At 46.2% G+C, this 288,358-nt stretch overlaps 1 protein-coding gene across 1 annotated transcript; it reads left to right on the forward strand.

Annotated features, from left to right (window-relative positions):
- Nucleotides 1-193,851: 193,851 nt before the first annotated feature.
- LOC109786624 (protein argonaute 16-like) lies at nucleotides 193,852-203,899 on the forward strand. The gene is given in 24 exon segments (XM_040389897.3): nucleotides 193,852-193,975; nucleotides 196,954-197,131; nucleotides 197,231-197,433; nucleotides 198,093-198,311; nucleotides 198,390-198,526; nucleotides 198,610-198,707; nucleotides 198,847-198,944; nucleotides 199,362-199,518; nucleotides 199,626-199,742; nucleotides 199,816-199,923; nucleotides 200,005-200,067; nucleotides 200,151-200,264; nucleotides 200,370-200,535; nucleotides 200,608-200,723; nucleotides 200,839-200,976; nucleotides 201,257-201,387; nucleotides 201,509-201,574; nucleotides 202,432-202,495; nucleotides 202,574-202,685; nucleotides 202,790-202,863; nucleotides 203,098-203,192; nucleotides 203,297-203,328; nucleotides 203,427-203,539; nucleotides 203,541-203,899. Coding segments are annotated over 23 exon segments (2,697 nt in total). The 5' UTR covers nucleotides 193,852-193,975; nucleotides 196,954-196,963; the 3' UTR covers nucleotides 203,649-203,899.
- Nucleotides 203,900-288,358: the final 84,459 nt, after the last annotated feature.

The following is a 288,358-nucleotide window of genomic DNA, read 5'->3' on the forward strand; positions in this document are numbered from 1 at the left end:
GTGTTTGAAGGCCGCTAGGGCTTCCGCGTCCGGATAGTCGACGATTTGGTTCTTTTTAACTAAGAATCTAGTCCAGAGCTTCCTGCCTGACTCTCCGGGCTGCTGGACAATGTGACTTAAGTCATTGGCATCCGGTGGCCGAACATATGTTCCTTGGAAGTTGTCGCGGAAGGCGTCTTCCAAGTCTTCCCAGCTGCCAATAGAGTTTTCCGGCAGACTGTTTAACCAGTACCGAGCTGGTCCTTTGAGTTTTAGTGGTAGGTATTTGATGGCATGAAGGTCATCTCCGCGGGCCATGTGGATATGGAGGAGGAAGTCTTCGATCCATACCGCGGGATCCGTTGTTCCGTCGTATGATTCGATATTCATGGGCTTAAACCCGTCTGGGAATTCATGCTCCATTACTTCGTCTGTGAAGCAAAGAGGGTGTGCGGCACCTCTATATTGGGCCACACTGCGATGTACCTCCGATGGAGTCCGTTTGCGGTTTTCGGCCCGGGCGTGGCTAGATTTGTCACGTCTGAATAGGTAGCCGTCGTCGCGTGTCGAGGCACGTCCTCGCGATCCGTAGATCGATCTTGTATGTCCTGCTCTGCTGTCCAGGTCCTGCCGAAGGTCGTATGTATAACCCCGAGCTGTTTCATTCCTGCCTTTACAGCGAGGTGGGCGGTCTGGTGTTCGGCTTGAGTTGCCGCTTTATCCTGACCGCGAGGCGGTCGGTCGGCCGCTTGCACGATGATGGTACGGGCTCCAGCGCCACGTCATCGAACTGAGGTAGCAATTTGCGCTTCGGGTAATTTTTGGCTGGGCCACTAAGGCCGTATTCCTCGATGGCCAGGACTTCGGCACATCTATCATTGAGCAGATCTTGGTCAGCTTGAAGCTGCAGCTGCTTATTTTTCAGGCTCCTTGCAGTGGCTATTAGCCGGCGTTTAAAGCGCTCCTACTCGAGAGGTTCCTCAGGCACGATGAAATCCTCGTTGCTGAGGCTCTCCTCTTCCTCGGAGAGCAGAAGATAATTACTGTCCTCCAAGTCTTCGTGTATGGCCTGTTCATCAGGGATAATGTGCCCGTCTTCCTATTCATCCTATTCAGAGATTGCCCCAACAGGGTATTTATTGTCTTCGGCATCGTCCGGAGTATTGTTTTCTCCGGTGCCGGTGTTGTTGTCTTTTGCACGACGTGACTTAGAGCGGCGCCGCTGACGCCAGCATCTGGGTTGTGTCTCAGGAGGTTTGTCCTCAACTGGATCCTCTTTGTCATTGTTGTTAGTTTATTTAGGTGTATCCACCATGTATACGTCATAGGAAGAAGTGGTCGTCCATCATCCAATAAACAGCGGGTTTTGGCCCTGCTCCTCATCGGCATCGTCGTCCATACCATCGATGTCTTCGGAGCCATAATCAAGCATGTAGGTTAAGTCCTCGACAGTGGCTATGTAGTGGGTGGCGGGTGGGAAACGAAATTCCCCGTCATCAGCCCCCAGTTCAAACCGGACATACTTCGGCTGTGAGTCTCCCGCCATGGACAATTTTTTAATGAGTTTAGCACATCGCCAAAACGCGAGTGTCAGAAGACGTTTGCGGCGCCGAATTCGAAGATCGATAACTGATCAAGCTCGGCGTCCGCGGACGCGCATGGTTCGGAGCTTATAACCGGAGACGAGTCCGGAGTTCCGGTGACACAGATATCACATGAGGTTAAGTCTGTGTGCGGCTCCAACGCCGCGGAATCCGCGGCCTTCGTGGTGGGGTTGAGCTTCCCGTCCTCGGATGGCGCAATCTGCCCCGGATCTAGGGCCAGAGTAGTTACAGGTGCAATTTCCTGAGTATGGACCGGTGACAGATTTAGGTCATGTTCACCGTAGGGACAGGGAGTGGCTGCCATGGTCTCAAAGCCGTCGAAGATCAAGTCTCCACGGATGTCCGTGACGTAGTTCAAGCTCCCAAATCTGACCTGACAGCCAGGGGCGTATCTATCAATCTGCTCCAGATGGCCAAGCGAGTTGGCCCGCAGTGCGAAGCCGCCGAACACGAAGATATGTCCGGGTAGGAAGGTTTCCCCTTGGACAGCATCGTGGCTAACGATTGAAGGAGCCATCAAACCTTTTGAGGACGGCACAGTGGAACTCTCAATGAAAGCACCAATGTCGGTGTCAAAACCGGCAGATATCGGGTAGGGGGTCCCGAACTGTGCGTCTAGGGTCGATGGTAACAGGAGACGGGGGACACAATGTTTACCCAGGTTCGGGCCCTCTCTATGGAGGTAATACCCTACTTCCTGCTTGATTGATCTTGATGAATATGAGTATTACAAGAGTTGATCTACCACGAGATCGTAGTGGCTAAACCCTAGAAGTCTAGCCTGTATGACTATCATTATGAGTATATCTATCCGGACTAAGCCCTCCGGTTTATATAGACACCGGGGGGGACTAGGGTTACACAAAGTCGGTTACAGAGAAAGGAATCTTCATATTTGGTCGCCAAGCTTGCTTTCCACGCCAAGGAGAGTCCTATCTGGACACGGGAGAGAGTCTTTAGTCTCGTATCTTCACAGCCCATTAGTCCGACCCATGTATAACAGGTCGGACGCCCGAGGACCCCTTAGTCCAGGACTCCCTCAACGGGGACGGAGGGCTTTGTCAACTTAGTCAATATGAACGATTCTAGCTCCAGTGACCGTACGATATCCATCCAACGGCCGTAGTGCTTCTTCAACCTCTGGTCTTCTTGCTCCAGCCGCCCAAAGCAGCGCCGGTCGTGCCGCATGCTCCTGCCTCCCGTGGCGGGCTGTGCTGCCGCGGAGGCCTCACCGCCCCTACTATTCCCACCGTTGGCCAGGCCATCCCTCCACTCACCCACACCCCCTGTTATTCTATGGCGACGACAGCCTAACACCGAAGCCGAACCAGTGAACCCTCGTACTCCTCTCCGCGTGGGCATCCACTATCGCGTCTTCCCCGGCTCCGCGTCATCCCCTTCCTAGGCCTCGCCGTCATCCACCACCTTGGTGTTCTCGGCGCGGCGTGGTCAATGTGGTCAAGGAACGACTTCCATCGGAAGAGTACTGTCCGTGGAGAGTGATACGTCTCCAACGTATCTATCATTTTTGATTGTTCCATGCTATATTATATTCTATTTTGGATGTTTAATGGGATTTATTATACACTTTTATATTATTTTGGGACTAACCTATTAACCGGAGGCCCAGCCCAGAAGTGCTGTTTTTTGGATGTTTTTAGTTGACATTGTATTTGTGGCAAAGCCACCATTCATAATTCTTTCATACATGTCGCTCTGGATTCATTGCATATTCCGGTACACCGCCGGAGGCATCCACATAGAGTCATATTTTGTTCTAAGTATTGAGTTGTAATTCATGAGTTGTAAGTAAATAAAAGTGTGATGATCATCATTATTAGAGCATTGTCCCAAGTGAGGAAAGGATGATGGAGACTATGATTCCCCCACAAGTCGGGATGAGACTCCGGACTAAATAAAAAAAGAGGCCATTAAAAAAAAGAGAAAAGGCCCAAATAAAAAAAATGAGAGAAAAAGAGAGAAGGGACAATGTTACTATCCTTTTACCACACTGGTGCTTCAAAGTACCACCGTGATCTTCATGATAGAGAGTCTCTCATTTTGTCACTTTCATATACTAGTGGGAAATTTCATTATAGAACTTGGCTTGTATATTCCAATGATGGGCTTCCTCAAATGCCCGAGGTGTTCGTGAGCAAGCAAGTTGGATGCACACCCACTTAGTTTCTTTTGTTTGAGCTTTCATACACTTATAGCTCTAAGTGCATCCGTTGCATGGCAATCCCTACTCCTTGCATTGACATCAATTGATGGGCATCTCCATAGCCCGTTGATTAGTCTTGTTGATGTGAGACTTTCTCCTTTTTTGTCTTCCCACATAACCCCTATCATTATACCTTATTCCACCATAGTGCTATATCCATGGCTTGCGCTCATGTATTGCGTAAGAGTTGAAAAGGCTGAAGCGCGTTAAAAAGTATGAACCAATTGCTTGGCTAAAACCAGGGTTGTACATGATATGAATATTTTGTGTGGGGAAGATGGAGCATAGCCAGACTATATGATTTTGTAGGGATAACTTGCTTTGGCTATGTAATTTTGATAAGACATAATTGCTTGGTTAGCATGCTTGAAGTATTACTGTTTTTATGTCAACATTAAACTTTTATCTTGAATCATATCAAATCTGAACATTCGTGCCACAATAAGAAAAATTACATTGAAATTATGCTAAGTAGCATTCCACATCAAAAATTCTGTTTTTATCATTTATCTACTCGAGGACGAGCAGGAATTAAGCTTGGAGATGCTTGATACGTCTCCAACGTATCTATAACTTTTGATTGCTCCATGCTATATTGTATTCTGTTTTGGATGTTTAATGGGCTTTATTATACACTTTTATATTATTTTGGGACTAACCTATTAACCGGAGGCCCAGCCTAGAATTGCTGTTTTTTTGCCTATTTCAGAGTTTCGCGGAAAAAGAATATAAAACGGAGTCCAAACGGACTGAAACCTTCAGGAATGTGATTTTTGGAACAAACGTGATCCAGAGGACTTGGACTCTACGTCAAGAAAGCAATCAGGAGGGCACGAGGTAGGGGGCGCGCCTACCCCCCTGGGCGTGCCCTCCACACTCGTGTGGCCCACATTGCTCCACCGACGTACTTCTTCCTCCTATATATACCTATGTACCCCCAAACTACCAGACACGGAGCCAAAAACCTAATTCCACCACTGTAACCTTCTGTACCCGAGAGATTCCATCTTGGGGCCTTTTCCGGAGCTCCGTCGGAGGGGGCTTTGATCATGGAGGGCTTCTACATCAACACCATAGCCTCTCCGATGATGTGTGAGTAGTTTACCTCAGACCTTCGGGTCCATAGTTATTAGCTAGATGGCTTCCTCTCTCTCTTTGGATCTCAATACAAAGTTCTCCAAGATTCTCGTGGAGATCTATTCGATGTAATCTTCTTTTGCGGTGTGTTTGTTGAGATCGATGAATTGTGGGTTTATGATCAAGTTTATCTATGAACAATATTTGAATCTTCTCTGAATTCTTTTATGTATGATTGGTTATCTTTGCAAGTCTCTTCGAATTATCAGTTTGGTTTGGCCTACTAGATTGATCTTTCTTGCAATGGGGGAAGTGCTTAGCTTTGGGTTCAATCTTGCGGTGTCCTTTCCCAGTGACAGCAGGGGCAGCAAGGCATGTATTGTATTGTTGCCATCAAGGATAACAAGATGGGGTTTATATCATATTGAATGAGTTTATCCCTCTACATCATGTCATCTTACTTAAAGTGTTACTCTGTTCTTTTGAACTTAATACTCTAGATGCATGCTGGATAGCGGTCGATGTGTGGAGTAATAGTAGTAGATGCAGGCAGGAGTCGGTCTACTTGTCGCGGACGTGATGCCTATATACATGATCATACCTAGATATTCTCATAACTATGCTCAATTCTGTCAATTGCTCAATAGTAATTTGTTCACCCACCATAATACTTATGCTCTCGAGAGAAGCCACTAGTGAAACCTATGGCCCCCGGGTCTATTTTCCATCATATTAATCTTCCAACACTTAGCTATTTTACTACCTTTTATTTTACTTTGCATCTCTATTATAAAAATACCAAAAATAGTATCTTATCATATCTATCAGATCTCACTTTCATAAGTGACCGTGAAGGGATTGACAACCCTTTATTGCGTTGGTTGCGAGGATCTTATTTGTTTGTGTAGGTGCGAGGGACTCGTGCGTGGCCTCCTACTCGATTGATACCTTGGTTCTCAAAAACTGAGGGAAATACTTACACTGCTTTACTGCATCACCCTTTCCTCTTCAAGGGAAAACCAACGCAGTGCTCAAGAGGTAGCAGATAGGCTGATAGCTGGGTCCACGGCCGCAGCAAGGAAGTGCCGCCTTATTATGCAGAAAATAATGATTCCTCCACCTGACAGCAGGGACCCACCGGACGGGCCACCGTATTTTATGAAAAAAACGTTTCCCCCTGACTGCTGGGACCCACCAGCTACATCTTCGCACGCAAGGAAGTGCGTCCATATTACGAGCAAAAAAATGATTCGCCCCCTGACTGCTGGGACCCACCAGCTACATCTTCGCACGCAAGGAAGTGCCTGACACTCGGGACCCACCTGGTCGAAGCGTACGTAGTGTTGTCATTCTGGTCGCGAACGTGTACGTACATACGGTCGGTCTGTTTGCAGGCTGCAGCGATGAACCGTGGCCATGTAAGGAAGGGCACGTGTCGTAGTAGAGGCGCGCACGTAGCATGTACACGTACGTACAACGGCGAGGGTGCAAAAAAGTAAATACGGCCACGAACGTACATACGGGCGGGGTCTCGAATGCCTACTCGCGCATACGTACGGCCAGGTCTCGTGTACATGGCTGGGTCGGAACGGAGAAACTGTGTCATCGTCGTGTTCATGGGGAGGCAACGGAATACGTCGTGTTCATCGGGAGGCAACGGAACGCGTGCTGTTCATCGGCAGCCAACCGGCTTGGACGAAACAGCCGATGGAAACGAGGCATGGCGTACCGCAGAACAGAGGAAACAGCCTTGTGTTCGACCGGCCACGGTCGAAACGGGATCATGTTCATCGGGAGGGGTCTGGCATACCACAAAACGGAGGAAACGGACTTCTCTTGGACCTCCTATGGTCGAAATGGGGTCCTGTTGATCGGGAGGGGTGTGGCGTACCGCAAAACGGAGGAAACGGACTTGTGTTGGAGCGCTACAGTTGAAACGGGGGTCTTGTTCATCGGGAGGGGTGTGGCATACCGCAAAACGGGACTCCACGGGATACTGTTCATCTCCACCGTCGACCTCCTCCAGCCTCCACGGGCTACTGTTCATCCACCGTCGACCTCCTCCAGCCTCCACCTGCGACTATTCATCCACGGGCTCCTATTCATCCAGGCTCCACTGCGCGCTCCTCCACCGGCTACTGTTCAACCAGCCCTCTCCACGGGGTCCTGTTCAACCACCCCTCCGCGGGCTACTGTTCAACCAGCCCTCCACGGGGTCATCCTATTCATCCAGCCCTCCGCGGGGTCCTGTTCATCCATCCCCAACCGGCTCGATCGATCGGGGTACTGTTCATCCAGAGGCAACAGCCTCTACTACCACGTGGTCTTGTTCATCCACCCCCCAACGGGAACTGTTCTTCCAACCCCCCCCCCCCCCCCCAACAACGCTCACTGTTCATCCAGAGGCATCACGTTTGATCGGCTTTAGTTAGCAGCAGTAGCGAAGGAATCACTCGGGTTCAGTTAACAGCAAGGGATCGATCGCTCGGGTTCAGTAACGTAGCTAGTGCAATCACTCGGGTTCAGTCAGAGCCTAATGCCTCGCTCGGGTTCAGCTAGAGCGCAACGCCTCGCACACATGCGCGTACGTGTACGAGAGAAACGCGCATCGCTCGGCCCCGACCACCCACTGTAACCGGGAACTCCCCGATATTTTCCTCGCCCTTGCTTCTACCATGGTTTTTTCCGTCATGCACGGCCCAAAGAATGTCATGCAGCTGCGTCTCCGGCCCGCCCAGGATGAAAAGCCCATTTTCTGTCATGATTTTTTGACATAGAAGTAGGAGCCCACCACATCTATGATGATACCGGGTTTTGTCACAATTATCGTCATAGAAGTGTCATAAGCATGACAGGAAAAAATTTGTTCGGCCCAAAATGTCACGGATGTGTCTTTTTTTGTAGTGCTTGTTGGTGTAGGCATCCCGGGAACGGTTTTTCTGTGATGAGCTACTTTCCATTTCGAGAGAAGGTACAATTACCTCATCAAGTTCTACTTTCCTCCCACCCACTTCTTTCGAGAGAAACTCCTTCTCTAGAAAGGATCCATTCTTAGCAACAAAGATCTTGCCTTTGAATCTGTGATAGAAGGTGTACCCAACAGTTTCTTTTGGGTATCCTATGAAGAAGCACTTCTCCAATCTGGGTTCGAGCTTATCACACTGAAGCTTTTTCACGTAAGCATCGCAACCCCAAACTTTAAGAAACGACAACTTAGGTTTCTTGCCAAACCGTAGTTCATACGGTGTCATCTCAACAGATTTAGATGGTGCCCTATTTAACATGAATGCAGCTGTCTCTAAAGCATAACCCCAAAACGATAGTGGTAAATCAGTAAGAGACATCATAGATCGCACCATATCTAATAAAAGTACGGTTACGACGTTCGGACACACCATTACGCTGTGGTGTTCCAGGTGGCGTGAGTTGATAAACTATTCCACATTGTTTCAAATGAAGACCAAATTCATAACTCAAATATTCCTCCACAATTAGATCGTAGAAACTTTATTTACTTGTTACGATGATTTTCTACTTCACTCTGGAATTCTTTGAACTTTTCAAATGTTTCAGACTTATGTTTCATCAAGTAGATATACCCATATCTGCTCAAATCATCTGTGAAGGTCAGAAAATAATGGTACCCGCCGCGAGCCTCAACACTCATCGGACCGCATACATCAGTATGTATTATTTCCAACAAGTCAGTTTCTCACTCCATTGATCCTGAGAACGGAGTCTTAGTCATCTTGCCCATGAGGCATGGTTCGCAAGCATCAAGTGATTCCAAAATCCCATCTGCATGGAGTTTCTTCATGCGCTTTACACCAATATGATCTAAATGGCAGTGCCACAAGTATGTTGCACTCTCATTATCAATTTTGCATCTTTTGGCATCAATATTATGAATATGTGTATCACCATGATCGAGATTCAATAAACCGTTTATATTGAGTGTATGACCATAGAAGGTTTTATTCATGTAAACAGAACAACAATTATTCTTTGACTTAAATGAATAACTATATTGTAATAAACATGATCCAATCATATTCATGCTCAACGCAAACACCAAATAACATTTATTTTAGGTTCAACGCTAATCCCGAAGGTAAAGGGAGTGTGCGATGGTGATCTTATCAACCTTGGAATCACTTCCAACACACATCATCACCTTGCCCTTAACTAGTCTCTGTTTATTTTGCAACTCATGTTTCGAGTTACTACTCTTAGCAACTGAACTAGTATCAAATACCGAGGGGTTGCTATAAACACTAGTAAAGTACTCATCAATAACATGTATATCAAATATACCTTTGTTCACTTTGCCATCCGTCTTATCCGCCAAGTATCTAGGGCAGTTCCACTTCCAGTGACCATTTCCTTTGCAGTAGAAGCACTCAGTTTCAGGCTTGGGTCTAGCTTTGGGTTTCTTCATGGGAGTGGCAACTTTCTTGCCATTCTTTTTGAAGTTTCCCTTTCTTTCCCTTGCCTTTTTTCTTGAAACTAGTGGTCTTGTTAACCATCAACACTTGATGCTATTTCTTGATTTCTACCTTCGCTGATTTCAGCATCGCGAAGAGCTTGGGAATCGATTTCGAAATCCCTTGCATATTATAGTTCATCACGAAGTTCTAGTAACTTGGTGATAGTGACTAGAGAACTCTGTCAATCACTATCTTATCTGGAAGATTAATTCCCACTTGATTTAAGCGATTGTAGTACCCAGACATTCTGAGCACATGCTCACTAGCTGAGCTATTCTCCTCCATCTTGTAGGCAAAATACTTGTCAGAGGTCTCATACCTCATAACACAGGCATGAGTCTGAAACATTATTTTAAGCTTCTTGGAACATCTCATATGCTCCATGGCGTTCAAAACATTTTTGAAGTCCTGGTTCTAAGACGTAAATCATGGTGCACTAAACTATCAAGTAGTCATCATACCGAGCTTGCATAATGTTCATAACATCTGCATCTGCTCCTGCAACAGGTTCGCCACCTAGTGGTGCATGAATGACATAATTCTTCTGTGCAGCAAGGAGGATAATCCTCAGATCATGGACCAAGTCCGCATCATTGCTACTATCATCTTTCAATTTATTTTTCTCTAGGAACATATCAAAAATAAACGGGGAGCTACATCGTGAGCTATTGATCTACAACATAATTTGCAAACACTATCAACACTAATTTCATGATAAATTAAAGTTAAATTAATCATATTACTTAAGAACTCTCACTTAGATAGACATCCCTCTAGTCATCTAAATGATCACGTGATCCATATCAACTAAACCATGTCCGACCATCGTGTGAGATGGAGTAGTTTTCAATAGTGAACATCTCTATGTTGATCATATCTACTATATGATTCACGTTCGACCTTTCGGTCTCCAGTGTTCCGAGGCCATGTCTGTACATGCTAGGCTCGTCAAGTTTAACCCGATTATTCCGCATGTGCAAAACTGTCTTGCACCCGTTGTATGTGAACGTAGAGCTTATCACACCCGATCATCACGTGGTGTCTCGACACGATGAATTGTAGCAACGGTGCATACTCAGGCAGAACACTTATACCTTGAAATTTAGTGAGGGATCATCTTATAATGTTACCGCCGCACTAAGCAAAATAAGATGCATAAAAGATAAACATCACATGCAATCAAAATATGTGACATGATATGGCCATCATCATCTTGTGCCTTTGATCTCCATCTCTAAAGCACCGGCATGATCTCCATCATCACCGGCTTGACACCTTGATCTCCATCGTAGCACCGTTGTCGTCTCGCCAAGTATTGCTTCTACGACTATCGCTATCGCTTAGTGATAAAGTAAAGCAATTACATGGCGATTGCATTTCATACAATAAAGTGACAACCATAAGGCTCCTGCCAGTTGCTGATAACTTTTACAAAACATGATCATCTCATACAAAAATTTATATCTCATCACGTCTTGACCATATCACATCACAACATGCCCTGCAAAAACAAGTTAGACGTCCTCTATTTTGTTGTTCCAAGTTTTACGTGGCTGCTACAGGCTTCTAGCAAGAACCGTTCTTACCTATGCATCAAAACCACAATGATTTTTCGTCAAGTGTGATGCTTTGACCTTCAACAAGGACCTGCCGTAGTCAAACTCAATTCAACTAAAGTTGGAGAAACAGACACCCGCCAGCCACCTATCTGTGAAGCACGTCGGTAGAACCAGCCTCATGAACGCGGTCATGTAATGTCGGTCCGGGCTGCTTCATCAAACAATACCGCCAAATCAAAGTAAGACGTTGGTGGTAAGCAGTATGACTATTATCGCCCACAACTCATTGTGTTCTACTCGTGCATATCATCTACGCATAGACCTAGCTCGGATGCCACTGTTGGGGAACGTAGTAATTCAAAAAAAATCCTACGATCACGCAAGATCTATCTAGGAGAAGCATAGCAACGAGCGGGGAGAGTGTGTCCACGTACCCTCGTAGACCGAAAGCGGAAGCGTTAGGTTAACACGGTTAATGTAGTCAAACGTCTTCACGATCCAACCGATCCAAGTACCGAACGTACAGCACCTCCGTGTTCAGCACACGTTCAGCACGATGACGTCGCTCAAGCTCTTAATCCAGTAGAGGGTCGAGGGAGAGTTCCGTCGACGGCGTGGTGATGGTGTTGGTGATGTGATCCGCGCAGGGCTTCGCCTAAGCACTATGATGCTATGACTGGAGGAGTAAACTGTGGAGGGGGCACCGCACATGGCTAAGAGAATATCTGATGTGCCTTTGGGGTGCCCCCTGCCCCTTATATAAAGGAGGGGAGGAGGAGGCGGCCGGCCTAGAGGGGGCGCGTTAAGGGGGGAGTCCTACTAGGACCCCTAGTCCTAGTAGGATTCGTCGCCCCTTCTTTTCCTTCTCTTGGAGGTGGAAAGGGGGAAGGAGAGGGAGTAGGAGAAGGAAAGGGGGTGGCGCCCACTTCCCTAAAACAATTCGGCCTCCTCCCTTGTGGGGGGCGCACCAGCCCCTTGTGGGCTGGTTAGCCTCCCTCATATGGCCCATATGGCCCATATCTTCCACCGGGGGGTTCCGGTAACCCCTTCGGTACTCCGGTATGTACCTGATATACTCCGGAACCCTTCCAGTGTCCGAATAATACCTTCCAATATATCAATCTTTATCTCTCGACCATTTTGAGACTCCTCGTCATGTCCGTGGTCTCATTCGGGACTCCGAAAAAACTTCGGTCACCAAAACACATAACTCATAATACAAATCGTCATCGAATGTTAAGCGTGCGGACCATACGGGTTCGAGAACTATGTAGACATGACCGAGACATCTCCGGTCAATAACCAATAGCGGAACTTGGATGCTCATATTGGTTCCTACATATTCTACGAAGATCTTTATCGGTCGAACCATTATGAAAACATACGTTATTCCCTTTGTCATCGGTATGTTACTTGGCCGAGATTCGATCGTCGGTATCTTCATACCTAGTTCAATCTCGTTACCGGCAAGTCTCTTTACTCGTTCCGTAATGCATCATCCCGTAACTAACTCATTAGTTACATTGCTTGCAAGGCTTATTATGATGTGCATTACCGAGAGGGCCCAGAGATACCTCTCCGATGCTTGGAGTGACAAATCCTAATCTCGATCTATGCCAACACAACAAATACCTTCGGAGATACCTATAGAGCATCTTTATAATCACCCAGTTATGTTGTGACGTTTGATAGCACACAAGGTATTTCTCCGGTATCTGGGAGTTGCATAATCTCATAGTCAAAGGAATATGTATAAGTCATGAAGAAAGCAATAGCAATAAAACTTAACGATCATTATGCTAAGCTAACGGATGGGTCTTGTCCGTCACATCATTCTCCTAATGATGTGATCCCATTCATCAAATGACAACACATGTCTATGGTTAGGAAACTTAACCATCTTTGATTAACGAGCTAGTCTAGTAGAGGCTTACAAGGGACACTGTGTTTTGTCTATGTATCCACAATTGTATCAAGTTTTCGGTTTATAAAATTCTAGCATGAATAATAAACATTTATCATGATATAAGGAAATATAAAATAGCAACTTTATTATTGCCTCTAGGTCACATTTCCTTCATAACGCATAGTGATAAAGTAAAACAATTACATGGCGTTTGCATTTCATACAATAAAGCGACAACCATAAGGCTCCTACCAGTTGCCGATAACTTTTACAAAACATGATCATCTCATACAATAACTTATATCGCATCATGTCTTGACCATATCACATGACAACATGCCCTGCAAAAAATAGTTAACGTCCTCTAGTATGTTGTTGCAAGTTTTACGTGGCTGCTACGGGCTTCTAGTAAGAACCGTTCTTACCTATGCATCAAAACCACAATAGTGATTTGTGAAGTTTGCTATTTTAACCTTCAACAAGGACCGGCCGCAGTCAAATTCCATTCAACTAAAGTTGGAGAAACAGACACCCGCCGGCCACCTTTATGCAAAACTAGTTGCATGTCTGTCGGTGGAACCGGTCTCATGAACGTGGATGTAAGGTTGGTCTGGGCCGCTTCATCCAACTAGCCGAATCAAAATAAGAAATTGGTGGTAAGCAGTATGACGATCACCACCCACAACTCTTTGTGTTCTACTCGTGCATATCATCTACGCATAGACCTGGCTCGGATGCCACTGTTGGGGAACGTAGCATGCAATTTCAAAAAAAAATCCTACGCTCACGCAAGATCTATCTAGGAGATGCATAGCAACGGGAGGGGGAGAGTGTGTCCACGTACCCTCGTAGACCGAAAGCGGAAGTGTTTGACAATGCGGTTGATGTAGTCGAACTTCTTCTCGATCCGACCGATCAAGCACCGAACGTACGACACCTCCGAGTTCTGCACATGTTCAGCTCGATGACATCCCTCGAACACTTGATCCAGGAAAGTGCCGAGGGAGAGTTCTGTCAGCACGACGGCGTGGTGACGGTGATGGTGAAGTGATCCATGCAGGGCTTCGCCTAAGCACTACGTGAATATGATCGGAGGCGTAAACTTTGGAGGGGGTGCCGCACACGGCTAACAACGTTTGTTGTGTGTTCTAGCAGTGCCCCCTTCATATATATAGGTTGGAGGGGAGGAGAGGCAGCCAAGGGGGCGCCCCAAGTAGGAGGAATCCTACTTGGGCACCTCCCAATTCGACCTCCCCCCTTTCCTATTCCTATTCGGAGTAGGAAGGGAAGAGGGGGAAGGGGGAATCCTATTCCCTTTTCCCTTTCCTCCTTCCCCTTTCCTTCTCCAATTTGGCCAGCCCATATGGGGGGGGGGCGCACCAGCCCCTTTGTGGCTGGTGTGTTTCCCCTCTTGGCTCATAAGGCCCATATAGTTTGTCGGGGGTAGCCCGGATACCCTTCCGGTGACCCGATACGTACCCGGTAACCCCAGAAACCTTCTGGTGCCTTAATACTATCGTCCTATATATAAATCTTTACCTCTGGACCATTTTGAGACTCCTCATCATGTCCGTGATCTCATCCAGGACTCCGAACAATATTCGGTCACCAAATCACATAACTCAAATAATATAAATCGTCATCAAACGTTAAGCGTGCGGACCCTACGGGTTCGAGAACTATGTAGACATGTCCGAGACACCTCTCCGGTCAATAACCAATAGCGGAACCTGGATGCTCATATTGGTCCCACATATTCTACGAAGATCTTTATCGGTCGAACTGTTATGACAACATACGTTATTCCCTTTGTCATCGGCATGTTACTTGGCCGAGATTCGATCGTCGGTATTTGAGAAATCACATAACTTGGTGTTCTCTTGAGTCATGATGACTACACAACAAGATTGCACTCAAAAACAGATCCGGCAAGAAAATGGCGAATGGAAAAAGGAGAGGCAAATAAAACGGCAATTTTTTGTGAAGTGGGGGAGAGGAAAACGAGAGGCAAATGGCAAATAATGTAAATTGCAAGGAGATGAGATTTGTGATTAGGAACCTGATATATGTTGAAGATCCTCCCTATCAACGGCGCCAGAAATTCCTTTTGATGTCGCTTGAAGCTACGTTGGTATTTCCCCAAAGAGGAAGGGGTGATGCAGCACAGCGGCGGTAGGTATTTCCCTCACATATGAAACCAAGGTTATCAAACCAGTAGGAGAACCAAGCAACACAATGTAAACAGCCCCTGCACACAGATAACAAATCCTCGCAACCTGACGTGTTAAAGGGGTTGTCAATCCCTTCCAGGGTACGGCGCCTCAAGATAGGCAAACGAGCGTGAGATAAATTGTAGTAGATTGATAGATCGAACGTCAAATAAAATAAATATAAATAAAATGCAACAAGGTATTTTTGTATTTTTGGCTTAATAGATCTAAAAATAAATGCAAAGGAAAAGTAGATCGCAAAGACAAATATATGAAAAAGAAGACCCGGGGGCCGTAGGTTTCACTAGTGGCTTCTCTCGAGAAAAATAGCAAATGGTGGGTAAACAAATTACTGTTGGGAAATTGATAGAACTTTGAATAATCATGACGATATCCAGGCAATGATCATTATATAGGCATCACGTCCAAGATTAGTAGACCGACTCCTGCCTGCATCTACTACTATTACTCCACACATCTACCGCTATCCAGCATGCATCTAGTGTATTATGTTCATGGAGAAACGGAGTAATGCAATAAGAACGATGACATGATGTAGACAAGATCTATCTATATAGAGATAGACCCCATCGTTTTATCCTTAGTAGCAATGATACATACGTGTCGGTTCCCCTTCTGTCACTGGGATCAAGCACCGTAAGATTGAACCCACTACAAAGCACCTCTTCCCATTGCAAGATAAATAGATCAAGTTGGCCAAACAAAACCCAAATATCGGAGAAGAAATATGAGGCTATAAGCAATCATGCATATAAGAGATCAAGGAAACTCAAATAACTTTCATGGATATAAAAAGATATAACTGACCATAAACTCAAAGTTCATCAGATCCCAACAAACACACCGCAAAAGAGTTACATCATATGGATCTCCAAGAGACCATTGTATTGAGAATTCGGCGAGAGAGAGAAAGCCATCTAGCTACTAACTACGGACCCGAAGGTCTACAAAGAACTACTCACGCATCATCGGAGAGGCACCAATGGAGGTGGTGAACCCCATCCGAGATGGTGTCTAGATTGGATCTGGTGGTTCTGGACTCTGCGGTGGCTGGATGAATATTTCATCGACTCCCCTAGGGTTTTGGGAATATTTGTGTATTTATAGAGCAAAGAGGCGGTCCGGGGGGCACCCGAGGTGGGCAACCCACCAGGGCGCGCCTGGGCCTCCTAGCGCACCCTGGTGGGTTGTGCCCTCCTCGGGACACCCTCCAGGTGCAGCTAGGGCCCATTACGTTCCTTCTGGTCCAAAAAAATCTGCGTAAAGTTTTGTTGCATTTGGGCTCCGTCTGATATTGATTTCTTGTGATGTAAAAAATATTCAGAAAACAGCAACTGGCACTTGGCACTATGTCAATAGGTTAGTACCAAAAATGATATAAAATGACTATAAAATGATTATAAAACATCCAAGATTGATAATATAACAGCATGGAACAATCAAAAATTATAGATACGTTGGAGATGTATCAGGGTGCCCCCCGGAGACCCCTCCGGCACGTCGCTTTCTGCCGCCACCGCCCGGCTTTTCAACTCCCTCCCTAGAGGTCGAGTCTGACCAGGCCCCCGGGTCCCTGTCTCCCTCCTATGAGGTTGAGCCGGTGGGTACCCTGCCCGCCACTCCGGCTGGCGCCGCCACCCGGCGACGGGCTCGACGTCCTCCTCGTCCGTCGCCCCCTCGGCCGCCGGCTCAGCTGGCGCTGCTGCGGCCGCATCCCCCGCCGTCGCCGCCCCCGTCGTCGCCATGGGTACCCCCACCAGCGCCGCGGCCCCCGCCGCCACCGTCGGCCTTGCTGCCCTGCCTCTTGGCGTGACTACCCGTGCCTGAGCAGGAGTGCTTCGGCCGAGCACACGCTACTACTCCCATGAGTATGTGTGCGCCGCCTCAACGTCGATGCCATCACCCATCCCCATCTCTGCTCGCGCTGCCCTTTGGGATACCCATTGGCTAGCTGCGATGCAGGAGGAGTTCCATGCCCTACAGCGCAACCGCACATGGCATCTTGTCCCGCGACCCCCTCGTGCCAACATCATCACTGGCAAGTGGGTGTTTCACCACAGGACTCGCCTGAACGGTTCTCTCAAGCGCTACAAGGCTCGGTGGGTGGTTTGTGGTTTTCGGCAGCGCGCGGGCGTGGACTTCACCAACACCTTCGCCCCGGTTGTTAAACTGGGCACGATTCGCGTCGTGCTCCAGCTGGCGGTCTCGCACGCCTGGCCGGTGCACCAGTTGGATGTCTTCAACACCTTCTTGCACGACCATCTTGCCGAGCAGGTGTTTTGCGAGCAGCCCACTAGCTTCGTCGACGCCGAGCACCCCGACTTCGTGTGCTTGCTCTCCCGTTCTTTTTACGGGTTGAAGCAGGCGCCTCGGGCTTGGTACCAGTGTATCGCAGCCTTCCTGCACTCTCTGGGATTTTGGTCCACTTGCACCGATGCTTGACTCTTCATGTATCATCAGGGAGCTGACACAGCATATCTGCTGCTCTACATCGACGACATCATCCTCACGACGTCCGCCCCCGATCTCCTTCAGCGGCTGACTGCTCGTCTTCGTGATGAGTTCGCCCTCAAGGACTTGGGGCCTCTGCACTAATTCCTCGGCATTGAGGTGGTCCGACGGACAGACGGCTTCTTTCTACATTAGCAGAAGTACGCCCACGAGCTCCTGGAGCATGCCGGTATGCTTAACTGCAAGCCGGCGCCCACCCCCATCGACATGAAGGCGAAGGTCTCTGCTCTGGAGGGATCTCTCACGTCTGATGCAACGTTCTATCGCTCCATCGTTGGTGCTTTACAGTACCTGACGCTGACTCGACCCGACCTGCAGTACGCTGTCTAGCAGGTGTGCCTCCACATGCACACTCCGCGTGACTCTCACTGGACCTTGGTGAAGCATATTCTCTGTTATATATGCGGCACAATATCTTTGGGACTCACCCTAACGGCCTCTGCCTCCACCGACCTCGTGGCCTACTCGAATGCCGACTGGGCTGGCTACCCCGACACTCGACGCTCCACGTCAGGCTATCGCTTCTACCTTGGGCCCTCGTTGATTTCTTGGTCATCGAAGCGGCAGCCCACGGTCTCCCGCTCCCACTACAAAAAAAAGACACATCTGTGACATTTTGGGGTGAATGAATTTTATTTCTGTCATGCTTATGACACTTCTATGCCGATAATTGTGACAAAACCCGGTATCATCATAGATTTGGTGGGCTCCTACTTCTATGACAAAAATCATGACAGAAAATGGGCTTTTCGTCCTGGGCGGGCCGGAGATGCAGCTGCATGACATTCTTTAGGCCGCCCATGACGGAAAAAACCGTGGTAGAAGCGAGGGCGAGGAAAATATCGGCGAGTTCTCGGTTATAGTGGGTGGTCGGGGGCCGAGCGATGCATGTTTCTCTCATGCACGTACGCGTGTGGGTGCGAGGTGTTGGGCTCTAACTGAACCCGAGCGAGGCGTTTGCCTATTGAACCCGAGCGATTGCACTGCAGACTACGCGCTATTGAACCCGAGCGATCGATCGATCTGACGGTTAACTGAACCCGATCGAGCGATTCCTTTGCTACTGCTGCTAACTGAAGCTGATCGAACCTGCTGCCTCTTGATGAATAGTGAGCGTTGTTGGGGGGTTGGATGAACAGTTCCCGGTGGGGGGTTGGATGAACAGGACCCCGTGGTGTTGACGTTGGATGAACAGGACCCCGACCGATCGAGCCGGTTGGGGGTGGATGAACAGGACCCCGTGGAGGGCTGGTTGAACTGTAGCCGGTGGAGGGCTGGCTGAACAGTAGCCCGTGGAGGGGTGGTTGAACAGGACCACCGTGGAGAGGGCTGGTTGAACAGTAGCTGGTGGAGGAGCGGTGGAGGCTGGATGAACAGGAGCCCGTGCACGAACAGTTGCAGGTGGAGGCTGGAGGAGGTCGACGGTGGATGAATAGTAGCCCATGGAGGCTGGAGGATTTCGATGGTGGAGATGAATAGTAGCCCGTGGAGTCCCGTTTTGCGGTATGCCACACCCCTCCCGATGAACAAGACCCCCGTTTCGACCTTAGCGCTCCAACACAAGTCCGTTTCCTCCGTTTTGCGGTACGCCACACCCCTCCCGATCAATAGGACCCTGTTTCGACCGTAGGAGGTCCAAGAGAAGTCCGTTTCCTCCGTTTAGCGGTACGCCACAACCCTCCCAATCAACAGGACCCCGTTTCGACCGTAGGAGGTCCAAGAGGAGTTTGTTTCCTCCGTTTTGTGGTACGCCGCACCCCTCCCGGTGAACAGGACCCCGTTTCGACCGTAGGCGGTTGAACACAAGGCCATTTCCTCCATTCTGCGGTACGCCAGGACTCGTTCGATCGGTTGTTCCATCCAAGCCGATTGGCTCTTGATGAACACGACGCATTTCGTTTCGACCCAGCCGGTTGGCTGCTGATGAACAGGACGTCGTCGTTGCCTCTCCATGTACACGAGCCCTAGCCGTACGTATGCGCGAGTAGGCGTCGAGACCCCGCCCGTATGTACGTACGTGGCCGTATTTTTTGGCATCTAGTTGTACGTACATGTACACGGTTTTGACTGGGCTGCCTGAACTGCTACCGCTCCTTACTCGGCCACGGTTCATCGTGGCAGACAGACTGATCGACCGGTATGTACACAGACAACGCTACGTACACTTCAACCGGGTGGGTCCCAGCTGTCTGGGAGGATAAGGACACACTTCCTTGCATGCGAAGATATAGCTGGTGGGTCCCAGCTGTCAGGGGGAAGAATCATTTTTTGCCCGTAATAAGGACGCACCTCCTTGCATGCGAAGATGTTGCTGGTCGGTCCCAGCTGTCAGGGGGAGAAAACATTATTTTTAGTGTAAAAAGGATGCAGTTGCATGCATGCGTCCATGGGCATGATGCGTCCCCACTATCAGCCTCTCCACGTACAGTCATCTTCCGATGACTCTCGTTTGTTGACCATGTTGACCACACCCTACACCAAGCCGGTGGACGACGGCGAGGCCCCAGACTGGAACGCCCCGAAGATGGGGAAGACGCGGTAGTGGAGTCGCAGACGGAGAGGAGTCGGAAAGTTGACTGCACTCGGCAGAGAATAACATGAGGTGCGGAGGAGTGGAGGGATGGCCTGGCCGTCGACGGGGTAGCATTTCGCTGCGAGGCGCAAAACAGCGCCGCTGGACGCCGGAGGCTGGAGCAGGCGGTCCCTGCAGCGCTGGGGGAAGAAGACGAGAGATTGAAGAAGAATGTCGGCCGTTGGATGTAAATCCAACGCCTTGCTTAGGCTTCGACCGTTGTATTTTTATTTTTTGCGAAAGTGCTTAGGCTTCGACCTAGTGGCCCACATGTTAGCTAGTCCATTTGGTGGGTTGGGTGAAACAATGATGTAGCATCTATGCAGCTCGTTTATATATTATGTTAGAATTTAAAGCCCATTCGCATTTTTCTTGAAATCCGCGGACTTGCTGGGCTGGGTGAAAATATCATGTTGGGATGGACGGAGAAATGTTATAAAAACATAAACACATGATTGCACATCTATTATTGCATTGATCAGTAAAATCTTTGCAAGCTTATGTACGCAATCACTAGGAGTTAACTTGCCAAGTTATATATAAACAATTATTAGTATTATTTTGTAAGAACTTTCGATTTACGAAATAAAATATCATTTTAATTTGATGAGTTAATAGGATGTGGGGTATTTTTTTAGGCTAGCCGTGGGACAGTTGAGTTGGTTCTAGGGAAAAGTACTGGGAGAAAACTCAGTTTACAGCGAAAAACAAAGTGGGAGAAAATTCAGATATAGGATTAATGAAAACGAAAAATAAAGGAAGTGGGAAGGTCTATAAAATGGTTGGGCAAACGACAGGTTTAACGGAACCTTATGTTGTTTCTATTATATATATATATATATGTAATAAAATAAGACATAAATATATATATATATATATACTATTATAGAAGGGAAAACATAGGTTCGGTTTTGCATTCTTATAGAAAAATAGAACTGAGATGTCCGTCGTCTTGAAAAAACAAACATAACCTGGGCTGCTGATGTTATAGACAAGCTAGGCTGGGAGGCCCAGAAGCTGCTTGATACCTGCTGGATCCAAAAAAAGTTGAAACATGTCGTGGGCTGCCCATGTTAAACAACAAAACCTAGGCCATGGACCTAGTGGGCCCGGGACTGTCAGCCTCTCGACGAACAGTTGTCTCCCGATTCCTCTTGTTTTGCTGACCATGTTGGGAACGACAGACGGCGGCGCCGCGGCGAGAGCACCAAGGCGGAGGACGACGTCGAGACCTCGGACCGAACGGACCGGAGCGGGGGAAGACACAGGCGGAGGGGAGTACGAGGGTTGACTTGTTTGGGTGCAGGGTGGGCCGGTGGAGCTGCCGCCACCGGACAATGTGTGGGAATAGAGGGATGGCCTAGCCAACGCCATAGGCTATGATGTCCAGCCGCTATATAGGAAGAGGATGAAAGATTGAACAAAATAAAGAAATACAAATGTATAGGTGGTTGGTCCCATATGTCTGTGTACGAGACCTGCTGGGTCCACCTGAGAAGGGGAATTTGTTGGGGGGAAGGAGATTCAGAGCACGGCAGCCGAGTGAACTAGTTACATACATAAGCAAATAGCCACTAAAAAAAGGAAACAGGTTAATGGGTTCTTAGAAGAAATATTTTAGACAAAATAGATAATTACTACACATAGGCTAATGCATGAAACACTCAGATGATAAAGGTGCTTAAACAGATAAAGTTCAACATCTAGACCTTCCTGGCACGTTTGATCATGACGTTGCGGCTGTCTATGTACTCGTCGGTTACGGGAAGCAGACACGCCCTCATGTCCAAGATCCACCTGTACATGTCGTAGCATGCGTATGCGTCCTTGGCCGCATAGGTTATGTAGGCTAGATTCAGAGGTACCTCCCATGTGTTCAGGTCCTTGGTATCGTTGTCTTCTTTCATGTTGGCATATCAGGAGTCGATGATGGTCTCGGCGAGGTCAACCATGGAGTCCTTCTCCTGCCCATTGCCGATGATCTTGTATTGCTTCTAGATGTCGACAAGCTTGTTGCACCAGATGGCCGAATTGTCGCATTCTTCCTTCTCTCCACCGTAGCAAAGGTGCAGTCGGCGCTGCCGATGAAACGAGCGAATGCTCCAGAACCTCTGATGGCCCTACAACAGTGGTAGACGAGAACCTCGTCCCGCACGCATAGCTGGGCGATGGCGATCCGCTGGTCCCTATCAGGAGACGAATGGATGGGCACAAGGTCCAGTCCTGCGACCTTGTGCTTTCTCATCCTGTAGGTACTGCTTGAACTCGGCGAGGTAGAGCTTCACCGAGTCTGGATCATTGCTGTACATCACATTCAACTTGGTGCAGCCATGGGACTGAACGGCAAACTCAAAGGTGAATTCCTTGCTGAAGTCCATATCCAGCAGGCTGACCCCTCGGATCGCCATTGGAGTCTCTTCAAGTGAACGAGTGGGTAGGCGGCGGCAGCAGTTCGTTTTTCAGCTCTTGGGGAACTGGATTCAACAGTAAACTGGATGGGTATAGGCGACAACAGTTACTACCCCTCCCTCGCCCACTGCACGCCCGGCAGAACATGCACCCTCGGCGCATTCAAACGCCTCCATTAAGAAACCTATTCCGGCCACACGTCGGTTCATGAGCGGGTCTGTATTGGTACTGTAATAACAAGTGTTAGTGGTCACTTTACTTAAATTTAATTAGCTTTAATAGAAATTTATTCTTAAAACAAGCAATGCATTGGCTCGTTCTATCAGTGCCACAGGATCAACATGCACAACAATTAGAATTATTATTCTCAGGACACACACGATCAGCACATTTGTCGCACTTTCACATAGATAATACTACCAAGTTTGAACTGTTTGTTATGGTTGTTGTCCTCTGCATCATCAAGCCGTGTTTCCCAGCTTGCAAGATTCAGAACCAACAAATAAGATTCAAATATTAAGTACAACAAAGATGCCTACACATCTCATTGATTCCCAGCTTGCAAGATTCAGAACCAACAAATAAGATTCAAATAATAAGTACAACAAAGATGCCTACACATCTCATCGATGATTCAATTCATGCCACTTTTTATGCAGTTCACCTGAAATGAAGCAAAGATTGCATCATTCAGCTAGCAAGAAGTACTTGCTCTCGTGAGCTGGCAGGTTCTTCTTTAGTAGTTGCACAAAAATTGAGCAACATTAAGGTTGGTTGTCCTGCTCATGTAAGGTGCAACTATAATTTGCTTATCATTTTGTGCAGTTCCACTAAAATAAAGTGCCATTGTGGTGACAGTGACGACTCATCTTGCAAAGGCTAATAAAATGTTGCACGAGATTACCAGCAGAATTTGACGGAGATTTTGGAAACTCCAATCACCATTTTGTGCAGTTCCACCAAAATTGAGAGATGTTGCCCACGTGACATTTTAGTTGAACTGCACAAGACACTCATTAAAAAAAAGTGTTTTGTGCAGTTCACCAAAAGGTCACAATAGCAACAAGGTGAAATGGATATCCCTATCTGCACAAAAGGATAGAAAGTAAACAGTTGTTGGTCAATAAGAAGATACGAAACATACACGAAATGAAAAGAAGCATCTTAATTATGTTCATGGCAATCGCGCAAGGACAGTAGAAAATTTTAAAACGTCAGCAATGCTTCATGTTACCGGAAGCATTACGATCAACAATGACATTCGTCAAATATGGGATTACTTTAATGGTGGCATTGTTTGTTTACCAGATACAGTAAATCAATAACAGCTAAAGAGTTGGTTTAAGGGCATGGGACCGTGGGGACACCAGGACACTCAGTAGCGTAAAGAAGCAACTTACTTATCATACCGGGGAAAACAACAGGAGTACCATTTGTAACACAGTTTAATTGCATCATATCACTGGAGGCATTAGATTAACAATAACACTGGTTAGACATGTCCTTAAGGTAACAGTGTGGTCGCTCCATTTTACATGCGCCCTTACATTAACAACATCAAAAAGTTGGTATAAGGACATGCGACAGTGGATGCATCAGCACAATGTACCTACAAGGAGGCATAAAATGGTGATGCCGAGTTTGTTCATGCTATGTGAGGGCAGCAAATCTAATCCTGGAGACATTTTACTATGTGAGGGCAGCAAATCTAATCCTGGAGACCTTTTACTATGTCAGGGTAGCAAATCTAGTCCTGGACATACTCTGTTGACTTGTCCACCAGCCGCCACTTTCTATCCTCTTTTCAACCAATAATAGATATGTTCCTTATCCAGTTTGTACTACGTTTTCCCATTATTTCCCTTTTCAACCAAGAGACCGGTTGGGTATCCGGTCTCTACTACTTTCCCCCTGTTATTTCCTCTTTGAATCAAGTCGTAGATTCATGCTATGACTTTCCCCCTTTCTTCGTTGTTTGAACCAAGTCCTAGATTCGAATGCATGAAGTAGCTTTACCTCTAATAATACTAAAAATTTAGGTGGCTTTGGAAGAGCTGATAGAAGTAGAAAAAGATGCACATGCAGACACGTGGGGAGCTGGGGTAGTAGAGCAAGGCCGCTTTCGAAGAACTTATACTTGAGGGTCGTCGGGATGTCGGCGGCGGCAGATCAGATTTGCGCATGCCGGCGCTGTGTCGGGGAGAACGGCACGGCAGTGGATCGGGCCCCACCTGCAGCTGTGGGTTTCCTCCCTCACCGGCGATGACTGCGTGAACGATGCACCTAGTCCTCTACACACACCGGCCGAAGGAATCCGGATGGATCTGTGAGCAGCGGTGAGCAGAGAGAAAATGTCGCTACCGCTGTCTTCTTTAGATCTAGAGAGGATGAGAGAATGAAGAGAGCAACCCTAGTAAAGCAAGCGCTCAGGCCCTTGCCTACATATATAGTGGAGTGATTATCTTTTTCTCTCCACAACAAGCGTTTCAATTCGTGTACGTGGCATTAAAGAAAAGAAACTCTCTATTTAACGTGACTAACTGTACGACTCCTACTTACTAGTAGTAGTATTGTTCACTTCTGCTCCCCGGCCCTCCATTCATTGAACAACCCCACGGGTGAATAAACATAAAGTACTAGTATTTATATAGAACGAACAAGCTCGAACTATTTTCGCGTAGTTAAAAGTTGAGGGCGGGGCTTTTCCTGGGCAGTACGCACGTCAGTTTTCACGTAGGCGGTTTGACAGAGAGGTGAGGAGGGTGAGGGAGTAACGGATTCAACTTACTTACTGCTGGAAAGGTCGGGTTCTGTGATTTGACGGCGCATTACTGCTGGAAAGACTTGTGATATGACTACTCACTATAGTCATGAATTACTGGCGCTACGACCGGGGTGATGCCCCCCTTCCGTTCCCCACTCTAATCTGGTGCATGACACGTCGACCCGGATGCCCACATGTCGGCGAAGGAGCAAAGAATCATGCGGTATATATAGTTTATATAGTAGTACTACTACTCACGTCAGAGGAGTGCGAACCACGGCAGCCCAGTGAACCAGCAGTGCGAACCACGGCAGCCCAGTGAACCAGCAATAGAAAACAATGTGGTGATATGGCCATAAAAAACAATGTGCTACGGTCCAGACTGTAGCATGCACAGTACTACTCCTCTTTGTTTGGATCCCTGAGTTAGAGCTAGTTTGGGTTGAAATAGCCTCAAAGTATCCAAACGGGAGGGGTTGGTTTGAGCTAGTTTGCTCTAACCCAGCTAAAAAACTAGCCCGGTGGAGAGGCTCTAATTGGGTTAGTTCTCCTCGGGCCCACTAAAAGAGAACTAAAAAAATCTCCCCTACCCGCACCAGATCGCTCCCTTCGACCCCACCCCTCACGACTCCTCTCTGTTCCCCATCGTGCCGCTCGCCCTCTCCCTCCTCCGGCCGCCCTCTCCCTCCAGCCTACGCCGCCCTCCTCCGGCCGCCCTCTCCCTCTGGCCACCGAAGCTCGCCCCGCTCCCCCTTCACTGGTCATTTTTCTCCCTCTGTCGTGCGCGGCGGTGGCGCATCTACCAGGGAGGTCACGAGAGGGGTGAGTTTGTTCGTTCCTTCTGTGTCTCACAGCCATATCATTGATCTTGCTCGCTCTAGCGCTAATTCTGATCTTGAAAAGTAGATCCTGATTAAACTTGGTATAGATTTGTGGTGCACGCATGGAATTGTTTGATGCTGCTTGAGGAGGTAATAAATCTTTCTCGAGGCCCAAAGATTCAGTTCACCTTTCTAGGTATTTTAGTTTCAGGCTTGCATTTTCTAGAGGCCCAAAGATTCAGTTCACCTTTCTAGGTATTTCAGTTTCAGGCTTGTATTATTTCTAGAGGCCCAAAGATTCGGTTCGTAGTCGTCGGCAAGCGGCCCTGCTACCCATACCAGTCTTGACCTCAACTCACAAGCGCCAGCGTCGGAGGGGTTCTCGGGGCTTGGGCTCTACAGAGCCTTCCTCCAGAGCGACAATGACGAGCTCCTCCCTGGAAGCGTGAGGGGCTCCGGGCTCCCTCCCTATCGTGAGTGACTTCCGTGATGAGTTAGCTCATGCTTTGTTTCATGGAGTGTAATTTTTTTTGTGAAGCTTGATTGACGGCTTGTATGTTTAAGTGGGATATCTCATTTGTATGGACAAATTTTTTTATCATGTTTTGCATGCTTGATTTGTAAAGATGGTTCATTTATGTCAATTGTGAGCGGGAGGAGGCCACACAAGAGCCGGCCACACCAAATCCGGGAGGAAATAGGGTCCAAAATAGTCAAATGATTGAGAAAGAGCATCTATTGTCAATCTAAACTTGCCATCCAAACACCTCTTTGGTTAGAGTTAGTTCAGGGTTAGAATCTAACTCTAACCTCTAACTGAACTAACCCTCTAGCTTGGAGGAGACCTCTAACATATTTTTTGATATCGGCTTCCGCTTGAGGACAAGCGAGGTCTAAGCTTGGGGGAGTTGATACGTCCATTTTGCATGCTTTTATATCGATATTTATTGCATTATGGGCTACTACTTCACATTATTTCACAATACTTATGCCTTTTCTCTCTTATTTTACAAGGTTTACATGAAGAGGGAGAATGCCGGCAGCTGGAATTCTGGGCTGGAAAAGGAGCTAATATTAGAGACCTATTCTGCACAACTCCAAAAGTCCTGAAACTCCACGAAAGTCAGTTTTGGAATATATTAAAAATATTGGGCGAAGAAAGCACCAGAGGGGGCCACCCACTGTCCACGAGGGTGGAGGGCACGCCCTACCCCCTAGGCGCGCCCCTGCCTCGTGGGCCACCTGGAAGCCCCCCGATGCCCATCTTCTGGTATAAGGTGTCTTTTGCCCTGGAAAAAATCAGAAGAAAACTTTCGGGACGAAGTGCCGCCGTCTCGAGGCGGAACCTTGGTGGAATCAATCTATGGCTCTGGCGGAGCTGTTCTGCTGGGGAAAGATCCCTCCGGGAGGGAGAAATCGTCACCATCGTCATCACCATAGATCCTCTCATCGGGAGGGGGTCAATCTCCATCAACATGTTCACCAGCACCATCTCCTCTCAAACCCTAGTTCATCTCTTTTATCCGATCTTTGTCTCAAAACCTCAGATTGGTACCTATGGGTTGCTAGTAGTGTTGATTACTCCTTGTAGTTGATGCTAGTTGGTTTATTCGGTGGAAGATCATATGTTCAGATCCTTTATGATTTGTGAGTAGTTACGTTTGTTCCTGAGGACATGGGAGAAGTCTTGTTATAAGTAGTCATGTGAATTTGGTATTCGTTTGATATTTTGATGAGATGTATGTTGTCTTTCCTCTAGTGGTGTTATGTGAACGTCGACTACATGACACTTCACCATTATTTGGGTCTAGGGGAAGGCATTGGGAAGTAATAAGTAGATGATTGGTTGCTAGAGTGACAGAAGCTTAAACCCTAGTTTATGCATTGCTTCGAAAGGGCCTGATTTGGATCCACATGTTTCAAGCTATGGTTAGGTTTACCTTAATTCTTCTTTCATAGTTGCGGATGCTTGCGAGAGGGGTTAATCATAAGTGGGATGCTTGTCCAAGGAAGGGCAGTACCCAAGCACCGGTCCACCCACATATCAAATTATCAAAGTAACGAACATGAATCATATGAGCATGATGAAAACTAGCTTGACGATAATTCCCATGTGTCCTCGGGAGCGCTTTCCTTTATATAAGAGTTTGTCCAGGCTTGTCCTTTGCTACAAAAAGGATTGGGAAACCTTGCTGCACCTTGTTTACTTTTGTTACTTGTTACCCGTTACGAATTACCTTATCATAAAACTATCTGTTACCGATAGTTTCAGTGATTGCAGAGAATACCTTACTGAAAACTGCTTGTCATTTCCTTCTGCTCCTCGTTGGGTTCGACACTCTTACTTATCGAAAGGACTATGATATATCCCCTATACTTGTGGGTCATCAAGACTCTTTTCTGGCGCCGTTGCCGGGAGTGAAGCGCCTTTGGTAGGTGGAATTTGGTAAGGAAAAATTTATATAGTGTGCTGAAATTTACTGTCACTTGTTACTATGGAAAATAATCCTTTGAGGGGCTTGTTCGGGGTATCTTCACCCCGACCAGTAGAGCAAAGAGTTGCTCCTCAACCTACTGAACCTACTGAAAATGTTTACTTTGAAATTCCTTTGGGTATGATAGAGAAACTGCTAGCTAATCCTTTTACAGGAGATGGAACATTACATCCTGATATGCACCTAATCTATGTGGATGAAGTTTCTGGATTATTTAAGCTTGCAGGTATGCTCAAGGATGTTATCAAGAAGAAGGTCTTCCCTTTATCTTTCAAGGGAAAGGCATTGACATGGTTTAGGCTATGTGATGATATTGGATCAAGGTACTACAACTGATTGAAATTGGAATTTCATCATAAGTTTTATCCTATGCATCTGGTTCATCGTGATCATAATTATATATATAATTTTTGGCCTCGCGAAGGAGAAACTATCGCTCAATCTTGGGGGAGGCTTAATTCAATGTTATATTCAAGCCCCAATCATGAGATCTCAAGAGAAATTATTATTCAAAATTTTTATGCTCGGCTTTCTCTCAATAATCGCTCCATGCTCGATAATTCTTGTACTGGTTCTTTTATGATGAAGACTATTGAATTCAGATGGGATTTATTGGAAAGAATTAAATGCAACTCTGAAGATTGGGAACTCGACGAATGTAAGGAGTCGGGTATAACACCTAAGTTTGATTGTGTTAAATCTTTGATGGATACCGAAGTTTTTCGTGAATTTAGCACTAAATATGGACTTGATTCTGAGATAGTAGCTTCTTTCTGTGAATCATTTGCTACTCATGTTGATCTCCCTATGGAGAAGTGGTTTAAATATCATCCTCCCATTGAAGTAAAAGTAGTTGAACCTATTAAAGTTGAAGAAAAGACTATCACTTATAATGTTGATCCTATTGTTCCTACCACTTGTATTAAGAAACCACCTTTCCTTGTTAGAATAAAGGATCATGCTAAAGCTTCAACTGTGGTTTGTAAGAGTAATGCTAGAACACCTACACCCCCTGAGCAAATTAAAGTTGAACCTAGTATTGCTATGGTTAAGGATCTCTTGGTTGATAATATTGATGGGCATGTTATTTATTTCTGTAATGAAGCTGCTAGAATTGCTAGACCCGATACTAAGGGTAAACATAGACCTGTTGTTGGCATGCCTGTTGTTTCTGTTAAAATAGGAGATCATTGTTATCATGGCTTATGTGATATGGGTGCTAGTGCGAGTGCAATACCTCATTCCTTATACAAAGAAATTATGCATGATATTGCACCTGCTGAGATAGAAGATATTGATGTTACAATTAAGCTTGCCAATAGAGACACTATTTCACCAGTTGGGATTGTTAGATATGTTGAAGTCTTGTGTGGGAAAGTTAAATATCCTACTGATTTTCTTGTTCTTGGTTCCCCACAAGATGACTTTTATCCCATTATATTTGGTAGACCCTTCTTGAATACTGTTAATGCTAGGATAGATTGCGAAAAGGATATTGTTACTGTTGGTTTAGGGGATATGTCTGATGATTTTAATTTTGCTAAATTTCGTAGACAACCCCATGATAAAGAATTGCCTAGTAAAGATGAAATTATTGGTCTTGCTTCTATTGTCGTGCCTCCTTATGACCCTTTAGAACAATATTTGCTAGACCATGAAAATGATATGTTTATGAATGAAAGAAGGGAAATAGATGAAGTATTCTTTAAACAGGGACCTATTCTGAAACACAACTTGCCTGTTGAAATTCTAGGGGATCCTCCTCCACCCAAGGGTGATCCTGTGTTTGAGCTTAAACCATTACCTGATACTCTTAAATATGCTTATCTTGATGAAAAGAAGATATATCCTGTTATTATTAGTGCTAACCTTTCAGAACAGGAAGAAGAGAAATTATTGAAAACTCTGAAGAAGCACTGTGCTGCTATTGGATATACTCTTGATGATCTTAAGGGCATTAGTCCCACTCTATGCCAGCACAAAATAAAATTGGAGAAAGACGCTAAACCGGTTGTTGATCACCAACAACGGTTAAATCCTAAGATGAAAGAAGTGGTAAGAAATGAAATACTAAAACTTCTAGAGGCAGGTATAATTTATCATGTTGCTGATAGTCAGTGGGTAAGTCCTGTCCATTGTCCCTAAGAAGGGAGGTATTACTGTCGTTCCTAATGATAAAGATGAATTGATCCCACAAAGAATTGCTACAGGTTATAGAATGGTAATTGATTTCCGCAAATTAAATAAAGCTACTAGAAAATATCATTACCCTTTACCTTTTATTGATCAAATGCTAGAAAGATTATCCAAAACATACACATTATTGCTTCCTAGATGGTTATTCTAGTTTCTCTCAAATACCTGTGTCAAAAGAGGATTAGGATAAGACCACTTTTACTTGACCGTTCGGTACCTTTGCTTATAGACATATGCCTTTTGGTTTATGTAATGCACCTGCTACCTTTCAAAGATGTATGACTGCTATATTCTCTGACTTTTGTGAAAATATTGTTGAGGTTTTCATGGATGATTTCTTCATGTATGGAACTTCTTTTGATGATTGCTTAAGCAACCTTGATCGAGTCTTGCAGAGATGTGAAGAAAATAATCTTGTCTTGAATTGGGAGAAGTGCCACTTTATGGTTAATGAAGGTATTGTCTTGGGGCATAAAATTTCTGAAAGAGGTATTGAAGTTGATAAAGCCAAAGTTGATGCTATTGAAAAGATGTCGTGTCCTAAGGACATCAAAGGTATAAGAAGTTTCCTTGGTCATGCCGGTTTTTATAGGAGGTTCATTAAATACTTCTCTAAAATTTCTAGGCCTCTGACTAATCTCTTACAAAAAGATGTTCCTTTTGTCTTTGATGATGATTGTGTAGAAGCATTTGAAATACTTGAGAAAGCCTTGATTTCTGCACCTATTGTTCAGCCACCTGATTGGAATTTACCCTTTGATATTATGTGTGATGCTAGTGATTATGCTGTAGGTGCTGTTCTAGGACAAAGAGTTGATAAGAAATTAAATGGTATCCAATATGCTAGTAAAACTCTAGATAGTGCCCAGAGAAATTATGCTACTACTGAAAAAGAATTTTTAGCCGTTGTATTCGCTTGTGATAAGTTCAGACCTTATATTGTTGATTCTAAAGTAACTGTTCACACTGATCATGCTGCTATTAAAAATCTTATGGAAAAGAAAGATGCTAAACCTAGACTTATTAGATGGGTTATCTTGCTACAAGAATTTGATTTGCATATTATTGATAGAAAGGGAGCTGAGAACCCCGTTGCAGACAACTTGTCTAGGTTAGAGAATGTTCTTGATGACCCACTACCTATCGATGATAGCTTTCCTGATGAACAATTAGCTGTCATAAATGCTTCTCGTACTACTCCATGGTATGCTAATTATGCTAATTACATTGTTGCTAAATTTATACCACCTAGTTTCACATACCAGGAAAAGAAAAAGTTTTTATATGATTTAAGACATTACTTCTGGGATGACCCACACCTTTATAAAGACAGAGTAGATGGTTTTATTAGACATTGTGTACCTGAGCATGAATAGGAACAGATCCTACGCAAGTGTCACTCCGAGGCTTATGGAGGACACCACGCTGGAGATAGAACTGCACATAAGGTATTGCAATCCGGTTTTTATTGGCCTACTCTCTTCAAAGATGCCCGTAAGTTTGTCTTGTCTTGTGATGAATGTCAGAGAATTGGTAATATTAGTAGACGTCAAGAAATGCCTATGAACTATTCACTTGTTATTGAACCATTTGATGTTTGTGGCTTTGATTATATGGGACCTTTTCCTTCCTCTAATGGGTATACACATATTTTAGTTGCTGTTGATTACGTTACAAAGTGGGTAGAAGCTATTCCAACTAGTAGTGCTGATCATAACACTTCTATTAAGATGCTTAAAGAAGTTATTTTTCTGAGTTTTGGAGTCCCTAGATACTTAATGACTGATGGTGGTTCACATTTTATTCATGGTGCTTTTCGTAAAATGCTTGCTAAGTATGATGTTAATCATAGAATTGCATCTCCATACCACCCACGGTCTAGTGGTCAAGTAGAACTGAGTAATAGAGAAATTAAATTAATTTTGCAAAAGACTGTTAATAGATCTAGAAAGAATTGGTCCAAGAAACTTGATGATGCATTATGGACCTATAGAACTGCATATAAAAATCCTATGGGTATGTCTCCGTATAAAATGGTTTATGGAAAAGCATGTCACTTACCTCTCGAACTAGAACATCAGGCATATTGGGCCATTAAAGAGCTCAATTATGATTTCAAACTTGCAGGTGAGAAGAGACTATTTGACATTAGCTCACTTGATGAGTGGAGAACCCAAGCCTATGAGAATGCCAAACTGTTTAAAGAAAAAGTTAAACATGGCATGACAAAAGGATACAAAAGCGTGAGTTTAATGTAGGTGATTATGTTTTGTTATACAACTCTCGTTTAACATTTTTTGCAGAAAAACTTCTCTCTAAATGGGAAGGTCCTTACGTTATCGAGGAAGTCTATCGTTCTGGTGCCATAAAAATCAACAACTTCGAAGGCACAAATCCAAAGGTAGTGAACGGTCAAAGAATCAAACATTATATCTCAGGTAATCCCATAAATGTTGAAACTAATGTTATTGACACCGTAACCCCGGAGGAGTACATAAGGGACACTTTCCAGAACGTTTCAGACCCCAAAAAGGAGTAGGTATGTGGTACGGTAAGTAAACCGACTCCAAAACAGTTATAATAGCAATTTTTCTCCATTTTGGAATATTTAAGAAAATAGGAAAACAATAAGTAGTCCGAGAAGGACACGAGGCATCCACGAGGGTGGAGGGCGCGCCCTACCCCCCTGGGCGCACCCCTGCCTCGTGGACACCCCGTGTGCCCTTTGGACTCCTTTTTCTTGCACGATACTTCTTTTGGTCGGTAAAAATTCATTATATAATCTCCCGAAGGTTTTGACCACCGTACCATGCAAATATCCTCTATGTTTGTTCTGAGTTGTTTCTATAGCAGATTTAGAGCAAGATGTCATCTCAAGGCTCCGACGGAGAAAGCTATGTTTCACATCTCAGTGCTGACCCAAAGACCTATGGGGACCTATCTCCTTGTGGTCGAACTACGGATGATGAGGAGGATCCTCATTTGATGAGGATCGATGATTCAAGCTCAGAGGAGGAAGGAGAACTGAGTATCGGGTATGGGCACTCCCGTTGGCTTCCGCCAAGCTTGGGGGAGGTGCCCCGGTATCGTATCACCATCACACTTCTATCTTTACCATTTTTCTTAGTTTGGTCCTTTTTGTTATATCTTGATCTAGTAGAATAAAGTTTAGTATGATCTAGCTTTGAGTTTTTGTGTTGATCCTTATCTATGTAATCGAGTCCGTGAGCTATATATAATAAAGATTAGTTTTGAGTCGAGGGCTTGGTTATCTTGCTATGATCTTGAGGGAAAAAAAGAAAAAAAGAAAGAATAAAAAGAAATAAAAAATCATATTGATCTTATGGAGAGTAATGACTTCACATATAAAGAGTATGATGAATAGAAGTTGTTGAGAGTTGACAAACATAGTTTTGGTCATCTTTGCAATTAATAGGAAGTAATAGAGAAAGAGAGGTTTTCACATATAAATATAGTATCTTGGACATCTTTTATGATTGTGAGCACTCATTAAAATATGACATGCTAAAAAGTTGATGTTGGACAAGGAAGACAACATAATGTGTTATGTTTTCTTATATCCAAAATAAATTATATTATCATGGATCATCCAACATGTTGAGCCTGTCTTTCCCCCTCATGCTAGCCAAATTCTTTGCACCAAGTAGAGATACTACTTGTGCTTCCAAGTATCCTTAAACCCAGTTTTGCCATGAGAGTCCACCATATCTACCTATGGATTGAGTAAGATCCTTCAAGTAAGTTGTCATTGTTGCAGGCAATAAAAATTGCTCTCTAAATATGTATGATCTATTAGTGTGGAGAAAATAAGCTTTATACGAGCTTGTGATATGGAAGAAATAAAAGTGACGGACTGCATAATAAAGGTCCCTATCACAAGTGGCAATATAAAGTGACGTTCTTTTGCATTAAGATTTTGTGCATCCAACCATAAAAGCACAAGACAACCTCTGCTTCCCTCTACGAAGGGCCTATCTTTTATTTTTGCTTTATACCTTATACAAGAGTCATGGTGATCTTCACCTTTCCTTTTTACACTTTATCCTTTGGCAAGCGCTATGTGTTGGAAAGATCATGATATATATATCCAATTGGATGTGGGTTTTCATAAAGCATTATTGTTGACGTTACCCTTGAGGTAAAAGGTTGGGAGGCAAAACTATAAGCCCCTATCTTTCTCTGTGTCCGATTAAAACTTCATACCCATAAGTATTGCGTGAGTGTTAGCAATTGTGAAAGACTAAATGATAGTTGAGTATGTGGACTTGCTGAAAAGCTCTTATATTGACTCTTTCCGATGTTATGATAAATTGCAATTGCTTCAATGACTGAGATTATAGTTTGTTAGTTTTCAATGAAGTTTCTGATTCATACTTGACATTGTGAATAGATTGTTACTTTAGCATAAGAAATCATATGACAATATATATATGTTGCTGTTTTAAGAATGATCATGATGCCCTCATGTCCGTATTTTATTTTATCGACACCTCTATCTCTAAACATGTGGACTTATTTCTCGATATCGGATTCCTCTTGAGGACAAGCGAGGTCTAAGCTTGGGGGAGTTGATACGTCCATTTTGCATGCTTTTATATCGATATTTATTGCATTATGGGCTATTACTTCACATTATTTCACAATACTTATGCCTTTTCTCTCTTATTCTACAAGGTTTACATGAAGAGGGAGAATGCCGGCAGCTGGAATTCTGGGCTGGAAAAGGAGCTAATATTAGAGACCTATTCTGCACAACTCCAAAAGTCCTGAAACTCCACGAAAGTCAGTTTTGGAATATATTAAAAATATTGGGCGAAGAAAGCACCAGAGGGGGGCCACCCACTGTCCATGAGGGTGGAGGGCGCGCCCCTGCCTCATGGGCCACCTGGAAGCCCCCTGATGCCATCTTCTGGTATATGGTGTCTTTTGCCCTAGAAAAAATCGAAAGAAAGCTGTCGGGACGAAGCACCGCCGTCTCGAGGCGGAACCTTGGCGGAATCAATCTAGGGCTCTGGCGGAGCTGTCCTGCTGGGGAAACATCCCTTCGGGAGGGGGAAATCGTCACCATCATCATCACCATCAATCCTCTCATCGGGAGGGGGTCAATCTCCATCAACATCTTCACCAGCACCACCTCGTCTCAAACCCTAGTTCATCTCTTGTATCTGATCTTTGTCTCAAAACCTCAGATTGGTATCTGTGGGTTGCTAGTAGTGTTGATTACTCCTTGTAGTTGATGCTAGTTGGCTTATTCATTGGAAGATCATATGTTCAGATCCTTTATGCATATTAATACCCCTCTGATTATGAACATGAATATGATTTGTGAGTAGTTACGTTTGTTCTTGAGGACATGGGAGAAGTCTTGTTATAAGTAGTCATGTGAATTTGGTATTTGTTCGATATTTTGATGAGATGTATGTTGTCTTTCCTCTAGTGGTGTTATGTGAACGTCGACTACATGACACTTCACCATTATTTGGGCCTAGGGGAAAGCATTGGGAAGTAATAAGTAGATGATGGGTTGCTAGAGTGACAGAAGCTTAAACCCTAGTTTATGCGTTGCTTCCTAAGGGCCTGATTTGGATCCACATGTTTCAAGCTATGGTTAGGTTTACCTTAATTCTTCTTTCATAGTTGCGGATGCTTGCGAGAGGGGTTAATCATAAGTGAGATGCTTGTCCAAGGAAGGGCATTACCCAAGCACCGGTCCACCCATATATCAAATTATCAAAGTAACGAACGCGAATCATATGAGCATGATGAAAACTAGCTTGACGATAATTCCCATGTGTCCTCGGGAGGGATTTCCTTTATATAACACTTTGTCCAGGCTTGTCCTTTGCTACAAAAAGGATTGGGCCACCTTGCTGCACCTTTTTTACTTTTCTTACTTGTTACCCGTTACAAATTACCTTATCATAAAACTATCTGTTACCGATAATTTCAGTGCTTGCAGAGAATACCTTACTGAAAACTGTTTGTCATTTCCTTCTGCTCCTCGTTGGTTTCAACACTCTTACTTATCGAAAGGACTACGATAGATACCCTATACTTGTGGGTCATCACTGCGGTTCGAAAAGGAGACCTAAAGTGATGACAGGTATAGGTCGCACGCACCCAACTAGTGGTACTAGACGTACGACTACTTTTTCCCTCAAAAAAAGAGGTACGAGTGCTCAGTACTCATATTCTATCAACACGAGTCCCATCTGACAACAGTTTCCGTGCTACAACTAGCTCTTCTCCCTTGTTTCTCTCTTCTAATTCTAAACTCTGCCGATGCGGGGTGGGCGGGGTGGGGATTTGCCGATGGTCGGTTTGCTCAACTGCGGCCCCACCTTATAGTGAAAACGTTACGACTGGAATAAAATGCCATATACTACTAATAAAACATTAAGGCCATGAGGCGATGCAGTGCTGGTTACAGGAGGCAAGAAGAAAGATGCATCCATCGACGACGTCCCCCTCCTAGACTCAAGGCGTCGGCCCACCGAACGGCGGCTAAGTAGCAACGGCTTTCATGGCCAGGTCGACGTGCTTCTGAACAATGGCGTCCACCTCCTAGACTAAAGATTCCAACCGTTGGAAGAAGGCCAACGTCTTTCTGCCCTCGCTGGCCTTGTAGTGGCATATGTAGACGATTTCCGCGTAGACGTGGATGTGCAGGCCGACGGTTTCTCGCATGGCGAGGCGCTGCGCGGCGAGCGCGGCCTCGAGGTGCACATTCTTCGTCGCGACCTCCGGCACCTGTAGGGCCACCAGGGCTTGAAAGAGTTCATCACCATGGAGGCCGATGAGGGTGGCAGGCAATGAGGAGCCTGGGCACGCGGGCTAGAGCAGTACCGCAAGGTCGTCTGCGCGCTTCTTGACGGCGGTGAACTTGCGGATGGAGTGGACCATCATGTCGTCCATGCGAGAGGCGAAGCCGGCATCGGCGAGGGCTACGACGCGAGCGGTCGCCAGCACCGTCTAGAAACGCTACACGGTGCGGGGCCACAGGCTGGCGTCTTGGATGATCTGGCACGGCCGACTTCCGCTTGCGTCCATCGCCTCCATAGGTGCTTGTGGCTTCTGGTCACTTGGTCTTGGATTGGAGTGAGCAGTGTTGCGCAGAGACTAGGAGTAGACGGATTGGAGTGGTGGGGCGCCTTTATATGAGAGTCCAAACTTTGTTGCATTCACATCGTGCTTGCTCTATTCTGCTTCTCCAATTAATTCCCTCTGCATGCTAATTGAGGATGCATCATTGACCGTTCAACGTCTCGGGAACCGCCACCCTCTCCCTCCTTGGCATTCAAGCCGTATCAATGTAAATGTGGGTCAAGAAGAGACTAGTTACTACATTGTGCACCGCGACCATGTGGGGGTGCGACGCGAATGGCACAGGCATGCTGTACCCACTTTCTCGTTTTGAACTCATGACTTGTAGTAATGCTCAGTTTTGAATATACTTTATAAGTTTGGTTGTCGCGCCAATATATACAGCACTCCCTCCATGTAGGTTGGGTCGCTGAGGTCAAAATTAGACACAAAACATGTTGGTGACGGACCAGTCTACCTCCGTCCTGGTTTATTGCTCCCCGTCGTAATCTGTGCCAAATTTTGACCATAAATTTGACTAACAAAAGGTTCATGCATGTCACCAAAACTATATTATTGAAAACTATGTTCAAATACAAATCAAATGATATAATTTTTGTTGACATGCACTAACATTTTGTCAGTTAAATCTTTGGTCAAAATTTAGCACAAATTACAAAAGGGACTAATAAACCAGGACCTAGGTAGTACACCAGGTCGAAGACAGTGATACTACATATAATTAACGCCAAATAAGAGCAAGGGGTCACACATGTCATTTACGACCGGAATAAAAATTCCATAAACTAATAAAACATTAAGGCCACAAGGCGATGCAGTGCTGGTTACAGGAGGCAAGAAGAAAGATGCATCCATCGACGACGTCCACCTGCTCAACTCAGGGCGCCGGCCCACGAACGGCGGCTAAGTAGCAGCGGCTTTCGTGGCCAGGTCGACGTGCTTCTGAAGAATGGTGTCCAAAGATTCCAGCCCCTGGAAGAAGGCCAACATCTTTCTGTCCTCGCTGGCCTTGTAGTGGATGTGCAGATTGATGGTTTCTTGCATGGCGAGGCGCTGCGCGGTGAGAGCGGCCTCGAGGTGCACATTTTTCGTCGCGACCTCCGACAGCTGCAGGGCTGCCAGTGCTTCAAGGAGTTCGTCACCTTGGAGGCCGATGAGGGTGGCAAGCAACGAGAAGCCTGGGTGTGCGGGCTGGAGCAATACGGCAAGGTCGTTCGTGCACTTCTTGATGGCGGTGAACCTGCGGATGGAGTCGACCATCATCTGGCACATGCGAGAGGCGAACCCGGCTTCGACAAGGGCTATGACGCCGGCGGTCGCCAGCACTGTCTCGAAACGCTGCATGGTGCGGGGCCGCAGGTCGGCGTCTTGGACGACCTGGCACAGATGACTGCTGCACGCGTTCATTGATGCCATGGGTGCTTGTGGCTTCTGGTCACTTGGTCTTGGTCTTGGATTGGAGTGGGCAGTGTTGCGCAGACACTAGGTGTAGATTGATTGGAGTTGTGGGGCGCCTTTGTATGAGAGTCCAAACTGCGTTGCATTCACATCGTGCTGGCTCCATTCTGGTTCTCCAATTACTTACTCCTACCTCTGCATGCTAATTGAGTGCAGAGGCATCAGTGACCGTTCAACGTTTCAGGAACCGCTAACCTGTGCATCGTTGGCATTCAACCCGTATCAACGTATACGTGTGTCAAAAAGAGACTAGTCAGTAGTAGTATACTCAATATTGTGCACCGCGATCAAGGCAGAGAGGAAAACGAGAGAACTACGTATTTATTGATGGTATAGATTCACTCATTTTGCTCCATATGTACTCATTTAGGGTGTAGTCACTTGTTGAAATCTCTAGAAAGGCAAGTGCTCCTTTCCGGTTTACAGGTCTATACTAGCAAGTACTACAATAGTGGGCTCACATAGAAATTTTGTCTCATGCAAGAGCCTAGCTATATGCGTGCTCCAAGGCTCCGCACCACGCCCCACCCCTACACAAAGACTGCCATGCGAGCGTTCGCAACTGCCACGTTGGGGTTGCGCTAGGCTCTTCGCCTCTTTGAGAAGACGAACAATTATGTTACTACTTCTACAGTATCGAATCAACTGTTGCATGTCCGTCCAACGCATGCGGGAGGGAGAGCTTGTTGTAGTAAGCAAAAGCCTGTCCTCGTCTGTGAGCCATCGCGCGCATGGGCCAGGGAGAAGGCGTGTAGTAGTAAAATCAAGCTTTTCATCATTGTACGAGTTGACGCGACACATCATAGGACTGACCCCACATGCTTGCCTCTAAACTTGGCTAGAAGACCCGCAGTGTACAATATATTTGCTGCAACCTCTAACATTTACCCCACCACAAATTAAAATATATATACCTGTCTTGACCAGTTGAGCGTGCAAACTACAATCACCAGGATGACAGGTAGGACCAGAAGATTATTTTAATAAAAAATGCTTCGAGACGGCCTCATAGCATGAAGCCGACCCCCACGATTTTAAGCTTAGAGGCACGTTACACGCTATCCTAGACTACTCTACATATGAAACTGCCACACGAGCGTCCGGCTGCGCTTGGCTCTTCGCCTCTTCGGGAAGTCGAACAATGATGGTACTACTGCAGTGGAGTACTACAGTATGCTTCTGGCCATCTGACACCGAATGAACTGCTGCATGTCCACCGCGTGCGGGAGGGAGAGCATGTAGCAAAACCTTCTCCTAGTCCTGCGAGCCACCACGCTCATGGGCGAGGGAGGGACACAACTTCATTGACTTACTGCTCTTGCCTTTGGGTGTATGACAGGTGGGCCCAACAGGTGGCCGGCCCACCTGTCATACAGCCAAAGGCAGGTGCAATTAAGGCACCAGAGCTCAGTCCGCGAGGGAGATGGCATTGTAATCAAACTTCTCGTTGTTGTACGAGTTTACGTGACACATCAAAGCAGTGCACTCGATATATTTCAATAATTTGCGTTTACCGATGCATTAATTACAATGCATGCATGCCGTGACTTTCCTTTTGATACTTGCATGTGTTGATTTAATGCACCTTGAAGTAGTGATGTATGAATAGGTGATGGTAAAGCTTTGTAATGCCCCGGCCCTAAGGCGAGCGATGGTTGTGCACGAGGAGGGAGAGATCATGCCAACTGATAGGTGGGAACCTGACGAACGAGTTTACGCCCGAGGGTGGCCCAATCTTCACGTCGTAGGATCGAATCGGGAGGGATAACTAGCTGCCAGCAGCCGGGATAACTAGCTTTATACCTGCCAAGGTTGGATGCAACCCATACGTTGGGGATGGCTGACCGAAGCTACAAGAACTTCAACCCGCTGTCCGAACAATCGCAGAACCACAAACCGGGACTAATCCACACAAAACGGCCGGAACCGTAGAGCACGAACTAGGGGGAACCAGAGGCTCCTTCTCGCGAATCCGAATGAACTCACAAGAGCAAAGGTAGCAAGATCTCTCGGATCTCTCTAGCAGTCTTGCTGCATAAGCTTGTAGCTGAATGGTTTGACAAAAGGTTCTTCTAGAGGATGGGGGAGATGGGGTTTTATAGCAGGGACAACCCCCCTTGGCTAGGTGTGAAAATGGTTTCAAAAGTAAGCAGGTTTGCATGGCTTCCTTGGGTGAATAAGTAGTCAACTTTGGGAGCTATTGCAGAGCTCCTCGGAAATTCGCGAAGTCTTGACAGTCTGGACACCTTCCACGAGAATGACTAGTACTTTTGACTTACAACTCCAAATGATGTGAGGTTTTTTGCATTGGAAAGATAATTTGATTTAGCTTCTGTTGATGTACCCCTATGGCCCTGTCTCTCCACAATATGGGTGTGCCACCACGAAACATCAGAGGTAAAAACTGACAGCATCAGCTTCACTTGAAACTTGTTTTCTTCAAACTCATTCCTCCAGACCGGTTGCTTCAAGAGCTCATAGGTTGTTGGATTTCTTCCATGTGATACCTAAGTTCAACCAACAACAATGGAGATGAAAGCATAGTTGTGTCATCACGGTTACAAGGTAAACTTAAGTTAGCGTTCACCTGGTCACTTATTTGTTTAGCGCGACTTCTTGTGATTGAACCTATAATTGTTGGAGACTTGTCGATGGTTATGGTGTCCTCATCATCCTCCCCCTCTTGAAGAGGAGTCATCCTCGACTCTGATGGTCCAAAGTATGGAGAGATTTCGGACACGTTGAAAGTTGGACTAACACCATAATCCATGGAAGGTCAATCTTGTAGGCATTGTCATTGATCTTCGCAAGAACTTTGAATGGACCATCTCCACATGGCTGCAACTTGCATTTGCGTTGATCTGGGAAACGACCCTTCTGCATGTGTACCCACACAAGATCACCTTCTTCGAACAACACCTTCTTTCTTCCCTTGTTTGCTCGTTTTGCATATTGTTCAGTCATCTTCTCAATATTTTCCTTGGTCTTCTCATGAATTTTCTTCACGAAGTCAGCACGCTTACTTGCATCAAGATTAGTCCGCTCCTGCAATGGTAAAGGCAAAAGATCCATGGGAGCAACAGGTTGAAACCATAAACAATTTCAAAAGGACAAAATTTAGTGGTCGAATGTACCGCCCTGTTGTATGCAAACTCCACATGGGGGAGACACTTTTCCCACATCTTCAAATTTTTCTTTAGAACTGCTCTCAGCATCATGGATAGTGTACGGTTGACAACTTCAGTTTGTCCATACGTTTGTGGGTGGCATGTGGTGGAAAAGATAAGCTTTGTTCCTAGCTTTGCCCACAACGTCTTCCAAAAATAACTCAGAAACTTGGTGTCACGATATGAAACAATAGTGCGTGGTACTCCATGTAGCCGCACGACTTCCCTGAAAAACAAACCAGCAATGTGTGAAGCATCATCGCTCTTATGACATGGGATAAAATGAGCCATCTTGCTAAACCTATCAACCACCACAAAAACTGAATCACAACCCCTCTTAGTGCGTGATAATCCAAGAACAAAATCCATAGAAATATCTTCCCAAGGTGTACTAGGTATTGATAAAGGCGTATAAAGTCCATGAGGGTTTAAACGTGACTTAGCTTTGCGGCAGATCTCACAACGTAACACGTAGCGCTCAACATCATGCCTCATCCTTGGACAAAAGAAATGGTCAATGAGTACACTCTCAGTTTTCTTTGCTCCAAAATGTCCCATGAGACCACCAGCATGAGCCTCCTGCAAAAGCAACAAACGAACAGAGCAATCTGGGATGCACAATTTCTTAGCTCGAAACAAGAATCCATCATGCAAGTGAAACTTTTCCCGACCTATCCCCTCACTACACTTTGAGTGTGGTTCGGCAAAATATGGGTCATTGGCATACAATTCTTTGATGCTTTGCAGCCCAAGAATTTTAGTATCAAGTTGTGAGAGTAAAATATGGCGTCTAGACAAAGCATCGGCAACAACATTATCTTTTCCTTTCTTGTACTTGACAAATAGGGAAAAGATTCTATGAATTCACTCCATTTTGCATGTCTACGGTTCAGTTTTTGTTGACCCCTAAGGTGCTTTAAAGATTCATGGTCGGAATGTATCACAAATTCTTTAGGCCACAAATAATGTTGACATGTTTCCAAAGATCTCACAAGTGCATATAATTCTTTGTCATAAACTGAATAATTTAGAGTTGGACCACTTAGCTTATCACTAAAATATGCAATAGGCCTACCTTCTTGCATTAGTACGCCTCCAATACCCACACCACTTGCATCACATTCAATTTCAAAAGTCTTACCAAAGTTGGGCAGTGCAAGCAATGGTGTAGATGTCAATTTTTCTTTCAGCTCTTGGAAGGCCTTCTCTTGTGCATTTGCCCACTTGAAGGGAACATCTTTCTTGGTTAGCTCATTCATTGGGGCAACAATGGTGCTGAAGTCCTTCACAAACCGACGGTAGAAACCAGCAAGGCCAAGAAAGCTTCGTACTTGGCTTACATTTTGTGGAGGCATCCACTCACGGATGGCCTTGACCTTCTCCTCATCTACCTCCACACCTTGACCTGAAACAACAATGCCAAGAAACACAACTTTTTCTATGCAAAATATGCACTTCTCCTTGTTTGCATATAATTTCTCCTCTCTTAGGACAGCAAGCACACACCGAATGTGTTCAACATGTTCATCCAAAGTTTTGCTATAAATCAGGATGTCATCAAAGTAAACAACCACGAACTTGCCAATGAACATTCTAAGCACATGATTCATCAATCTCATGAAGGTACTAGGTGCATTTGTCAATCCAAATGGCATAACTAACCACTCATAGAAACCAGATTTTGTTTGAAAGCAGTTTTCCATTCATCACCCTCTCTCATTCTTATTTGGTGGTAGCGACTCCGCAAGTTAATTTTAGAAAAGATGGTGGCACCACTAAGTTCATCAAGCATATCATCAAGCCTAGGTATTGGGTGCCTATACCTCACGGTGATATTGTTAATAGGCCTACAATCACAACACATTTGGGAAGATCCATCTTTCTTTGGTACTAAAAGAACGGGTACAACACAAGGAGAGAGACTTTCCCTTACATAACCTTTGTTTAGTAGGCCTTCAACTTGTCGTTGAATCTCCTTGGTTTCCTCCGGGTTTGTGCGGTATGGTGGTCGGTTCGGCAGTGAGGCCCCTGGGACCAAATCAATTTGGTGTTCAATGCCTCTTTGTGGTGGCAGCCCTGGTGGTATCTCCTCGGGGAACACATCTTCATACCCCTGCAAAATTTCAGCAACAACACTAGGAGTGGTAGTGGATAATTCGTTAGTAGAAAGGAAGTTGTCCTTGTACAAAAGTACAAAGAACACGGAATTGGGTTCTCTCAACTCTCTCATATCCCTTTTCCTAGCCATCATAACTAATCCCTGTTTTTCCCATGTCTTGGTCAATTTAAGCTATGGGGTTTTATTTGGCTTTGGATTCTCTCGCTCACTATGTTGGTGGATGTCACTCAAGTGTTTCTCACTCACTCTCTCTTTCCTTTTCATATCATCCATCAATATTTCTTCGGGTGTCAAAGGGAGCAAAGATATGCGCTCTCCCTTGTATTGGAACGAGAGATGATTAGTACGGCCGCTGATTTGCACATCATGATCATACAACCAAGGTCTTCCCAACAGCAATTGGCATGCTTGCATTGGCACCACGTCACATTCCACTTGATCTCGGTACTTCCCAATGGAAAACTGAACGGTGACAATGTTGCTTACTCGAAGTGTACCACAATCATTGAGCTATTGCATCTTATATGGACTTGGGTGCCTTCTTTGTTTCATTCCGACCTTCTCTACCAAATCTGAACTTGCAATGTTGTTGCAACTGCCATTGTCAACAATAATTCTGCAAACCTTGTCCTTGATGGTGCCACGGGTGTGAAAAATATTATGTTACTGCCCTTTCTCTTGTCTAGCTGCATTGATACTAAGCACACGACGAGAAACAAAGCAATCTCCCATGTCGGCCAGAATATCACAACCACTCTTCTCGCCCTCTTCATCCTCATGATCATCCAATGTTGCATTGTCTTCATGCTCACTCTCAGATTCCCATTCACCTTGTTCATTCACAAAAAGAACTCTCTTGTTTCGACATTCAGAAGAAATGTGACCATGCCCTTTGCACTTCCAACACTCAATATCTCGGCTTCGAGATGATGGTACAACCGTGGGGTTAGAAGTACTTCCAGCAGCAGAAGGAGCACGCTTGTCAACATTCCTAGGAGCTGGTGATGATACCGATGAAGCCGCTGTTCGCCGGGTGGTGGTAGGGTGTGAAGTATGCTAAAACTGAGAACCACCATGAGAGGCACTTGGCTGCAACCCTTGCCATGGTGTGGTGGTGCGGTTATGAGATATCCGTCCATGACCACTCCGCTGCACCATCCTCTCCGTGCGCTTTGCTTGCTCCAAAATATCTTGTAGAGTGTTATAGGGAAACATCTCCACAAAATCAGAAATTTTCATTGTTGAGACCATGCAAAAATCTTGCCATCTTTGACTCCTCATCTTCATGAATACGAGCACGAACCAACAACAATTCCATCTCTTTATAGTACTCATCCACCATGTGCGTACCTTGGCTGAGACGCTGCAATCTGTTTCGGAGATCTGTTTGATATTGTGAAGGAACAAACCTTCGCCTCATGACTTGTTTCATCTCTTCCCAAGTGTCAATGTGATCACGGCCTAGCAGCAGCTGATTTTCTTGTAGTTGATTCCACCAAGTGAGTGCATAACCAGAAAACTCAACACAAGCAAGGTTTACTCTCTTCGGATCAGCAAGGTTATGGATACGAAAAATCTGATCACACTGCTCTTCCCAATCAAAATATGCATCGGGGTCTTCCTTTCCTGTGAACTTGGGGATGTGCAACTTGATTCTTGCTATGTCATCTCGACCATCTCGATCACGACGTTCTGCACGACGCCCATCTTCAGCAGCACGACGGTGTGGGACACCATCATAATCATAAAAATCATCTCCATGACCACGAGCAACACGCTCATGAGGGTCATAGTGGCGCCCACGAGGACCATGGCCTCGCCCTTGAAGTTGTCCTCCTCGCTGCCCTCCATGAGCAGCAGCACCACGCCCATGAGCAGCAGCCATATGTCCACCATGGCTTTTGTTATCATCCTCCAAGTCACCATCCACAGCAGCATGCACAGAATTTTCATCCCCAACTTCCTCAAGTGGGTCAATAGGGTGTTGTCGGTGTCGAACCCTATTGCCACCTACTGGAGGTCGCTCGTGAAACATCCTTCCAAGGTCTCGAACCATGTTCTGTAATTCCTGAAAATCAGCACGTGTGACCGGGGCATCTTCTTCCCCATGGTTTTCTCCATGAACAGTCGATCTAGATCCTGCCATTTTAGTAAGGCCAAAAGTGGAATAGGATAATTTTGTGGAATCACACAACCTCACCTCTTACTCACCAAAGTTCTTATGAGTTCACATCAGATTGTGCCTCTCCCGGATGTGTTAAAGCGATTGAAAGACAGGGATCAAAGAACTAGCTTCGGTTTTTGGTGGAGCTCGGTGGGGTAAACAAAAAGGGGGCTTGTGCTGAAATCAAGTTGATGCAAACCAAGAAAATATGGGGATAGATCTGCTGCACCTTTGCACCAAGATTAAAAAGACACAACACACAAGCTTCAGAAATTTTTCTGTCAAGCTGAAACTTTTGGATCTTACACAACACTTTCTTTTTCTCTCTTGACTTTTTTGCCACTCTTTTCTTTCTCTCTTTGATTTTTTTGCCACTTTTTTCTCTCTTTTTCCAAAGCACAACAACCAAATCTGAAAGCAATTACGAAGATGAACTTGGTGCAGATCTAAAAGATGAAGAACATGCAAGGTATGCAACAACAAGATCTCAGCACCAAAAAAGTCATGGATTTATTTTTGGTGGGGCTTTGGACTTCTAGGACAGAAAATATAGCATGAAAAACACTCGATCTAAAGGGATGATAGCAATATAAACTCAGATAATAGATCCTACCGTGTTAATGAATGCTCTGATGCCAGATATAGGTGGGAACCCGATGAACGAGTTCACGCCCGAGGGTGGCCCGATCTTCACGTCGTAGGATAGAATCGGGAGGGATAACTAGCTGCAAGTAGCCGGGATAACTAGCTTTATACCTGCCAAGGTTGGATGCAACCCGTACGTTGGGGATGGCTAACCGAAGCTACAAGAACTCCAACCCGCTGTCCGAACAATCGCAGAACCACAAACCGGGACTAATCCACACAAAACGGCCGGAACCGTAAAGCATGAACTGGGGGGAACCAGAGGCTCCTTCTCGTGAATCCGAATGAACTCACAAGAGCAAAGGTAGCAAGATCTCTCGGATCTCTCTAGCAGTCTTGCTGCATAAGCTTGTAGCTGAATGGTTTGACAAAAGGTTCTTCTAGAGGATGGGGGAGATGGGGTTTTATAGCAGGGACAACCCCCCTTGGCTAGGTGTGAAAATGGTTTCAAAAGTAAGCAGGTTTGCATGGCTTCCTCGGGTGAATAAGTAGTCAACTGTGGGAGTTGTTGTAGAGCTCGTCGGAAATTCGCGAAGTCTTGACAGTCTGGACACCTTCCATGAGAATGACTAGTACTTTTGACTTACAACTCCAAATGACGTAAGGTTTTTTGCATTGGAAAGATAATTTGATTTAGCTTCTATTGATGTACCCCTATGGCCCCATCTCTCCACCATATGGGTGTGCCACAATGAAACATCAGAGGTAAAAACTGATAGCATTAGCTTCACTTGAAACTTGTTTTCTTCAAACTCGTTCCTCCAGACCGGTTGCTTCAAGAGCTCATAGGTTGTTGGATTTCTTCCATGTGATACCCAAGTTCAATCAACAACAATGGAGATGAAAGCATAGTTGTGTCATCAAGGTTACAAGGTAAACTTAAGTTAGCGTTCACCTGGTCACTTATTTGTTTGGCGCGACTTCTTGTGATTGGACCTATAATTGTTGGAGACTTGTCGATGGTTATGGTGTCCTCATCACCAACGGAACAGGACCCGACGATGGAGCTCTCTATAGTCTCGATGGACCTCACCTTGCTCCACTACCCCTTATGCCTCCGCCCCTTGAAGCCTCCAGTGTATGAGGTTCGAATACACCTCATCCGTTCGGCTGATCGTGCAAGGTGCAGGTTTCTTGATTGATGTGTTGTTCGATTGATTTGTGCAGTGCAAGGGAGGGCACCTGGCCTGCGTGGACTACCGCGGCGAGTGCCCCAGGAACCAGCGGCAGTGCTAGAAGTGCGAGTGCGGCGGTGGCTTCAACGTGCGGAACACGACGGTGGACGCCGTCCTCTCCTCGATAAGGGTGGAGTGTCCGCACGAAGGTTGTGGGCTCTACGTCACTTACCACAAGCTCGCTGATCACCAGAGCGTGTGTCCGCTCGCGCCCTGCAAATGCCCCGTGCCCGTCTGCGGCTACGATGGCCCTCCGCCGGCGCTCTCCCACCACATCAGCACTGTAACGCCCCGGATTCGATGCGCCAGGTGTCTTCCAGTTATTCGCCGTAGTTGCCATGTCATTTGCTTGCGTGTTGCATTTTGCCATGTCATCATCTGCATTTCATCTGCATGTTTTTCAAAACTTGCATCCGGTCCTTTTCCCCGTTGTCCGTTTCGCGATCCGACACTCTCCCTCACGCCCGTCACCCCTCTCAGACCTTGTTTCGTGAGTGGGAGAAAAACGTTCTCGGAATGGGCCGCGTTTTGCCGAGTGGCCTTGGTATATCACCGGTAGACCGCCCGTCAAATTTCGTTCCATTTGCAGGTCGTTTGATGCCCCAACGGTTAACCGCATAGCCCGAAACCCCTCTCTCTTTGCAGCCCAGCACCCCTCCACCACAGCCCACTAACCCAGCAAAACCCCATCCATGCTCTCCGTCGTTCGATCACGATCGTGTGGGCGAAAACCGCACCCCATTTGGACTCCCTTAGCTCCCTCTACCTATAAAAATGCCCCTCCCCCTCCATTTTCGGGTCCAAACCCTAGCCCCGCTCCACTCGCACCGCCGGACATGTCCGCCCCCTCGCCGGACACGTCCGCCCCGCCGCCGCAGCCAACCCCGCGCCTCCCACCACCGAAGGCCCGCGAAGCCCGTCTGGAGCCCGCGCCGGGCCGCGCCGGGCCCAGATCCGCCCGAGCCGCCCGCAACCGCCCGTCCTCCAGCGCTCTTCGCCCCGCCGCCTGCGCCCGAGCGCTCCCGCGTCTCCCGTCGCCGCGCCGCACCGCTCGCCGGAGTTGCCTCCGCCGCCGGCGAGCACCACGTCTAGGTCATGCCGCCCCTGCCTCTCCTCCCTCCTTCCATCCCGTGCTTCTCCCTCTCCCTCATGATCTCTCTCTCTGTCCCGAGCTCTGCAGGCCGCCATGGATGGCCGCCCCGATCTACGCGCTCACGCCGCCCCAAGCCGCCCCATCGCCGGGAATGGGTTGCCCCTCGCCCGATCTACCCATTCACGGCCTCCCCGACCCTCGCCGGAGTCTCACGTCGCCCCACCATCGCCGTTGACTTCCGCCGGAGTGGTTCTGTACGAGAGAAGGAGCCAACCCCGACCTTCCAGTTTTTTTCGCGGGGTAAAATTCTGTTGTCCTAGATTTTCAGCATTCTGGTGCCCTGTTCAACATGCCATAACTCTCTGACCGTAGATCCGTTTTGCATGCATAATATATCAAAATGTTCATCATGAGATGCTCTTGATTTCATTTTATTGTGCCATGCTTGTTTGTGGCCATCTTCATGCCCTTATCATCGTTGCAAGACTGCTATATGATGTTGTTCTGCTGTAGTTTAACAGAACTTGTTCATTTGTCATTTTTGTATCTTTTTGTGTGATTTTCTTTTGAGCATGATCTACATATGTTATGAGATAAAACATGCCTTCTTTGCTGTGGTGCAATCCACTCTTCATGATATTCCATGTGTAGGTTGTTACAAGCTTGCAAAGTAGCCTCCGTGATGTTGCTGATTTCTGTGACTGTCATTTCTGCTAAATCTGTAGCTGTAGCATTGTGATGCCTTGTAAACCTGCTGTCACCATGAGTTCTATACATAATATTGAGATGTTCACTAAGGGTGTTTTCCTATACATGTTATGATGTATCCATCCATGCCCTTGGTTGCATTTATAGCCTGCTGTAGTTTGCTGTTATCATGCTCTCAAATTGCTAAATAATGTTGTTGTCAGCCTGTTAACATGAAGTTCGTTATTGCCATGTGTTTTGCTAGTGATCTATACACCATATGACTATTTTATTGCCATGATTACCTTCATAATTATGTCTTCTTACTGTTTATTGACTTCACATGCCATGAAATGCTCTGTGGTGAGTGATTCAAGCTCCCCAACATGCCTACTTATCGTTGTTTCTGCCATGAACTGTTATTTTCACTGTCTGAATATGTCATATCATTTGCCATGTTTGCATGGATGCTACCATGTTTTCTGTTGATCTTTGGAATTAGTTCAGTAAGGGAGTTTTGTTCTTTGTCTTTATTATTGGCATGCCATGCTTAAGTTTGCCATGATAGCTTGCTGTAACATTCTGTTTGATAGCTCTTAACATTGCAACCTGATGTTATTTCCGTCAAGTTCAGTAAATTCTGCTAAGTCTGTAAAACTGTTATTATTTGCAATCTTGCCATGTCCTTTTGAGCATGTTCTAGTGGTTTCTGGAGATAGCTCAGTGTTCATGTTTTGTCATGCTTTACATGTACAACATGTCCATGCCTTTTTTTATGTTGTAGTGCTGTAGCATATTTGCATGATGCTTGCAAGATGCCTAGTTGCAGTTTTGGACAGATTGTTGTTATGTCTTGTTTGGAGTGTATGTGTTACACCTTTGCTCCGTTTTGAGTGTGCTCTATATGAAACTTGCTTAGAATTGCATGTAGTTTCATCTTATCATGTTGCATCCTTATCTTGAGTGTGTTTGCTTGATGTTTGAATGCATTTTGCATCAATGCCATGTTTGACTTGTTTTGCTCATATCTTCTAGGCCGTAGCTCCGAATTAAACGAACTTTATATGTACTTGACTAGAATTTCGTGTAGATCATCTTGGTGCATATTAACTTGCTGTTTAATAACTTGAACATAAGTTTTATTCAGATCTGGACCAATTTCATAATTTGCATATGGGGATTTACCGGAATTGTTATAGGTTGTTTCCGGCCTCATTTAAACTTGCTTTCATGTGTTGCTCTTGTATGCATCATCTCTTGCCATGAGTAGCTTCATGTTGCTTTGTCATGCATCCGGTTTGGTCGTGCATCATGTCATGTTTATGTGTTGTGTGTTTACCTTGTTGTTTGCTTCTTTCCGGTAGTGCTTCTTCGCGTTAGTTCCTGTTTCGTTGCGATCGTGAGGATTCGTTCGTTTTTGTGGCTTCATCTTCTTCATGGACTCGTTCTTCTTCCTAGCGGGATTTCAGGCAAGATGACCGTCACCTTGGATCTCATTACTATCATTGCTATGCTAGTTGCTTCCTTCTATCGCTATGCTGCGCTACCTATCACTTGCTTTTCAAGCCTCCCAAATTGCCATGTCAGCCTCTAACCTTTTCACCCTTCCTAGCAAACCATTGCTTGGCTATGTTACCACTTTGCTACGCCCCTCTTATAGCGTTGCTAGTTGCAGCTGAAGTTGAAGATTGCTCCATGTTGGAACATGATGTTTTTGGGATATCACAATATCTCTTATTTAATTAATGCATCTATATACTTGCTAAAGGGTGGAAGGCTCAGCCTTATGCCTGGTGTTTTGTTCCACTCTTGCCGCCCTAGTTTCCGTCATACCGGTGTTATGTTCCTTGATTTTGCGTCCCTTACGCGGTTGGGTGATTTATGGGACCCCCTTGACAGTTCGCTTTGAATAAAACTCCTCCAGCAAGGCCCAACCTTGGTTTTACATTTGCCTCACCTAGTCTTTTTCCCTTGGGAGTCGCGCTCTCGAGGGTAATCTTTATTTTAACCCCCCCCCCCCCCCCCCCCCCGGGGCCAGTGCTTCTCTAAGTGTTGGTCCGAACCGAGCTGCCTGCGGGGCCACCTCATGGAAACTCGAGGTCTGGTTTTACTCGTAGCTAGTCTCATCCGGTGTTGCCCTGAGAACGAGATATGTGCAGCTCCTATCGGGATTGTCGTTGCATCGGGCGGCTTTGCTGGTCTTGTTTTGCCATTGTCGAAATGTCTTGTAAACCGGGATTCCGAGACTGATCGGGTCTTCCCAGGAGAAGGAATATCCTTCGGTGACCGTGAGAGGTTATAGTGGGCTAAGTTGGGACACCCCTGCAGGGTACAAACTTTCGAAAGCCGTGCCCGCGGTTATGTGGCAGATGGGAAATTGTTAATGTCCGGTTGTAGAGAACTTGACACTTGACTTAATTAAAACGCATCAACCGCGTGTGTAGCCATGATGGTCTCTTCTCGGCGGAATCCGGGAAGTGAACACGGTTTCTGGGTTATGTTTGACGTAAGTAGGAGTTCAGGATCACTTCTTGATCATTGCTAGCATCACGACCGTTCCGTTGCTCCTCTTCTCGCTCTTATTTGCGTAAGTTAGCCACCCTACTTGCTTAGTCGCTGCTGCAACCTCACCACTTTACCCCCTTCCTTACCCATTAAGCTTTGCTAGTCTTGATACCCATGGTAATGGGATTGCTGAGTCCTCGTGGCTCATAGATTACTACAACAACAGTTGCAGGTACAGGTTTTGCGATGATCATGACGCGAGAGCGATGTTATTTGTTTTGGAGTCCTGCTTCTGCTTCTTCTTCGATCAGGGGATAGGTTCCAGGTCGGCAGCCTGGGCTAGCAGGGTGGATGTCGTTCGAGCTTCTGTTTGTGTTTCATCCGTAGTCGGATGTTGATCTTTTGAATGATGTATTGATGTATTCTTTCGGCATTTGTATGCCTTGTATGTATCCCCTTCTATTATGTAATGTTGATGTAATGATATCCACCTTGCAAAAGCGTTTCAATATGCGGTTCTATCCTTGGTGGGACCTTCGAGTCTCTTTAGGATAGTATCGCATATTGGGCGTGACAAGCACCGTGCATCCCATGCCCGTGCACAGGATCTAGTACGGCAAGGTGCTCCAGCTGTAAGTGCCATTGTTGGAGCTACGGCTCTTGCTGTTCGCGGAGGAGGACGGCTGCGCGTTTTTCTTGGTCAGCGGCGTGCTCGACATCGGCGTGCCTATCGCCATGTCGGTCGTCAGCATCAGAGCGGGGGCGTCCCCACAGCCGCACTACATGGCCAAGCTGTGGGCGAACGGCCCGCCGGGGGAGCCCAAAGGCAGGACCGACGCCGTCAAGGTGGAAATGGAGGTGAAAAGTAGCAAGGATCCCGGCGATGTCGCCGTGCAGGAGCTGACCTTCTTCACAGTTCCGCTCAAGCTGCTGGCCGGGGATGGGTTGTCGAGGACGTGGTCCCTCCACATTCAGATTGACAAGCTCACCTCCTAAATGATTCTACAGTGCCTTCTATTTATCTTAGTAATATGCTAATATAGGGGTTAGCTCGGTCTACTTTAGCTTAAGAGATGGTGGGTTTTGTGTAGGAAATATGCCCTAGAGGCAATAATAAAGTTGTTATTTATGCTTCCTTATATCATGATAAATGTCTATTATTCATGCTAGAATTGTATTAACCGGAAACTTAGTACATGTGTGAATACATAGTCAAACAGAGTGTCACTAGTATGCCTCTACTTGACTAGCTCGTTAATCGAAGATGGTTAAGTTTCCTAGCCATAGACATGAGTTTTCATTTGATTAACGGGATCACATCATTAGAGAATGATGTGATTGACATGACCCATTGTTAGCTTAGCACTATGATCGTTTAGTTTGTTGCTATTGCTTTCTTCATGACTTATACATGTTCCTATGACTATGAGATTATGCAAATCCCGAATATCGGAGGAACACTTAGTGTGCTATCAAACGTCACAACGTAAATGGGTGATTATAAAGATGCTCTACAGGTGTCTCCGATGGTGTTTGTTGAGTTGGCATAGATCGAGATTAGGATTTGTCACTCCGATTGTCGGAGAGGTATCTCTGGGCCCTCTCGGTAATGCATATCACTATAAGCCTTGCAAGCAATGTGACTAATGAGTTAGTTGCGAGACGATGCATTACGGAACGAGTAAAGAGACTCGCCGGTAACGAGATTGAACTAGGTATAGTGATACCGACGATCGAATCTCGGGCAAGTAACACACCGATGACAAAGGGAACAACGTATGTTGTTATGCAGTTTGACCGATAAAGATCTTCGTAGAATATGTGGGAGCCAATATGAGAATCCAGGTTCCGCTATTGGTTATTGACCAGAGATGAGTCTCGGTCATGTCTACATAGTTCCTGAACCCGTAGGGTCCGCACGCTTAACGTTCGATGACGATCGGTATTATGAGTTTATGTGTTTTGATGTACCGAAGGTTGTTTGGAGTCCCGGATGTGATCACGGACATGATGAGGAGTCTCAAAATGGTCGAGACATAAAGAATGATATATAGGACAGTGTTATTTGGACACCAGATGAGTTCCGGGGGTCACCGGATAAATATCGGAGTGCCGGAAGGGTTATCGGAACCACCGGAGAAGTAATGGGCCTTATTGGGCCTAGGGGAGAGACAGGGGCCGCCAAGGGCTGGCTGCGCACCCCCCATGGGCCTAGTCCGAATTAGACAAGGGGGAGGGGCGGCGCCCCCTCCTTCCTTCTCCTTCCCCTCTCCTTCCTTCTTCTCCTAGTAGGACTAGGAAAGGGGGGATCCAACTCCTACTTGGAGTAGGATTGCCCCCCTTGGCCGCGCCCTATGAGGGTCGGCCGGCCTCCCCCTTGCTCCTTTACATACAGGGGCAGGGGGACACCCCATAGACACACAAGTTGATTGTTTAGCCGTGTGTCGTGCCCCCTCCACAGATTTCCACCTTGGTCATATCGTTGTAGTGCTTAGGCAAAGCCCTGCATTGGTAACTTCATCATCACCATCATCACGCCGTCGTGCTGACGAAACTCTCCCTCGGCCTTAGCTGGATCAAGAGTTCGAGGGACGTCACTGAGCTGAACGTGTGCAGATCATGGGGTGTCGTGCGTTCGGTACTTGATCGGTTGGATCGCGAAGACGTTCGACTACATCAACCGCGTTACTTAACGCTTCCGCTTTCGGCCTACGAGGGTACGTGGACACACTCTCCCGCTCGTTGCTACGCATCACATAGATAGATCTTGCATGATCGTAGGTAAATTTTTTTAAAATACTACATTCCCCAACAGTGGTATCAGAGCCAGGTCTATGCGTAGATGTTATATGCACGAGTAGAACACAAAGAGTTGTGGGTGATAATAGTCATACTGCTTACCAGCATGTCATACTTTGATTCGGCGGGATTGTTGGATGAAGCGGCCCAGACCGACATTACATGACTGCGTTCATGAGATTGGTTCTACCGCCGTGCTTCACACACAGGTGGCTAGTGGGTGTCTGTTTCTCCAACTTTAGTTGAATCGAGTGTGACTACGCTTGGTCCTTGTTGAAGGCTAAAACAGCACACTTGACGAAAAATCGTTGTGGTTTTGATGTGTAGGTAAGAACGATTCTTGCTAAGCCCGTAGCAGCCACGTAAAACTTGCAACTGACAGGAGCCTTATGGTTGTCGCTTTATTGTATGAAATGCAATCGCCATGTAATTACTTTACTTTATCACTAAGCGGTAGCGATAGTCGTAGAAGCAATAGTTGGCGAGACGACAACGAAGCTTCGATGGAGATCAAGGTGTCAAGCCGATGACGATGGTGATCATGATGGTGCTTTGGAGATGGAGATCAAAGGCACAAGATGATGATGGCCATATCATATCACTCATATTGATTGCATGTGATGTTTATCCTTTATGCATCTTATTTTGCTTAGTTCGGCGGTAGCATTATAAGATGATCTTTCACTAAATTTCAAGGTACAAGTGTTGTCCCTGAGTATGCACCATTGCTACAGTTCGTCGTGCCGAGACACCAGGTGATGATCGGGTGTGATAAGCTCTACGTTCACATACAATGGGTGCAAGCCAGTTTTGCACACGAAGAATACTCTGGTTAAACTTGACGAGCCTAGCATATGCAGATATGGCCGCGGAACACTGAGACCGAAAGGTCGAGCGTGAATCATATAGTAGATATGATCAACATAGTGATGTTCGCCATTGAAAACTACTCCATCTCACGTGATGATCGGACATGGTTTAGTTGATTTGGATCACGTGATCACTTAGATGATTAGAGGGATGTCTATCTAAGTGGGAGTTCTTAAGTAATATGATTAATTGAACTTTAATTTATCATGAACTTAGTACCTGATAGTATTTTGCATGTCTATGTTGTTATAGATCAATGGCCCGTGATACTGTTCCTTTGAATTTTAATGCGTTCCTAGAGAAAGCTAAGTTGAAAGATGATGGTAGCAACTACACGGACTGGGTCCGTAGCTTGAGGATTATCCTCATTGCTGCACAGAAAAATTACGTCCTGGAAGCACCGCTAGGTGCAAGACCCGCTGCAGGAGCAACGCCGGACGTTGTGAATGCCTGGCAAAGCAAAGCTGATGACTACTCTATAGTTCAGTGTGCCATGCTTTACGTCTTAGAACCGGGACTTCAACGACGTTTTGAACGTCATGGAGCATATGAGATGTTCCAGGAGTTGAAGTTAATATTTCAAGCAAATCCCCGGATTGAGAGATATTAAGTCTCCAATAAGTTCTACAGCTGTTAAATGGAGGAGAATAGTTCTGTCAGTGAATACTCAAAATATCTGGGTATCATAATCACTTGACTCGCGCTCGGAGTTAATCTTTGGGTTGATAGTGTCATTGACAGATTTCTTCAATCACTTCCACCAAGCTACAAAAGCTTCATGATGAACTATAATATGCAAGGGATGGATAAGACAATTCCCGAGCTCTTCGCAATGCTAAAGGCTACGGAGGTAGAAATCAAGAAGGAGCATCAAGTGTTGATGGTCAACAAGACCACCAGTTCCAAGAAGAAGGGTAGAGGGAAGAAGGGGAATTTCAAGAAGAATGGCAAGCAAGTTGCTGCTCAAGTGAAGAATCCCAAGTCTGGACCTAAGCCTGAGACTGAGTGCTTCTACTGCAAAGGGACTGGTCACTGGAAGCGGAACTGCCCCAAGTATTTGGCGGATAAGAAGGATGGAAAAGTGAACAAAGGTATATGTGATATACATGTTATTGATGTGTACCTTACTAATGCTCGTAGTAGTGCCTGGGTATTTGATACTGGTTCTGTTGCTAATATTTGCAACTCGAAACAGGGACTACGAATTAAGCGAAGATTGGCTAAGGACGAGGTGACGATGCGCGTGGGAAATGGTTCCAAAGTCGATGTGATCGTCGTTGGCACGCTACCTCTACATCTACCTTCGGGATTAGTTTTAGACCTGAATAATTGTTATTTGGTGCCAGCGTTAAGCATGAACATTATATCTGGATCTTGTTTGATGCGAGACAGTTATTCATTTAAATCTAGGAATAATGGTTGTTCTATTTGTATGAGTAATATCTTTTATGGTCATACACCCTTGAAGAGTGGTCTATTTTTGTTGAATCTCGATAGTAGTGATACACATATTCATAATACTGAAGCCAAAAGATGCAGAGTTGATAATGATAGTGCAACTTATTTGTGGCACTGCCGTTTGGGTCATATTGGTGTAAAGAGCATGAAGAAACTCCATACTGATGGACTTTTGGAATCACTTGATTATGAATCACTTGGTACTTGCGAACCATGCCTCATGGGCAAGATGACTAAAACTCCGTTCTCCGGAACAATGGAGCGAGGAATAGATTTATTGGAAATAATACATATTGATGTATGCGGTCCGATGAATATTGAGGCTCGCGGCGCGTATCGTTATTTTCTAACCTTCACAGATGATTTAAGAAGACATGGGTATATCTACTTGACGAAACATAAGTCTGAAACATTTGAAAAGTTCAAAGAATTTCAGAGAGAAGTGGAAAATCATCGTAACAAGAAAATAAAGTTTCTGCGATCTGACCGTGGAGGAGAATATTTGAGTTACGAGTTTGGTCTTCATTTGAAACAATGCGGAATAGTTTCGCAACTCATGCCACCTGGAACACCACAGCGTAATGGTGTGTCCGAACGTCGTAACCGCACTTTATTAGATATGGTGCGATCTATGATGTCTCTTACTGATTTACCGCTATCGTTTTGGGGTTATGCTTTAGACACGGCTGCATTCACGTTAAATAGGGCACCATCTAGATCCATTGAGACGACACCTTATGAATTGTGGTTTGGCAAGAAACCCAAGTTGTCGTTTCTTAAAGTTTGGGGCTGCGATGCTTATGTGAAAAAGCTTCAACCTGATAAGCTCGAACCCAACTCGGAAAAATGTGTCTTCATAGGATACCCAAAAGAGACTGTTGGGTACACCTTCTATCACAGATCCAAAGGGAAGATATTCGTTGCTAAGAATGGATCCTTTCTAGAAAGAAACCAAGTATGGACATTGGTCGAGAAGCCCGACAACAACCACAACATCATTGGTACCAAATGGGTGTTTCGCAACAAGCAAGATGAAGATGGTCAAGTCGTCCGCAACAAAGCACGCCTAGTCGCCCAAGGCTACACTCAAGTCGAAGGTATGGACTATGGTGAGACATATGCTCTCGTTGCTAGACTTGAGTCCATTCGCATCTCACTTGCTTATGCTAATCACCTTGTACCAAATGGACATTAAAAGTGCTTTTCTAAATGGTGAAATTGAGGAGGAAGTTTATGTTAAGCAACCTCCCGGCTTTGTCAATCCTAAGAAACCTAATCATGTTTACAAACTTCACAAAGCCCTTTATGGTCTTAAACAAGCCCCTAGAGCGTGGTATAAATGCTTGACCAAGTTTCTTATTGAAAAAGGCTTTGAAATTGGTAAAATTGATTCTACTTTTTTTACTAAAAGGGTTAATGGAGAACTATTTGTGTGCCAAATTTATGTTGATGATATTATATTTGGTTCGACTAACCCTCATTTTAGTGAGAAGTTTGGAAAGCTAATGTCGGAGAAGTTTGAGATGTCTATGATGAGTGAACTCAAATTCTTTCTTGGTTTGCAAATCAAGCAAACTAAGGAAGGTACCTTTTTTCTCAAACAAAGTACACCAAGGACATATTCAAGAAGTTCAATATGCAAGAATGCAAAGGTATATCTACACCCATGCCTACTAGTGGACATCTTGATTTGACCAAAGATGGTGAGCCGGTTGATCAAAAAATTTACCGCTCTATGATTGGTTCATTATTATATCTATGTGCCTCTCGTCCTGATATTATGCTAAGTGTGTGCATGTGTGCACGATATCAAGCGGCCCCTAAAGAGTGTCATCTTAAGGCTGTGAAAAGGATAGTAAGATACTTAATACACACACCAAATTTTGGCATTTGGTATCCTAAGAGGTCTTCCTTCGATCTTGTTGGTTACTCCGATTCGGACTATGCCGGAGACAAGGTTGATAGAAAGTCCACTTCGGGTACTTGTCAATTTCTTGGTAGATCTCTTGTGCCTTGGTCCTCTAAGAAACAAAACTCGGTATCCTTATCCACAGCCGAAGCGGAATACATTGTTGCTGGATCATGCTGTGCTTAATTACTTTGGATGACCCAAACTCTTAAAGATTATGGGATATATGTGAAACATGTTCCATTGCTTTGTGACAATGAAAGTGCTATTAAGATTGCTCACAATCCCGTGCAACATTCTCGAACTAAGCATATTGAAGTTCGTCATCATTTCATTCGAGATCATGTTGCCAAAGGGGACATTGATCTTAAGCATGTTCGCACCGGTAAGCAATTAGCGGATATATTTACCAAACCGCTTGATGAGAAAGTCTTTTGCCGTTTGAGAGGTGAATTGAACATCATTGATGCTTCAAACTTAGATTAGGAACTCCATTTGGATACATGCAAGGCATGAGCCTTTGACTAATCCTTGATATTTCTTTCATGATGCTATCTATATGTCTTGGATATTTTTGCACCCTTGCATGCTATCTAACCCTTGTAGGTACTTGGATGGATCTAAATCCATGAGATTGCAACTCACTCATATCTTGAGGAATTTCTACAACACCAAGTCTCTACACAATGGTGGTTGAAGACAAGGAAGCACAAAACTCCTCAAACATATCCTTTGACAAATTCTACATTAAGATTTATGATTGTCATTTTGGATACACAAGTGCTCTTCCTTGCAAAGCTAACCCATGTAGGTAGATGAACTCAAATTCCAAGTGGTGCTCCCAATTCTTGATGGGCTACATCAACCTTCGTCGGTTGAAGTCTCCATCAACGTGGATGTACGATAGCACCACCTATCGGAACCACGGATAAAAAATCTCCGTGTCTCCAAATTGCGTTTGCACACTCCAATCCCTTCTCTTTACATTCTTGCAACTTGCATGCTTTACTTTCCGCTGCTCATATACTCTTGTATGCTTGCATGCTTGCTTGATATGTATTGTGAATGTTTAAACTTGTGCTAAAACTCCACATCAACTTAAGAGAAATTAAAAACTGCAACTTTTCTTGATTAGAGTCTATTCACCCCCCCCCCCCCTCTAGACACCACTTCTCGATCCTCTCAATTGGCATCAGAGCTTTGGTCTCCATTGCCTTGGTTTAAACACCTTTGGAGGAAGATGGATATGTCTACTTTGGGGAGTCTTAGACGTAGAGTGCCTATTCTTGATGGAGAGTCCTTCCATGAGTGGAAAATGAAATGCTTGAGATTTTCAATGAATATCATTTGAACAAGTACATTACTACTCCTTGTGCACCTCATATTGATCCTTCGCATCCTACACCCGAAGAGGATCTTGACATGATTCGCAATCTTAGAACTATCAATGTTATCATTAGAGGATTGCCCAAAAATTTGATTGCTAGTTTGCCTACTCTTGATTGTGCCTATACTATATGGAGATTTCTTGAGGAACAATTTCCAAATTATTCCTTGAAAAATTTAGACGAAATCCTTCATAAGCCTATTGCCTTGAGTAAGATGAATTCTAGTGATCCTAGCTTTGGTGATTGTCTATTTGAGCTTACCAATCTCATGCGTGCCATAGGAGATGTTGGGATCATTAGCAATATCATTTTCGAAGCTATTAGAATTCATAAAGATAACCATAGAAATGATCATTTATCTAATGAATTACCCTCTCTAGGAGTTGATCAATCACAAGATGATGTTGAACATGGATACTATGATGAGGATGGTGATAGTGACTATGATCTTGATGATGCGATGAGAAACTTTGGTCTTATGGTAAATCTTCGCGGCTACATGGCCGGAGGAAAGGAATGGGTCCTCGATAGTGGATGTACTGATCATATGACCGGAGATAAAGATATGTTCCATGAGCTTGCTGAAAACGATGGTCCTCGAAAGTATGTCACCTTTGGTGATAACTCAAAGGGTAAGGTGGTTGGCCTAGGTAAGGTGGCCATCTCACATGATAGCTCCATACAAAATGTCATGCTCGTTGAATCTCTTGGGTACAATTTAGTTTCAGTATCTAGAGTTGCTGGTTTCGGTTTCAATGTCCTGTTTACTGAGGTAGATTGCCAAGTGTTTCGTAGAGACAATCGTAAAATGGTGTTTACCGGTATACGTAGGGGTGATCTTTACATTGTTGATTTCACTAAAAAGGCTCAACCTAGAACTTTCTTAATTGCTAAATCTTCTAAAGGCTGCTTGTGGCATAGAAGACTAGGTCATGTGGGTATGCGAAATCTTGATAAGCTTATTAAAGGTGATCATATCCTTGGAATAAAAGATGTCATATTTGACAAGGATAGACTTTGTAGTGCTTGTCAGGCAGGAAAACAAGTTGGAGGAAGTCATCGCACGAAGAACATCATGACCACGAGAAGACCACTCGAGCTACTTCACATGGATATCTTTGGTCCAAATGCCTACAAGAGTCTCGGTGGTAACTCATTTGGTCTAGTCATAGTTGATGATTTTTCAAGATTTATGTGGGTGTTCTTTCTTGATGACAAATCGCAGGTCCAAAAGATCTTCAAAAACTTCGCTAGGAAGGCCCAAAATCAATTTGACGTGAAGATCAAGAAGGTTCGGAGCGACAATGGAACGGAGTTCAAGAACGCAAATGTGGACACCTTTCTTGACGAAGAGGGTATTTCACATGAGTTCTCAGCTACTCACACACCTCAAAAAAATGGAGTTGTTGAGAGGAAGAACCGGACTCTTATTGAGATGGCAAGAACGATGCTTGATGAGTACAAGACTCCAAAACACTTTTGGGTGGAAGCGGTTGAGACAGCTTGTCATGCAACAAATCGCTTGTATCTTCACAAGCTACTCGGCAAGACGGCATACGAGCTCCTCACCGGTAACAAACCCCAAGTTGGATACTTTCGAGTATTCGGCTCAAAGTGCTACATTCTTGATAAGCATCGTCGTTCTAAATTTGCTCCTAAATCCCATGAAGGTTTCCTACTTGGTTATGGCTCAAACTCTCACACTTACCGTGTCTACAACAATTTCACCCGAAAGGTTGAAGAGACGGTAGATGTGAAGTTTGATGAATCTAACGGCTCGCAAGTAGAGCAATTGCCAATTGATGTAGGAGACAAAGACCCTTCGGAAGCAATCCAAGACTTGTCTATTGGAAAGATTCGTCCAACGGAGGTAAAGGAGAGTACCTCGTCCGTCCAAGTGGAAGCTTCTACCTCACGACAAGGTGAACCAAGAATCGATACGGAAGCATCCACAAGTGGGACACACCAAGACGAAGAAATTGAGGAAGTACACCAAGATGAACATCAACAACTTCCTTCTCCACCACGACAAGAGAATGACAATGCCAACTATGAAGAAGGCTAAGAAGAAGATCAAGATGAAGAGGATGTTCCACCCCGAGCCAAGCCAAAGCTTCCACGAGTTCGAGCAAGAATCGCCAAAGATCATCCCGTCGAGCAAATCTACAATGATATCCAAACCGGGAGAATCACTTGCTCTAAAACTCGTTTGGCTAACTTTTGTGAACATTACTCATTCATCTCTAGCATTGAACCTATGAAGGTTGAAGAAGCATTGGAAGATCCGGATTGGATAAATGCTATGCATGAAGAGCTACACAACTTTGAGAGAAACCAAGTATGGACATTGGTCGAGAAGCCTGACAACAACCACAACATCATTGGTACCAAATGGGTGTTTCTTAACAAGAAAGATGAAGATGGTCAAGTCGTCCGCAACAAAGCATGCCTAGTCGCCCAAGGCTACACTCAAGTCGAAGGTATGGACTATGGTGAGACATATGCTCCCGTTGCTAGACTTGAGTCCATTCGCATCTTACTTGCTTATGCTAATCACCATGATATCACCTTGTACCAAATGGACATTAAAAGTGCTTTTCTAAATGGTGAAATTGAGGAGGAAGTTTATGTTAAGCAACCTCCCGGCTTTGTCAATCCTAAGAAACCTAATCATGTTTACAAACTTCACAAAGCCCTTTATGGTCTTAAACAAGCCCCTAGAGCGTGGTATAAATGCTTGACCAAGTTTCTTATTGAAAAAGGCTTTGAAATTGGTAAAATTGATTCTACTCTTTTTACTAAAAGGGTTAATGGAGAACTATTTGTGTGCCAAATTTATGTTGATGATATTATATTTGGTTCGACTAACCCTCATTTTAGTGAGAAGTTTGGAAAGCTAATGTCGGAGAAGTTTGAGATGTCTATGATGAGTGAACTCAAATTCTTTCTTGGTTTGCAAATCAAGCAAACTAAGGAAGGTACCTTTTTTCTCAAACAAAGTACACCAAGGACATATTCAAGAAGTTCAATATGCAAGAATGCAAAGGTATGTCTACACCCATGCCTACTAGTGGACATCTTGATTTGACCAAAGATGGTGAGCCGGTTGATCAAAAAATTTACCGCTCTATGATTGGTTCATTATTATATCTATGTGCCTCTCATCCTGATATTATGCTAAGTGTGTGCATGTGTGCACGATATCAAGCAGCCCCTAAAGAGTGTCATCTTAAGGCTGTGAAAAGGATAGTAAGATACTTAATACACACACCAAATTTTGGCATTTGGTATCCTAAGAGGTCTTCTTTCGATCTTGTTGGTTACTCCGATTCGGACTATGCCGGAGACAAGGTTGATAGAAAGTCCACTTCGGGTACTTGTCAATTTCTTGGTAGATCTCTTGTGCCTTGGTCCTCCAAGAAACAAAACTCGGTATCCTTATCCACAGCCGAAGCGGAATACATTGTTGCTGGATCATGCTGTGCTTAATTACTTTGGATGACCCAAACTCTTAAAGATTATGGGATATATGTGAAACATGTTCCATTGCTTTGTGACAATGAAAGTGCTATTAAGATTGCTCACAATCCCGTGCAACATTCTCGAACTAAGCATATTGAAGTTCGTCATCATTTCATTCGAGATCATGTTGCCAAAGGGGACATTGATCTTAAGCATGTTCGCACCGGTAAGCAATTAGCGGATATATTTACCAAACCGCTTGATGAGAAAGTCTTTTGCCGTTTGAGAGGTGAATTGAACATCATTGATGCTTCAAACTTGGAGTAGGAACTCCATTTGGATACATGCAAGGCATGAGCCTTTGACTAATCCTTGATATTTCTTTCATGATGCTATCTATATGTCTTGGATATTTTTGCACCCTTGCATGCTATCTAACCCTTGTAGGTACTTGGATGGATCTAAATCCATGAGATTGCAACTCACTCATATCTTGAGCAATTTCTACAACACCAAGTCTCTACACAATGGTGGTTGAAGACAAGGAAGCACAAAACTCCTCAAACATATCCTTTGACAAATTCTACATTAAGATTTATGATTGTCATTTTGGATACACAAGTGCTCTTCCTTGCAAAGCTAACCCATGTAGGTAGATGAACTCAAATTCCAAGTGGTGCTCCCAATTCTTGATGGGCTACATCAACCTTCGTGGGTTGAAGTCTCCATCAACGTGGATGTACGATAGCACCACCTATCGGAACCACGGATAAAAAATCTCCGTGTCTCCAAATTGCGTTTGCACACTCCAATCCCTTCTCTTTACATTCTTGTAACTTGCATGCTTTACTTTCCGCTGCTCATATACTCTTGTATGCTTGCATGCTTGCTTGATATGTATTGTGAATGTTTAAACTTGTGCTAAAACTCCACATCAACTTAAGAGAAATTACAAACTGCGACATTTCTTGATTAGAGTCTATTCACCCCCCCTCTAGACACCTCTTCTCGATCCTCTCACATAGAGAATAAATGGATCTTCAAGAAGAAGACTGATGCTAACGGTAATGTTACTGTCTACAAAGCTCAACTTGTTACGAAAGGTTTTCGACAAGTTCAAGGAGTTGACTACGATGAGACCTTCTCACCCGTAGCGATGATTAAGTCCGTCTGAATCATGTTAGCAATTGCCGCATTTTATGATTATGAAATTTGGCAAATGGATGTAAAAACTGCATTCCTGAATGGATTTCTGGAAGAAGAGTTGTATATCACTGGTGCGCGTCGGTCCTAAAGAAACGGTTTTTTACACCTTTCCGCGACGGCATTTGGAACCGTCGCCAAGTGTGTGGGCGATAGGGGGGTCCTTCCCACATGACCCAGAAACCGTTGGGGATATGCCCTCCTGGCACACACGCTCGGCAAAATGAGGCCGTGTGCGACCGGCGAGCACTCAAATACAGAAATACGCATAGTAGTGCTCAAAAAAATACAATTATACAGGCAAAATCATTTCTAGTCGTAAGTACATCCCACACAGTCAGTGACCACAAAGTGTTTGCGCAAGGTGGCGTAACGCAAACAGTTTTGAAGAGAATGTCGTGTGTGATTGTTCATTGATCCAACACGGTTTATTCCTAGAAACTGTGTGCCTTGCCTTGGGTCATCGCCCACGGTGTTTTCTCATTAACCGTTAGTGTTGAGGATATAACCCTTAGAGTCACCCGCCCGGCGGGGCCGGGTTACACGTAAGGGTCATCACCTGAAGCCCAGTGCCAAGCTTGAAGACGGAGGGCCGAAGATGGGCTTAAGACCCGGAGATGGCTTAAGGCCCGTAGTTACAACCGCCATTATGGTAGAACTTGTAGTGTAAGGCAAGAATAGTTGAGAGTCCGAGCCGGACACTCTTATGAGCCGGCCGGGACTCTGAGAGTTGTTGGGCGTCAACCTCCCTATATAAAGGGATGACCCGGCAGCGGTTTAGGGGAAGAGAGATCTCGTCGAGAGCCAGGCATAGCAGTTAAGCTCCCTAGTCATCGAAACCCTAATCAATACCACCTCAATTGGACGTAGGCTTTTACCTTCACCGTAAGGGGCCGAACCAGTCTAAACCCTCGTGTTCCTTGTCCCGTTAACCCCTTCAAGCTTCCTAGCGGCGATGGCTCCACGACTAAGTCCTAGCTTGAGGACATCTGCTTCAGGGTTACCAAGTAGAGCACATCGATCGCAGGAAGAACGAGGCGGCTGATGCTTTAAGCCGGCCGGGCTCTCAGCGAAAACCGGTGCCGCCTAATATTTTCCTGGACGTCCTGCATAACCCTTCTGTTAAGTTGCCCACAGAGGAAGACTTGGCTGTCCCTGACCCGGAGGCACGACTGGTGGCGGCTCTCCGCATCATCCCGGACTGGACAGTGCCCTATCTGGCTTACATGACCCGGGGAGATTTGCCTGAGGACAAAACTCTGGCCAGACAAATAACCCGGCGGTCTAAGTCAATGGTTGTTATCAATGGTGAGTTGGATCGCCGCAGTGTTACGGGAGCGTTCCAGTGATGTATCTCCCCTGAGGAAGGTCAAGACATCTTGCGTGAGATTCATGAAGGGGATTGTGGCCATCACGCCGGCTCAAAGTCTCTTGTGGCCAAGATTTTTCGTCATGGTTTTTATTGGCTGACGGCTCATGCTGATGCGGAGGACTTGGTCAGTAAATGTGATGGTTGCCAAAGGTTCTTGCGACGGGCTCATGTGCTGGCTCAGGAGCTGAGGATGATCCCAATTACTTGGCCCTTTGCGGTCTGGGGGCTTGATATGGTTGGGCCTTTTAAAAGGTCCAAGGATAAGAAGACCCACCTCTTGGTGGCAGTTGACAAATTTACCAAGTGGGTTGAAGCGGAGCCAGTTAGCAAGTGTGACGCAGCCACGGCAGTTCAATTTATGAAAAAGGTGATATTTCGTTTTGGCTTTCCACACAGCATTATAACTGACAATGGTACCAATCTATCCAAAGGCGCCATGGAGGAGTTTTGTCAACGAGAGCATATTCGACTTGATGTTTCATCAGTGGCTCATCCTCAATCCAATGGTCAAGCTGAGAGGGCTAATCAGGAGATTCTGAAAGGCATCAAACCCCGGCTTTTGGTCCCTTTACAACGGACGCCGGGTTGTTGGGTGGAGGAGTTGCCCTCCGTGTTATGGAGCATCAACACTACTCCTAACAGGTCTACAGGTTTCACGCCTTTCTTCATGGTTTATGGAGCGGAAGCAGTCCTCCCCAGTCACATCCGTCACGACTCACCTCGAGTGGCGGCTTATGTGGAGGTGGATAATGAACAGGCGCGCCAAGATGCTCTTGACTTGTTGGACGAACAGCGTGATGTGGCAGCAACTCGCTCAGCAATTTACCAACAAGACCTGCGCCATTATCATAGTCGCCGGGTTAAATCCCGGGTCTTCCAGGAAGGCGATCTGGTGCTCCGGCTCATCCAAGATCAAACAGATGTGCACAAGCTATCCCCGCCTTGGGAAGGGCCCTTTGTGGTCAGCAAGAATTTGCACAACGGGTCATATTACCTCATTGACATTCGGGAGCACAAAGATTCACGTAAGTCGGAGGAAGAGACCCGTCGGCCGTGGAACATAGCTCAGCTTCGGCCTTACTACACTTGAGCCACCGGCTCTCATAATGTACATATTTCTATAAGCCATGTATATATTATGATAAGCAATAAAGCAGGACCTCTGTCCTTTTTTCTCCTCCAAAGGTGAACGTGTTGTTTTCGTTGCAAGATCACATGATAACTTGAAGGGGGATCCGGCTTATGATCGTATTCGGATCTAGCCATACGCAATATAGTCACTTGGGGGCTTCCTGTTCAAACATAGGTCGTATTCGAACCAAAGAGAACATAGCTGTCGATACCCATTTGATTGGCAAAGTGCCGAGCTCATTGGGGAGTTTTCTTTGATCATATCTGAATCACAGTTGAACCCCCTTTGGGAACCGACGTGGATCGTATTCGAATCAGCGTTGTTAAACAATTCTTAAAGTCATTTGGGGGCTTCCTGTTCAAACATGGGTCGTATTCAAACCAAAGAGAACATAGCTGTCGGTACCCTCTTGATTGGCATCGCCACACCCACTGGGGGCTATATGATCGCATTTGAATCCTAGCATAAACCCTTTGGGACGGGTCTCTGGTCGTATTCGAACCGGAAGCCCCTAAGTTTTTCTGATTTATAGCGAGTTCTTCTGATTCTTTCAAGTATGCACGGCGGGTCTCACTTTGCCGGTTTAACTTTGATTTACAGTACTAGTCGAACACAATCGGCGTTATTAAGACTGGTAAACCGGAATTGAGGTACCAACCTTATTATCCGGGTTATCTAAGCCGAAAGTGTGCTTGCAGGCCGGTAAGTGTGTTGTTACGGTTATATCAAGGACATAATTGAGGACCAGTCTTTTGTGATTCATATTCCGGGTTATATGCATAAGACTATGATTCTCCGTGCGGTAAACTGCCTAGAGACTTGTGATTTGTCTTTCTATGCAGGATAGTTAAAGATAACTATTTGAGCTTAAGGAACATGAATGATCATTTATGACCCGGAGGAACATAAGGAAACAACTTTCATAGAATTCAGCATTCAACACGTGCATGATGGCACGGCAAAGTTAAAGTTTTGGTCCTATTCTATTACAAGACTCATCGAGTCCAAAAGGGTGACGCATTGTTTCAAATAAACCGCCTACAGAGTTAAGACGCTTGCTGGGTTGAAGTTTCTGCCTCATCCCTCTCCGCTCCTCCGGCTGTTCCCAAGACCTGGAAAGTTGACGATTTCCAGTCAATGCCGCTCAGAGCTTCAAATTGAGCTTCCTCGTCAATTAACCCGGCCGGGTCAATTTCCGGGGCAAAGGTGTGCTTACGGGTCGGCGGGACTAAGCTGATGGCTTCGTAACGCGGAGTGGGGGTCCTCTGATTCTCGGCATCGTAACCCGGCTGGTACTTGGTCAGATCCGTGTAATTTCCAATCAGAGTAGCCACCGGGCGTACGATCTTCACGCAGGCTGCAAAGTCCTTTTGGTCGAAGGGGGTGCCGTCTTCCTTCAAGCTGGGATAGCCAAGGGCAATGTCCGCCGGGTCTAATTCTGGAAGGAACGCCTTGGCCCGGCTCAGAGCAGCTATGGCTCCGGCTCTTGCGGAGGCTCGTCGCAGCTCTTGGACGTGCTGAGGAAGAACGGCAAGCCGGCGAAGATCTTCCGCCAGGTGAGTCAGCACCTCATTGGATAGGGCCACCACGGCCAAGGCGCGCTGTGACCCGGTGTAGAGTTGCTCCACCAGGGTGTACACGGCCTTCAGCTTGGTCACCACACTTTGGTTGAGGTTGGCGCTTCTGGGACCTGTTTAACAGAGTAGGGTAAGCCGCTGGCAATGATGGATTATGAGACATAAAGATTATAAGCTGGACGAGAGCCGGTGGCATGACTTACCGAAGATCGCGGCAACCATCTAGGACACGTGGCGCTTTAAGCCGGAGAGCTTGGTGGTTTTCTCTGTCAGAGCCTTCTCCGCCTGTTCGGCCCAGCTCACCAGGGTAGCCCTCTCTTCGGCCCAAGCTTTCCGTTCAGCTTCAAAGTCCTTTTTTAGCTTCTCTTGAGCAGCAATACTGGACACAAATTTGGCGTTGGCCTTCCGAGTCTCAGTTTCTTGCATCCTCAGGCGGGTCTTTAGATCGGAGATGTCAGCCTCGAACTTCTTGCAAGCAGCCTGCATAATTTCCGGGTTATAGTATGAACAGTTACTTTGCAAATTTAAAGTCCCAAGCGTTTTCCAAGCAAAGACACTTGGCACTTGGGGGCTAATGCTTATCGAACGTTTCTATCTACAAATTACCGGTTCATGGAAGTAAGCCGGAACTTAAGTCTACAACATATTCAATCATAAGTCGTCGACTTGGGGGCTAGTATGGTAAAGATAACTATGCAGTAAGCAAGAAGAGTGGTACCTCAGACTTCTGCTGAATTTGATTCACCATGTCGATCTCTAAGTCCCGGCTCTTGTGCACCTGACTGGCATAGCCGGAGACGATCTCTCCGATGCTCAGATTGGCATAGTCGGTGAGATCCAGATTGGCCCGGCGGTGCTCTAGCAGCTCTTCTTTGGCGGAGCACTTGGCTAGTGCAGTGGGTCTCCCCGGCTCAACAAACTCCGTCCGGGTGATTACCACGTCCGGGTCATCGGCCGGGTGAGCCAGGCTGGAGGTCTCCGGGTTAGCAGAAGTTTCTGCGATTGGCTTGTCGGTTGGAGCGGCGGCTGCAGGAGCAGAGGCAACTGGCGGTTCTGGAGCTGCAGCCTCCGGTTCAGGCAAGACCGGCTCTTCGACCGACTTGTTCTTTTTGCCCTCTTGCTGAGCTTTGCCTGGGCACTGAAAGGACAAAAAGGTTAGTACAAAAGTATGAGTAAAGATAAGCACAACAAGAGATGATCATCATTACCCGGGTACGGTCTTGAAGGCCGGCAGGTTTGATTGCATCGAGTCACCAGAAGAGGGTGAGGTTTCCTGATAGTTTGAATCAGAAGAATTGAGCGGTTGACGAATAACACCCGCCAAAGGATGAAAAGGGTACAAGAGGGAGATAACCTCGGTCCGGCGTTTCCTCGACGCGTCAGGTAAACCGGAGGAGAGGTCAGCGTCCTTGTTGGTCCGGGTGTGCCGCCGGCTCTCATGAGTCTGTCGCTTCAAAAGAAATTGAGGATCTTGATAAGCTAAAGGATGTGAAAATCTTACTTTCCGGGTTACCCTTCGGACTTTCAGTCTTGGCAAGGGCTCCGAGTCGGAGGAAAGTGACATTACCTCTTCAACCACTGGGTTACTTGCTCCGGTGTCATCCTGTTGATGAACGGTATTGATAAGGTGCACAGAAATAAACAAGACATACAACAAGAGCTTACAGGTTCAGGGGTTACCTCTGACTCGGAGTTGTCTCTTAGTTGTAGCAGCTCTGAAGCAGTAGGCCTACTTCCCTTCTTGCGGGGAGCGGCTCTCTTGGCGGCTTTCTTTGCCTTCCTGGCCTTCTTGGCTGCCTCATGGTCGTATTTGACCTTCCAGAATTTGTCATCAGCCTGAAAAATACAATGACGATTTCTTAAGGTTCGGATGAAAGTTATTTACAGAAGAAAGTAAGATGTTCAGATCAGCGGCTTACCGCCGGGGCCGGGTTGGTCTTGCAGAAGGGGCTTAAGCCGGTCCTCCCGCAGTCTGCCAAGCTCTCGTTCAAGAGAGCCTTGGTCATGTCCTCAGCAACATCTTCAGGAAGATCGTTGCGGCTGTGTCTCAGGAGGTCATCTTTCCGGCCCGTGTACTCACACATTAAGCCGGGGCGGCGGCTTAAGGGGATCACCCGCCACGAGATCCAGACTCGGACCAGATCAATGCCATTAAGGCCATTTCCCAGGAGAGCCTTGATTTTGTTGATGGTGGGGATCAGAGGTTGGCGCTCCGCCTGAGTTAACTTGTCTGACAGAGGGTGAGTTGGTTCCAGACGCGAAGGGCGAAAGCCGGACAGCGGGCTCTCATCAGCCGGCGACGTGTCTTGGCAGTAGAACCACGTCTGGTTCCAGTCCTTTGGGTGGCTGGGTGGCTCGGCGTAAGGAAAAAGGCAATCTCTCCGTCACTGAATGGAGATTCCACCAAGTTCTAAGCTCGGCCCGTTGGCGCACTCGTTCTGGCGGTTCAAATAGAACAGCTCTCTAAAGAGCAGAAGGCTGGGTTCCTCTCCAAGGTAGACCTCGCAGAACACTTGGAAGTTGCATATGTTCGACACCGAATTGGGTCCTATATCTTGTGGCCGCAGGTCAAAGAAATTCAGTACATCCCTGAAGAACTTTGAGCCGGGCGGTGCAAAGCCCCGGCTCATATGATCCGCAAAAACTACCACCTCCCCGTCCCTTGGCTGTGGTCTTTCCTCTGATGGGTCGGGGGCACGGTAGGACATGACGTCCTTCTTGGGCAGGTAACCTGACTTCACGAAATCCGCTAAGGTCTCGTCGGTGACGTTGGACCTCATCCAATTGCACGTGATGGGTGCTTTGGGAGCTTTGGAAGGCATGATGAAAGTCGGAAGCCTATGATAAAAGGAAAAATGTCCGGTTTAATTATAAGCCGGAGGAAATTACGGTTCAATGTTTAAAGTGGCGGCTTATGGAGGGGCCTAATGAAATATGGCTAAACGCATCGGGTTATCTAAGCCGCTGGAGGCATTGAGAGCAATTTGATTATCTACGACCTTGTTGCAGATGAGCCGGAAAATTTTACGGTGCGTGGCTTCTTTAAGCCGGAAATGTAAACCGCCATGACTCAGCAGGTGCAAATTTTCACTAAGTGTGGTGAAAACAGGTTTCACACATCGCTGTAATTAATTTGGATCAAAATGGTCGACTGAAAAGAAAAATTTCTAGACCTAAAACAGACGCAAAAGAAGTTCTTGGGGATGAACGAGGCCTTTATGCAGTGAAAAGAGATCTGTTTGCATTTGAAATGGGTGCCAAACAGCTACCGCATTGGTTTTATGCTATCTTAAGATCAAGGCAGGGCGGCGGTGGTGAAATCTATGAAGAGTTTGTGATGAACAGCGAAGAACATCGGCGAACTCGAAAATCTTAATGCAGATCTATTTTACGAAGAGGAAGGAACTTACAGATGCAGGTGTGCTGCGAAGGTTCGCCTCAGTTCTCTGGACGGTTCAGGGTGATGGAGCGGCCAAGGTCGACGAGGACGCGGAGCTCTGTTGCGGTGGCGGCGGCGGCGGAACTCGAGCAGCACAGGAGAGCGAGAGGAATGAGACGACATAAGGGGGAGAATAGAAAGGACCCGAGCGTCGGGTTATTTATAAGGCCAGACTCATAAGTGGGCGCGAGAAACGAGGAGGTCACGGCGTGATTATCTCGCCCGAGAGGCGCCTCGATTCTCGGGATGGCAGTAAAGATAAAGATCTATTGCGGATATAGTGGAGTAAAGAATGGATTTAATGGAAGATGATGTCACGGCGGATTACCCGGGATCCAGAGGATGACGTCACGCCGGGTTATGGCCTTCACACAATTGTTAGCCGGAGATTTTCTGTCGAAAGAATTAAAGATTGACATGAGCCGGCTCAAATCAATCTGGGGCCTAATGTTGAGGATATAACCATTAGAGCACCCGCCCGGTGGGGCCGGGTTACACATAAGGGTCATCACCTGAAGCCCGGTGCCAAGCTTGAAGACGGCGGGCCGAAGATGGGCTTAAGACCCGGAGATGGCTTAAGGCCCGTAGTTACAACCGCCATTATGGTAGAACTTGTAGTGTAAGGCAAGAATAGTTGAGAGTCCGAGCCGGACACTCTTATGAGCCAGCCGGGACTCTGAGAGCTGCTGGGCATCAACCTCCCTATATAAAGGGACGACCCGACAGCGGTTTAGGGGAAGAGAGATCTCGTCGAGAGCGAGGCATAGCAGTTAAGCTCCCTGGTCATCGAAACCCTAATCAATACCACCTCAACTGGACGTAGGCTTTTACCTTCACCGTAAGGGGCCGAACCAGTCTAAACCCTCATGTTCCTTGTCCCGTTAACCTCTTCAAGCTTCCTAGCGGCGATGGCTCCACGACTAAGTCCTAGCTTGAGGACATCTGCCGTGACAATTCCACGACAGTTAGCAATAAGAAAACCCAATTAGCAAGCTAATTGGCCAATTAGCAGGCTAGTTATCCTATTATTAATAATCCATTTACTAATCTAATTGACATTCATATTAAGCACATAATATATTCCATTTCCATATTAAGGAAGCAGGATTTCATAATTGAAATACATCGGAGTACAACATGATATAGCTTCAGCACTCAGCTACCCCATTACACAACTGCACCAGCAGCAAGTTTCACATACAACATCTAGAACCTTTCAAAATTAGCATCATAGATGGTACATAGAGAGATGCATCTCATCTGGAAAACTGCTGAAGCGGAAAGCGAATATTGAGCCTTCATTCATGTTGAAGGTCTTTGCAACTTTAGGCCAGTGCATGTGGATGATTGACCGTCCATCCTTCGACCTCTTCAGGAACACTTCAATATTGAACCGTGGGTGTTATATGAAAACTTTCCTCGCCTCCTGACCATAGAAGTGGTTTGAGAGGTAATCATCAGTGAACCCTGAAAACAAGGATGTGCATAAATATCTTCTCTATATTCGAAATGAGGCAAAGGAATAAAAAAAGGCAAGGTATAATAGTTAGTACCATTTAAACCTCAGTGCTTCCCATTGTTTCCTTGCAACACATATAAGGTAGTTAGTCATCAGGTTAAGTAAGGGTTCGCATGCTATCATTAAAATATATTGATGAAAAATAAGCACATTGCATATTCATCGTATTAATTCAAGCCACATGGAAAACCCATTTATCCAAACCAAGCATGATTAAGAACTAGGAAATATAGCACTTGTATATGTTTCTCATGTATTAAGTGCAGACAAATTTGATTTATTCCTCACATGGTATACAATAAGAGAATGCAGCCACATCAATTGAACATGGCATTGCAGAATTGAACCAAGCAGTTAACTAAACACCACAACAAATGAACCAAACGTTAACTGAGCACCACATTGCACAATATAACTTACTCCTAATAGAAGATCGGACATTTAACCAAACCAAGCATGCTTAACAACTTGGAAATATAGCAATTGTATTTGTTTCTCATGTATTTTGTACAGCCAAATTCGATTTATTCCTCACATGGTATAGAATAAGAGAATGCAGCCATGGCAATTGAACATTGCATTGCATAACTGAACCAAGCAGTTAACTAAACACCACAACAAATGAACCAAACGTTAACTGAGCACCACATTGCACAATATAACATACTCCTAATAGAAGATCAGAAGTTAACCAAACCAAGAATGCTTAACAAATTGGAAATATAGCAATTGTATTTGTTTCTCATGTATTTAGTACAGCCAAATTCGATTTATTCCTCACATGGTATACAATAAGAGAATGCAGCCACATCAATTGAACATGGCATTGCAGAATTGAACCAAGCAGTTAACTAAACACCACAACAAGTGAACCAGGCCACAACAAATGAACCAAGCAGTTAACTAAACACCAATTGAACAATATAACATACTCCTAATAGAAGATCAGACAGTTAACCAAACCAAGCATGCTTAACAACTTGGAAATATTGCACCCTGAAGAATTGAACATCACATTTGCATAATTGAACCAAGCAGTTAATTGAACACCACATTGCGAGACATATAGAACGTATACACTATAGCAGAAGATTGCATGCTGAAAGTAGATAGCACAATTCACTAGAATTTGTTAAGGAAAGGTAGTAGCTAGCAAACTGAACATGGGTCCTTATGGTGAGATAATAAGACAAGCTACTCCTCATTGTCGGAGATATCGATGACGATTGGCTCCTTGGACATGGAAGAGGGCGAGGCCTCCGCATCGTGGGTGCCCTCGTTGTAGTGGTGAGTTGCCTGAGCCGCTCCGAGCACCAACCTGCTGGCTCTCGAGATGAGGTAAGCACATGCACGCTGAGTAAACACCTCGTAGTCTTCGTCGAAGGCACCGACGGTGGCCTCGAGAAAACGCCACGAACTGTCGTTTAAAGCAGCCAACCGCATCGCGACATCGGCGCGCGAGGCGTCAACGGTGCCCTCGACGGCGAGGCGCACGAATGGCAGCCATCGCGACCTCATCCGCGCGTGCGGCCGCGATTTGCTTCTCCACTGCCAAATGATCCTTGAGGTCCTGGCTATACTGCGTGCACCATGGCTTAGGCCGGCTCTTATTTGGTGCAGGGGTCGGCGATTTGGGTGGAAGGTGTCGCGCTCGCGCCGGCGGTCGGGGCATGTGGGATGTGGAAGGAGGAGGAGGATGGGGGTCGGGTGTGTATTACCTGCCTGGATAGGCGAGGCCGAGCAGCGTGAAGGAGGGTCGCCGGCAAGGAGGCGGCGGCGCTGCAAGCAAGGAGTGAAGGTTTCAACTTGGAAAGGAAGGCGGAAAGGGCAGAAATGTGGCTTTTGGTAAGGGGAAGGGGGCGGGGAGGTAGATTAGATATTTTCACGGAAGCCCAAAATTTGGAATCGCTTCAGCCAAAAAACTGGCACGCAAAGTGTCATTAGACACGGTCCCTTATTCAGACACGGTCTGAAGATATTTTGTGCTACATCTCACACGGTTGGTTATAATAAACTGTGTGGGATCTACTTGATATTTCGCCTTGATTTGACTTATATAATGGGGTCACAACGGCCATGGACGGTGTTTGAATTGCTAGACCTTTTATCTGCAGTGATCATAAAAGAATTGGAATTATTCAGTGTTCGTTTGGACATTTTTATGCATTAAGTGAGTTTTCAATGCATTTATGTGCATAATTCAAATTTGAACTACATGCACATGCTCCAGTGCATATAAATTGGTTGAAAAATCAAATCTTTGTCCTTGGGTGCATGCTTAGGTCCCATGCAAGAAATGGGAATGAATGTCAAACACCCTGCCACCGTCACTCGGCCGCAAACATTGAGATACCTGGTTTTTAAATTCTAGTAAATCCAAAACTCGTCTGAAATTCATAAAACTTGCCATGCTATCATGGAGCGGTATCAACATGGCGTGCTAAAGTTTTTGTCCCATTTGGGGCAGGTTTGGCTATATGCTTCTCACAAACCAGAGCTTCTCACAACAAGCGTGATGCTTTCGGTAGGGAACGGCCCAACTTTGGGGATGAAACGATATCCATTGCCTCTAATTGCTTTCAATTTTTTTCATGTGTCAACATAGAACAACAGGAGTGTTGTGTTATTTTTTGTGATTTTTCGGGGTTCGTTTGGACATTTTTATACATTAAGTGAGTTTTGAATGAATTTATGTGCATAATTCAAATTTGAACTACATGCACATGCTCCAATGCATATAAATTGGTTGAAAAATCAAATCTTTGTCCTTGGGTGCATGCTTAGGTCCCATGCAAGAAATGGGAATGAATGTCAAAACCCTGCCACCATCACTCGGCCGCAAACATTGAGATACCTGGTTTTTAAATTCTAGTAAATCCAAAACTCGTCTGAAATTCATGAAACTTGGCATGCTATCATGGAGCGGCATCAACATGGCGTGGTAAAGTTCTTGTCCTATTTGGGGCAGGTTTGGGTATATGCTTCTCACAAATAAGAGCTTCTCACAACAAGCATGATGGTTTCGGTAGGGAACGCCCCAACTTTGGGGACGAAACAATATCCATTGCCTCTAATTGCTTTCAAATTTTTTCTCGTGTCAACATAGGACAACATGAGTGTTGTGTTATTTTTTGTGATTTTCGGGGTTCGTTTGGACATTTTTATGCATTAAGTGAATTTTCAATGCATTTATGTGCATAATTCAAATTTGAACTACATGCACATGCTCCGGTGCATATAAATTAGTAGAAAATCAAATCTTTGTCCTTGGGTGCATGCTTAGGTCCCATGCAAGAAATGGGAATGAATGTCAAACACCCTGCCACCGTCACTCGGCCGCAAACATTGAGATACCTGGTTTTTAAATTCTAGTAAATCCAAAACTTGTCTGAAATTCATGAAACCTGGCATGCTATCATGGAGCGGCATCAACATGGTGTGGTAAAGTTTTTGTCCCATTTGGGGCAGGTTTGGGTATACGCTTCTCACAAACCAGAGCTTCTCACAACAAGCATGATGGTTTCGGTAGGGAACGCCCCAACTTTGGGGACGAAACGATATCCATTGCCTCTTATTGCTTTCAATTTTTTTCTCGTGTCAACATAGAACAACAGGAGTGTTGTGTTATTTTTGTGATTTTTCGGGGTTCATTTGGACATTTTTATGCATTAAGTGAGTTTTCAATGCATTTATGTGCATACTTCAAATTTGAACTACATGCACATGCTCCGGTGCATATAAATTAGTTGAAAATCAAATCTTTGTCCCTGGGTGCATGCTTAGGTCCCATGCAAGAAATGGGAATGAATGTCAAACACCCTGCCACCGTCACTCGGCCGCAAACATTGAGATACCTGGTTTTTAAATTCTAGTTAATCCAAAAGTCATCTGAAATTCATGAAACTTGGCATGCTATCATGGAGCGGCATCAACATGGTGTGGTAAAGTTTTTGTCCCATTTGGGGCAGGTTTGGGTATACGCTTCTCACAAACCAGAGCTTCTCACAACAAGCATGATGGTTTCGGTAGGGAACACCCCAACTTTGGGGACAAAACGATATCCATTGCCTCTTATTGCTTTAAAGTTTTTCCTCGTGTCAACAAAGAACAACAGGAGTGTTGTGTTATTTTTTGTGATTTTTCGGGGTTCATTTGGACATTTTTATGCATTAAGTGAGTTTTCAATGCATTTATGTGCATAATTCAAATTTGAACTACATGCACATACTCCGGTGCATATAAGTTGGTTGAAAAAACAAATCTTTGTCCTTGGGCGCATGCTTAGGTCCCATGCAAGAAATGGGAATGAATGTAAAGCACCCTGCCACCGTTAATCGACTGCAAACATTGAAATACCTGGTTTCTAAATTCTAGTAAATCCAAAACTTGTGTGAAATTCATGAAACTTGGTATGCTATCATGGAGTGGCATCAACATGGCGTGGTAAAGTTCTTGTCCCATTTGGGACAGGTTTGGGTATATGCTTCTCACAAACCAGAGCTTCTCACAACAAGCATGATGCTTTCGGTAGGGAACGACCCAACTTTGGGGATGAAATGATATCCATTGCCTCTAATTGCTTTCAATTTTTTTTTGATGTGTCAACATAGAACAACAGGAGTGTTGTGTTATTTTTTGTGATTTTTTGGGGTTCGTTTGGACATCTTTATGCATTAAGTGAGTTTTGAATGCATTTATGTGCATAATTCAAATTTGAACTACATGCACATGCTCAAATGCATATAAATTGGTTGAAAAATCAAATCTTTGTCCTTCGGTGCATGCTCAGGTCCCATGCGAGAAATGGGAATGAATGTCAAACACCCTGCCACCGTCACTCGGTCGCAAACATTGAGATACCTGGTTTTTAAATTCTAGTAAATCCAAAACTCGTCTGAAATTCATGAAACTTGGCATGCTATCATGGAGTGGCATCAACATGGCGTGGTAAATTCTTGTCCCATTTGGGGCAGGTTTGGGTATATGCTTCTCACGAACAAGAGCTTCTCACAACAAGCATGATTGTTTCGGTAGGGAACGCCCCAACTTTGGGGACGAAACGATATCCATTGCCTCTAATTGCTTTCATTTTTTTCTCGTGTCAACATAGAACAACAGGAGTGTTGTGTTATTTTTTGTGATTTTTCGGGGTTCGTTTGGACATTTTTATGCATTAAGTGAATTTTCAATGCATTTATGTGCATAATTCAAATTTGAACTACATGCACATGCTCCGGTGCATATAAATTAGTTGAAAATCAAATCTTTGTCCTTGGGTGCATGCTTAGGTCCCATGCAAGAAATGGGAATGAATGTCAAACACCCTGCCACCGTTACTCGGCCGCAAACATTGAGATACCTGGTTTTTCAATTCTAGTAAATCCAAAACTCGTCTGAAATTCATGAAACTTTGCATGCTACCATGGAGCGACATCAACATGGTGTGGTAAAGTTTTTGTCCCATTTGGGGCAGGTTTGGGTATACGCTTCTCACAAACCAGAGTTTCTCACAACAAGCATGATGGTTTCGGTAGGGAACGCCCCAACTTTGGGGACAAAACGATATCCATTGCCTCTTATTGCTTCCAATTTTTTTCTCGTGTCAACATAGAACAACAGGAGTGTTGTGTTATTTTTTGTGATTTTTCGAGGTTCATTTGGACATTTTTATGCATTAAGTGAGTTTTCAATGCATTTATGTGCATAATTCAAATTTGAACTACATGCACATGCCCCGATGCATATAAGTTGGTTGAAAAAACAAATCTTTGTCCTTGGGCGCATGCTTAGGTCCCATGCAAGAAATGGGAATGAATGTAAAGCACCCTGCCACCGTTAATCGGCTGCAAACATTGAGATACCTGGTTTCTAAATTCTAGTAAATCCAAAACTTTTGTGAAATTCATGAAACTTGGCATGCTATCATGGAGCGGCATCAACATGGCGTGGTAAAGTTTTTGTCCCATTTGGGACAGGTTTCGGTATATGTTTCTCACAAACCAGAGCTTCTCACAACAAGCATGATTGTTTCGGTAGGGAACGCCCCAACTTTGGGGACGAAACGATATCCATTGCCTGTAATTGCTTTCAAATTTTTTCTCGTGTCAACATAGAACTACAGGAGTGTTGTGTTATTTTTTGTGATTTTTCGGGGTTCATTTGGACATTTTTGTGCATTAAGTGAGTTTTCAATGCATTTATGTGCATAATTCAAATTTGAACTACATGGACATGCTCCGGTGCATATAAATTGGTTGAAAAATCAAATCTTTGGTCCTTGGGTGCATGCTTAGGTCCCATGCAAGAAATGGGAATGAATGTCAAGCACCGTGCCACCGTCACTCGGCCGCAAACATTGAGATACCTGGTTTTCAAATTCTAGTAAATCCAAAACTCATCTGAAATTCATGAAACTTGGCATGCTATCATGGAGCGGCATCAACATGTCGTGGTAAAGTTTTTGTCCCATTTGGGGCAGGTTTGGGTATAAGCTTCTCACAAACCAGAGCTTCTCACAACAAGCATGATGGTTTCGGTAGGGAACGCCACAACTTTGGGGTCAAAATGGTATCCATTGCCTCTTAGTGCTTTCAATTTTTTTCTCGTGTTAACATAGAACAACAAGAGTGTTGTGTTATTTTTTTGTGATTTTTCGGGGTTCATTTGGACATTTTTGTGCATTAAGTGAGTTTTCAATGCATTTATGTGCATAATTTAAATTTGAACTACATGCACATGCTCCAATGCATATAAATTGGTTGAAAAATCAAATCATTGTTCTTGGGTGCATGCTTAGGTCCCATGCAAGAAATGGGAATGAATGTCAAATACCCTGCCACTGTCACTCGGCCGCAAACATTGAGATACCTGGTTTTTAAATTCTAGTAAATCCGAAACTCGTCTGAAATTCATGAAACTTGGCATGCTATCATGGAGGGGCATCAACATGCGTTGGTAAAGTTTTTGTCCCATTTGGGGCAGGTTTGGGTATATGCTTCTCACAAACCAGAGCTTCTCACAACAAGCATGATGGTTTCAGATAGAACACCCCGTATGCAAAGTGAGAGCAGGATTTGTGCATCTCTTGAACACAAACGGTTCTTGTGGATGACCCGTGTGAATCACTAGCGGGGCGGCGCAGTACTATTTGATTTGACAGCGGGCGGCGCAGTTCTCGATACGGCTTTAATGCAGACGAGGGAGAGGGTAGCAGTTCCCGAAATGTTGGATGGCCAATGATGCATCCTCCTTCAATTAGCATCGTGTGAATGCATGAGAGAAGTAATGGGAGGACTGGGAAAAGAGGCAGCACGATGTGAATGCAACACAGTTTGCACTCATATAAAGGCGCCCCTCCATTCCAATGCATCTATCACATCGTACGCACCTAATTAAGCATTTGCCTAAGCACCTACACTAATAAGCGCAAAAGTGCCCACTCCAGACCAATGGCGGTGATGCGCGCGAGCAACCAGCGGTTTGCCAGATGGTCCACGACACCGGCCTGCGGCATGGCACCGTGGATCGTCTCCATACGGTGTTGTCGACCGGCTTGTGGATGGCCGCCGTCAAGGCCAGCTACGACTCTCAGTTGGACCAGATGATCATTCACAGCACCAACAGGTTCACCGTCGTCAAGAAGCTCGCGGACGACATCGCCGTACTCTTCCAGCCTGCACGCCCGGGCTCCTCATTGCCTGCCACCCTAATCGGCCTCCATGGTCGGAACCTCTTTGAAGCACTGGTGGCCCTGCGACTGCCTGCCGACGCCATGAAGAATGTCCACCTGGAGGTCGCGCTCGCCGTGAGGCGCCTCGCCCAGCAAGAAACCGTCGACCTACACATCCATGTGTACGAACGAATCGTGTACATAGGTATCTACAAGGCCAGTGAGGACGCTACGATGTTGGCCTTCTTCAGCCGGCTGCAAGCCTTGGATTCCTTAGTTGAGAAGCACCTTGACCTTGCCACACAATCCGCCGCTCCTTAGCCGCCGGTCGGTGGCCCGGCCGGCGCACTGAGTTGAGGAGGAGGAGGTCGTACGTTGATGGATGCATCTTTCTTCTTGCCTCCTGTAACCACCACTGCGATCGCATCATCGTGGCCTTAATTCTTAATTTGCTATTGCATTATCGTTCCAGTCAATACAGACATGTGCGATCCCTTTCCTCAATACAGACATGTCCGTTCCAGTCTTATTTTGATTGGCTTGAATGAAGGTCTATCCCACCGTTAGGCACCGCAGCGCACTGTGCCCGTCGTTAGGCGCCGCAGCGCGCTTTGCTCGCGTCCGTTGGCGCGCTCTGCTCGCGTGCGTCGGCGCGCTCGGCTTGTGGAAAGCTTTTCCTTGCGTGTTCAACTTCTATATGCATATATATATATGGTTGCTCGCCGTTGAGGCAACTGCGGAGCGCTCTGCTCGCGTCCCTCCGCGCGCGCTCTGCCAACGGTTGGGCGTGCGCACGATCACGTCGGGGGCCCCGTATGCATGCGGTTGCGCCACGTGCGTTGCCACGCGATGCAGTTACGTGCGGCACGCTGGAGTTACGCGCTGCAAATTAGAACTGCCATCAGGGCCTACCGATATTCCTGGCCATCCGGCTTCCCCTTTAATTCCTGCGGCCATTATAACCTTAGTCTCTTCAACCTTTCGATCGCGCCCCACAACACAACAAGCACACCCACGACGACACATAGAGAGGGGATGTTCGGCGGCGCTCCAATGGAGTTCGACGAGCATAGAGTGGAGACCCACGTGAGGGAGACGGATCTCTCGGTGGTGTACACCATCGACCCGGTCGTGGTGGACGACTACATCAACAGCGTTGAGCAGTTGCTTGCTGGAGACAAGTACAAGGTGGTTGGCATCGACCTCCAGTACACCGCCGGTCATCCCGGCATAGATCAGAAGGTTGCCGTCGCCCAGTTGTGTGTGCGCCATCATGTCCTCATCTACCACTACTGCATGGCCACAGAGCCTTGCGACCGTTTCAACAGGTTTGTCAACAACACTGACTACAAGTTCGCCACGGTGGATACCACCAACGATGTAAAAGCGCTCAGTGTTACGGGATTGGCCTGCAAGAACCTTGTCGAAATCCGTGACCACTACACGGTCTAGGGTAGCACGAAGAAGGACTCCCTGGTTGAACTCGTCTCGGCCATCATCGACCCCTACTACAAAAAGATGAAGCAGGACGCCCGGAGAACAAGTCCCGTATCCTGGCACGGGGCCTGGATGCGGCAACTAGATGAACCTCACCTCAGGTTTGCGACCAAGAGCGTGTACACATGCTACGAGATGCACAGGCGGATCGTTGACATGAGGAAGTGCCTCGTTACCCAAATCAACGAGCCCGGATCGAGCCACAAGCAGAGCAAGCGTCACAAGAAGTAGATGATGATCAGATGATCGTTTATGCTAGTTAATCATGCATGTAATATATAATTTACTTTATTGGTGTGTGGAAACGTCATGTGTGTAGTAGCCACCTATGTAATTATGCATGTAATAGTTTACTTTGGTGTGTGCAAATGCCATGGTTGTAGTAGCCACCTATGTAAGTGGATGTTTAATTTGGTTATGCAAGCATGTCCTTATAAGTGTGTGTGTATATATATATATATGTTGTTGTTCTGTATGCAATCCCATCGCACAACACACATGTCTTGTTAAGTTGAACCGTTTCTGTTCTCTTGTGTCAACGCAAACAGTTCGTCCGAGTGAACCGCATGCCATATATCGCACACACCTTCATCTGGCTATCCGTCTCTTTTGTGTTGCCTAATCACAAACAGTTCATCCGAGTGAACTGTATGTTGTACATCGCACACACCTTCATCTGGCTGCCCGTTTCTTTTGTTCCTCCTCATCAAAAATGGTTAATTTAACTAAACCTTATGCCCTGAATCACACACGCAACTAAAATCTGATCCGTGTTTGATGCATCCTCCATCGCAAACATTTTGCACCTTTTTTGACGGTTTTTTACACCACCGTTTGCGATAATGGCATCGCACACATTTTCGTCGAAGGGTCTCTGATCGTAGTGTCGCGTTAGCAGCATCCTGCAGTAGTGTATGATGCAACCAAAAGGTTTTATCGATCCAAAGGATGCTAACAAAGTGTGCAAGCTCCAGCGATCCATTTATGGACTAGTGCAAGCATCTCGGAGTTGGAATAAACGTTTTCATAGTGTGATCAAAGCATATGGTTTTAGACAGACTTTTGGAGAAGCCTGTATTTACAAGAAAGTGAGTGGGAGCTCTGTAGCATTTCTAATATTATATGTGGATGACATATTGTTGATTGGAAATGATATAGAATTTCTGGATAGCATAAAAGGATACTTGAACAAGAGTTTTTCAATGAAAGACCTCGGTGAAGCTCCTTATATATTGGGCATCAAGATCTATAGAGATAGATCAAGACGCTTAATTGGACTTTCACAAAGCACATACCTTGATGAAGTTTTGAAGAAGTTCAAAATGGATCAAGCAAAGAAAGGATTCTTGCCTGTGTTACAAGGTGTGAAGTTGAGTCAGACTCAATGCCCGACCACTTCAGAAGATAGAGAGAAAATGGAAGTCATTCCCTATGCTTCAGCCATAGCTTCTATCATGTATGCAATGTTGTGTACCAGACCTGATGTGTGCATTCCTATTAGTTTACCAGGGAGGTACCAAAGTAATCCAGGAGTGGATCACTGGACAGCGGTCAAGAACATCCTTAAATACCTGAAAAGGACTAAGGATATGTTTCTCGTTTATGGAGGTGACAAAGAGCTCGTCGTAAATGGTTACGTCGATGCAAGCTTTGACACTGATCCGGATGACTCTAAGTCACAAACCAGATACGTATTTATATTGAACGGTGGAGCTGTCAGTTGGTGCAGGTCTAAGCAAAGCGTCGTGGCGGGATCTACGTGTGAAGCGGAGTACATATCTGCTTCGCAAGCAGCAAATGATGGAGTCTAGATGAAGGAGTTCATATCCAATCTAGGTGCCATACCTAGTGCAACGGGTCCAATGAAAATCTTTTGTGACAATACTAGTGCAATTGCCTTGGCAAAAGAATCCAGATTTCACAAGAGAACCATGCACATCAAGAGACGCTTCAATTCCATCCGCGATCAAGGAAAGGAGGGAGACATAGAGATTCGCAAGATACATACGGATCTGAATGTTGCAGACCCGTTGACTAAGCCTCTCTCACGAGCAAAACATGATCAGCACCAAGACTCCATGGGTGTTAGAATCATTACTGTATAATCTAGATTATTGACTCTAGTGCAAGTGGGAGACTGAAGGAAATATGCCCTAGAGGCAATAAAAAGTTGTTATTTATATTTCCTTATATCATGATAAATGTTTATTATTCATGCTAGAATTGTATTAACTAGAAACTTAGTACATGTGTGAATACATAGACAAACAGAGTGTCACTAGTATGACTCTACTTGACTAGCTCGTTAATCAATGATGGTTAAGTTTCCTAGCCATAGACATGAGTTGTCATTTGATTAACGGGATCACATCATCATAGAATGATGTGATTGACATGACCCATCCGTTAGCTTAGCACTATGATCATTTAGTTTGTTGCTATTGCTTTCTTCATGACTTATACATGTTCCTATGACTATGAGATTATGCAACACCCGAATACTGGTGGAACACTTGGTGTGCTATCAAACGTCACAACGTAACTGGGTGATTATAAAGATGCTCTACAGGTGTCTCCGATGGTGTTTGTTGAGTTGGCATAGATCAAGATTAGGATTTGTCACTCCGATTGTCGGAGAGGTATCTCTAGGCCCTCTCGGTAATGCACATCACTATAAGCCTTGCAAGCAATGTAACTAATGAGTTAGTTGCGGGATGATGCATTACGGAACGAGTAAAGAGACTTGTCGGTAACGAGATTGAACTAGGTATAGTGATACCGACGATCGAATCTCGGGCAAGTTACATACCGATGACAAAGGGAACAACGTATGTTGTTATGTGGTTTGACCGATAAAGATCTTCGTAGAATATGTGGGAGCCAATATGAGCTTCCAGGTTCCGCTATTGGTTATTGACCAGAGATGAGTATCGGTCATGTCTACATAGTTCTCGAACCCATAGGGTCCGCACGCTTAACGTTCGATGATGATCGGTATTATGAGTTTATGTGTTTTGATGTATCAAAGGTTGTTCGGAGTCCTGGATGTGATCACGGACATGACGAGGAGTATCGAAATGGTCGAGACATAAAGAATGATATATTGGACGATATTATTTGGACATCGGATGTGTTCCGGGGGTCACTGGTTAAATATCGGAGTGGGGTTACTGGAACCACCGGAGAAGTAATGGGCATTATTGGGCCTAGGGAAGAGAGAGGGGGGCAGCCAAGGGCTGGCCGCGTGCCCCTCATGGGCCTAGTCCGAATTGGACTAGGGGGAGGGGCGGCGCCCCCTCCTTCCTTCTCTTTCCCCTCTCCTTCCTTCTTCTCCTAGTAGGACTAGGAAAGGGGGATCCAACTCCTACTTGGAGTAGGATTGCCCCCCTTGGGCGCGCCCTATGAGGGCCGGCCGGCCTCCCCCTTGCTCCTTTATATACGGGGGTAGGGGGCACCCGATAGACACACAAGTTGATTGTTTAGCCGTGTGCGATGCCCCCTCCACAGATTTCCACCTCGGTCATATCGTTGTAGTGCTTAGGCGAAGCCCTGGGTCGGTAACTTCATCATCACCGTCATCACGCCGTCGTGCTGCGAAACTCTCCCTCGGCCTTAGCTGGATCAAGAGTTCGAGGGACGTCACCGAGCTGAACGTGTGCAGATCGTGGAGGTGTCGTGCGTTCGGTACTTGATCGGTTGGATCGCGAAGACGTTCGACTACATCAACCGCATTACTTAACGCTTCCACTTTTGGTCTATGAGGGTACGTGGACACACTCTCCCGCTCGTTGCTATGCATCACAGAGATAGATCTTGCGTGATCGTAGGTAAATTTTTTGAAATACTACGTTCCGCAACATTTTGGTGGCGATGCAGCAATTACTTCGACGTCAGATCAGCAGTTAAAGTAATTTCCAACAGTCGAACAGATATTTTGTATCTATTGGATATAAAGATCCTTTGGGTAAGAAGTAAAACAGCTTATATGCTTGTTTGTTCAGGAAGTGTTGCATACTTGTGCGAGTTGACGCGACACATCAAAGTAGTAGTACTACTAGTAGTACTCCCTCCGATCCTAATTTCTATGTGCATAAGTCGAGCCGCAGATACCAAGCAGGGCCTGGTTGTGTCTATACTTGGACAACTCACCCGATTGCGCACCAGACAGATGAAGCTCGTGTCGTGTGCGGCCCGCACATTAACCAAAACCTCGCGCCTCCAGCTTAGCCTCCGCTTTTTAAACTTCTCAATCTCAAGGCCAAGGAGTAACAGGAAACCTATGATAGAGCCAATCGGATGGTTGAGAACACTACAATTCGTAGCTACAGATGCGTGTATGAGAGAGGACGAGTGCGTGCGTGCACCTCTTCTCTTCCTATAGAACGTACAAAACTCAGAGTACAAGTGTATGTGGGGGGCATCAACCTAGGGAGCTAGAGATGGTGCGTGCGAGAAGTCCCGAGAGATAGGTGTGAGCGTGGGAAAGAGGGAGAGAGATGATATGTGTCGATGTAATGCGTGTGAAAAAAAGACTAGTCTATAGCTCGCCACGAGGCTATTCCTGTCAAACGCCCTAATAACCGTAAGATATGTATCCGACGGTGCCAGTTATTTCACGTACATAGCAGTAGAAAAAGAAGTACCATGGCATATGCTACACCACGGCCGAGAACACGTGCCCACGTGACGCCATCTAGGAATAGTGCCGCACTTCGAAACTAGAACCGTCAATAATTTTGAGCTTGCGTCTCATCACATTCCAAATTACTACCACACTATATTTAATTGCAAACCTATTCACACCTATCACAACCTAAACGGTTTCCCACTGAGGAGCGTATTAGTACTCGGTTATAGATACTACTATGCCAAGATGACTACACATTCCTCCTCAACTCCTCATCCACAAAAACAAACAAGTCATTCAGCATCCTTCCCTTGCGTTTTCCATGGCCAGCGTGAGTTCTGGGTCGAGAGATTACCACCAGGGAGAGGCGAGCATGGAAGCGGAAGCACGAGAGATGTCCCGCCTCGCCGCGGAAGTAGCCGACATGTCCCGCCGCGCAGAAGTAGCAGCACGGAGGTCCCGCCGCGCCGCTGAAGCAGCACGGAGGTCCCGCCACGCCGTCGATGCAGCAGACTGGTCCGGCCGTGCTGCGGAAGCAGCGGAGATGTCCCGCCGCGCCGTGGCGGCCTCAGAAAATGTCTCGCGGGCACACGGCGACTCTTACAGGCGCATGCATGCGATCGTCCATAGCCGGACGGATCTGATCTTCGGCTGGGCGAGGTTGCGGGAAGACATGAAAGCCTCGTTTGAACAGGCTACCGGCGTCATCCGACAACTAAGGGAGGGCAATGAGAGGCTCCGGGCCGAGCGCGACCTGCTGAGGGCGAAGATCGTCGGAAGTGCAGGGCAGCAGGAGGAGACCAGTGCCTTGTTGAAGAGGATCGGCGTCATCGTCAAGAAACTTATGGACGAGAATGACATGCTCTGCATCGAGTGCCAAAGGCTGGTGGAGGAATCCGTGGATGCTCTCAAGCAGCGTCTTGAGGACACGACAGAGCTCATTGCCGCTCGCCGCGGAGACTAGTTCCCGCGGCCTGCAGCAACGCATCAAGAAAGTAGAGATCAGCGAGCCAGATCGTTGTCTTCCTTCTTCTTTTGCCCTTGTGTATTTCGGGCGTAGCCGCATGTGGCTTTTTTAATTATCTTCCTAATTATGTAAGACAATTATTATCCACTGTCGTCATCCTTATATATTCATCAGTCTTGCTATAAGTCGCAGAAGATGCTATATAGGTCCGTTGGATCTTACATCAAGATCCGTGCAAAATTTTCTTTTCAGGTTTTCTTTTTCTCTCTTAAATCTCAACCGAGTGAGACATAGCCACACCAATAAACAGGGGCTCGGGCGCCATTAATGGAGACCTTGGGAGAGAGTTGGGCGGCAGATGGAGGTCAAAGGGCTCTCCTCCCGATAAGCATGCGCAGGGGTCTGATCGCACGCCTCCCGTACTCAAATAGCAACCCTGCACGGCGCCTCCTACACTGGTATGCGTCGGTCCTAAACAAACGATTTTTAACCCCTTTCCGCGACGACATTCGGAACCGTCGCCAAGTGAGTGTGGGCGATAGGGGGGTCCTTCCCACACGACCCAGAAACCATTGGGGATATGCCCTCCTGGCACACACGCTCGGCAAAATGAGGTCGTGTGCGACCAGCGAGCACTCAAATAAAGAGATACGTACAGTAGTGCTCAAAAAATACAATTATACAGGCGAAATCATTTCCGGTCGTAAGTACATCCCACACAGTCAGTCACCACTAAACGTTTCCATTCGTATATACATCCCACACAGTCACTACAAGGAAAACGTTTGCGCAAGGTGGCGTAACGCAAACAGTTTTGAAGAGAATGTCGTGTGTGATTGTTCATTGATCCAACACGGTTTATTCCTAGAAACTGTGTGCGTTGCCTGAGGTCATCGCCCACGGTGGTTTCTCATTAATCGTTTCAAATAGGAAAACCCAATTAGCAAGCTAATTGGCCAATTAGCGGGCTAATTGCCCTATTATTAATAATCCATTTACTAATCTAATTGACATTCATATTAAGCACATAATATATTCCATTTCCATATTAAGGAAGCAGGATTTCATAAGTGAAATACATCGGAGTACAACATGATATAGCTTCAGCACTCAGCTACCCCATTACACAACTACACCAGCAGCAAGTTTCACATGCAACATTTAGAACCTTTCGAAATAAGCATCATAGACGGTACATAGAGAGATGCATCTCATCTAGAAAACTACTGAAGCGGAAGGCGAATATTGAGCCTTCATTCATGTTGAAGGTCTTTGCAACTTTAGGCCAGTGCCTGTGGATGATTGACCGTCCATCCTTCGACCTCTTCAGGAACACTTCAATATTGAACCGTGGGTGTTGTATGAAAACTTTCCTCGCCTCCTGACCACAGAGGTGGTTTGAGAGGTAATCATCAGTGAAGCCTGAAAACAAGGATGTGCATAAATATCTTCTCTATATTGGAAATGGGGCAAAGGAATACAAAAAGGCAAGGTATAATAGTTAGTACCATCTTGTAAACCTCAGTGCTTCCCATTGTTTCCCTGCAACACATATAAAGTAGTTAGTCATTAGGTTAAGTAAGGGTTCACATGCTATCAGTAAAATATGTTGATGATAAATAAGCACATTGCAGATTCATCAGATTAATTCAAGCCACATGGAAAACCCATTTATCCAAACCAAGCATGAATAAGAACTAGGAAATATAGCACTTGTATATGTTTCTCATGTATTAAGTGCAGCCAAATTCGATTTATTCCTCACATGGTATACAATAACAGAATGCAGCCACAGCAATTGAACATCGCATTGCAGAATTGAACCAAGCAGTTAACTAAACACCACAACAAGTGAACCAAACATTAACTGAGCACCACATTACACAATATAACATACTCCTAATAGAAGATCAGAGAGGTAACCAAACCAAGCATGCTTAACAACTTGGAAATATAGCAATTGTATTTGTTTCTCATGTATTTAGTACAGCCAAATTCGATTTATTCCTCACATGGTATATAATAAGAGAATGCAGCCACATCAATTGAACATCGCATTGCAGAATTGAACCAAGCAGTTAACTAAACACCACAACAAATGAACCAAATGTTAACTGAGCACCAAATTCACAATATAACATACTCCTAATAGAAGATCAGACAGTTAACAAAACCAAGCATGGTTAACAACTTGGAAATATAGTAATTGTATTTGTTTCTCATGTATTTAGTACAGCGAAATTCGATTTATTCCTCACATGGTATACAATAATAGAATGCAGCCACAACAATTGAACATCACATTGCAGAATTGAACCAAGCAGTTAACTAAACACCACAACAAGTGAACCAAGCCACAACAAATGAACCAAGCAGTTAACTAAACACCATTTGAACAATATAACATACTCCTAATAGAAGATCAGACAGTTAACCAAACCAAGCATGCTTAACAACTTGGAAACATTGCACCCTGAAGAATTGAACATCACATTTGCTGAATTGAACCAAGCAGTTAATTGAACACCACATTGCACGACATATAGAACATATACACTATAGCAGAAGATTGCATGGTAAAAGTAGATAGCACAATTCACTAGAATTTGTTAAGGAAAGGCAGTAGCTAGCAAACTGAACATGGGTCCTTATAGTGAGCTAATAAGACTAGCTACTCCTCATTGTCAGAGATATCGATGACGATTGGCTCCTTGCACATGGAAGAGGGTGAGGCCTCTGTTGGGGAACGTAGTAATTTCAAAATTTTCCTACGCACACACAAGATAATGGTGATACATAGCAACGAGAGGGGAGAGTGTCGTCCACGTACCCTCGTAGATCGAAAGCGGAAGCGTTAGCACAACGCGGTTGATGTAGTCGTACGTCTTCATGATCCGACCGATCCAAGTACCAAACGCACGGCACCTCCGAGTTCAGCACACGTTCAGCTCGATGACGTCCTGCGAACTCCGATCCAGCAGAGCTTCACAGGAGAGTTTCGTCAGCACGACGGTGTGGTGACGGTGATGATGATGCTACCGACGCAGGGCTTCGCCTAAGCACCGCTACGATATGACCGAGGTGGAATATGGTGGAGGGGGGCACCGCACACGGCTGGAATAGATCAACAGATCAACTTGTGTGTCTAGAGGTGCCCCCTGCCCCCTTATATAAAGGATCAGGGGGAGGAGGCCGGCGGCCAGGAGGTGGGCGCGCTAGGGAGGAGTCCTACTCCCACCGGGAGTAGGACTCCCTCTTTTCCTAGTTGGAGTAGAAGGGGGAAAGGAAGGAAAGGAGAGAGGGGGAAGGAAAGGGGGTGCCCCCCCTCCTTGTCCAATTTGGACTAGAGGGGGAGGGGCGCGCGGCCAGCCCTAGCCGCCCCTCCTCTTCTCCAGCCCTAGCCGCCCCTCCTCTTCTCCACTAAGGCCCATCTTGGCCCATTAAACTCCCCAGGGGGGTTCCGGTAACCCCCCGGTACTCCGGTATATGTCCGAAACTCCCTGAAACCATTCCGGTGTCCGAACATAGTCGTCCAATATATCGATCTTTATATCTCGACCATTTAGAGACTCCTCGTCATGTCCGTGATCATATCCGGGGCTCTGAACTACCTTCGGTACATCAAAACACAAAACTCATAATACCGATCGTCATCTAACTTTAAGCGTGCGGACCCTACGGGTTCGAGAACTATGTAGACATGACCGAGATACGTCTCCGGTCAATAACCAATAGCGGAACCTGGATGCTCATATTGGCTCCTACATATTCTATGAAGATCTTTATCGGTCAAACCACATAATATGTTGTTCCCTTTGTCATCGGTATGTTACTTGCCCGAGATTCGATCGTCGGTATCTCAATACCTAGTTCAATCTCGTTATCGGCAAGTCTCTTTACTCGTTCTGTAATACATCATCCCGCAACTAACTCATTAGTTACAATGCTTGCAAGGCTTATAGTGATGTGCATTGCCGAGTGGGCCCAGAAATACCTCTCCGACAATCGGAGTGACAAATCCTAATCTCGAAATACGCCAACCCAACAAGTACCTTTGGAGACACCTGTAGAGAACCTTTATAATCACCCAGTTACGTTGTGACGTTTGGTAGCACACAAAGTGTTCCTCCGGTAAACGGGAGTTGCATAATCTCATGGTCATACGAACATGTATAAGTCATGAAGAAAGCAATAGCAGAATACTAAACGATCAAGTGCTAAGCTAACGGAATGGGTCAAGTCAATCACATCATTCTCCTAATGATGTGATCTTGTTAATCAAATGACAACTCATGTCCATGGCTAGGAAACTTAACCATCTTCGATTAACGAGCTAGTCAAGTAAAGGCATACTAGTGACATTATGTTTGTCTATGTATTCACACATGTATCATGTTTCCAGTTAATACAATGCTAGCATGAATAATAAACATTTATCATGATATAAGGAAATAAATAATAACTTTATTATTGCCTCTAGGGCATATTTCCTTCAGCCTCCGCATCGTGGGTGCCCTCGTTGTAGTGGTGAGTTGCCTGAGCCGCTCCGGGCACCAACCTCCTAGCTCTCGAGATGAGGTAAGTACGTGCACGCTGAGAAAACACCTCGTAGTCTTCGTCGAAGGCACCGACGGTGGCCTCGAGAAAACACCACGAACTGTCGTTTAAAGCAGCCAGCCGTGTCGCGGCGTCGGCGTGCGAGGCGTCAACGGTGGCCTCGACGGCGAGGTGCTCCTCCAAGATCTGGGGGTCGACACGAATAGCAGCCATCGCGACCTCATCCACGCGTGCGGCTACGATTTGCTTCTCCGCTGCCAAATGCTCCTTGAGGTCCTGGCTATACTGCATGGACCATGGCTTAGGCCGGCGCTTACACTACAAAAAAATACACTTCTGTGATGATACGTGTTTGTCACAGTAGGTCACGTTTTCTGTCATGCATGTACATCCATGACAAATTTATGACAAAATCAAGATAGTCATACCTGTGATGTCGTAGAAGTGTTCCATGACATTACCAAAGTTATCATCATGGAAGTGTCCACTTCCATGATGACAAATCGCGCGTCAGAGAAGTGCTTTCATCAAGGGTGACCGACACGTGGCATCCACCGTAACGGAACGATGTTAAGCTATCAGGTCCGGTTTTGGATCCAATAACCCGTTAACAGCCCCGACCAATGGGGATTTTCCACGTGTAAAATCATCATTGGCTGGAGGAAACACGTGCCGGCTCACCGTTGGGACAGATGTCATCCACTCATTGGACCCAAAGCGCCTATGATACGTCGACACGTGGCACGGCCCAACAGAGGCCCATATAGGTTAAAAAGGCCGGCCCAGTCAAAGGCCCGTAGTACTTACTCAGGTACTAGTGGGCTAGCCCAATAACGACCTGCTTAATAAAGGCCCATTTACGGCCCGAAGCCAGATCTGGCCCGTTAATTATTGGCCTAATATTTGGGCCCATCTACGGCCCGAAGCCAGATCTGGCCCGTTAATTGTTTGCCAAATATTTGGGCCCCATTACAGCCCAGTGACTTTCGGCCTGTTAGAGGCCCGATGTAGACATGGGCCCATTTCAGCCCGGTGTGACTTTTGGCCTGGGAATGGACCATGCTGCCCATGGGCCATATATGGTCCGACAGGACATCGGGCCCACTAACGGCCCGTGATAAAGGTGGCAACAGTTAAGCCCAACGTGACTTTGGGCCTGTTAAAGGCCTGTCGCATAATTCGGCCCGTTGATGTATGTACTAAGCTTTCAGCCTCTTAAAGGCCCATGATATCAGTGGGCCAACTAAGGCCCGAGATATGTTTCAGCCTGGTAACTTCCCGTGATATAACTGGGCCCAAAAAGGCCCCGTCTACATTTCAGCCTGCTGAAGGCCCATCGACGACTAGTGAAAATTGAGGCCCAATATGCATTTCGGCCTACTAAAGGCCCATGGTTTCATCTGGGCCGTAACAGGCCAGTACAATATTCAGCCTGTTAATGGCCCAGCACTACCTGGGCCAAACTAAGCGCTGGGTCCACAAAAGGCCCAACTAAAATATAGGCCGGTGTAAGTTGTGGGCGTCGCGCAAACTGTGAAGGCCCCAATGATTCGGGCCCAAGAAAGATGCAGGCCGGCCCAATTGTGGCCCGCTAAACACCAGGCCCGTTAGAGGCGGATGTTTCGGCCCGGTCGACTACATCTGATTTTTTTTCAGATAGCGAATGATGGCAGTAACTAGTAAGAATTAAGAACAAACCTACTCTATACAATAAATAAATTACGGCATAGTAACTAAGAATAAACCTACCCTATACAATAAAGGATTTATGGTATATTACATCCACTGGGCATCGAAGTTCGCCACCAGTGATCATAACGCGCAACGAAGAAGCAGATTACAAAAACTGGGCACCATTGCAGCGTAACAAAATTATACTAAACCGAGACCACTTCCAAGACAGTTCAAGAAAGGTTAGCCTTGCGCGGGAACTGCTGCGCAAGCTGCTGAGCAAGGCTGTGAGACCGGCCTAGCATGTCGGTCATAGCTTCCAGGTGTAGCTGTTTAGCGATGAGGTTCTCATTGGTGTTCTCCGCAATCTTTCTTAGATATAGGACTTCAAGTCAAAGTGGAGTTGCAGAATGCCTTTCTGCTAGAACTTGGGACTGAAGAAGTTGAACTGATTCAGACAACGAATTCTGTGAGCTTGTCTGACTGCTAGTCTCGAGTAACTTGAACATTGCATCAAGACAAGACTTTGGGGTGTCGCGCTATCTTCAAGATGTTTTGCCTTCTTTGCTGCAATATATGTTGGGTTGGTCTCACAGCCTTCAGTGGACTTGTGCATGCCATCAGGCATATCACCCTGAAACAAAGCAGAGAGATGACAGGTTTTGCACGTGTATAAACAAAGATGATAACTGTGCTGTCAATTCCATCCAATTTCAAATTAGAAAATAAAGAGTAAGTTCAAAATATCAATAGCATAATTTGGCATTGTTCATAATGCGGGGAGCTTCACCACACTACTGGATTACCATGTCAACATAACAAGCATAGATGTAGGGCAAAGAAAATCATTGTATCTATTTTGGTTAATGTGCATGGCATGTTGTTCATATCATCAGCCACTTCAGTAAGATAAAACAGGAGATGACAAGGTGCAAACGTGGGCTGCTTCACCACACACTGGATTATAGATCCATAAAAAACAAGCATACATATAGGGAGTATTGAGTAATGTGCATGGTATGAATAAGGAATTTGGTTTTACAAGTAAAACTTAGAACTTACGGTTCTTGCGAACATGCATTTTGGTAGAAACAGCAGTAAATGATAGGGAGTATGAGCAAATTAAACAGCAGTTGAGGATAAAGGCTTTAGAAGGACTGACTTACATTAACAGTTAACACCGGCTTTATAATGCCCTTCTCCATGTCAAGGGAAGGATAACTCAAGAATTTCAGCACAGAATCTTCTTCATAAGCATTGCCTGTACTCTACATTTTGTAGAGAGTAATTATAGATATGATAATACTGGAAGGGATAGAGGATAATGAAGTTAAGATGCAGATTGATGCTACATAATCAACTACCAATCCCTGGAAGTACAAGCATTACAGGACAAAATGTACTGACAAGAGCAATGGGCTACACTTCTGCACTGGCATTGTCTGTGTATTCTACTTTTTGGTAAGATTAAATATAGATCTGATCTTTTTTAGTAAATGGTGGGTGAGGGAGATAAGATGCAGAATGCTACACAATGAACCAATCCCTCTTCCCATAATACAAGAGTGTTTTGAACACTGGTGTACTGTACAAAACGTTCTTATATTATGGGACGGAGGGAGTAGCTGTTAATGTAAGTACAGTGATAGACAACGTTCAGTCCTTACAAGAGGACTGCAGAGCTAAACCTCTTCAAAAGCATTGGGTTGATTCTAAATTTATGTAAGAGTCCATACGGATCTTATAATGTCCACCAAATGGACGATAACGAGGCTAACATGTGCAGTGATGCTACATAATCAAACAGCTATGAAAGTAAGTATGGTCATACAGGGCAAGAGGTACTCACAAGAGCAATGCAGTGTGCAGTATAGTTGCGAGATTTTGTGGTCCCTTGAGAATGAATGTTCTTCTACTAAAAGTTTTCGTACAAGTGAGACGTTAAGGCAAATGTAGAAATGTAGTTCAAATTGTGATGTGATATCATAGATAGTACCTTACGTTGTAGCTGAGACCAATGTGTAACAAGATTATTCCAGTCACCGTCGGATAAATGTAGCACCGGAGACTTTACAGAAATTTCGTTTAGAGGCTTGCCATCGAAGTGCGCTTGCCTCAGGTAGGAATGATACTTCATCAACGGGTGCTTGAAAAGCGCAACCAACCCTTGCTCGTCTTCACAATCCAGTTTGGTCCTCGCCTATTTAAAAGAATGAAATCTTGTGTCTTCTGTCAGCAGAAACATATGCAGCAATGACCATGAATAACATTAGTACATTACTTACGCGTAAGTTGCGGAGGAAGACTGGAAATTGTTCTGTGTCTGCGGTATAATCTTTCCATGAAGGAAAGATGCGCACAAAGTTCCTGACAACAATATAAGCTTTGTCTTCTAAACTGGGAAGAAATGGAACAGGGGTCCTATTTGCTGCAATTGGGGCTCTCTCTGGTTCGAAAAGGGATTTGGCAACTGGATTTGGTGTACTCTTTGCTGGAATGGGGGTTTTGCGTCGTAGAGCTGGTGCTATGTCAACTGGCATAATCATAATGTTTGCTGCAGTTGGGGTCTGGTGAGTTGGGGCATCAGAAATGACCAGTGTAGTAGGGCTAGAGTTTGCTAGAGTTGGGGTGTTTTGTGGGTCAGGTGATATTGCAACTACACCTAATGGGCTATTTGATTTATTAAGTGCCACTACCTTTTCCAAATACTTTGCTTGCGCTCCTCCACGATCAGCAATCGCCCTCTTCCTCTTGAACGTCTGATACACAAGAACAACATTTGAATGGATAAATATGGTATGATGACAGATGTAATATGTACTGAAAATGGATAGGCAGGGCGTATTCACATACACGATGTGTAAACTAAGCTAATGGCAGTTCAACAAAGTAGAAGCAATGGAAAGCATCAGTTGCAAGATATGTGCGACAAATATAACCTTGGAAAGTTAGATCAAGCACCTTGATGGGTTAATAAGATAGGGCATCTTCCTCCGACTCCTCCACTAGGGAGCTACATTGACTTAGGTCTCCCTCTAGCTCAGAATCACTGTTAGGATCATATTCTGAGCATGAATCTGTAGGTGGAGAGCGTTTGCATTGCATTGCATCCAGACTTGATTTCAGTCCCTTAATGCCAAGTTTGACAGCCATGGCATTGTTCTGCTTTATTCTTTTCATGCGCGCAAGCTCATAATCATTATGATGCTGTTCAGAATCTGAGATTCATGAAAACCTAAAAAGTAGTCAGATTATCTATGGAATGCATTGCGGATTCAACTCGAAGAGTGTCTCCCTATAAACCCCTGCATATGCAAAGTTCACCCCCCAGCCGTGCTGACCAGACCACACACAGAAATACAAACCCCTTATGTCTCTATAACAGGCAGACACACATTTCAAAACTGAAGTAGGAACATTAGAATCATATGAAATTCGTATGTGAACAAATAAACTAAGGAATTATGAGTGGCATAATGTTTAGCTTCAAGGGTGGAGTGTTGGTAGTGTGACACAAAGCAAGTAGGCAGATTGTATTCCATGTAAAAGATCGAAGCCTATGTAAAAGCTGGAAATGACACTTTCTTTCTATACAATGCAGTGTTCGTTGCCCACACATGATGGAAGAGATCACATAGAGAAATACTATTCACTCATGTCTATGGTTGCAGTATTTAGAAACAGGGTGGTCCACCCTAAAAGAATATTGACAACAAATATGACAAGGCAAGCATAGATGTAGTGAATCAATCATTTACTTGTGAGCTTACTAGGACAAGTATGCAGAATTGTAACTGCAGTAAGAGACCGTCCAAAATCTGAATCAAGAAGTTTGTCTAGCACTTATTGTTTGCAACTAGTCGATGTGAATAATTGGATATTATATCGAATGAGTAAGAAAGACAAGTAAAATTGTCAACAAACCTGGCTTGCAGTAGTAATCTGGGTCAATGTCACTACGACCAACAATCCAAAATGACTAGTGTCTGTTCCTAGGGCCGGAATTTTGAAAACCCTGTGAACTTTACAGGTACTAAAGATTACCGAAATACATGTAAACCATTAAGTGTAGGTAGCACTGAACACACAACAAACCCTAATGACAGTCCTGCCTAATGAGTAATGAATCAATTAGAAAATGGGTGATGAGGAGTGGCTGCTGAGTGTTGAGGACTTATCTCAGGATAAATCGGGTTGGCTTAGTGGGTGCTGCACGCCTGAGCCCTGAACGGACTGGGAAGGTAGGCACGGTGGCGCGCCCGGATAGCGGTGACGCTGTTGGGCGAGCGGCTCCTGACCTCCTGTTAGTCCGGCGTCTCCTCCTAGAGTCATGCCGTCCGGGGACGGCAAGTCGCCAGCGTGGCAGGCGGCTGGGGGCGAGTAGAGATCGGAAGCGCGCAGCAGAACAGAGGGGAATCGGGGCCTGGGACGACCCAAAATCCCAGGGTGGGCCGGCCCACCGTGGGCACCCTGTAGAGATACACACCCGAGCGGCGAACATGCATTTTCAAAACTAATTTAGGAACATTTAGCTGACCAATTAAACGAATCTGTTTTAATAATATCAGATTCGTATTTGAACAACTAAGCTTGTTTAGCTTGATGGGTCGAGCAGTGCTATCATGACACAAAGCACGTATTCTGATCGTATAGTGATCATAAAAGGGGGAACCGGAGAAATGATATTTAGCAGCCATTGTTTGCTTCGAACTAAGAACTAAATTCTAAGAGCTGAAAAGAAAGTAGAGTAACCAAGTTAAGATCTCTTTTCTGGTTGAGATCAAAAAGTTGAGGAGATATGAAGTACCACCTCTCTTGCGGCACTGTGTAGGCATCGGGGGTGCGATGGTTGTCGGTGGCGTTGAAGCAGATCTGCGATAGTAGACGGGTGCATCGGGGGATAAGTCCCGTTGCGGTGGAAGAGAAGGTCGTGTGAGCGGCCCCGGCAAAGAGGACGACGGCGCCTATGAAGCGAGAGGACATGATGCAAGGCTCTTGGTCCGTGACCGTGGATGAGAAACGTCCATCTCTAGCAGTGGACGACGCGGTCTTGGTAGGCGCTCCGGCATGGTGGAGGATGGTGGCGATGGATGTGGTGGAGGACGGCAGCGATGGATGTGGTGGAGGACGGCGGCGATGGATGGGGTGGCGGACGGAGGCTGGTGTGTGGATGGTGTTCTAGCGCGGACGGTGTATGAATGGGAAAATGGAGGGAGAGGTATGGGGAACCAGGTTTTTGGGACGCGCCAGTCTGAAATATGGGAAAGTTACGAACTTAGCCCCCGTTTAAAATTTGGACGTCTCGTCGGTTGGGGATACGACGGTAATCTCGCATCTCGCCAATATTTGCCAAGAGCGATTTTGGGCGAGGAGAGGGTGGTTGGCGCCCACGGTGTATGAACGGGGCTGACAGGTAGGGCGGTTGTGTCACGTCTGAGTGAAGTTACAAACCTGCCCCTATTGAAAATATTTGCCTACATCGATTTCGGCCGGGTCGAGTTTGTTTTGCCGCCCACCGTGTATGAATGGGGAAATGGAGGGAGAAACAAAGGTCTTTCGGACGAGCTTGAATCAAATGTGTTTTGCCGCCCATGTTTGGCGCCCATCGTGTCGGAATGGGCTCAGAGGCGGTCGTGTCACGTCTAATTGAAGTAACTATCCTACCCCTATTTAGAGCAGTGGAAATCGGGCCGATGGATTGTCCGTGTAATGGGTAGACAATAATTTCCATCTCCCAAACACTTGGCTTCGGGCAGCCGACGTGGGAGTGGATATTTTGCCGCTTCTTTCGAATTTTGGGACAATAAGCATCCACGTTTACCCTGGCAACTAAATTCGAATCCATTTTGTATTCCTATATGAATCTTTATAAATCATTCTATGTGTTTTTATATATCTTCAAAAGGACGACAAAGATGTATTCCACTGTCATATATGAATATGGTTTACAAATGCCGATACTCAAATTCAGAAGCTAGAATCCAGTTTAAGGTGAATTCGAATATTTGGAACACTTCATGTCCAACTCAAATGTCACACGCAGCATAATGTGTACTCCCATTTAGATATGTACACAAGCGATGTATCAAGATTCAAATACCGAGTCAATCAACCAAGAATGTACAGAACTAACAGACATATAAACACTTATAGAGTATATGGATCAATAATATCAACTAACATACATAAGCCAGGCCGCTGTACTTTTCTTTGCTACAACAGCATCCTTTTTTTAGCCAAGCTACTACAATATCTTGGCCCTTTCCGATGTGTGCCACTTACGGTCCATCTATACTACTATTATTGCTGAATGCACATTCAGCCCGATTGGCATATTTGTAGGTCTGGCACAGCAATCAAAATGAAATGTCTCCGAGTCTTATCAATTAATACAGACTTGTGCTCAAATAAAATTACAAACCAAAAAAAAACAATTTTTACATGATCTATAAAACAAATGGTTTGATTGATTACATGAACAAACAACACAAAGGTTATTCAACGATGGAAAGAACATTTCACCTATGATTTACCAAGTGGGAATTTAATTTCCTTATTTCCTTCAGGACCTTAACAATGTGTTCAGTCTCAGCTTGCTTCGTTTTGAAATCCACCAAATATTTAATGGTTGTCTTGAGTACTGCTACTGATTGTGCTGTTTGCTTCCTCAACATGTCAACTTCATATCTAAGTGCAGAAGCAGAATCTCTTTCTACCACTAGTTTAGCCTCTAGAGCATCAGCAGTTGGCAATTCATAATGCACGATTGAGCCGGTGGCACTGCTGTGGGATGATACAACGTCCATGGGGACCTCGCTCTTTGATCTTGGGCTAACCTGTTTTGCCATTAAAGTTCCGATTAGATTCAGAAAAGTTGAAGTTAGCAAAACATCTCAACTGGGAGTTATAACAGCAAACCTGTTAAACAAACAAGGAATTAAAGAGTTTTAATTTGATGCTGAAAAGTAGTAATTAACATCATTGTAACCCGTTGTTACAGCAGCAAAGCAGTTAAACAAACAAATAGCTATTTAAGTTCAGGCAAATAGGTAATTCTTAACAGTAAGTATCAAACACATAGATAGGCGCAGTCTATAATAGGATTAACAGGCTGTGGCATTATGTAATCAGTAGCAAACTAAATTAAGCCAAGCAACGTAATTGAACAATTTTGCAATAAGTGGCTAACTAAAATTTCGAGAAGCAGGTAACTGAACTTACGCTAGTTCTTTGTATAGGCACACTGCAACTTCCTTTTTGCTTACAAGGTTGTACGAAGGAGTCCATGGCATTCATTGCCTGGATACGCAGTCCCAATACTTCTTTCTTCCCACACTGCATTGGTAAGTCGAATGGTTAATCTAGTAAGATGGTGCGTCCTTGATATGTTATATGAGGACGTGTAGTCAGACTAGTTGTAGCCACACACATCACACTGCTTTTACTGTATATTTCATGCGATTACTTTTGGCATATCGAGATCTAAGCAATCTACAATAGGATGAAAAGACTGGCATCCTTCACGTTATTGGCGAACTCAGTTCATAGAAACAAGCAATTCAACCATTCTGTGGGTAAATCAAAAGCGCCACTGGAATATTTTTCACTACCCCTATCATACACGCAAAAAGGGGCGACGCCACCATAGGGGTTGGTATGGGCGGCCGCTTCGGGTGGCTCGAAAGTGTGCACCTAGTTTGAGTCGTCTAGGTTGGCCCAGGCTAGTTTTGTTCATCCCAATGCACGAGCAGGCAATGTAAAAAATGAAGAAAAATGTTTCAATTTGGATAGGCCAATAACATAAGTGCAAGGCAGGCCCTATAGCAGGCTCGCGGCCCAAATGAGCGCCTCCCATATCGATCGACAGCAGGAAAAATCCCAATTCATCCACTCCAACCTCCAGTCTGGTTTGCTCCTAACCTAGCCGCCGCTGGACAGACCGACACAGCACTTCCTCGCACCCTCGTTGGAGGGCGGTCACCGGGCTTCAAGCGAACGGAAGGACAAGAAGATGAAGATCCAACCCTGAGTGTAGCCTGCGTGGGAGGCAGCGGCGGCAGCCCGGGCATGGCATCGAGCTTGCGCAAACGGACAGTTGCAGCTTGCAAGAGTAGCATGCGCAATGAGCAGGTACATCACATCCCTGATTATATCTAATTCAACTCTTCAATTTCTGGCCAATAGTTAAACCTGACGGTGTTGTAAAACTGCTTGTATGTAGGGAATCTATGAGAAAATGAAACCAATTTCTACTTATTTTATAACTCCCCCAATCAATGCTGAACTGACTGAATCTGATGAATCTAATCAAGTTTCCGGTGCAAACATCCAAGCTCATGTTGTTCTTGAGCCTGAAGTGTCTAATGAACAGACTGGTAATGAAGGATTTGATGCAAACATTTTACATGCTCCTGGTGATGAACATATAGTGTCTAATGAGGCATCTAATGCAAGCATTTTGCAAGCTCCCATTGAAGGATTTAGTGTCTAATGATGATCTGCTATGTTGAGAGAGACATAGAGATTTGCAGGCATTGATGACAAGCAAATTATAGTGCATTTTCATGGCTTGAGGAAACGCCGAGGCCATCTACCAGAAAGTCCCCGTATCATGACAACGTAGCATAAATACTTTTCTAATCTGTTGTTTGAAACTATTGGCATACTTGTGCAGGATAGATATATTGATATGCAGTTTGCGCACTGGTTAGAGGTGCAATTACACTTCGATATTTTCAGCCAGAGAACGAATAATTCAAGCAGGTACAGACCATGTTTGTAGTCCTTGTACACCATGTTGCATTTTGTGTTTTTGGTGCTTGCATCATTTAGTGTTTATAATCTGAACTACTTTGGATCATTAGCTGGTTTCCAAAGTGCATGTAGCTTCACATTTCTCAAGTTACGTTGATTTCCGGAGTGCAAGTGCCTTCGTATTTTTTAAGTTAAATGTTCGCCCCTGGTAACTTGAATTCGTGGATCCGCCACTGCACACAAATCATACACGAATGCCAGTACGAATTAAATGAAATGCAGGGACTTATGCTAGCTCGTTGTACATGCTCACTGCAGCTCTGCTTGCGCTTGGGATGTTCCATGTACAAGTCCATGTTACCACTTGCTTGGATGTGCAGGCCTTGTGCTCCTTGCATCCCCCTCTGCATTTTTGACACGGCGAATGGCTGATCAAATAAGAGGAATCAACCTTGCTGTTGTACCGGAGGATAGATACTTACAAGGTTATACGGGTGTGCAGGATGTGTACCAGATCCCGTAGCACCGTCATGCTTCGCTAAAAATGGATTTGCTTGTTTCAGATGATATCTCCAGAAGAAATAAGAGTTAAAGTCAGAGTTGGATAGGCGTCTAAGCTAAGAGAGCAGTGAAAGGATATCCAAACATCATCGGAACAGTGCACAAGGGAGTGATGTGTGGATACCTAGTTCGGGCCGGCGTTTGGGCATGCTCGCCTAGCTAGAGTGTGGGTCACTTCAGAGCCGTTGAGGGTGATGCGCTGGCGTTGGCTGGCCGCGCACGGATGCAGATCTTGAGTGGCAGCGGAGCGCTACAATGCGGTGGACAAGACCGTTGGTGAAGCCCCAGCGGCCTCGGGGGGCGGAGGCACGACGATGTGCTCGGTGAAGTAGCCCCGGTGAGCTGGGAGACGGCGTCGGTGAAGCGCACTTGATGCGGTGGAAGTCGGTGTCTGTGAGGCACGTCGGTTGCGGCGGCCGACGTTGTCGGTGGACCACCCGGTGCGGTGGACGAGGGCGTAGATGAGGTAGCTCCGGTGCGGTGGTGAAGTGTGACCGTCATCTTCGTCATCGTCTTCCGGCACAGAGGTGGGGAAAGAGATGAGACGAGGGGCGATTCGAACTTTGCTTGGGTTGGCGGCGAATTAGGGATTTGAGCAATCTAGGCGCGGAAGGGGACGGTGGAGAAGGGAGATTTTGCAGGGCTGGAATTGGGGCCGCCAGATATTTCAATCCGAAACGTGGAAGCGCGAACTTATTTTGTCGTCGTCCTTTTTGGGGGGGAGGGAGGGAGGGGGTGGGTGACTGGGTGCTAAGCGTCCGTCCGACACACGCGACCACCACGACACGACCCTGGTCTGCCTGGTGCGCCTACATTTGAGAATGCAAACAAATCTTCTTTCATTTGCAAACGAATCAGTATGTATTACCATGCCCGTGTTTTCCTTGCAATAATTAGTCATTCAAAACGAGATACTATAAATTAATTAATGAGGAGTTATTTGAAAAAAAATCGAAACGGTATCCACGCTAACGTGCATTAGAGTGTGTGTCACATAATTAGTTATTTGAATTAGAGTGTGTGTCACATAGCGATCTCCAATTCTAACGTGGATTTCGCATTTCACTGTATCCACGCTACTTTTTTAATACAAATTAATATGTATATGATGAACACCATGGTAGTGAGAAAACTTTTGGATGGATTCAAACATATGACCTGCAAAATAGCACAACAAATCGAGTCAATGTCAACTTTTCGAAACCTAGTATGGCACGAATTCGAAATAATTACCCATATGCATGGTCCTCACTTCAAATCTTACAATGTACACCGAATTGAAACATCGATATTAAGTCTCATACTATCTACATTCAAATGTTGTTTTTAGCCCCCCCCCCCCCCGCACACATGCTACATACTTCTTGTATCGGTCAATCTTCCTCTCCTAACCACCTTAGGAAGCTATCGGTTTCCAACACACATCCATTCTTTTTCTCCATGTTTCGATCTCTAACTCTCTCAACTACACAACCCCCTTTTTCCACTCTGTTACGAAATGTATTTACCTCACACACCCGCCATTGCACCCCATGCCGAGCTCTCTCTCTCTCCCTCTCCCACTCACCCTCTCGCGCTAAATACATGCATTGCCTATCTAGCCCCCCAACCTCTCGTGCGCACGCATGTTGTCTATCTAGGTCACTCCCTCGAGACTGTCTAACTCTTTCTTCAGCACGGCGGGCCACACTTGCTCAATCTCGCTCTCTTTATCTGAGTCTCGTTTAACCTCGTTTTCTTTCACACACAAATGATATATCTCCTTGTTTGGGCCTCGACTGACACACTCTATACTCTCTCACGTAGATTGTCTATCTAGGTCAGTCCATCGAAGCCGCCCCCACTCTTTCGACATCATGGCGGGCCATGGTCGCTCTCTCTCTCTTTCTCTCCCCCTCTCTCTCCCTCCCTCTCTCTTTGTATGTCTCGATTGACCTCGCTCTTTCTCGGACAAAAACGATATATCACCATGTTTGATCCCAATTCGACTTATTCACATTGTATACTCTCTCCCGCACATTGTCTATCTAGGTCACTCTCTCCAACCAGTCTCACTCTTTCGATCGCACGATGACCATATGTGATCGATTGACCTTGCTTCCTCCCACGCACAAAATATATCTACATGTCTGTGACTGGATCATCTCTCAAGCTCTATCTTACAACCCTCACCCTTGCCAAAAGCTCAATTGGACAATATCTCTCCAGAGCATATATATTTCTTCAATGAATGTCGGACCACACTCACTTTGTCTCTCTATCTATATGTCTCTCGATTGACCTCGCTTTCTCACGCCGTATCTTCCACACATTGAAGCTACCTCTCCATCCATCGCAAAGCCAAAGCTATTTACATTGTGAGGGGCACTCCAACCTTGGATTAATTTGTGTAGGCATTTATTCCGGTCGGTTTAGATTATATTTTCGTAGCATTCGGCCCACAACTACTCGAAACACCGTTGCAACCCCCGCAACTCCCCTAGTTGATTTCCCTCTGGCTCGGTCATCGCTCTCTCGCACGTCCTTTCTCGCCTTCAACGTCGCACCATGGTATCATTGCAAAAAACTCTGTTGTTATCTTTAATTATTATAAATAAGCTACAAAACTACACACCGATAGTCCACTTGGAATGGAACAAATTTCGACCCACAAATTAAAGTGCTACAAACTACGCACCAAGGGGACCACATGTGATGAAACAAATTTGGACCCATATACAAATTAAAAAATAAAGGACGAGGATCGAACATGCGACCAGGTCCTTCAAGCCGCACGTCAATAGGCAACATACGTAGAACAGCAATGTTTGTTGTACCTCCCTTTGTTCACATAATGTTTTTATATCACCACATCCTATTTAATTGAGAACATGTAATATTATTTTTAGTACTATTCGCCTTCACTTACTGGTGGGATCCATGTGTGCTCTCTCTCTCCTCCCCTTCTGAGTTTAGACGCACGGGCAAACACGAAGATCTCGCGGGCGATGTTGCCGTTGACCATATCTGGACGCGTTCACAAGTTACGGCACCAGTTTCACGTGCTAGCAGCACTAGTCAGTGTGTACGTGTAATGCACGTTAATTTGGAAGTATATTAAGTGCATGCGGATATTAAGTAGGATATTATTTGCGTGTTATTATGTGATTAGCACTATTTTTGGCATGAAATTAACTGCACGCTAAACGTGTTGAGCGCTCGACATTGAAGCAGTCTAGGTCGTTGGATGACAAGAAATACATGTGGCTTGATGATGTTTTGTATTTAATTTGATACGGCTCTAGCAGAACATTCAATCGATCAAACCATAGATTTTGTTCAGTCTGACTCCGACTTTAAATTATACGACGATCGATCTAAAATAAACGGAAATGATAAACGTTTGGATTTTAAGCATGGCAATCCGAATGTTTTTCATGGCAAATTTAGATTACGCGGCGGCGGCGGGGGCGTCTAGCAGTGGGAAGCGGCTCCTCTGCCGTGCTCTGTGTGTCGTCGGGCCACTGACCGACGGCGACGGTGGCGCCTTGCGCCGTTGTTGGCGTACTCCTGGACGTTGGCCTAGCTTCAAGGAAGGCCAAAATGTTCTGGACTTCGGAGCGAGTCAACTGGCGTGAGGAGGCGACTCGCGTTGGTGCAAGGAAGCGGTCGACGGCGGCCATCCATGTCGCTGAGGGGGGCACTGGCACCCGCGCGGGGACAGGCACTGTCAATGGCGCGGCGGAGACATTCATGTGCACGGGCACCGGCACGGGCGCGCACGTCAGTGCACGCGCAGGCGCATGGGCTGGCAGGTGCACGGGCATGGGCACCGGCACGGGCGTGCGCGCCAGTGCACGCGCAGGCGCATGCGCTGGCAGGTGCACGGGCGCGTGAAAGTCTGCGGGGACCTCATGGAACCCCGTGGCATCAAGCTCGGCGACAATGTGCGGCTCCCGGCCCATCAATGCCACGGGGATGGGCGCTGGCGCAGTCGGGCGATGGGAGCCGGAACGGGAGCGGGGACAGGTGCGGCGTCTTCCGGCAAGGCCAGTTCAAGCTCGTCCCAAAGCGCCTTATGTTCTTGAGACTCCGGCTGGGTGTCTTCCTCAGGAAACTTGAAGACTAAGGGCAGACCATCGTGATGCGGCATGGCGTAGTTTAGGTTAGGCTGGTTGGAGGTAGACGACAGGAGAATCGGAGAGGAAGAGAGAAGATTGTCGCGATACCGGGTAGTGCGGGGTTGATTTTAAACTGCGGCGCCGGCGACATTAAAACTGGGAGCAGTTGGGACGAAGGTGGGCAACGGAGCCTGGTCAAAGGGCCGGCCTCCCGGCGAGCCTGCACAGCGGTCTGCTCGCACGCCTCCCTGTCAGCCGGCGCAGCGGTCTGCTCGCACGCCTCCCGTCGACTCACACACTTGCTCGGACGGCACCTGCCGATGAGAAGCGGGACTCGTGGTGGCACGTAAACGCCCACGATTTCAATAGTGAAAGCGTACGCCTTAACATGATAGGTCTTTGTTCCAAAATACCTTGGCTCTTCATTTGTTCAACTTGACATAAGCAGCTTGTCTCAAATTGAAGAAATATATACGAAGTAATATTTGTGCCATATCACGTGACCATGCTCAGTTTCAAGAATTTATGGTCACTTTGGATTTTCTGAAATTTAAGATCCAGGATTCGAAACAATATCATAACCTGCCTCATGCAATAAATTTTCAAGCCATACATCTATCCTGTTGTATTTCTTAAGAAATGATTTGGTCAAACATTTTGCTTAGTTAGACTTCAGACAAGTTATATATGCAGAGCAAAAGGATAATCCCTCCGTACCAGTGCATTGCCTTATATATTAACTCAAGTACTAGGCAGTAGGCACGAACAAACGGGCTCAATTCTGTGCTCATCCTGGTGTAGTAGTAGTAGTACTAGGCAATGCAGTTGACGGGTGACCTTGGCGAGCGGCGACCGAGGGAATTGAACCGTGCTCGGCACGGTAGGTAATGTTGTCTAGTTACTAAAGCATCCCTCTGTTGTTCATTGGTAGTCATTATGGACCGGGGACATGAGGGGAATTTCCTAGGGCTGGAATTCTGGCCGCCGGATATTTCGACTTGAAACGCGGAGGCTCGACTGGTTGGGGTTGCCTAATGTGCGTACCACGCATGCCACCAGAAGGACACGAGCCCGGTTTTTTTATTTTTTATTTTTTTAGGATCAACACGAGCCAAGGTCTGGCTGGTACGCCGTTGGGTCCTACCATTCGAGAATACGAAAGGAGAACCTTTTAAACTGCCAAACGAATCTATGTGTATTACAATGCCCGTATTTTCCTTGCAAATACTAATCTCAACGTGGTAATTGATTTATGAAGAGTTGTTGAATTAGAGTGAGTTTGTGATATAGTGATCTCAACGTGGATTTCACATTTCATGGTTCCCTGGTAAGTTTTTCAATGCAAATTCAAATTTAAAAGATGAACAATATGGAGGTGAGAAAACTTTGTATGTATCAAGCATATGACCACACACACACACACACATACACACACACACAGAGAGACGCCCACACACGAACACAACAACAATCCAATAAGTATAGTGCATCTATTTTTCCAAACCATGCATGTATGACACGAATTCAAAAATACTCCTTATGTTCCTAAATATTAGTCTTTTAGAGATTTCAACAAGCGACTACATACAGAGCAAAATGAGTGAATCTACACTCTAAAATATGTCTATATACATCCGTATGTGCCAGTCCACTTGAAATCTCTAAAAAGACTAATATTCAGGAACGAAGGGAGTAAAATGTAAGACATGCATGGTCCTCAATTCAATATTTAAAACGAACATGAAACTGAAACATGAATATTAAGTCTAGTACTACAGTACATGCAAATATTGTGTATAATTAGGCGGAGCTATGATTGTCGGGGGTCACCCCCTCGACCTTAGATAAAATTGTGAAGCTCTGTTTAGGGTTGTTTAGATTATATTTGTCCCCACCCTCCAAACCACCGATTGGTTGTGCACCCCCACCCCTCCTCCCCGGGAGAATATCATGTGCCCCCATACCTTAGATATGCCGATACGAGTTGCTTGGAGCTTGTAGATCTGAGATATAGCAGCTCACGTGATGTCTTAATATTTGTACAGGAAACCTTGATGAGTTTGAGAATTGCACACAATTTGTACAAAAACTACTCAGATGCCCTTGGATCCCATATCCGACGACCTCGAAGCTCGTATCACCGTAGCATCTAAGATGAAGGAGGACATCATATTCTCCTGTATGTAAGAATATCATATGCTACCACACCTTAGATGCTTTGGTGATACAAGCTCTTCAGAGTCGTTGGATTTGTGACCCAACACCTCCTCGGTGGTTCGAATGGTTTTTGCAGAAAAGTCCCCAAAGAGTTCGGCCACTGCTTACAAGCACAAAGACTGCTCAGATGCCATTGGATCTCAAATCAAACGACCTCGAAGCTCATCACCGTAGCATCCAAGCTGCGAGAGCACCTTATGTTTTCTCGCACGGGAGAATATGAGGTGCTCCCGCACCGTAGATTCTATGGTGATACGAGTTCACGGAGATCTAACGGCCCACAGTAGGAGGTTTGAATGTTTTTGCAATATACGGCTGAGAGAGTTTGGGAATTGTGCAGAAAGTACAAGTACTATGCATGTGCCATCTGATCACTGATCATACGACCTAGATGCTCATATCACCGTAGCGGGTAATTAAGCTACGGGGAGCACCTAATATGAGCAACGGGCAGCCGTTGGATCCAAGATGCAGCGGCACACACGAGGCCTGAATGTTTTATTTGCAAAAACACCTTTGGAGAGTTTGGAAATTGTGCATAATTACAAAGACTACTCCCAAGCCATTGGATCTCACTTCCAACGGTGTAAAAACTCATATCACCATAGCATCTAAGCTGCGGGGTGGATGTGATATTCTATGCCGCTGTCATTTTTGTTCGTAAACTTGCAAAATACGTGTAACTTGTGCCGTTACTTGTCTAACCGCGCAAAGTGTTTGTTCAAAAAAACCATCCTACACTGAAATATCGGAACAACACACGGGGGTCCCACTTGTCATTAATCAAATTTGGACCTAAAACTAACAAATCTGAGAGACGAGATTCGAACTGGCAACCTGGACTACAAAGCGTAAGTCGATAGCCTGAAACAACAATGGTTGTTGGCTTTGTCCCATAACTTGATTTTATACAGTATTACGTTGAGTAGAGTAGAGGGAGTGCCTCGTCAACACGTGCATGACCATTGACTCACTTACTGGTGGGTCCCAGGTTTGCGATCTCTCTCTTCTCTCCATCGTCTAACCTTTGCACGGGCACACACGAAGAGCGGTGCTAGCTTGCCGTGGTGTTATTACAACTAAAAAAAGCTTGGAAAATAGAAGAATCGCCTAGAACAAGAGACGTTGTGGCTGGTCGAGACGGAGCTAACCACACCTATCCTCCGTGCCATGTTAGCATGATGAAGCTGTGTGGCTAGTGGGGTGTTTTCGACCGACTGGCTGGGTCCCGAGGTCGAACCATAGGTACTAGGTCTGATACAGTAAATTTTTACACGCACATTTATCCTCCGTGCTGAGACATGGCACACCCTACTGCACGGTTTCGGGGTCCTCCCGCGTGGTGCACGCATATATTCTTCCTGACGTGGGATGCCCTACCGCGCGTTTTCGCCAAAGCAAGTAAATGAGTCGTCAAATCACGAAAGACCACTTTTCCTGTCGAGTACATTAGTGAAGCACGGTGGCTAGCTAGTTGGGCTAGTTCGACCGATTAGCTAGGCCGCCGCCACATTTGTTTTTTCACCCCTTTTTTATCTACTTGCCGGCGGGTAAATTTAAATATCCACCGCGGCGTTGCTCTGGTGTTTGAGTGCGGCAGGATTTTTAATTTTTTGATTGACGGGAGCAGGCGCGGCAGGATTTTTAATTTTTTGATTGACGGGAGCAGGCGCGGTAGCAATTAGTCACGATGACTCTGCCTGTAAAACCCACTGCTCCTTGATGTGAGAAGTCGGCGACTGGTGTTTTACCATGGTGAAAACCAAAAGATTCCCCGCTCCTCGGCTGGCTCCCTCCGCCTTCCCGTAGATTGCATTGCCTTTCAGCCATTTCGCCCCCTGCATCACCAACGTCGTGCGCCTCGAGAAGCAGAGGGACTTCGGTGGTGTTTAGGCGCCCTCTGCATGGGCATGTCCATGTCTCGGTGCAACATGACCGTTGGATCAAACTCAGACGATGCAGATCAGTCACTGTAGCACAAAGCGTGTGGGTGTGTTTGGTTGCATTCTCATCTCAATATACTCCTCTGTCTAGGTGTGTAAGTCACCTTACGAAAACCAAATAATCCCAAAACACTTAGGCACGGTACATTAACTCCCTCCCCGTTTCTTGTTTTGTGACATATCAACCAATAAGAGACGTGGGTCGTGCATGCTTTCAGTGACTTGAGACTAATAAACATGACATGCAGTGGTTAGTTCATTGCATGCAATGCTATTAATTAGCAAAAAGACATTAAGTTTTCTCGTTTTCCTCTCCGCCTTGGTCGCAGTTGTTTCCTCTTCGTGTATTTGTGTTAACCTACTAGTGTGGACTCATGCACCCTTCATGCACTCTGCCAAACACCCAAAAGTGGGTCAAGAAGGGAACTGTTGCTCCCATCCCGTGCACCCTTCATACACCCTGCCTAACACTATCCGTGCTTCATATGGTTCATGTTTCGTGGAGTACTGTAGCACCGTACTCTCCGTGCGCTGTAGACCTAGTTCTGTTAACATTGATCTCACCGTTCATTCTCGACCGGACAGGCGAGAAAGCGGTACTATGTTACTACATTACTGTTCATATAGTTGACATGCGCACAACATCATTTGCTGTCGTCATATCTTACTACACTAGCAACAAGATTATGTAGTACTGACGTATGAACCACTGCACATGCCTAGTAGTAGGAGCACTGTGTATGTTCAAGTGGCTGCCGTGTTTCGCACTCCTCCGTCGTAAGAGTGGAAATGCTTGCTGTAATCATTTTTTTCTTCAGAAAAACAGTGGACACGCTCTACCGTGCGGATCCTCCTCCAGCCATGCACTAAATTACTCACTTTCGCCGACGTGTGGGACAGCCAGCATCGGGGTCCACCAGCCATGCACTAAATTACTCCGTAGTAGAGTGACGGTAGACTACCCCGATCGAAGCGCCGCAGTAATGCCCAATGAGCCGTCAAATCACAAAACCCCCTCCTTTCCAGCAGTAAGTTGGACGGATGAAGCAACCATCATTTCACTCTTCTCTCTCAACTTCCTCTCTACCCAACCCTCGCTTCTCCCTCATCTTGTTCCTCATTTCTTCAAGAAAAACCCCGACCTGCTTCTGCCATTGTTCTTCTCTCCCAAAGAAGGAAAGGTGAGCGCATCAATGGTGTTGATTCTGGCCAAGGCCCGGTCTTGCAACCCCGAGACTGATCCTATAACTCCCTCTCTTTTCTTATTATTGGGTTTGTGATTATGGTTTCTTTTCTTTTATTTCTATTTGACAATTTCTCGATGGACGCTGGAGCACCGGCCGAAGTGATGTCTATGGCTCTGGCCAAAACCGTCGAGGCTCATGGTACGAAGAAGCGCAAGCACCCCGCCGAGACTACCGCAGACAAGCTCAAAGCCATCGCCCTGTCCAAGCCCCCCTCTCCGGCATCCCTCATTAAGCAAGTCCAGGTAATATCTCTTCTTGACGATCTTTTTCTCGATCTTGATCGTGTTTTTTCATCTAACACGCAGTACTAGTAGTAGTAGTACAACTTTCTGGGTGATCATGCATGTGATTTTTGTGTGCCAAATGACGGTTCTAAATTCCTCTTTAGACCAAAACATGCGAGAGGTTGACACTAATTTCTTATAGATTACTTTCAACTAGTCCCTCTGTCCCAAATTTCTTGTCTTAGATTTGTCTAGATACAGATGTATCTAATACTAAAATGTGACTTGATACATCCGTATCTAGACAAATCTAAGACAAGAATTTTGGGATGGAGGGAGTACTTTATGAACATCAATGCTACCTCTAAAGAGGGTATATTTGCCTCAGTAACTTGTGTTATGGATATTGCAAGTAATCCCTCTGCTCTCATGCCTTTGAAGACATGTTCTAGTGTCTTTGTTCACTCATTTCTGTGCGTATATGTAGTCATATATGGAGTATAATATCGAAAATCATCTTATATTTCTAAACGGAGGTAGTAATAAAATGTGGTTTCTGTTTGAATTAGAACCAGGTCCGCGATGGAGATGAAGTTCTCAAAGTCATGCCGTGTGAACTGGAAGACCTGAGGATGAGTTCTACTGCTAAACTATCCAGCTGTTGTGTCCTTGTCGCCACGTGTCCTGAACTAGTGTTTTCCTATAGCATTGTTGTCAGGTGTGTTCTCGAGGCTGTACTTGACCACAACAATTTCCTGGTTGTGCCTTCGATTACGAAGGGTGTGGTTCTTGTAAAGCTTCCCAACAAATCTGATGCGGCTTGTCTTCATGATCATGTTTATGAGTGGAAAGACCACTCTGTTAGGTTCTCCAAGGTTGACGAGATGGTGATGGTGCATGTAGACATCTCTCACGAAGTCCATGGCCTAGTCAGTTATGCGGGGTTCATCCCGTAGGTCGGTGGCAAGAAATAGTCTGCAGAGTTTAATTAGTGCAACTTTGCTTGTTTGTAGTAAGTACTATTGTTCATTACTTGATTTGTGTTTGTGAACCCTGTATTGTTTATTAGTACTGCCGCTTTTGGTGTGTGGTCAGTCCTGAGAACGGTCTATGTTAATGTCCGTCCACTCAATTAAGTCTGTATATTTTGAAGTATCCAGATCATCTTTTTTGTGAGGACGGTTTATCAATAATGGTTACACTCCAATATCTGTATGCATTGCAGGGTTTATCGCACCCACCAGGATTTCCAGTCCCATGGATGTTCGGTCCATACGATTTGTCACGACCTTTGGACTGTCCTACTTGTGGGAGTAGGCGGGGCCCCTGCATGCCACCCATAGTTGGACGATCAATCTTCTGTTTAGTACTTCAACATAGTGATTTCCTGGTAAGGATTCATCACATCAAGTAAATCTTATTGATTTACTGTCTAAATCTTATTGATTTAATGTCATGTTTTCTTTCTTTTCCTGCAATTTTACGATGCAGGTTTTGCCATGTGACATTCATCACAGAATAAACCGTTTGGTTTGCTGTACGATGGCTATTTTTGCAGGTTTCACTTCTTATGTCGTGTCAGTAACGAAGGCAGTGTCCATCACTTATATTACTGGAAAAAATGGATCAGTCTGTTGTCCGAGTACAAGCTGAATTCCTATGATGAACTGCAGTTTGGTTTAACAAAAACGCCACAGTTAGTCCTTCTCGCGTTTAAAAGAAATGAAGAAAAAAACTGGATCGCGGTCACGAAGCCTAGTCAAGTTAGAAAGCTGATCATAGCAGACCAGACACGATCGTCGCTGTCTCGCACATCGGTACCACCTTCAGCAACGGATCGAGCACCGGCAGTTGCTCTAGCACTGACAGCGGCAGCAGCTCAGTCTGATCCAGCTGAGGATTGGGCACCGACCGCGTCAGCGGATCAGGCTGATCTACCGGAGGATCGGGCATCGACACCAGCACCTGCTGCGGCACCGGCACCAGCTCTACAAGGAGCACCATCTCCGGCAGCAGCGGCGGCTTCGGCACGTGCACCAACACTTGCACTTGCATCTGCTCTGGCCCGAGCAGCGGCAACCGAACGAGCAGTTGCACCGGCAACAGACTGGGCTGCAGTTCGCACTTCATATACCAAAGTCCTTACAAAAACCAACATGTCCACCTTCTTGGTAAGTGTTGGTGCAGGTGATGGTGCAGCCTTGGTAACTGTTTGGATATTGGATCATTGGCCGCCCAAGTCTTTCGTTCTTTTTTCTTTCCATGTTGATTCGCATGATTCACTGTGTTGATCTAACTGTTTGGGTATGTCTTCTTGTTTGCAAACATAGAATTCCTAGAGCAACGAGGGAGTCGTTCAACAATCCGGGCGACAGCGGCCAAGTTTCTCTTACCATGCGCAGCCTTGGTGTGAATGAACCTGCTCAATATACCGTAAGTACAAAGGATGGTCGCATGATGATTGATGCTAAAGGATAGTCAATGTTCAAATCTAAATCATATCTTGTAGTAGGGGATGATCTCAAAATCGAACTTTCTCAGCAAGGAGAGCTGGTCCAAATCAACTTTGAAATTCTTCAGTAGCAGCACGCAACTGCCGAACTGATCTATCCTACGAGAGATTTTGATGTAATAATCTGGCATGGTGAACCAAGTGTCCTGTGTGTATAAGTAATACGACAATATTATTTATCACATGGTATATTGTTGATAGAATTGCAACTCCCATTGCTGGTTAGGAACTGTCGTTCGATTTCATTCCAACAGCTGCTGTGCTTTATTCAATTTTGTGTATTCGCCTTGCGACAGCATCTAAAACCAGCGCTGTACCGATCGCTTGCAATATGAAAAGCGCTGAGGTAGAACACATGGGGCCCCAAAAATGCAGGGTGGGCCTGCGGCCCAAAGTCCAGAACCGTGAGCCTGTCTGAGTATTATATTATCAGCTGAACCCCCATAATGCCCGTGCGTTGCACATAACATCAAGATGCATTTGTATGAGTATTTTATCTTGTGAGAGAAAAGGATGAACGAGGGAAGGCCTTATTTGTAAATGTGGATAGGTGTGTGGGTACCTTTTTTGCAAAATTGCCATAGTTTCCTTCCTATCCGTGAGATATAAATCCGACGGCCTATATTGCAGGATGGCAGGCACACCATCATCACCAACTCGTCTATACTGTGTTAAAAACAACTCTATTTTTTATAATTATATATGTTATATATATTCCCCTTGATTTTTCTTATGTATAAAGTTGTGATATAAAAGATTTGTATATTACTTTACAAAGGGAGTATCTCTCTGTCAAAAATATATTTTTGTGTAACTAGTTACTCTTGTCTTTCTACTTCCTTTCGCTGATATGTGGGGCATCCGGCAACGGGGTCCACGTGCCATATGCACAGATTAGAGTGCACAACTGCACGGTAGACACACCCCGGTCGTAGCGCCGCAGTAATGCCCAATGAGCCGTCAAAACACAAACCCCCCCCCCTTCCAGCTTTAGCAGTAAGCTAGACGGACGAAGCGGCAATATTTCACTGGGCCTGCATCCCCTTCTCCCTCGTCTGCTTGTTCAGAGAAAACCCCCTCTCGGTGATTGCATAGGGTTTTCTCATGGAGAACCAGGTACGAATTCTTCATCCATCCCCGATAAATCCAAGTCCCTTGGTCGCGGGTAATCCTAGGATGGCAGCCGCCGCCGTTGATGCATTTTTCTTCCTACTGAATCTAGTGTGTTTCATTTGCAATGCCCAAAGTGCGAGGACCCTATAGGTTTCTGCGCCCTCGGCGAGACGCCACACTTGTTCCTTCTCATCCTAACACAGGATTTTAAAACGCGCTCAGTATGTTCCTAGAATCCTCTTTTCTATCCGGGAGGGTGGGGTTTTTTTGAACATGTTGTCGACTAATTTGGAAATTTGGATTGCTATATTTGGATAAAAGGTACTACCGGTATGATGGTCAACACTGACGTGAAGGAGGAAGTTATTTCTAGGTTTGGATAGGGAATACATTGTGTTCTCATATTATTTTTCCTGCAGTGCATTATTTGCTCTGCCAGAACACATGTACTCAAGATGCTCGGCCTTGCCATAATTGAATACACCAGTTTAATGGTCACAGTGAAGACAAGCCATGGATATAAGTTCCGAGTTGGGTTCATGAACCAAGAAGATCGCTGCTTTTTTATGGCCGAACTTGGATAAACTTTCTCAAGTGTTACAGACTGAAAGTTGGCGCACGAATGTTGATGGAAATAGCAGAACCTGGTCTCATCTTCACTGCGATCTTCCACCCCGACGTCGTTCCAATTGTTCATCCATGTTAGTTTTGTATCTGGTTCTTGCTTGTTGCCTCGATTACTTCTTAATCCACCTATTCTGTCTAACTAATCACAATTTAACTTTAGAAGTAGCAACGAATCTCTCACGAAGATGCTACTTCTAACTAATATTTTCTTATAATTGGTGGCACGTGTAGGTTTTTTCAGAGTTAAGCAGGCTGCTCGTTTGTTATTCTGTAACAACTCGGCTGTTACTAATGGCACTGAAGTTGACTGGGATGAATCCACAAGTTCCTACACTTTATTGATCGTCTTGAGGTCCTTGTGGGGCGTTTCAATGGTGGAAGGTCACGTGGGATATGTGTGCCACTGCTGCACTCGTTGAACAGGTCCAACTGTGTCGAGAAACTTATGGTACGACCTGTTTTCTGTTATATATTTTGTTCATAAACTATTGCTTATACACAGTTTTACAGCTGTGATCTTCTTGAAACAGAAACTGGCCAGTTCTATTGTTCCTATACAGATGCCTGACAATGGTCGGGTCAGACTTGCGCTTGGTCACAACATGATGTTTATGTCGACCTACTCCATTCCCCTTGGAGGTGAAAATATACTTATTCATGGGCGGTCTCAAATAATGAAGGCCCGTCCATCTTGGAGAATAGGACAGAAGATTATGTTCCTGCTTTTCCATGGATCTAAAGCGAATATCCTGTTTATTGACCACATTGCAAGATGAAGCCGCTTTCAGAAGGTTGTGGATGCGCGGGGTGGCACCTGGGCCTTGTCCTGGGGCTTGGCGGCCTCACCCTTGGTTAACTGTAGGCAAAGTAGCACTGTTCGAGGCGTGCTTTGTATGGTTGAACCTGTATAAGTACTCATATTGCTTTCAGCTATGGTTGTTAAGTGCCCCTGCTGGTTTCAGTTAAGGTTGTTAAGTACTCCTACTGCTTTTACAGTCTGTCGTGTTTATTCAGTCATGTCTTCCTCCAGCCGCCAAAACCAAACCAGCGCCGGCGGGGCCGCCTGCTTCTGCCTCCCACGGCTGGCTGCGCCTCAGCGCACGCATCGCCGCCCCACCGTCTCCTAAATCGTTAACACCGACGTCCGAGGCCTTGTCGTCGTCCTCCGCGCGCTTTGGTGCGCTCGCCGCGGCACCGCCCTCTCGCGTTGTCAACATGGTCAACAAACAACAGGAATCGGCAGAAGTACGTGGAGAGGATGACAGTATGGGCCCACCATGTCAGCGTATGGAAAACTAAAATGCTTCCTCCTAGTGTTTTCCTGACATCTGGGACCCACGACATTGTGAGCATATATAGTCAATAGACAAGAGAACAACACAAGATCGGCTGACACCTGGGACATAGCTGCTCGAGCAGTATTTTTTTGTTATTGTTGAGACGGAGCAGGGTTTGAACTGGGCTATGGCCCGTCTAGCCCAGGCTTATATTTTATGTTCACCATGTGACCAGCCCAGCTATTTTTTCTTTGTGAAAATGAGCCCAGTTTATTTTTTCTGAAGAATACCCAATCCAGGCCTATTTATTTTTCTACGCCCTGATGGGCTGCAACTCTTTCAAGACGCCTACAAATCTTGAAAGTAATATGAAATTGGTTGTAAATATAAAAACAGATGACAAATTGGCAATTACTTTATAATTTTTGAATTTTTTCACATTTTCAGATTCCTATTTCACTGGGCATTAACCTAATTTAAATATATCTTCAAAGTACTTTAAATCTGGCTCGACATTTCGGTATTAAAAATAGTTTGGAACCCACATAAATATGCGAAATTGGCCCTGGCCAACCAAAAAACGGACTGCAATAAATTGCATAAGAAGTCGCAATGAGCTATATATAAATTATTAAAAAAAAGAGGGAATGGTCTGACTTATGGGCCTATTAAGTTGACGCGTATGCAAGATTGTTTTAGTTATTATATACGTCAACAACTGATTCTAGCACACATAACCGTTGGATGTCAATCCAATAGCTGTCGTGTTTCTTCAATCTCTGATCTTCTTGCTCCAGCTGCCAAATCCAGCGCCGGCGGGACCGCCTGCTCCCACCTCTCATGCAGGCCTCACCGCCCCCTACTACTCCCACCGCTGGCAAAGGCATCCCTCTACTCACACACACCCCCTGTTATTATGCGGCGACAGCAGCATCACACCGCAGCCGAACCAGTGAACCCTCATACTCCTCTCCGTGTGGGCATCCACTACCAAGTCTTCCCCGGCTCCGCGTCGTCCCCTTCCTAGGCCTCGCCGTCGTCCACCGCCCTGGTGCTCTCGGAGCGGCGTGGTCAACGTGGTCAAGGAACGACTTCCATCGGAAGTGTACTGTCGTGGAGAGGCTGACAGCTGGGTCCACGGCAGCCGCAAGGAAGTGCCTCCTTATTACGCGGAAAATAATTATTCCTCCACCTGCCAGCAGGGACCCACCGGACGGGCCATCGTATTTGGCGAAAAAACGTTTGCCCCATGACTGTTGGGACCCACCGAACGGGCCACCGTATTTTGCGAAAAAAACGTTCCCCCCACTGTCAGCTCGGACCCATCGGACGCACAAAAAAATGAATACTCCCCCTGCTAGCTGGGACCCAGTATAGTGGGAGGCTGACTTGTGGGCCTACTAAGTTGACGGGGACGGAGGGCTTTGTCAACTTAGTCAATATGCACGATTCTAGCTCCATTGACCGTACGATGTCCATCCAACGGCCGTAGTGCTTCTTCAACCTCTGGTCTTCTTGCTCCAGCCGCCCAAACCAGCGCCTGTCGTGCCTCGTGCTCCTACCTCCCGTGGCCGGCTGTGATGCTGCGGAGGCCTCACCGCCCCCTAGACTCCCACTGCTAGCCAGGCCATCCCTCTACTCACCTACACCCCCTGTAATTCTGCGGCGACGACAGCCTCACATCGCAGCAGAACCAGTGAACCCTCGTACTCCTCTCCGCGTGGGCATCCACTGCCGCGTTTTCCCTGGCTCCGCATCGTCCACCGCCCTGGTGCTCTTGGCGCGGCGTGGTCAACGTGGTCAAGGAACGGCTTCCATCGGATGTGGACTGTACGTGGAGAGGCTGACAGCTGGGTCCACGGCCGCAGCAAGGAAGTGCCTCCTTATTACGCACAAAATAATTATTCCTCCACCTGACAGTGGGGACCCACCGGATGGGCCACCGTATTTCGCGAAAAAAACATTTCCCCCTGACTGCTGGGACCCACCAGCTACATCTTCGCATGCAAGGAAGTGCGTCCGGGCAAAAAAAAGAAAAACAATCCGCCCCCCTGACTGCTGGGACCCACCAGCTACATCTTCACACGCAAGGAAGTGCCTGACAGTCGGGACCCACCTGGTCGAAGCGTACGTAGCGTTGTCATTCTGGTCGCGAACGTGTACGTACATACTGGTCGATGTAGAGGCACGCACATGTCGTAGTAGAGGCGCGCACATAGAATGTACACGTATGTACAGCGGCAAGTGTGCAAGAAAGAAAATACGGCCACGTACGTACATACAGGCAGGGTCTCGAACGCCTACTCACGCATACGTACGGCCAAGGCTCGTGTACATGGCTGGGTCGAAACGGAGAAACTGCGTCGTCGTCGTGTTCATGGGGAGGCAACGGAATGCGTCATGTTCATCGGGAGGCAACGGAACGTGTGGGAGCCAACCGGCTAGGACAGAACAGCCGATGGAAACGAGGCCTGGCGTACCGCAGAACGGAGGAAACGGCCTTGTGTTCGAACGGCCACGGTCGAAACGGGATCCTGTTCATTGTGAGGGGTCTGGTGTACCACAAAACGGAGGAAACGGACCTCCTATGGTCGAAACGGGGGTCCTGTTGATCGGGAGGGGTGTGGCGTCCCGCAAAACGGAGGAAACGGACTTGTGTTGGAGCGCTACGGTCGAAACGGGGTTCCTGTTCATCGGGAGGGCTGTGGCGTACCGCAAAACGGGACTCCACGGGATACTGTTCATCTCCACCGTCGACCCCCTCCAGCCTCCACGGGCTACTGTTCATCCACCGTCGACCTCCTCCAGCCTCCACCTGCGACTGTTCATCCACGGGCTCCAGTTCATCCAGCCTCCACCGCGCGCTACTCCACCGGCTACTGTTCAACCAGCCCTCTCCACGGGCTCCTGTTCAACCACCCCTCCACGGGCTACTGTTCATCCAGCCCTCCACCGTCTACTGTTCATCCTGCCCTCCAAGGGGTGGTCCTGTTCATCCTGCCCTCCACGGGGTCCTGTTCACCCAGCCCCAACCGGCTCGATCGATCGGGGTCCTGTTCATCCAGAGGCAACACCATGGGGTCCTGTTCATCCACCCCCACCGGGAACTGTTCATCAAAACCCCCCAGCAACGCTCACTGTTCATCCAGAGGCAGCATCGATCGGCTTCAGTTAGCAGCAGTAGCGAAGGAATCGCTCGATCGGGTTCAGTTAACAGCCATCGATCAATCGCTCGGGTTCAATAACGCGTAGCCTGCAGTGCAATCGCTCAGATTAAGTTAGAGCCCAATGCCTCGCTCGGGTTCAGTTAGAGCCCAACGCCTCGCACCCACGCGCGTGTGCATACGAGAGAAACGCGCATCGCTCGGCCCCGACCACCCACCGTAACCGGGAACACCCCGATATTTTCCTCACCCTCGCTTCTACCACGGTTTTTTCCGTCATGGATGGCCCAAAGAATGTCATGCAGCTACGTCTCCGGCCCGCCCAGGACGAAAAGCCCATTTTCTGTCATGATTTTTTGTCATAGAAGTAGGACCCACCACATCTATGATGATACCGGGTTTTGTCACAATTATCTTCATAGAAGTGTCATAAGTATGACAGAAAAAAAATCGTTCGGCCCAAAATGTCACAGATGTGTCTTTTTTTGTAGTGTTATTTGGTGGAGGGGTCGGTGATTCGGGTGGAAGGTGTCGCGCTTGCGCCGGCGGTTGGGTCATGTGGGATGTGGAAGGAGGAGGAGGATGGGGGTCAGGTGTGGATTACCTGCCTGGATAGGCGAGGCCGAGCAGCGTGAAGGAGGGTCGCGGGCGAGGAGGCGGCGGCACTGCAAGCAAGGAGTGAAGGCTTCAACTTGGAAAGGAAGGCGGAAAGAGGGGAAATGTGGCTTTTGGTAAGGGGGAGGGGGTGGGGAGGTAGATATTTCCGCGGAAGCCGAAAATTTGGAGTCGCTTCAGCCAAAAAACTGGCGCGCAAAGTGTCATCAGACACGGTCCCTTATTCAGACACGATCCAAAGATATTTTGTGCTGCATCTCACACGGTTTGTTATAATAAACTGTGTGGGATCTTTTGAGTATAATGTATATTAGGAAGTATAGGATAGACTAGTAAACATTCTTGCTTGCCTTGTACTCCAAGTATATCATGGACTCCTATATATATGCCCACGAGGCTCAAGCAATACATCAAACTATTCCACCAAACCTCTCTCTCCCTTCTAGCATGGTATCAGTTTCCGGGTTCTAAACCCTAGCCGCCGCCGCTTCCGCGCGCCGCCCCCGGGGCGGTCGGCCTCCATGACCGCCGCCGGGGGCCGCGCCGCCGTACCTAGGGTTCGTCCGCCGGCCGTGTTGGGCGGCTGCCCTAGAGAGTCTTTTTTCCCGATCCTTTGATCCGGGTTTTCTCTCTCTAGCCGGTCGCTTTGATCGGCGTCTACTTTTTGGTTTTCTGGTCTATGTGATCCGGTTTGCGTCACCCACCACCGTCGTCGTCCCCGTGTGCCTCTACTCCAACACCGGCGCGATCGGCCGGCTTCTTCACCGACCCGGCGGCCTCGCGCGTCGTCCGCGCATCTGCTCGTCGGTCGCCCCGAGCCGGCGGCCTCACGTGTCGTCCGCGCGTCGGCCCGCCGGTCGCCCCGACCCGGCGGCCTTGCGTCATGCGGCAACCCTTCACCGCCGCCGTTCGCGCATCAGCCCGCCCGTCGATCTATGCCGGCCGTCACGGCCCTACTCCGACCGGCACTCCTGCATCACCCCGACCCGGCGGCCTCACGCCATGCGGCGGCCAATCATAGCCGCCCTGCCGCCCGCCGCCGCCGGCTTCATCTCAGACTCCGCCGCCACCGCGCCTCCACCGAGCGGCGTCCCCGACCTCGCGCGCGATCGGATTGATCACCCGCCCGCCGCCGCGATCCGCCTCATCTACGTTGTGCGACCGACCTGGCCCGTCGGTTGCGCGCGCCTCCGCGGGCCCCGTGAAGATCATCCTGGGTACCGCGCGCCTCTCCGCCGATCGAGCATCGGGGTACCGCTGCGTCGCCCCTGTTGGAAATATGCCCTAGAGGCAATAATAAAAGGTTATTATTATATTTCTTTGTTCATGATAATAGTCTATTGTTCATGCTATAATTGTATTGTCTGAAAATCGTAATACATGTGTGAATACATAGACCACAATGTGTCCCTAGTAAGCCTCTAGTTGACTAGCTCGTTGATCAACAGATAGTCATGGTTTCCTGACTATGGACATTGGATGTCATTGATAACGGGATCACATCATTAGGAGAATGATGTGATGGACAAGACCCAATCCTAAGCATAGCATAAAAGATCGTGTAGTTTCGTTTGCTAGAGCTTTTCCAATGTCAAGTATCTTTTCCTTAGACCATGAGATCGTGCAACTCCCGGATACCGTAGGAGTGCTTTGGGTGTGCCAAACATCACAACGTAATTGGGTGACTATAAAGGTGCATTACGGGTATCTCCGAAAGTGTCTGTTGGGTTGGCACGGATCGAGACTGGGATTTGTCACTCCGTGTGACGGAGAGGTATCTCTGGGCCCACTCGGTAATGCATCATCATAATGAGCTCAATGTGACTAAGGCGTTAGTCACGGGATCATGCATTGCGGTACGAGTAAAGAGACTTGCCGGTAACGAGATTGAACAAGGTATTGGGATACTGACGATCGAATCTCGGGCAAGTAACATACCGATTGACAAAGGGAATTGCATACGGATTGATTGAATCCTCGATACCGTGGTTCATCCGATGAGATCATCGTGGAACATGTGGGAGCCAACATGGGTATCTAGATCTTGCTGTTGGTTATTGACCGGAGAGGCGTCTCGGTCATGTCTGCATGTCTCCCGAACCCGTAGGGTCTACACACTTAAGGTCCGGTGACGCTAGGGTTGTAGAGATATATGTATGCGGAAACCCGAAAGTTGTTCGGAGTCCCGGATGAGATCCCGGACGTCACGAGAGGTTCTGGAATGGTCCGGAGGTGAAGAATTATATATAGGAAGTCAAGTTTCGGCCACCGGGAAAGTTTCGGGGGTTACCGGTATTGTACCGGGACCACCGGAAGGGTCCCGGGGGTCCACCGGGTGGGGCCACCTATCCCGGAGGGCCCCGTGGGCTGAAAGTGGAAGGGAACCAGCCCTTGGTGGGCTGGGGCGCCCCCCCTTGGGCCTCCCCCCATGCGCCTAGGGTTGGGAACCCTAGGGTGGGGGAGCTTCCCCCTTGCCTTGGGGGGCAAGGCAACCCCTTCCCCCCTTGGCCGCCCCCCCCCTTGGAGATCCCATCTCCCAGGGCTGGCGCACCCCTCCAGGGGCCTATATAAAGGGGGGGAGGGAGGGCAGCAGAACACAGCCTTGGGCGCCTCCCTCCTCCCCTGCAACACCTCTCTCTCTCCCGCAGAAGCTCGGCGAAGCCCTGCCGGAGAACTGCTACATCCACCACCACGCCGTCGTGCTGTTGGATCTCCATCAACCTCTCCTCCCCCCTTGCTGGATCAAGAAGGAGGAGACGTCGCTGCACCGTATGTGTGTTGAACGCGGAGGTGCCGTACGTTCGGCACTCGGTCATCGGTGATTTGGATCACGGCGAGTACGACTCCGTCATCCACGTTCATTGGAACGCTTCCGCTCGCGATCTACAAGGGTATGTAGATGCACTCCCTTCCCCTCGTTGCTAGTATACTCCATAGATGCATCTTGGTGAGCGTAGGAAAATTTTAAATTATGCTACGATACCCAACAGTGGCATCATGAGCCAGGTCTATGCGTAGTTACTATGCACGAGTAGAACACAAAGCAGTTGTGGGCGTTGAGTTTGCCAATTCTTCTTGCCGCTACTAGTCTTTTCTTGTTTCGGCGGCATTGTAGGATGAAGCGGCCCGGACCGACCTTACACGTACTCTTACGTGAGACAGGTTCCACCAACTGACATGCACAAGTTGCATAAGGTGGCTAGCGGGTGTCTGTCTCTCCTACTTTAGTCGGAACGAATTCGATGAAAAGGGTCCTTATGAAGGGTAAATATAAATTGGCAAATCACGTTGTGGTCATACGTAGGTAAGAAACATTCTTGCTAGAAACCTACAAACCACGTAAAAACTTGCAACAACAATTAGAGGACGTCTAACTTGTTTTTGCAGCAAGTGCTACGTGATGTGATATGGCCAGAAGATGTGATGAATGATATATGTGATGTATGAGATTGATCATATTCTTGTAATAGGAATCACGACTTGCATGTCGATGATTATGACAACCGGCAGGAGCCATAGGAGTTGTCTTTATTATTTTGTATGACCTGCGTGTCATTGAATAACGCCATGTAAATTACTTTACTTTATTGCTAAACGCGTTAGCCATAGAAGTAGAAGTAATCGTTGGCGTGACGACTTCATGAAGACACAATGATGGAGATCATGATGATGGAGATCATGGTGTCATGCTGGTGACAAAGATGATCATGGTGCCCCGAAGATGGAGATCAAAGGAGCATGATGATATTGGCCATATCATGTCACTATTTGATTGCATGTAATGTTTATCATGTTTTTGCATCTTATTTTCTTAGAACGACGGTAGCAAGTAGGATGATCCCTTATAATAATTTCAAGAAAGTGTTCACCCTAACTGTGCACCGTTGCGAAGGTTCGTCGTTTCGAAGCACCACGTGATGATCGGGTGTGATAGATTCTTACGTTCGAATACAACGGGTGTTGACGAGCCTAGCATGTACAGACATGGCCTCGGAACACACGCAATACACTTAGGTTGACTTGACGAGCCTAGCATGTACAGACATGGCCTCGGAACACGGAGGACCGAAAGGTCGAGCATGAGTCGTATAGAAGATACGATCAACATGGAGATGTTCACCGATCTCGACTAGTCCGTCTCACGTGATAATCGGACACGGCCTAGTTGAACTCGGATCATGTTTCACTTAGATGACGAGAGGGATGTCTATCTGAGTGGGAGTTCATTAAATAATTTGATTAGATGAACTCAATTATCATGAACTTAGTCTAAAATCTTTACACTATGTCTTGTAGATCAAATGGCCAACGTTGTCCTCAATTTCAACGCGTTCCTAGAGAAAACCAAGCTGAAAGATGATGGCAGCAACTATACGGACTGGGTCCGGAACCTGAGGCTCATCCTCATAGTAGCCAAGAAAGATTATGTCTTAGAAGCACCGCTAGGTGATGCACCAATCCCACAGAACCAAGACGTTATGAACGCTTGGCAATCACGTGCTGATGATTACTCCCTCGTTCAGTGCGGCATGCTTTACAGCTTAGAACCGGGTCTCCAAAAGCGTTTTGAGAAACATGGAGCATATGAGATGTTCGAGGAGCTGAAACTAGTTTTCCAAGCTCATGCCCGGGTCGAGAGATATGATGTCTCCGACAAGTTCTTCAGCTGTAAAATGGAGGAGAACAGTTCTGTCAGTGAGCACATACTCAGAATGTCTGGGTTGCACAACCGCTTGTCTCAGCTGGGAGTTAATCTCCCGGATGACGCGGTCATTGACAGAATCCTCCAGTCGCTTCCACCAAGCTACAAGAGCTTTGTGATGAACTACAATATGCAGGGGATGGAAAAGACCATTCCCGAGGTATATTCAATGCTGAAATCAGCGGAAGGGGAGATCAGAAAAGAACATCAAGTGTTGATGGTGAATAAAACCACCAAGTTCAAGAAGGGCAAGGGTAAGAAGAACTTCAAGAAGGACGGCAAGGGAGTTGTCGCGCCCGGTAAGCCAGTTACTGGGAAGAAGTCGAAGAATGGACCCAAGCCCGGGACAGAGTGCTTTTATTGCAAGGGAAGTGGTCACTGGAAGCGGAACTGCCCCAAATATTTAGCGGACAAGAAGAAGGCCGGCAACACCCAAGGTATATGTGATATACAAGTAATTGATGTGTACCTTACCAGTACTCGTAGTAGCTCCTGGGTATTTGAAACCGGTGCGGTTGCTCATATTTGTAACTCAAAACAGGAACTACGAAATAAACGGAGACTGGCAAAGGACGAGGTGACGATGCGCGTCGGGAATGGTTCCAAGGTCGATGTGATTGCCGTCGGCACGCTACCTCTGCATCTACCCACGGGATTAGTTTTAAACCTCAATAATTGTTATTTAGTGCCAGCTTTGAGCATGAACATTGTATCTGGATCTCGTTTAATTCGAGATGGCTACTCATTTAAATCCGAGAATAATGGTTGTTCTATTTATTTGAGAGAGATGTTTTATGGTCATGCCCCGCTGGTCAATGGTTTATTTTTGATGAATCTCGAACGTGATGTTACACATGTTCATAGTGTGAATACCAAAAGATGTAAAGTTGATAACGATAGTCCCACATACTTGTGGCACTGCCGCCTTGGTCACATTGGTGTCAAGCGCATGAAGAAGCTCCATGCAGATGGACTTTTGGAGTCTCTTGATTACGAATCATTTGACACGTGCGAACCATGCCTCATGGGTAAGATGACCAAGACTCCGTTCTCCGGAACAATGGAGCGAGCAACCAACTTATTGGAAATCATACATACCGATGTGTGTGGTCCAATGAGTGTTGAGGCTCGCGGAGGATATCATTATGTTCTCACTCTCACTGATGATTTAAGTAGATATGGATATGTCTACCTAATGAAACACAAGTCTGAAACCTTTGAAAAGTTCAAGGAATTTCAGAGTGAAGTTGAGAATCAACGTGACAGGAGAATAAAATTCCTACGATCAGATCGTGGTGGAGAATATTTAAGTCACGAGTTTGGTGCACACTTAAGGAAATGTGGAATAGTTTCACAACTCACGCCGCCTGGAACACCTCAGAGAAATGGTGTGTCCGAACGTCGTAATCGCACTCTATTGGATATGGTGCGATCTATGATGTCTCTTACCGATTTATCGCTCTCATTTTGGGGCTATGCTTTAGAGACTGCCGCATTCACTTTAAATAGGGCTCCGTCGAAATCCGTTGAGACGACACCGTATGAATTATGGTTTGGGAAGAAACCTAAGCTGTCGTTTCTAAAAGTTTGGGGATGCGATGCTTATGTCAAGAAACTTCAACCTGAAAAGCTCGAACCCAAATCGGAAAAATGCGTCTTCATAGGATACCCTAAGGAAACTATGGGGTATACCTTCTACCTCAGATCCGAAGGCAAGATCTTCGTTGCCAAGAACGGGTCCTTTCTGGAGAAGGAGTTTCTCTCGAAAGAATTGAGTGGGAGGAAAGTGGAACTTGATGAGGTGATAGTCACCCCTTCCGAACCGGAAAGTAGCGCAGCACGGGAAAGTGTTCCTGTGGTGCCTACACCGACTATGGAGGAAGTTAATGATGATGATCATGAAGCTTCAGATCAAGTTACTGAACTTCATAGGTCCACAAGGACACGTTCCGCACCAGAGTGGTATGGCAACCCTGTCCTGGAAATCATGTTGTTAGACAACGGTGAACCTTCAAACTATGAAGAAGCGATGGCGGGCCCGGATTCCGACAAATGGCTAGAAGCCATGAAATCCGAGATAGAATCCATGTATGAAAACAAAGTATGGACTTTGACTGACTTGCCCGATGAGCGGCGAGCCATAGAAAACAAATGGATCTTTAAGAAGAAGACGGACGCCGATGGTAATGTGACCATCTACAAAGCTCGACTTGTCGCTAAGGGTTATCGACAAGTTCAAGGGGTTGACTATGATGAGACTTTCTCACCCGTAGCGAAGCTGAAGTCCGTCCGAATCATGTTAGCAATTGCCGCATACTATGATTATGAGATATGGCAGATGGACGTCAAAACGGCATTCCTTAATGGCTTCCTTAAGGAAGAGTTGTATATGATGCAGCCGGAAGGTTTTGTCGATCCTAAGAATGCTAACAAAGTGTGCAAGCTCCAGCGCTCATTCTATGGGCTGGTGCAAGCATCTCGGAGTTGGAACATTCGCTTTGATGAGATGATCAAAGCGTTTGGGTTTACACAGACTTATGGAGAAGCCTGTGTTTACAAGAAAGTGAGTGGGAGCTCTGTAGCATTTCTCATATTATATGTGGATGACATACTGCTGATGGGAAATGATATAGAATTCTTGGAAAGTATAAAGGCCTATTTGAATAAGTGTTTTTCAATGAAGGACCTTGGAGAAGCTGCTTATATATTAGGCATCAAGATCTATAGAGATAGATCAAGACGCCTCATTGGTCTTTCACAGAGTACATACCTTGACAAGATATTGAAGAAGTTCAGTATGGATCAGTCCAAGAAGGGGTTCTTGCCTGTATTGCAAGGTGTGCAATTGAGCACGGCTCAATGCCCGACCACGGCAGAAGATATAGAAGAGATGAGTGTCATCCCCTATGCCTCGGCCATAGGGTCTATTATGTATGCCATGCTGTGTACCAGACCTGATGTAAACCTTGCCGTAAGTTTGGTAGGAAGGTACCAAAGTAATCCCGGCAAGGAACACTGGACAGCGGCCAAGAATATCCTGAAGTACCTAAAGAGGACTAAGGATATGTTTCTCGTTTATGGAGGTGACGAAGAGCTCGTCGTAAAGGGTTACGTCGACGCTAGCTTCAACACAGATCTGGATGACTCGAAGTCACAGACCGGATACGTGTATATTTTGAATGGAGGAGCAGTAAGCTGGTGCAGTTGCAAGCAAAGCGTCGTGGTGGGATCTACATGTGAAGCGGAGTACATGGCAGCCTCGGAGGCAGCACAGGAAGCAGTCTGGATGAAGGAGTTCATTACCGACCTAGGGGTGATTCCCAATGCGTCGGGCCCAATGACTCTCTTCTGTGACAACACTGGAGCTATTGCCCTTGCGAAGGAGCCCAGGTTTCACAGGAAGACCAGGCATATCAAGCGTCGCTTCAACTCCATTCCTGAAAGTGTTCAAAATGGAGACATAGATATTTGTAAAGTACACACGGACCTGAATGTAGCAGATCCGTTAACTAAACCTCTCCCTAGGGAAAAACATGATCAACACCAGGACGCAATGGGTGTTCGATTCATCACAATGTAACTAGATTATTGACTCTAGTGCAAGTGGGAGACTGTTGGAAATATGCCCTAGAGGCAATAATAAAAGGTTATTATTATATTTCTTTGTTCATGATAATAGTCTATTGTTCATGCTATAATTGTATTGTCTGAAAATCGTAATACATGTGTGAATACATAGACCACAATGTGTCCCTAGTAAGCCTCTAGTTGACTAGCTCGTTGATCAACAGATAGTCATGGTTTCCTGACTATGGACATTGGATGTCATTGATAACGGGATCACATCATTAGGAGAATGATGTGATGGACAAGACCCAATCCTAAGCATAGCATAAAAGATCGTGTAGTTTCGTTTGCTAGAGCTTTTCCAATGTCAAGTATCTTTTCCTTAGACCATGAGATCATGCAACTCCCGGATACCGTAGGAGTGCTTTGGGTGTGCCAAACGTCACAACGTAACTGGGTGACTATAAAGGTGCATTACGGGTATCTCCGAAAGTGTCTGTTGGGTTGGCACGGATCGAGACTGGGATTTGTCACTCCGTGTGACGGAGAGGTATCTCTGGGCCCACTCGGTAATGCATCATCATAATGAGCTCAATGTGACTAAGGCGTTAGTCACGGGATCATGCATTGCGGTACGAGTAAAGAGACTTGCCGGTAATGAGATTGAACAAGGTATTGGGATACTGACGATCGAATCTCGGGCAAGTAACATACCGATTGACAAATGGAATTGCATACGGATTGATTGAATCCTTGACACTGTGGTTCATCCGATGAGATCATCGTGGAACATGTGGGAGCCAACATGGGTATCCAGATCCCGCTGTTGGTTATTGACCGGAGAGGCGTCTCGGTCATGTCTGCATGTCTCCCGAACCCGTAGGGTCTACACACTTAAGGTCCGGTGACGCTAGGGTTGTAGACATATATGTATGCGGGAAAGTTGTTCGGAGTCCCAGATGAGATCCCGGACGTCACGAGAGGTTCTGGAATGGTCCGGAGGTGAAGAATTATATATAGGAAGTCAAGTTTCGGCCACCGGGAAAGTTTCGGGGGTTACCGGTATTGTACCGGGACCACCGGAAGGGTCCCGGGGGTCCACCGGGTGGGGCCACCTATCCCGGAGGGCCCCGTGGGCTGAAAGTGGAAGGGAACCAGCCCTTGGTGGGCTGGGGCGCCCCCCCCTTGGGCCTCCCCCCATGCGCCTAGGGTTGGGAACCCTAGGGTGGGGGAGCTTCCCCCTTGCCTTGGGGGGCAAGGCAACCCCTTCCCCCCTTGGCCGCCCCCCCCCTTGGAGATCCCATCTCCCAGGGCTGGCGCACCCCTCCAGGGGCCTATATAAAGGGGGGAGGGAGGGCAGCAGAACACAGCCTTGGGCGCCTCCCTCCTCCCCTGCAACACCTCTCTCTCTCCCGCAGAAGCTCGGCGAAGCCCTGCCGGAAAACCGCTACATCCACCACCACGCCGTCGTGCTGTTGGATCTCCATCAACCTCTCCTCCCCCCTTGCTGGATCAAGAAGGAGGAGACGTCGCTGCACCGTACGTGTGTTGAACGCGGAGGTGCCGTACGTTCGGCACTCGGTCATCGGTGATTTGGATCACGGCGAGTACGACTCCGTCATCCACGTTCATTGGAACGCTTCCACTCGCGATCTACAAGGGTATGTAGATGCACTCCCTTCCCCTCGTTGCTAGTATACTCCATAGATGCATCTTGGTGAGCGTAGGAAAATTTTAAATTATGCTACGATACCCAACAGCCCCGTCGGGCCACAGCACCGCCGCCCCATGGTTCTCCTCGCGGCTGCATCGACTCGTGCGTCGCCGCTGCGTCGCCCCTTCGGGGCGTAGTGCCGCGATACGCGGTCCCCGCCGCCGCCCCGATGCCGTCCCCGCGGCTGCACCGACTCGCAAACCGCCGTTGCGTCGCCCCTTCGGGACGCAGCGTCGCGGCCCGCGGTCCCCGCCGCCGCCCCGAGGTCTTCCCGCCGTCGCCCCGACCCGCTTGCCGCCGCTACGTTGCCCCTTCAGGCCGTAGCACCGCAGCCCGCAGTCCACTCCGCTGTCACCGCGCGTCGACCTCCCGTGGTATGCGCCGCGCCGTCTCCCTTGTCGCGGGAACGCCACCGTCCGCGCCGGTCTTCGTGACGCTGTCAGGGTTCTTCGCCTACCTCCGTAGCCGTCGCCGCACTCCTAACCTAGCCGTCGCCGCTCTTCTTTGGCCGCCGCCACTACCTCTGTAGCCGCCGTCGCCGCCCGTCCACCCCCTTCGTCTTCGTCCAGCACCAGCTCGTCGCTAGCGTCGCCGTCATCAATCCCCCTCTCCCGCCGCCACTACCTTCGTAGCCGCCGCCCGTCCACCCCCTTCGTCTTCGTCCAAGCACCAGCCCGTCGCCAGCGTCGCCGTCATCTACCCCGACCGCTTCATCTACTCCGACAACCGCGGGCGACATTGGCCCCGCGCTGATTGGCGCCGCAACCGTCGTCGAGTCCTTCTCTGCTGGCCTCTCCGACTTCTTCGACATGGCGTACAGCTCGTGCAGGTCCCAGTCTACGCATGCCCGGCGCTGGCAACACCGTTGCGTGCCTTCGTCCATGACGTGTCCCCGGGCCTGGCAAGCCTGGTGCGGCGCTTCGTCAACTTCGTCTTCGTCCGTCTACGCATGCCCGGTGCTGGCAACACCGGCGCGTGCCTTCGTCTATGATGTGTCCCCGGGGTTGGCAACCCCGGTGTGACTCGTCGTCAACACCATTCTCCTTCCTAGCGCATCACTTCTTCGACACCACTGCGCCCATGACTAACTCGGCGCCTCCTTGCGCCCGCGGCTCCACGGCGACTCCCTCGACACCGGCTACCCCGACTCGACATCGACCATGTCGTTCTTCGCACGGCTACCTCGACCATGGCTACACCACCCTACGCTCTCGGCTACATCGACATCGGCACAAAGGGCTACCGCCTGCTTGAGCAACCTCGTCGGTTTCCACTCCAGCCACGACTCCGCGATGCATCGACTGATACGACTGTGGGGGGTGTCCGTCGGCTTGCCTTCGGATTCTTCTCCAGTCTTACCGTCTGCGTCTCTACCGTTGTGACTGCAGGGGGGTGTTGAGTATAATGTACATTAGGAAGTATAGGATAGACTAGGAAATATTCTGGCTTGCCTTGTACTCCAAGTAGATCATGGACTCCTATATATATATGCCAACGAGGCTGAAGCAATACATTAAACTATTCCACCAAACCTCTCTCTCCCTTCTAACAGGATCTACTTGATTTATTGTCTTGATTTGAATTACATAATGGGGTCACAGCGGCCATGGACGGTGTTTGAATTGCTAGACCTTTTATCTGCAGTGATCATAAAAGAATTGGAATTATTCAGGGTTCGTTTGGACATTTTTATGCATTAAGTGAGTTTTCAACGCATTTATGTGCATAATTCAAATTTGAACTACATGCACATGCTCCAGTGCATATAAATTCGTTGAAAAAACAAATCTTTGTCCTCGGGTGCATGCTTAGGTCCCATGAAATAAATGGGAATGAATTTCAAACACCATGGCACCGCTGATTGCCGACAAAACATTGAGATGCCTGCTTTTTAAATTCTAGTAAATCCAAAACTCGTCTGAAATTCATGAAACTTGCCATGCTATCATGGAGCGGCATCAACATGCCGTGGTAAATTTTTTGTCCCATTTGGGGCAGGTTTGGGTATATGCTTCTCACAAACCGGAGCTTCTCACAACAAGCATGATGGTTTTCGGTAGGGAACGAACCACCTTTGGGGACGAAACGATATCCATTGCCTCTTATTGCTTTCAATTTTTTTCTCGTGCCAACATACAACAACAGGAGTGTTGTATGAATTTTTGTGATTTTTTGGGGTTCGTTTGGACATTTTTATGCATTAACTGAGTTTTCAAATGCATTTATGTGCAGAATTCAAATTTGAACTACATGCGCATGCTCTAGTGCATACAAATTGGTTGAAAATCAAATATGTGTCCTTGGGTGCATGCTTAGGTCCCATGCAAGAAGTGGGAATGAATTTCAAACACCAGGGCACCGTTGATTGCCAGCAAAACATTGAGATGCCTGGTTTTTAAATTCTAGTAAATCCAAAACTCGTCTGAAATTCCTGAAACTTGGCATGCTATCATGGAGCGGCATCAACATGCCGTGGTAAAAATTTTGTCCCATTTGGGGCAGGTTTGGGTATATGCTTCTCACAAACCGGAGCTTCTCACAACAAGCATGATGGTTTTCGATAGGGAACGCCCCACCTTTGGGGACGAAACGATATCCATTGCCTCTTATTGCTTTCAATTTTTTTCTTGTGCCAACATAGAACAACAGGAGTGTTGTGTGAATTTTTGTGAATTTTCGGGGTTCGTTTGGACATTTTTATATATTATCTGAGTTTTCAACGCATTTCTGTGCATAATTCAAATTTGAACTACATGCGCATGCTCCAGTGCATATAAATTGGTTGAAAAATCAAATCTGTGTCCTTGGGTGCATGCTTAGGTCCCATGCAAGAAATGAGAATGAATTTCAAACACCAGGGCACCGTTGATTGCCGGCAAAACATTGAGATGCCTGGTTTTTTAATTCTAGTAAATCCAAAACTCGTTTGAAATTCATGAAACTTGGCATGCTATCATGGAGCGGCATCAACATGCCGTGGTAAAAATTTTGTCCCATTTGGGGCAGGTTTGAGTATATGCTTCTCACAAACCGGAGCTTCTCACAACAAGCATGATGGTTTTCGGTTGGGAATGCCCCACCTTTGGGGACGAAACGATATCCATTGACTCTTATTGCTTTCAAATGTTTTTCTCGTGTCAACATATAACAACAGGAGTGTTGTGTGAATTTTTGTGATTTTTCGGGGTTCGTTTGGACATTTTTATCCATTATCTGAGTTTTCAATGCATTTATGTGCATAATTCAAATTTGAACTACATGCGCATGCTCCAGCGCATATAAATTGGTTGAAAAATCAAATCTATGTCCTTGGGTGCATGCTTAGGTCCCATGCAAGAAATGGGAATGAATTTCAAACACCAGGGCACCGTTGATTGCCGGCAAAACATTGAGATGCCTGGTTTTTAAATTCTAGTAAACCCAAAACTCGTCTGAAATTCATGAAACTTGGCATGCTATCATGGAGCGGATCAACATGCCGTGGTAAAAAATTTGTCCCATTTGGGGCAGGTTTGGGTATATGCTTCTCACAAACCGGAGCTTCTCACAACAAGCATGATGGTTTTCGGTAGGGAACTCCCAACCTTTGGGGACGAAACGATATCCATTTCCTCTTATCACTTTCAAATTTTTTTCTCGTGTCAACATAGAACAACAGGAGTGTTGTGTGATTTTTTGTGATTTTTCGGAGTTTGGTTGGACATTTTTATGCATTAACGAGTTTTCAATGCATTTATGTGCATAATTCAAATTTGAACTACATGCGCATGCTCGAGTGCATATAAATTGGTTAAAAAATCAAATCTGTGTCCTGGGGTGCATGCTTAGGTCCCCATGCAACAAATGGGAATGAATTTCAAACACCAGGGCACCATTGATTGCTGGTAAAACATTGAGATACTTTCTTTTTAAATTCTAGTAAATCTAAAACTCGTCTGAAATTCATGAAACTTGGCATGCTATCATGGAAGGGCACCCGACATGCTGTGGTATTTTCCGTGTCCATTTTGAGAGAAGGCGCACTCGAATAATGACAGCCAACAAAGGCGTTTTGAAAAAAATAGCTGCCACTTTAATATCTCAAACGTTTGTATAATTCAAACCATGTGCGTTCGGTTAACCATTCACGTGACGCCACATGTCTTGGTTTTAATGGCTATAGGAGGTGCCATGTGGACAGCTGCTTGACTGAACGGGAGGCGTACAAGCTGTTCAACGCGGGATCTGTGCATCTCTTCTACGCAAATGGTTCATATTACAGTATGCAAATTAAAGCCAGACTTTGGCGCTAAGCCAAGAGACACTCGATTTGTCAAAATATGCAGCTAAAAATCAATATCACTATCTATTTTTTGCAACTAAAATTCAGTAATTAAGCATAGATTCCATTCATACTAGAGATTAATCAGTCGTTCTCACCGGGAAGCGAGACAGCCTTGGACCGCCGCCCGCCTCGCTCCCACTGGTCTATATTAATGGCGCCGCCGAGCGGCCGCACCCCCCATCCTCGCCACACACACAATTCCTCTCTCTTCGCCCGCATCCTCGACGCTGCTCTGAGTCCTCAAAGCCATCAGTGTACGAGGATGCCGCCGAAGCGCCCCATCGGAGGGAGTGGCGATGCTAGGGCTGCTGAAGCACCGGAGCACGGAGTGAATATGGAGACAGAGGTTTCCGTCCTCGCCGACGAGGTGGAGTACGAGGCTGCCAACAAGCAGAGGCGGGTCGAGAAAGAACCGCAAGAGACTCCAGCAGGCCTAGACTTCATCAACAACCTCCCCGATGATATGTTGATAGTCATCATATCCCTCCTCCCAATCCAAAATCGGGCGAGGACAGCCGCCGTTTCCCGGCGGTGGCGCACCCTATGGCTCCGCACCCCTGTCGACCTCCTCCACGCCCACAAGCTCTGCCATGGCTATCGCCAAAGCTTGGATGCGTTCTCCCAGATCCTCGGCAGTCACCATGGCCCAATCAAATGCCTTATCGCGGGCAAGTTCCGTTCCAATGGCAAGGAGCGAGCCAAGCTTGACGAGTGGTTCCGATCCCGCGCCATAGATCAGCTCGAGAAGCTAAGTTATAATGATGGGCATATGAGCTTGCTGCCAACATCCGCGCTCCGCTTCGCGCCCACGCTGCGCCTCGCCAAGTTCATGAACTGCCATCCCTCCCCCCCCCCTTAATGACGCGCCCGCTCTTTTTCTACCATGACTAAAGCACCTCGAGCTCGTCGCCGTCCGCATCCCAAAGGATGACATGGAGCGCCTGCTCCATGGCTGTACTGCACTCGAGTTCCTTCATCTTCAGGCGATGAATTGGTCGAGTACCTTGCACATCACCTCCAGGACTCTCCGCACTATTTATGTGTGTTGCTGGTGCTGCAATGAGAGATCACAAAAGGTGGACCACAATATGGTCATCCAGGACACACCTTCACTTGAGAGATTACTTGTAGTTGATCAACAAGGTCCAACAAGAATCAATGTCATTTCTGCGCCGAATTGAAAGTGGTGGGCTACTCGTCTGTCAAATACTACAACTTTCAGGTACAACAGTCGCCTTATATACCTCTCCTTCTTGATATCAACGTTATTTCTAGTTTTGAAGATGTATGTTCGTCTGTCATCCAGCGAAGCTTCACCCAGACTCTGGGTACAGTGAAGGTCTTAGCACTAGAATCTGTCGTCCCCAACCTGGACCAAGTTTTCAGTTGCCTGAGATGCTTTCCGTGCCTGAAGAAGCTGTATATCGAGGTGATGTTCCTTTCCTATTAAATGTTAACCATAAGGGAGTTCAATTTTTTGCACCTTTTCCCAAGTTTACAATGACAATGTACTACAATTTCTAAACGAATTTTGGAGGATTTTAGGACATACACCCCCACCCCATATTGGTTGCTTCATTCATATGGCTACAATCGTCCATAAGCATTTCTCCTTTGGATTCATCTATACTAGTTTTCTTAGGGAATTTTTCATCCAATCCAACCTCTTGTGAAGAAGGCTACATGTTTCTAGATTGTAATGAAATGCCCATGTTAATCATGCCAGATCGAAGATGGCACGTTGGTGCATTTTACAAATCCTGCAAACCAAATGGGCGTGTAGCAGTGTTCAAAACTGCATGTAGGCACTAACACATTCTCTTCTTTTGCAGTGCATATTAGGCCCGGTGCAAGATGTTTATAACGACAATCACATCGAATGCCTGGATCTGCATCTCTCAAATATTACTTTGAACTCCTACCGCGGGGCCCCACCGGAGATTACACTCGCCAGGTTCTTTCTTGCCAGAGCAAAGGTGCTGAAGGTACTGAGGTTGAACACGCATTTAATTAGGAAAGATAAATGGTATGATTATCAGAGCCGGCTGGTACTATGGAATGGAAGTGCCTCCAAAAATGCCAAACTTCGTATTGGAAGAGCATATGGCAAAGCAATTGGAAATCATTGTGTCAAACCCATACATGACTTGTCAGCAGCTGATCCCTTTTCAGAAATGATGCGGCTTGCAATGTTTGAATTTGGGCGTTGTAATCTTTGAATTTGAACCTTGCAATATTTATGGTATTTGTTATATTGAACCGTTTATGTTCTCTTGTCTCAACGCAAAAAGTTCATCCGGGTGAACCGCATGTCGTACATCACACACACCTTGATCTGGCTGACCGTTTCTTTTGTGTTGCCTAATCACAAACAGTTCATCCGAGTGAACTGTATGCTGTGCATCGCACACACCTTGATCAGGCTGACCATTTCTTTTGTGTTGCCTAATCACAAATAGTTCAGCCGAGTGAACCGTATGATGTACATCGCACACACCTTCATCTGGCTGCCCATTTCTTTTGTTCCCCCTCATCGAAAACAGTTAATTGAACTGAACCGTATGCCATTAATCGCACACGCAACTAAAATCTGAACCGTGTTTGATGCATCCGTCATCGCAAATGTTTTGCACCTTTTTTGACGGGTTTTTTACACCATCGTTTGCAATTATTGCATCGCACACAGTTTTGTCGAAGGGTCTCTGATCGTAGTGTCGCGTTAGCAGCATCCTGCAGTAGTGCTAGCTAATAAAAAAAAGGGACGTGTGGCGGCACGTAAATGGTAAGTAGAACGCCCACGGTTTCAATAATACTTGTGTTTCCGATAGTAACTTGACATCACTTGTTCCAAAATGACTTTGTTGATTGTTAATGTGTGCGCCTTCGCAAATCGGACAGCAAAATTACCACAGCATGTTGGTGCCATGTCATGACACCAAGCCAAGTTTCATGATTTTCATGAGTGTTTCGGATTTACATGAATTAAAAAACAAGTTTCTCAATGTTTCCGGCCGAGTCACGACGCTCAGATGTTTGAATTTCATTCCCATTTCTTGCATGGGACCTAGAAATTTACTCGGGGACACACATGTGATTTTTCAACCAACTTTGGTGCACTGGAGCATGTGCTTGTAGTTCAAATTTGAATTATGCACATTAAATGACCAGAAACTCAATTAATGTATAAAAAGTCCAAACGAACCCGGATAATTCCAAAATTTAACACGACACTCATATAGTTCTATGTTGCCTCTGTAAAGAAAATTATGGGGGCAGCGTATATCGTTTCCCACACAAAGGTGACACGTTCCCTCTCAGAACCATGAGCCTTCTTGAGAGAAGCTCCGGTTTGCAAGAAGCTTATACCAAAACTTGTTCCAATTCGGCCAATTTTTTACCTCAGCATGTTAGTACCATGCCAAGTTTCATGATTTTTAGGCGTGTTTTGGATTTACAAGCATTTTAAAACCAAGTTTCTCAATGTTCTCGTCCGAGCTATGACGCCCAGATGTTTGAATTTTATTCCCATTTCTTGCATGGGACCTAGAAATTCACCCCGAGGACACACGCATGTGATTTTTCAACCAACTTTGGTGCACTGGAACATGTGCTTGTAGTTCAAATTTGAATTATGCACATTAAATGACCACAACCTCAATTAATGTATAAAAAAAGCCAAACGAACCCGGAATAATTCCAAAATTTAACAAGACATAGATATAGTTATATGTTGCCTCTGTAAAGAAAATCAAGGGGGGCAGCGTATATCGTTTTGCACACAAAGGTGACACGTTCCCTATCAGAACCACGAGCCTTCTTGAGAGAAGCTCCGGTTTGCAAGAAGCTTATACCAAAACTTGTTCCTATTCGGCCAATTTTTTTACCACAGCATGGTAGTACCATGACATGACACCATGCCAAGTTTCATGATTTTCAGGCGTGTTTTGGATTTATGAGAATTTTAAAACCAAGTTTCTCAATGTTCTCGACCGAGCCACGATGCCCAGATGTTTGAATTTCATTCCCATTTCTTGCATGGGACCTAGAAATTCACCCGAGGACACACATGTGATTTTTCAACCAACTTTGGTACACGGGAGCATGTGCTTGTAGTTCAAATTTGAATTATGCACATTAAATGAGCAGAAACTTAATTAATGTATAAAAAGGCCAAATGAACCCGGAATAATTCCAAAATTTAATAGGGCACACATGTAGTTCTATGTTGCCTCTGTAAAGAAACTCAAGGGGGGCAGCGTATATCGTTTTGCACTCAAAGGTGACACGTTCCCTCTCAAAACCACGAGCCTTCTTGAGAGAAGCTCGGGTTTGCAACAAGCTTATACCAAAACCTGTTCCAATTCATCCTAATTTTTTACCACAACATGTTAGTGCCATGACATGACACCATGCCAAATTTCATGATTTCCAGGGGAGTTTTGGATTTACAGGAATTTTAAAACCAAGTTTCTCGATGTTCTCGGCCGAGTCACGACGCCCACATGTTTGAATTTCATTCTCATTTCTTGCATGGGACCTAGAAATTCACCCAAGGACACACATGCGATTTTTCAACCAACTTTGGTGCACCGGAGCATGTGCTTGCAGTTCAAATTTGAATTATGCACATTAAATGTCCAGAAACTCAATTAATATATAAAAAGGCCAAACGAATCCAGAATAATTCCAAAATTTAACAAGGCACTTATATAGTTCTATGTTGCCTCTGTAAAGAAAATCAGGGGGAGGCAGCGTATATCGTTTCGCACACAAAGGTGACACGTTCCCTCTCGGAACCACGAGGCTTTTTGAGAGAATCTCCGGTTTTGCAAGAAGCTTATACCAAAACTTGTCCCAATTCAGCCAAAAATTATACATATGAAAACAGGGTTTAGAGTATCCCAAACATCACGCTACCTAGACCAATGTACTCTGATTTGAATTCAACATAAAATGGATACAAATATTTGAATCGGAGATTGTATGGTACATGTAGTTCATAGTGAAATATGATTACTGCTATATGCATGTTTTTTGTTATCAAGATAATATTTAAATGATGGTATAACTTGAAAAAATCATATTCAAATAAGGAAAATTGATTCAAATTTAGTCCATATGGTAGACGGCAATATATATGTTCATAGGGTGGAGTAAAATGTTCATATATGATGGAAGATCAAAATGTAGGACTACATCTATTATGAACTGCAAGGTCACCTAACGATATATTCGAATTCAACATAACATGGATTCAAAAATTGAAATTCGAGATCCTGGCATTTGTAATCATATAAGAATGGACATGACTCTTTCTTGTGGTGGGAATTGATTTGTTTTTTGTTGTTGTTGAGGGAAGTGCGAATTGATTTGGTACTATAGAGGGTATCTTGTTCTCCCGATTTTTTTTACATTTTTCTTGTAGTTTTTTCAATGGCATTTATAGCAATATACTCCCTCTGTTCCTAAATATTTGTCTTTTTAAAGATTTCAAATAGACTACCACATAAGCATGTACATAGACATATTTTAAAATGTAGATTCACTCATTTTGCTCTGTATGTAGTCACTTGTTGAAATCTCTAGAAAGACAAATATTTAGAAACGGAGGGAGTAGTAAAAGGGGACATGACTCTCTTGTGTCTTGTATGAATTGTTTTTTTGTACACGTTAAGTTTGTTCTGCCAAACATGGAATCCGCGCCTTGTTATCCCGAAATTTTCAAGCTCGAGTATCTTTTCTCTCATCTGTTGTGAAATTCTCGCCTCTTCAACCCGCACCGTGCCTTTTCATCTCGAAATTTTGACGCGCGTGAAAACTCCATCCTCATCCAAAATCGGTTCCGCAGCCCAGACACGCGAAATCCCCCTTCTACCCCTCAGCTGGAAATGTCGGCTCAACGTCGCGTGGTCAAAACCGGTGGGGGTACGCTGGTAACTTACCCTACATTTTGGACAAGCGCGTCCCTAAGCCATGGCCCCCCTACCTTCCCCATCGTCCCCCCCATTCGTACACCGAGGCTGCCAAAACCCGCGAAACCCCACGCTCCTCCATCGGTATCCCGACCGCCGCCCAGCCGGAGACTCTTCCCCGACTACGTCGTCCACCGCAGCAGCTCGCCGTCCATCATCCACTGCACCGGATGAGGATCCGTCGTCGATCTCGTCGTCCCGCCGGATCAGCCGCCCCGTTCTCCACCTCCAAGGAGCTGCTTCGATGTTCTCCTCGTCTATTGCACCACCCCATCCCCATAGCGTCGTCTTGACCTGCCCCACCGGAACCGTAGCACCCTCACCAATTCCTCCGATGAAGCCGAGGCCTACTCGGCGCCAGCAAGGAGGTTCTGCACTCACCGCTGCATTTTATCTTTATTCGATCTCATGGGGCTGCCGGTGCTCGATACCGAGCAGCCATGGCGGGTCTCCATCGACGGCGCCATCGCCGTCCACTTCATCCATGGCGTCTCTCCCCCATGTCGTTGCTTCCTCAGCGGCGACTTCCACACCGACACTAGCTGCAGCTGCTCCGGCTCTCACTCGCGCTGCTGCTGCTTCTACTCTGGCTCTCGCTCGCGCTGCGGCTCTGTTCTTGCCATCGGTCGCGCTGCTGCACTGCTCTTGCTTTCGTTCGTGCTGCTGCTCTGCTCTGCTATTGCTGTCAGTCGCACTGCTGCTCCGCTCTTGCTCTCGTTTGTGCTGCTGCTCTGCTCTTGCTCTCGCTCGCGCTGCTGCTGCTGCACAACCTCCGACGGCTATAGGAGTTGCTGCTTTAGCACTCGCTCGCGATGCTTCTGCATGACTTGCTCTCTGCTAGTGCGTTTCCTACTCAAGCGGCTGCTGATTTAGATCACTGCTTCTCTACTACTAGTGCTCGAATGCCCTAAACATCTATTGCAATGCTCTGCTACTAGTTCAATCAGTTTCGACAGTAAAATTCAGTTTCGACTGTAAAGTTCAGTTTCTACAGTTAAGTTCAGAGTGAACAGTATTTACAGCATCTGTCGGAGCGGCCGTGGCGCGGCTGATGTGTTTTACATCTAGCACTTTTTGGTGATGTATTTTACATCATCTATTGCAGATGATATTAGAGTCCCACTTCAGATTAACATTGTATGTCTTGTCCTGCTTCAGCCTCGCCGCCGTACACCTCACCGGAGCTGCTCCAACGATGGAACCGTCCATCACAGCGGAGCAGTACCCTCGGCGCCGTTTCCAGAGGCCTCAGATCTTCTTCCCCACCTCCGGCAGTCACACCAGCATCACCATCCTCCACGTCCAACCCGATGATGTTGAGGTCGACAAGGCTATGCCAAAGAGGTTGTACACGCGTCGCATCACTTTGTTACTCTGCATTCATGTCGATCCCTCAGGGATCCTTTGCTATGGAACTTCTATGGTACTACTATTCATGCATTTGGTTAGAAGGAGTGGAGCAAAGAAAAACTGGAGGATTTTTTCCTTTGGTGTCTCTTTCGAAGAAAAAACGTAGGAATTTTAATATCCACTTGGACGTCCTTTTCAAATTAATATGCATGAAGAACATGACTAATTGCATTACTGCCATAATAAGATTCTTATTTTTTTTCATTTTCACGTGGTTTGACTTTAATTTGACCATGTTTCTCCATTTCTGTGTTCTTCCAATTCATGTGAACCAAACACCCAGGTTGACAGAAATCCTATGTTTCCAAATGCTCTATTTTGCACGTGCATTCCTATCCTATTCCTGTGTTTTTCCCGTCCCTGCGTTTATAGAATCCTCCAATTCTAAGGAGCCCTTAAAGATTTACTTCATTTTCAGATAGGCGTCAAAGAAAACTATGTGTGTTATGTCCTGCTCCTATCGTGCCGTCATCCACCCCACCTGAGGGGCACCATCGACAGAAGCGTTCACTGCAGCACTGATCCCCCCTGTAGACTTTCTTTTGCCGCCTTAGATCATCTTCCCCGTTGCCAGCAGCCACGCCAACTACATTACCATCATCGACTAAGCAGATGAACCTGAGGACTACACAGTTCCGGAAGAGAGGTCGCACTCTTTCGTGTTTGCTTACGTTATACATTGGTTATTATTATCTGCTACTTTATCGTTCAAACTTGAGTTTTAAAATGCCTGTGGGGCACATATCAAGGAAGCAACGAATAGTATTTGTCTACTATCTGGTTCATCTGGGGTCTTCTATGTGGTTCATGTTGGGTGGGCAACAAACAGTAGATGATCCATTGTCTATCTTTTTAAACTAAAGCTATAATCTACCTGCTATCATTAGTTTTGGATCTATCCACTCGTTTGCTACCATCAGTCTTGATTTCTGCATGCACCCCTTAGGCCTTACATAATCTAACTATGTTTTTTTATTATGCATGTCACTTATTGCACACAATCGTACTGAACATGTAGAGAAAAAGAGAAGACCGCTGTGTGGGAATATTATGTCATGCAGACGCCACTCCATGGTGGGCGAAGTGCCCCCCTCCCGCCATTCCAGATTGTATTCCAGAGGAAGATAACTGTTCATATGGGGATTCAGAGGGAGTCGACCACTCCTATTTACCACCTGAGGTGTTTGCTCTAACCTGGCATGTTGATGTTGGTCATATCATGCATATGGTGCCTCGCATTGCTTACATTATACATCTTGTATGTCATCAGATTAGTTTAGATTTGCTTTGTGTGAATGCCACCTGTTTGGTTTCTATATCATACTCCCACCGTTCCTAAATATTTGTCTTTTTAGAGATTTCAACAAGTGACTACATACGGAGCAAAATGAGTGAATCTACACTCTAAAATATGTCTATATACATCCCTATGTGGTAGTCCATTTGAAATATCTAAAAAGACAAATATTTAGGAACGAAGGGAGTATATGGGAATTATGCAATGCCATCTTCTTTAGCCAGGCATCATATACGTGAATCATGCAATGCCATCCTGTTTAGGCAGTCATCGTATATGTGAATTGTATCGTGCCATATTTTTTTCATAATGTATTCCATTTGTCAACAATGAAAATCTGGAGTGAAAACAAGGTCTTCTGAGCAGTCGGTGCTACCTGTCGATGCAGATTTCTTGCTGGTTACAGATAGCTCCTTAGACGAGGATTCAGAGACAGATGACCAGTCGTATCCCCCCCCCGAGGTGCATGCTCTAACTTGACAGGGTTATATTGCTCATATCATGCATATGGTGTCTTCCATTGCCATGCCATCTGCTTAGATTAGACATGCTTTTTGTGAATGCCTCTTGTTTGCTTTCTATATCAGATATGTGAATTATGCAATGCCATGTTTTCCATACAGTTACCATATATGTGAATTATCCACCGCCATGTAACCAGGCATCATATATGTGAATTATCTCATGCCATCTTTTTTTATTACGTATTCCATTTGTCGACAATCTATGTATATTGAACTACTCTTCATGTGTATCAACCATTTGAGCCGGTTATGGAAAAATCAGGAGTGAAAACAAGGTCTTCAGAGCAGGCGATGGTACCTATTGAAGCATATATCTCGATGGTTACAGGTAGCTTCTCAGAGGAGGATTCAGAGACAGATGACCAGTCCTATATCCCACCTGAGGTGTATGCTCTAAGTTGCAATGTTTATATTTCTCATATCATGCATATGGTGTCTTGCATTGCTTAGTTTAGACATCATATGCACAATATTGAATTCCATCTGCTTAGTTTAGAGATCATACATGCGAGTGCCAGCTGCTTAGTATATGAATCAATTATGTCCATTATATCATGACATCCTGTATACTTAGACAACATGTATGTGAATTATTTCATCCCAACCTATTTTAGAAAGACATCATATAGTTTTGTCATGTCATCCTGTTTAGATACTCATCATATGTTGAATTATGCCATTATATCATGTTAAGTTATCCATCATATATCTGAAAATGTGTCATGCTATCCTGTTTAGTTAGGCATCATATATGTGAAATTGTGTCATGCTGTCCTGTTTGGTTAGACAACATATATGTGAATTACCACATCTGTCTATCATACAATGTCTGTACGTTCAATTTCTTTTCTTATTTATCAGCCATTTGAATTGGAGGGGGTGATGGCAGTATCTAAGGGAGCAAAAACCCGTTCTTCACAAAAAACAGTGCTACCCGTCAATGCAGATAGAACCATGGTTGTACTGGCCCACGAACTAGCCCCACCACACATAATTGAGACTCTTCCAAATTGCACACTTACACCATTGGACACAGATCTAGCTACAGCCCATCTAACCCCAACCCCAACGGATAGTAACCCACTTCTAGTTGACAAAGCACCATGTCCACCACAGAGTACCCCCACACGAGCAGTTTGTAAAGCAACTGCAGTGCCCAAAGCACGAAGACCACCATAGCGAACCCAAACTCCACGTTTAAAGCAGAAGATCAATTGTTCTCAGGTCAGATTCCGTAGCTATGGTCCATACTCCTTTGTTGTTGCATCACTGTATTTACTCATACCAACTACCTTCGAATTTGAAGGATCCAATTGAAACTCCAATTGCGCAACATGTATGTTTTAAAACTATTTATTTAACTGAATTGTTGTTCTAACTTCTTGCTCTATGTTGATTTCAGTTTCAGTTGTATAAACAGTTATATTCTCATGTGATGCACCTTACAAGTGTTGCCAATGCTGTGTAGTTTCTCACACTTATATTATGTCTATGCTGTTGTGTCTTAAAAATATATGAGTTGAACTATGTCTCTATCTTGATTTGGCAACATAAACTAGAATGATATGGACAATACAGTGACCATAGTACATAGATATATGTTTGTTTCATGTTGTTATCCTGTCCACCTTACTACTGAACTGGTTTACCAAAATGAGTTTCGTATACTACATGCTAAACCTGTGATGTGCCTGCTTGTTTCTCTTGTAGTATGCGAACAGAATATTGGAGAAGAGCACCCCACTATGCAATGGTAGAGAAAGTAATGCAGATAAGGTTCAAGATAGTGAGATAACCCTGTTGGTCTCCAAGAAAGGTGATAAAAACAATCTTGTAGATAGTGAGAAAACCCCACAGTCCTGCGTTGATGTAGTGTTCGAGTTAGTGGCCAGTACCGCTGGCACAAGCTCTTCGAACTTGCTGCCTGAATCACTTCGGCTTCTTCAGTCTCAGCTACAAGCTGAAAGGCATCAGTCAGCTGTGTTGCGACAAGAAGCCGAAGGACTGAGGAAGTCCCTGTAGAATTCAGATGCATACTTTCTTGTGCAACAACAAGCGCTGGAGGATTTAAGCGCCAAACAAGAGAAAGTTAATAAGCTTGTAAGCATCTTGCCAGGATTATGGGTACCCAGGATATTGTTCCTTGAGCTCTTTTGAAGTGGTTTCAGTTCTGGACTTGTTTTGCTGCGGCGTTTATTTGCACTGGTCGCCAACTTTGACAACCAGTGTATGTGATATGCTGTTTTGTTCCCTATATTTGCACTGGTGGCGAACTTTGATGCCCAGTGGATGTAATATGTGTAATAGTCGTGATAGCCTAGCGTAAGTTGCTTGCTTATTTATTTCCTTGTTGTCTTGTTTATTTGTTTGCTTGTAGTCAGTGCAGTTCTTTTTCCGCAGTTTGTTAGTGGCCGCAATAACCTATTTTTAAAACTAGGCCACAATAACCATGGGCTACATATTTACTGTAGTGACCTTGGGCCTTCTACGGCCGTAGAAACAATGGGCCTTCTACGGGGAGTAGCATCAATGGGCCTTCTACGGGCCGTATGATTGATTGGCCAGACATGGGCCAATAACGGACCGCATTATCACTACAAAAAATACACTTCTGTGATGATACGTGTTTGTCACATTGGTCGCGTTTTTTGTCATGCATGTACATCCATGAAGATTTTATGACAGAATCAAGATAGTCATACCTGTGTTGTCGTAGAAGTGTTCCATGACATTACCAAAATTATCATCACGGAAGTGTCCACTTCCATGACGATAAATCGCGCGTCACAGAAGTGCTTTCGTCAAGGGTGACCGACACGTGGCATCCACCGTAACGGAACGCCGTTAAGCTATCGGGTCGGGTTTTGGATCCGATAACCCATTAACAGCCCCGACCAATGGGAAATTTCCACGTGTAAAATTCTTGTTGGCCGGACGAAACACGTGTCAGCTCGTCAGTGGGTCAGATAGGCGCCTATGATATGTTGACACGTGCCACGGCCCACCACTGGCCCATTTAGCTTACAAAGCCGGCCCGTTTGACTTGGTCAAAAGTTAACGGGCTGGCCCATGAAAAGCCTGTTAACGGTCTCTTTGCAAATAGCACATTTTACGGCCCGTTAACTCACGGCCCGTTAGGCCCTAAAGGAAATCAGCCCAACAATGTCATGTGGGCCGTCGAATATAACACCAGCCCATTTCACTTTCGGCCCATGTAAGGCCCACGACGTCTTTCGGCCCATATGAGGCCTTCATATCTTTCGGCCCTTTACAGGCCCACGGTGACTCTAGCCCATAATGAACAGTAATTTTCTTTATACCCGTTAACGGCCCGTGATTTACATGGGCTGTTTCCAGCCCATGTTAGCTTTTGGCCTATGACGGCCCATACGTTCTTGGGCTCCTTTTCGGCCCTCGATTACTTCCGGCCCGTTACTGGCCTGTTCCCCTAATGGGCCAAATTCGGCCCATGGCAAGAGTCGGCCCGTTACTGGCCTGTTCCCCTAATGGGCCAAATTCGGCCCATGGCAAGAGTCGACCCGTTACTGGCCTGTTACCCTAATGGGCCAAATTCGGCCCATGGCAAGAGTTGGCCCGTTTCTGGCCTGTTAACCCGTTGCGCCGTTTCCAGCCCGTCCTATATTCTGGCCCATTAATGACCCGTTATGCCTGTGACAGAATTAAGCCTTTGCTGTCCTACGGCCTGTTAACGGCCTGTTACCGTGCTGGGCCGATACCAATTACGCCCGATTATGGCCCATGTAGACCCATTTATCCGACGGCCCGAGGCCCCGATTACAGGCCCATTTATCAACGGCCCGTGGGAGACCCATGGATCCTACGGCCCGTATATGGCCCATGGTAGTTGCGGCCACTAGCAAACCAGCGAAAAAGAAGACTAGGAAATAAATAAGGCCGAAACTAACGCTAGGCTATTAAGGCGATTGCACAGATTACATCCACTCGGCATCAAAGATCGCCACCAGTGCAAATATAGGGAACACCCTACACTATACAAAAATGGCTTGCTATTTTCTTCAGCCGGTGGCAGCACGTTAAGAATAAATTTTGTATCTCACCAAAACAAATTACAACTATATAACAAAAGGAAGGTTGGCATAAAACTTAACAGTCTAGCAGATAAATGCACCACTAGAAGTTCAGAAGCTTAGTTCATTTGACCTGACTGTTACGTTTTCATGATGTATTGTCCGATGGAGCACCATAACCCTCGCCTTCATTTCCCCTAGGCTCCTGAACAACATAGCAAATGTCTGATAGTCTGGTTTCAAAACCATGCATATCTTGACGACATTGAGCAATGTTTCTCCTTGTTTCACAAAGGGTCTCTATTAGGGAATGGACTTGTGTCTGGAGCGCAGATACAACATTGCTTTGAGCTTGCATATCTTGATCATGAGGCAGTTTGGACGATATTGCCTTAACAACCAACCCAGTATTACGCAGGAACGTGCTTTTGGCACTATTAGTGGACAGGTACTGACCCACTGCAGCAAGAGCTGACATTGCGGTTATAGTTGCCTCGCCACCTTCAGAAGGTGGCGGTTCCACCATTTTTTTCATAGCTCGCTGAAAAGTTGAGGTTTTACATTAGTAGTACCAGAACAGAAGATATTAAGGAGGCAGCAAAACCAAACAAAATAGCTTTGGTCTATATACAGAACTCATTTTGGTGAACCCATGTAAAATATTAGTTGTATTTTATTGCAAAGTACATAATAAAACCAGGTTCCAAACATATGACCATGTACCATCGCTAATGTATTGTCTATTTCTTCACATTGTATTGAGGGCTTAGGATAAAGAGACGAAGTTTATAATACGGTAAGCATAGTATGACATCATTCATATCACAAAACAACTAAGAATAGACAAACAGGCAATTGTAACGTTGTGTGGGCAAGTCCAGCACGGAACTAGATTACGGGTCAAGATCAAAGGAACATCACTCCTCTCTTTTAAACCTTGTAAGGTGCAATCATACGCTAAGACAATTGTGTATAAAATTGAAAAGAGTAATAGACATTGGCTGCAAACCATGCAGTTCAAGGCACAAGTCAGAGTAAGTAGTAGTTAAAAGGCATGAGGATTAAGGACTTACAACAACGGCTTTGACTGGTGTAGTAATGCCCTTCTTCTTGCTGGTGTGACAGTCCTTGAAGATTTCCACAGCATTTGGTTCAGGTACTTTTTGGTCCTTGCGGGCTTTCCTCTGCATTTCGAACAAGTCAATATAGATCTGATAATATGGTACAGCGAAAAGAGTGAAACAGCAGCTAATTACAAGAGCCTCGCAGTGTGCAATATAGCTACGAGATCCTGTCGTCTGTTGGAATTTCACTTTCGTACGGTTGGCCTTGTTCTTTGAACAGTTCACCTACAAGAAGATAGATTTGTGTGGCACATGCGTAAATAGGACTTCAACATGTGATCTGATCACATATATATAATGTATCTGATACTTCGGATTAGACCAGTGTTTAACAAGGCCCCTCCAGTCTTCATCCGATATATTTTCCACTGGAGATGTTTGGGAAAGTTCACTGTTAGCCTTGCCTTCAAAGTGAGTTTTCCTCAAGTTATACCGATACTGTCGCAGAGCAGACTTGAAAACATGGGTGCAAGCTTGTCTGGTTGCATCATCTTGGCTATCTAACTTGAACCTCATCTGTTGAAAATTATGGGAGTCTCATTATCAGCAGCCTAGAAAGTATGGGACAGAGCAAGACGATATTACTAGTTTCCATACATAACCATACTTATAGATAAATGGTCGAGGAAGGTGTTGAACTGGGTTTCGTATTTGTCATTCCTGTACTGAATCCATGTTGGGAGGATACGTACATGACACCTAACGGCAACCACTGCCTCTGATACTAACTTGGCTAACTCTGTAGCATCACGTGGCCTTTTTAAACCTGCCTCAAAACGGATCTCCATTCTTCCTCCTCTAGATTTAGTTAACCTATCGAGCATTATCCCTGATGTTTGTTTCCTCTTGCGCCTAGGTGCTAGTCCAACAACGAACATAGGAAGTGTTAGTGTACATCAAACTGTGAGACTACATATAAAGAAGCATGCAACTGTAACTTGACTCCAGCAACTACCTTCTTGCTGTTGAAGCTCACAAGGTTCATCTGATATTGCCAACTCGTCTTGTGTCAAGAGTTCTTGGGAAGTAGTGTCAGGTGGCAAGGGAGCTTGGGAACGTGCTGCTAGCTCAGTTGACGCACGAGTAAGTCGTGCAGCTGGTAGTACTGTGGTAGGTATTGTAAGAACTAGGGCCGTCTCTGCTTGTTTGGTGGTAGCTATTTGTTTTTGTTTGCCTTTTTTTGTAACTCGTGTAGCATGGGATGCCGTGTTTGTAGAATTTTCCGCTGGACTTTGACCTTCTATTGCACCATCAGTACCAGCAGAATCTGCAGGATTCATCCGCTTCTCATTCCCTGTCGTTCTGTGTTTCTTCCTCTTTCTATGTGCCATGTTAAGTCAAGCCGACAAGAAAAACGAATAACAATTTAGTTCTTCAGAACAAATTAATGCGTGATGCAGACGAACTGAACTTTGATGTTAGACAACCACATGATAGGAGGATGTAATATGTATGAAAAACAGGACGGAAGAGATAACCAGAACTATGATGTGTAAACTAAGAAGAAGACATTTCACCAAATTAGAAGCAATGCAATGGAAGGTAGACACCATATGAAAGATGCTACAAATATCGCTCTGCCAAGTTAACAGTGTCTCATCATAAATGGCGTTTAAACAAATGTGAAGCAGTACAAGAAATAAATCATATGCAAGATGCAAACAACATCACACTACCATGTTAGAGGTCTCTCGTCATTAGTGCCATTGCATATTCACAGCATTGCATATTCACAGCTTATGATGTGTAAACAAAGGAGAAGGCATTTCAACAAATTAGAAGCAATGAAAGCTAGACACCATATGAAAGATGCAACGAATATCACTCTACCAAGTTAAAACTGTCTCGTCATAAGTGTCATTTCAACAAATCAGTAGTACAAGCTAGAAAAGAATGTGAGATGTAACCTATATCACACTCCGAAGTCAAACGTGTCTTATGATAAGTGATTGTTGCAGGTTACACAACAGTAGTAATTTGATGTAAGAACATGGTGTGATAGACAGATATTGTATGTTCTAGAAACAGGAACACGTGTCTTATTCAAGTATAATGTGTAAAGTAAGCAGATGGAATTCAACAAAATTAGAAGCAATACAAGCTAGACATCACACATAACATGCAACCACATATAACAGTGCCAAGTTAGAGGGAGCACCGGTGATGCTGCACTAGGGGAGACGTGCTCATCATAAACACAGCTTTGTTGAGTGTCTATGCATGTGTTGTCTTGGAAATCATCTTGGGGGTGTGGAGGAGTAGAAACTGTAGAGGCCCTCCGTTCGGAAGGAGCACCTTTATCCGCTGCCTTGCTAACTTCCTTCCGCTTTATTGATTTTGAATTGTCAAGTAAAACCGACAAGAAAAAGCAATAAAATTCTCTCTTCAGAACTCATTCATGCATGATACTGACAATCACTACTTTGATGTAAGGCAAACACATGATACCAGGATGGAATATGTATGAAAAATAGGACGGCATGGCATGTTCACAACTGTTTGTGTAAACTAAGCAGAAACCATTCCAGCAAATAAGAAGCAATGCAAGCTAGACACCACATGAAAGATGCAACCAATATGACTCTGCCAAGTTAAAAGCGTCCCATCATAAATGGAATTTCAACAAATTAGAAGCAGCGCATGCTATAAATCATATGAAAGATGCAACTAATATCGCACTGCATATACTAAAGGTGTCTCGTCATGTTGATTGATGCGGGATACAAAAAAAAGTTTTATGTAAGGACATGCTTAATAGACAGATGTACTATGTACTAAATACAGGAAGGCATGTACATTAACAGGTATAATGTATAAGCTAAGCAGACTAGCACATGCAATTTAACCAGATTGGAAGAATTACAATCTAGACACCATATGGAACATGCAACCACATATCACGCTGCCAAGTTAGAGCAAGCACCTGCGATGCTAGTGTAGGGGAAATGCTGTAATCAACTATAGAGCTATGTTCACTATCTTCATCTAGCATTTTTGTTTCTTGAGAATCATGTCGGGAGGCTGACGATGCATTCTTTAAATGAGGACTAGTCCCCTTGCCTGCTTGCCTCGTCATAAGTGATTGATGAGGGATACACAAGAACATTAGTTTGATGTAAGAACATGGTTAATACACAGATGTACTAGTATGTACCAAAAACAGAAAGGCATGTCATATTCAAAGGTATAATGTGTAAGCTAAGCAGATGCAATTTAACCAAATTGGAAGCAATACAAGCTAGACATCCGGCTGGAGTGGTGAGCATGATCATCTAGGACCTGAGAGCCTGGTGGGAGGCGGGCTGCTTCGCCACCATCGCAGCTTTTTAGTTGGCTTCCAGGTGATGCCTACCTTTGTTGGGCTTGTCACTGGCTCGGCCAGTGCCCTGACTAGCTATTTGTCTTCTGGTGCTCACGGGATGGTGGTTCATGTAAAAAAAATATCTTTCCTTATCTTACCGACTTCGGCCTTTCGAATACAAGCTAGACACCATATGGAACATGCAACCACATATGACACCGCGAAGTTAAAGCAAGCACCTGGGATGGTGGTTCATTGCGAGCAAGGTCATCAACTCCAGAGCTACGTTTACCGTCTCCATCTGCTGACACTGCACCCTTTATAGCGCTGTAACATGTCTTGCCTACCCGCATATGAAGCTGGAGCGACTTCTCTCTTTTCTTTTTGGCTTCTCTCATGGCAGCAGAGTCTGAAATACCCTTCCATAAAAACACAATAGTGAGAGTAAGGGTGAAGTGTGTGCAGAACTAGTGCACTGTAAAAGTAGCAGATAGCAGGTGGCTGAAAAATAAATGACAGGAGACATATGATAGCTCTACAACATTGCATGGAAAACAAAATTAGATTCTACTCCGTATGATTTTGTAATATATGAGCACAGGAAATGCAGGTACTCCTCCAGCACACCACCACATGTGGTCATATCTAAGATAACAGTCGACTGAAAATAAATAGGTCAGTCGATTTTTTTAATGAACCGTTCGATCTATAAGGAATGGGCAGATGGCCTTCGTCTACCTCCCGCCAGTCACTGTTGACGATCTTTCTCGAACCGCCTGCGACCACCGGCCCAGACCCCTGCCTCCGCCGCCCCGCCCTCCCATCGACCTCACACCACCGCCGTGCTTGGCAGCGCCCCCAGGCCATCCCTTTAATCCCGGCCGACCTCCAGATCGGGCGCCAGTAGCTCTAGGCCGCACACGCCCCTAAGATAAACACCAAGGCGCTGTTTCCCTGGCGTAATAGGCGTACTAGCGCCTGTTACACCAGGGAATGCTTCCGTTAATTGGGAATCAACTGGCCAGAAATTGAAATTCAGGGGGGCGACGGACCTCTAGCTAAGGTGAAATAGTATATGAGGAGAAACCTTGTGCATCGCGAGTTACTAAGAACATCTAGTATCAAGAAGAAGCGGTCAACTAGTGTCTTCTGTGGGATGAATACCGTGCAAGCAGAGACGTAAGATTTGCACGAATAAGGGAAGAGGAGTAACGTTTTCTGTTGCCGGTGTGGTCACCTCCACATGTCGCGCCGATCTTCTTTTTACCGGGGAAACCGATGTTCTGGAGGGTGCAGGCTTGGACGAACCCATGGCCAAATTGTTGACTGTGTTGCTGTGGCCGTATGTCGGCGGAGGGGAAGCAGATCCGAGGCGGCGAAGGACGGCGTAGCAGGAACAGCTCCGGTGCGGTGGAGGGTGGCGAAGTTGGAGCGGCAGCGGTGAGGCGCAGGATGGCGTGGTTGAACTGGCTCGGGTACAGACGGCTCGGCCTCGGCTTCAACTACTAGCCGTGGAGGGCGTTGCGGTTGAGGTTGCGGTGGACGACGACGTCAGGGTATCGGCTCCGGCGTGATGGAGGAGGGCGGCGGTTGATGGGTGGGATGGGGTGGCGGACGGAGGACGCCGGGGTTTCGCGGCTGGTGGAGAGGTAGTTTTGGCGCCCACAGAGTACGAATGGGGAATCGGACGGGTGGGGGGAACCATGTTTCGGTCTGGGACGTGCTTGTTTTTGGCTTTTTTTAACAGAAGATGGGACGCGCTTGTTTGAAATTTGGGGAAAGTACAAACTTTGCCCCCCTCTTAAATTTCGGACCTACAGGGGGTCTGGGGTAGGATGGTAATCCCAGGTGTCCCAAATAGTGGGCGGGAGCGATTTCGGCCGCGCGCATGTGTGCTTAGGCGGGCATTGTGTATGAATATTTTTCGGTTGCGGTTGCGTGGCGTCTAGATGAAGCTACAAACCTACCCAGGTTTAGACCTTTGGACGTCAGGCCGGTAGGTTTCACAGGTCGGATTTATTAGAAAAGTAATTTCCTTGTACTACCAAACATTGGTCTCACGCGGTTTCGGGCGAGTAGAGGCTCTTTTGGCGCTTCGTTCGAAATTTTGAAACACAAGCATTCACGTTTAGAGTACTCTTGAACTATGAGGATTGACATAAATAGACAACGTTATATTTGACCTTGTATGTTTGAAAACCTCATTAAATTATCCGCTTCTTTTTGAAATTTTGACACTTGAAAATCCTATAACTACGATTATTTTGGAATGGAGGAGCTAAATTTGAATCTATTTTGTACACGACTACATATGCTATTATGTACAAAATCAGAGCAAAGATTGGTGCCCCCATAATTTAGGTATGGTTTACAAATGCCATGATATCAAATTCAAATAATTGAATGGACTTCATGTTGAATTCGATTTTTTTAAACCACCTTAAGTTGAATTCAAATGTATGCTAGTTCATAGGTAGCTATTTATAATGTCCATTGTGTAACTTTCGTATGTATAATGTGCTTTACACACACAACATGAACTATACTCACGTTTATATTCGATTGCTAAAGCGATGCATTGTCTGGAGTTCAAAATACTAACTATGTGGATCAGTTGTGTCGAATAATAACATAGACATGCTCAAATTCGATAGAATCTAGATGTCTGATGGATCAATGACCGCTCCTTACACGAATTGCAAATATCATGATCCCATCCTAATATTTGGATACAATTTATATCTTTAATCAATGTGTAGAGCAGTCTTTTACGTGTAGTTTCACTCTCCATCGGTGGTCTCTCACACATGCTCACACACTCTCTCCCGAGGTGTCTTTCTCGCACACATGCTCTAGATATAACCCTCCCTCCCTCTCGTAACCATTTACAACTGTTTTCACTAACCTTTATCTCAAGCACTCTTCCTCTCGCAAACATACACACGCACAATCCTCATCGACCCTTTCTATATACATGGACCTGCCTACGTGTCTCATGTACGCACATTATCTTTACGCCTATCTCTCACGCATTGTCTCACACCTCTCTTCCTAATCGACGAGTATGATTCTAGCAGAGCATTCTGTAGGATGCCCCTTAAAGTTAGGTTGGATGAATAGTAATATCAGAGATAAAGGGGTTACCTTAGTCCGAGAACCTAGGGTTACAAATCCTAGCCGGCTTTGTCAGTGGACACAGAGTCCTTCACAATTCTGCTATCTTTGTCTTGTACGACTAGTCATCCATGGGTCTTCCTAAATGCGTCACGAGCCGACCAATGTGGCGCAGGACGGAACCGAACGAAGGGCCTCACTTCGACCCACCGGACCTCACGCGGTGACACACCCTCTGCCCCCCACGTCTCATTATCTTCTCACACCCACACATACCAACACAAACACCACACACACAGAAAATTTCTCCTGGTGCCTCTATTCCCCCTGCATATACACACTCAAGGCCAAGGGAATGGAATCTCTTGTCGTGACGTCATATTCGTCTCTCTCTCTCTCTCTAGACCACTCTCATTTCTCGTGTTATCTCTCCCACGCCCCCCCATCGGCCCCTCTATCCATGCCTCTCTCGAATACGTAATACACACACATACCTCTCTAGGCCCCGCCAAATGCATCAACTACACATTCACACATGTTACATCACGTACCCCATTGATCTAAAAAGCCCTCTCTTCACGTTTATTTCGCATACAACATTCCTTTTGAATAAAGTGTGGCCAAAAAATTATTTTAGAGTTTCTACATATATACAACATTACAAAGTTATATGGAGGAGTACGAACGCTAATTTGCGTTGCATGGTGCCCACAATTATATTTATTCCGCACTGTGAATTTGTATATTTTTATACTATATACAAAGTTAGTCATAATAAAGAGAAACGAAGAGCATCTCTCTCTCCATCGCATACCCCCCCTGTATGCCCCTTTCACGTATGCACACAAAACTATCTCCAGGTCCTCTAAAAGTAAGCCCCCAGAAAATTCACGCATGTTTCATCTTTCTCTCGCGATATATGCAATGACGATCATTGTATTTGAAGCGAAAGCACGATACGTACATTGGACTTCAGAATCCCCTCATTACGGTCACCATTTATGTTTAGTGGTTATTATACAGTCACGGGCTCACCGTACAACTCTGTATTTGCTCATAACATGACTAGTTGACCAGTCAAACGCTCCACGTGGCACCTCTAGTGTTGCATCACATTATCTCACTACCATCATGCCCACCTGTCGACTTGTATCTACTCTACATCTACACTCTTATAAAATACACTCTTATAAAAAAACAGAGTTGGTGATGATGGTGTGCCTGCCATCCTGCAATATAGGCCGTCCGATTTATATCTGACGGATAGGAAAGAAACTATGGCAATTTTGCAAAAAGGTACCCACACACCTCTCCACATTTGCAAATAAGGCCTTCCCTCGTTCATCCTTTTCTCTCACAAGATAAACAAGTCATACAAATGCATCTTGATGTTACGTGCAACGCATGGGCATCTTGCTAGTAAGAATGAAAACAAACGACAAAAATATATTTGGACAGTGGTTCGAAGTCATGACCGCGGGCACAACGGACAAGGTGGCCTTGTATTGGTATGCTGAGCCATCTGTTTTAACACATAGGAGCTGGTGTGGTGATTATACACACACGCACGCATGCACACGAACTGCATCCACGCAACACTCACACAAACATATGCAGCCGGGTCCACGTGGGACATCAAGCTACCGGGTCCACGTGCCATACCGGAATACAGTGCAGAGCAGCCGGGGTGAAGCACCCCAGTCATGGCGCCGGCGTAGTAATGAGCAATGAGGCATCAAATCACAAAGCTGCACCTTTCCCGCAGTTAAGTTGGAGGGACGAAGCAACCATCATTTCACTCGTTGCTGAATCCGCTTCTCCCTCATCTTCTTCAACTTAACCACGTGTTGCTTCTGCCGTTGTTCTGCCTCATGTGGGACGCGGATCGGCTTGGTAAAGCACTGACACATGGGACCACATGTTAGCAAACCGCCAGGACAACGTCCTCCGAAAATAAGAAGCCTAATCCTAGACTTACAAAGGGCTACGTAGCTGCTACGTATACTTTCCATCTAATCTATATATGCCCCCCTGATTTTCAGGTGGGGTGGGCCTAATCCTCTCCTTTAATCCAATCAAATAGTCCCACATCACATCAGTTCGTAACTTTACGTAAACCATTACGTGGATGTAGCATTGCTCAAATAAGAAACCTCCCCCACCATCCGCGCGGCAAAATCACCTCCTTTTTACTAATCTTGATTCTATAATTTTTTAGATCAATATAATTGAGATTTGTATAGATAGCACACAGGAGAAAAACCAAGTGGTATGGTTAAGGGCATCCACAATGTGTAGCCAAATGTGAAAATAGCTTTTGGCATCATGGGAACCATTGTGGACGGTGTTGCCAAAGCCAAAAAGATGGAACCGAAGCTCCCTGATTGATTGATTGAAGGAATAGAAAAATGCAACGTCTCTCCTCTTTCTCCCATGCTTGGACGCATGTAGTACAGTATAGAGCACAGAGTCTACTCCCCTGTCCCTTCTATCACAAATCACAAAGCAGTGAGGCGTCAAATCACAAAAGCACGGACGAAGCAACCATCATTTCACTCTTCGCTGACTCCGCTTCTCCATCGTCTTCTTCGAGAAACCATCTCACCGCACTAGTGCTCCTAGTAGTACTAGTAAAGGACTTCATGGATGCAAATAAGGCGGTTGTCGCAGGCGGCACTTGCGAATGACTTACCGTGGTCTCCCTCAATGGTGTTCTCCGTCGAACGCACTTCGCCAAACCGCCAAAAAAAAGATATCGTCGATGTCACCGCAATGGGGAAGGAAGTCAAATATAGTTACTACCTCCATTTTTTTTGTACACAAGGCCAGTATATCAAAATTACAATTTGCAAAGGGCCACTAACACTAATCGAGGCAAAATTGATGGGGTTAGCAACCAAGGACATTAATATCCCCTGCATGCATGCGGAAGTGAGAAGATTGGTTTGCATGGCGCTGCATTAATCAAGCGATGAGGAGTGAGATGGTTAGCTCTTTGGTCTTTGGAGAAACAAATATGCATTAATTGACACGTGAAACGGGGATTTGTATCGATTAAATCCCGCGAAGGAAAACCCCGCCTTTCTTTTTTAACACTAGTACTCCTAGTGCGTACGTACTTATCCTGTTTGGGTCTAGGCCTTGCATTGCCAAACTTCAGCACACATTTTTGCCAAGCTTGCCTAAAGTTTTCAAAATGAGAAGGAGGTACACTTGTGCACGGCTGTCGCGGTCGCACCGCACCCTCACACAGTCGCTCCTGCACGCCGTAAACCCAACCAAGGGAACGCACCCTCACTAACACGTGCTGTCGCATGTGAACAAACCAAACTCAGACATCCTATCGCTGACACATAATTTTCGTTCATAGAGTATGTTTATCCAACCGCATGTTGGGGAGTATCCGTACGGCCCGTGCGGTGGTCTGTTGGGGAAGAAGAAGAGGTGAGGAAGAAGGAAAGAAGGGTTAGGAGACGTAGGATATTCATCCAACCGCCTGAAATGGTAGACTGACCCAAGTCAGGCGACTTGCATAACAAATATATGTTTTTACACAGCAAAAGATCCATAAAAACAACAACATAAAGAAAAACTATCACTGCTCGCGGAAAGAGACGGCCTCGTCGTCTTTGGCTGCCGGCGTGAACCAGTCGTCGCTGCCGACGTGTGTCTCCGCACCGTGGTTGTCCTCAGCCTCCAGCTACTCGTTCAAGTGGAGCGTGCGGGCACTCTGCACGGACGAGAGCACAGCCCGGTTCAAGTCGAGGACGTCCGGTCCCGCCTGCAGGAGGGCCTCGATGGCAGCGGTATCCGCGCGCTCCGCGTCGAGTCGAGCCTCCTCCGCCCGATTCAAGTCCAGGACGTCCGGTTCAGCCTGCAGGAGGGCGTCGATGAGAGCGGCATCCGCGCGCTCTGCGTCGAGTCGAGCCTCTGCCGCCCGGTTCAAGTCCAGGACGTTCGGTTCTGCCTGAAGGAGGGCCTCGATGGCAGCGGCATCTGCGCACTCCGCCTCAAGTTGAGCCTCCGCCGCGCGGTTCACATCCACGACATCCGGTTTCTCCTGCAGGAGAGCCTCGATGGCAGCGGCATGCGCGCTCTCCGCGTCGAGTTGAGGCTCTGCCTCCCGGTCCTCCTTTAGTATCGCCATGTTGAACCGCTAGTCCGCCTGCACCATGGGGGACTCTGACGCCGGCACGAAGTCGACGTCCATCGTCTCATACCCATCGGGGGCCTTCTGCGCCGCGACCTCCGCCATGAACATTGGATCGGCTTCCTCCTCCTCGTAGCTTGGCTCCAGATAACTCGGGGATTGGCCCGCCGCAAAGCGAGCTTGGGAACGGAGGTCTGTGGCGCCGACCGTCGCCGCGATTTCTGCGCGGCGCTCCGCCGTCAGCATCTTGTAGTAAGTGATCTTGCGGCGCACCATGGCTTTCCGGCGAACTAGGGGACGCTTGATGCGGGCTAGGGGATCGAAAGGTGGGGGGATGGGCTGGAGATTTGGTGTGGTTTTAGGGCAGTGGCTGGTGTAGGCCGAGCAGCGAAGGTTCTGGTGTGAATAGTGGTTCCGGTGACGACCGGTCAATCGGTTTTGACTGTACATCGCTCTTGTCGCGTTCGCGTTGCAGCCCGGCACGCTGGACCCTCCACGTCACTCACCGAATGGAACGCGCTTCGTCTTGCGTTTTCGCTCGCTTGTGGGACCGCAGTTGAGAGCAAACCGACGTCCCTCCCCCTCCCCCACCCGCGTCATTTATTATACCACCACTCCCTCCATTTTATGCGGAGTAAATAAAAACAGAGGGAGTATACTACGGATGAGGATCCCCTGACGTGGCCGAACCCATTGAGTAACTGACATGCGGGGCCTAGCAAGCATGGGGTCCGCCAGTAAGTGACCGAAAGGGAGGGTAAGGCAGGGATACCTACGTCAGAGGATCCACTTCCACTATACTACTTTGACCAAATGTTAGAGTAATAATATATGACATGCAACTTACACAAACGTTAGAGTAATAATATATGACATGCAACTTACACAAAGCATACATGGTCTAATGCGTTTTTCGAGGCTAACTTTGACCAAATGTTAGAGTAATAATATATGACATGCAACTTACACAAAGCATACGGTCAAATTCGTATGTGAAAGGAGTTTCCAATGATATAATTTTCACATTATACATCTCATGTACTATTAATCTTGTCAATAGTCAAATTGGAAACCATCTCGAGTACAAATCTAGGAGTACGTACGAATCTAACAATATTGATTGGGCGTTGTTGAATGTTGATACCTTTTTGATCAAAGTAGAGATACTTTGACTACACATAAAACTTATATGTAAACTAGAAAGGATAGGGGAAGTATATTGTACGTTCAAAAACGAAACGAACATTGAATACCCTTTATATATGATTTGCGGATGCTATGATCACCGGTTCAAAATTTTGAATCCGCCTTAGGTATCACGTGCCCCCACTCGTTCCCTCTCAATTTCATCTCGGGGTCCGGAGATCTATTGAAAGAGGACTAGGGTGGGTACATGCGAATGATACTCGGCGGAATGTTCAAATGAGGCATGCGGGAGGATGGACTCGACTGGAGGGTGACATGATCGATGGAGAAGAGGGTTGGAGAGGAATGAGAAATAAGCAAACGCCACATGATTATACTTGAACGGCTCAAATAAACAATAAGTTGTCTCGCTTGGCCTACATAGTGAAAGGCCTACGCTCGAATATGGCTGGGAAAACAGGGAAACCGACATGTGGGGCACACCCGTCGGGACGACGTAGCGCAGACTAGTCCAATGGAGGAGCTGGCCCACGACCTCCTCGCCACCGACAACCGTTCATGTGGGTCGTTGGGGCCAACAACGGGGCGCAGCTCCAGCACCGCCTCTGGACACGGCGACCGCAGTGAGCGACATGCTCATATCGTCGCTAGACACGGTCGGTTTCAGTGTGCCGAGGGTGGCGTTAGTGCTGTGGCACGACCAACGGTATGTTTGGTTTGTGCCCAAGGTTGCCCCATCAAAGCATTGGGAAGCCAAAATTTTGGTTGAGGTATTGGTTGCCCATGATTTGGCCGACATTGGCAAGAAAAATGAACTAGAGTTGGCTAGAGTTCATTGGCATTCCAAAGAAATGGCAACCATCCAAACAAAGACCAATCTTTGGGTCATGACCAAAATTTTGGTTGAGGTATTGGTTGCCCATGATTTGGCGGACATTGGCAAGAAAAATGAACTAGAGTTGGCTACAGTTCATTGGCATGCCAAAAAATGGCAACCATCCAAACAAAGACCAATCTTTGGGTCATGACCAAAATTTTGGTAAGGTGCACTTTGGCCACAATCCAAACACACCCCAACACCCGGCTCGTCGAGGATGCACGGGGCGCCGCGATGCGTCCGCGGAGTGGTGTAGCACGGCCAACTGCATCCTCTGGACCTGAGACCATGCCGGGTCGTCTTGCTTTTTCAATGACATGCGGGGATCGCATGTGAGCAAAGGGCATCTCCAACATTGCCACGACCGCAGCTGACTACCCTGGCACACCAAAACCCTCGTCCCTCGCGCCGTCGCGCGGTGCGTTCCCAGCCGGCGCCAGCTGCCCGCATTCATGCCGTCCGTTCGTATGTCGTCGTTATGAGGCTCGGTGCCCGAGGAACTAACTCCGGCGACTTAATGACGCACCCGGACGCTTGGCCTCACCGGAATGCGCTACTTAAAGCGGCAATGCCCAGCTAACCTCCACACCATAGCGCATCGTCCTCCTACCTGGCACCACATCCGCCATGACCGCAAGTGCGAACGCTCTGCGGGAGAGCTTGTCTTCAGGGTGAAGCTCGAGGTCGCCGCCCTCGCTCAAGTCGCCTCTCGCGACGCAATAGCGGCGTAGCCGGACGCGGACGCGACCGCACAAGCGGTGGCCACGCTGGCGGCCGACGACGGGAGCACCGTCAGCCACGCGTCCTACTTGCCGCCGTCCAACGTCCGGCACCGCCGAGGTCGGGGACTCCTCCGAGGATGAGTAGGGCATGGGAGGCGGCAGGGCATGGTGTGCCAACTGGCCCGTCCGTATCCCGTGTTCTACTCTTCCTCGCCGGAGACCGCACTTTCACTTCACGGGTCTTGAACCCCGCCCCCGTACATAGAGATCGCAGATGGAGGACGTCGGTCGCCGCCGTAGAATAGGTTTAGGGTCGGGTTTCTTTTATTTTTCTGTCCTATAAAAGTTCGAAATGTAAGGAAAATCTGCCGTGTTTGCATTAATCTCGGCCGGTGTATATGAACTTTCACAATAATATACATATTGTAGGAGTACTAGCAAGATGCCCGTGCGTTGCACAGAAGATCAAGATCTTGTGGGAGAAAAAGATGAACGAGGGAAAGCCTTATCTGCAAATGTGGAGAGGAGTGCGGGTAAATTGTCATAGTTTCCTTCCTATCCGTTAGATATAGATCGGACGGCCTATATTGCAGGATGACAGGCACACCATCATCACCAACTCTGCTTTTTATTGAACCGAGACAAATCTAACATGCGAAGTAAAATAAACACATAGGGTCTATACATACACAAATTATCTTAGGCACTCCAATAGTACGTCCACTACACATTCACGCATTTCACATCTTTCTACATCTACGGGAACCTACGAAAGGGTTAACGTAAATTGCCTCTCTCTCTCCTCCCCTGATTTTCATGGTGGTGGGCCCCTCCCTCCCCAATCTACAATCAACACCTCACACGTTTCACATTACGTTAATTACGTAACTGGGGTTACGTCGGTGCAGCATTACTCGTCCTAAAAAACCCAACTAAGCCAACCTCCCAGCATATCGCGCGGGAAAAAACCCGGCCGCGCCGTTTTAGTCGGGATTACCGGATTACTAGTAGTAGTATCGATGGATCGCGCGAAGCAACAAATTTTTTTTGAGGGGGCGAAGCACCTAGTTTAAAAGGAAAAAAGGCGGTACACTCACAACACTCCTGTCGCGGTCGCATTGCACCCCACACACGTTCGGTCCTGCACACGGCTCACGCAAACGGAACGCACTGACACGTGGGACTGCACTTGGAGAAACCGACCATGCACCAAACTCCCCCCGCCCACCGCGCGAAAATCCTCCCCCCTCCCCCCTGTCCCCCTCCACTCCATTCGCTCCGCCAAAGCCGCCCTCCCCGCCGCGCCGACACGTCGGCGCCGCGGTTCGGCGATCCTCTCGCTCCCACAGTACACTCTCGTAGACTGCCGTCCTCTAGCTGCGCCGCCACCTCTGGCTACGTTCTTGTGGAGGCGCACGGCGGTCAGTGCCGCCACCGCTGGCGACGTTCGTGTGGAGACGCATGGCGGTCAGCTTCTCCCACGCTACTCGCATTCTAGACTGAGGCCCCATTCATGTCGGTGTAGCGCTGAATGTTAGCTGATAGACGTTGTTAATCTCACTGTTTGCCGAAGTAGTTTACTGTCAATATGCTCTGCTTAAGAAGCTTCCTTGCTCTGTTCTGCACTCAATCTGCTTAGCTGAGATGGCATGCCAAGGCCGATTAGTTGCTAAAATATCCTGCCATATATTTATTGTGACGTAGATTGCCATGGTCTAGTAGCCAATCTGTTAGGTGAAATAGCTCTACACCGTTTTATACTCGATCTTTGTTGCTGCGATGGCCTTGGATAGTTCGATGGCTGTGTGCTCGGCCTCATTGACTGCTGAAACAGCCTGCCATAATTTGGCACTCAAATCTGTTTGCTGAATTAGCTTTACATATATTTCGTTACTTAGATCTGCTCGTCCAAATATCTTGCCATAGCTTTAGACATCGACCTAGGTATTTTTTTCTGGACTTCATAAAAAAGCATATATGTTTTTCCTGTAATATCTAGTAGAAAAACTAATTTGTATGTCTAACAGATGGACAGGACTTGGATAACTTCTGCTCGAAGATTCTCCACTGCATATGTCGAGGGGGTTGGAAACTTCATGAACTTCATCAAAGCTGAGTACGGTGGTCCAAAATCAGATGTGCTCTGCCCGTGTAGCAGTTGTATGAATTCAGTTACAAGACCCCAGTCAACTGTGCAAAATCATCTACACTTGTATGGGATGTCGGTCACATGTACTAGGTGGGTTCATCATGGTGAAGCTGTGAACGTCAATGTTATTGACTACGTGGAAGCAGCAGATCACCATCTTGATCTGCCTGATGCTCAGGTGGAAGAGGAGGAGGAGGTGGTGGTGGCAGAGCCAGTGAGTTTGACCAACATTGAAACAATGCTACGAAATGCTCGTGCATTCCGTGAACTTTCACCTGCAGAAGAAAAACGGTGGGCCCGCATGTTGGAACAATGCAACGTTGCTGTCACCCGAGGAAATAAGCTGTCAGTATTCTCAGCTATGGTCACCTTTCTTCAAGTGAAGACATCTGAGCGGATGACCAACAAATCATTCGATGCGATGTTGGCTGCTTTCTGCGAATCTTTCCCAGATGCGTCTGAGCTGCCACACACCTACAGTAAAATGAAGAATTTCCTTCGTGCAGTTGGAATTGGATATGATATGATCCATGTTTGTAAGAATAATTGTGTTCTATACCGGAAGGATTATGCCAACTTAAGTGAATGCCCGAAATGCAAATCATCAAGATGGAAAGATGGCGATGCTGTGAAGAGGATTCCTCATAATGTTCTGAGACATTTTCCAATTACACCAAGATTGCAGAGGTTGTTTCATGATGCTGAAACAAGAGAGGATGTACTGTGGCCTTCTAGGAACCAGGAGTACAGATATCAGAATGTAATGAGCCATCCATCTCATGGTAGTGAGTGGAAAAGCTTCAATGACAAACACAAAGAGTTTGCTGCTGACCCGAGAAACATTAGACTTGGCTTAGCTTCAGATGGATTTAACCCATTTGGCCACCAGAGCGCCACATATAGCATGTGGCCAGTGCTTGTTATCCCTTACAACATGCCTCCAAATGTCTGCACCAAAGAATCAAACTACATGATGGCCTTGCTCATCCCAGGTCCAAAAAGTCCTGGAAAGGATTTTGATTTGTTCATGGAGCCTCTTATGGAGGAACTTCAACAGCTATGGAAGGGTGTTCTCACTCGAGACCTATATAACAGCCCACCAGCTGATTTCTTTCCGCGTGCTGTTATAATTTGGTGCATCCATGATTATCCGGCTTTGGGCACTATGTCAGGGCGAAGGACACATGGTTACAATGCATGTGCCCGCTGTGACAGGAATCCGCTGTCATACGCAATACTTAGCAAGATCTGTTACATTGGACACCGCTGTTTCCTTGCCAAGGACAAGCCGCATCCTAAAAAATATCGAAGACATGTGTTCAATGCAAAGCATGAAAACTGTGATGCACCAAAGAGGCTCACCGCCGATGAGTTGCAAGTGGAATTAGAGAAGGTTAGGCATATTACACCAGGAAACCATCCTGGTAATGGTAGCGGGAAAAGGAACCGTGGCATGGTAGAAGAGAGATTATTGTTTACCCGCAGGTCCACTTTGTGGGACTTGGAGTATTGGAAAGATTTGGATCTGCGGCATAATCTTGATGTGATGCACATCGAGAAAAACATAGCATTATCGGCACACTTCTTAATATTGAAGGCAAGATAAAAGATACCTTAAAATCTAGGATTGATTTGACACACCTGGGTATCAGAAAGGATTTGTAGGTGCAAGATGAAGGTAAACCACGGGATATGGCACCAGCTGTGTACGTCTTGGACAAGGTAAAAAGAAAAGAATTCTGCGAGGTCCTGTCATGTGTGAGATTCCCACATCGATTTGCTTCCAACCCTGAAAGGAGAGTCAGTGCAGATGGAAACAAGGTACAAGGGTTGAAAACTCATGACTGCCATGTCCTACTTCAAAGGGTTTTACCTGTTATCCTTAGAGGATTGGGCCGCCCTGACTTATACAGAGCAGTTGCAGAGTTGGGACAATTCTTCAGGGAACTCTGCAGTAGGAATATCAGGATAGATGCTTTGGAGCGTCTTAGAGACAAGATACCAACTATCCTATGCGACCTTGAGAAGATATATCATCCAACCTTCTTTGATGTGATGGTGCATTTGGCTGTTCATCTACCTGATGAGGCACTACTTAGAGGTCCAGTACAGTATGGCTGGATGTACCCTATTGAAAGGCGGCTAGGCACTTTCAAGGGCTATGTTAGGAACAGAGCTAGACCCGAGGGTTCCATTGCAGAGGCCTACATTGCTACAGAAGCGTTGACATTCTGCTCAAAATACATTGAAACAGCTGATCAGCTTAGCAAAGAGGTGGGTGAAGACAATCCCGTGCTCAATGTTTTCGATTATTCTGTTCGAGTTACAGGGAAGAGTCGACAAGAGGACAAACCTAAAGATTTGGACAAAATGGTTTGGTATGTGTTGAATAACTGTCCTGAGATACTACCTTATATCAAGTAAGTGCAGTACTACAGCTTATACATCGTAATCTACTAAACTTGCAGCACATTCTTATATATTTAGATGTTTGACGCGATCACTATGTTGTGCAGCATCTACAAAGAGGAGTTACTGCCGCAAAATCCAAGAAACATTGACAAACTGGTTATGGCAGGATTTGCGAAATGGTTCAAGAACCATGTAAGCTTTTGAAGTGCACTGTCAGTTTTTTTAATATATTGAGTACATAAGATGATCAGCTTGTCTATTTTCTAACCATAGGTTAAGAAGATGCAGGAGGATGGGCAGGCAGTTGACGATGCCCTTTACTCACTAGCAATGGGTCCTGATACTCGGGTAAGACATTATGAATCTTGCGTTGTTGGAGATGTGCGCTACAACACCCTTGCACGAGACAAAGGCAGGAAGACACAAAACAGTGCCATCACAAGCACGGATACGTATGACAAAGAGACAACTGAAATGTATGCTAACATAACAGACATTGTTCAGTTGTAGTATATCTCCAGTTTCGAGGATCATCGGTGTGTGGTTCTGTTGTGCTGTCGTTGGTATAACCTGTTGTAACGCCCCGGATCCGATGCGCCAGGTGTCTTCCAGTTATTCGCCGTCCTTGCTTTGTCAGCTGCTTGACTGTTGCATTTTGCCATGTCATCATCTGCATTTCATCTGCATGCTTTTCAAAACTTGCATCCGTTCGGGTTCCGCCGGTTCTCTCCATTGTCCGTTCGGAGTCCAGAACACTCGCACGCGCCCGCGGCACCTCCGAAATATTATTTTTATACGTGGCATAAAAAATGTTCTTAGAATGGGGTGAAAGTTGGCGTGTGGTCTTATTATAGTGTAGGTAGGCCGCCTGTCAAGTTTCTTCGCTTTCGGAGTCCGTTTGATGCCCCAACGGATAGCTATAGCGGCAGTATAGCCGGTCTATCGTCGGACGTTTCCGGTCTTCGGAAATAGTTGCCGGGCTGCACTCCCTCCCTCTCATCTCAGCCCAAGCCTATCTCTCACAGCCCACTAGCCCACCTACCTACCCCCTCCGCTCTGGACTGTCCGATCGAGATCGAACGGCTCCGAAACGGAGCTAAACCCCCTAACCCTAGCCCCCTTCCATATTTATACACCTTCCCCTGCCATTTTTGGCCTCCTCCAACCCCCCCTCGTTTTTCGCGCCTCCAGCCGCCACCTCCACAGCCAGTCGCCGCCTCCCTCCTCGGATCCGGCGCCGGCCACCTCCCTGCCGCCAAGTGGCGCGCTCCCACTGGCCAGCATCGCCCTCCCCGCCGCCCGCAGCCACTAGGGAGCTGCCACGCGTCCCCAGCGCGTCCCCCTGTGCCCCGCGTCGCCGCGGCCCGCCCGGGCCCGGGGCCGGCCCGCCAGGCCCATCGGACCCCGCGCCCCGAGCCGCCAGCGCCCCGCGCCAGGAGCGCTCGCCTCCCGCCGCTCGGGAGCTCCTCCGTCGCCGCTCGCCGGAGCCCCAGCTCCTCCCGCCTCCTCGCTTCGGCCGGCGACCCAGCGCCGCCGTCGACGACCGCGTCTGGCCAGGCAAGGCCGCGCCTCCCCCCTCCCCCTCTTGCTTCTCTCTCTCTCTCTCAGATCTCTCTCTCTCTGTAGAGCCCCGTCCCTGGACCTCTCCGACCTCCCCCGAGCTCCCTCCGACCACCACCGTCCCCGTCTCCCCCGATCTCCGGCGATCTCCCACCGGCCCGATCCAGTTCTGGACAGACTAGGTTGATTTCCCCTCCCCCTCGAATTTCTCCAAGTCTGTAAAATTTTGCAATATGTTGCCATGTTCTCTGCATCATAACTCCTTGCATACTGCTCCGATTCATGCATATAATATATCGAAATGTTCGTCATGAGATTCTCTTCATTTTGTTCCATTGTGACATGCTAGTTAGAGTTCATCTTGATGCCCTAATCATCGTTGCAAGAGTGCTATGTGCTGTTAACTGCTGTCTGTTTTCAGAACTTGGTGATTTGTCTTTTTCATTGCATTTTGTGTGTGCATCCTATGAGCATGAGCTCTACATGTGTTTTGATCTACATCATGCCATCTTTACAGAGGTCCTTGTCTTGTATTTTTGTGATCTATGTGGTGACTAGCACAAGCATGCAAAGTAGCCTCTGTAATGTTGCTGATTTCGGTGACTTAGGTCATTTCTGCCAAGTCTGAGTCTGTTATATTTTGTTGCCATGTAATCCTGCTGTCACCATGAGTTCTATGCATAATCTAGAGATGTTCACTAAGGATGTTTTGTTATACATGTTATGGTCTATCCATCCATGCCCTTGTTTGCATTTATAGCCTGCTGTATCCTGTTGTAATCTTGCTCCAAACTTGCTAAATAATGTTGCTGTCAGCCTGTTAACATGAAGTCCAGTATTGCTATGTGTTTTTCTAGTGATCCATGCACCCTATGACTATGCTATTGCCATGCTTAGCTTCATGTTTATGCCTTCTTGCTGTTGGTTGACTTCCCATGCCATGAAATGCTCTGTGGTGAGTGGTTCAAGCTCATCAACATGCCTACTAATCGTTATTTCTGCCATGCTCTGTTTTTCTTCCAAGTCTGAGGCTGTTAATAAAACTTGCTATGTTTACATGGGTGCCATCATATCTTCTGTGCCTTTTTGGCTCGTGATCAGTAAGGGATTTTTGTTCTATGCAATTAGTAGATTCATTTCATGCCTTTGCTTTCTATGATCTGTTCCTGTAGCATGTTGTTTGATAGCTCTAAACTTTGCAACCTGATGTTATTTCTGCCATGTCCAGTAATTTCTGCTAAGTCTGTGAACTGTTATTATTTGCAATTTTGCCATGTCCTTTTGAGCATGTTCTAGTGATTTATGGAGATATCTCAGTGTTCATGTTTTGTTCTGCTTTACCTGTACATCATGCCCATGCCTTTTGTTATCATGTTGGAGTGCTGTAGCATATTGTTCTGATGCTTGCTAGACGCCTAGTTGCTGTTTTGGACAGATTGTTGCTATATCTTGTTTGGAGTGTATGTGTTGCACCGTTGCTCCGTTTTGAGCATGCTCTATATGAAACTTTCTTAGAATTGCATGTAGATTCATGTTATCATGTTGCATCCATGCCTTGAGTGTGTTTGTTTGATGTTTGAATGCATTTTGCATCAATGCCATGTTTAACTTGTTTTGCTCATATCTTCTAGGCCGTAGCTCCGAATCTAATGAACTTTATATGTAACTTGACTAGAATTTCGTGTAGATCATCTTGGTGCATCTTAACTTGCTGTTTAACAACTTGAACATAAGGTTAATTCAGTTCTGGACCAATTTCGAAATTTGCATATGAGGACTTACCGGAATTGTTATATGTTGTTTCCGGCCTCTTTTAAACTTGCTTTGATGTGTTGTTCTTGTATGCATCATCTCTTGTCATGAGTAGATTCATGTAGCCTTGTCATGCATCATACTTGGTTGAGCATCATGCCTTGTTCATGTGTGGTGTGTTTACCATGTTGTGTGCTTCTTCTCGATAGTTCCCGTGTCGTTGCGATCGTGAGGATTCGTTCGTCTTCGTGGCTTCATCTTCTTCATGGACTCGTTCTTCTTCCTAGCAGGATTCCAGGAAAGATGACCGTCACCTTGGATCTCATTACTATCATTGCTATGCTAGTTGCCTCGATGCTATCGCTATGCCGCGTTACCTACCACTTGCCTATCAAGCCTCCCAAATTGTCATGAACCTCTAACCTTTGTCACCCTTCCTAGCAAACCGTTGTTTGGCTATGTTACCGCTTTTGCTCAGCCCCTCTTATAGCGTTGCTAGTTGCAGGTGAAGATGAAGATTGCTCCATGTTGGATTATGTTTATGTTGGGATATCACAATATCTCTTATTTAATTAATGCATCTATATACTTGGTAAAGGGTGGAAGGCTCGGCCTTATGCCTGGTGTTTTGTTCCACTCTTGCCGCCCTAGTTTCCGTCATACCGGTATTATGTTCCTTGATTTTTGCGTCCCTTACGCGGTTGGGTGATTTACGGGACCCCCTTGACAGTTTGCTTTGAATAAAACTCTTCCAGCAAGGCCCAACCTTGGTTTTACATTTGCCTCACCTAGCCTTTTTCCCTTGGGAGTCGCGCATCCCGAGGGTCATCTTTATTTTACCCCCCCCCCCCCCCCCCCCGGCCAGTGCTTGTCTAAGTGTTGGTCCAAACTAGAGCACCGTGCGGGACCATCCCTTGGCAACTTGGGTTACGTCGGTACCTGTACGCTTACCTCATCCGGTGTGTCCTGAGAACGAGATACGTGCGACTCCTATCGGGATTGTCGACACATCGGGCGGCTTTGCTGGTCTTGTTTTACCATTGTCGAAATGTCTTGTAACCGGGATTCCGAGACTGATCGGGTCTTCCTGGGAGAAGGAATATCCTTCGTTGACCGTGAGAGCTTATAATGGGCTAAGTTGGGACACCCCTGCAGGGTATAAACTTTCGAGAGCCGTGCCCGCGGTTATGTGGCAGATGGGAATCTGTTAATATCCGGTTGTAGAGAACTTGACACTTGACCTTAATTAAAACGCATCAACCGTGTGTGTAGCCGTGATGGTCTCTTCTCGGCGGAGTCCGGGAAGTGAACACGGTTTCTGGGTTATGTTTGACGTAAGTAGGAGTTCAGGATCACTTCTTGATCATTGCTAGTTTCACGACCGTTCCGTTGCTTCTCTTCTCGCTCTTATTTGCGTATGTTAGCCACCATACATGCTTAGTCGCTGCTGCAACCTCACCACTTTACCCCCTTTCCTTACCCATTAAGCTTTGCTAGTCTTGATACCCATGGTAATGGGATTGCTGAGTCCTCGTGGCTCACAGATTACTACAACACCAGTTGCAGGTACAGGTTTTGCGATGATCATGACGCGAGAGCGATGTTACTTGTTTTGGAGTTCTTCTTCTCCTTCTTCTTCGATCAGGGGATAGGTTCCAGGTCGGCAGCCTGGGCTAGCAGGGTGGATGTCGTTTGAGCTTCTGTTTATGTTTCATCTGTAGTCGGATGTGGATCTTATGTATTGTTGTATTCGTGCGGCATTTGTATGCCTTGTATGTATCCCGAACTATTATGTAATGTTGATGTAATGATATCCACCTTGCAAAAGTGTTTCAATATGCGGGTCTATCCTTGATGGGACCTTCGTGTTCCTCGCGGATAGGGTCGCATATTGGGCGTGACACCTGTTTTCTAGGATCGCAAAACCCAGAGCTGATGATTATTTCAAATCCATCAATGTCAAGGCGGCGTACCAGACCAACGAGCCTTTTATTTTGGCAAATCAAGCAACACAGATATTTTTCTTGGAAGACACATTTGCACGTAGCGATGACTGGAGAGTATTGCAAAGGTTTGAGCAGAGGAATTCGTTTAATGAAGTTGCACAACAATATGATGCTTACACTGCTCCTGATGTACAAGATAACACAGATGTTCCTAATATCTTTGAGAACCATCACGTCAATGATGCCGGCGAAAAGATTGCCTGTCGTGCTGTGGACATACAAGAGTTGATCAAGAAGAAGCCAACGTTCGAGGACGAAGAAGAAGATGACACCATGGGGAAGTACGATTCAGACTGATACACATGGCGAAGATGTTGACGCTGCTGCTGCGGATGATGATTACATTGCTTTTGTCGTATTTGCCTATCAGAAGACGTTTTTTTATGTACTATGTGAAATTGTGTTTGCTATGACAACTGAAACCTGATGAACATGTTGTTTAGTATTTTGCTGTGAGAACATCACTTGTTATGTATGCTGATTTGTGTTTGGTGATTGTATGACAACTAAAACATGATGACATTGTTGTTTAGTTGTACACATATTTGGCTGTGAAACTTGAATTTGATGACATAGTTTGTTGTTGGACTGCAATTTGCTCGACGTCTTCGAATGAGAACAAAGCTGACCCGACAGGGCCTCTGCTATTTATTTATTTATATGAGCAAAAGGGGATACCCCCTGATTTCCGTTAATAGAAATCATTAGATGTTCACAACACTACGCCCAGCCTGCTACACAGGTTTCATTCATTACTAGTTTCAGCAAAGTGCTCATGTCGTAGCCACTGAATACATCACGAGTGCTACATACACTGCAAATAAAGAGACAATCATCCTACAAAGCACATCGATTTTGCCCATTATCTTCACAAGCTCTTTCATCTCCTCATTACTATCAAGGCCGTTCAGCAGCTGTTGCTTGGCCATGATCAGAGAAACTGCATCTTTAACCTTCTACTCTGCATCTTCCTCTTCTGCCGTTCCTTCAGTTACTTGTCCAACACCCCAACCTGCTCGTATTGGGATTCCTCGGCTAACCAAATAATCAGCATAGTTGCATTCCCCCACATCAGCAACTTCCCAGAAATACAAATCACACAAATCTTCCCTTTTCTGCACGAATCAAATTGGAAGATCATCAACCAAACTATTAAAAAAATCAGCAACTGAAAGCAGCAGAACAACACTTAAACATATTATTACCCAATGATTCGGGCATTTGTAGAAGACTCGGCCAGGGTTGCGGATTGTGGTTGAGACACGACGGATGACTCTGTGTGATTTGCAGCTGTGGCACCACACCAACGGCAGCGGGTTGCGATGAACAATCGGCTGCCGTGCGCGTGCCGGCGGGGGTGTGATGAGACCCACAGGCGATGGTACGGGTGGCGACTTGGCGCATATCTGGTTGTTGCCTACTGAAGAGCAGGTGGACGAGCAGCCAGCGGACATGGTTGCTGCGGCCAGAGCTTCTGATGCTAGGTAGAGTAAGTAGAGAAGAGGAGAAGCGAACGTTGGATATGTCAGTTTAATTACTTGCAGAGTAGCATAGCACCATATATAGTCATAGTCTAGGTTTGGATTCGAACCAGCTACAGAAGCACGTCTTTCTTTTTTCTAAAACTAGGCAACGTCTCTTTACTGGTACACTAGCTTGTTCTGTACGCCTTCCCAAGTCTTTGATTTTCTTTCCCTTTTTTTGCGAGGAAGGAAGGAGGACAAAATTGAGAGTTCCTGGGACTCGAACCCAAGACCTCTCGGTTGAAAACCAAGGGTGCTAGTCACTTATGTGGCGAACGTTCCCTGTGAGGAGGACGGCAGACGAACGCATTTTCCTCGCAGTTTTCTTCATATATAAAAAAAGTATGCTACTTGGTGTCCGCTTAGTCAACAAACGATTGTACCAACCTTGACCGTTGAATTGACATTCAACGTCTGTCGCGTTTCTTCAGTCTCTTCTTCCTCGAGCCGCCAAAGCCAAACCAGCGCCGGCGGGACCGCCTGCTCCCGCCTCCCACGGCTGGCTGTGATCTTCCCCGGCTCCTGTTCGTTCCCGTCCGAGGCCTCACCATCGTCCTCCGCCTTGGTTCGCTCGCCGCGGCGCCGCCCTCCGGTGTTGTCAACATGGTCAACAACCGAGAGGAATAAGGAGATGACTGTACATGGTGAGGATGACAGTAGGGACCCAGCAGCGCGCGCAGTAATTTTGTTTTTTCGGGGCGGAGAAGGGTATCAACTGGGTTGTGCGGGACCCGTGGCCCGTCTAGCCCAGGCTTTTATTTCATATGTTTAGCACATGACCAGCCCAGTTTGTTTTTTTCCTTTCTGAAAATGGCTAGCCAGCTATTTTGTTTTTTGCAGAATAACCAACGTAGGCCTACTTGCTTTTCTACGCCATGCTGGGCCGGAAATCTTTCAAGACGAGGAGGGATGCATTTTGCCCAGAAAATGGGCTATAAGTAATAAGAAATGGGCTATAAGTAATAATAAATGGGATGTAAAATGAAAAAATACAGCAAACAGGCAATTAGTTCCAAAATAATGTTTTCTTTCGGATTTTGATATTTTAAATTTCATTGTTTTTGTGCAGGTAAAATTTCATTGAATTTAAATTAAGGTATATTTAGATTTAAAATTAATTTGAATCTGGCTAGAAATTTCGAGTTGTATGCTGTTTGGGACAGATTTGGAGGCTGACTTGTGGGTCTACTAGGTTGACGTGTACTTTGGCTTTGTCAACTTAGTCCACAAACAATTCTAGCAGCAGTGACCGTTGGATTTTAATCCAACAGCCGTGCTCCTTCTTCAATATCTGATCTTCTTGCTCCAGCCGCCCAAACCAGCTCCGGTGGGACTGCCTGCTCCCGCCTCCCGTGGCCGGCTGTGCTGCCGCACAGGCCGCACCGTCCCACCCTACTTCATTGCTGGCCAGGCCACTCCTCTACTCACCCACACCTCCTGTTATTTTCCAGCGATGGCAGCCGGACTAGTAAACCCTCGTACTCCCCACCGCATGGGCAACCATTGCCGAGTCTTCCCCGGCTCCGTGTCGTTCCCTTCCTAGGCCTCGCCGTCGTCCACCGCCATGGTGCTCTCGGCGCGGCCTGGTCAACGTGGTCAACGAACGACATCCATCGGCCGTGGACTGTACGTGCAAAATAATGATTCCTCCACCTGACAGCTAGGACCCACCGGAAGGGCCTCTGTATTTCGCGAAAAAACGTTCCCCCCGCTAACATGTCAGACCCACCAGCTATATCTTCGCACGCAAGGAAGTGCCTCCTTATTACGCACAAAAAAATGAATACCCCCTGCTAGCTGGGACCCACCATAGTGGGAGGATGACTTGTGGGCCAACTAAGTTGACGGGTACGGAGGGCTTTGTCAACTTAGTCAATATGAACGATTCTAGCTCCAGTGACCGTACGATGTCCATCCAACGGCCGTAGTGCTTCTTCAACCTCTGGTCTTCTTGCTCCAGCCGCCCAAAGCAGCGCCGGTCGTGCCGCATGCTCCTGCCTCCCGTGGCCGGCTGTGCTGCCGCGGAGGCCTCACTGCCCCTACTATTCCCACCGCTGGCCAGGCCCTGCGGCGACGGAAGCCTCACACCGCAGCCGAACCAGTGAACCCTCGTACTCCTCTCCGCGCGGGCTTCCACTGCCGCGTCTTCCCCAGCTCCGCGTCTTCCCCTTCCTAGGCCTCGCCGTCGTCCACCGCTGTGGTGCTCTCGGCATGGCCTGGTCAACGTGGTCAAGGAATGACTTCCATCGGACGTGGACTGTACATGGAGAGGCTGACAGCTGGGTCCACGACCGCAGCAAGGAAGTGCCTCCTTATTACGCAGAAAATAATGATTCCTCCACCTGATAGCTGGGACCCACCGGACGGGCCACTGTATTTCGCGGAAAAAACGTTTCCCCCTGACTGCTGGGACCCACCAGCTACACCTTCGCACGCAAGGAAGTGCGTCCGGGCAAAAAAATGATTCGCCCCCTGACTGCTGGGACCCACCGGCTACATCTTCGCACGCAAGGAAGTGCGTCCGGGCAAAAAAACGATTCGCCCCCCTGACTGCTGGGACCCACCAGCTACATCTTCGCAGGCAAGGAAGTGCCTGACAGTCGGGACCCACCTGGTCGAAGCGTACGTAGCGTTGTCATTCTGGTCGCGAACGTGTACGTACATACTGGTCGATGTAGAGGCGCGCACGTGTCGTAGTAGAGGCGCGCACATGTCGTAGTAGAGGCGCGCACGTAGCATGTACACGTACGTACAGCGGCCAGGGTGCAAGAAAAAAAATACGGCCACGTATGTGTACATACGGGCGGGGTCTCGAACGCCTACTCGCGCATACGTACGGCCAGGGCTCGTGTACATGGTTGGGTCGGAACGGAGAAACAGCGTCGTCGTTGTGTTCATGGGGAAGCAACGGAATGCGTCGTGTTCATGGGGAGGCAACGGAATGCGTCGTGTTCATGGGGAGGCAACGGAATGCGTCGTATTCATCGGGAGGCAACGGAACGCGTGGGAGCCAACCGGCTGGGTCGGAACGGAATGCGTGGTCGTGTTCATCGGGAGGGCTTGGACGGAACAGGCGATGGAAACGAGGCCTGGCGTACCGCAAAACGGAGGAAACGGACCTCCTACGTTCGGAACGGGGTCCTGTTGATCGGGAGGGGTGTGGCGTACCGCAAAACGGAGGAAACGGACCTCCTACGGTCGAAACGGGGGTCATGTTGATCGGGAGGGGTCTGGCGTACCGCAAAACGGAGGAAACGGACCTTCTACGGTCGAAACGGGGGTCCTGTTGATCGGGAGGGGTGTGGCGTACCGCAAAACGGACGAAACGGACCTCCTACGGTCGAAACGGGGGTCCTGTTGATCGGGAGGGGTGTGGCGTACCGCAAAACGGACGAAACGGACCTCCTACGGTCGAAACGGGGGTCCTGTTCATCGGGAGGGGTGTGGCGTACCGCAAAACGGGACTCCACGGGATACTGTTCATCTCCACCGTCGACCTCCTCCAGCCTCCACGGGCTACCGTCGACCTCCTCCAGCCTCCACGAGCTCCTGTTCATCCAGCCTCCACCGCGCGCTACTCCACCGGCTACTATTCAACCACCCCTCCACGGGCACCCCTCCACCATCTACTGTTCATCCAGCCCTCCACACCACTGGGTCCTGTTCAACCACCCCTCCACGGGCACCCCTCCACCGTCTACTGTTCATCCAGCCCTCCACACCATGGGGTCCTGTTCATCCAGAGGCAACGCCACCGCTCACTATTCATCCACCCCCACCCCGCAACGCTCACTGTTCATTCAATCGATCGGCTTCAGTTAGCAGCAGTAGCGAAGGAATTGCTCGATCGGGTTCGGTTAACAGCCATCGATCGATCGCTCGGGTTCAGTAACGCGTAGCCTGCAGTGCAATCGCTCGGGTTCAGTTAGAGCCCAACGCCTCGCTCGGGTTCAGTTAGAGCCAACGCCTCGCACACACGCGCGTACGTGTACGAGAGAAACGTGCATCGCTCGGCCCCTGACCTCCCACCGTAACCGGGAACTCCCCGAAATTTTCCTCCCCCTCGCTTCTACCACGGTTTTTTCCGTCATGGACGGCCCAAAGAATGTCATGCAGCTGCGTCTCCGGCCCGCCCAGGACGAAAAGCCCATTTTTTGTCATAATTTTTTGTCATAGAAGTAGGAGCCCACCACATCTATGATGATACCGGGTTTTGTCACAATTATCGTCATATGTATGACAGAATTTTTTTTCGTTCGGCCCAAAATGTCACGGATGTGTCTATTTTTTTGTAGTGTATGGGCCTTAAACATGCTAGAGTTGGAATCGTCCGTTCATGGGCCGACCATAACGGGTCGTCGTTAATCGGCCGTATTTGATGATGCTATGAAAACGGTCCAATGGATTAACGGGCCACAAACGGGCCGACTGTAACCACGGGCTGAATTTGGCCCACAAGCAGAAAAGGCCAGTAACAAGCCGTAAGTAACCGAATGCTGGAAATGAGCCCAAGAATAAATGGGCCCTGAGAAGGCCAAAAGATAACATGGGCTTGAAACGGCCCAATGGAATACTGGGCCGTTAATGGGTATAAAACGATATACTGTTCATTATGGGCCAGTTTCACCATGGGCCGTTAATGGGCCAAGAGTTACAAAGTGCCTCATATGGGCCGAAAGACATCATGGGCCATACACGGGCCGGAAGTTACAACGGGCTGGAATCATATTGGACGGCCCAGATGACGCTACTGGGCCTAATTCGGATAGGCCGTAACGGCCCCTGGGTTAGCGGGCTGTAAATGGGCTATGTGCGAACAGGCTGTTAACAGGCTTTCCGTGGGTCAGCCCGCTATCTTTTGACCAAGTCAAACGGGCCGACCTTTTCATAGAATGGGCCTCTTTTGGGTCGTGTCACGTGTCGACGTATCATTGGCACATTCTGTCCAATGAGTGGATGACATCTGTCCCAACGGTGAGCCGACACATGTTTCCTCCAGCCAATGATAATTTTACACGTGGAAAATCCCCATTGGTCCAGGCTGTTAACGGGTTATCGGATCCAAACCGGAACCTGATAGCTTAACGGCGATCCGTTACGGTGGATGCCACGTGTCGGTCACCCTTGACGAAAGCACTTCTATGACGCGCGATTTATCGTCATGGAAGTGGACACTTCCATGATGATAATTTTGGTAATGTCATGGAACACTTCTACGATAGCACATGTATGACTATCTTGATTCTGTCATAAAATCATCATGGATGTACATGCATGACAAAAAAACGTGACCTACTGTGAGAAACACGTATCATCACGGAAGTGTATTTTTTTGTAGTGTCCAGCGCCGAGGCAGAGTATCGTGCCGTGGCTAATGCCATGGCCGAATGCTCTTGGATACGTCAGCTGCTCCAGGAGTGCTTTGTGATGTTCACAAGCCCACTCTTGTCTACTGCGATAACGTCAGTGTGGTTTACCTCTCCGCCAACCCGGTGCACCATTGGCGTACGAAGCATATTGAGCTCGATATTCACTTCGTGCGCGAGCAAGTTGCCCTTGGCCGTGTTCGGGTTCTTCACGTGCCGACGACGCAACAGTTTGCTGATGTGATGAATAAGGGATTGACTCCTGTCTTCGAGGAGTTTCCGTCCAGTCTATGTGTCTCAAGCGACGCTTCGACTGCGGGGGGGGGGGGGTGTTGAGTATGTATTTTGTGTTGCATGTATATTGGAGTTGTGGCCCACTTCCTAGACTTGTATAGTTGAGGTAGAGGCCTTCCCTGTAATTATATATATACGTGCACCAGCACCCCATCAATACAACATCTATTGTATTGCAAACTCTCCGTCTACACCATAGAACAATTGTTCTACAGTATATTTTCCATTAATAAAACAAAAAGTACAAATTATTTACAAGCAGAATAACATCCTGCCACTAACCAATGCCAGTTTTTTCTAACATATTAAGAATTGTAACTTAAATCAGAGCGTCTATCCACTGATCAAGAACTTCGAGATTCTTTGCCTTTGTTCTGTGCCTGACTCGACGTAGATCTTGTTTGAGTTTAAACCTCCAGGTTCTACTACTTGATACTTCATTTCTAAACATGACTCCATTCCTTGCATCCGGATGCTTCAACAACCCAATATTATAATATCCATGGCCACTTCCTTGAGTAGATTCTGGTGAAGTAGCAACACTTCATCGTAAAAGGATATACCTCTCTGCTTTGCTAGGGCAATAGAAGACCAACAATGTTGTGCAAATAAACAGTCTCAGAAGAGGTGAAGAACAGACTCCTCACAGTTTTCATTGCAAAGTGCACAACTGTAAGAGAGGATGATGAAAGATTTCCTTTTAAGCAGCTCTCTTGTACCGACTCTATCATATAGAGTGAGCCAGAAGAAAATTTTGTGCCTAATTCTGCTTGAACTTTTCCATAGCCATTTGAAGATGCAATTTGAGCCAGAGTTTCCCATGATGAATTTGTAGACTTGTTTAGAGGAGAATTGTGTTTTGCTCCAGGTATAGGACCAGGAGTCTTTTTCTTCAGAAAGTGTGAGCTGAGATAAGGTTCGGCTGAGGGAGTTGAATTGGAGCTTTCTCTCCTGCTTCTGCCTTCTCTGCCCAGTCGACAATCACAGATATGACCTTCGATGTATGTAGTATGTGGCTAAGATGAAAACACACATAGTTATTTCCAAAAACTTGTATAATTAGCTAATCTTTTTGCTAAGTGAGTTGCCACAGCTGCTCAGTTACTTTGAGCGGGCATCACTTCTCAGAGTCTCGGCCGGTGTGATCTTTGCACCACCTTCACAAAAGCATCCCCAAAATAGCAAGCCCCTAGTACCTGCATGCTTCCTTCGCATGTGCCTTTGGTGAATGACATGTGGGCACAATAGGTGTCTGGCCCACATGTCAAACACACAAAGGTAGGTAACGTTATGGCACTGAAGCAGCCTCCCAGCTTGTGTGATCTCCGTGCCACTGCCACCTTGACACGCCATCCTCAAAATATCAAGCACCTCATGGCATCTTCGGAGCTGACCCAAACCATACACTGCATCAGTCCGCCGACCGAAGAGCTCACACGGATGCGAGAGCCGGACATCCAACTGTAGCCACATGCATTTCAAACCAGATATTAACTAACCGGACAAATTACATCAAACGCGAGAAAATAACACAAATCATCCGTAAATAGCATGCAAATATGTGTAGTACAACGACAATTCGAATTCAATGAGATTAACCAGTTGTTCAACAAGTTTTTTTAGGATGGATCATGTTATCTCACAAATATTGTCCCTTAAACTTCATCCAATAATGTATGTGCATGAATGGTTTGCCCTTTTCCATTTAGTACCGCGGTAGCGCGTACAGGCTACGCAACGTGGAGAGCAACAAGAAGCAAAACTTACGATCTCCATGGTTACCAGGCGCTATGCCACATTGCCTCCAGCCGATCAACCGCTCCACAAAACTTCGTGACGGAGTTCTGGATGGTGTACCATCGATACGCTAGTGACTTGATATTGCGTTCATGGATGATGTGCATGCCATAGGGCACAATGTGCTTTTGCGCATGAAACCAACCATGCATGCTCTGCCAAAAGGCCCCCCCTTTTGCTCCTGCCTACGAAATCAGCAGATACGGCCAACCACGCATCGCACAACACCTCATCCTCTTTCACCGAGTACTTCGCCATCCTTCTTACTCTAAAAAACGACTCAGGTCGTCGCCCCACATCCACACACTTTCCCCCACCTCGACACTGCATTCGATGCCCATACTTGCCGGCGTTGGTGGTCTCTTTTTGCCGTCGTTGTAGCACCTCCACGGCCACGCCACCACCTCGACTACGCCGCCGCCTGCCCGCAAGGTGTTCGACGCTTCGCCCGCAAGGTACCATGGATACCAACGTCTGTGCGACATGAAGTGGGAGGCGACGGCGATGGCGGCGTGCCCGGAGGTATTGGTTGTGAACGCGGGGGGGGGGGGGGGGGGAGACCGGGCGTTGTGCCCCGACGGACGGGCCAGGGGGAGGACAAGGCGGCCGTCGCGTGCGTCCGCGCTGACACAAACCCAACCCAAATTTTGGCCAGAAATGGGTCACAGACGATGAAAAACACGGATGGCTGTCTATTTGCGTCAGTGCGTTGGATCATAATTTTTTTGTTCGTCTTAACCCAAATGATCGCGCGCGCATTTATGCGCCGGCACGTTGAAGTTGCCCTGAGAAAAAGAATTTGTATCCGCATCAGCACGTTGAGTCGTGGTTAAACGAAAATAACCTCCTGAAGAAATGGGTCAGCGCAGTTGGCCAAGGATCCACTTCTGCTCGGTCGTGCGAGGCGTCAACAGCGCTGCCCATTTTGCCGTGCTATGGAGTGGATCCTGTTGGGAAACCGGGGCCACCGAGGGGTGGCGGCGGCCTCGTGCGTATCGCACGGGCTAGCCCCTCCCGTTTCCCCCACTTTACGTTAAGTGGGTACTTATCCCTTGACCCCTACCCCCTATATAAAGCAACGAGGAGCCATCATTGTAATCCCTGATCATTGATTAATAAAGCTGGTCTCCTCCATCTCTCTGTGTCATTTTACTTTCGCATACTTCGACTACTTCGTCTACGACGCTCGCTCTCGCTCCGCAACCTCGGACCGGACTCGCCGGCGGAGTTGCGGAACACGTTATCAGCACGCTTCGCTCCATCAACTCTCCGTCAAGCCTGCGTCAAGCCTGCATCACGCAGGCTTTCGTCGATCCCGCGGAGGTATAAGATCCGATCCCCACCTTTTGCAAAAATGGATTCCTCTCGTTACTACGATTCCGTTTTTGCGATTAGATTATTATTCGGATTTGATCTACCTATGGTGCGGCTTTTCCTCCCAAGAACCGAGCGGACGAACACGTCGCCGACCAATGTCGATGTTCTTGGACTATGAGGGACTTGTTGACTGCACTATAGGGAGTCGGTACAGATCGCGACCCAGATGGTCGCGGTACCGCCGCAAAAGCACCAGATGTGCCATGCGCCGTCGGAGTTCCGGACGAACACGACGAAGATCTGCATCCCGAGGCCGGCGTCCAGATGACGCCGTACCACGCCATCAACGGCGTCGCCTTGGCCCTGCTGGCCACGCGCCGTAGCACTCTGCCGACCGCGACCCCGCTGGTCACGCACGCCGCGCCGCGTCCTGCTGACGCCGCCGCCGCCGTTTCGGTGCCCTGCCTCTGGCCGCACCGCGCCGAGCCTCTGGCCGCGCCGCCGCCGTGGGCGCGCCGCTCCACTGGCGCGTGCCTTGGCCGCCGTCGGGTGGCACCAGGCCCCGCCGCGCGAGCTGGCCGGCCCTAGGCCGCCGCTGGCGCGTGCCTTGGCCGCCGTCGGGTGGCACCAGACCCCGCCGCGCGAGCTGGCCGGCCCTAGGCCGCCGCTGGCGCGTGCCTTGGCCGCCGTCGGGTGGCGCCAGGCCCCGCCGCGCGAGCTGGCCGGCCCCAGGCCGCCGTCAGGTGGCGCCAGCCCCCGCCACGCGAACTGGCCGGCCCCAGGGCGCCGCCGCCCCCTGGGCGCTAGGGGAAACCCTAGCGTCGCTGCGGGCAGGAGCCGAGCGCAGCGCCTGGGCCGGCCCGCTGGCTGTTGGGCCGGATGGGCCGCGGCCGTGGGATCCCTCCATAAAAAAAAAGGGGCGCCGGCTGTCGCGTAAAAAAATTGCGGTTTAGCCCCTGTAGTTTTCAGTTTTTGCGCGATTTTTATTCCTGCAGCAATATTTCGCGTAGAACCCCCTGGAACTGTCTGTTTTCGCTGAAAATGCGTATTTGGGCTTAAAAATGCCTCGGGAATTCAATTTTTGGGCTAGTTTTCACATACTAGATGCGCTTAACATGCTATCTTTTGTAACATGATATTATTGTATGATTTTACTACAGTAGATTAAATGTTTAGCACTCTTAATCATTTAGTAAGTCATATAATAGCATGTTTTAAATATTGGAACGTCATTTTATTGAATAAGTTTATCAACATCGCTTTGTGCAAAAGATTACCTGCTGTAATCTCATGATTTTTGCATAAATCGCGGATGTCCGGAATTGTCCACAAGGAGTTTCCTGAGTTGGCCCAGACAGGCCTGAACTACCTGTCATGGTCCTCGGACTGCGAGATCTTTCTCCAGGGCAAAACCCTCCTGAGGGCGATCGGTAAGGGGGCCCAGCTGGCCGTCACTGATCCCAAGTTCGAGACTGAGAATGCGCAGGCTCTGCACTTTCTCCGTCATCACCTGTCACCTACTCTGAAAGATGAGTATATGGCTGAGCGCAGTGCTTCTGGCCTTTGGACCGCTCTTAAGCAGCGGTTTGAGCGGCTGAAGTACACTATGAAGCCATGTGCAGAGGCAGAGTGGATCCGTCTGAGGTTTGCGGACTTCAAGACGGTTGGGGAGTACAATTCGGCTCTGCACCGGATTTGTACGACTCTTCAGTTGTGTGGTACTGAGATTACCGACTCCCAGAAGATTGAGAAAACCCTATCCACTTTCCACCCCGACGCGGTCCAGTCCTCACGAACTACCGCCAGGGGAACTACACGAGGTATTCAGAGTTGATTGACGTCCTCCAGGTGGCGGAGGCGCAAGACGAGGTTCTCAAAAAGAACTTTGTCGCGCAACCACTTGGGGGAGTTCTCGCCAGGAGGTGAACGCTCTCAAAGTCCGCAAGCCTCAACAGAAGAAGAGGGGCCGGAAGGGCAAGAAGAAGGGCCCTCACCCCCCCGCCCCGGCTAAGCAGAACAAGCCGGGCAAGGGAGGGCAAAGGCCTCAGGACTGCTTCCATTGTGGCTCGGTGGAGCATTTCTCCCGCCAGTGCCGCGCACCACAGGAGGTCGTTGATGCATATAAGGCTCAGAAGGCACGTGAGACGCACCTCGCCTTGGTTCAGGAGGGAGCTCCACCGGCGCCCATGGCGGCACCCGTGATGATTGCTACTCCCCCTGCTACGCCTATAGAGGCGACCCCTGTGGTGCCCATCGCGGCAGCTTTGGCGGTCTCTACCGACGCCCACGTCGCCATGGAGGTTGACCACATGGCCGCCTCGGCGGCGCCGCCACTAGACATTGATGCTGCCTCCAAGATAATTTCTGAGGAGGATCAGCTCACTAGTATGGAGATTGCGGCGGAAGTGAATGGCTTCTTCACCGAGTCCACTTAGCATACCTCTTTGGTTATCATGATTCCGTGCTTTTATACAATAAAATTGAATAAATTCGATTTGGTTGTAAGCTCTATGAGAGCACAAACTTATTCTTTACTTTGGCGATTGGATGACATTTATTCATTTATTCCATTATTTATACATGATAGCATGTTATGTTCTGAGATGTGTGCATTTATTTTTAATGTATTTTCTTCCTCATTACATTAATTAGATGTCATATTTTAGAACGCGTGTGGCGCCCGAATGGAGGAAACGTGCCTTGCCGATAGCGCCACCACTCATACCATTTTACGAGAAACTAAGTATTTTGAGTCCATTAAAAAATCTCCGGGAAGTATTATGACAATCGCCGGCTGCGGTTCTCACATAGTTGGCTCCGGACGAGCCACTATTATACTCCCCATGGGAACAACTTTGATCATTAATGATGCGTTGTTGTACCCGGAGTCGACTCGTACTCTATTGAGCTTTAGAGACATCCGTGCTAATGGTTTCCATGTTGAGACCGATGATGAAAACGACAAGGAGTGCCTACTCATCACAAAGCGGGATGCAGGTGGTAAACATGTTATCGAAAGGCTTCCTTCGTTTGACATAGGGCTATACTACACTAAGATAGTAGCACCGCCCGTGTACACTACCCTCAAGACCGTCTTTAGAAGCTCTGAACTCTTCTGCCTCTGGCACGATAGGTTAGGCCACCCCGGACTTAGGATGATGAGAAATATAATTAACAACTCGCATGGCCATAATGTTAACATGAAGAACTTCCCGAATCCTGATGATTTCGTGTGCTCCGCATGCGCTAAGGGGAAGTTAGTCATTAGGCCATCACCCCTCAAGGTGAGGGATGAAATCCCCGCGTTCTTGGAACGTATCCAAGGGGACATATGCGGTCCAATTCAGCCCCTCACGGGGCCGTTTCGGTACTTCATGGTGCTCATTGATGCTTCCTCTAAATGGTCCAATGTTTGCCTGCTGTCAACAAGGAACCATGCCTTTGCAAAATTGATCTCACAGATCATACAAATGCGGAATAATTTCCCGGATTATCGTATAAAGTCTATTCGAATGGACAACGCCGGAGAATTTACTTCAAAGGCGTTCGATGATTATTGCATGGCAATGGGAATCAAAGTTGAGCACTCGGTACCACATGTTCATACACAAAATGGACTTGCCGAGGCATTGATTAAAAGAATTAAATTCATTGCCCGACCGCTCTTCAGGGTTGTAATTTACCAACTACATGTTGGGGCCACGCGGTGTTACACGCGGCTAATCTCATCAACTTTCGACCGTCGGCCTACAACATCCACTCTCCTGTTCAACTTGCGCAAGGGTCGGCACCGAAAATTTCCCACCTTCGTAGGTTCGGTTGCCAGGTATATGTACCAATACCACCCCCTCAGCGATCGGCGATGGGCCCGTTCCGTAAGTCGGGGATATACGTTGGTTATGAGACTGTGTCCATAATCAGGTATCTGGAACCCATGACAGGAGACTGTCACACGGCTCGTTTTGCTGATTGCATTTTTGACGAGGATCTTTTCCCGACTTTAGGGGGAGAGAATCAACCCCTTGATGCTAAAAGTCGAGAAATCACATGGCAAGCCACGGGGATCCACGCTCATGACCCGCGCACTGCTGAGACTGAGAGAGAAGTCCAAAAGATAATAGATTTGCAGTCTTTAGCAAATCAACTGCCCGACCACTTTAGTGACTTAAAGACTGTGACAAAATCGCATGTGCACGCGCGCAATGCACCGGAAAGGGTTGAAATACCGAAGAAAAATGATGGTATGCCCGCTCCCGTCCAAAGGCCTAAAAGGACGAGAAATCCGGCTTCTCAAATCCCAAGTACTCGGGGACGCCCGACGAAAAAGGATAAGAGAGATTTATCACAGCCTGTCGCCAAAGTACCCCAAATTGAAACGGGGAGCCAGTCGAGACCTGGCACAAGTACGGAAAATTCAGTGCACGAAATTCCGGACTTAAACTTTCCCATAGGGGAAACACCCAGCGGAGATGTGAGCGCACACATCGGCGCGGGAAATCTAAAGGACCTTGCTCCCATAATGGGAAATTTGGTAGAGCAAGTGTTTGCGCCTGATGCGCTCCATGACGAAATGGCCATAAATTATATTTATACGGGGGAGTCCCTGAACCGAGCAACGGTGATTGTCGACATCAACTTTGCTACGAAAATTGCCTCAATCATAGATCTTGACCCTGAGCCTAACACGCTCGCTGATTGCAAGAAAAGGTCGGATTGGAAAGATTGGCAGCAGGCAATTACTGCCGAATTATTATCTCTCAACAAAAGGAAGGTGTTCGGACCAGTTTGTCGAACTCCTCCCCACATTCGCCATGTTGGCCATAGGTGGGTTTTTGTTCGAAAGAGAGATGAAAATAATAAGGTAGTACGGTACAAAGCAAGGCTCGTTGCTCAAGGGTTCACTCAACGACCAGGTGTCGATTTTGAGGAGACTTATTCCCCAGTCATGGATGGAGTTACCTTTAGATACTTGATCTCGATGGCAGTAAACATGGGCTTGAAAATGAAACTAATGGATGTTGTCACTGCTTACCTATATGGTAACTTGGATTCGAACATATACATGAAGGTTCCAGAAGGTATCCCTGTTCCGAACCATGATAGAGCAAATAGGGGTCTATACAGTGTTCAACTTCAAAAGGCACTGTACGGACTCAGACAGTCCGGTAGAATGTGGTACAATCGCTTAAGTGATTTCCTTCATGAGAAGGGCTACACGAGCAATAAAGATTGCCCATGTGTTTTTATACGGCGATCCCAAGATGGATTCTGTATAATCTCGGTGTACGTGGACGATTTAAACATAATCGGTACACCTGAGGATATTAAGGAAGCGAGTTCCTACCTGATGTCGAAATTCGAGATGAAGGATTTGGGTAAAACCAAGTTCTGTCTAGGTCTGCAACTTGAACATTCCCCTGATGGGATTCTAGTGCACCAGTCGGCCTACACCCAGAAGGTGTTGGAAAGATTTGGATTTGATAAGGCATATCCTTCTAAGACCCCGATGGTCGGAAGATCTTTACAGCCAGACAAGGACCCGTTCAGGCCAAAGGAAGAGGGGGAGGAAACTCTGGGACCAGAGGTTCCTTACCTGAGTGCAGTTGGAGCACTCATGTACCTCGCAAATTGTACACGGCCAGACATTGCTTTCGCCGTCAGTTTGCTTCCTCGGTACAGTTCTGAACCTACCAAAAGACATTGGAAAGGTGTCAAGGACGTCTTCCGTTACCTGCAAGGGACCAAAGATCTTGGTCTATTTTATAAGAGGAATCAAGACCTATCTATTATAGGCTATGCCGATGCTGGGTACCTGTCGGACCCACATGATTGCAAATCGCAGACTGGATATGTTTTCCTTTGTGGTGGAACTACGTTTTCCTGGAAATCGTCCAAGCAAACACTTGTGTCGACTTCCACGAACCACTCGGAAATCATGGCACTATTCGAAGCGTCAAAAGAGTGTGTATCGCTTCGGCGGATGATCGGCCACATTCAGCGGACATGTGGGCTGAACACCGTACAAACCCCCTACCATTATCTATGAAGATAATGCTGCTTGTGTTGCACAAGTCCAGATGGGTTATGTGAAGAGTAACCTCACAAAGCATATTAGTCCCAAGTTCTTCTATGCACATGAGCTGCAACAGTTGAACGAGGTGAGAGTTTTGCATACTAAGTCCTGTAACAATCTTGCTGATATGTTCACTAAATCATTACCGGCATCAACCTTAGAGAGGTGTGTGCGTGAAATCGGTATGATGAGACTTAGAGAGATGCAAGGTTCAGGGGGAGAAACTTCACAAACTCGTCGCTAAAATCTCAATCCTGATGATCGAGTACTCAACCTGATGGTTGAGTGGATTGTACTCTTTTTCCCTTGAGTGAGTTTTCCTGATGTTTCTCACACGAGGTTTTTGACGAGGCAATTCGTGCAATACAACAACGTATACTGTGTGCTCTTTCTCCACATTTTTTCCCACTGGGTTTTTCGGAGTTTTGAGGCATGGATATACGGATAATTACCCAAGGGGGAGTGTTGGGAAACCGGGGCCACCGAGGGGTGGCGGCGGCCTCGTGCGTATCGCACGGGCTAGCCCCTCCCGTTTCCCCCACTTTACGTTAAGTGGGTACTTATCCCTTGACCCCTACCCCCTATATAAAGCAACGAGGAGCCATCATTGTAATTCCTGATCATTGATTAATAAAGCTGGTCTCCTCCATCTCTCTGTGTCATTTTACTTTCGCATACTTCGACTACTTCGTCTACGACGCTCGCTCTCGCTCCGCAACCTCGGACCGTACTCGCCGGCGGAGTTGCGGAACAGATCCCTCGCCACCGGTCGAGCCCCACCCGCAAACTGGATCCTCTGACCGACGTCACTGGCCTGGCCCACGTGTCAGCGACCAAAGGCTTCCACCAGCAAACACGCACACGCACCATCGCGTCTCAGCGAGACACGCTTGCGCCGTGCCGCTTTTTTTCTTCTTCTTCCGAATAAACGAGCTTGGCTGGTTGCCCCGCTGTGGTTCAGCCGTTTCGCAAAAAAATAATAATATCCGGTTCACAAAACTAGCCCCCGAAAACCCGTTGAGAAAAAGAGGAAAACCCACTGTAACCAGCCGTCTATCTTCAAACCGACGGACCAGATCCGCGTGCTCACGGTGCGGAGAAGGCCCGAAGCGCAGGCCAACTTTATAGTCGGTCCCATCCCCATTTCTTCCCAAATCCCACCCCCCGCCGTCTGGCGTCCTCCGCCCCGCCTTCCTTTTTCACCTCTTCCCTTCCATCCACCTCCCAAGGGCGCGGAGGCGGAGAGGGCGGAGGCGAGAGGGTTCCGCATCTCCGGGCGAGCTCTGGAAGGTGAGTTCGTGTCTGCTCGCGCTCACATCGCTGGGTTCCGCAGCGCCTGGTTCGATCCGCCGTGGGGTTTTGAGGGTTTTTGTGGCTCGCACATGTGGGGTTTTGGGGGTGGGATTGGTTCTGTGAAATGCGAGGTGTTCTTCGATTTCGTGTTGCTCCGACTCTAGGTAGTTGGGTTCGAGATGTTTGTGCATTCGATTTCAGAGCGCGGTGCTGGTGCACGTCGCGCTCGCCCGGTTCCACGGCGCGTGTCTGGTAGGGGATTTTGGTTCTGTGCAATGCGGGCGTTTCGGGGGTTCTGGGTTGCTTTGGATTCGAGGCCGGTCGCGTCGAGAGGTTCGTGTGATCGATCTCCGGGGCCCGGTGCTAGGGCTGGTCTCGCTCCCTCCGTTCCACGGCGCGTGTTCGGTTCGATTCGGTGAGAGTTTTGGGGGATTTGGGTTCTGCCTAATGTGATTGGTCAGGGGTTAGGGGTCCCGGGTTGTTTGATTCGAGATTGCTGTGTGATATTGCAGACACTGCCCCTGATCCTAGTGATTTTTCATCTCTAGACGATTAAGACCGTCAGGCCGTCCTGTGACTTATTTAGAACCGTCCTGTTACTGCGTGCGTCCGATTGTTGGTACGGAGGTAGAGTAGAAGCATTTCTCTGCGCGGTTCTTCTCTTCGTGACCGGTTAGGTGTTTGGTTCTTATTTCGTGACCGAACTGCTTTACCCGGGAGGTTTGGGTGCAATAATCTCATGCTCTGCTGGTGCACGCGAGTTTCGATTGTTTGGGGTTTGCAACTCTGCAAAGGGCATTTGCTTTATCGTGGCATAGATCTCCGCTTCCACACTTGCTGCCTACTTCTGCATCGATAGGAACATTGGCTTGGATTGGTACTAGTTTGCTCTATGTGCGTGGTGAGGGTTTGGATTTGGCTTTGATTTCCCCCGGTCTCCTGATTCGGTGGATTTGGTTGCGCCTTTTTTTTTTGAAATAACCAAGTTGATTCAATTTCTTCCCCGTTTGTGCTTCATGATAGATTGACAGATCGTTTCTCGATGCTGTTTCTGGTCTGGATGTAGAGTTCCGATTTAGCAGGTCCACCATTTTCAGATTACAGTTATGTAGTCGCGAACAATACTGTTACAGTGCTTTTAAGATAGTATTTCGTTCACGATTTTTGTGATGCTGATGTGTTCTGGATGTACTTTTTTGGACTAGCGGACACTTTCAAATGATTGTAGTGTGTTTCTGGAACTTTCTTATACCCTGCTTCTATCCTGCATCTTCGCCACTGTTCCCAAGGTTTAAACAGCAATCTACGGAGGTGTTTTATTTGGTCTGAGTTTTGTCAAAATTGCTTTGGTTCACTGCCATTTTACTGTTGTAGGCGTTTTGCACGATCTATCTTTTCCTTTTCCTGGGTGCTCCACCATATGTCTCAGCAACTGGTCCTGAAGTGCTGATTGCTACTTGGACGGACTTGAGTTTATGTGTACATGTTGTTGTAGTTGTATTAAAAGTTCAGTTGTATTCATTCCATGTTCCTTCTGGATGCTAATACGTGGGCACAAACATACCATTCATTGTTCATTAATGGCTGACGATAGACCTAGTGACATACCAGGATTGAGTGTTACAGTGGAAGACCACTGCAAGCTATTACTAATGATAGCAGCTAGTATAGTTTTATTGGGGTCGAATGTAGTACTCCCTCCGTTCACAAATATGAGATGTTTTGTATATTTCAATATGGACTGAAATGAGTGAACAAACACACTAAAATGCGTCTATATACATCTGATTCAGAAAAAGTTAGAACATCTTATATTTGTGAACGGAGGGAGTAGATCTTAGATCTAGATGCAAGTATATTTATATATGTCGACAGAAAATATTCAAATATCTGCTCGTGTTGCTGGTTGTACAAACATTCTGAATTTCGATAGCTCACTTTTTTCCCGAGAGCACGCAGGAGCACTGCATGTTAAGGGCTAATGCTTGGTGGAGTTCTTAGACCAGTTATGATATGTTTTGTTTCAGTTTTGTTAAGCTACTTCTAGTTCTATTAATAGACAACCTCAGTGTTCTATTCATATGCTGCAGTAGTATCCCCTTTAAATTGAAAAATACCCAGAAACAAGAAGCTGCTGTGCTTGTTGCCTCTTTGTATTTGTTCTTTTAGTTTTTTATTTCCGGTACTGATTTTTTTGTTTTATGATTATTTTACTAAAATAGGTTCATACAAAAGAATAAAAGAGTAATGTAGCACTGACTTATAACTTGTGGCATTATTGATTCATAGGAGAAGTGGAGGGAAAAACATAGGAAGAAATTTTCCTTTGGTTTGACTTTCAGAGGAGAAACAAAGGAATTTTACAATCCACTCACATCTCTGTCTCGTTTTTTCATTTCTAAGCTCAAAGAACAAGGGCAAAGGCATAAGTTGCATAATAACATCCTATCTTGACTTTGCATATGTTTAACCTTGACTTGACTATGCTTTTTTAGGATTCCTGTGTCCTTTACTATTCCTGTGAGTCAAACACCCAATTCTGCAAAATTCCTGTGTTTTTACAATCTTCTGTTTGCACATGCAATCCTCCTGTTCCTGTTTTTTCCCCAGTTGGTACATTTTCAGAATCCTGTGAATCAAAGAGCCCAACATGGTTTGCTTTTATCAAGAATATAACAACATTACTATAAAATTAACCTGTGTACAGCTCTGTTCTGTCTTGTATGGAACACAATGTGTTTAAATTTCTCACATTCAATTTTAGTGTGTGCCAATTTCTCCTTGCGCTTGTCCTGATTGATGTTACCTTTTTATCACTTTATTGTCATGTTTTGATCCTACCTTTTAAATTACTCTAGATGGCCAACATTGTTTTCCCAAATTGTTTCCAAGAAAAAATTGTGTATGGTTTATGTCCCACTTCTATTCGCCTCATGTTCTTTGCATCAATTGACCTTAGAATTGACTTCATTTAGGTACCTGATTATGGCGGCTAAAACGGGTGGAGCTGTACAAGTGCATAAGAATGACACTGTTAAGCGCACAGCAATGGCACGGACTGGCTTGGGCCGTGAAGGAAAGCCCATTAGGTTGCTGTCAAACCACTTTGCTGTGAAGCTTAGTGGGATTGATGCGGTTTTCTACCAATACAGTGTAATGAACAATTCTGAATTTCTGCATTTGTTATTCTTTTCTCAAGCATTTGATAATTGTCGTTCAATGCCTGTTCTGAAATTTGTGATTATGCTGCAGGTGTCCATCAAATCTGATGACGATCAAGTGGTTGAAGGCAAGGGCATTGGCCGGAAGGTCATCGATAAAATGTTGCAAACATACAGTTCTGAGCTTGCTGGAAAGGATTTTGCATACGATGGCGAGAAATGTCTATTTACTGTTGGACCTCTTCCACAGAACAACTTCGAGTTCACTGTTATCATGGAGGAAACATCTGCAAGGTACGTATGTACCGTCGATCATAGCAAACTATGTGAGCTGATGAATTTGCCAAGTGCAAGTAGTTGGATAATGATCCATTTTTGTTCCTTTTTATGGGAAACCCATTCTTGTTCTTAGTGTCCGCACTGCCTACTTCCCTGTTCTTGCTGTCATGTTGTTCGCTTACTGGTATTTCAGTTCCAACTATCAGGATTTTTTTTTTGACATTTCTAGCCAACTGTCCTCATCCATAGTCTAGCTTTTTTATTGTGTCTGTTTTTGTACACATAAATACTCATGGTAACCAAAGTGAGGAAAACATCCTATATTTGACAGAGTTCTACTTGAAATGGTTATCCCCCATGGGATTGCTGCGTTGAATTTCTACTTGAAATGGTCAACCCCCATGGAATTGCTGCATTGAGTTTCCTATTTGAAATGGTTAACCCCCATGGGATTGCCGTGTTGAAGTTTTATTTGCTATATATCTTGGTTAAGCCACAAAGGATTGTTATGTAGCTGTTAGTTCTGTTAGTGATATTTGTTGTAGTATCATACTCATTTAAGGTCCCAAATTTTTCAACGGCAACATGGATAATATATTTTGTTAATCCTCGAGGCACTTTATAGATAAAGAAATACAAATAGGAAGCTTACCCAAACTTCATCTGTTCTTCAGGGCTGTTGGTGGGAGTCCAGGACATGAAAGCCCTGGCCCGGGTGACAAGAAACGAGTAAAGAGGTCACATCTTCCAAAGCAGTTTGTAGTGGGTATAAGTTACGCAGCAAGGATTCCCCTCAGATCAGTTGCCCTAGCGCTTCAAGGAAGTGACTCGGATCATGCCCAGGATGCTCTGAGAGTCCTTGACATTGTTTTAAGGCAACAGCAGGCTAAGCGGTATGGATGATGTAGTTTTGAACTCTGTTTACCTCTTCAGTCTCATTCTGATTGTAATTATTGTTTGTTTATATCCAGAGGTTGCCTACTTGTTAGACAATCATTTTTTAGTGATGACAGTAGAAATTTAGTTGATTTAACTGGTGGAGTCAGTGGTTGTCGTGGACTCCATTCTAGCTTCCGTACTACAATGAATGGCTTATCTTTAAACATGGGTATGTGTTCTTCGGTCGACTTGTGTATTTTGATCCACTTTGCTAATCATGAGAAACTGATGTGGCACATCTATGTTAAACAGATGTTTCGACTACTATGATTGTGACCCCTGGACCTGTTGTCAACTTCCTCCTTACAAATCAAAATGTCAGAGACGTTAGAGACATTGACTGGCCCAAGGTTCATGATATTATAGCACTGCCTGATATCCCAGCTTATATTTTTCTACTGAACATATATTTTCTTTGCTTATTTTTTTCTTCTCATGATGCATATTTCTAGAACTTGTCACAAACTTGTATCTATATATATCTTGCAGGCAAAGAGAATGTTGAAAAATCTGAGAGTTAAAGCTACACACAACAACATGGAATTTAAGATCATTGGGCTTAGTGATCAGCCTTGCTCTAGACAGACGTATGGTTCTATTCCTGCATTGCGTTATTCATTATTTTTCTCACAAATGGGTTCCCCTATTCCACATCTATCCTTATTCCATTTCTATATCTTGTTTGTCCAACCTGCCTTGACTTTCTTCCTCCAGTTATAAGAACATACTGCTGTAGGATTCACACAGTTAATTTTGTATAACTTTCAGCAGTAATATCTTTGTAAATATATAGACTGAAATCATGATATAAAAATATAGTTGTCACATCAATTGTCTGTATAATCAATAATGTATACTTTTATGACCTTTCCACATAATGCAAAAACCAATGTTTAGAGCCACTCGGAACACAAACGTTATTTTACTGGAGATATTAGTTTATTTAATAGTCACTACAATTCTACAACCTTCTTTAGTCATGTCGAAATTACATTGATCCGCAGATTTCCAATGAAAGTTCGGAGTGGAAGCAGTGAAGGTCAAACTGTTGACATTACTGTTGAGGAATATTTTAAATCCAAGCAAGTGTTTTTGGAGAAGCCTTATCTGCCATGTCTTGATGTGGGAAAGCCGAAACGCCCGAATTATCTCCCAATTGAGGTTGTAGCCTTGACTGTTTATTCACTTTACGTGTGTCTCACCAGTTTTAGTTGCTGGCTGCACACAAAGTCCAAGTTGTGATTTATGTCTTCCTTTTGATGGTGCAGCTGGGGAACATGATATCACTTCAACGTTATACGAAGGCACTGTCTTCTCAGCAAAGAACGACGTTAGTTGAAAAATCACGACAGAAACCTCAGGATCGCATGAGAGTTGTTACTGATGTGGGTTTGTTGACTTCTGTTGAGATGTTACAACTTCTAGTTTCTTCCTTAGCTACTGACATGCAATTTACAGGCAGTAAAAAGTAACAGATATGATGATGACCCAATCTTTTCTTCTTGTGGCATTAAAATTGATAGTCAACTGACGCGTGTTGAGGGTCGTGTTTTGTCTGCACCAATGGTTAGACCTAATCTATTTTACATTTTGCTCTTTTTATATACATGACTAATCTTTTCAAACTGTTCTGATATGTTATTCCAGTTGGTTGTGGGAAATAGTCAAGATTGTGTTCCATTCAAGGGCAGGTGGAATTATAATAACAAGGTTGCTACTTGGTTACATGTGACGGAGCACACCTAATAAAAGTATTTTGTACTGAACTTAAATTTCATTTATTACTATTGCAGAAACTATTTGAGCCTGTTAGGATTGAGCGTTGGGCAATTGTGAACTTCTCTGCTCGTTGTGACATGAGCCGGATCTCAAGAGAGCTGATAAACTGTGGACGAACCAAAGGCATTGTAAGTTCTTCCATGACTCCTTTATTTCGCAGTAAAGCATGACAGCATGTAGCTTGTCTTGTAATGACATCTGTTGGCATATTTTATACCTCCTGTCTTGCGTAGATCATTGAAGGCCCTTACAGCCTGGTGGATGAAGATAACCAAGCTAGGAGATGTGCTCCCATTGTAAGAGTTGAAAGGATGTTCGAAAAAGTTAAAGCAAACCTTCCTGGTCCTCCGGAATTTCTGCTATGTGTTTTACCAGAGAGGAAGAATTGTGATATTTATGGTAATATGTTAAACAATATTCTTTTGCTGTTCGTGGATCTTCATGTAACAATCTTCTTTTACTCTCTTGAAGGCCCATGGAAGAAGAAAAATCTTCATGAGATGGGTATTGTCACTCAATGCATTGTTCCTAGTGCTAAGATGAATGATCAATACTTCACCAATGTTCTTCTAAAGATCAATGCTAAGGTACATATACTTGTCTCTTTATCTGATTGTGCCTGTTAGGTTTGACCCAACTGTCTTACCTCGCTTACAATAGCTTGGTAGGATGAACTTGTAACATGTTTATTTTTGTTAATAGCTTGGTGGAATGAACTCTAAGCTGGCACTGGAGCATAGCCGTCAGATTCCAGTTATCAATAAGATACCCACAATAATTTTGGGAATGGATGTTTCACATGGTTCTCCAGGTCGATCAGATATACCATCAATTGCTGCTGTATGTCTTCTTCCCTCTCTTGCAGTACTTGCATCAAGCAAATATCTTGTGTTTCCATCCCTTTGAGTACTCCTAAAAGTAGCTGCATAGTTTAGACGGATATGTAGCACAAATAGTCTGTACAATTTATAAAAAAGGGTCTGCACCATTCAATGAACAATAGCAAAATCCATCACTTTTGAATCACTATTTTGAACATCTGATTTAGCAGTATGTATGATAAAACTTACTTTCTTGTTGTACCATTATGGTATTTTTATTTACCCTGCATATGCTACAGGTTGTTGGATCTAGATGCTGGCCACTAATATCACGGTACAGGGCATCTGTACGGACCCAGTCTCCAAAGGTTGAGATGATTGATTCTCTTTTTAAGCCACTGGATAATGGAAAGGATGATGGTATAATAAGGTACTGTAGACTTATCACCTGTTATTTCTGTTTACACCTGGCATTCTTTTAGTTATATTGTACGTACTATGTATGTTGTTCTAAGCCTGTCACATATTTTTGCTTTCACTTTGCATTCCAGGGAACTTCTACTAGACTTCTACACAACCAGTCAACAAAGAAAGCCAGAGCAGATAATCATCTTCAGGTATTTATTATTATTGGCATGACATGTTATAGATATTTTGGAAGTTGCATTCTGATAGTTATGCTGATGGCCTTATGTATGTTAAGTTTTCTCATAGAATTATTTGCTCGGATTATCAAAGCTTGATGCAGCCTTAAAAAGGAAAGACACATTTGGTAGTATTTTTTTTCTGTTTGACAAAGCGATCTCCGTCACACAAGCGTTCAGTTATCTATGCACAGAAAAAGGGACTGGAACTACTAAACCATTTTTTCTTTCTGCCTTTTATTTATTTTCTTTTATAATCAAGAATTAGGTATGGTAGTGGTAATGTGGCACCCATGAAACATATCAAAATGGCATGCACAAAATCTCATGTAGAAGTTTACAATAAATATGCTGCATTATTTATTCCATTTTTTCGTGTTAAAAAATGGATATATATTTATTTATTTATTAGTGTGTGTTCCTATATTTACGTTTTCTTTGTATTAGCACACCTATTTTCTATTATAAGTTAAAAACAACCAGTTTTTGTAGTTCATGATCGATTGTTGACTTTACTTCCACACAGGCTACATTCTAAGTAATCATCATCTTGTTTGAACTTATTTATGTAGCTTATGTAATTTTAAAAAGTCGTGATAATCCACACAAGAATTCGATATCGTGAACGAATTATTTCCCTCTACATGCAAAAGTCCAAGCTTAGCTTGCTGTTTGTATGTGGAAACAATAGCACTGTTGAATGCATTGACATCATAAATTAGAACTTTGTCTTTGTTGTATCCTGTGTTTCAGCTGCACGTTTTCTGCACTAACTAGTTACCAGTATTCTGAATTCGTCCATCATTTTCTTATGTGATCAACATATGCAGGGATGGTGTGAGTGAGTCTCAGTTTAGCCAAGTACTGAATCTCGAGGTTGATCAAATAATAAAGGTTGTCCTTGGCACTTATTTGGCTTGGGAAACTTTTTCTGGAAATGTTCATTTTTTTTACAGAATTTTAATGATGCAGGCTTACCAGAATATGGGTCAGGGGCCACCTCCAAAGATTACAGTTATTATTGCTCAAAAGAATCACCACACAAAACTGTTCCAAGCTGACGCACCAGATAATGTTCCAGCTGGTATGCAATTGTCCTATGTCAAAACATAGCGGAGCACTTCGCATCCGCACCAAAGAAAAGAGAACAATTTAAGGAACTAAATTGCATTCTGGCTTTATGAACAGGGACTGTAGTGGACAAGGGTATTGTTCATCCAAAACAGTATGATTTCTACATGTGTGCTCATGCGGGACCTATAGTAAGTCTCCCTGTTTACCAACCCAATATTTTGGAAATTGCATCATTTCAAGCAGTTTGTGATTCGACTGTTGATTGCGTAGTTATCTGTCAGGCTTTATTTGGCATCCTAAATACTGTAGAATTAGTGGCTGGTTATGCATATTACCATCAATTGCCTAATTGTGTGTCAGACTTTTCATGTGCTGTGTATATTTGGCATCCTAAATACTGTGAAATGTTTGCTCCCTCGTAGGGCACCTCAAGGCCCACCCATTATCATGTCTTGCTTGATCAGATTGGTTTCACACCAGATGAACTCCAGAGCCTAGTTCTTTCCCTTTCCTATGTGTAAGAACACGGCTATTTCCCAATCTGTCACTGTACAGTACGTGGTGGTTCTTTACTTTCTTATGTGTTTGGTGGATGATATTATTCTTGTGCTTGTTGCTCAGGTACCAGAGGAGCACCACTGCAATATCTGTGGGTATGTTGACATGTAGTAGTATATCACAATGTACTTCCTTTTGTATTTTTAAGTGTGTCATGACATTTGATCAATGCTGTGTTTTTCATATTCTCCAGTGGCACCTATCTGTTATGCCCACCTTGCAGCAGCGCAGATGAGCCAGTTCATAAAATTCGAGTTTGCTGATACTTCATCTGGGAGTGGTGTCCCTTCGTCGTCAACAGCAGCAACAGTCCCGGAACTGCCACGGCTGCATGCTGATGTGTGCAGTTCGATGTTCTTCTGTTGACGTGGGCTTTCAGTCAGATCGTTGTGCAGCAGGGGTTGACTTTTTGTGAGTGAAGAAACCTGATATTGGATAGGTGACAACAGGTTTGGCTGGGAGCAATTTTTTGGATGGTATAGTGTCCGTGGTTAGGATAGTAGTGTTCGGATAGTAGTAGCAGTTGACACTTGATCGCTAGAAGGCTTATGGATGTGAATTCCAGATTCAAACTTTGCTGCATTTGTAAGCCGTACTTTTGGCATATCCCAAACTCTTTCGGGGTTTGACTACAAGCTGCCCTTTTAATTGAGATATCTTGTTTAATCTTGCGCTGGTACTTGCCCAAAATTAAATGTTGTGATGTCTATAGATGCAATGGATATATCTAGATGTATTTTAGTTCTAGATACATCTATTTTCATCCATTTTAATGACAAGTATTTCCGGACGGAGGGAGTACCTGTCAAGAAACCTTATGCTGGACAGGTGACAGTAGGTTTGGTTCAGGACCAGTATCTAATAATTGAAAATAATTTGACAGTATGCTTTATTACCATAAAGTGTCGCATGGAATGAAAAAGAATCGTGAGTAATTTGCTAGATTCATTAGTTGAAAGTAGTTTGCAATTTAGATGATTGCTTAAAATAAGTTATATGTAAGTGGTTGCTGCGTAGGTTTTGAAGCAAGTATTTTTTGCCAACGACTTGCTTTATAAGTGCAAACAAGATGTTGTGTTCCATACAAAAACACAAAAGTAATCTATCATCAAGTTTTTTTGAACTTGTGGCACATTTTATTCAAATCAGATAATTGTTACATCACTAACAAGTTCAACTAGGATACTTTGCGGAGGATCACCCGCCCAAGAAATTACAAAATTAGAACCATAGGTACCCCTAGCAAGCTTGTATGCCACCTTATTCCCTTCCCTTGGACAGTGAGAATAATAGAATAAGGATTCAGGGTATCAACCTCCCCCTTGCATGTCTGGATAATCTCAAGACAATCAAATTCAAAGATCAAATTTGTGCATCCCCACTGGTCTGCTAGCTCCACATCATCGCCAAAGCTTCTGCAGCAACGACATCAAGCACATGCGTAAAGAGAGTTGTTGACCCAATAAGAACGTTCTCCCCAGTGGTTTCGAAGAACCGCCATTGTGGCTCTGCTTCCATCTCCCATGAAGATTTTGAGCAGGTTTAGACCATTTAACATCAGGTCGCACTCCTAGAGCCAGTATAATTGGTCGTTATCACATGTATGGCGAGTGATGTTTTGGAAGGAATGGCCACACCTTCGCCCTTCACAGCTTTCCTTCTCTGTCACCAAATGTACCAAGCTCCAATTAAGATAGACTATTGGAAGCTGAGATGTTCCAGTGTAGTTGAATTATGCTTTTGATCTCCGAGGATATTCTCAAGCACGTCACTACCAGATCGGTCCGAAACAAGGAATTGGGTGATCGTTTCCTGAAGACCCAAAGCTTTCCACACTTCTTTATCTCGGACACATGTAAACATGAGGTGTCACAAGTCTTCAACTCCCCCCTTACAAACAAGACATTGTCCAGATACCGGTATATGACAATTCACAAGGATTGACATACCCAGGTCCCGGTATCATCCTATGTAAAGCCTTCAAACCAAATATCTTTATTTTACTAGAAACTTGAAGCTTCTAGAGAATCTTCGAAAGTGGGTTAGACTTGTCCAACCTCATCTCTTTTGATTGTCGCACCAAATTGATGTTCCCACTCATTATAATACGCGAACCGGACTGAAAAGGAGTACGTCTGAGTCTTGTGCCAGGCAATGAAATCCTCAGTTAATTGTGTGCTCAAAGGGATCCTCAAAATTCTTTCAACATCAACCGAACAAAATTGTCCAGAATTAAATCTTCATCCCATCTCCCTGTCCATGGATTAATCAACTCATCAACACTATTCAGAAGGCAAAAATCCCTTTCTAGATATAACTTTCTTGGATGGACTACTCAGTGTTCAGTGATCATTCGAGATATTGATATTACTTCTCGATCCCACTCTTCAAATATGCCATCTTTTGAAAGTCTGGAGACCGACAACATACTTTGCCACATAAATGAAGATCCCTTCTTCGGTCCTGCCTTCAAGAGATTTCCATCAGGATAATATTTAGCTCTCAAAACCCTTGCACACATAGTGTCAGGATTTGATAGTCTCCAAACCTGCTTTGCGAGCATTGCAAGATTAAAATCATGTAAATTTCTAAACCCCATATCCCCATCCTTCTTGGGGATACACATCTTCCACCATGCCCATTAGTGCATCTTATTCTTCTCCTCAGTATCACCCCACCAAAAGCCTGATATAGCACAGGTGATTTCCTTAAATATTTTCTTGGGAATCTTGAACACTTACATAGCAAACACAGGTAAAGACTGAATATACCTTTAATTAGGATCTCCTTTCCCCCTAAAGATAGGATCATTTCCTTCCAAACTTGCACCCTGTTGATCACTCTTTCGACCAAATACAAGAAATTGACACTTCTATCCACACCCACCATAGCAGGAGGCCCCAAGTATTTATCAAACATTGCTTCAGTCATAAGACTAAGTTCAACATAAATGTCAGCTTTTAATTGGACATCCACACTTAGGCTGAAGTATATGCTACATGTTGCATCACTAACCAGTTGACCAGAGTTCACACTTGTCTCAATGAGGTTGCATTAATCAAATCAGCTTTCATGAGGATTAAGGAGTCGTCATCGAACAACAAGTGTGAAACTGATGATGCATTTTTGCATACCCTTACCCCCTCTATGCCACAAAACCTCCTCCGCATGAGCTAATAAACTTGATGAGCCTTCTGCGCACAACAAAAATAGATACAATGATAAAGGGTCCCCTTGGCGGAGGCCCCTAGTAGGAACAAATTATTGTCTTCTGGTCATTGTACCTGACATTATATTTAACAGAAGAAACACAAGCCATAAGAAGGTCAATGAAATCCCGAGCATCATCTTTTGTAGAAATATCCATTTCACTCTGTCATAGGCCTTATGCATATCCAATTAACTCTCATATACAAAAGCTCGGAATCTTTCAAAATAGTCCAGATATGAAGATAGGATCGAATATGACCAGTCATCTCTTGGTCAGTATGCGGTTGTAGATTGTTTTTGAGATAGCTAACAATGCTGAGCGGTGTTCTCAACTATTTATAACAGAGTTGTCGCTGATAAAAGAAAAAGAGAGGCTCCAAGATTAAGATAGGTTTGGTTTTACCCAAACTTTGCCTCATCAAAAATTTGGCTAGCTAAATGGTTAGTTGCTTGCCCATGAGATGCCTGAGATTGCCAACATTTTCCCCACAAGTCCATAGAGCGCACGTTCTGCCATCGGTCTTTTTTTCTTTTTCTTTTTAAGAACTTTTGATCTATCCATCATCTGTCATTGTAGTAAAAAACACACAAGAAGTAACAAAACTTATAGCAAGGTCCGTACACCACCTAGGACAATTATAAGAACTAGAGCGAGATGAACGCTCCTTCCTCTTTGGAGTGGGTCAAACCTTGTTATAGTAGACAGTTAGGAAGTCGGCGTGCTAAGGCCCCAAAATACTAGCGCATCAAAATAAGAACCGTCGCCAAAGTTTAGGTTGGAAGGATCCAACTTTGACATCACTTGAACGAACTGAATCCAAGCAAATCCACCAAAGACCAACACCAGACTGAATCCCACGAGATCGCACATCTTCATGATATGTCTCCGTCGTATCTATAAATTTTTATTGTTTCATGCCAATATTCTAACACTTTCATATACTTTTGGCAACATTTTATATTATTTTTGGGACTAACATATTGATCCAGTGCCCAGTGTCAGTTCCTGTTTGTTGCATGTTTTTTGTTTCGCAAAATGCCCATATCAAACGAAGTCCAAAAGGGATAAAAATTTATGTAGAATTATTTTGGAATATATGTGATTTTTGGGAATCGGAATCAACGTGAAACAATGTCCGAGGGGACCACAAGCTCAAGGGGCGCGCACCCTACCCTGGGCGCGGCCAGGAGACTTGTGGAGCCCCTCTAAGGCGGTTGGTGCCCTTTTTTCGCCGCAAGAAAGATAATATCCGGATAAAACTTGTGTTAAAATTCCAGCCCAATCGGAGTTACAGATCTCCGGGAATTTAAGAAACGGTGAAAGGCCAGAAAACAGGAACGCAGAAATAGAAGGAAATAGAGGGAGAGATCCAATCTCGGAGGGGCTCTCACCCCTCCGCATCCATGGAGACCATGGATCAGAGGGGAAACCCTCCTCCCATGTAGCTAGGGGGAGGTCAAGGAACAAGAAGAAGGATGGGGCTCTCTCCCCCTCTCTCCCGGTGGCGCTGGAACGCCGCCGGGGCCATCATCGTGACGACGATCTACACCAACAACTTCGCCACCGTCATCACCAACTCTCTCCTCCTCTATGCAGCGGTGTAATACCTCTTCTACCCGCTGTAATCTCTACTTAAACATGGTGCTCAACGCTATATATTATTATCCAATGATATGTGGTTATCCTATGATGTTTGAGTAGATCCGTTTTGTCCTATGGGTTAATTGATGATCGTGATTGGTTTGAGTTGTATGATTTATTATTGGTGTTGTCCTATGGTGTTCTTCGTGTCGCGCAAGCGTGAGGGATCCCCATTGTAGGGTGTTGCAATATGTTCATGATTCGCTTATGGTGGGTGGCGTGAGTGACATAAGCACAAACCCGAGTAAAGTGGGTTGTTGCATATGAGAGTAAAGAGGACTTGATACTTTAATGCTATTGTTGGGTTTTACCTTAATGATCTTTAGTAGTTGCGGATGCTTGCTATAGTTCCAATCATAAGTGCATATGATCCAAGTAGAGAAAGCATGTTAGCTTATGCCTCTCCCTCATATAAAATTGCAATAGTAATTACCGGTCTAGTTATTGATTGCCTAGGGACAAATAACTTTCTTGTGAGAAAAAGCTCTGTACTAAAACTAACTTAGTTGTTTCTTTATCTAAATAGCCCCTAGCTTTTACTTACGTGTTCTTTATTATCTTGCAAACCTATCCTATCAAACCTACAAAATAGTTTCATACTTGTTTTAGGTAAAGCGAACATTAAGTGCGCGTAGAGTTGTATCGGTGGTCGATAGAACTTGAAGGGAATATAAATTCTACCTTTAGCTCCTCGTTGGGTTAGACACTCTTACTTATGGAGAAAGGCTACAGTTGATCCCCTATACTTGTGGGTTATCAAGACCTTTTTCTGGCGCCGTTGCCGGGGAGCAATAGCGTGGAGTGAATATTCTCATGTGTGCTTGTTTGCTTTATCACTGAGTAGATTTTATTTTTTGTTCTAAGTTGTTCTCTATCTTTAGTTGTGGGTATGGAACATGAAATACCAAAAACATTAGGTGTACTTGCTACTGATGGAGATGGGGAACCTTCTAAAACCCTCAATGCTCGTTATGTGAAAAATATTAAACACTACTGTCGGTGTCAAAACCGGCGGATCTCGGGTAGGGGGTCCTGAACTATGCGTCTAAGGCGGATGGTAACAGGAGGCGGGGGACACAATGTTTACCCAGGTTCGGGCCCTCTCGATGGAGGTAATACCCTACTTCCTGCTTGATTGATCTTGATGATATGAGTATTACAAGAGTTGATCTACCACGAGATCGTAGAGGCTAAACCCTAGAAGCTAGCCTATGATTATGATTGTTGTTGTCCTACGGACTAAACCCTCCGGTTTATATAGACACTGGAGGGGGCTAGGGTTACACAGAGTCGGTTACAAGGGAGGAGATCTACATATCCGAATTGCCAAGCTTGCCTTCCACGCAAAGGAGAGTCCCACCCGGACACGGGACGAAGTCTTCTATCTTGTATCTTCATAGTCCAACAGTCCGGCCAAAGGATATAGTCCGGCTGTCCGAGGACCCCCTTCTCGGTAGCCCCTGAACCAGGCTTCAATGACGATGAGTCCGGCGCGCAGATTGTCTTCGGCATTGCAAGGCGGGTTCCTCCCCCGAATACTCCATAGAAGATTATGAACACAAGGATCATGTCCGGCTCTACAAAACAAATTCCACATACCACCGTAGGGAGTATAATATTTCCACGAATCTAATCTGCTGACAACTGTTCATAACGCGACGTCCTGCCGGGGTCCGGTCATTATTCGAACCGTTTCTCTCAACCGGCTACTGCACATTGCGAGGCGGTTTTCTCGGCACGTATTGTCGAAGCAGAGATCGCGTGCCCTTATCACGGGATTCTCATCAATACGGGTGTGGGTAACCCAACCGCGCCATTAATCACGGTGCTTGGGGAATAAGCGAGTTTACCAGGCAGGCGGGGAGGCACTGCTGCCTTTATAAGGGGATAAGGACTCCCTTTCGCATCCACGCTTTTGTTGGAAAGATGCCCTAGAGGCAATAATAAATGGTTATTATTATATTTCTTTGTTCATAATAATCGTCTATTGTTCATGCTATAATTGTATTGTCCGGAAATCGTAATACATGTGTGAATGCATATACCACAACGTGTCCCTAGTAAGCCTCTAGTTGACTAGCTCGTTAATCAACAGATAGTCATGGTTTCCTGACTATGGACATTGGATGTCATTGATAACGGGATCACATCATTAGGAGAATGATGTGATGGACAAGACCCAATCCTAAGCATAGCATAAAAGATCGTGTAGTTTCGTTTGCTAGAGCTTTTCCAATGTGAAGTATCTTTTCCTTAGACCATGAGATCGTGCAACTCCCGGATACCGTAGGAGTGCTTTGGGTGTGACAAACGTCACAACGTAACTGGGTGACTATAAAGGTGCACTACGGGTATCTCTGAAAGTGTCTGTTGGGTTGGCACGGATCGAGACTGGGATTTGTCACTCCGTGTGACGGAGAGGTATCTCTGGGCCCACTCGGTAATGCATCATCATAATGAGCTCAATGTGACTAAAGCGTTAGTCACGGGATCATGCATTGCGGTACGAGTAATGAGACTTGCCGGTAACGAGATTGAACAAGGTATTGGGATACCGACGATCGAATCTCGGGCAAGTAACATACCGATTAACAAAGGGAATTGTATACGGGATTGATTGAATCCTCGACATCGTGGTTCATCCGATGAGATCATCGTGGAACATGAGGGAGCCAACATGGGTATCTAGATCCCGCTGTTGGTTATTGACCGGAGAGGCGTCTCGGTCATGTCTACATGTCTCCCGAACCCGTAGGGTCTACACACTTAAGGTTCGGTGACGCTAGGGTTGTAGAGATATGTGTATGCGGAAACCCGAAAGTTGTTCGGAGTCCCGGATGAGATCCCGGACGTCACGAGAGGTTCCGGAATGGTCCGGAGGTGAAGAATTATATATAGGAAGTCAAGTTTCGGCCACCGGGAAAGTTTTGGGGGTTACCGATATTGTACCGGGACCACCGGAAGGGTCCCGGGGGTCCACCGGGTGGGGCCACCTATCCCGGAGGGCCCCGTGGGCTGAAGTGGGAAGGGAACCAGCCCCTAGTGGGCTGGGTGCCCCCCCATGGGCCTCCCCCCATGCGCCTAGGGTTGGAAACCCTAGGGTGGGGGGGCTTCCCACTTGCCTTGGGGGGTAAGGCACCCCCCTGGCCGCCGCCCCCCATCCAGATGGGATCCCTGGCCGGCGCCCCCCTCCCAGGGGGCCTATATAAAAGGGGGGAGGGAGGGCAGCAAACACACAGCCTTGGGCGCCTCCCTCCTCCCCTGCTACACCTCTCTCTCTCGTAGAAGCTCGGCGAAGCCCTGCCGAGACCCGCTACATCCACCACCACGCCGTCGTGCTGCTGGATCTCCATCAACCTCTCCTTACCCTTGCTGGATCAAGAAGGAGGAGACGTCGCTGCACCGTACGTGTGTTGAACGCGGAGGTGCCGTCCGTTCGGCACTCGGTCATCGGTGATTTGGATCACGGCGAGTACGACTCCGTCATCCACGTTCATTGGAACGCTTCCGCTCGCGATCTACAAGGGTATGTAGATGCACTCCTTTCCCCTCGTTGCTAGTATACTTCATAGATGCATCTTGGTGAGCGTAGGGAAATTTTAAAATTATGCTACGATTCCCAACAGTGGCATCATGAGCCAGGTTTATGCGTAGTTACTATGCACGAGTAGAACACAAAGCAGTTGTGGGCGTTGAGTTTGCCAATTCTTCTTGCCGCTACTAGTCTTATCTTGTTTCGGCGGCATTGTGGGATGAAGCGGCCCGGACCGACCTTACACGTACGCTTACGTGAGACAGGTTCCACCGACTGACATGCACTAGTTGCATAAGGTGGCTAGCGGGTGTCTGTCTCTCCTACTTTAGTCGGAACGGATTCGATGAAAAGGGTCCTTATGAAGGGTAAATAGAAATTGGCAAATCACGTTGTGGTCATACGTAGGTAAGAAACGTTCTTGCTAGAAACCTACAAACCACGTAAAAAAACTTGCAACAACAATTAGAGGACGTCTAACTTGTTTTTGCAGCATGTGTTATGTGATGTGATATGGCCAGAAGATGTGATGAATGATATATGTGATGTATGAGATTGATCATATTCTTGTAATAGGAATCACGACTTGCATGTCGATGAGTATGACAACCGGCAGGAGCCATATGAGTTGTCTTTATTATTTCGTATGACCCGTGTGTCATTGAATAACGTCATGTAAATTACTTTACTTTGTTGCTAAACGCGTTAGCCATAGAAGTAGAAGTAATCGTTGGCGTGACGACTTCATGAAGACACAATGATGGAGATCATGATGATGGAGATCATGGTGTCATGCCGGTGACGAAGATGATCATGGTGCCCCGAAGATGGAGATCAAAGGAGCATAATGATATTGGCCATATCATGTCACTATTTGATTGCATGTGATGTTTATCATGTTTTTGCATCTTATTTGCTTAGAACGACGGTAGTAAGTAAGATGATCCCTTATGATAATTTCAAGAAAAGTGTTCCCCCTAACTGTGCACCGTTGCGAAGGTTCGTTGTTTCGAAGCACCACGTGATGATCGGGTGTGATAGATTCTAACGTTCGAATACAACGGGTGTTGACGAGCCTAGCATGTACAGACATGGCCTCGGAACACACGCAATACACTTAGGTTGACTTGACGAGCCTAGCATGTACAGACATGGCCTCGGAACACGGAGGACCGAAAGGTCGAGCATGAGTCGTATAGAAGATACGATCAACATGGAGATGTTCACCGATCTTGACTAGTCCATCTCACGTGATGATCGGACACGGCCTAGTTAACTCGGATCATGTTTCACTTAGATGACTAGAGGGATGTCTATCTGAGTGGGAGTTCATTGAGTAATTTTATTAGATGAACTTAATTATCATGAACTTAGTCTAAAATCTTTACACTATGTCTTGTAGATCAAATGGCCAACGTTGTCCTCAATTTCAACGCGTTCCTAGAGAAAACCAAGCTGAAAGATGATGGCAGCAACTATACGGACTGGGTCCGGAACCTGAGGATCATCCTCATAGTAGCCAAGAAAGATTATGTCTTAGAAGCACCGCTAGGTGATGCACCAATCCCACAGAACCAAGACGTTATGAACGCTTGGCAGCAGCGTGCTGATGATTACTCCCTTGTTCAGTGCGGCATGCTTTACAGCCTAGAACCGGGTCTCCAAAAGCGTTTTGAGAAACATGGAGCATATGAGATGTTCGAGGAGCTGAAATTAGTTTTCCAAGCTCATGCCCGGGTCGAGAGATATGAAGTCTCCGACAAGTTCTTCAGCTGTAAAATGGAGGAAAATAGTTCTGTAAGTGAGCACATACTCAGAATGTCTGGGTTGCACAACCGCTTGACTCAGCTGGGAGTTAATCTCCCGGATGACGCGGTCATTGACAGAATCCTTCAGTCGCTTCCACCAAGCTTCAAGAGCTTTGTGATGAACTACAATATGCAGGGGATGGAAAAGACCATTCCTGAGGTATATTCGATGCTGAAATCAGCGGAGGTGGAAATCAGAAAAGAACATCAAGTGTTGATGGTGAATAAAACCACTAAGTTCAAGAAGGGCAAGGGTAAGAAGAACTTCAAGAAGGACGGCAAGGGAGTTGCCGCGCCCGGTAAACCAGTTACTGGGAAGAAGTCAAAGAATGGACCCAAGCCTGAAACTGAGTGCTTTTATTGCAAGGGAAGTGGTCACTGGAAGCGGAACTACCCCAAATACTTAGCGGAAAAGAAGGCCGGCAACACCAAAGGTATATGTGATATACATGTAATTGATGTGTACCTTACCAGTACTCGTAGTAGCTCCTGGGTATTTGATACCGGTGCGGTTGCTCACATTTGTAACTCAAAACAGGAACTACGGAATAAATGGAGACTGGCGAAGGACGAGGTGACGATGCGCGTCGGGAATGGTTCCAAGGTCGATGTGATCGCCGTCGGCACGCTACCTCTGCATCTACCCACGGGATTAGTTTTGAACCTCAATAATTGTTATTTAGTGCCAGCTTTGAGCATGAACATTGTATCTGGATCTCGTTTAATTCGAGATGGCTACTCATTTAAATCCGAGAATAATGGTTGTTCTATTTATTTGAGAGATATGTTTTATGGTCATGCCCCGCTGGTCAATGGTTTATTTTTGATGAATCTCGAACGTGATGTTACACATGTTCATAGTGTGAATACCAAAAGATGTAAAGTTGATAACGATAGTCCCACATACTTGTGGCACTGCCGCCTTGGTCACATTGATGTGAAGCGCATGAAGAAGCTCCATGTAGATGGACTTTTGGAGTCTCTTGATTACGAATCATTTGACACGCGCGAACCATGCCTCATGGGTAAGATGACCAAGACTCCGTTCTCCGGAACAATGGAGCGAGCAACCAACTTATTGGAAATCATACATACCGATGTGTGCGGTCCAATGAGTGTTGAGGCTCGCGGAGGATATCGTTATGTTCTCACTCTCACTGATGATTTAAGTAGATATGGGTATGTCTACCTAATGAAACACAAGTCTGAAACCTTTGAAAAGTTCAAGGAATTTAATAGTGAAGTTGAGAATCAACGTGACAGGAAAATAAAATTCTTACGATCAGATCGTGGTGGAGAATATTTAAGTCACGAATTTGGTACACACTTAAAGAAATGTGGAATAGTTTCACAACTCACGCCGTCTGGAACACCTCAGAGAAATGGTGTGTCCAAACGTCGTAATCGCACTCTATTGGATATGGTGCGATCTATGATGTCTCTTACCGATTTACCGCTCTCATTTTGGGGCTATGCTTTAGAGACTGCCGCATTCACTTTAAATAGGGCTCCGTCTAAATCCGTTGAGACGACACCGTATGAATTATGGTTTGGGAAGAAACCTAAGCTGTCGTTTCTAAAAGTTTGGGGATGCGATGCTTATGTCAAGAAACTTCAACCTGAAAAGCTCGAACCCAAGTCGGAAAAATGCGTCTTCATAGGATACCCTAAGGAAACTATTGGGTATACCTTCTACCTCAGATCCGAAGACAAGATCTTCGTTGCCAAGAATGGGTCCTTTCTGGAGAAGGAGTTTCTCTCTCGAAAGAATTGAGTGGGAGGAAAGTGGAACTTGATGAGGTGATAGTCACCCCTTCTAAACCGGAAAGTAGCGCAGCGCGGGAAAATGTTCCTGTGGTGCCTACACCGACTGGGGAGGAAGTTAATGATGATGATCATGAAGCTTCGGATCAAGTTACTGAACTTCGTAGGTCCACAAGGACACGTTCCGCACCAGAGTGGTACGGCAATCCTGTCCTGGAAATCATGTTGTTAGACAACGGTGAACCTTCGAACTATGAAGAACCGATGGCGGGCCCGGATTCCGACAAATGGCTAGAAGCCATGAAATCCGAGATAGGATCCATGTATGAAAACGAAGTATGGACTTTGACTGACTTGCCCGATGATCGGCGAGCCATAGAAAACAAATGGATCTTTAAGAAGAAGACAGACGCGGATGGTAATGTGACCATCTACAAAGCTCGACTTGTCGCTAAGGGTTATCGACAAGTTCAAGGGGTTGACTACGATGAGACTTTCTCACCCGTAGCGAAGCTGAAGTCCGTCCGAATCATGTTAGCAATTGCCGCATACTATGATTATGAGATATGGCAGATGGACGTCAAAACGGCATTCCTTAACGGCTTCCTTAAGGAAGAGTTGTATATGATGCAGCCGGAAGGTTTTGTCGATCCTAAGAATGCTAACAAAGTATGCAAGCTCCAGCGCTCGATCTATGGGCTGGTGCAAGCATCTCGGAGTTGGAACATTCGCTTTGATGAGATGATCAAAGCGTTTGGGTTTACACAGACTTATGGAGAAGCCTGTGTTTACAAGAAAGTGAGTGGGAGCTCTGTAGCATTTCTCATATTATATGTGGATGACATACTATTGATGGGAAATGGTATAGAATTCTTGGAAAGTATAAAGGCCTATTTGAATAAGTGTTTTTGAATGAAGGACCTTGGAGAAGCTGCTTATATATTAGGCATCAAGATCTATAGAGATAGATCGAGACGCCTCATTGGTCTTTCACAGAGTACATACCTTGACAAGATATTGAAGAAGTTCAATATGGATCAGTCCAAGAAGGGGTTCTTGCCTGTATTGCAAGGTGTGCAGTTGAGCACGGCTCAATGCCCGACCACGGCAGAAGATAGAGAAAAGATGAGTGTCATCCCCTATGCCTCGGCCATAGGGTCTATTATGTATGCCATGCTGTGTACCAGACCTGATGTAAACCTTGCCGTAAGTTTGGTAGGAAGGTACCAAAGTAATCCCGGCATGGAACACTGGACAGCGGTCAAGAATATCCTAAAGTACCTGAAAAGGACTAAGGATATGTTTCTCGTTTATGGAGGTGACGAAGAGCTCGCCGTAAAGGGTTACGTCGATGCTAGCTTCGACATAGATCTGGATGACTCGAAGTCACAAACCGGATACGTGTATATTTTGAATGGAGGAGCAGTAAGCTGGTGCAGTTGCAAGCAAAGCGTCGTGGCAGGATCTACATGTGAAGCGGAGTACATGGCAGCCTCGGAGGCAGCACAGGAAGCAGTCTGGATGAAGGAGTTCATTACCGACCTAGGGGTGATTCCCAATGCGTCGGGCCCGATGACTCTCTTCTGTGACAACACTGGAGCTATTGCCCTTGCGAAGGAGCCCAGGTTTCACAGGAAGACCAGGCATATCAAGCGTCGCTTCAACTCCATTCGTGAAAGTGTTCAAAATGGAGACATAGATATTTGTAAAGTACATACGGACCTGAATGTAGCAGATCCGTTGACTAAACCTCTCCCTAGAGCAAAACATGATCAACACCAGGACGCAATGGGTGTTCGATTCATCACAATGTAACTAGATTATTGACTCTAGTGCAAGTGGGAGACTGTTGGAAATATGCCCTAGAGGCAATAATAAATGGTTATTATTATATTTCTTTGTTCATAATAATCGTCTATTGTTCATGCTATAATTGTATTGTCCGGAAATCGTAATACATGTGTGAATGCATAGACCACAACGTGTCCCTAGTAAGCCTCTAGTTGACTAGCTCGTTAATCAACAGATAGTCATGGTTTCCTGACTATGGACATTGGATGTCATTGATAACGGGATCACATCATTAGGAGAATGATGTGATGGACAAGACCCAATCCTAAGCATAGCATAAAAGATCGTGTAGTTTCGTTTGCTAGAGCTTTTCCAATGTCAAGTATCTTTTCCTTAGACCATGAGATCGTGCAACTCCCGGATACCGTAGGAGTGCTTTGGGTGTGCCAAACGTCACAACGTAACTGGGTGACTATAAAGGTGCACTACGGGTATCTCTGAAAGTGTCTGTTGGGTTGGCACGGATCGAGACTGGGATTTGTCACTCCGTGTGACGGAGAGGTATCTCTGGGCCCACTCAGTAATGCATCATCATAATGAGCTCAATGTGACTAAAGCGTTAGTCACGGGATCATGCATTGCGGTACGAGTAAAGAGACTTGCCGGTAACGAGATTGAACAAGGTATTGGGATACCGACGATCGAATCTCGGGCAAGTAACATACCGATTAACAAAGGGAATTGTATACGGGATTGATTGAATCCTCGACATCGTGGTTCATCCGATGAGATCGTCGTGGAACATGAGGGAGCCAACATGGGTATCTAGATCCCGCTGTTGGTTATTGACCGGAGAGGCGTCTCGGTCATGTCTACATGTCTCCCGAACCCGTAGGGTCTACACACTTAAGGTTCGGTGACGCTAGGGTTGTAGAGATATGTGTATGCGGAAACCCGAAAGTTGTTCGGAGTCCCAGATGAGATCCCGGACGTCACGAGAGGTTCCGGAATGGTCCGGAGGTGAAGAATTATATATATGAAGTCAAGTTTCGGCCACCGGGAAAGTTTTGGGGGTTACCGGTATTGTACCGGGACCACCGGAAGGGTCCCGGGGGTCCACCGGGTGGGGCCACCTATCCCGGAGGGCCCCGTGGGCTGAAGTGTGAAGGGAACCAGCCCCTAGTGGGCTGGGCGCCCCCCCATGGGCCTCCCCCCATGCGCCTAGGGTTGGAAACCCTAGGGTGGGGGGGGGCTTCCCACTTGCCTTGGGGGGCAAGGCACCCCCCTGGCCGCCCCCCCATCCAGATGGGATCCCTGGCCGGCGCCCCCCTCCCAGGGGGCCTATATAAAGGGGGGAGGGAGGGCAGCAAACACACAGCCTTGGGCGCCTCCCTCCTCCCCTGCTACACCTCTCTCTCTCGTAGAAGCTCGGCGAAGCCCTGCCGAGACCCGCTACATCCACCACCACGCCGTCATGCTGCTGGATCTCCATCAACCTCTCCTTCCCCTTGCTGGATCAAGAAGGAGGAGACGTCGCTGCACCGTACGTGTGTTGAACGCGGAGGTGCCGTCCGTTCGGCACTCGGTCATCGGTGATTTGGATCACGGCGAGTACGACTCCGTCATCCACGTTCATTGGAACGCTTCCGCTCGCGATCTACAAGGGTATGTAGATGCACTCCTTTCCCCTCGTTGCTAGTATACTCCATAGATGCATCTTGGTGAGCGTAGGAAATTTTAAAATTATGCTACGATTCCCAACAGCTTTGTCCTTCCCGATCCATTCCCCTTCGCTCGAGCTCCAGCGCCCAAGCGTTCGTCTTCTCCGCCCACAAAGGCCTTCCGAAAATGTTCGGATCCGGAGCAGGAGGCAAGTGGATGGCCTCTACCGTCCGGGAGAAGGATATCAAAAAGCTTCAGGAGGCCGGGTATCTGGCAAAGAAAATCAGCCACCGTCTCCCGACGGCGGGACATACCGTCCCTACTCCGGAACCCCATGAGAGGGTTGTATTCCTCTCTCATTTTGTCCGCGGGCTAGGGTTTCCCCTCCACCCATTCGTTCGCGGCATCATGTATTATTATGGGATTGATTTTCATGATCTATCCCCCAATTCATTCCTCAATATCTCGACATTTATCGTCGTGTGCGAGGCTTTTCTTCGCATCTCGCCACACTTTGGCTTATGGTTGAAGATATTTAACGTGAGCCCAAGGTAGTGAGCGGCGAGCATGCCGAGTGCGGGGGCGCTATGGTGAGCAAGATGCCCAATGTCACATGGCCGACAGGTACTTTTAATGATTCCGTCAAAGAGTGGCAATAGCAGTGGTTTTACATCATTGAGCCACGCGGCACGAAATGGGCCGCTGCTCCCGAGTTCCGATCCGGAGCCCCTCTGCGGCTCACGTCCTGGCCTAAGAAGGGCCTGAACTGGTCTTCGCTCGATGAACTGTCAGTGCTCCAGTCGCGCGTTAAGGATATGGAAGACAAGAACATCGAACTTGTCAATGTAGTCCAGGTGATGTTAGTTCGCCGGATCCTGCCTTGTCAACACCGGACTTGCAATTTATGGGAATTCGATCCGGCCAAGCACCAGACCCTGCGAGAGCTCTTTGGCTCCTCGCACAAAGACATCTAGAAGATGCTTTTCAAGTCCGGCAAATCATGGCCGGACTCGGCCGAGGACCGCGGGTACCAGCTGTCCCGCCCTGCAAGCTCGGTAAGTTATTTTACGTTTTATCCGCATAACCCAAGGGAAATGCTTAGTGTGTTTTCCTCAACTCCCCTAGGGCTGGACGAAGAAGGCGGAGCGGATCCACTGTCCGGCCCCGCTGCCCGAAGGACCGGCCAACCCACTTCTGACGAAGATGCTGGTCCCGGCGCCATACAAGGCGCCGAAGAAGAAGGCCGAGAAGGAGGCCAAAAAGACCCGCGGTGGCCTTCGTCGCCGCGGCACTTCAGACACAATACCCGAAGGTTCCAACGCCCGTTCTGCCTCCGAAGAGGACGAGGAGGAGGAAGGAGACGAATCCCCAGCGGGGGGAAGAAAGAAGAGGGCGGCCTCCATACACTTGGAGGCCGAGTCGCCTAAAAGGGGAAAAGCTCCTCTTCCGGAAGAGTCCACCGCTGCCGCCGACAACAGCCCGGCGTGGGATCCCAGGGCCCAGCCCCTGGTGAACTCGTGAGTATAAAATTCGAACACATTTATGCGTCCAGTCTCATCATGGCGTAATATTTTGACCTGAGCCATATTTTTTGTAGTCCGGCGAGGTCCCGCGCCGAACAATCCTCATCAGAGGATTTGCTAAGCTCGGACCTGCGCTTTGGGTAACTTTTGGTTGGGCGCTCGAGTTCGTATTCCTCGGCCGTCAGGACCTCAGTCCATCTATCTGCTAGCAGATCTTGGTCAGCTTGAAGCTGCTGTTGCCTTTTCTCCAGGCTTTTTGCTGTGGCTGTAAGCCGGTGCTTGAAGCGCTCCTGTTCGACGGGATCCTTAGGCACGATAAATTCTTCATCGTCGAGGCTCACCTCCTCTTCGGAGAGAGGCATGTAATTGTCATCCTCTGATTCTCCGTCTGCTGCCTGTTCCTTAGGGCTAGCTTGCCCATCCTCCCGCTCGAGGCCTGGCTGGAGGGGATTGTCTTCGTCTTCGGCACTATTCGCAATGTTATTGTCTCTTGTGCCGGTACCACCGCTTTTGCTATGGCGGGGTTTAGAGCGGCGTCGTTGACGCCGGTGCTTAGATTGCTTCTCGAGGGGATTATCCTCTGTTCCCTTATTGCCATCGCTTTCTTTGGGGGTGTCCACCATGTATATATCATATGATGAGGTGGCAGTCCAGCGCCCTGTGGGCGGTGGTTCCTGTTCTTCTCCTACATCGTCGTCCATACCGTCGATGTCTTCGGAGCCAAAATCAAGCATGTCGATTAAGTCGTCGACAGTGGCTATTAAGTGGGTGGTGGGTGGGGAACGAATTTCTTCGTCGTCCGCTTCCCACTCGAGCCGGACATAGTTCGGCCAAGGGCCTCCTGGCAAGGAGAGAGATCTTAATGAATTTAGCACATCGCCCAAGGGCGAGTGCTGAAAGATATCCGCGGAGGAAAACTCCATGATCGGCGCCCAATCAGATTCGATGGGCACGGACGCAGGCGGTTCGGAGCTCGTGGCCGGGGACGAATCCAAGGATCCGGCAACACAGGTCTCGTAGGAGGTGAAGTCAGTATTCGGCTCTATCGCCACTGAGTGGGCGGCCTCCGTGGCAAGGTCCATCCACCCGTCCACGGACGGCACAATCTGCTCCGGATTAAGGGCCGGAGTAGCGACACGTGTGATCTCCCGACCACCGTCCGACGGCAGAGCTAAGTCGTGCTCGTCGTGACTGTGCGGCGCACCTGACATGGGCTCGAATCCGTCGAAGACCAAGTCTCTGCGGATGTCGGCGGTATATTTTAAGTTTCCAAACCTGACCTGACGGCCAGGGGCGTAGCTCTCGATCTGCTCCAGATGGCCAAGCGAGTTGGCCCGCTGTGCGAAGCCGCCGAATACGAAGATCTGTCCGGGGAGAAAAACCTCACCCTGGATCGCATCATTGCCAATGATCGAAGGAGCCATCAAGCCTTATGGTGACAGCACAGTGGAACTCTCAATGAAAGCACCAATGTTGGTGTCAAAACCGGCGGATCTCGGGTAGGGGGTCCCGAACTGTGCGTCTAAGGCGGATGGTAACAGGAGGCGGGGGACACAATGTTTACCCAGGTTCGGGCCCTCTCGATGGAGGTAATACCCTACTTCCTGCTTGATTGATCTTGATGATATGAGTATTACAAGAGTTGATCTACCACGAGATCGTAGAGGCTAAACCCTAGAAGCTAGCCTATGATTATGATTGTTGTTGTCCTACGCACTAAACCCTCCGGTTTATATAGACACCGGAGGGGGCTAGGGTTACACATAGTCGGTTACAAGGGAGGAGATCTACATATCCGAATTGCCAAGCTTGCCTTCCACGCAAAGGAGAGTCCCACCCGGACACGGGACGAAGTCTTCTATCTTGTATCTTCATAGTCCAACAGTCCGGCCAAAGGATATAGTCCGGCTGTCCGAGGACCCCCTTATCCAGGACTCCCTCAACTACTTCGATAATCCCGAGAAAACCACATTCAACTTGATAATGGAAGACACGTTGGATCAACGTGAATACTTTAGGGATTATCGCTTGAACTCTTATGGGATCAAATTGAAATGCTGCAATGGTTATGCTTGGAATTTATGCTTGAGATATGATTATACTTGTTGCTCTAGGATGAAGGCTCCACACCTTCCCTTTTCATGTGAATTTAATGATAATGAAACATTGGCTTCTTATGCTAATGGTATATATGATTACTATGATGTGGAACAAATAGAAGAATTTGTTGCTTTTAAGGGTGCTTATGAAATTTAATCTTTGTTTGAAAAGTATGAAGACTTTGATGATGCTGTTTATAGACCTGAAAATTATTCTATACTTAAATATTGTTATGACAATTATGAATATAATGATGATATTAATGAGTTTATTGAGAAAGTCTCAGCTGTCCAAGAAGAGATTAATATTTTGCAGGAATCTATGGAAGAAGAAATTGATGACACCGTGAGCTCATTAGATAAAAAAGATGATGAGGAGAGCAAAGAACAAAAGTAGGAAGAGCGGTTTAGCTATCCGTGCCCACCTTGTAATCAGAGTAACTCTTCAACTATACATTTTTAATTTCCCTTCGTGCTTATCGAAGGATGGATGCTATGATGATTGCTATGATCCCTTGGATTTGTTTGAAATGTCCCTTTTTGATGAAATTGATGCTTGCTATGCTTGTGGCCATGATGCCAATTATGCTTATGGAGATGAAATTGCTATAGTTCCTTATGTTAATAATGAAATTCTTGCTATTGCACCCACACATGATAGTCCTATGATCGTTTTGAATTCTCCTAACTACACTATATTTGAGAAGTTTGCGCTTATTAAGGATTATATTGATGGGTTGCGTTTTACTATTGCACATGATGATTTTGATGAGTATAATATTCATGTGCTTGCTGCTCCTACTTGCAATTATTATGAGAGAGGAACTACATCTCCGCCTCTCTATGTTTTTAATACGATAAAATTGTAAGAAATTGTTTATACTATGCATTGGCCTTTACTTGATGTGCATGAATTGTTCTTTTATGACATGCCGATGCATAGCAAGAGACTTAGACTTCGTTGTTGCATGACATATATTACTTTGTGCTCACTACTAAAATACAAATCATTGTCAATTAAAATTGGCTTTGATATACCTTGGGATCCGGGTGGATCAATTACTTGAGCACTTTATGCTTAGCTTAATGGCTTTAAAGAAAGCGTTGCTAGGGAGACAACCCGGAAGTTTTAGAGAACCATTTTATTCTGTTGTGTGCTTTTATAAAGTTTAAAAACAAAAAACAATATAAAGGGGAACTTAAAAAAATTAAAAAGGAAAGTGAAAGTAAGAAAGACGAGCACCGTTGAAGTGGGGGAACTCCTTGAACTTTGTTCATGCCCATGGAAGCTTTGAAAATCTTGAATTACAGAAACTTTTCAACAAAAATAATTACCCCCTTATATAAATCCATTGTATTATAAAAATAATGTGCCAAGATTTGCCTTTAGGATGATTAGATTGCTTGTTTGGTATGTGCAGTGAAAAACAGAAACTTTGGATGTAGTGCATGAATTTACATTTTTACTGGAACGTCAAAAGTTTATGAAATTTTTACACAGTACTACTATGAAAATTGTCTATTTTTTCCTAATTTTTCAGAATTTTTAGAGTTACAGAAGTATGGTCAATGTTCAGATTGCTACAGACTGTCCTGTTTTTGACAGATTCTGTTTTTGATGCATTGTCTTGCTTGTTTTGATGGAACTATGGATTGTATCGAGGGTATGAACCATGGTGAAGTTGGAATACAATATATATAATGCTAATATGAATTTCTAATGAGTTCACAACAATACCTAAGTGGTGATTTGCTTTTATTATACTAACGGATCTCACGAGGGTTTTGTTAAGTTTTGTGTGATTGAAGTTTTCAAGTTTTGGGTGAGATCATGATGGATGAAGGAATAAGGAGTGGCAAGAGCCTAAGCTTGGGGATGCCCGAGGCACCCCAAGGTAATATTCAAGGACTCCCAAGCAACTAAGCTTGGGGATGCCCCGGAAGGCATCCCATTTCTTCTAACAACCATCAGTAATTTTACTTGGAGCTATATTTTTATTCGTCACATGATATGCATAAATCTTGGAGCGTTGTGTGCTTTTTATTTTTATTTTAATAATGCACCATGCTGGTATGAGATAGTCCTTGGTTGATTTATATAATACTCTTTGCACTTCACTTATATCTTTTGAGTACCTTTATAAAATGCTTCATGTGCTTCACTTATATCATTTGAAGTTTGGATTGCCTGTTTCTCTTCATATATAGGAAACCACATTTGTAGAATACTCTTTTGCTTCACTTATATTTGTTAGAGTGTGGGCAAATCTTTTGTAGAAAGAATTAAACTCTCTTGCTTCACTTATATCTATTTAGAGAGTCAATAGGAATTGGTCATTCACATGGTTAGTCATAAAATCCTACATCAAACTTGTAGATCACTGGATATGATATGTTTGATTCCATGCAATAGTTTTGCGATATAGAGATGATAATATGTGGGAGGTACTAGTGAATGATTGTGGTTTAGTAAGAATATTGGTGTTAAGGTTTGTGATTCCCAAAGCATGCATGTATATTCTCTCGTTATGCGATGAAATTGGAGCATGATTTATTATTGATTGTCTTCCTTATGAGTGGCGGTCGGGGACGAGCAATGGTCTTTTCCTACCAATCATCCCTCTAGAGGCATGTGTAGTAGTACTTTGCTTTGAGGGATAATAAAATTTTGCAATAAGTATGTGAGTTCTTTATGACTAGTGTTGAGTCCATGGATTATACGCACTCTCACCTTTCCATCATTGCTAGCCTCTTCGGTACCATGCATTGCCCTTTCTCACCTTGAGAGTTGGTGCAAACTTCGCCGGTGCATCCAAACCCCGTGATATGATACACTCTATCACACATAAGCCTCCCTATATCTTCCTCAAAACAGCCACCATACCTACCTATCATGGCATTTCCATAGCCATTCCGAGATATATTGCCATGCAACTTCCATCATCATCATATACATGACTTGAGCATTCATTGTCATATTGCTTTGCATGATCGTAAGATAGCTAGCATGATATTTTCATGGCTTGCCCATTTTTTGATATCTTCGCTATGCTTGATCATTGCGCATCTTGGTACACTGTCAGCGGCATTCATATACAGTCATCATGTATTAGTTGTATCAAGTTGTAATATCGAGTTGTAAGTAAATAAAAGTGTGATGATCATCATTATTAGAGCATTGCCGCTGTGAGGAAATGATGATGGAGACTATGATTCCCCCACAAGTCAGGACGAGACTTCGGACTTCAAATAAAAAGAGGTCAAAGAGCCCAAAATAAAAAAGAGAGGCTAAAGAGCCCAAAAGGAAAAAAATAAAATAAAAAAATAAAAAAGAGAGAAAAAGAGAGAAGGGGCAATGTTACTATCCTTTTACCACACTTGTGCTTCAGAGTAGCACCATGTTCTTCATATAGAGAGTCTCTTGAGTTATCACTTTCATATACTAGTGGGAATTTTCATTATAGAACTTGGCTTGTATATTCCGATGATGGATTCCTCAAATGCCCGAGGTCTTCATGAGCAAGCAAGTTGGATGCACACCCAGTTAGTTTTCAGTTTGAGCTTTCATACACTTATAGCTCTTAGTACATCCATTGCATGGAAATCCATACTCCTCGCATTGATATCGATTGATGGGCATCTCCATAGCCCGTTGATCTGCCTACTTGATACGAGACTTTCTTCTCCTATTGATCCCTACCACCGCATTCTATTCCACCCATAGTGTTATATCCATGGCTCACGCTCATGTATTGAGTGAAGTTGGAAAAGCTGAAGCGCATTAAAAAGTATGAACCAATTGATCGGCTTGTCATCGGGGTTGTGCATGATAAATACTTTGTGTTAAGAAGATGGAGCATGACAAGACTATATGATTTTGTAGGGATAACAATCTTTAGCATTGATATTTTGAAAGACATGATTGTTTGTTGGGATTGTCGGTGTCAAAACTGGCGGATCTCGGGTAGGGGGTCCCGAACTGTGCGTCTAGGGTCGATGGTTATAGGAGACAGGGGGCACGATGTTTACCCAGGTTCGGGCCCTCTCTATGGAGGTAATATCCTACTTCCTGCTTGATTGATCTTGATGAATATGGGTGTTACAAGAGTTGATCTACCACGAGATCGTAACGGCTAAACCCTAGAGGGCCTAGCCTGTATGACTATGGTAATGAGTATATCCTATCCGGACTACGCCCTCCGGTTTATATAGACACAGGAGGGATCTAGGGTTACATAGAGTCGGTTACATAGGAAGGAATCTTCATAGTTGATCGCCAAGCTTGCCTTCCACGCCAAGAAGAGTCCTATCCGGACACGGGTACAGTCTTCGGCCTTCATGCCTTCACAGCCCATCAGTCCGGCCCATGGATAACAGGCCGGACGCCCGAGGACCCCTTAGTCCAGGACTCCCTCAGTAGCCCCTGAACCTGGCTTCAATGACGAGGAGTCCGGCACGCAGATTGTCTTCGGCATTGCAAGGCGGGTTCCCTTTTCCCGAACTCCAAGATAGTCTTCAGATGTAATAATTGTATCCGGACCTATATACACAACTGCAGAGGATATATAATATTTCACGAGTCCAATCCGCTGACAACTTTTTGGTAACATGACATCACGCCTGCTCGGCCATTATTTTCGAACCGTTTAGCTAGCCCGCCGTCCCATGTCTCGAGACGTGGTTTTATTGGCATGTCGTATCCCAGCGGAGATCGTGTCTCTCCCTTTTTAAGGGATTCTTATCAACCCAGACGCGGGTAACCCAACCGTCACTTGGGTACAACTCCTAGGGAATAGGCAAGTTTTGAGGCCTAGGAGGAGTCGATATACGCGGCCTTTATATAGGGGTACAGACCCGTCTTTTTCTTTCACGCTTGCTTCTTCCTCAACCCCTGCTATCCCGAGTTCCAACACCCGGGTTCCAATCGCCACCAGCTCCAATCATGTCCGGATCCAGCCGTCAAGGCCGGTGGGTGGCTTCTTCTATCACTGAGGGAGATATTGCAAAGCTTCGGGCGGCGAGGTATCTGACCGCGGAAATCCTTCATCGGCTTCCTACCGAAGGGCAGGTTATTCCCACCCCCAGATCCGGCGAGAGGGTCGTGTTCGTGTCCCACTTCCTCCGCGGGTTAGGGTTTGCGCTTAACCCCTTCGTCCGAGGGCTCATGTTCTATTATGGGCTAGATTTTCACGATCTGGCCCCGGACTCTATTCTTCTTATCTCGGCGTTTATCGTCACGTGCGAAGCCTTCCTCTGAGCTCCTCCGCACTTTGGTTATGGCTCCAGACCTTCAACTCTAAAGCCACGAGTGATAGAGGGGAAGCAGGCAGAGTGCGGTGGCGCCATAGTGAGCGAGCTTGCTAGTGCTGTTTGGCTGAAAGGATCTTTTGCCAAATCATCCGACTTATGACAGCAAGGGTGGTTCTATATCACCGAGCCCCGTGGCTCCAAGTGGGCAGCTGCGCCTGAATTTCGATCCAGCCCCCCAATTCAGCTGGCATCGTGGATTAATAAGGGGTTGGACTAGGGATCAACGGACGAGGTGCGAACTTTGAAAAGTCGCATCCGAAGCCTCATTGAGAGGGACATCAATGTCGTCAATGTTGTTCAAGTAATGCTGGTCTGCCGGACCCTGCCGTGCCAGCGACAGCCTCTCCGCATGTGGGAGTTCAATCCAGAAGGGCCGCGGACTCTTCAGCACTACGCACGAAGGAATGTGGAAATTATTTTTCGGGAAACGAAAGCAATGGCCGGACACCACCGAAGATATCAGCCTCGACTGCAACCATCCGGACACCCCGGTAAGTACTCGTTCGTCGAACACCTTATATTCGGATACATAGTGGCAAGACACCGACCGAATCATCCTTTTTCAGGGCTGGATAAAGAAAGTGGAACGGATTAGGTGTCCGGCTCCCCTTCCCGAAGACTCAGCCAGTCCTACGTTAACAAGGATGCTGGCCTCAGCACCATACCAGCGCCGGCAAGGGAGAGTAAAGAGGAGAATGAGAAGACCCAAGATGACCTTGGTTCCGAAGGTAAGTCGGACACTGAGTCCAGAGAAATCGATCTCTCCTCGCCTGAAGACAAAGGCGGAAGAGGACCCAGTATCCCTTCTCCGAGCAGGGGGAAAAGGGCCGCCTCCGAAGGTTGGGAGGGGCGGTCTCCCAAGAGGGGCAAGATGCTGCTGTCGAGTGGCTTGGGTTTGGAAAGAGACGCTGTTGAACAGCTCCAACAAGGGGACAAGCCCTCGGCCAAACCGTAAGTGAATTCGGAGTACTTTGATAGCGCCTCGCTCCGTTGCGTAACGTGTTCGTGCACTTTTACAGGTTGGCACCGAGTTTTTCTGGGCAATCCTCTTCTTCGGGAAGTCTCCTCCTAGAGATGATGGAAAGCGAGACGCCTCCCCCGACCTCATCGCCCAATAAGGTGGACGACTCCGAAGTGTCATCGCGGAGGGTTTTTCTTGCTAAACAAGCTATGCAGGGGATGAAAGAGGCAGTACCCGAAGGTGGATCTTCGACTATCCGGGATTCTGGGGCCAATAATAAAGGCCCCGGACTGACTGGCTTGCAGCCGACGATGATTCCGGAGACGGGTGAGCAAATTCCTTCAAAGGATGACTGTGCTCCTAGAGCGGCTTCCGGAGACCCAGCGGCTCCGGACATATTACGGGACATGTTGTGAAATGCATCGGTCTCTGGGGAACAGCGTACCTTGATGGGTACAGTGGTTGAGAAAATTTTGTCCGCGAAGAGCGGATTAAATGAAGCCTTCATGAGCCTGCTGAAGGGCTTCGAGGTTTGTGATATAATGTTTTCAGCTATGTTTTATTTGCAAAGATGCACCTGTGTATAGGTAGTAGCCCCTGAGACTCGGGTTGGCTTCCACTGGGAAGCAAACGGAGGATTGAAAAGGATTGTTTGAGGACTAACCTGATAAACTTGAACACAGGCTGCTTCCCCCTTGGCCACTTCCCGGACTATGGAAATTGCCGAGCTGCAGCGGAAGCTTGATGTGGCAGGGGATGACCTTGCGTTAATCAATATGCGTCTTGACGAGTCGCAAGGTATGTATTCGGGGCAACCCCCATGCATTTTTGTGGTATAAGCATGATGCTAAAATCTATATGCTGGAATATGCATGGCTACAGATGGTGCTGTCGCCGTTGAAGATCTTCGAGCGGGGCTGGCCCGGGCCAAGGAGCAGGCCCGGTGTAGCAATGCAGCTGCCGAAAAGGCATCGGCTGAGTTACAAGCCGAACAAGCTGCACGGCACCAAGATGAGGAGAAGACGTCCACGATGGCGCTTGAACTAAAAAATGCTACTGGCCGCTGCGAATTTCTGGAGAAGGAGAATAAAGCCTTAACGGCTGAACTGGACAAGGCCTTACAAGAGGCGAGAGAAGCGCGGTCGGAATCCAGAGCAACCCGTGAGGAGGTTCGGCAGGCTAGGGAGATTGTGGCTGGAAAGCCCTTTCTGCTGCAAACTAAGTTCGGTGACCCGAACTATGCTCTGCTTAATCAAGTGTGGAGTTCTCCGGACGAGTTCTTAGACTTGCCGAAGAGTTCTTCCGATGCGGTGCAGTATTACCAAGCGCGAGATGGGTATGCAACGGAGAAGCTTTTTTGGTCGCAGTTTGGCGCATCAAAGCGCCCTCTGTTGCTCAATGAACAGATGTCCCAATGGGCCGAACTTCATAGGATATCCGGCGCTGCCATGAAGGATGTCATAATCCGGTTGTGGCCAACTGAGCCTATTCCAGATAGCTACTTCGGTTTGGTACAAAGACTTGTTGACGCGGTGCCGCGAATCGATGCTGTGAAGCGATCAGCATGCATTGAAGGTGCACGGATGGCTTTTGCCCGAGTCAAGACATTCTGGGGAAAGATGAAGGCCATCGATATCACGGCTAAGAGTCCGCCCAAGGGCAAGGACCGTCCTGAACCGGAGCATTATTTTGAAGACGTCATAGAGGCCGCCCGCTGGATAGAGGGTCAATGCTCGAAAGACATAATGTTCGAGTAAGGTGTATGATGATTGTAAAAGACAATTTTATAGTTAATCTATTTTTATGTCTTGCTTGAAAGCTTGAATTCCTCCTATGCGGCCGTTGTAATATAATCTGAAATTTTTCCAGTCGTCGGCTTCAGCCCCCTCGTAGGAAGTACGGGGGTGTTCGGAAAAGCATTTAATCACTCTTTATCCAACTTCTTGGTCCATAAAGGAGGTGATAATGCGGCGAACCAGGCAATCGGACTATAGCGCGTTAACACTTTCACTTAGCCATAGGAGTTTTATGGTGGGACTACGACATAGCCCCTGGTATGTATGCGGCGTATGGTGCCTTACATATTTGATCTGAAAAAGATCCTTCGTGTGACACGGAGAATCAGATTCCAATAAGTCGTCAAGTGGTTGACCAGCTCTCGGCGCATCATGACAGTCAGTTTTCGGCTTTCTCTACTGAGGTACTTGACCAGATGAACCGGAAGTACAATCGCAGTAGTTCTCCCTTTACTACCCTAGCCGATAGAGCGGAACGTAGGGTAGCAAGCACAGGAGCCGGGCAACCCAACTATTGACCCAAGACAATGATTCGGAGCTGATGCATGTAAGGCCAAACTTGCGACGCCGAAGTACGCTGTAGAGCTGTTCGGGCTTTTGCTGGCAACTCATTTGTTCCCATACCGAGCCCCTGGCAGGTTATGCCAAGGTATGTTTGTGAAACAACCGTGGGAGCCGTATTTAGTGGCGAAACAACACGGATGATTAATTCGGATACTGTTTACTGGGAGCTGAGTGATATGCCAACGATTATTTATTATATATATAGAAGCCATCCTCCCGGCTATTTGACATGCTCGGGGTCGGAGGCAGAGGAACAGGCATAGTACAGGCTCAAAATAGAGAGTGTGGTCTACAAAAAGTTATTTTGGACCTTCTGTCGCACGTCTGCGCCGCCAGTCCTCGGCGGGGGGAATCCTTGATGGAAATAGCCCCTCAGGTGAGCGTACGGATCCGAACTCCGATAGAGCCAGTTTCAGATGGCTGTCCTGTTCGTCACCTGTTTTTAAGGGATAGTGAAGGAAGAAATAAAAAGAAAATGGATAAAAAGAGTTACGGGGATGCTTGCAGGCTTGTCTGTAGTGTGCCTCCGCCAATGCCCATGGTATCTTGAGTGCATAGTGATGTATGCGCGGCACAAATTTTGTAGGTGTACGAGGTGGGCGGCGGAAGCCGAACTGCTATTTTCGCTCCGGGAGTAGTTGATCCTCGGGTGGAAATTGCTTCAGGCCCCCGATATTTCGTTGGTGAACCTCTCCGTCGTCCCTGTCGCCTGGCGGCCTCTTCCCCTTGTGTTTGGCGTTGAGCTTGCCGGCCTATTTAAAGACCCAACAGTTTCTGTTAGTATGATTAGCTGGTTTGTCGAGGTGGCCGTGAATCTGGCAGGGTCGGTCCAATATCCTGTCCAGGTTGGATGGTTCGTCTCGTTTCGCCTTGAATGGCTTCTTCCGTTGACCGGGCTTGGGATTGCTGAATCCGGCGTTGACCGTTGTGTCGCGCGATCTTTCATTATCATTGCGACTGTTATATTTGCTTTCATCGTGGCTTGCCGTTGCCGACTCGGATTTCGGAAGTGGCGTGCAAGCCATTCGTCCCGAACACTGTTTCTAAAAGCCGCAAGGGCTTCCGCATCTGGACAGTCGACGTTTTGGTTCTTTTTGACTAAGAACCGAGTCCAGAGCTTCCTGGCTGGCTCTCCGGGCTGCTGGGCAATGTGACTTAGGTCATCGGCATCCGGTGGCCGGACATATGTTCCTCGGAAGTTGTCGAGGAAAGCCTCCTCCAAGTCCTCCCAGCTGCTTATGGAATTTTCAGGCAGGCTATTTAACCAGTGCCGAGCTGGCCCTTTTAGCTTTAGTGGGAGGTATTTAATGGCGTGGAGGTCGTCCCCACGGGCCATATGGATGTGGAGGATAAAATCTTCTATCCATACTGTGGGATCGGTTGTTCGTCGTATGATTCAATATAGACGGGTTTGAATCCTTCGGGGAATTCATGATCCATTACTTCATCGGTGAAGCAAAGCAGGTGTGCGGCGCCTCTATGTTGGGCCACATTGCGACGTAACTCCGAAGGAGTCCATTTGCGGTTTTCGGCTCGGGCGTGGCTAGGTTTGTCACGTCCGAATAGGTAGCTGTCATCGCGTGTCGAGGTATGCTTTCGTGATCCGTAGATCGGTCTTGCGTGCCCTGCTCTACTATCCAAGTCCCGCTGCTGGTTGTTTGGGAAATCGTGAGCTGCGTTATCCCTGCCTTTACAGCGAGGTGGGGCAGTCTGGTGTTCGGCTTGAGTTGCCTCTTTATCCGGACAGAGTTGTTGGCGACCTGCCGCATTGTGTGATGATGGTACGGGCTCCAACGCCTCATCATCAAACTGTCGTAGCAATCTATGCTTCGGGTAGCTTTTGACCAGGCCACTAAGGCCGTATTCCTCGGCGATCAGGACTTGGGTTCGTCTATCGTTGAGTAGGTCTTGGTCAGCTTGAAGCTGATGCTGCTTCTTTTTCAGGCTCCTTGCGGTAGCTATGAGCCTGCGCTTGAAGCGCTCCTGCTCGAGGGGCTCTTCGGGTACGATGAAGTCTTCGTTGCCGAGGCTTACCTCATCTTCGGAGAGCGGAAGGTAGTTGTCATCCTCCAAATTGTCGCTGGGCAGGGCCTATTCATCGGGGCTGGCTTGCCCGTTTTCCTATTCCTCCTGTTCGGATCTTGCTCCAACAGGGTCTTCATTGTTTTCGGTGTCGTCCGGAGTACTATTTTCTCCGGTGCCATCATTGCTGCGATGTGACTTGGAGTGGCGTTTAGGGCGCCGGTACTTAGACTGTGTCTCAGGAGGTTTATTCTCAACTGGATCTCCTTTGTCATCATCGCGCGCTATTTTAGGTGTGTCAACTATGTACACGTCGTACGAAGGGGTGGCCATCCCACGTCCGGTGACTGGCGGGTCTTGGCCTTGCTCCTTGTCGGCATCGTCGTCTGTACCGTCAATGTCTTCGGAGCCATAATCAGGCATGTCGGTTAAATCCTTGACAATGGCTATGAAGTGGGTGGCAGGTGGGAAACGAAATTCCCCATTATCAACCTCTAGCTCGAAGTGGACATAGTTCGGCTGTGAGTCCCCCGACGGGGACAAGTTTTTTAACCATTTTAGCACATCGCCCAAGGGCGAGTGTTGGAAGACGTCTGCGGCGCTGAACCCGAAGATCGATGATCGATCCAACTCGGTGTCTACAGGCGTACGCGGTTCAGAATTCATAGCCGAAAACGAGTCCAGAATTCTGTTGACGCAGATATTCCCAGGTGTTGAGTCTGTGTGCGGCTTTGACGCCGCAGACTCTGTGGCTTCGGATGGTGCAATCGGCTCCGGATCTAAGGTCATAGCAGTTATAGGAACCATCTCCTGAATCTGATCCGATGACAGATTTAAGTCATGTTCATCGGAGCGAGGGGGAGCGATCGCCGCGGTCTCAAATCCATTGAAGATCAAGTCTCCACGGATATCCGCGACGTAGTTCAGGCTTCCAAATCTGACCTGGTGGCCAGGGGCGTAGCTATCGATCTGCTCCAGATGGCCAAGCGAGTTGGCCCGCAGTACGAAGCCGCCGAACACGAAGATCTGTCAGGGGAGGAAGGTTTCTCCCTGGACAGCGTCACTATGGACGATCGAAGGGGCCATCGCTCCTTTCTTCGACGGCACAGTGGAACTCTCACTGAAAGCACCAATGTCGGTGTCAAAACCGGCGGATCTCGGGTAGGGGGTCCCGAACTGTGCGTCTAGGGTCGATGGTTACAGGAGACAGGGGACACGATGTTTACCCAGGTTCGGGCCCTCTCTATGGAGGTAATACCCTACTTCCTGCTTGATTGATCTTGATGAATATGAGTGTTACAAGAGTTGATCTACCACGAGATCGTAATGGCTAAACCCTAGAGGCCTAGGCTGTATGACTATGGTAACGATTATATCCTATCCGGACTACGCCCTCCCGTTTATATAGACACCGGAGGGATCTAGGGTTACATAGAGTCAGTTACATAGGAAGGAATCTTCATAGTTGATCGCCAAGCTTGCCTTCCACGCCAAGAAGAGTCCTATCCAGACACGGGTATAATCTTCGGCCTTCATGTCTTCACAGCCCATCAGTCCGTCCCATGGATAACAGGCCGGACGCCCGAGGACCCCTTAGTCCAGGACTCCCTCAGGGATGCCTGAGTATTGATGTCTTTATGTCAAAGTATAGACTATTGACCTAAATCACTCATGTCTTAATATTCATGCCATGATTAGATTATACGATCAAGATTATGCTAGGTAGCATTCCACATCAATTTTTTTATCATTTACCTACTCTAGGATGAGCAGGAATTAAGCTTGGGGATGCTGATACTGTTGGCGAACTTTTTGGTAACTTGTTGCCAAAGGGGGAGAAATCTATAGATCATAGGCTTCAAGAGAGAGTGTTTTGCTTCTTTGTCTCTCTTGCTTTTTGTTGAACTTTTTGTGTGCTTGGTTGATACTCTATGTCTGTGTGAGATACTTGTATGATCATGTGTTTGATCATATGCTACTTTAATGTTTGCTTGGATGATACTATCTGTTATATCCCATGTATGATCATTCACTTTGCTTGGTGATGAGTGCATGCTTTTAATTTATATCATTTTGTGCGCTCCACCAAGATGTATGTGACATGAAAGAGTGACCCATGATCCTAATCGATTGTGCATTTGCATTCAAAAGCAAATCTTAAATAGTGCATAAATTTAGGGGGAGCTCTTGCTTATCACATACTTCTCAAAGCGACGATGTATTTCAATCTTATTATCATTTGTCGAAGCTTTGATCTATATGTTGTCATCAATTACCAAAAAAGGGGAGATTGGAAGTGCAACTATCCCTGGGTGGTTTTTGTAATTATTAACAACATATAGCTCATTGAGCTAATGCTATTTCAAGATAAATATTTCAAGAAAGCTCAATGATTGGCATGGCATGGATTAGGAATGTGGACCCCTAAAAATGCTAAGAACACATATTGGATCAAGCTCAAGTCTCTACATTTTACTTTTAGTGATCCAAGATCACATTGAGTCCATAGGAAAAGCCAATACTATTAAAAGGGGATGGGGTGTTGCTTAATGGCTTTCTTGCTCAAAATGCTTAGTGATATGCTCCAAAACCCTCAAAAACTTTCTTATATCCACATATGTCCCAAACCAAAAAGTCAAACTTGGCCCCACCAAAATATTCTATCCGGTGCCACCGAGTTCACTTGACATAGCCACTGCCACAAACCCTAGTCAGTTCGGTCTCACCGATAGGGATCTCGGCCTCATCGAGATGGGATTGCAAACTCTGTGTTTCCCTTCGTAACGTTTCGGTCAAACCGAGATGAGCGATCGGTCCCAACAAGTTCGCAATACAAACTCTCTGTTTCCCCTTCGTAACATTTTGGTCCCACCAAAATGAGCGAATCGGTCCCATCGAGTTTGCCTGACCAACTCTCTGGTTAGCTTATTACCAAAGTCGGTCTCATCGAGTTTGTGTAATCGGTCACACCGAGATTACGTTATGCCCTAACCCTAATGAAATCGGTCTCATCGAGTTGACATGTCGGTCCCACCGAAAAGCCTAACATTCACATTTTGAACTACTCGGTCCGACCGAGTTTTCTGATTCGGTCCCTGAGTTTGGTGAATTGTGTGTAATGGTTAGATTTTGTGTGGAGGCTATATATACCCACCCACTCTTCATTCGTGAGGAGAGCCATCAGAACATGCCTACACTTCCAGCATACATTTTCTGAGAGAGAACCACCTACTCATGTGTTGAGACCAAGATATTCCATTCCAACCATATGAATCTTGATCTCTAGCCTTCCCCAAGTTGCTTTCCACTCAAATCATCTTTCCACCAAATCCAAATCTGTGAGAGAGAGTTGAGTGTTGGGGGGACTATCATTCGAAGCACAAGAGTAAGGAGTTCATCATCAACACACCATCTATTACCTTTTGGAGAGTGGTGTCTCCTAGATTGGTTAGGTGGGAGCCTCCGTCAAGATTGTGGAGTTGAACCAAGGAGTTTGAATGGGCAAGGAGATCGCCTACTTCGTGAAGATCTACCGTAGTGAGGCAAGTCCTTCGTGGGCGATGGCCATGGTGGGATAGACAAGGTTGCTTCTTCGTGGACCCTTCATGGGTGGAGCCCTCCGTGGACTCGCGCAACCGTTACCCTTCGTGGGTTGAAGTCTCCATCAACGTGGATGTACGATTGCACCACCTATCGGAACCACGGGAAAAAAATCTCCGTGTCTACATTGCGTTTGCTCCCTCCAAACTCCTCCCTTTACCTTCATATGCAATGTTTTACATTCCGCTGCTATACTCTTAGACTTGCATGTGTAGGTTGATTGCTTGACTTGTGCTAAGTTGCTAAAATCTGCCAAGACTTAAAATTGGGAAAATGATAGATTTTCATTTGGTCAAGTAGTCTAATCACCCCCCCTCTAGACATACTTTCGATCCTACATGTGGTATCAGAGCTTTGGTCTCCATTTGCCTTGATTTCCATAGCTTTTGGTGATCATAACCTTGGTCTCACAACCTAGGAGAGTATGGAGGCTAGCGAGGGAAATTACCACCATAGAGGTCCTTACTTTGATGGTACTAATTTTGCTAGTTGGAAGCATAGGATGAAAATGCATATTCTTGGACATAACCCCGCCGTTTGGGCTATTGTGTGTATTGGCTTGCAAGGTGAATTCTTTGATGGGAGAGAACCGAACCGTGAAGTTACCGCGGAAGAGTTGAAGATGCTGCAATATAATGCTCAAGCTTGTGATATTCTCTTCAACGGATTGTGCCCCGAAGAATTCAACAAAATCAGCCGTCTTGAGAATGCAAAGGAAATTTGGGATACGTCGATTGATATGCACGAAGGTACCGACTCCGTCAAGGAATCCAAATTGGATGTGCTTCAAAGTCAACTTGACAAGTTCAAAATGAAGGATGGTGAAGGTGTCGCTGAAATGTACTCTAGGCTTGCTCTCATCACAAATGAGATTGCCGGCTTAGGAAGTGAAGAGATGACTGATAGATTCATCATCAAGAAGATCCTAAGAGGCTTGGATGGAAATATGATACCGTGTGCACATTGATCCAAATGATGCCAAATTACAAAGATCTCAAGCCGACGGAAGTCATTGGAAGAATTGTTGCTCATGAGATGTCACTCAAGGATAAGGAAGAGCTTCACAACAAGTCAAGTGGTGCATACAAAGCCTCATGTGATGCTCCCACATCTTCAAGTGAGAAACAAACCTTCAATGAGGAATTGAGCCTAATGGTGAATAATTTCAACAAGTTCTACAAGAGTAGAAGCAAGGAAAGAAGTTCCAAGTCAAGGTCCTACAATGACAAAAGATCTTCGAGTCGTGAACGTAATTGCTACAATTGTGGAAGACCCGGACACTACTCCAATGAGTTTACGACCCCCTACAAAAGATGAGAAGATTCACCCAACAGGAGGAGTAGAAGAGAAGAATCACCATCTAGAGAGAGAAGGAGTAGAGATGATCGTTATGAACGAAGAACCTCTCGCAGAAGCAAAGATTCGGATAGGAAGGGCAAATCATCAAAGAGCTACATGAAACGAAGACACCAAGCTCATGTTGGTGAATGGGTATCCGGCTTCGACTCCGACAATCACTCCGAGAGAAGTTATCACTCCAACTCCGAATATACTCAAAATGAAGGTATTGCCAGTCTAGCACTTGTGTCAACCAACTCCTACGACATATTTGACTCACCAAATGAAGGAATTGGAAGTTGCTTCATAGCTAAAGGACCAAAGGTATCACACCCCGAGTATGTTGATTTCAATAGTGATGAAGATGATTTGCTAGGTGATGATGATTTACTTGTTGACAACTCTAGTGATGAAAACTATGATGAACTTGCTATTAATCATGATAATCAAGATAAAATGAATGATGATGATAAGAAGGAGATTGAGCGTCTAACTAAAGAACTAAACACTCTTAAGTTAGCTCATGAAACTACCTTGGAAGATCATCGAGAACTTTTAAAGACTCATGAAAAGTTATGCTTTGAAAAGCTCAACCTTGAGCAAGAGCATGGGTTCTTAAAAGCAATCAATGATGATCTTCGCAACAAAAGTTCTTCTTACATTGCCAAGCGTTTACTCTTGTCTACTTACATGCCACAAGTTAAATCTAGCAACAAGAGTATGAAAGATTCTTCTTCTAGTAGTAACAACAATCATGTTAAATCCAATATTGTTGCTTCTAGTAGTTCTCTTGATTCCACTAATGATTCTCTTAGCCAAGTTACACTTCAGCAAGAAAATAGCTTATTGAAGGGAATTTTAGAGAAAGGTGTTTACAAGAGCCTTGCCGGGAGTAAGCAATTTGAGGAAATTGTACGCAAGTAAGGAAGACACCGGAAGAATCAAGGTGTTGGTTTTGAATGAAAGTTCAATGCCAATGGAGTTGAGTGGGAAGAAGATCAATACCCCAAGACGAAGTTTGTTCCTCAACAAGAGAAGTATGATCCTACTTCTTTCCAAGGGACACAAGCTCAAGATGATCTTCCACCACAAGACCACAAGCAAAAAGGCAAGGACAAGCTTCAAGAGGAGATTGATGCATTTGAAGAAGCTCCCAAGGCCTTGATCAAGTGGGTTCCCAAGACTACATCAAGTTCTACTTCATCAAGTACGACTACAACTCCACGGATTCCCATCAAGATGATGTGGATCATGAAGAAAAGGAACTAGAGAGTTCTTGAGGGTGACTCCGCCAACATACTTCACTCATATCATCTTGGCGAGGACAAGTGCAAACAACTTCCACATCTTGCACTAGTTCAAGGAGTAACAAACCCTCTTGTTAATAAGACAAGGGACAAGGTAACCTAATGCTTTCATGGACATCATCTTGTGTGAACTTCACTCTATGTCTATGGATATCCTTGTTTGTTCCTTGTGGGACTAACCCGTGTAGGTATTGAAAGTGCAACTCACTCCAATGGATTGCTCCAAATGATCAACATCAACATTGAGCATCCACATCTTCAACATCTACATGAAGTCATCATCGACAAAACCCAAGGTTAGTTCATCCCTCTTAGGGGGGATATCACATCTAGGGGGAGCTTTACTCTAATCCATTGAGCTAAAGCAACTCTAATGGTGTGAACACAACAATGCTTCATGTAAAAGTGGTAACCCCACTTGTGCTTAAACGATGAGTATGACCTATGATCAAATGTTCTCATTTGACTCCTAAGTCAATATACTCATATATAGATGACCTAGTCATCGCCAATTGCTTGATAGATGCTAGAGTGTTTGTGCATGCGATGACCTAGTCATCGCCAATTGCTTGATAGATGCTAGAGTGTTTGTGCATGCTTTGTCACATATTTCATTTGCCACTTTATTGTGCGAGCATGTTGATTGCATATTTTACTCATTCGAGGACATCCATTCGTTGCTTTGATTGTTTGGCCTTTTCTCTTTTGCCAAATGGATGGACAAGAATGCCTAAGAACACCCTCTAGCTATCTATGCTTTTCTCGTCTCAGACTCTATTCATGCTACATCACAAAGTTTGATCAAGTCAGATTCGAACCACTCTGTGTGAGGAGCACTCGGAGTCCCCGATTCGTCATAGACTTAAACTTCCAAAACCTCTTTGTGCATTTGGGTATGACCGAGTCATCCACTTCGGTCACACCGAGTTCACTAAGTTGATCTATGTTTTCCATCTCGGTGCAACCAATTTGAACCTTTCGGTCACACCGAGTTGCAGTAACCGCTTGCGATTCTGCATCTCGGTGCCACCGAGTTGTTCCACTCGGTTACACCGACAGGGTCGGGATATATATATCCACGGGTGAGAATTTAGAAATTTCTTCAAAAGCCCTCAGTCCGCGCGTATCCTGCTCTGCCTCCTCGGGTCTCCAGATCGTCTCCTCGCCGCCAGCGACCTCCCGCCGCTGGTTTCCATCGCCGTCAACGGAATTCTGCTCCGCCGTTGCTGCCGTAGCGAACTCCCGCCGAACTAGGGTATGGGTTCGATACTTTGTGCTATTTCCTTACTCCGATTCCTAGCACATTGCTTTGCCATGATCATTGCCACGTATGAAAACAATCTATCCAGAAAAAACATCCTTTAGGTTAAGTTTGATTCGAAAATTTAGGGTTAGGTCTCCACCGAACTCATCTCGGACCGACCGAGTTGTAGAAATTGGTCTCACCGATTTGGCTTAGGCAATTGCACATGCGCTTTTCGGTCTGACCGAAAATTGCAACTCGGTGCGACCGAGTTCGACTCTCTGTGAAACCCTAGCAATCTCGATGCCACCAAACTATGACTCGGTCTGACCGATTCACTAGTTTAGGTTCCAAAAGTTGCTTCGGTATCACCGAGTTTAACAAATCGGTAGCTCCGAAATGCTTTCTGTGGAGAACTAAAACTAAGTTTTTGACTCATCTGTTTTGTGAAAAGTCTGCACTTTGTGATGCTCATCCATTCTATCTCATCTACATCTATTCATAGGGTTTGCTGTCAGTGTGATTGCCAAGATGTCTGACCAAAGTGATAGCCAAAACTGATCTGAAGAGCAAACAAGATCAATTGGGTTATCTAATTCAAGCTACATTGAGGATTGAGAAGGGCTTGGCCACCCTGACTCAGAATCAGGAGAGCTTGGAGAGGATTATAGAAACAAAGTTTTATGATCTTGATCTGAAGGTCACTGAGATTCAAACAGCAGTTGAGCAGCTCCAGGAGGAAGCAGGGGAGAAGAGAGGACAAGGTACCACGGATGCTTTTCAGCGAGTGCCAAGGAGTCAGAGGTCAGCTGTAGTGCCTGTGCCAAATACGAGAGCTATTTCATCTGCACCAGCAGCAACAGCTTCAGTTCCACCTCCAGCAGCCACTCCACCAGCTCCAGCTACATCAACTGATGCCTTCGTTCTTGGAGTTCTCTCTACACCACCTCCCGAAGACCAAGCCTAAGAGACGCATAGCACTATGCATTTTTGAACTTTTTGGTAACTTATTGCCAAAGGGGGAGAAATGTATAGATCATAGGTTTCGAGAGAGAGTGTTTTGCTTCTTTTTCTCTCTTGCTTTTGGTTGAAATTTTTGTGTGCTTGGTTGATACTCTATGTCTGTGTGAGATACTTGTATGATCGCGTGTTTGATCATATGCTACTTTAATGTTTGCTTGGATGATACTATCTCTTATATCCCATATATGATCATTTACTTTGCTTGGTGATGAGTGCATGCTTTTAATTTATATCATTTTGAGCGCTCCACCAAGATGTATGTGACATGGAAGAGTGACCCATGATCCTAATCGATTGTGCATTTGCATTCAAAAGCAAATCTTAAATAGTGCACAAATTTAGGGGGAACTCTTGCTTATCACATACTTCTCAAAGCGACGATGTATTTCAATCTTATTATCATTTGTTGAAGCTTTGATCTATATGTTGTCATCAATTACCAAAAAGGGGGAGATTGAAAGTGCAACTATCCCTGGGTGGTTTTGGTAATTATTAACAACATATAGCTCACTGAGCTAATGCTATTTCAAGATAAATATTTCAGAGAGCTCAATGATTGGCATGGCATGGCTTAGGAATGTGGACCCCTCAAAATGCTAAGAACACATATTGGCTCAAGCTCAAGACTCTACATTTTAGTTTTAGTGATCCAAGATCACATTGAGTCCATAGGAAAAGCCAATACTATTAAAAGGGGATGAGGTGTTGCTTAATGGCTTTCTTGCTCAAAATGCTTAGTGATATGCTCCAAAACCCTCAACCACTTTCTCATATCCACATATGTCCCAAACAAAAAGTCAAACTCGGCCCCACCGAAATATTCTATCCGGCGCCACCGAGTTCACTTGACATAGCCACTGCCACAAACCCTAGTCACTTCGATCTCACCGATAGGGATCTTGGTCTCACCGAGATGGGATTGCAAACTCTCTATTTCCCTTCGTAACATTTCGGTCAAACCGAGATGAGTGATCGGTCCCACCGAGTTCGCAATGCAAACTCTCTGTTTCCCCTTCGTAACATTTTGGTCTCACCGAAATGAGCGAATCAGTCCCACCGAGTTTGCCTGACCAACTCTCTGGTTAGCTTATTACCAAAGTCGGTCTCACCGAGTTTGTGTACTCGGTCTCACCGAGATTACGTTATGTTCTAACCCTAATGAAATCAGTCCCACCGAGTTGACATGTCGGTCCCATCGAAAAGCCTAACGTTCACATTTTGAACTAAATCGGTCCGACCGAGTTTTCTGATTCGGTCCCACCGAGTTTGGTGAATTGTGTGTAACGGTTAGATTTTGTGTGGAGGCTATATATACCCCCCCACCCACTCTTCATTCGTGAGGAGAGCCATCAGAACATGCCTACACTTCCAGCATACATTTTCTGAGAGAGAACCACCTACTCATGTGTTGAGACCAAGATATTCCATTCCAACCATATGAATCTTGATCTCTAGCCTTCCCCAAGTCGCTTTCCACTCAAATCATCTTTCCACCAAATCCAAATCTGTGAGAGAGAGTTCAGTGTTGGGGAGACTATCATTCGAAGCACAAGAGCAAGGAGTTCATCATCAACACACCATCTATTACCTTTTGGAGAGTGGTGTCTCCTAGATTGGTTAGGTGGAAGCCTCCGTCAAGATTGTGGAGTTGAACCAAGGAGTTTGTACGGGCAAGGAGATCGCCTACTTCGTGAATATTTACCCTAGTGAGGAAAGTCCTTCGTGGGCGATGGCCATGGTGGGATAGACAAGGTTGCTTCTTCGTGGACCCTTCGTGGGTGGAGCCCTCCGTGGACTCGCGCAACCGTTACCCTTCGTGGGTTGAAGTCTCCATCAACGTGGATGTACGATAGCACCACCCTATCGGAATGATGGGAAAAAATCTCCGCGTCTACATTACGTTTGCTCCCTCCAAAATCCTCATTTTACCTTCATATGCAATGTATTACATTCCGCTGCTACTCTTAGACTTGCATGTGTAGGTTGATTGCTTGACTTGTGCTAAGTTGTTAAAATCTGCCAAGACTTAAAATTGGGAAAATGATAGATTTTCATTTGGTCAAGTAGTCTAATCACCCCCCTCTAGACATACTTTTGATCCTACATGTGGTATCAAAGCTTTGGTCCCCATTTGCCTTGATTTCCATAGCCTTTGGTGATCATAGCCTTGGTTTCACAACCTAGGAGAGTATGGCGTCTAGCGAGGGAAATTACCACCGCAGAGGTCCTTACTTTGATGGTACTAATTTTGCTAGTTGGAAGCATAAGATGAAAATGCATATTCTTGGGCATAACCCCACCGTTTGGGCTATTGTGTGCATTGGCTTACAAGATGAATTCTTTTATGGGAGAGAACCGAACCGTGAAGCTACCGCGGAAGAGTTGAAGATGCTGCGATACAATGCTCAAGCTTGTGATATTCTCTTCAACGGATTGTGCCCTGTAGAATTCAACAAAATCAGCCGCCTTGAGAATGCAATGGAAATTTGGGATACTTTGATTGATATGCACGAAGGTACTGACTCCGTCAAGGAATCCAAATTGGATGTGCTTCAAAGTCAACTTGACAAGTTCAAAATGAAGGATGGTGAAGGTGTCGCTGAAATGTACTTGCTCTCATCACAAATGAGATTGCCGGCTTAGGAAGTGAAGATATGACCGATAGATTCATCACCAAGAAGATCCTAAGAGCCTTGGATGGAAAATATGATACCGTGTGCACATTGATCCAAATGATGACCAATTACAAAGATCTCAAGCCTACGGAAGTCATTGGAAGAATTGTTGCTCATGAGATGTCACTCAAGGATAAGGAAGAGCTTCACAACAAGTCAAGTGGTGCATACAAAGCCTCATGTGATGCTCCCACATCTTCAAGTGAGAAACAAACCTTCAATGAGGAATTGAGCCTAATGGTGAAGAATTTCAACAAGTTCTACAAGAGTAGAAGCAAGGAAAGAAGTTCCAAGTCAAGGTCCTACAATGACAAAAGATCTTCGAGTCGTGAACGTAATTGCTACAATTGTGGAAGACCCGGACACTACTCCAATGAGTTTATGATCCCCTACAAAAGAAGTGAAGATTCACCCAAGAGGAGGAGTAGAAGAGAAGAATCACCATCTAGAGAGAGAAGGAGTAGAGATGATCGTTATGAACGAAGAACCTCTCGCAGAAGCAAAGATTCAGAAAGGAAGGGCAAATCATCAAAGAGCTACACAAAACGAAGATATCAAGCTCATGTTGATGAATGGGTATCCGGCTCCGACTCCGACAATCACTCCAAGAGAATTTATCACTCCGACTCCGAATATACTCAAGATGAAGGTGTTGCCGGTCTAGCACTTGTGTCAACCAACTCCTACGACATATTTGACTCACCAAATGAAGGAATTGGAAGATGCTTCATAGCTAAAGGACCAAAGGTATCACACCCCGAGTATGTTGATTTCAATAGTGATGAAGATGATTTGCTAGGTGATGATGATTTACTTGTTGACAACTCTAGTGATGAAAACTATGATGAACTTGCTATTAATCATGATAATCAAGATAAAACGAATGATGATGATAAGAAGGAGATTGAGCGTCTAACTAAAGAACTAAACACTCTTAAGTTAGCTCATGAAACTACCTTGGAAGATCATCGAGAACTTTTAAAGACTCATGAAAAGTACACTTTGAAAAGCTCAACCTTGAGCAAGAGCATGGGTTCTTAAAAGCAATCAATGATGATCTTCGCAACAAAAGTTCTTCTTACATTGCCAAGCGTTTACTCTTGTCTACTTACATGCCACAAGTTAAATCTAGCAACAAGAGTAAGAAAGATTCTTCTTCTAGTAGTAACAACAATCATGTTAAATCCAATATTATTGCTTCTAGTAGTTCTCTTGATTCCACTAATTATTCTCTTAGCCAAGTTACACTTGAGCAAGAAAATAGCTTATTGAAGGGAATTTTAGAGAAAGGTGTTTACAAGAGCCTTGCCGGGAGTAAGCAATTTGAGGAAATTGTACGCAAGCAAGGAAGACACCGGAAGAATAAAGGTGTTGGTTTTGAATGAAAGTTCAATGCCAATGGAGTTGAGTGGGAAGAAGATCAATACCCCAAGACGAAGTTTGTTCCCCAACAAGAGAAGTATGATCCTACTTCTTTCCAAGGGACACAAGCTCAAGATGATCTTCCACCACAAGACCACAAGCAAAAAGGCAAGGACAAGCTTCAAGAGGAGATTGATGCATTTGAAGAAGCTCCCAAGGCCTTGGTCAAGTGGGTTCCCAAGACTACATCAAGTTCTACTTCATCAAGTACGACTACAACTCCAAGGATTCCCATCAAGATGATGTGGATCCCGAAGGAAAGGAACTAGAGAGTTATTGAGGGTGACTCCGCCAACATACTTCACTCATATCATCTTGGCGAGGACAAGTGCAAACAATTTCCACCTCTTGCACAAGTTCAAGGAGTCACAAACCCTCTTGTTAGTAAGACAAGGGACAAGGTAACCTAATGCTTTCATGGACATCATCTTGTGTGAACTTCACTCTATGTCTATGGATATCCTTGTTTGTTCCTTGTGGGACTAACCCGTGTAGGTATTGAAAGTGCAACTCACTCCAATGGATTCCTCCAAATGATCTACATCAACATTGAGCATCCACATCTTCAACATCTACATGAAGTCATCATCGACAAAACCCAAGGTTAGTTCATCCCTCTTAGGATGGATATCACATCTAGGGGGAGCTTTACTCTAATCAATTGAGCTAAAGCAACTCTAATGGTGTGAACACAACAATGCTTTATGTAAAAGTGGTAACCCCACTTGTGCTTAAACGATGAGTATGACCTATGATCAAATGTTCTCATTTGACTCCTAAGTCAATATACTCATATATAGATGACCTAGTCATCGCCAATTGCTTGATAGATGCTAGAGTGTTTGTGCATGCTTTGTCACATATTTCATTTGCCACTTTATTGTGCGAGCATGTTGATTGCATATTTTACTCATTCGAGGACATCCATTCGTTGCTTTGATTGTTTGGCCTTTTCTCTTTTGCCAAATGGATGGACAAGAATGCCTAAGAACACCCTCTAGCTATCTATGCTTTTCTCGTCTCAGACTCTATTCATGCTACATCACAAAGTTTGATCAAGTCAGATTCGAACCACTCTGTGTGAGGAGCACTCGGAGTCCCCGATTCGTCATAGACTTAAACTTCCAAAACCTATTTGTGCATTTGGGTATGACCGAGTCATCCACTTCGGTCACACCGAGTTCACTAAGTTGATCTATGTTTTCCATCTCGGTGCAACCAATTTGAACCTTTCGGTCACACCGAGTTGCAGTAACCGCTTGCGATTCTGCATCTCGGTGCCACCGAGTTGTTCCACTCGGTCACACCGACAGGGTCGGGATATATATATCCACGGGTGAGATTTTGGAAATTTCTTCAAAAGCCCTCAGCCCGCGCGTATCCTGCTCTGCCTCCTCGGGTCTCCGGATCGTCTCCTCGCCGCCAGTGACCTCCCGCCGCTGGTTTCCATCGCCGTCAACGGAATTCTGCTCCGCCGTTGCCCCCAGAGCAAACTCCCGCCAAACTAGGGTATGGGTTCGATACTTTGTGCTATTTCCTTACTCCGATTCCTAGCACATTGCTTTGCCATGATCATTGCCACGTATGTAAACAATCTACCAGAGAAAACATCCTTTAGGTTAGGTTTGATTCGAAAATTTAGGGTTAGGTCTCCACCGAACTCATCTCGGACCGACCGAGTTGTAGAAATCGGTCTCACCGATTTGGCTTAGGCCATTGCACATGCGCTTTTCGATCTGACCGAAAATTGCAAATCGGTGCGACCGAGTTCGACTCTCTGTGAAACCCTAGCAATCTCGATGCCACCAAACTGTGAATCGGTCTGACCGAGTTCACTAGTTTAGGTTCCAAAAGTTGCTTCGATATCACCGAGTTTAACAAATCGGTAGCTCCGAAATGCTTTCTGTGGAGAACTAAAACTAAGTTTTTGACTCATCTGTTTTGCAAAAAATCTGCACTTTGTGATGCTCATCCATTCTATCTCATCTACATCTATTCATAGGGTTTGTTGTCAGTGTGATTGCCAAGATGTCTGACCAAAGTGATAGCCAAAACTGATCTGAAGAGCAAACAAGATCAATTGGGTTATCTAATTCAAGCTACATTGAGGATTGGGAAGGACTTGGCCACCCTGACTCAGAATTAGGAGAGCTTGGATAAAAACATCATAAATAACAGTAGGAAAACATGATGAAAAATGGACGTATCAACTCCCCCAAGCTTAGACCTCGCTTGTCCTCAAACGAAATCGAAATCTAAAAACATGTCCACATGCTTAGAGAGAGAGGTGTCGATAAAAAAAATACGGACATAGAAGCATCATGTTCATTATTATAGCTACAACAAAATTAAACATAAGGCTTTTGCCATAGAACTTTTATCATATACTTTTCATGAATAACTAACAGTTCATTACACAATCGAAGTATAAAGCAAAGACTCTATTAGAAACCAACAAACTATGTTCTTAGTCAACTTTGCAACTACAATTCATCATCTTTCGAGGAAGGGTCACGTATCGGAGCCTTTAGGCAAGTCCACATACTCAAACATCATATAGTCTTCTATGATTGCTAACACTCACCGCATACACATGGGCAAAACGTTTCAACCGGACACATAAGAAGATAGGGGCTTATAGTTTCGCCTCCCAACGTATTCACCTCAAGGGTGATGTCAACAATAAATAACTCATGCTACCCATATTCAACTAGACATATGTGCCTAGATCTTTCCTCACCACATGATGCTTGCCAAAGGAGAAAATAAAAAGTAATAAAGAGAAAACTTTGATTCTTTGCATAAAAGTAAATACATAAAAGTAGAATATAGGCCCTTCGCAGAGGGAAGTAGAGGTTGCCATGCGCTTATTTGTTTGTATGATCAACCCCTTAGTGCAAAAGAACGTCACGTTGCATGGCCCCTTGTGATAGCGACCTTTATTATGCAGTCTGTCGCTTTTATTCTTCATCATCACAAGTTCGTGCAATGCTCAATTTTCTCTTACACTAAATGATCTCACACATTTAGAAGCAATTTTTATTGCCTTTTTGCACCGTTGACAACTTACTTGAGGGATCTTGCTCAATCCCTAGGTAGGTATGGTGGAAACTTGAAAATAATATTTGGGTTTAAGGGTTTTTGGATGCACAAGTAGTATCTCTACTTTGTGCGGAATTTTTGGCTAGCAAAGATAGGGGGAAAGCACCACATGTTAAAGGATCTATGACAATATGACTTCTATGTGAATATGAACAAACATAAATCATTAAGTTGTCTTCCTTGTCCAATGTCAACAATTTTGGCATACAATATTTTGATGGGGGCTCACAATCACAAAAGATTTCTAGGATAGTATATTTATATGTGAATCTTCTCTTCCCTTATTAATTCTTTCATGAGTTGCATCATTGACTAATGCTATGTTTATCAATCTCTAATAAAATTTTCTACTTATACTTTTACTTATGTGTTGCCATCACCTACCATAAGATTAGTATATGATCTTCTTGATTTATTTCCTTTCTTTTGTTTATTTCCTTTCCTTTTATTTATTTCCTTTCCTTTTATTTATTTCCTTTTTTAGTTGCAACAAGAAAGTAAAGAAAGAAAAAACTCAAACTAAACTTTATTATATATCTTGCACACGATTACAAGGATAGATCACTAAGCAAACTCTCAAAGAAGAAAGGATCGGACTAAACTTTTATTCATCTAAAGCAAAAGATCGAACTAAAATAAGAAAAGGCAAAAAGATAGTGGGGATGATACGATACCGGGGCACCTCCCCCAAGCTTGGCGAAAGCCAAGGGGGGTGCCCATACCCGATATTCAATTTTCCTTTGGTGGTGAAGATGATGGTGGTGGTGATGAAGTAGTATTCTCCAATATGACCATGAGTAGATCCTTCAAACCTTGAATCTCCCAAAGGGCTTGATGAAGTAACTCACTGTTTTTCTTCACCTCAGCCATTATGTGTTTTTTTCCTGCACTATTTTCTCTTGGCCGTGATATGTCCCAATTGGACGGTATGTGCCTACGAGGAGTGTTCTTGAACCCATAATTGTGAATCAAATTGCGAAAATTGTTACGATGTAACCTGTGTAAAGGCCTCCTCGGTGGGAGTTCTTCTTGCACTTCCAGGCTCGCTTGATTGTTTGATGATCCCATGGCTCGATGAGGATTAGGGTGAGTAGAGATGCCAGCTAATGTGCCCCTCTCGGAGGCTGGAGAGTGAACCCCAAAAGGATTTTCCTCCTCTTCCTCCATAGCGACCTCTTCAGGTTCATCTCTCCTTAGATCCTCCTAAACCACCCTTGTGTCTTCTTCTCCATTGTTGAAGGGTGAGGAAGACATGATGTTGGTCTAGCTAAATCTGTCAGAAAACAGCAAGGAAAAGAGAACAGAAGATTTCTCCGCGATACGGTGGTCAGCAGGTTCGGGGAGTATATAAAGATTTTTTATCTTGGGGAACAAGCAAACTGTAGAAAAACGGAGTCCGGAAGGTGTCCCAGGTGGGCACAACCCACCTGGGCGCACCGCCCACCAGGGTACGCTTCCTTGAAGTTTATTATTTTCCTAGTTTTCTAAATATTCCAAAACTGGCAAAAAATATTTTTGCGGGTTTTTCGGAGTCCGTTTACTTACCGTATCACGTACCTCCTTATTTTCACGATTCTGTAGTGTTCCGAAAGGACTCTTTTATGTGTTCTTCCGGTGTCAAAGTTTGGATAATGTTACTTTCAACATTAATGGGCGTACCTGAGATATTATGTTTTATTAGTTGCCCATTGACAACCTTCGGGTTAGTACCTTCGGCATTATTTATTTTGATGGCCCCAGACCGATAAACCTCCTCGATAACATATGGGCCTTCCCATTTTGAGAGGAGTTTTCCTGGAAAGAATCTGAAACGAGAGTTGTACAAAAGAACATATTCTTCGAATTTAAACTCATGCTTTTGGATTCTCTTGTCATGCCATCTTTTAACTTTTCCTTTGAATAATTTTGCATTTTCATAAGCTTGGGTTCTCCATTCATCTAATGAGCTAATATCAAATAAACTCTTTTCAGCGGCAAGTTTTAAATCATAATTGAGTTCCTTGATTGCCCAATATGCTTTATGTTCTAACTCAAGAGGAAAATGACAAACTTTTCCATAAACCATTTTATAAGGAGACATACCCATAGGATTTTTATATGTTGTTCTATAAGCCCAAAGTGCATCATCTAATTTCTTAGACCAATTCTTCCAAGATCTATTGATAGTCTTTTGCAAGATTAATTTTATTTCTCTATTGCTAAGTTCTACTTGACCACTAGACTTAGGATGATAAGGTGATGCAATTCTATGGTTAACAATCATACTTGGCAAGCATTTTACGGAAAGCACCATGAATGAAGTGTGAACCACCATCAGTCATTAAATATCTAGGGACTCCAAACCTTGGGAAAAATAACTTCCTTAAGCATTTTAATAGAGGTGTTGTGATCAGCACTACTGGTTGGAATAGCTTCTACCATTTAGTAACATAATCAACAGCAACCAAAATATGTGTATACCCATTAGAGGAAGGAAAAGGTCCCATGTAATCAAATCCCCAAACATCAAATGGTTCACAGCAAGTGAATAATTCATAGGCATTTCTTGGCGCTTACCGATATTACCTATTCTTTGACATTCATCACAAGATAAGATGAACTTACGGGCATCCTTGAAGAGAGTAGGCCAATAAAATCCAGATTGCAATACCTTGTGAGCAGTTCTATCTCCAGCATGATGCCCTTTGTAAGCTTTGGAGTGACATTTCCATAGGATTTGTACCTGTTCATGCTCAGGTACACAACGTCTAATAATACCATCTACTCCTTGTTTATAAAGATGTGAGTCATCCCAAAAGTAGTGTCTTAAATCATAGAAGATTTTTTTATTTTGTTGGTAAGTAAAGTTAGGTGGTAAATATTTAGCAACAATGTAATTAGCATAGTCAGCATACTAAGGAGTATTATGAGCAATATTTATTGCAGCTAACTACTCATCAGGAAAACTATCATTTATAGGTAGTGGGTCATCAGGCACATTTTCAAGCCTAGACAAGTTATCAGCTACGGGGTTCTCAACTCCTTTTCTATCAGTGATATGTAAATCGAATTCTTGTAGCAAGAGAACCCATCGAATAAGTCTAGGTTTAGCATCTTTCTTTTCCATAAGATATTTAATAGCAGCATGATCAGTGTGAACAATTACTTTTGAATCAACAATATAAGGTCTAAATTTATCACAAGCAAACACCACTGCTAAGAATTCTTTTTCAGTAGTTGCATAGTTTGTTTGAGCAGTGTCTAGAGTTTTACTAGCATAATGAATAACATTCAGTTTCTTATCAACTCCTTGTCCTAGAACAGCACCAATAGCATAATCACTAGCATCACACATAATTTCAAAAGGCAAGTTCCAATCAGGTGGTTGAACAATAGGTGCAAAAATTAGGGCTTTCTTGAGTGTTTCAAAGGCTTCTAAACAATCATCATAAAAAAAGGAATATCGTTTTGCAAATGATTCGTAAAAGGCCTAGAAATTTTTAGAAAAGTCTTTGATAAATCTCCTATAGAAACCAGCATGACCTAATAAACTACGAATACCTTTGATATCTTTAGGACATGGCATTTTCTCAATTGCATCAACCTTAGCTTTGTCCACTTCAATACCTCTTTCAGAAATTTTATGGCCCAAGACAATACCTTCATTAACCATAAAGTGACACTTCTCCCAATTCAAGACAAGATTTGTTTGCTCGCATCTCTGCAAAACTTGATCAAGATTGCTTAAACAATCATCAAAAGACTTCCCGTAAACGGAGAAGTCATCCATGAAAACCTCAACAATCTTTTCACAAAAGTCAGAGAATATAGCAGTCATACATCTTTGAAAGGTAGCAGGTGCATTGCATAAACCAAAAGGCATATGTCTATAAGCATAAGTTCCAAAGGGACAAGTGAAAGTGGTCTTTTCTTGATTAGGTTGAGAAACATGTATTTGTGAAAAACCAGAATATCCATCAAGGGAGCAAAAATGTGTGTGCTTAGATAATCTTTCTAGCATTTGATCAATAAAAGGCAGAGGGTAATGATCTTTTCTAGTTGCTTTGTTTAATTTTCTAAAATCAATTACCATTCTATAGCCTGTAACAGTTCTTTGTGGAATAAGTTCATTCTTATCATTAGGAACAACAGTAATACCCCCTTTCTTAGGGACACAATGAACAGGACTTACCCATCTACTCTCAGCTATGGGATAGATTATACCTGCTTCCGGAAGTTTTAATATTTCCGTTCTTACCACTTCTTTTATTTTCGGATTTAACCGACATTGGTAATCAACAACGGGTTTAGCAGCAGGTTCCATATTAATTTTGTGCTGACATAGAGTGGGACTAATGCCCTTTAAATCATCAAGAGTATATCCAATAGCAGCTCGGTGCTTCCTTAGAACTTTCAATAATCTTTCTTCCTCATGTTCTAAAAGGTTGGCACTAATAATAACAGGATATATCTTCTTTTCACCAAGATAAGCATATTTCAAAGTATCTGGAAATTGTTTTAATTCAAACACAGGATCACCTTTAGGTGGAGGAGGACCTCCTAGAGTTTAAATAGGCAAATTGTTTTTAAGCAGAGGACGTTGTTCAAACAAAATCTTACCTATTTCATTTCTTTCATGCACATGTAAATCATATTCATGGTCTAGCAAATATTGTTCTAAGGGATCAGTAGGTGGCACATCAATAGAAGCAAGACCAATTATTTCATCCTTACTAGGCAATTCCTTTTCATGAAGCTTTCTACTAAACTTGGAAAAATTAAACTCATGAGACTCATCACCAAAACTAACACCGACAGTTTGTTTCTCACAGTCTATTCTAGCATTAACAATGTTCAAGAAAGGTCTACCAAAGATAATGGGACAAAAGTCATCTTGTGGGGAACCAAGAACAAGAAAATCAGTAGGGTATTTTATTTTCCCACACAAGACTTCAACATTTCTAACAATCCCAATTGGTGATATATTGTCTCTATTAGCAAGTTTAATACTAACATCTATGTCTTCTATCTCTGCGGGTGCTATGTCATTCATAATTTCTTGATATAAGGTGTAAGGAATAGCACTCACACTATCACCTAAGTCACATAAACCATGATAACAGTGATCTCCTATTTTAACTCAGACAATGGGCATGCCAACAACAGGTCTATGTTTATCCTTTTTATCAGGTTTGGCAATTCTAGTAGCTTCTTCGCAGAAGTAAATAACATGCCCATCCATATATTCTTCCAAGAGATCTTTAATCATAGCAATACTAGGTTCTACTTTGATTTGTTCATCAGATTTAGGTGTTCTAATATAGCTTTTGTTAACCACAGTTGAAACTATAGCATGTTCCTTTATCTTAACAAGGAAAGGTGGTTTCTCAATATAAGCAGCAGGCACAACTAGATCAACATTATAAATTATGGTTTCTTATTTAATTGGTCCTGGTTCTTTAATTTCTTCTTTAATAGGTGGGTGATATTTAAACCACTTCTCTTTAGGGAGATCAACATGAGTAGCAAATGATTCACAAAAGGAGGCTACTATCTCAGAGTCAACTCCATATTTAGTGCTAAATTTTTGAAAAGCATTGGTATTCATTAAAGATTTAACACAATCATACTTAAGTTTAATACCTGAGTCTTTACCTTCGTCGAGTTCCCAATCTTCAGAGTTGCGTTTAATTCTTTCCAAAAGATCCCACCGGAATTCAATAGTCTTCTTCATAAAAGAACCAGCACAAGAAGTATCAAGCATGGTTTGATCATTACGAGAAAGCCGAGCATAAAAATTCTGGATAATAATTTCTCTTGAGAGCTCATGGTTGGGGCATGAATATAACATTGACTTAAGCCTCCCCCAAGATAGAGCGATACTTTCTCCTTCACGAGGTCAAAAATTATATATATAATTCCGATCACAATGAACTAGATGCATGGGATAATTTTTTTGATGGAACTCCAATTTCAATCGATTCCAATTCCAGGATCCAATATCATCGCATAGCCTATACTATGCCAATGATTTTCCCTTAAAAGATAAAGGGAAAACCTTCTTCATAACTTCATCTCTGGCTAAACCTGCAAGCTTAAACAATCCACAAATTTGTTCCACATATATCAAGTGCATATCAGGATGTTCGGTTCCATCTACTGCATAAGGATTAGCTAGCAGTTGTTCTATCATACCCGAAGGAATTTCTTATTCAATATTTTCAGTAGGTGCAGTAGGTTGAGGGGTAGCTAATTGTGTTTCCGGTCGAGGTGAAGATACCCCGAATAAACCCCTCAAAGGATTGTTTTCCATAGTAACAAGTGACAATAAATTTTAGCACACTATATAAATGTTTCCTTACCAAATTCCACTTACCAAAGGCGCTTCACTCCCCGGCAGCACCAGAAAATAGCCTTGATGATCCACAAGTATAGGGGATCAATTGTAGCTCTTTTCGATAAGTAAGAGTGTCGAACCCAACAAGGAGCAGAAGGAAATGACAAGTGGTTTTCAGCAAGGTAATGTCTGCAAGTGCTGAAATTGTAAGTAGCAGAGTAGTTCGATAGCAAGATAATTTGTAACCAGCACGTAACGATAGTAGTAGCAAAAGTGCAGCAAGGTGTTCCAATCCTTTTGAGGCAAAGGACAGGCCAAAACGGTCCCTTATGATAAGCAAAGCGTTCTTGAGGGTACACGGGAATTTCATCTAGTCACTTTCACCATGTTGGTTTGATTTGTGTTCGCTACTTTGATAATTTGATATGTGGGTGGACCGGTGCTTAGGTGTTGTTCTTACTTGAAAAAACCTCCTACTTAAGATTAACCCTCCCGCAAGCATCCGCAACTACGAGAAAAGTATTAAGAATAAATTCTAACCATAGCATTAAACTTTTGGATCCAATCGGTCCCTTACGGAATAGCGCATAAACTGGGGTTTAAGCTTCTGTCACTCTCGCAACCCATCATCTAATTGCTACTCCACAATGCATTCCCTTAGGCCCAAATATGGTGAAGTGTCATGTAGTTGACGTTCACATGACACCACTAAGGGAATCACAACATACATACTATCAAAATATCGACACATATCAAGTTCACATGATTACTTGCAACATGATTTCTCCCGTGACCTCAAGAACAAAAGTAACTACTCACAAATGATAATCATGCTCAAGATCAGAGGGGCATTAAATAGCATATTGGATCTGAACATATAATCTTCCACCAAATAAACCATATAGTAATAAACTACAAGATGTAATGAACACTAGTAGTCACCCACAAGCACCAATCTATTGTTTCGGTAACAAGAGATGAACTAGGGTTTGAGATGAGATGGCGCTGTTGAAGATGTTGATGGAGATAGCCCTCCCCAAGATGGGAGAGTTGTTGGTGATGATGATGACGATGATTTCCCCCTCCGGGTGGGAAGTTCCCCTGGCGGAATCGCTTCACCGGAGGGCAAAAGTGCTCCTGCCAAAGTTCCACCTCGAGATGGCGGCGCTCCGCCCCGAAAGTCCTCTCCTTATTTTTTCTAGGCCAAAATGACTTATATACCAGAAGATGGGCACCGAACGTGGGTGATAACCCACAAGTATAGGGGATCGTTTGTAGCCTTCTTCGATAAATAAGAGTGTCGAACCCAACGAGGAGCTAAAGGCAGAACAAATATTCCCTCAAGTTCTATCGACCACCGATACAACTCTACGCACACTTGACGTTTGCTTTACCGGAACAACTATGAAACTAATTTGTAGAAGTGATGCTAGAACTACTTTGCAAGAATAAAACTAGAAGTACTTTGCAATATAATAAAAGTTAGGTGTTTAGTAAAAGGGTTTGTGTCAACAAGAAAGTTATTTGTCCCTAGGCAATCGATAACAAGTACCGGTAGTCATTCTTGCAATTTTATATGAGGAAGAGGCATGAGCTAACATACTTTCTCTACTTGGATCATATGCACTTATGATTGGAACTCTAGCAAGCATCCGTGACTACTAAAGATCATTAAGGTCGTGAAACCCAACCATAGCATTAAGTATCAAGTCCTCTTTACTCCCATATGTCATACCCCACTTACACGGGTTTAAGCTTCTGTCACTCGCGCAACCCACCATAAGCGAACCATGAACATATTGCAACACCCTACAACAGGGGCCCCTCACGTTTGCATGAGAACGGAGGGCACCATAGGAAAGCACCATAAATAAAATATACAATCATACCAACCAAGATAACGATTAACCCACAGGACAAAACGGATCTACTCAAACATCATAGGATAACCATAGATCGTTGGGAAATAATATATGGAGTTGAGCACCATGTTTAAGTAGAGATTACAGCAGGGAGAAGGGGTGTTACACCGCTGCATAGAGGGGGAGAGAGTTGGTGTTTACGGTAGCAATATTGTTGATGTAGATCGCTGTCCCGATCGTTGCCCCGGCGGCACTTCGGCACCACCGAAAGTAAGGGGGAGAGAGCCCCCCTCCTTCTTCTTCTTCCTTGGCCTCCCCCTAGATGGGAGGAGAGTCCCCCTCTGGTCCTTGGTCTCCATGGCGGCGGAGGGGTGGGAGCTCCTCTGAGATTGGATCTCCCTCTCAGTTCTCTTCTGTTTCGCGTCCCCCTGATCTGGCCGAAAACCGTTTCTTATATTTCGGGAGATCCGCAACTCCGATTGCGCTGAGATTTTAACACGATTTTTTCCGGATATAAGCTTCCTTGCGCCCGAAGTAGAGCTCCAACCGACGTTGGAGGAGGGCACAACCCACCACCATGCGCCAGGGGCCTCTGGCGCGCCCTGGTGTCTTGTGGGCTGTGTGGGCCTCCGTTCGCAGTGATTCCAACTCCCAAAAATCAAATATATTCCAAAATAATTCTCCGTAAAGTTTTATTGCATTTGGACTTCGTTTGATATGGATTTTCTGCGATACAAAAATCATGCAAAAAACAGGAACTGGCACTGGGCACTGGATCAAGAGGTTAGTCCAATAAATCATATAAAAAGTTGCCAAAAGTATGTAAAACTTGTATAATATTGGCATGAAACAATCAAAAATTATAGATACGACGAAGACGTATCAGCATCCTCAAGCTTAATTCCTGCTCATCCTCGAGCAGGTAAATGATAAAAAACATAATTTTTGATGTGGAATGCTACCTAGCATAAACTTGATCATATGTCTAGTCATGGCATGAATATTAAGACATAAGTGATTCAAAGCAATAGTCTATAATTTGACATAAAGACATCAATACTCAGGCATCCAAACAAACAATCATGTCTTTCAAAATATCAACGCTAAAGAAAGTTATCCCTACAAAATCATATAGTCTTGTCATGCTCTGTCTTCTTAACACAAAGTATTTATCATGCACAACCCCGATGACAAGCCGAGCAATTGGTTCATACTTTTTAACGCGCTTCATCTTTTTCAATCTTCATGCAATACATGAGCGCAAGCCATGGATATAGCACTATAGGTGGAATAGAGTATGATGATAGGGGTAAATATATAGAAGACAAATAAGTAAGAAAGTCTCACATCGATGCGGCTAACCAACGGGCTATGGAGATGCCCATCAATCGATACCAATGTAAGGAGTAGGGATTGCCATGCAACATAATGCACTAAGAGCTATAAGTGTATGAAAGCTCAATATGAAAACTAAGTGGGTGTGCATCTAATCCTATAATGAAAAATTGCCACTAGTATATGAAAGTGACAACATAGGAGACTCTCCATATGAAAAACTTGGTGCTACTTTGAAGCACAAGTGTGGCAAAGGATACTAACAATGCCCCTTCTCTCTTTGTTTATTTTTTTATTTTTTTTCCTTTCTTTCTTTTCTTTCTTTTTTTGTCTTTTTTTGTCTTTTTCCCTTTTTTCTTTTTTTCTCTCTCATTGTCCGGAGTCTCATCCCGACTTGTGGGGGAATCATAGTCTCCATCATCCTTTCCTCACTGGGGCACTCCTCTAAAAATGAATAATGATGATCATCACACTTCTATTTACTTATAACTCAAAAGAAATAAAACTTACAACTCGATACCTATGACAAAGTATGACTCTATATGAATGCCTCTGGCATGTACCAGGATGTGCAATGATCTAGCGTAGCATGTATAAAAAATGATGAACGGTGGCTGAGCCACAACTACTATGTCAGCTATATGATCATGCAAAGCAATATGACAATGAATGCTCAAGTCATCAAACGGAAGTGGTGGAAGTTGCATGCCAATATATCTCATGGACAATGAATGCTCAAGTCATCAAACGAAAGTCATAGCTGGCGTCGACGGCGGCCATCCACCAGCCGGTCGCCAACACCGTATGGAGACGATCCATGGTGCCATGCCGCAGGCCGGCTTCGTGGACCATCTAGCATAGTCGCTGGCTGCTCGCGCGCATCGCCGCCATGGGTCTGGAGTGGGCACTTTTGCGCTTATTAGTGTAGGTGCTTAGGCAAATGCTTAGGTGCGTACAATGTGGTAGATGCATTGGAATGGAGGGGCGCCTTTATATGAGTGTAAACTGCGTTGCATTCACATTGTGCTGCCTCTTTTCCCGGTCCTCCCATTACTTCCCTCATGCATTCACACGATGCTAATTGAAGGAGGATGGATCATTGGCCGTTCAACATTTCGGGAACAGCTACCCTCTCCCTCGTCTACATTAAAGCCGTATCGGGAACTGCGCCGCCCGCTGTCAAATCGAATAGTACTGCCCCGCCCACTACACGCCTGGCTGAACACTCCTCCTCGCCTCCATCTATGCTTAATTACTGAATTTTAGTTGCAAAAATTAGATACTGCTAGTGATTTTTAGCTTCATATTTTGACAAATAGCAGTGTTACAAGGTTGGCAAATGGCAATGTTACTAGATCAACAAATGCCAACCTTTCTAGTTTGACAAATGGCAACATAGCCAATATGACAGATGCAAATCGCACCAAATTATTTGTAAGTGGTTCACACGGGTCATCCAAAAGAACCGTTTGTGTTCAAGAGATGCACAAATCCTGCTCTCACTTTGCATGAATTTCAGACGAGTTTTGGATTTACTAGAATTTAAAAACCAGGTATCTCAATGTTCGCGGCCGAGTGACGGTGGCAGGGTGTTTGACATTCATTCACATTTCTTGCATGGGACCTAAGCATGCACCCAAGGACAAAAGATTTGATTTTTCAACAAATTTCTATGCACCGGAGCATGTGCATGTAGTTCAAATTTGAATTATGCACATAAATGCATTGAAAACTCAGTTAATGCATAAAAATGTCCAAACGAACCCCGAAAATCACAAAAAATAACACAACACTCCTGTTGTTCTATGTTGACATGAGAAAAAATTTGAAAGCAATAAGAGGCAATGGATATCGTTTTGCCCCCAAAGGTGGGGCGTTCCCTACCGAAACCATCATGCTTGTTGTGAGAAGCTCTAGTTTGTGAGAAGCATATACCCAAACCTGCCCCAAATGGGACAAAAAAATTACCACGACATGTTGACGCCGCTCCATGATAGCATGCCAAGTTTCATGAATTTCATACGAGTTGGATTTACTAGAATTTAAAACCAGGCATCTCAATGTTTTGCCGGCAATCAACAGTGCCATGGTGTTTGAAATTCATTCCCATTTCTTGCATGGGACCTAAGCATGCACCCAAGGACACAGATTTGATTTTTCAACCAATTTATATGCACCGGAGCATGTGCAATGTAGTTCAAATTTGAATCATGCACATAAATGCATTGAAAACTCACTTAATGCATAAAAATGTCCAAACGAACCTCGAAAAAACAGAAAAAAAATAACACAACACTCCTGTTGTTCTGTGTTGACACGAGGAAATTTTTGAAAGCAATAAGAGGCAATGGATATAATCTCGTCCCCAAAGGTGGGGCGTTCCCTACCGAAACCATCATGCTTGTTGTGAGAAGCTCCAGTTTGTGAGAAGCATATACCCAAACCTGCCACAAATGGGACAAAAAATTTACCACGGCATGTTGATGCCGCTCCATGATAGCATGCCAAGTTTCATGAATTTCAGACAAGTGTTGGATTTACTAGAATTTAAAAACCAGGCATCTCAATGTTTTGCCGGCAATCAACGGTGACATGGTGTTTGAAATTCATTCCCATTTCTTGCATTGGACCTAAGCATGCACCCAAGGACACAGATTTGATTTTTCAACCAATTTATATGCACTGGAGCATGCGCATGTAGTTCAAATTTGAATTATGCACATAAATGCATTGAAAACTCAGTTAATGCATAAAAAATGTCCAAACGAACCCCGAAAAATCACAAAAAATAACACGACACTCATGTTGTTCTGTGTTGACACGAGAAAAAATTTGAAAGCAATAAGAGGCAATGGATATTGTTTCGTCCCCAAAGGTGGGGCGTTCCCTACCGAAACCATCATGCTTGTTGTGAGAAGCTCTGGTTTGTGAGAAGCATATACCCAAACCTGCCCCAAATGGGACAAAAAATTACCATGGCATGTTGATGCCGCTCCATGATAGCATGCCAAGTTTCATCAATTTCAGACGAGTTTGGAATTTACTAGAATTTAAAAACCAGGTATCTCAATGTTTTGCCGGCAATCAACGGTGCCATGGTGTTTGAAATTCATTCCCATTTCTTGCATGGGACCTAAGTATGCACCCAAGGACACAGATTTAATTTTTCAACCAATTTATATGCACTGGAGCATGTGCATGTAGTTCAAATTTGAACTATGCACATAAATGCATTGAAAACTCACTTAATGCATAAAAATGTCCAAACGAACCCCGAAAAATCACAAAAAATAACACAACACTCCTGTTGTTCTATGTTGACACGAGAAATTTTTTGAAAGCAATAAGAGGCAATGGATATCGTTTCGTCCCCAAAGGTGGGGCATTCCCTACCGAAACCATCATGCTTGTTGTGAGAAGCTCTGGTTTGTGAGAAGCATATAGCCAAACCTGCCCCAAATGGGACAAAAAATTACCACGACATGTTGATGCCGCTCCATGATAGCATGCCAAGTTTCATGAATTTCAGACGAGTTTTTGATTTACTAGAATTTAAAAACCAGGCATCTCAATGTTTTGCCGGCAATCAACGGTGCCATGGTGTTTGAAATTCATTCCCATTTCTTGCATGGGACCTAAGCATGCACCCAAGGACAAATATTTGATTTTTCAACCAATTTATATGCACTAGAGCATGTGCATGTAGTTCAAATTTGAATTATGCACATAAATGCATTGAAAACTCACTTAATGCATAAAAATGTCCAAACGAACCCCAAAAATAACAAAAAATAACACAACACTCTTGTTGTTCTATGTTGACACGAGAATTTTTTTGAAAGCAATAAGAGGCAATGGATATCATTTCGTCCCCAAAGGTGGGGCGTTCCGTACCGAAACCATCATGCTTATTGTGAGAAGCTCTGGTTTGTGAGAAGCATATACCCAAACCTACCCCAAATGGTACAAAAAATTTACCACTGCATGCTTATGCTGCTCCATGATAGCATGCCAAGTTTCATGAATTTCAGACGGGTTTTGGATTTACTAGGATTTAAAAACCAGGCATCTCAATGTTTTGCCGGCAATCAACGGTGCCATTGTGTTTGAAATTCATTCCCATTTCTTGCATGGGACCTAAGCATGCACCCAAGGACAAAGATTTGATTTTTCAACGAATTTATATGCACTGGAGCATGTGCATGTAGTTCAAATTTGAATTATGCACATAAATGCATTGAAAACTCACTTAATGCATAAAAATGTCCAAACGAACCCTGAATAATTCCAATTCATTTATGATCACTATAAATAAAAGGTCTAGCAATTCAAACACCGTCCATGGCCGCTGTGACCCCATTATGTAATTCAAATCAAGACGAAAAATCAAATCGATCTCACATAGTTTATTATAACCAACCGTGTGAGATGCAGCACAAAATATCTTCGGACCGTGTCTGAATAAGGGACCGTGTGTGATGACACTTTGCGCGCCAGTTTTTTGGCTGAAGCGTTTTCAAATTTTCGGCTTCCGCGGAAATATCTACCTCCCCGCCTCCTCCCCCTTACCAAAATCCACATTTCCTCTCTTTCTGCCTTCCTTTCCAAGTTGAAACCTTCACTCCTTGCTTGCAGCACCGCCGCCTCCTCGTCGGCGACCCTCCTTCACGCTGCCTTCCTATCCAGGCAGGTAATCCACACCCGACCCCCATCCTCCTCCTCCTCCTTCCACATCCCACATGCCCCGACCGCCGGCACGAGCGCGACACCTTCCACCCAAATCACTGACCCCTCCACCAAATAAGCGTTGGCCTAAGCCATGGTGCACGCAGTATAGCCAGGACCTCAAGGAGCATTTGGCAGCAGAGAAGCAAATCTTGGCCGCACGCGTGGATGAGGTCGCGATGGCTGCCATTCGTGCCGACCCCCAGATCTTGGAGGAGCACCTCGCCGTCGAGGCCACCATTGACGCCTCGCGCGCCGACGCCGCGACGCGGTTGGCTGCTTTAAACGATAGTTTGTGGCGTTTTCTCGAGGCCACCGTCGGTGCTTTCGATGAAGACTACGAGGTGTTTTCTCAGCATGCACGTGCTTACCTCATCTCGAGAGCCGGCAGGTTGGTGCCCGGAGCGGCTCAGGCAACTCACCACTACAACGAGGGCACCCACGATGCGGAGGCCTCGCCCTCTTCCATGTCCAAGGAGCCAATCGTCATCGATATCTCCGACAATGAGGAGTAGCTTGTCTTATTAGCTCACTATAAGGACCCATGTTCAGTTTGCTAGCTACTGCCTTTCCTTAACAAATTCTAGTGAATTGTGCTATCTACTTTTACCATGCAATCTTCTGCTATAGTGTATATGTTCTATATGTCGTGCAATGTGGTGTTCAATTAACTGCTTGGTTCAATTATGCAAATGTGATGTTCAATTCTTCAGGGTGCAATATTTCCAAGTTGTTAAGCATGCTTGGTTTGGTTAACTGTCTGATCTTCTATTAGGAGTATGTTATATTGTTCAATTGGTGTTTAGTTAGCTGCTTGGTTCATTTGTTGTGGCTTGGTTCACTTGTTGTGGTGTTTAGTTAACTGCTTGGTTCAATTCTACATTGCGATGTTCAATTATTGTGGCTGCATTCTGTTACTGTATACCATGTGAGGAATAAATCAAATTTGGCTGTGCTAAATACATGAGAAACAAATACAATTGCTATATTTCCAAGTTGTTAAGCATGCTTGGTTTGTTTAACTGTCTGATCTTCTATTAGGAGTATGTTATATTGTGCAATGTGGTGCGCAGTTAATGTTTGGTTCATTTGTTGTGGTGTTTAGTTAACTGCTTGGTTCAATTCTGCAATGCGATGTTCAATTGTTGTGGCTGCATTCTGTTATTGTATACCATGTGAGGAATAAATCGATTTTGGCTGCACTTAATACATGGGAAACATATACAAGTGCTATATTTCATGGTTCTTAATCATGCTTGGTTTGGATAAATGGGTTTTCCATGTGGCTTGAATTAATCTGATGAATCTGCAATGTGCTTATTTTTCATCAACATATTTTACTGATAGCATGCGAACCCTTACTTAACCTGATGACTAACTACCTTATATGTGTTGCAGGGAAACAATGGGAAGCACTGAGGTTTACAAGATGGTACTAACTATTATACCTTGCCTTTTTAATTCCTTTGCCCCGTTTCCAATATAGAGAAGATATTTATGCACATCCTTGTTTTCAGGGTTCACTGATGATTACCTCTCAAACCACCTCTGTGGTCAGGAGGCGAGGCATACAACACCCACGGTTCAATATTGAAGTGTTCCTGAAGAGGTCGAAGGATGGACGGTCAATCATCCACACGCACTGGCCTAAAGTTGCAAAGACCTTCAACATGAATGAAGGCTCAATATTCACCTTCCGCTTCAGCAGTTTTCTAGATGAGATGCATCTCTCTATGTACCGTCTATGATGCTAATTTCAAAAGGTTCTAGATGTTGCATGTGAAACTTGCTGCTGGTGCAGTTGTGTAATGGGGTAGCTGAGTGCTGAAGTTATATCATGTTGTACTCCGATGTATTTCAATTATGGAATCATGCTTCCTTAATATGGAAATGGAATATATTATGTGCTTAATATGAATGTCAATTAGATTAGTAAATGGATTATTAATAATAGGGCAATTAGCCCGCTAATTGGCCAATTAGCTTGCTAATTGGGTTTTCCTATTGCAAACGGTTAATGAGAAAACACCGTGGGCGATGACCTCAGGCAACGCACACAGTTTCTAGGAATAAACCGTGTTGGATCAATGAACAATCACACACGACATTCTCTTCAAAATTGTTTGCGTTACGCCACCTTGCGCAAACGTTTTCCTTGTAGTGACTGTGTGGGATGTATATACGAACGGAAACGTTTAGTGGTGACTGACTGTGTGGGATGTACTTATGACCGAAAATGATTTCGCCTATAAAATTGTATTTTTTTAGCACTACTGTATGTATTTTTGTATTTGAGTGCTCGTCAGTCGCACACGACCTCATTGTGCCGACCGTGTGTGCCAGGATGGCATATCCCAAATGGTTTGTGGGTCGTGTGGGAAGGACCCCCCTATCACCCACACTCACTTGGTGACGGTTTCGAATGCCGTCGCGGAAAGGGGTTAAAACCGGTTTGTTTAGGACCAAGGCGTACCCGTGTATGTTGGTGATGTGAACCAAAGTGTTGGTTCCGTTTGTTGATGATGTGAACCAAAGTGTTGGTTCCGTTTGTTGATGATGGAGACCAAAGTGTTGGTCCGTTTGTGATCCGAGAAAGATCACCGTTGGTTACGAGGTAACCCGTTTGTAAGCAAGTCCGAGGGACTTGAGGCACGAGATCATGTTCACTGCATCCCTAGTATGATTTTGCATTGATAATTTGGTTAAATATCATGATATTGTTTGTCATTATGTTTATGCTTGTTGTGAGCTTGCAAGTACGTTCAATGTACTGACCTGGCGTGTCATGCCAGATTCCAGGGAAGTCTCGTTGGATCGGAGTGCTGTCCGAGTCTAGATCGTGTCCACATCGGTTTCCCTATGCTATGGATTCCCGCTTCGTCGTCATTCCACTGTCGCGTAGTTGTCGTGATCGAGCCCCCTTTATGTTCACTAAATAATGTACATATTGTTTAGCCGCACCGTATGTGCCGCTTGGCCTCGCAACTTGATGTAAAGTCGAACTATGTCCCACTAGTATCAATAAATCGGTTGTTTTCTGTACCAAATGTTGTGTGTTGCCAGAAGACATGATCTCTGGGCTGGCAATGCAAGGTAAACCAGTTGCTCTGAGCCGGGGTGCCACAACGCTTAATATCAGAGCTGCGCTGACTGTAGGACACGTTAGGCCCTGACACGCGAAGTAAACGCTAGTTAGTTTGCTAATTGAGTGTCGTTAGTGTTTGCATCTGGATGCTGCATTACATGCATTAGACTTATTGTTATTACTAACTGGTTAATGGTTGTGAGTGTAGATGGCTCCGGTGCCGTATCCATGTCAGTTGGAGCTGATGCCATACACTTCACTACATCTTCTTCGTAACGTGTGGCGTCGATTGTACCCTCACGGTGACGACCCATCATATCGGGTGTACCGGGAGCGTCTAGCCGACTCCCTGTATGAGTATCACGCCGTGGTTACTCTACGCACCAGTTCGTCCGCAGGCTCTTACGCTCGTACCTCTCGGAGCGGTTATGCATCCACCGCTGCTCAGGCCGTCCAGTATGCTGCATTCGAGATTCTTGTTGAGTTACGCTATACAGAGGCTCGGATGCAGAACCACCCAGGTTTTCGTTTCTACCCATTTTGCACGATGATGGTCATGTTCATTTTCATTCCGTTGCTCCGGCGTCTGATACTGACACTAGCCACCTTTCTCGATATATCACTACTAGTTATCTTCTGATTCACGAGTTGGCTCGTGAGCTGAATCATGCTTGTTCTGCTTTAGCCGCCGCTAGATCCTACCCTACTCCACCTTCTATGGGATTTACTCCTTATGTTGTGCCCAGTTCTAGCTCGCTTATTTCCCCGATTACTCCCCCGAGTAGCTCGGGCACCTCGACTGTGAACCCACACAGTGCTCCTGCTAACCGGGCGTCTCTTCTTGCTACCCCCGCAGCTCCCATGATCCTTTCTCATCCCGCGCCTACCCCTGAGGGAGATCCCTTGAGGCAGCGTCGCCGTCTTACCTTTAACCCAGAGGTCTCGGTTGGCGTCGTCAGTTCAGGATCTGGGTCTGACTCAGGAGAGGATCCGGCAGCACCGGCAGAGTCTTAGAGCGTCTGAGTATCCACAGTTGTCATGCTGATGTACGGATGTAGTCGTACGAGTCATGATATCCCGTTTCATGTATGAGAGTAGTCGAACTTATCATGGTGTTTATCTTTCATGTATGAGTCTATGTATAATTATGTTGGAACTTTTTATTATTCACCGTGTTTTCTTCGATATTCCATTTTCTTTTCTTTCGGGTTTTTTCGTTGGCTTTTCCCCACTATTTTGGATGTTGCTCATCACGGTTGCGTTATCTTGGGAAAAACAAATAATAGGATGACGCGGGGAGGTAGCAGCAGTCACGCTTGTGAGGATGTCCCTATTCGCCACTCAGCACGACAGGCAGGGCCTTCCCCCGAGCCGTACGATCCACCACCGCCTCCACCGCCACATCCGCCCTCCACCGAGCAAATTTTGCGTATGATTGAGGAAAGAAGGAATAATGATCTGGTTGAATTATTAAAAAGTGTACAAGCTACGGTCGGCCAGAATGGAAATCAGAACGGTCACCACTCCAAACTGTCAAATTTTCAGAGAACCAAGCCTCCCAGTTTCAGTCAAGTTATTGATCCCTTGGAAGCAGACGATTGGTTACGAACTATTGAGAAAAAGCTTGAGATTGCTCGTACTGAAGAAGCTGACAAGGTTCCGTTTGCTACGCATTATCTCGAAGGAGCTGCCACTATATGGTGGGATAATGCGAAAGCCATGTGGCCTGTAGATGAAGAAATCACTTGGACAAAATTCAAAGATCATTTTCGCAAATACCATATTCCTGCTGGTATTATGAAGGTCAAGCAGCGTGAATTCCTCGCGCTCATCCAAGGAAGCATGTCTGTTAGTGAGTATCTGCATAAGTTCAATCATTTGGCCCGCTATTCCCTCTATGATGTGGCCATAGAAGAAAGAAAGATTGACAGATTTCTTGGAGGACTAAACCAGCACCTCAGATGCACTCTCAATATGTTTGATTTCCCGGACTTCCAAACTCTGGTAAACAAGGCCCTCATTGCTGAAAGGGAGCACAAGCTTGTACATGACAACAAGTCTGCCAATAATGATCACAAGCACAAGTTTGAGCCTAAGAAGGATGGTCAGCCAGTGCAGAAGGCTCGTACTTGGCAACACACTCAAGTAGAGTACAAGCCCAATTGGCAGCAGAATGTTAACAAAACCACTACCCAAGTCAAGAATGTCGTAACCAGCCCGGTGTGAGAAGAATGTCAGCGCAAAAATTCCTGTTTCAGTTGTGGGCAAACCGGACATTATGCCAGCCAGTGTCCCAAGAACGGCAAGGCAAATGCTCCATTGAGGCCACAAGTCAACCATATGGGGTTGTTGTCGGGGTTCAAGAACGACACCTATGGGATCACAGGGAATCCCTACTACGGTTGTCGGGGCGCGAGGCTGTAAAAAGAGCGGGTTTAGAAGATCAACGCGGGGGAATTTTATCCAGGTTCGGGCCGCAAGCGATGCGTAATACCCTAGTCCTGCTTTGGTGTATATTTGGTGTTCTTGAGATCTTGAACTAGTTGCGGTGCATCCCTAGCCCAAAAAGTCCGAATCCTCTCTCAGTACGCCTCGGGCCTCCTTTTATATGAAAAATGGGTCGCCACAGTGGCACACAGGAGGTGGGAGGTGTCTACAGTGTACAAGTTTATCTCCTGACATCATAGGACAAAACGCATTTAATGCGCTGCCGACGTGTCCTCTTGCTTTATCGGGGACGGCAAGGAAGCTCGTCTCGTCCGTCGCCGCCTCGCCTCGCTTCGACGCACGTCCAAGCTGACAAGGCATGCAGCGCCACGCTGGCTGGCTGGCTGCTGCGCTGGTGCGGTAGCAGAGTCTTCATGAAGATCTTCATGCCACCACGCAGGTGCTTGCTTGGTTGGCCTAGAAGCTGCATGCTGCCACGTAGGTGTGTGCCTAGTTGGCAGGCTGGCTGCTGCGTCGAGACGGCCATGGGGCAGCAAAGCTTTGGTAAGTGCGGGCCTGGTTGTGGCCCCGCAGATGTCCCCGGCAAGGGTCTTGCCGGGGTCTTGTGGGTGTCCCCGGTAAGGGTCTTGCCGGGGGTCTTTGTCTTCTGGTTCTTATCTGGTCTTCCAGACCTTCAGTCTCTACAAAGATCTGCATGCCACCATGCAGGCGCCTCCCGAGCCTTGGTTCCAGTGTTGTTGATGGTGTCGGAACTCTCAAGATCAAGGGTGGTGGTCTTGCTGGTGTTGGCTAAGTTGCCCCGGCAAGGCTCTTGCCGGGGCAGCGTAGGTCGTCCCCGACAAGGCTCTTGCCGGGGGAAACCCACCTTGCCCCTTCGCTCTTCGCGCCTCTGGTTTCAGCGCAGCTCTGGTAGTCTTGTTCCTTGCTTCCTCTGCCCCGCCAACCATGGCCGCAGGTGCGGCTACAGCCGCCTGTGCACAAGTAAAGGGGTACAGAAGGCCCCTACTTTTGTACACCGACAGGAGCCCCCGGGCCTGGGCCACACATAAGCGCAGAGTGTTGTTGGGCCGGGCCGAGAACGGTGTGCGGGCGCGCGTGGCAAAGTCTTGACTGCAGTAACCCCCTCGCTCGTTGCACTTCCCTACGACCCACGTTGGATGCGTGACGTGGGGGTCGTGCATGGAATGAACGCAGCATGCTTGCGTCATCCCACGGTGAATAGTAAAGAGGCGGCTTGCGTCTTTCCTATAAAAGAGGGGAAAACTGCAGGGCCGCTGCTCATTACTCTCTCCGCCTTGGAACCGTCGTTCCACGTTTCCCACTACACCTGCCCCTTTCACCACGTAGGCCGCATGCACGGCATGGGGTAGGTGACAGACACACGGGATATGGGAAGGCGCGCGATGGCCGATACTTACACGCCTTTGATTGGGCAGGGAGGGTGGTCGATGACCCCGCTCGTTGCCAACTTAATGAGCCGGACCTGAACGGGCTCTTCAGAGGCGTAGAGCTAGTCTTTAGCCCTCCCCACTCCGCTATAAAAAGGGGACTCGGGAGGAGGAGGAGAGGCATCTTCTCGTGTCTCCCCTTCGTCTCCATTCTCCATCCACTCCCATGGCGAGAGGGCGTGGCCGCGGCCGTTCTTCCGCGGAGGCGACCAGGTCCTCCTCCTGCCAGAGAGCCGAGGTGGTTAAGGAAGAGCCAGCTGCCCAAGGCGAAGGCCACGCTCTAGGTGGAGGTGCCGGACAGGGCCGTGGTCAGTGAGGCGGTCGAGGCCAAGGCGGGCGCGGAAGGGGGACAGCCGCGTCATCGCCATCCCCGTCACCATATCCGCCACTGTCTCCTCCTGCTTCGTCGAGCGGCCATGTCGGGGACACGGCACTGGAGTTCATCCTGCAGCTGCACGAGCCGCCGCGTAGTCGCCTTCGCCTTCCCGAGGCATTCGCGAGGGTGCTGGAGATCGACCAGCCGCCGAAGCTGAGGCTTCACATGAAGGGGTGTTGCAATGGCGACATGTGGGTGAACACAAGGTTCCCCTTCTCCCATGATGCTCCTTCGTCGGGGCTGGAAAACCTTCGCACGCGCCCATTGCTTGATGAAGGGGCACGTTCTCCTCTTCAAGTTAGTGGAGAGCGACCTGCTCTCCGTTAAGGTCTTCGGGCGCTCGGGACACAGGCTAGGGTGCTGAGCGAAGAGCTCGACCGACGACGAGAGCTCCTCCTCGAGCGACGGTGACGGGGAGGGGGCCAGCGGGGAAGACAACGTGGACGGGTCCGACTAGGCGTCGGACGTCTCGTCCCTAGGCAATGCTGGTAGTAGCACCATCTGCACCTGGCCTTCTCCCCGGCAGGTTGATCTGCCGAGGGCGGAGCAATTCTTGGTGGCGGCTCTTTGAGCCGGCTCCTTGAACTTCTCGGGGCTGCTGCTTCTGGCGGCTGGCGCTGAAGGACCGGAGAAGCCGAAGAAGGCGGGTGGCAGGCCGTCAACTCGGAGTATGATGGCACCGACGCCTTCGTCGCGTATTGGCGGCCGCTGCCTCATCTTCCAGCTTCTTCCCCGGCACCATCATCACCAGCCTTCTTCTGGGCGGCCGCCGGGACGTTCTCTTGGTGTCTTCTGCTGCTCGTGCCTCGCCTAGGCGCTCCTTTTACCCTCCTGCTTATCCTGATCCGCTTCCTGAGGAGAGGGACAAGAAAGGGATTACGGGCATCTTATCTTTTTTTTAGATCTTAAGCCTGCGGGCACTCGTCAAATTTAGACCTTGTAGCTGTGACGCCCCCGATTTGACCGTACACTAATCATGCACGCAAATGTGTACGATCACGATCAGGGACTCACGGGAAGATATCACAACACAACTCTAAAACATAAGTCATACAAGCATTATAATACAAGCCAGGGGCCTCGAGGGCTCGAATACAAGTGCTCGATCATAGACGAGTCAGCGGAAGCAACAATATCTGAGTACAGACATAAGTTAAACAAGTTTTGCCTTAAGAAGGCTAGCACAAAAGTAGCAACGATCGAAAAGGCAAGGCCTCCTGCCTGGGACCTCCTAACTACTCCTGGTCGTCGTCAGCGGCCTGCACGTAGTAGTAGGCACCTCCAGTGTCGTAAGTGTCATCGTCGACGGTGGCGTCTGACTCCTGGACTCCAACATCTGGTTGCGACAACCAGATAGAAAGGAAAGGGGGAAAAGAGGGAGAGAAGCAACCGTGAGTACTCATCCAAAGTACTCGCAAGCAAGGAGCTATACTACATATGCATGGGTATATGTGTAAAGGGGCATATCAGTGGACTGAACTGCAGAATGCCAGAATAAAAGGGGGATAGCTAGTCCTGTCGAAGACTACGCTTCTGGCAGCCTCCATCTTGCAGCATGTAGAAGAGAGTAGATTGAAGTCCTCCAAGTAGCATCGCATAGCATAATCCTACCCGGCGATCCCCTCCTCGTCACCCTGTTAGAGAGCGATCACCGGGTTGTATCTGGCACTTGGAAGGGTGTATTTTATTCAGTATCCAGTTCTAGTTGTCATAAGCTCAAGGTACAACTCCGGGTCGTCCTTTTACCGAGGGACACGGCTATTCGAATAGATAAACTTCCCTGCAGGGGTGCACCACATAACCCAACACGCTCGATCCCAATTGGCCGGACACACTTTCCTGGGTCATGCCCGGCCTCGTAAGATCAACACGTCGCAGCCCCACCTAAGCACAACAGAGAGGTCAGCACGCCGGTCTAACCCTATGCGCGCAGGGGTCTGGGCCCATCGCCCTATGCACACCTGCACGTTGCGTACGCGGCCGGAAGCAGACCTAGCCTAGTGGCGTTCCAGTCCAATCCGGCGCGCGCCACTCAGTCGCTGACGTCAAAAGAGCTTCGGCTGATACCACGACGTCGGGATACCCATAACTACTCCCACGTAGATGGTTAGTGCGTATAGACCAAATGGCCAGACTCAGATCAAATACCAAGATCTCGTTAAGCGTGTTAAGTATCCGCGAACGTCGACCAGGGCCAGGCCCACCTCTCACCTAGGCGGTCTCAACCTGCCCTGTTGCTCCGCCACAAATATCCACTTGCGGGTACTCCTACGAGCCGACCCGACTTTAATCATCACATATGTCATGTATATAGTATATAAGTATATACCCGGGATCACCGCCCAGGTGATCACGGCCCGATAGTATAGCACAGCAGACGGACAAGAATGTAGGGCCACTGATGGAAATCTAGCATCCTAGACTAAGCAGTAGGATAGCAGGTAAGGGGAACAACTGTAGCAACAATGACAGGCTATGCAACAGAATAGGATTAATCGAAAGCAGTAACATGCTTCACTACTCTAATGCAAGTAGTAGAGAGTAGAGTAGGCGATATCTGGTGATCAAGGGGGGGGGCTTGCCTGGTTGCTCTAGCAAGTAGGAGGGGTCGTCGACTCCGTAGTCGAACTGGGCAGCAGCAGTGTCGGTCTCGTAGTCTACCGGAGAGAAGAGGGGGAAGAAACAGTAAATACAATGCAAACATAAGCATGACGATGCGTGACATGTCAATGAGCGGTGCTAGGGGTGTCCTAACGCGACAGTAGGTGGTACCGGTGAAGGGGGGGAACATCCGGGAGGTATTCCCGATGTTTCGCGTTTTCGGACAGACGGACCGGAGGGGGAAAGTTGCTAGTTCGATAGGTTAGGGAGGTGTGGTGGACGAACGGACTGCGTATTCGGATTCGTCTCGTCGTTCTGAGCAACTTTCATGTTGAAAATATTTTAATCCGAGTTACGGATTAAAAGATACGATTTTCTAAAGATTTTATTAATTTCTGAATTTAATTAATTATTTAATTTAATTCGAAATTAGGATTTATGACATCAGCATGATGTCATGCTGACATCAGCAATCAACAGGGGTTGACTAAGTCAACTGACATGTGGGTCCAGTGGGACCCACCTGTCATTCACTGTTTAGGTTAATTAGGGTTTAACTAATTAATTATTATTTAATTAAATTAAACAGGATTAATTAACTTAATTAATTTATTTATTTAATTAATTAATTAATTAAAATTATTTTTATTTCTTTATTTATTTATTTATTAATTTTTATTAATTAATTTAGTATTATTATTCTTACTATTAATAATTTATTTGTTTAATTATTTATTAATTAGTTTATTGTTTTATTATTATTATTATTATTATTTATTTATTTTTATTAGTAAACGTTCTGGCGCTGTGGGCCCGTTTGTCATTGGGCCAGGGGGTCGGGCCCAGTGGCCAGTAGCTCAGGTGGGGCTAGGCCCACCTGGCGAGGCCCACTGGCAGTGGCCCAGAGGGCACTGCGGCTACGGGCGCAACGGCGTAACGGCGTCCGCCCGAACGGGACGGCGAGGGAGCGCGGCGGACGAAGGCCGTCGGGGCGCGCGCGGGCGAGGCTCGCCGGCCGGAGCAGCGCCGCAGCAGGGGGCGGCAGAGGCGGCCACGTGCGGCCACGGGCGCGTACGGGGGCGAGGTGCGGGGCGAAGCCAGAGGCCAACGCCGGTGGGAGGCAACGGCGGCGCGGCTCGCGCGGCGCGCGTCGGTGCGGTCGGGCGTGGGGAAGAAGCTGCGAGGGGGGGCGCGGGGCGAGGCCACGGGCCTGCCCGCGACGGCGAGGGCGCGAGGACGAGGGGGGGCAGGCGGGGCGTGGCCGACGCGGGCGCGCGGTCGTGGCGCGCGCGGGCGAAGGCCGTGCGGGCGCGCGTGCGTGGCCAGGCGCGGCGGGGCGCGTCTGGGCGCGCCGGAGCGCGAGCGGGGCGGCGGTGACTGAGAGGAGAGGGGCGGGCGACGGAGGCCGGTGGCCTCACCGAGGGATGCAGGGTCACGGCAGTGGGGGTCGAGGGGGAGACGGGGGCGACGGCGATGCGGTGTCGAGGCGCAGGCCGGCGAGGAGGAGGAGGCAGGCCGGCGAGGCAGTGCTCCGGCGAGGCGAGGGCGCGGGGTCGAGCGCGACGGCGACGGCCTCCTCCTCGATCCAGATCGGGGGGGAGGGAGGTGAGATATTTCGGGGGGGGGAACGAGTGGTGAGGCTGTCGGTGGGGGGGCAGGGGATAAGGTGAGGGGGGTTTGGGCCGGCCGGCTGGGCCTGGGGTGGCCCAGTTGGGCCAGGTCCAGTGGGGGGGCTTTTGTTCTTTTCTTTTTTTTTCTGTTTTCTGTTTTGTTTTGCCTTTTCTTTTATTTGTTTATTTCCTTTTCTGTTTATTTCAGTTAAAAGTATTTAGATATTTTATAAAAATGTGTTTTCTCCACCATAATTACCAGTGTAATATTTGGCACCCACTGAACATTTCTGTTTGAATTTTTGAAAACTTTTATTTTCCACTTTAATTATGTTTGAAGTTTGAACTAGGAGTTTGACAAGGGTGTGGTTCAAATGTGATCAAGCCCTGTTTAGCACATGATTAGCTTAATCACAGGGGGTTACTTTAGCATGATTCTCAGGGTGTTACAAATCTCCTCCACTACAAGAAATCTCGTCCCGAGATTTAGGAGGTAGAAGGAAACAGTGCGGGGTATTCTTCGCGCAGACGATCCTCTCGTTCCCAAGTGGCCTCATCTTCAGAATGGTGCGACCACTGGACTTTGAGAAACTTGATCGCCTTCTGACGTGTGCGGCGTTCAGCTTGATCGAGAATGCGGACCGGATGCTCCTTATAGGAGAGGTCTTGCTGCAATTCGAGCACTTCGTGATCCACCGCTCGGATTGGATCCTTGAAGCAACGGCGGAGCTGTGACACATGGAACACATCGTGAACCTGAGAAAGGTTCGGCGGTAGTTCTAGTTGGTATGCCACTTTTCCACGCCTTTCGAGAATAGTGAATGGGCCAATATAGCGAGGAGCTAGTTTGCCCTTGATCCCGAAGCGGTGAGCACCCTTCATAGGTGTGACTCGAAGATAAGCCTTTTCGCCAGGTTGATAGACCATGTCTTTATGATGACGGTCATACTGACTCTTCTGACGTGACTGAGCAGTCTTGAGATTCTCGCGAATAATGCGGACTTGTTCTTCGGCATCTTGGATAATATCCGGACCGAAGAGTGGACGTTCCCCAGTTTCTGACCAGTTCAGGGGGGTTCGGCACTTTCGTCCATATAACACTTCGAAGGGGGCCATCTTCAGACTAGCTTGATAGCTATTATTATAAGAGAACTCAGCATACGGGAGAGATTCCTCCCATTTCTTGCCGAAGGAAATAACGCAAGCTCGAAGCATGTCTTCGAGAACTTGATTGACGCGTTCAACTTGTCCTTGCGATTGAGGATGAAACGCAGTACTGAATGACAGATGAGTTCCCATAGCTTCTTGGAAACTTGCCCAGAATCTTGAAGTGAATAAGCTGCCACGGTCTGAACCGATAACCAATGGAATACCGTGGAGTGAAACAATCCTGGACATATAGAGCGTTGCCAACTGGCTAGCAGTGATCGTTTCTTTGACTGCCAGGAAATGTGCAACTTTGGAAAGCCGGTCAATGACGACAAGAATAGCATCATTACCTTTTTGCGATTTGGGAAATCCAGTGACGAAGTCCATCTCAACATGGTCCCATTTCCATTCAGGAATAGAGATAGGTTGCAGAGTTCCAGCAGGCCTTTGATGTTCTGCTTTGATACGACGGCAAACGTCACACTCAGCAACATAACGAGCAATGTCTTGCTTCATATTAGTCCACCAGAATCTCTGACGGATATCTTGATACATCTTTGTACTACCAGGATGGATACACAGAGGCGTATCATGAGCTTCTTTCATAACTTCCTGTGTCATATCCAGGTTTTTCTCTGCACATGGCACCACTAGGCGGCCCTTGAAGTATAGGGTGCCATCTTCAGAAATGGTGAAGAATGAGGGCTTTCCTTCTGCGAGGTAGCGCTTAATCTTGTGGGCTTCAGAGTCATACCCCTGTAGCCTTTTGATGCTGTCCTCGAGATCTGGTTTAGCAACTAGGGTATTGAGGGAACCCTGGGTAACAACGTGGAGGTTCACCTTGCCAAATTGTTTAGGAGGGGGAGCGAGTGCACCTGGAGGAACAATATGGAGGTTCAGCTTCCTGAATTCTTCAACAAGCGAGGGCTGAACTTTATGAACCTGGAGGTGGTTGCAGTAAGACTTGCGGCTCAAGGCATCAGCCATTACATTAGCCTTGCCTGGAGTATAGGAAATACCCAAGTCAAAGTCTGCAACAAGCTCCATCCATCTCTGCTGACGGAGGTTCAGATCTGGCTGAGTAAACAGATACTTCAGACTTTGGTGGTCAGTGAAGATCTCGCAACGATTACCGAGAAGGTAATGTCGCCACTGCTTCAGCGCATGAATGACAGCAGCAAGTTCGAGGTCGTGAACTGGGTAGTTCTCTTCGTGAGGGCGCAATTGCCGAGAGGCATAAGCAATCACTTTGCGGTCTTGCATTAGGACACAGCCTAATCCTTGACGGGAAGCGTCGCAGTAAATGACGAAGTCCTTCTTAGTATCAGGTGGAGCTAGAACTGGAGCAGAAGTCAACTTGTCTTTGAGTGCCTGGAAACTTTCCTGACATTGTCTGTCCATTGGAACTTGACGCCCTTATGTAACAGGTTAGTCAGAGGCCTGGCGATCTTGGAGAAGTTCTCGACAAATCGACGGCAATAGCTGGCGAGACCGAGAAAACTTCTGACTTGCTTAACGTTCTTGGGAGGAGTCCAATCAAGAATAGCCTGAACTCGTTCAGGGTTGACGGCAATACCATCCTTAGAGATGACATGCCCGAGATAGGTTACTTCGGGTAGCCAGAATTCACATTTGGAGAACTTGGCATATAGTTGATGCTCTCGTAGCTTTTCCAGCACAAGTCGAAGATGTTCAGCATGTTCTTCTTCATTCTTGGAAAATACCAGGATATCATCCAGGTAAACCACGACGAACTTGTCGAGGTAATCCATGAATATGTAGTTCATCAGACGAGAGAAGGTGGCTGGAGCATTGGTTAAACCGAAAGACATGACGGTGTACTCGTATGAACCATAGCGAGTCACGAAGGCGGTCTTTGGGATATCCTCTTCGCGAACACGGATCTGGTGGTAGCCCAACCTCAAGTCGAGCTTAGAGAACACTGACGAACCCGCCAGTTGATCATACAGATCATTGATCCGAGGAAGAGGGTATTTATTCTGAATGGTAGCTTGGTTTATAGGACGGTAGTCTTGAACTAACCGGTTTGTCCCATCCTTCTTCTTGACAAAGAGAGAAGGTGCTCCCCAAGGAGAGCAACTTGGGCGAATGAATCCTTTGCGAAGAGACTTGTCGATTTCCTCCTTAAGCTCAAGGAGTTCATGCGGCGGCATTTTGTAGGGTCGCTTGGCTATAGGAGTGGTGCCTGGTTTCAAGTCGATGATGAATTCGACAGCTCTAGCAGGGGGAATCCCTGGAAGTTCTTCAGGGAAGACGTCGAGGAATTCACGCACGACGGGAATATTTTCAATGCCCTCGAGTGGTGCAGCGTTCAATGCATTCAATGCATAGAGCCTTGCCTCGGCATTTTGCACCAGATTAGCTTGGTAAGCAACTATTTCATCTGAAGGGTGTAGCAGATGGACGGTTTTAGTGGCGCAAACTATAGAAGCAGTATGCGCTTTCAACCAATCCATACCCAAGATGAGGTCGATGTTAGACGTCTTCAGGATAATGGGAGAGGCATAGAATTCCAGCCCTTCGATTTCCACGGGGACATCGATGCCAACCAAGGAGGTTTGACACTGTCCCACGGGGTTTTTGACCAATACAGAGGTGTTCATCTCCTCGCATTTAACGTCGTGCTTGTATGCAAAATCTTCTGACATGAATGAATGCGATGCACCTGTATCAAATAAAACGGATGCTGGTACTGAATTTACGAGGAGTGTACCCATCACAGTAGCAGGCTGGTCTTGAGCTTCGTTGAGATCAACGTGGTTGGCATGAGCACGACCATAAGACTTAGCATTGTTGTTGCGGGGCTGATTGTTACCACGGCCAGTTGCTGGAAGGGCCAGTTGATTCTGGTTCTGGTTGCATTCTTTAGCACGGTGCCCTGGTTGACCACACCTGAAGCACAAGCCATTATTCGGAGTGGGAACAGGAGCTTGGGATGGTGGAGCTGGAAGTCTTGACTGCCTGGACGGTGGTGTAGGCAGACGAGGGGCAGCATAGGTCTACTTTGGGGCAGAAGCATTTGGACGATACATGCTGTTCGGGATCCATATCTTACGCTTCTGTGAGGGCGGGCCCGAAGATGAGCCCGTGTCACGGTTGCGCCTGTGTGAGCTCTGGTATTCCTGCAGACCAGTTTCAACATTGATGGCCTTGTTCACCAAGGTGGCGAAATCAGCAAAGTCATGCACTAGAAGTGCGAGCTTGATGTCAGCTTGAAGGCCATCACGGAACTTCTCCTGTCTGCGTGCATCAGTTGCAATGTCTTCTTCAGCATAGCGGGACAAGTCCAGAAACTCCCGCTGATAAGCTTCGACAGTTTTGTTGCCTTGGGTGAGGTTGCGGAACTCACGCTTCTTCCGGTCCATGACTCCCTGAGGAATGAAGCGGGCACGGAAAGCAGCTTGGAAGTCTGGCCAGGTGATGATTGTTCCAGCTGGCAGAGTACGCCTGTGGCTGTCCCACCATTGAGCTGCGGGTCCCTTCAAGAAGAAGGAAGCAAAATTGACATAGCTGGCAGGGGCTACATCAGCAGACTCCAACTCATAGGTGATGTCACGGAGCCAGTCATCAGCATCCAGGGGCTGAGTTGAGCTGCGGTAGATGGTTGGGTTGAGGCGTATGAAATCTTGAAGAGTCACTTGAGCTGGCTGTTGGTTCATATTGGGGCGAGGAAACTGAGCCATCATATTTTCCATGAATTGGCGGTTCAGTTCAAACTGTTGGATCATACCAGCCATGTACTCAGGTGGTGGTGGGGCATCGCCACCACGACCACGACCACCTGGTCTAACCATCCTGCTAATATATAACAGGGGTAGTTCAGCATTGAGAAAATTTGCAATGACAAGAATCATTCATGATGAAACATGCACAATGAATGGAGCACGATAGCTACTACATAGTAGTCGGCATAACTTACAAAAGGGGCCATGCATAGAGTTCAGTACATAGAGTTCAGTACATAGACTAAAACATCATAGGCGGCACACAGGCTCGCGGCGACTGCAACTAATACTACAAGCAAGCCTACATCAGTCCCAAGAGGTACTGTGGAGGTAATCGTAGCCCGACAGCTGGTAGTGAGGTAACGGATAATCCTCCACGTCAGCAGACTGGGGGCCGCGGATACTCAAGTTTAGAGCCCGATGCTCAGGTGGCAGAAGAGGACCAAGTGCGGGAGAGTAGCCTCCCACCTCTGGCCAACCAACACCGTGGGGCATCACGGTCCTGGCTGGGTAGACCGCAGTACGCGGTACCTGTCCAGACCGGACAAAGGGGTGCAGCAGCGTCAGAGCACGGTAAAGGTGCTGACGGGTGGTGTACATCTCGTGGCGAAGAGCTCGGTTAGCTCGATCCAGCCCATCAGCATGCAGAACCAGGTGCTGATGGTAGAAGGGCTCCCGGGTGACAGTGGAGTAGGCAGCAGTATAGTATCCCTCCGTACCAACATCAGAGGCGATAGCAATGTGCCTGAAAGGGGAGGTGTCCAACTCCTGATACTCTCCACGAAGACGTGTCAGAGCAGCATAGGCTGCATCGTGGACAGCCATAACGATGGTCACACCAACACCATGTGCGGTGTGCAGCACAGTAGTGGAGTCGTACTCCCGAGAGTAGAGGTGGACGATGGCACGGTACTGCTCCTGGTTAAAGTCCTGGAACTCCTCGTAGACGGTGAACTCAGGGTGCCAGCGATAACCCAGATAGGTCATCATCTCAGCTAGCACCGCAGGTGATCCCGAGGCACCAATGGCCATCGTGTGGCGAACGACCTGCCTCGTGGGTTCCATCTGAAAGCAAAGACGTTTCAAAGGAGTCAAATGACAGTGTGTGCATTGTTCATAATACTATTCTAAGAAACAACTATGGCTTATCCATCTTTGGGGTGAACGCGGTCACGGGATCCTAGTGTTAGAGTTAGTAAAGTCGTTTAACCCGAGTAGAAGAGAGTTCAGAGTCCCAGAGTAAAGGTCGAGGAGTAAAAGATCCTAGTACCACCCAATGGCGACGTGGGCCCGTAAGCCGCACAGCCATGTTAGTAAAAGTTTTGCAAGGTCTAGACTCGACTTCGGCCAAGGAGTGTGGAAGGGGGGTTCCTACAGGCAGTCGGCTCTGATACCAACTTGTGACGCCCCCGATTTGACCGTACACTAATCATGCACGCAAATGTGTACGATCACGATCAGGGACTCACGGGAAGATATCACAACACAACTCTAAAACATAAGTAAGTCATACAAGCATTATAATACAAGCCAGGGGCCTCGAGGGCTCGAATACAAGTGCTCGATCATAGACGAGTCAGCGGAAGCAACAATATCTGAGTACAGACATAAGTTAAACAAGTTTTGCCTTAAGAAGGCTAGCACAAAAGTAGCAACGATCGAAAAGGCAAGGCCTCCTGCCTGGGACCTCCTAACTACTCCTGGTCGTCGTCAGCGGCCTGCACGTAGTAGTAGGCACCTCCAGTGTCGTAAGTGTCGTCGTCGACGGTGGCGTCTGACTCCTGGACTCCAACATCTGGTTGCGACAACCAGATAGAAAGGAAAGGGGGGAAAGAGGGAGAGAAGCAACCGTGAGTACTCATCCAAAGTACTCGCAAGCAAGGAGCTATACTACATATGCATGGGTATATGTGTAAAGGGGCATATCAGTGGACTGAACTGCAGAATGCCAGAATAAAAGGGGGATAGCTAGTCCTGTCGAAGACTACGCTTCTGGCAGCCTCCATCTTGCAGCATGTAGAAGAGAGTAGATTGAAGTCCTCCAAGTAGCATCGCATAGCATAATCCTACCCGGCGATCCCCTCCTCGTCACCCTGTTAGAGAGCGATCACCGGATTGTATCTGGCACTTGGAAGGGTGTATTTTATTCAGTATCCAGTTCTAGTTGTCATAAGCTCAAGGTACAACTCCGGGTCGTCCTTTTACCGAGGGACACGGCTATTCGAATAGATAAACTTCCCTGCAGGGGTGCACCACATAACCCAACACGCTCGATCCCAATTGGCCGGACACACTTTCCTGGGTCATGCCCGGCCTCGTAAGATCAACACGTCGCAGCCCCACCTAAGCACAACAGAGAGGTCAGCACGCCGGTCTAACCCTATGCGCGCAGGGGTCTGGGCCCATCGCCCTATGCACACCTGCACGTTGCGTACGCGGCCGGAAGCAGACCTAGCCTAGTGGCGTTCCAGTCCAATCCGGCGCGCGCCACTCAGTCGCTGACGTCAAAAGAGCTTCGGCTGATACCACGACGTCGGGATACCCATAACTACTCCCACGTAGATGGTTAGTGCGTATAGACCAAATGGCCAGACTCAGATCAAATACCAAGATCTCGTTAAGCGTGTTAAGTATCCGCGAACGTCGACCAGGGCCAGGCCCACCTCTCACCTAGGCGGTCTCAACCTGCCCTGTTGCTCCGCCACAAATATCCACTTGCGGGTACTCCTACGAGCCGACCCGACTTTAATCATCACATATGTCATGTATATAGTATATAAGTATATACCCGGGATCACCGCCCAGGTGATCACGGCCCGATAGTATAGCACAGCAGACGGACAAGAATGTAGGGCCACTGATGGAAATCTAGCATCCTAGACTAAGCAGTAGGATAGCAGGTAAGGGGAACAACTGTAGCAACAATGACAGGCTATGCAACAGAATAGGATTAATCGAAAGCAGTAACATGCTTCACTACTCTAATGCAAGTAGTAGAGAGTAGAGTAGGCGATATCTGGTGATCAAGGGGGGGGGGCTTGCCTGGTTGCTCTAGCAAGTAGGAGGGGTCGTCGACTCCGTAGTCGAACTGGGCAGCAGCAGTGTCGGTCTCGTAGTCTACCGGAGAGAAGAGGGGGAAGAAACAGTAAATACAATGCAAACATAAGCATGACGATGCGTGACATGTCAATGAGCGGTGCTAGGGGTGTCCTAACGCGACAGTAGGTGGTACCGGTGAAGGGGGGGAACATCCGGGAGGTATTCCCGATGTTCCGCGTTTTCGGACAGACGGACCGGAGGGGGAAAGTTGCTAGTTCGATAGGTTAGGGAGGTGTGGTGGACGAACGGACTGCGTATTCGGATTCGTCTCGTCGTTCTGAGCAACTTTCATGTTGAAAATATTTTAATCCGAGTTACGGATTAAAAGATATGATTTTCTAAAGATTTTATTAATTTCTGAATTTAATTAATTATTTAATTTAATTCGAAATTAGGATTTATGACATCAGCATGATGTCATGCTGACATCAGCAATCAACAGGGGTTGACTAAGTCAACTGACATGTGGGTCCAGTGGGACCCACCTGTCATTCACTGTTTAGGTTAATTAGGGTTTAACTAATTAATTATTATTTAATTAAATTAAACAGGATTAATTAACTTAATTAATTTATTTATTTAATTAATTAATTAATTAAAATTATTTTTATTTCTTTATTTATTTATTTATTAATTTTTATTAATTAATTTAGTATTATTATTCTTACTATTAATAATTTATTTGTTTAATTATTTATTAATTAGTTTATTGTTTTATTATTATTATTATTATTATTATTTATTTATTTTTATTAGTAAACGTTCTGGCGCTGTGGGCCCGTTTGTCATTGGGCCAGGGGGTCGGGCCCAGTGGCCAGTAGCTCAGGTGGGGCTAGGCCCACCTGGCGAGGCCCACTGGCAGTGGCCCAGAGGGCACTGCGGCTACGGGCGCAACGGCGTAACGGCGTCCGCCCGAACGGGACGGCGAGGGAGCGCGGCGGACGAAGGCCGTCGGGGCGCGCGCGGGCGAGGCTCGCCGGCCGGAGCAGCGCCGCAGCAGGGGGCGGCAGAGGCGGCCACGTGCGGCCACGGGCGCGTACGGGGGCGAGGTGCGGGGCGAAGCCAGAGGCCAACGCCGGTGGGAGGCAACGGCGGCGCGGCTCGCGCGGCGCGCGTCGGTGCGGTCGGGCGTGGGGAAGAAGCTGCGAGGGGGGGGCGCGGGGCGAGGCCACGGGCCTGCCCGCGACGGCGAGGGCGCGAGGACGAGGGGGGGGCAGGTGGGGCGTGGCCGACGCGGGCGCGCGGTCGTGGCGCGCGCGGGCGAAGGCCGTGCGGGCGCGCGTGCGTGACCAGGCGCGGCGGGGCGCGTCTGGGCGCGCCGGAGCGCGAGCGGGGCGGCGGTGACTGAGAGGAGAGGGGCGGGCGACGGAGGCCGGTGGCCTCACCGAGGGATGCAGGGTCACGGCAGTGGGGGTCGAGGGGGAGACGGGGGCGACGGCGATGCGGTGTCGAGGCGCAGGCCGGCGAGGAGGAGGAGGCAGGCCGGCGAGGCAGTGCTCCGGCGAGGCGAGGGCGCGGGGTCGAGCGCGACGGCGACGGCCTCCTCCTCGATCCAGATCGGGGGGGAGGGAGGTGAGATATTTCGGGGGGGGAACGAGTGGTGAGGTTGTCGGTGGGGGGGGGGCAGGGGATAAGGTGAGGGGGGTTTGGGCCGGCCGGCTGGGCCTGGGGTGGCCCAGTTGGGCCAGGTCCAGTGGGGGGGGCTTTTGTTCTTTTCTTTTTTTTCTGTTTTCTGTTTTGTTTTGCCTTTTATTTTATTTGTTTATTTCCTTTTCTGTTTATTTCAGTTAAAAGTATTTAGATATTTTATAAAAATGTGTTTTCTCCACCATAATTACCAGTGTAATATTTGGCACCCACTGAACATTTCTGTTTGAATTTTTGAAAACTTTTATTTTCCACTTTAATTATGTTTGAAGTTTGAACTAGGAGTTTGACAAGGGTGTGGTTCAAATGTGATCAAGCCCTGTTTAGCACATGATTAGCTTAATCACAGGGGGTTACTTTAGCATGATTCTCAGGGTGTTACAGTAGCCCCTTGCTCATGTTTACATTCCGTATGAATTGTACTTGCTTGATCAACGTATTAATGAAAAGGGGGTTTGCTGGGCTCTTTTGTGCGTCAGCGAGTCCCACACCAAGGAGCGAGTCCTTGTTTTTTAAAACAAACAACGTTGCCCGGCAACAAGCCTTGTCGTCCTCCCGCTTTACAGCCCGACCACACTCACACCCTTGGCGGAGGTAGGGACAAAGCAGGATTAGGCCCCTCGCTCGTTTCCCTTCCACCGCAACTACAACCAGATTCCGGCCTAAAAGAGATTTTAGGCATAGGAAAGAGGGAGCACGGCGGTACAGGAATGATCGAAGTCTCATACGTTCAAGTTTCATACGGAAACACATGGCGGGGGAAATAAAACTTATCTGAATTCGCAGCCCCCGGCAACCTTGGCTTGCCGGGGTCGGGGGTGTCGATCCGCCTTCTTTCCTCTAAACGGCTCTGCAGAAACACCTGTGCAGCCTATGAACCAAGAACAGACTGGAAGAGACAGAAAGACATGACTCAACCTCTATGCTAGGGGTTAGCCGCCGCCAAGCACTATCAACCCTAACACACAGAGAGACTCAACCTAGCATGCATGCTAATTTCTAGGGCTCCAGCGCTTCATTTATTTATCTATTGCTTAGGGTCTGCGCCTGGCTTTGTACAAAGGGTTACATGCCTTGCCGGCAAGGCTTGTACAAAAAGTGGTCTGCCGGGAGGCCCGGCAACCGCGCCTTATGGGTAGAACTTGTGAAGATGTTCGATGTTCCTGGAGTTGCTCACTGGAATCCCATCTTCGGTCTCCAGGCGGACTGCGCCGGGCCTGGTGACTTGTATTACCCGATAAGGGCCTTCCCACTTCGGCGTCAACTTGTTGGAATTCTTGGCGGATTGAACTCGCTTAAGAACAAGGTCGCCTTCCTCAAGGCTTTAGGCATGAATCTTGTGGCTATGGTAGCGGCGCAAGGCTTGCTGGTAGCGAGCAGCTCGCATAGCAGACCGAAGACGATCTTCCTCCAGGAGCGTCGCATCATCTTGGCGCAACTACTCTTGCTCAAGCTCATCATAAGCGAGCACTCGAGGTGACCCGTATATGAGTTCCGTGGGGAGAACTGCTTCTGCCTCGTATACCACGGCAAAGGGTGTCTGGCCGGTGGCTCGATTTGGCGTCGTTCTGATCGATCAAAGAACCGTCAGCAACTCATCAATCCAGCGGCTTCCGCACTTCGTAGCTTGTCAAAAGTCCTTGTCTTGAGGCCTCGCAACACCACCGCGTTTTTTCTCTCAGCCTGGCTGTTGCTTCTGGGATGAGCCACAGAACCAAAACAAACCCTGCCGCCGAGGTCTTGGATATAATTCATGAAGGTGCGGCTCGTGAACTGCGTGTCGTTGTCTGTGATGACTCTGTTCGGCACACCAAAACGGCAGACTAGCCCCTTGAAGAACTTAACGGCTGACTGTGCTGTCACCTTTCTCACCGGCTCCACTTCCGGCCACTTTGTGAACTTGTCGATTGCGACGTAGAAGTACTCAAAGCCCCCGACAGCACGGGGAAAGGGGCCCAGTAGGTCGAGCCCCCAGACCGAAAATGGCCAGGAAAGAGGGATTGTCTGAAGAGCTTGAGCTGGTTGATGGAGCTTCTTCGAAAGGAACTGGCACGCTTCACACTTGGTTACTAGTGCAGTTGCATCCTGGGGGCGGTGGGCCAGAAGAAACCTTGCCGGAACGCTTTGCCGGCAAGGGCCCTCGACCCTATGTGGGAGCCACACACGCCTCCATGTATCTCTGCCAACAACCCCAATCCGTCCTCCCGAGGAACACACTTCAATCTCACGCCGTTCGGTCTTCTCCTATATAGGGCATCATCCACAAACTGGTACATGCTAGACCACCAGGCTACCTTCTATGCTTCTTCCTGTTCCTCAGGGAGCTCCCCTGTTTGGAGGAAATGGACGGTGTGCTGCGCCCATGCTAGAGCCTGGGGCTCGACAGCAAGGACTAAAGGCTCGTCTTCGGCCGTAGGGGTAGCTGTCTCTACGGCCAGGGCTTGAGCTCCTGCTGGAGACTGCTGCTCCTCGGCAGGGTTGGGGCACCCGGCAGCCCCCTCGCCGGTGGCTTCTGGGAGCTCAGCGGGAAAGTACTCGTCGGGGCCCGCCTTCCTTCACTTGTTCTGTCCTGCTGATGGTTGAACGGATGGCTAAGTTAATTGAAGCACAAAGGTACCTGGTTCCACAGGCAACTTGAGGGCAGCGCGTTTCGACAGGTCATTGGCAATGCTGTTCTCTGCTCGGGGAACATGCTCTGCTTGCAGTCCGTCAAAATGCTCTTCCAACTTCCTCACTTCATCCACATAGGCCTCCATCGACGGGCTCTGGTAATCCTTGTTAACTTGCTTGACGATGAGCTGCGAATCACCTCTGATGATGAGCTTCCTGATTCCGAGGTCTGCCGCGATCCTGAGACCGGCAAGTAGTCCCTCGTACTCCGCCGTGTTATTCGTCGATTTTCCCGGGGGAAGTGCATCTGGACCACGTACTTGAGGCGCTCTCCGGTGTGCGCGACGAGTAGCATGCCGGCACCAGCACCTTGTAGTGAGAAAGCTCCATCAAAGTACATGACCCAGTCGCGGCACGTCTCCTTGTCGGGAAGGGTGGTCTCTTGAATTTCTTCGTCGGGTGTTACGGTCCATTCTGCTATGAACTCTGCCAAGTTTCGGCTCTTGATTGTTGAGGTGCTTTCAAACTTGAGGCCAAAGCTTGACAGCTCCAACGCCCACTCCACAATCGTCCTAGTTGCATCCGGTTGTGCAAGATTCATTGCAAAGGGAGGCGGGTGACGACAGTGATCTCATGTGCTTGGAAATAGTGGTGCGGCTTTCTCGAAGCCATAAGGAGGCCGAAAAGCAGCTTCTGCATACCAGAATATCTCGATCTAGCCCCCTGCAAGAGGGAACTAACAAAATAAACCGGGTGCTGCACCACCTTCTTCTTCCGTTCATCTTCGCCCATCTGCGCCGGCCCTGTCTTGCCGGGCCCGGGGCTTGCCGGAGGTTCCGCCTCACCGGCATCAGGCCCTGCCGGGGAGAGGCCCGACCCATCATCCGATGGCCCCGCTGCTACTCTATTTCTTCCTCAATTTCCCTTTGTGCCACCAGCGCAGCACTGACCACTTCATTCGTCGCCGCTAGATATAGCAGCAACGGCTCCTGTGGCTTAGGCGTGACTAGTATTAGCGTTGAGGAGAGGTACCACTTCAAATCTTGCACCGCTGCCTCTGCCTCCGGAGTCCATTTCATTGGACCCGCCTTTTTTAAAACTTTGAAAATGGGGAGGGCGCGCTCAGCAGATTTGGAGATGAACCTACTCAGAGCAGCAATGCAGCCGGCAAGCCTACTGACGTCTTTGACCCGTCTTGGCGCCTCAATCTGCTCAGTTGCTTTGATCTTGTCGGGATTTGCTTCGATCCTGCGTTGAGACACAACGAACCCAAGAAGCTTGCCGGATGGGACATTGAACACACACTTCTCTGGGTTGAGCTTGAGGTTGATCTTGCGCAGATTTGCAAATGTTTCTTCTAGATCTTGCACGAGCGTGCCCTGTCCTTGGTTTGGACCACTATATCATCCATATAAGCTTCCATATTTCTATGTAGCTGGGGTTCAAAACCAATTTGGACCGCTCGGGCAAACGTCGAACCAGCGCTCTTCAACCCGAAAGGCATTCGTACGAAACAGTACGTACCACATGGGGTGATGAACGTGGTCTTTTCTTCGTCTTCCTTCATCATGAAGATCTGATGGTATCATGAATAGGCATCGAGGAATGACAACAGGTCACACCCGGCAGTGGAGTCCACTATCTGGTCAATGCGTGGCAAAGGGAAAGGATCCT

Source organism: Aegilops tauschii, chromosome 5, assembly GCF_002575655.3.
Source record: "Aegilops tauschii subsp. strangulata cultivar AL8/78 chromosome 5, Aet v6.0, whole genome shotgun sequence".
Lineage (NCBI taxonomy): Eukaryota > Viridiplantae > Streptophyta > Magnoliopsida > Poales > Poaceae > Aegilops > Aegilops tauschii.